Genomic DNA, 247,909 nt, shown 5'->3' with positions numbered 1-247,909 from the left:
TTCACCCACACGTTTGCCTTGTGTTCTAAGAATAGTTAAAGGTCTAAATCAGTGCAATAAAAATGTAAGTGTAAATTTAAGCGAGTCTGAGTTTTAAGTGTGAGTGAAGGCCACAGCCACGTTTGGACAATTAATCAGTTTTTTGGGTGGGTGGGTGGGTGGGTGTGGGGATTACAAGCCGTCCGGGTGTCAGTCGGACCTCAATCACTGTCCGACTGATCTCTGTCCGGAGTCAAACAACAGATGGACACGCGCGGGGTCAGCAGGGGATTATTTCCACGCTTTGTGTAACAAACAAAACGCTTAGAAGTGACAGAAAAAAAGAAAAAAATACAGACATGCTCATTAGTTTCAACAACTGAGTTGTGAATAACTTCTTTTTGCAATTTAATGTACTTGACTAATAACTAAATAAACATGAATAACATCATTGCTCCATTCGCCTTTCACTTTAATCTTCTGACTGTATTACATTGCATTATTTTCTAATACAAATTTTAAAACGATGTAATATGTATATAATCTTTTGAAATTACCAGACTATTATTGTTTTAAAGTGGATGAATGAATGACACTTTTTTCAATTTGAAAAGCAGTGATGAAACAATTAAAATTCATAAAAGACTGATAAAAAAAAAAAAGAAAAAAAGGTTGATTTTAATTGTATGTTTTAAAGAAGTTGTTGATCCTATATGCAGGTGTCACAGCAGCAGAAATATAAACAGGAATACAGAGCTAAGCTGCTAAGCCAGAATACCTGCTTCTTACCCATATAATAAATCATCTATTTATACTGTATATATTAAAGATGACACTTAGAAAATAAAAATAAAGGTAGTCTAATGAATAATGTATGGACTAGTGTGAGAAAAGAAATGGACTAAAGTTTGGATACAAACATCTTGCAGTAAATTCTGTAATTACACAGTTACTTGCTTGTGAATAGCTTGTGACAGCGGTGTTTTCTTACCCATCTCCTCAAATCTAACATCACATGGCAGTGCAGTTCTCACTCATGGAGCCCCACGCAGGAGTCAGCATGTTTTCAATCTATCTAAACACTACAGCGGCTGATTTTGGTGATTAGTTCCCCCTCTCTGGATGAATGGAACCCAATTAGCGAAATCAGCCTCTGTAGAGCCTGGATGGAAGGAAAGCACAAATGTTCAAATGATGTTGTAAAAACTGTTACACTGCCATGATTTTCATCATTAAAAATGTTTCATATTCTGCTGGGTTTACCCTACATGCCCTGCAAATGTGTGCTTTATGTTTCCTCCCTGCAAACAAACATTAGAGAGCTCAGAGAATAATTATGGCACATTCAGTATCCACATCATCCTTCTGCAGAGGTAACGTCTTGCTTTAATCTGTTGCTCGGGGTAAATATTGCTTTTTGATGAATGTCCTGTGAGGTGGCACAGCCGGTCAGGGACCTGTTGGTGAAGTCCCATGTCAGCAGGGGTCAGGGGTCACGATCTGGGCAGTCCCCCAGAGGACAATAAACAGGCCGGAGAGATGCTGAGGTCAAAAAAAGCTTTAGCCAGAACCAAAGGTCAAGGGCCGCTAATTAAGTGGCTATTTCCTGCTATTCCCAAGTGACCAGTGGAGTTGAGACAGAAAATGAAATGCATGAAGAAGTTAATAAATCATGTTAACACAAAAAAGGAATTTGAGCACTATATAATAAAAACAACAGCCTGTCCCCCTCATGTTAGAAGAGAAAATAAAATATAAAGATTAAAGATATAAATTCTATATTTTTTCAGCAGATTTCCATAAAAATAACAACATATTTAACCTTTATTTTATAGCAACATTCTCACATGCTGCTCCCTTAAGGGAGAGAAGCCGTGATGCAGGACCTCACTGCTCACGATGAGGAATCCAAACATTTTGGAGGGAAAGTTAGAGTTGGTTATGCCTTTCCAGCCTGTGAATGAGCCCTATGTGTATGATCCTTTAGCATAAGAAAGGAGATGGGGCCTGTGAACTTCTCTGACACTGACCTTTCTCCCAGGATGTGAATAGTATCACTCAAGGGGCTACCCGGCAGCCTTTCAGCCAGACCCGAGCCTCACCCTTGCCTAAACTTCTAATCAGGCTGATTTAATGTATCCTAAAAGTCTTTCCTCGCCACCCACCCCACCGCTGCTTCAGAGGAGTCACTGTGCAGCCATCTACTGCAAGCACACACAGCCCTGTCTCTGGGCCCCTACACTCTGGGAAGTTAAAGGAGCTGGTTTGAAACAACAGAGGGCCCTTTCTCCTTCCAAAGTGTCTGAGTCGCTTTGTAATCAATTGGTTCCTCCTCCAAGGAGCTGATGCTTCAACCAAACTGATTTGGATTTCTCAGATAGTCGAGAATATGGAGGTACTATTTTATTTAAGCAAAACACATGTTCTTCACACTTCAACAGTATACTTTATTTATTATAGTTTTTTCTACCACATATTTAGCTACAATAAACTTGTAAATAACATTGAAAAACATCGAAATATTACTCATTACAGTACATCCGTGTCATTATATACAGCATAACATGAGCAGAGCAATAACATGTGCGTGGCATCAGTGTCAAGTGGGCTGATTTATGCAGCACGTGATTTATACTTAACTACCAGTCGCCATAAATGTGCTTTTAGTCGTTAAGATCAACTTATTTAGCTCTTGGTTGGCAGCCCATCTGAAGCATTGTGTATTGTTTTGTATGAAATGCATGTGTCTAAATAATTTCTCACCAAAGTTAAGTGAGACTCTGAGGTTCAGTTAACACAATTAAAAATCTTTTTTAAATAAAATTTAAACGCAATGAAAAATAATCCTCTGAATCTGGATCATGCAGTAAGCCTGTGGGGCTGTATCAAATATCGACGCAATAAATGACGCTCAGCAGTGCAGAGGAGCGCACTGCGCCCTGACCAAGCGCACTGCTCCTGGAAGTAAAAATGTTTTCAAGCCATAATATCAAAATAAACATACATAATACATCGCTCATAAATCCTTATGTAAAAAACGAAGGCCTTCACTCAAATGGTCTGTGTTTGTTTGTATTTATTTATTTCCGTTAAACTTATTGTTACATTTATTGGGGGGTTTGCTGCATCAGACTGCTGCAGGAATCTCTCAACAGTCCTGCTATTATTATGGTAATAGTTTAAAAAAAAGTATTAGCTAATTATTAGCTGATTGTAATCTTTCATTTATAAACTGTAAACCTAAAAACCTAAAAACAAAAACAAAAAACGAAATCTTAGGTTTATTTCTTATTTTTTCTTTTTTAATGTGCTCATATTGTATTTGAGCACATTAAATTGTTGTTGTTAGTTAGTAACTGACGTCAGGTTCGACTTGGTATTAGTGTTTGCAGCTGCAGTACTGCTCTTGATTGGTGCGTAAGACCATCATGTCCCGCCTCCTGTTCCAGCTCATTCCTGTGCTGTAATACAGTTAATAGACGAACTGTGTAATGTAGTGTGGGTCCTCTGAGAGCCAGCCTCTACCTGCTCTGTAATCTATCAGTCTTCTGTTACACTCTGCGTGCTGCGTAAATGCTCGTCAGGTGGGAGTTGAAGTGGAAGGCAATAACATGAATTTAAAACAAAAGAGTTGGAGCTAAATGCAATATTATGATCATTATTATTATGTATTTTAAAGGCTTCTTGTGCTTAGATCGCTTGGATGGTTAATTGCTAAAACTCTAGTGCAAAAATAATTTCACCCCCACCCCCATTTTCACATTACAACAACACAATAACTCTCTTCTCATACAGGCCTCTGTGTATTTTCCACTACAAATAATCCACAATAAACAATTAAGCTTTTAAAATCTTTGGCAACATTTTTAAAAATAGAATTGATTTCAGAGTAACGAATATTTGGTTCTTTTATCGAAAATGAAATAAAACCAAAGCCTCGCAAGAATGCAAAGACGAACGTCCTTTGGATAATTATAAAACACGGTGACTGAATCAGAGGCAGCGGGGGCTCAAACTACAACTCAGCGATAGGGTAAAAAATAATAAAAATTCACAACAAAAATTAGTCTACATCACATTTGGAAATCAATTTGTTAAATAACTTTGCCTTAGTATTGATTTCTACTTCACAGTTGCATGATTTTAAACAGATTCAGGCAAAATCTATGTAGAAGCTTTGGTCTTAAAAACAGAAATAAAAGGAAGGGGCATCCGTTATTAAGATGGCTGCTATCTGCCCTCCCTGAGTGTATGACGAAGTTTTCTGTGTGTGTGTGGGTGAAAGAGAGATACATTCTTTATGTTCCTTTTGGCTTTTTGCTTATTTTGCATGTGTACATTTCACTGTCCATGTCTACTGTGTCCCTGCGACCAGTAATCAATGAGAGATAAACCTTCTGCTGCCACTGCTGGCTTTGTTCCCTCTTGTGGGGCTGATTAAGTGCTCTTAATCTTCAGCATGTCTGCTGAAGAAATCAGGTGATTTACACATTTAGGCTGCAGAGAGACAATGTAGATCAGAATATGTGTGTTGATTTATAACAGAAATTAATTCCAAAAGCTTCAAGAGTCTGAAGGAAGAAAAGAGTGGGTGGTGTGTGTGTGTGTGGGGGGGGGGGTGATGATGAACCCATATTGAGTCAGTGCGCATGCTCACAGTGAGGCGTGGAAAGGCTCATTAGAGGTGCACGCAGTGTGGGTTGGCATCTTTCAAAAAGCCACGTGAGGCTTCAGCCATTCCCCGCTCTTCGTGGCATGCTGGCAGCTTGGTTGTGATTGGCTGAGGACGGTGTGAGTCAGCAGTCGAAGGTGAAAGGTAAGCTGTACCACGGCTGCTTGCAAATGCTACTCACGGCAGGTGCGTCGATGTGGATTTTTGAATCAGTGTGTAAATGTTGACAAAAAATCTGTTTGAACTTCAAATTGATGCTTTAATTAAGTCCATTTTTTTCTGTGGGGCGCAAACAACGAAGCATTTTGTTTTTTACGGACTTCATATGTTGCCACAATAATTCTCCCTCATGTCTCAGGATCCATCTCTGAAGGAATTCAGGGCCACATTCCAACAGGCGGGGTTTAGGGTGATTTGCCATTCAGCATTTATGCACACACAGGGGACTCGAACCGTGTCTGATGTGTGGCTGCTGTGTTAGCCTTTGACCCCAGACTGTCTGGAGGGCCACAGTCACAGTGAGTCAAGGTCAAGGAGAAGAGGGGGGTGGGCGTGGACAGCATCTGATGGGTGGAAAGGGCCCCTGTCTGGGAGTGCAGGACCCAGACAGTCCCAGACGTCTATCTAAGCAGACTCAGTGTAGTGAGAGAACCCCTTTAGATCCCCACATCCATGCCCCGTTTGTTCCTACTCACCTCTGTGAGACCTCTGATGCCTAGACACCAGCAGGGTGATGTTTCACCCACTGGAGGAGTGTTTGGGAGAGACACAGATCTTTATATTGCTAATCCTTGAGATTCAGATAGACACACACTAACATCTTTAAGTCTCATTTTAATTTACAATTTGCTCATCTGTCTCTCTTTCATAAAAGCGCTAATCTGTACCTCAGACAGCAAATCCTTTTTTGCTTAAACTAGAAAAAGCCTGATGTGCAGTGTTTCTTGCATTACTCTTTTCTCTTTTCACTGTGTCATTCGAAAGTGTTTTTCTTCTGTTGCATTTTCGTAACATTGTACATTATACCAGTGTTTTTGGGTTTTTTTTTATCAATGCATCTATTTTTTGTAATTTTTTAATTTAAAAAGCCATGACTTAAAGTTTCTTACCAAGAAAGATCCACCAAATACATTTTTTTAATGTTAAAAGCACAAAAATGTAAAATTATGCCATTTCACAAAAGAGACAATGATACAAATTTGGGTAGCAGAAATTTGTTTCTAATAACATCTTGATCTGAGAACACATGGGTCCCTGTACTTAACCGTACTCAGCAGTAAAAAGCTCCTTATGCACACATTCATGCATATTATAAAATCTCAGATAATAGCAATCAATTTTTTTTTGCATCATTGCAATCAACATCTGTGTTTTTATGCAATGACACACTCCAGCCATATGTTCAATGATCGACCTAAAATTGCATCTATTCTTGATCCTTCCTTTAAAAAATTGGAAATTCTGTGAGCATGCAAATATTGATTTATTCACTGAGGTTTAACTACTAGGGACAAGCTACCTCACTGTGAAGAGTATGTGGAGCAGAAGAGGTTTCAGGTTTGCAACAGCTGTTTAACTGTACAGTGATCAGCTTTCACAGCTGTATTGTGAAGCTCTAAAACAGAGCATTTAATTACATTTAATTTTCTAAAAGAAAGTGTACTTGAAGTCAGAAACATCTATTAAGTAGGCAGATTTTGGACATGGGTTGGGGCTTCCAACAACACTTACAAAACTTTTTTTTATTTGTTGTACTTCTTTTACTTCACCAACATGTCACATGCATTTTACAGGCTTTATTGGATTATTATAGGGTGAATGAACATGCAGGCGCAGAAGCAGCTCCCTCTTCAGGTATGCAACGGTGACACTTTTATACCTTCTCATGTGTTCTCCCTGCCAGTGTAATCTGCCATAGACACACACTTCTGCAGACACACAACCATGCATTCACGGTCACAGCTATAAGGCCCCTTCCAGACCTCCCGGGTGATCTGCAGTGGAGCGTGTAGCCACCTGTCAATCACCAGATCTCAGCCGCTTTAAGAGAGACATTTCGTCTGGGACAACGGCAGCCTGTCCCTCCCCATACATTCAGCCTCCCCTGGCAACCCTCGCCGGATGACTGAGAGGCTTTGTCCCCTCACAACGGGAGTCCACCATTGAACCCAGGAGCCCATAGCAACCAGAATTAGAGGGTGCCAGAAAGAGGTCTTTGCTGTGAGACAGGGGTGAAAGCTCTGTTCTTGTCCCCACGTCTGGGATTCATATCACGGGCCTGAATGGTGTCCCCTCCTCCTTTTAAATGCTGGTGTAACGGAGCGTATGAAGGGGCTAGCGGTGAGCGGATAGGATCATGGTTAATCTGCTGTTCCTCTCCACTGTGGTCCGATAGGGACACTTAAGCAGCCTCTGTGGCGTGGGGAGGCCTGGAGAAACCTACAGTGGGCAAAACTGGGAGGTTCAAGAGCAGGCTGCAAACACTAATGGGCATAGTCCAAAGACAATTATTTAGCATAATTTAAATAAACAACATTATAAGAAAACTCAATAACAAGTACATTTAAAGTCCAGTGTTCTTGCCTGTGTAAAAAAAAAAAAAAAATTTTTAAAAAGTATTATCAGGAAAATGTTTCCTCCTCAAGGAGCTGGTGAAAAAGTAGGAACTGGTCATATTTCCAAAACAAGATACCCTGTAATACATACATTGTTATAAAACAACAATAGTTTGTTTGTACTGATACATTTGTATGTAACTAATATTTTGCTTGTGAAGTACTTTATATAGCCCTGCCAAATACAATTGTGGCCAAATCTGGCCAAAATCTGTTCTCATAAGGGCCACATTTACCCTTGAGTAAAGACGTGAACTTGATGAGAGCCTGGCAGCATCACTTCAGTCACAGGTCCACCTTACCTGGGCTTGCACAACATGTGCCACTAATATAACCAAGTGATAATTTCCAAAATCAGGAAGTGACTGAACTTTGTTTTTTGTTTTTTGTTTTGCAAGAAAAATTACAAACTCATTCTGGAACATGCCACTCTCTCTCAAATGTAATGGAATTAAAAAAAAAATAGCTGAAAATACCTCAAAGGAAAACATTGGACAAGAGTGATGGTGGGAAATATAGGACTCAATTAGTCCCAGGATTAGACATCACAAAGACAGTCCAGATCCTAATGGTCAGGAAAGTTTTGAAATGCCTGCTGTGAGATCACCTTTAGGGGACACTGAAACTGCAAACAGAATGTGAGCAGATTAGGCACAGAGAGAAAAGACTAAGGGCTTGAATAGTTTATGAACAGTTTTATGGACTCGTGGTTGCTTTCAAAAGGGCTTTTACAGCTCTCTCTATAAGAGAGTGAACATAGATTCCTGAATACTACTCTAACCACTGCAGGTGCTTGTAACTGTAAAGGGAATTCATTGAGGTTTTACTGCAGTGTGGATGGCGTGTACCTATATCTATAAAACAATCCCATGAACACACAGAAATAAAAAAAAAAATCACCATATTGTGCTGTTTAGTTTGAGGAGTGGCAAAAACAATTACTATCCCAATTTCAGAAAAGCCATTATGCTGTGTAAATAGTAAATGAAAACTAAATGCAATTATTTGCAAACCTCATATAACCATATTTTATTCACAAACAAATGTTTAAACTAAGCTATTTTACTTTTTAATTAAAAATATTGATGGCAGCAAAAGCTGGGGGCGACCGAAGGCTAGAAGGGAAGTCTTACTAAAAACAAACAGCTGGTGAAACATTTTGCAACTAATTAGGTTAACTGGCAATGAGTCAGTAATGTGACTGAGTATGAATAGAACATCTTAGAGAGGCAAGTAATATAGCCCGAGCTTCAGAAAAAAAAACCCTGTTTCCACAAATTGTAAAACAATTTCTGAATAATTTTCTTCAGCATAAAATTGTGGAGACTTTTAACATCTCATCATCTACAGTGCATAATATCAAAAGACTCAGAGAATCTAGGGAAATCTCTGTCCGCAAGGGGTCAAGGCCAAAAATCAGTATTAGATGCCTGTAAATTTCTGGCCCTCCGGCAGCATTGCATTAAAAACATACACGATTCTGTCATGGAAATCACTGTGTGGAGTCAGCAACACTTCCAGAAAGTTTTGTAAGTGAACACAGCTCATTGTGCCATCCACAGATGCAAGTTAAAGCCCCATCATGCAAAGAAGCCATACAGCATCTATTACAACAGCATAGCTTTGTAACAGAAGGTGCTGAACTAGCCTGCCTGCAGTTCAGACCTTTCACCAACTGAAAACATTTGGAATGTTTCATCAAGAAATGAAAAATACAACAAAAAGGGTTTAGGGTTGCAGAACTAAAAGCGAAATGTCCACAATCAGGTGCACCAACACGACCTCCCACGTTGTGTTTTAGCAACATAGTGTTCTGTACATTTTAGGAGATTACAAACTAATCTCAACCAACAAACAACATTGCTGGCATGCAGAGAAAACATGCTTTGCCTGGTATGTTCTTTATCATTAATGAGCATCTCCACGGCCCCCTATATGGGAGTACGTTTTGTGCAGCTCTCATTCTAAGCTCCTTCTGTTCCCACCCTCTCCTTCCCTCGACCTGTCAATCAGAGATCATGATTGAGCCTGGATGGCAGGCAGTGGGTCATCAGCAATGAAAGTGAGGCCTCATTCTCTGTCCATGCCTCCCTCTTTCATGCCCCCCAAAGGTTTCCCATATCTCACCTTCTCACTTTGCTCTCTGGAATGAACGTGTGGCCAGCGTCCATCCGAAGGACCTTCTTTAAATGCTGAATTTGGGAAGCCCCTAAGGTCCGGCTGCCTTAACCTCAGAGGGGACGGCGTGGCATCATTTAAAAGTAAGCCTGATTTAGTTTTAACAGGCCTCTGCATTTGCCCTTTAAGTGGCTGATGAATAAACATGAGGAGAGTTGGGGCGGGAACTGCATGGGGGTAGCATGAAAAGAGCTGAGGTTTGTGTGTGGGTGTGTGCACATATGTGCGTGTATGTATTCTAGGGGGGGTATCGGGGGCAATGGGGGAGCCTTTCTTCCCAGCAGGGCTGCATCTCGTTTAATTGGAGCACTTGTGGCACCATTACCTCCTTTACTCAAACACGTTACTGATGACAAAAGAAAACAGCGCTAAGCCTGCTTTTGTCAGCAAAGAGACTGGATGAGGAGATGGATTCCTTGCTGCTACTCATGTGTGGGAATCATCCACACTCCCGCCATGAGCTGGTGCTGCTGCTGCTGCTGCCGCTGCCGCCTTCAACCAGTGAAATGCCACAGACGTGTGGGCAGAAGACAGAGCATGTGTGAATCCAGCCTTCATCAGAAAATGAAGGATAGACGATGCACAAATCAATGCTATATTTAGCAATTGTAGACAGACTAGGCATCATCTAACATTTATTGCATGAACAACCCACACTTGTGCATTTTTTTACCCATCCATGTGGAAAAAATAATACCAATATGGAATATGTATGACTTCACAGAAATTCTCCTAATGAATTCAAAATAATTAACTCCAGCATGTGTGTTCAACCCTGTCAGGGATATTGCCCTTTTGTGACATGAGGTCAAGATCTTATGGCTGATCTCTAGTTTGTTTTGGTCACCAGAGTGTCCCGGGAGAGCAATAAGAGTGCGACCTTTACCCTGAGTTGCATCGCAACTTAAGAGGAGCCGTTGAAGGAGGTACAGTCCCTCTCACATTTAAATTTGTATTTCAGGTGCACCGCTTCAAACAAAAATTTACGTGAAAGTGGCTACATTTATTTAATTGCTAAATATATCCAAGCTTAATTATTCACATACAGACAAAGCAGGCATAGGACATTGTACACTTTCTTAATAACTTTTAATTTCCAAAATTACATTACGATCAATACAATCAGTGTAGAACGTTTAAGAATACAAATATCAACTTCTGACAAAACCAATTTTCAGATCAGTAATATCAATAAACATATCTGGTAACACATTCCTTCTATAGCCTATTTTACCATTAGCAAATTGTGACAAGCTGGAATCATCCAACAATCAAAAAGGTGTTGACTAATGTATTTGTTGCTAACTCTAAAAGTACTCATAAGAAGAGGCCGCTGCACGAAGGGAAAAAGAACAATATATTAACTTTATAAAATTCCTCATGTGTGCTTACATATTTACATTTCCATCATTCTTTGTAATGCTTGATGAGAGGGCGGTGATAACACGTTACCAAATGTATTCATTTATTTACTTTAATGTCACAGGATAACTTAGGTCTAAATCAATCAGTATCAAGATTAATACCCGTCTCATTGTAAAAATTCTCCATGAAGATACACACACCAAAAAAAAAAACCCTATTCAAATGCATCTAATGGAAATATCATTTTCAGATGTAACTAATGAGACAATGAAGGAAGCTGACAGAAAGGTTTGTCTAAAAGTTGTGTACTCTGAGATTTTACCTGCAGTTCATTACATCACACAGACCAAAATCATTTAGATTTGGATCAGGAGAAATGTTGAATAGGAGATTCTACAAATGCATCGCAACGTGGTTCAAAACATAAGACAAAACTTTTCTCTTGAGTAGTTTAGGTCAGCTTTAGAGGTATTATTGCAAGCGACACGAGAATTTACATAAGTCAGTTTACCGGTCTCTTTACTTTGAAATGAGGCAAATCAAGGTAATGCCCCCACTGAATGTTTGACCTACTGCCAGCTGATTTAAATGGAATAATATGTTCAGCTAGCAGAAGATACATTACTCCTCTAGTAGTTTTTAATTCAAACAAAAACCGAGATTTTGAAATACAATTCAGTCATAACATACTGACAAACATATCACTGTATGAAAAATAGCTGGTGCTGACAAGTGGTCATTAATTGCATGAAATGAACATTTTTGTCCAGTGGGAGAATGATAGAAAACAAGGCAGATGTCCATTAAGATCGAGCCCTGGACTCTGACTCCATGGTGAAATTTGACTCGGCGCTAGAAAACCAAATTTCACAAATTACAAGATCTGGCCTGAAGACATTCATGTGGTCATTACATATTAACTCTACTAAGCAGATTCCAAAAAATAATTACTAGTTGCATTTTTGTTTCTACTATAAACATGACTGTTGTTGCATAACTTCAAGGTCACATTGAAGAGTTAACCATGTGAAGCAGTTCTGTGGAAAACCCCGTATCAACAGAGAGCACAGGTTAACTTAGCAGCATAGAGCACAGCATCTGCGTTAGCATCTTATGATTAAACCCACACCTAGGGGTGGTAGGAGACGTCTATGTCTCTGAGGTGTCATGTCATCCGCCACCTCACCTCCTGATTACACTGTATTCAACACCCTGAAAATATATCCCTCACACAATGGCAGGAGTTACATCAAGATGTGTGAATAATCCCAAAACTGTGCTGTGCTGCCATCGAGAGGAGACTGAATGCAGTACAGTCTTGAACAACAAAGGGCAATGACTGCATCATTAGTTTGGTATGAAAACAGCACAAATCCTCGACAGATAAAAGAAGGAGACACTTACATATCTTTGTTTTGCACGTGGTTGTTGTACTGCAGGATTGTTGGGATGCTCTCCTCCTCCTCCTCTGGGACCTGTTGACAATTAGAAGGCAAACATTGTGATCTCAGGACGATAACAAGCATATGAACAACTATCGTCAGAATATCTGATTTCACGGTTTCTTATTAAATTTGGGGGAAGAGTAAATTGTGTTTTTGTACCAGAAGAAGAGTGAGTGACGGCAGACTATTTGCAAATGTTAACGCTGGGTTGGAGAAACAGCCTCAGAATGAGCAAAACACAACAACAAATGTTTCTACAAGTAGCATTAAACCAAGACTGTAATTTAAAATCTCTTTGTCAATTTATATACACATTGGATCAAACGTGTGCTTCAAAAATAGGTATGACCATTTAATAAAATTCATCAGGATTTGTTAAATATCTTAAAAATGCCACTCAGGGATATCAATAAAGCTTTTTTCTTTTTGTGCATCCTAAAACTTTCTGTGTGCTGAAATAGCGACTGAATTCTGATTTTACATTGCAAATCCTTACATCCTCATAAATGTAAGGATGTTAAGATTTATCTCTCACCTCCCAGTAGGTCTCATCATCAAAGCAGTTGTCATCTGCAGGATCTCCCCAGATAGGTAGCCTTAAGATAGCGCCTAATAGGAAGAGAAAAACTAAGTCATTATCATCACTGTCTGAAAAGCAGTTTTTAACATGTGTATATATTCTGTCAAACTGATTTCCTTACCAACAATGATGCCTCCACCTATACCGAAGCACAACGCCACACAGAGGCCCGCTGCCTGGTGACCGCCCTGCGTTGTGGGTACCATGTCTTTGAATTTACCCTCAAAGTCAAAGGTGTTAACCAGCCTTTTTTTTTTTAAAAAAAAAAGGGGGGGGGGGGAGCTCAATGAAAAGAATACAGGTATTGCAACTGTTTTTTCCTCTTTAAGCCATTTATTTGAAACGGGAAACACAGCCATAATGTCTAGATGAATGTTTCCTTTTTGTAGGCAAGGAAAACTCACCCCTCATGGCCATAAACTTCAATAGATGCAGATGCAGCTGTAATGGCTCCCACAATGCCACCTACAACTCCTGGCATAGCGTGGAGGTTGTGGATTCCACACGTGTCCTGGATCTTCAGGCGCTTTTCCATGAATGGCTGAAAGATTTGTGTGATTTTACTACACAAGCATAGTTATAGTAATATCACTTTCTCACTTTAGTAGAGTAAGAGCACTCCTGTCACCAGTTTGCATGCTTGTGGGATGTTATCACAGGGAGACACTAAACAGATCGTTTAGTTTATTTATTTATATAGCACTTTTAATTACAACAGTGGTGTTGACCAAAGTGCTGTACAAACATATAAATTACATAATAAAATAACACGCAATAACATAGCAACATCAATTAACATCAATGCCAAATAGCTAATAACAAATAAATAAGTAAATAACTCTCGCGCAGTATTAAAAGCAGGTAAGTAGAAATGTGTTTTAAGATAGGATTTAAAAAGATTGAGGGTAGGAGCCTGTCTAATGTGAAGAGGCAAATCATTCGACAATTTAGGCACCACGACTGCAAACGCACGATCACCTCTAAGAACCAGCCTTGACCTTGGTGTGGCCAAGAGCAAAAGATCACCCGATCTAAGAGCTCTAAGGGGCATATAAGGCTGCAGTAGGTCTGACAGATACCCTGGGGCCTGTCCATTCAGTGCTTTATAACCAATAAGATTTTATAATTGATTCTAAAACGTACAGGGAGCCAGTGAAGCGTGGTAAGCACAGGAGAGATATGTTCATTCCTCTTCGTCTGTGTCAAAAGACGAGCAGCGGCATTCTGGACCAGCTGGAGCCTCGCAAGACAGGCCGACTAATGCCTACATATAAAGAATTACAACAGTCCAGTTGGGATAGGATGAAAGCATGAATTGCCCGTTCTAGGTTTTTAAAAGACAAAAAAGATCTCACCTTGGATAAAAGCCTCAGTTTAAAGAAAGACCGCTGTACAACTAAACTAATCTGTTTCACAAAAGTGAACTTATTGTCAAATATAACCCCAAATTTTTAGCATGCAATTTGATAAAAAGTTCTAAACTGTGCAAATTAAAATGTGAGGTTCTAGAATTGCAACTTTGCAACCAAAAACGATCACGAGACACTGAAATAAAGGTTCTAGTGAAGCAGAACTGTTTCTCTTTAGCCGAAGATTGATCTGAGTGTCGTCAGCATATGAGTGAAAACTAATATTATAGTTCCTGAAAATAAGATCCCGAGGCAACATATATAGAGAGATATAGATACTGAGAGTCCTCCTGCTTCTAGAGGGATGTAAATGTTTAGGTAGGGGCCCTGTTGTAAAGTTGAAGACATTCAGATGTCCTGCTCTTAGGGAGGTGACGGCTAAGCAGAAAACAAGGTCATAATTCTCTCTGTGAGTGAGGAGATATAGCCCCCCCGTGAGATGGGCCAACATGTGAGAGTTGTGGATGTTCTTTGCTTGGGAAGGTATAAAAGAGTTCAGGGCGGTGTCCATCCTCAGAAAACTGTTTGGTGTTTGATCTGAATGTTTTCTCCACATTGCAATGTGTTAATTAAACCACTTCAAATCAAGCTCACTGGGTGTGTTGCAGGTTATTGGTAAAATTTCCATAACAGTAGTTATTATTATTTTTTTGATAGCTCGTTGTCTTCTGTATCTTGTGTCGAGTTTGACTTCCCCTGTCTTGCTTTGACTGTTTTCAGCTGTTTCTTTCTACCAAGGTATTTAAGCCCCCTGATTAACCTTTCACACGTGTGACACCCAAGCCCCCAAGTATTAAAATAGTTTTTACAGCTAGACATGTAAAGGCAGTGTTATTTATTTATTTATTTTTGTTTTTGTTTTTGTTTCTTTATTAGCAGAATGTTTGTGTTAAGCCATACACCAATAGCCAGTGCAAGAGAGTATGTTTTAGATATGCTGTCTGCAGGACTGATACCCCTGGCAGTCCACGAGTATACATTTGTCATCACTGACTTGTGGGACTTTGAGTGAGGCACAGACTTACTAGAGCAAAACTAAAAGCCTTAAAATGGAGATCCCGGTAAATTTCCTTACCTGGAAGGTCGAGCATGCATCATGACATAAAATGGAGATCAGTTCGGAGTGAGTTTGATATTGATGAAGTTCATTGTTGCTCTACCACTGATCTACACTGACTTACTCACTATTGTTCAGGTTAGCTGTCGAAAAATCTCACATAAAATGACTATTTGTCTGTAAAAAGATAAAAAGAACTTTTGAACTTTTAAAATCATATCAGTAATTTTAAAAGTTCAGAAGTTCTTTTTAAAATTACAGTTCAAAATACAGTAATGGAATGTGGAATCTCTTTTCTGTTATTTTTGTGCATTTAGCAAAAGCTACATTACTAAAGCACCACAACTTCCTTAGTTTTATTGCTCATATGTAGAATAATTTGCAAAACGTATCACTTCCTCAAATTCATGCTTTAAATACAAGGGGCATTGGGTGCTGTTTATTTATAGAAATACTGATGTCTCTGTACATTGGGGTACATCTGGGGTCACAAAGTGTCAGATCGTTGATAACTAATTAATTTTTGTTATAATTAATTGCAAACAACTATTTTGAGCCAGCATCCTAGGCTTTGCTTTAGTGATGAAAGGGTTGTTGAACAACATTATAATGATCAGAAATTCATGCAAGGGTCAAAAGTGTGAAATACAACCCCGGTCTACCCTCCTTATTTGTCGCACACATGGGAAATTTTGGGGTCATGGTAGAAAGTACAAGTTAAGAGCAAAACTTAAGAAAAACAAAATATAATAGGATAAGATAAAATAGAATAACATGCTATACAAAATAGAATAAAATGCTTTGTTATAGTAGGAATAAATGCACTTGTCAGGGATAAAGTTACAATTGTAATTGTGTGGTGTGTGTGTGTGTGTGTGTGTGTGTGTGTGTGTGTGTGTGTGTGTGTGTGTGTGTGTGTGTGTGTGTGTGTGTGTGTGTGAATGTCTGCACGTGTGTGGTCATCTTCAGAGACCATGGTGTAAAGTCTGACAGCAGTTGGAAGGAAAGCATTAAAAGAAAAGAAATATCATACCGTCAGAAAGATATATCCAAGTGTGGAAATGATGCCACAGCAGAAACCTACAATAAGACAGCCATAGGGCATCAGCATGAACTCAGCTGCTGTTCCAGCTGCAACGCCTCCAGCAAGTGTGGAGTTCTGGATGTGAACCTGAGAAACAGGTGCAGAAAAATGTGTATCCTGGGTAAATAATCATCTGAAGGGTGCACTTATTAAAAAATGTGTTCGCAGGATTGTTAAACTCTTTATAGATTTCTTGTTTTGGTTTGTATTCATCTCCTATTGTCATAATCATGTCCATGTGCATAATAGGTTATATCTAATAAGTGTTTGTAACTTGTTACCATGTCTAGTTTCCCATGCTTCTGGAAGAGGCTCGAGATGGCCACAGTGGTGAGGACAGTTGAGGCCAAACAAAGGTAAGTGTTGATGGCGGCTCTGTGCTGCCCATCCCCGTGATCACAGATAGCTGAGTTGAAGCTGGGCCAGAACATCCACAGGAACAGGGTGCCTGTGCCATAGTGATATAAGTCACGAGTAACAGGGAGTTTTGTGAGATTAAATAGATAAAAAAACTCTTATAAATCAAAAGCAATACTAAACATGACCATGTGCAGTTGTGGGTAGTAAACAAAGCTTACCAATCATTGCAAAGACATCTGAGTGGTAGACAGAGCCCTGCAGACGACTGCTCTGGTGCAAGTTAGGACGATAGAGCATCCATGACACGGAAAGACCATAATAGCCTCCAAATGTGTGAATTACCATGGAGCCTCCAGCATCTCTGGCCTTCAGGAATAAAAGAATAGCATTAGGCCAAAACTATATTTCCTACTCTGCAGTCTGCTATGAGAAGCAGATTCTGAGCAGGTGTGGTCGTGGACTTGAGATGCATGTGTGTGTGTGTGTGCGTGTTTTATTTCAATAAAATGACAGTGAAAAAGTCACCTAAACATCATGTCGGGGTCTGGATCGTTCACAGAAATGAACTAAATGAGCTCCTGTTTTTACAACTGGAAATTATATGTATTGTCTGATTAGACAGCATTTTTATTATATATTTTTGGTGAAGTATAATCTGATTGTTAAAACTTACATGTATAACACTTAGGATGATAAATTCCTCGACAGCAAACAGTGTAATCCCAAACAAAGTCAGAACCATTAGCTGGACTGGACTGACTTTTCCCAGCAATGCTCCATAGGCAATTAAGCAGCCGGCCACGCAGAAATCAGCATTGATCAGGCTGAAGAAGGCAATACGGTCAAAATGTAAAGGACAAGCAAAGAAATAAAAGAGCATTACTTCTCTGCACTGGCCTTGCGCAAGATCATCATATTTATTTGGCTAAGAGTGCACTTATTCCGAAATGAATGAACTAACAATGCTGCATTTTGTACACTTAACATAGATTCACATGGGTGGCAAATGAAAAGAAAACACATCTTAATGTGTTTCAGTAGAAACTATGCTGCCAGGACAGGGTCATGGTTTTGAATTACCCCCATGTGGATCACTTTCTCTATCTCTATTTTACACACAAACACAGCTATCATATCTTTGGCAGCACTTCAGAAGTAGCATAATTTCCCATTACCCCCAATTTCAGTCTAACTTCCAACCACAAACACAAACTCTTGGGTGGCTGAAAAACATCTTTGTGGCAATTTTTCAGACTGGTTTCTCCACCTACACTTTTTTCTTCTGGATACAGGTGGAAACATATTCCCATAGGAGAGACCGTATTTATCAGTATTTGAATCAAAGACAAGACCTCATAGCATGAATCACATTATTTCATAACATGACTTGTTATATAATATCTGTAAGTCATACATTTCAGATTTTTTGTGTGTGAAGTGATTCCTTTAAATCATGAGCAATAAAACTGAACTATTACTTTTCAACTCCAATTCTGATCTTCCCATCAGTGCCCAGCGAGTGGAACCAGCCCTGCATCAGCAGTGCCCACTGAAGACCAAAGGCAGCGATGAGGAAGTTGAAACCTACTCCTCCGAAGCTGTATCGCTTAAGAAACGTCATGAGGAAACCAAATCCAACAAATATCATCACATGGACATCTTGGAAACCTAACAGAAAAATATGATTAGAAGAGCAGTACAGAATAGAAGTAGAAAAAAGGAAAGGAATGGTAGTAGGGACAGCTTGGTGGCTTGGTGGTTATAACGTTTTTACTTTCAAACTCATGTTGTGGATAGTCACTTACAGTCTGCCAACACACAACTAGAGTAAACAAAGTAAGTGTCTGAAGGGTTGATGCAAAAATTGTGGAAAGAGCGGAAAATCTAAAAGAGGGCTCATGTAGACAAAACTAGAAAAAAAAAGAATAAAAAAGAAAACCTGGCTTTAAACAATTTAGGGATGATTTGCACAGCAAATTAGCGTTTTTAATATAAAAGTGAAATATATAAATCAAAGGTTTATTTATTAAAATAATTAATCGTTATGTAAAATGTGCTTGATATTTCTACGTGTCCCAATGCAGTAAATTTCATTTGACCAGATTCCATTAAATTTAACATTTACATTGTGCTTATGTAACAAAATTACATGGAAACTTTACATGTAATCCATTTACTTCAAGTCAGCCTTCCGTGCACCATGACTATATTTTATGTCTTAGTAAGCATGTGTTACGGATCTATTCATTTTCTTCGGCTCGTTCATTCAGTTGGGATAGAATGGTAAATGGACTGATTCTTATATAGCGCTTTTCTATTCTCCCGGAGTACTCAAAGCACTCTATACAACATGCCTCATTCACCCCCACTCATACAAGCACTTCTAAACTCAAGTGCAACTAATTCACACTCTGATGAATGCATCAGAGGGCAATTTGGGGTTAGTATTTTGCCCAAGGATATTTGTATGCTGAGGAACCTTCCGATCAGTAGCTGATCTGCTCTACAACCTGAGCCACCCCACTCCCTGTCACAGCTGTGACAGAGACACACACACTGTGAAACACAGGGAGACAGAAAACCATTCACATTCGCACATAAGGCTAATTTAGAATCACCGTTAAACTAACACGCATGTCTTTGAACTGTGGGAAGCCAAAATACCAAGAGGGAACGCATGCAGACACAGGAAGCATATGCAAACTGGGGGCATGCAGGCTGGTGGATTCAAACCCATAACCTTCTTGCAATGGGGTGATTCTGCCCCAAGTATGTACTATTTAAAGTACACATTCTCTCAGAATAACTGAGCTTTAAATGTGACTATATATCATATAAAATCATATGCAGAGATGTTTTTGATTTCAAAAATGCTAATCACACCCATCGTTGTCCTTTTTTCTTTCTTAATCTGATACTAATTAACCTGTGATCTTTTATAGGTTACATTGTGTACTCTTGAATTTAGAGGAAAAACTGTCTACCATGCAGTTTACTTTTACAATACGTCATCAGGAGTCATGAGGGCTTATTAAATAACAGGGGGTAAAACGTGAAGATGACTCGAGGACTCTGTGTGTATTTACTGTTGCAGATTAGATGATGACATGTTTTGATAATGCAGAGTTACATCTAGTTACTTATGCAAGTGCTAACCCTTAGGGTTTGCAGGAAATGTCTCTAAAAGTAACACGGGCAGACGAGGAAAACGATGACAGTGACGATTTGGCAGTTTTCATGAATCTGAAGGGTCTGTAGTGCAAGTATGAACAACACCTGCTCAAAATCATTGCAATTATTTAAAGTAGATCTAGCAACACATGTTTGTTTTTTTTAAATTAGGTTATTTATATATATATATATCTAACTAAAGTTAGTAATATATTGTCAGGAATTGCATAACTCCATTAAATTAAGCCAAAAAAATCTGTCAGGTCTTAGAAGTTCAGATCAATCAAGATTAAAAGTATAAAAATATAGAGATTATATTTACAGCTACACACTTGAAGAACTTTAGGTTCTTTAATCATGAGACAGGCAGTACCTGACATGACTAGCAAATAGGATACATAGATACCAGCATGCACAGCAGCATTATTTACAACATAACACTGCAACTGTCTGACACGTTGTGGGGCACAATAGGTGCCACTGCACTGTGAAACAATAAGCTGCAAATGTTTTAGCACAAGTTCTTTTTTTCTGTCTTCGAACTAACAAAGCCAGCAAAGCCTGGGATGTTCCAAACTGCCTGCAGTTAAACTGATCAATTTAAAACCGGGTATTTTCAGTCTCCAATTTTAACCTGTATCAGGAAAAGAACTTCTGACATCCAACACAACATCTCAGATGGCTTAGCCTTATCGACAGCCTGACATTGACACTGTGGGCTGTGTTGTAGAGTTTCCACAACCGTACATCCAATATATCCACCCATGTTACATGATCTTTAAAATCTCATAATCTAAACAAAATATATTATCAAAATTAGACACACTTTATTGCTTAGTATGGACATTCAGCTTCTTCTTTTTCTTTTTTTTTTTAACAGGACGAGGCCTTAGAGGAGTCAAATCCTTGGGGAAAATTCACCTAGGAGTCAGATCTTTGTCAGCAATGTGAAGGTAATTTGTAAGGTTAGCATAATATGAGGTCTGAAACTGGTAAGTCAACCAGAAGCTTATTACTGGACTGGAAAAAACTATTTGCTAGCAGAGATAAAATTATAGAACAAATATCTAATTGTACATAGAAATGGATACATTACAGAATTTACTGGTGAAGAAAGATAGAAATAAAGAAATTACTTACTTGGATATCTGAAGTAGAAGTCATTCTCAATGTCTGTTAAATTTAAATGTTTTCTGTGCTCTACCCAGTGTGCATCTGACTCGTGATCATAACGCATAAAAATCCCAAACAAGATGATCATGGCAGTCTGCCACACAATGCAAACGGCTGGAAGACTCAGATGAACATTGGTGTTCTTTTCACGATCACACATTTCCCTAAAGCTCTGACAAGCTCCCATTGCTTTTGATTACTTAAAATAGATTTTCTAAAAAATAAAAATAATAATAAAAAAAACAACATATATGTATATATGTTTTTTATTTTTATTTTTTTTATCTCAATGCCTTATTATCTGAATTCTGAATTATTCTGCTGAGCTGCTGTCTGCAAAAGTGACAGACGCTTTAAAGGTCTGAGCATTTTAGATTCAAGATGGGACTCTGAGGACACACCCACAGACTCTCCCTACAAATTGCAAGTCACATCCGACTCTTTTCAGTGATATCTAGATTTTGAATTTTGATTTTAGCATATTTTCAGTTTTTACTAAAATTTTGATCAAACCAAATCAAACTTTATTCACATCCTAAATAATCTGCAAAAACATTGTCCCTTAAATTTCGTTGGTTAGACTTTATGTTTGCTTAGCATGTAATATAACAGTGAGATTAACTTATTCCTTAGGACAAAAAGCCAATTTTTGAAAAACAAATGAAGCTTTTCAATAATAATAGAGGCTTGTACAGAACTTGCAGTTAATGTTTTCTTATTTCTAGATAGCTACAGGGGACATTCTTCTCTCCTTGCTCAGGGCTGTTTCGATGAACTGTAAATAATGTCTAAGATACATGACAGGTTTGATTGAAACAGCCATCATTGGGTTTAAGGTTGAAACAAGTGTCCAGTTTTTTTGCATTTTTCTGGTTCATACAAGCAAATTATAGAGAACAATTTCACTTTCACTTTCACATTAAAACATTTTATTGCACCTAGCGCTCAGAAACAATGAAAGCTGAGTAAAATAAAGAATCAGTAAACTGGAGCAAATAATTTGGATTAAATATCCAAAACTTCAGGTCTTTTCAAAATAAAATTAAAATGCCTTTATTTTTACAGCAAGGTTATGAGCACTATATCCTTTTTAGTTGTCTTCCACATATGGAATTCCTATAGTGTTGCTATAACCTAACAATAGCTTAATATTGGAATGCATGTTATTTAAAGCTTGTAGTTCTGTCTCTGATCGAGACCAAATCAAACAAATATCTTTAATTAATCCCCAGCAAATAATATGTGTGAAAAACATGTTTTCCTGATTAAACACGAAGTTCCCATTTATCCAGGTATAGACCAGCAAAAGAAAGACTATAGTAACTCCCCTTAATCTGTTTAAATACTTTGCCCTGTCTGCTAAATAAATATAATAAATATTAAAACTGTCAAACCATTTTGAACCATTATAGGAGAAAAAGTTGGCAGCCAAGCATACAGATTAATGTGCTACTGAGTGATCCCCAGTGAGGAGCCTCATTACAACAGGTGAGCAGATAGCTCCTCTCGCTACTGGTGCTACCTTGGTGATGTCGTTCTAGCAAATGATTTGCTCTTCAGAGATTATGGCTAGCATTGATGTTTATCTGAAAACCATTGTCAGGCTTTCTGAAGTGAGTTTTTGAAATTCATAATGCCCGATGTAGTGTTGTTATTTGACAATAGCTGTGAACTAACTTTGGGCTTGTGGTGCTGTTTTATTTATGGTGGAGCCAGGATAACTGTCAGGTGACAGTTATTTAGGTAATGTTACCAATAACATTACATAACATAGGAACGCGTTGGGTGACTGAAAGCGTAACATGCTGACGATTTGTCACATTGAGAATGTGTTGGGATAACAGCTGTGGAAAATACCCAGTATCCAAAACACAAGGACAAAATACATCCTTCAAGCTGCTGGCTTTTACATAAGGCACGGTCATCTTTTCACTACAAATAGACAAGAATATAGTATGTCAAGAATATTATGTCCAAATCTCAAAATGCCCCTATGCCTGATTTCCACAGAACTTACAGCCCTTAATTCTCAGTAATCTGCTCCTTTCTATTGAACCAATGCAAAACCTTTTGTACCCAATGACACTTATTGTTATTATATACTTTGCTTGGAAAAATGTATCCTACCACCATGCTCCTTTTACACCAAACATTAAATGCTCACATGTAACAATTAGCATTCACAATCGCTCTGTGCCACCACACCCGAGCTTCTCCTGACCCGATTAAACTTGGCTAAGAACAGCAATTCATTAAACAGACAGACACAAAACTCCATTCTTTAGTCACATTTTATTTGATATCAGTTTTGCTAAAACACATTCATTAACCAATTAAAGCACATTTTATCTTGTAAATATCATATAAATCTCAACATGTGTAATCTCTTTCATTGTACAGGGAAGATTCTGACACACATTCAGTACGGTATTGCAGTTTTTACAATTTAATTCAAAATCCAGAGGCCAGATTCATCCATTTATGCCATCAAAAGTCTAAGACCCTTCCAGCCCAGCTGGATGAAAATGACCGCACATTATGAACACAATAAATGTTCAGTAAGCTGCTGTTCCAGCTGGTGAAACTCATCTTCAGGCAAAAGATAGCTCTGGATTACATCAACGACATCTTTCTCTGTCATGCGCTCAAAGTCCTTTTTGCTCTTAAAGGGTAAATGTCCAGCCAGTTCACATAGAGCAACATTAAAGGCAGACTCCTCTTTGGCACCAAAGCAGGATATTCTGGGCCACACAGCAATGCGAACACCTTTTCTTGAACAGAAATCCTTTTCACCTTGCGTTTGAACACACGGCGGGCTTCCTCTAGTCAAAAAGAGGTTATGAGCAATATTATCATTCACAAGAAAATCTGTGACTTCACAGATAGTTTGGGCCACTTTCTCCACCTCCTCTGATTCTGCATAAAACAAAAAGCCTGCCGGGAAGTCCAAAATTCGATAAAATCCCTTTTCAGGACATAAAGGTTTAACTGGCTTAGACTCTATCTTGAGGGGATGGTCTAGGTAATATCCATGGAGGTGTAAATGATTGACAGATGCAAATGCTCCCAGACTGTTGAACCCCACACGGAAACCGGGATCAGAGCTCAGAAGCACAGCTTCAATGCCAACATGGATTGCAAACTTTGTCAGGATCTGTGGGCGACAGTGAGCAGGATCTGGGACAAAGAGACAATGTCCAAACTCTAGAGGGCTAACATTGACCAACACAACCATCTTCTGGGGTTGAGGACACTCTGCATTGCTAGTCAAAGGTGTACCTCCTTTTTTGTCCTTTATCATCTCAAATATGATTTCATCGTGTTTAATTTTGTTAAAGTTAAACTGCTTGGCACTGAATTCCTGCTTAATGCTCATGATCTCCTGTGGCTTTCTTCTCTCTATTCCTCGTTGGATATTCAGCTGAGCCACGTAGCCATGGGAACCCAGCAGGACCCGCGTTTTTAAATCCCCCAGATGGTAGCGAAATATGCCCCGTGCCATCCTGTCTGCCCAGCCGCCTTGGATGGCGGTGTCAAACTTTGTTGATGCAGAGTTTTTAGCGGAATTGTTTCCACTGATCCGATACACATCAGTGACGAAGTTCTGATGGCTATACACAAACTGGATGGACATGTTGGAATCTGTTGATGAGTGAAACAAGAGGAATTACATTTGATAACAGAGTCACTGAGGTCGGTCATTTAGGTCAGGCAGACACGTGTATACATGTTTAGTTTACGTCATATCAATAATTTGGCAAATAACGTTTGTTTCACCGGCAATGTCATCAAAAAACCTATAGAAATACCTATAGTTACACAAGAAAACTAGAAAAAACATTAACATCTGGACGCTGAAACAAGTGATTGTATAACTTTCAAAAAATTCAGTTCTCAGAGGCTTAATTAAGTAATTTTCATGCGGAAAGTTTGAACAAAGTTCCAGCTTTATTATCAGACAGTGCACTGGTATCAAACTAGTGTCTGAGGCAGTATAGCCTGCTATTCACCTCACAGAGCACTTTTACTTCATTCAATGGACGGCTTTTAATGATTCATGCATGATTGAATTGAATTTTACAGTGACCTTACCTCTTCACATTTGACACCGTGTCAAATCACAAACCGACAGCAGCTACAACGCCTGTTAACGACACGGTTAATTCTTTTCCCCATTCAATCGAAAGGTTTATATATGTTTACATCTTCAATCAGACGTCTACAACCGGTTAGCTTGGCAAGCTAGCTTCGTGCTCTTCTTCGCTGGTGTGTATTAGTGCATTTCCGGCTCCTTGTTTCAGAATAAAAGATTCTGTGAAGCTAATCATAGACCTAAAGCGCACATTTCAAATTAGTTTAGTTAGTTTAGTATATTAATATAGTATTAAAATAATAGTATTAACATTTGTATTTTTATGCTAGTACCACTGTAATGTATTTTTAGACTACTGACAAAGTGATTTTTGCATTACTGAAAAGAAATAGCAGTGGATTTTATGCCCAAATGGAAAACATACTAAAAAAATGCATGAAGTTTAACGTAAAACAAACCCTTTTCTCAAGATGTCTCTTGTTCATTTAAAGGAACAGTGAATATAGGCTATTCAATTTTTTGTTTTTATAAAGAACAACAAAAATAGATTTCTTCAGCTATCAACGGTGCATTTTTTTATATTCTCCATTCTCTGTTACCAATTGTATCCCAGCTACCATAGGGCGAGAGCCACGGTACTAACACATAGAGACAGACAACCATTCACACTCACATTCAGATCAGAGGGCAATCTAGAATTATCAACTAACCTTACCCCATTAACTGCATGTCTTTGGACTGGCAGATCACTGTGGAATGATCTGCCCTGAGTTTACAACTGTTCTTAAAACATATTTATTTGCTAAAGCCTTTGGCACTCCTTTAAGGGGTTGACTCAATTTGACTTTTTTTTAAAACACATTTGATGTTATTTTTTTGTTTATGCTATTTGTATATGGCTCGCCCTCTCGGTCAAGATGGACATCACAATTCTGCCTAATCAAATTTTATGTATGTGGTTAGAGACCAGCCACATATAAGGTTAACCCATTCATCTGCCTCCTCCTCCACCACTCCTATGCCTCCTTCCACATTTCCACCTCAACCAGTTCCTTCTCATCTCCAGCTTCATCTCCGAAACTGAAGTCATCCCTCTAATACATGAAAACATGCTTGTTTAGTCCTAATATTGTCTCAATTTCTTATTGTCACCAGATCATACACGACTGTCCCATCATACGACTGTCCCATCTCTGGACAGCTAACAACGAGCCAGCTAAACAACCAGCTGGTTATGATGACCCAACATTATGCCAGATAATTTTAGGCTCAGGTGTCCTAAAAATAACTCTTTCCCTCTATTAAACAGTTTGATTACATTTTCACATCATACTACAGTTTATTTGCTGTGTGTTTGAGTCCAACAATGTTAGATCCACTTAAAAGAAAGTTTCAATAACGCCAGTTGACAGCAGCTATCAACAGCAAAAAACTGCAGCACTTACCGACAGGAAGTTCAGGATATCCTAAGCAACTCACCTCAGCAATGCTGTCATCAGGCAGAAGTGAGCGTCACTGACTCATCAGCTCACATCAGCTTTCAGTTTTACAGCCTCCTCCAGAGTAAATAGATATGGACATGTATTTACAGCTAAGGTAAACAGTGGACTGACAGCCTACACTCACTATAGCAGCCACCATAGCTAGGATTATGCACTTAAATTGGGATGGTTAAGAAAACAGAACTCAGTTGAGTACAATCTGCAATCTATTGACATCTAGTGGTGATATTCTACACACTACACCTTTAATACAATGGATCTAAAACTTTTCCTGGCACACCCAAGTTTAAAGCTTCCTCTTCCTTTTTATACTTCTTTTTTGGCTGCTCCCTTTGTGGTCGGTATAGCAGATCACCTGCCTCCATCTCATTCTATCTCTAGAAACATCTTCTGTCATACCAGCCCTATGTCCGGTTTGACTACATATATGTACCTCCCCTCTGGTCTTTCTTTTCTCCTCCTGCCTGGAAGCTCCATATTCAATATCCTTTGTCCAGTACATCCACTATCCCTCCTCTACACATTTCCAAACTATGTCAGCCTTGCTTCTCTAAATTTGTCTCCAAACTGTTCAAACTGAACTGTACTCATTTCTAATCCAACAAAAATCTTAGCTGAAGCCAAAAAAAAGTGTCAAACACCCACAATATTTATCAGTCACGAACATTGAAAAGGTCAGTAAAATAAGATCATTAAGCTCTTCTTTGCCTGCCTGTAGGTATGTATTAATACCTAAATATGAAGTTACAGAGAAAACCCTCTTATAACAGGAATGGTACGTGGACAATATTTAAGTGATGAGACGTTTTCCATTTATCTCTAGCTGAGCCATGCAGGCTAAACTAATTTTGAAAGAATGAGCAGCTGGCCAATCCACCGCCATGCTTATTTTAGTCACTGAATGCTTTTGCAGATAAAGCAGGCAGTGATTGGCAGAGTTGTGTATCTGTGTCCTAAACGTTTGGGGCTCACAGCACTTTGGGCATCTTTACCAACAAACTGATTAACAAGGGATCTAAATTTCCAGTTTAACTAAGAGAAACGATGGAAGAAAACAAGAATGAGGTAAGAAAGTCATCTTAAAAGTCATTGTAATATAGTCCAGAAAGCATTTAGGGATCTTCAAGTGTCCTTTTAGTTGAGTTATTTTTTTCTGTGCATGTTGTTGTTTGCATGTTAAATGGGAGCCTTAAGACTTAAATAATAATACAGCTTTAATGTGTTCGTCAGAGCAGTTGGCAGTCTGGTTGGCCATGTCTGTAGTTATTTTTAACACCTTCAAGTGTTTCGGTTACACACATCTCACTCAGCAAGATAGCCTACTTTCTATTCTTGTTTAAAACTCACTCAGTGGGCTTTCTGTAACAAATTTAATACAGACTTTAAGCCACCAAATAACCAAATCAATATTATAATCTTGGAACAAGGTAAAATGTATTTTCCAATTTAAATGTATATATTTAATCTCATTTTCACTAACATTAAAAGTTACCCCTCTCTCTTGTAGATAGGAAAGAAAGCAGAAGATGAAGCTCACGTTCTAAATATAAACATGACACGGGATACTGAGGTTTCCCAGTCACCCTCCACTGTTATTGTTGAAGGTATGTTGCACATTAATCCTGTCTCTGCGGTGCATAGATTGCATGTATTCGTACTTTGTTTTAAAGTTAAGTTAGAAAATGTTCGACAAATTATTAATAATAAATTCCATTAACATGTCTTTGTATTGAAGTATATAAAAGAAGGATGCTTCTCCCAAGATCAGTTTGTTTCATATGTTGATTAAAATGCCTTAGATAAGCTTAAATAACTAGCACAGTGTTAGTTTTTAACAGTGTAAAAGCAGTAGATTAGTTTTAGAAAATCCTCAGACATATAATTTTGTGATTTCTTCAATGTAAAATACAAATTGTACATAAAAGCTGAGAAATATGATGCCTCTTGTACTTCGTCTTATTATCTTTTAGGAGATACCTATGTCATTTCCAGTCAAATATATATGTGTATATGTGTGTGTGTGTGTGTGTGTGTGTATATATATATATATATATATATATATATATATATATAAAAATTGTAATTATAGCTTGTTATTCTGCACTACAGGCCAGCCTTCTTCTGCTGCAGAAAATGGAGAAATCAGCCCAAATGTCCAACCCACCCCCATCACAGATAAGGAAAATGCTATTAAGCCAAAACTCCACATTACTTTTACAACGTTCACTGTCAAGAATGGTGAAGAGTTAAAAGTGGAGGTCCCAGTCTTTGGGAACCCAGCACCAAAAGTTGAATGGAAAAAAGATGGCCAGGGAGTAAAAGAAACATCAAGGCTAGAGATTTCAACCACACCATCATTAACAGTCCTTCATATCAGACATGCTATCAGGGAGCACTCTGGTCAGTACTCTGTCAATGCAGCCAACAGTGCTGGAAAATATACAGGGGAAATCACCGTGGTTGTTCTTGAAAAGCCAGACCCTCCCACGGGACCTGTCAGGATTGATGAAGTCAGTTCAGACTATGTTACCATCTCTTGGGAGCCACCTGAATACACAGGAGGCTGTCAACTAGACAACTATGTAGTGGAGAAACGGGAATCTACAAGTATGGAGTGGCAGACTGTTTCTGCAACTACAGTAAGAACCACAATCAAAGTTACCAAGTTGAAGACAGGAAGTGAATACCAATTCAGAGTGTTTGCAGAAAATAGATATGGAAAAAGTACTGCAATCACATCACCCATTGTAGTTGCGCAATATCCATTCAGTGTTCCTGCTGCCCCGGGCACCCCCTTTGTTTCCACTGTTACAAAGTACAGCATGGTGGTTGAATGGGAGCCTCCAGTCAGAGATGGAGGCAGTCCTGTCATTGGCTATCACCTTGAACGCAAAGAAAAGAACAGCATTTTATGGACCAAACTTAACAAATTTGTTATACCGGATGCTCGCTTCAAAACAAGTGGGCTTGAAGAAGGTATTGAGTATGAATTCAGAGTTTTTGCTGAAAATATTGCAGGGCTCAGCCCATCAAGCAGGATATCAGAATGCTATGTGGCAAGAGACCCCTGTGATCCACCTGGTAAACCTGAAGCCGTTGTCATTACGAGAGAGACCATTACACTCCAGTGGGCAAAGCCCAAGTATGATGGTGGAAGCAGTATTACAGGCTATGTTGTAGAAAAAAAGGAGCTCCCGGGTGGCAGGTGGATGAAGGCAAACTTTACGAATGTTATTGAGAATCAGTTCACAGTCACAGGTCTGACAGGAGGCCAAAGTTATGAATTTAGAGTAACTGCTAAGAATGGGGCTGGTGTTTGGAGTCCACCTTCAGAATGTGTAACCATCATTGCACAGGATGTTATTGAAGGACCCACAGCATCAGTTGATCCTAAGTTCAAGAGTACTACAGTTGTTCAGGCTGGAGAGACATTCGTCATTGAAGCTGATTACTTTGGAAAGCCTCTTCCAGCAGTAACATGGTTGAAAGAAGGAAGAGAAATCGACAAAGTCACACCAAGAATGGAGATCAAAACCACTCTCACACATACAACCCTGACTATCAGGGACTGTACACGAGCAGATGGGGGACACTTTCTCTTAAGCCTCACTAACATTGGTGGAACTACTTCTGTCCCAGTAAATTTGAAGGTCCTGGATAGACCTGGTCCTCCTGATGGACAACTGAAGGTAAAAGTTATCAGTGCAGAGAAATGCAGTCTTCACTGGAATCCCCCCTTAAATGATGGCGGTGCAACTGTTTCTCATTACATCATTGAAAAAAGGGAGACCAGTCGTGTTACATGGACAGGAGTTGAAGCTCATGTTGAAGCTCTCAGTTACAAAGTAACAAAACTGGTACCTGGCAAAGAATATGTATTCAGAATTGCTGCTGTGAACAAATATGGTGTTGGTGAATTTTTGGAATCAGACCCCTTAATTGCACAAAATCCTTTCACACCACCAAGTGCACCTTCTACACCTATAGCTACAGCTGTTACCGGTGACTCTGTAACATTAACATGGGAAAGGCCTGAGACTGATGGAGGTTCAGAGATTGATGGCTTCATTGTGGAGAAACTTGACAAAGAGGGTGTCAGGTGGACTAAATGCAACAAGAGAAGACTAAATGATTTGCGTTTCCGATGTACTGGGCTCACAGAGGGGCATTACTACCAGTTTAGAATACTTGCAGAAAACGCAGCTGGTGTGGGTGCTCCCAGTGATCCAAGTGAATATATAAAAGTATGTGAAGCTACTTACCCGCCTGGTCCACCAACCAACCCCAAAATGACAGACTATTCTAGCAGTACTGTGTCTCTGACTTGGTCAAAACCAATCTATGATGGAGGAGCCACCATCAGTGGATATGTAGTAGAGATGAAAGAAGCAACAGATGATGAGTGGATTACATGCACACCAAGCGCAGGTGTAGAGGACACAAATTACACTGTGAAAAGACTGAAAGAAAATGCAGAGTACAATTTTCGTATTCGCGCAATAAACGCTGCTGGAGTCGGAGACCATGTGGATCTACCTGGGTCTGTGGTTGCAGCCGAAAAAGTAGAGGCACCAGAGATTGAGCTGGACGCTGCCTTGAGGAAGATTGTCAGCATTCGAGTCTGTTCCACTTTACATCTCTTTGTTACCATCAGAGGAAGGCCAGAGCCTGAGGTTAAATGGTCAAAGGAAGGTGACACCCTCAGTGAGCGTGCTCAGATCGAGGTAACAAGCTCCTACACTGTGCTACTCATTGAAAATGTCAACAGAAATGATACTGGGAAGTATGTGTTGACGGCTTCGAACTGCTGTGGCTCCAAGTCAGCATTCATCAATGTGAAAGTTTTGGACTCTCCCAGCGCACCAACAAACTTGGAGGTAAAGGATGTAAAGAGGGATTCTGTGTCCATCTCCTGGGAGCCACCTTTGATTGATGGAGGAGCAAAGATTTCGCACTACGTTGTAGAGAAGCGAGAGGAGACTAGAAAAGCATTCACAAGCGTCTTTAGCGACTGCATGAGGAATTCATATAAGATCGACAATTTACAGGAAGGATGCTTCTATTATTTTCGTGTCCTGGCTGTGAATGAGTTTGGCACTGGGCTGCCAGCAGAAACCACGGAAGCTATTAAAGTCTCTGAGGTGCCCCTGCCTCCTGGCAAGATCACACTCAATGATGTCACATGCAGTAGTGCAAGACTCTCTTGGGAAAAGCCAGCCCATGATGGAGGAAGCAAAATCACATGTTATATTGTAGAAATGCAAGCTAAGGGAGATGACACATGGACAAAATGTTCAGAGAGTAAAGCGCTCGATGCAATTATTGATGGCCTGACAAAAGGAAAAGAGTACTTCTTTAGAGTGTGTGCAGTGAATGAGAAGGGAAAGAGTGAGCCAAAATGCCTGCTGGCACCTGTCATAGTAAAGGATACCAGTACTGAGCCTATGATCAGTCTGCTGTCCAACACATTCAGTGTGAAGGCAGGAAATGATTTAAAGATCGATGTTCCATTTAAAGGGGTACCACCACCAACAGCAGCCTGGAAAAAAGATGGCAATGCACTGAAAGAAACAAGCAGAGTAAATGTGAGCACATCTGACACGTCATCTCAGATCATTATCAAAGATGCAACCAGGATAGATGTTGGTGTTTATGAGGTGACCCTGAACAACTCCGTTGGAACCACCTCTGCTCAAATATTTGTTAATGTTTTTGAAAGGCCTGGTCCTCCAGCAGACCTCAGTGTTGATGATGTCAGTGCTGACTTTGTGTCTCTGTCATGGCAGCCTCCACATTACACTGGTGGATGTCAAATCACTAATTATGTTGTTGAGAAAAGAGATACAGGCAGTACATTATGGCAGAGTGTATCAGCTACAGTTGCAAGAACATCAATCAAAATTTCCCGTCTGACACAAGGCACTGAATACCAGTTTCGTGTTGCTACAGAGAATCGCTATGGAAAGAGCCAATTCACTGAGTCAGAGCCTGTTGTTGCTCAGTATCCCTTCAAGCCACCTGGCTCACCACCCAATCTTCATGTTGTGCAGGCCTCAAAGTCTGTTATGGTCATTGCTTGGAGCAAACCGGAGAGTGATGGCGGCAGCCCTATTATTGGGTACCATATTGAATGCAAAGATCAAAGCAGTATTCTGTGGAAAAAATTGAACAAAAGCCCAGTGACGGAAAACCAGTATAAGGTGACAAGTGTTGAGGAGGGTCTTATATATGAGTTCCGGGTGTGTGCAGAGAATATGGCAGGTGTTGGACCCTGTAGCAAGCCATCTGATCCTGTAGCAGCTAGAGACCAGTGTGACCCCCCAGGCAACCTCACTGTCACCAATATAACTAACACTTCAGTAACTCTCTCGTGGGACAAGCCAGAATATGATGGTGGAGCTAAAATAACTGGTTACATTGTTGAGCGCAAAGAACTGCCCGATAGTTGCTGGCTTAAGTGTAACTTCACAAACTTATTGGACACCTTCTTTGAAGTGACTGGCCTCACAGAGGGTGAACAGTACAACTTTCGTGTTATTGCAAAGAATGCAGCGGAGCTCTTCAGTCCACCCTCTGAAACAACCGGACCTGTCACAGCACAGCACAATGTAGAGCCACCCAAAATTATCTTGGAAGACAAATTTCGACAGGTGGTGGTTGTCAAAGCAGGAGACCTCCTAAGAATAGAAGGTGTCATCTCAGGCCGCCCCAACCCTACAGTGTTTTGGCTGAAGAATGGTAGAAATATTGGCACCACAGGACGAGTTGAAATAACCGCAACAAAAACGCATACCTCTCTGCTTATCAGAGAAAGTGTTAGGAAAGACTCTGGGCAGTATACTCTTACTCTCCAGAATACAGGGGGCACCACATCTAAGGCTATCACCTGCAAAGTACTAGACAGGCCTGGTCCACCTGCTGGACCCCTTGAAGTTTCTGGACTTTCAGCAGAAAAGTGCACCCTCTCATGGGGAACTCCTCATGAGACTGGTGGGGCGGAGATCATGTACTACATTGTTGAGAAATGTGAAACCAGCCGTGTTGCCTGGACCCTTGTGTATGGTGACATGATGTCAACTACTTGCAAGATAACCAAACTTCTCAAAGGAAACGAATACCTGTTTAGGGTGAGGGCAGTCAATAAATATGGTGAGGGTGAGACTTTGGAAAGTGACCCAGTCAAGGCCATGGATCCTTTTACCATCTCATCTGCTCCAACAGATGTTGAGGTCACAAGTGCAACCAATGAAGCGATGACTATTTGCTGGAAGACGCCCGCCTCTGATGGTGGCAGCCGCATCAGCGGTTACATTGTAGAGAAAAGGGAGAAGCAGGGCATCCGTTGGGTCCGGGTCAATAAGAAGCCAGTCTATGACCTACGAGTCAAAGCCTCTGGTCTGCATCCGGGATCTGAGTATGAATTCAGAGTCTTTGCTGAGAATGCTGCTGGGCTAAGTGAACCAAGTTTGCCATGCCCACTCACCTTGGCAGAGGATCCAAAGTTTCTTCCTTCCCCTCCAGTAAAGCCCACTGTAATTGATTCATCCAGATCTTCAATCACTCTGTCATGGAACAAACCGGTGTTTGACGGTGGAGCGGCAGTTACAGGGTACAAAGTTGAATTCAGAAAATCAACAGAAGAAGACTGGACTGTTGCTGTTCAGAACACAGATAGGACAGAGTTTACAGTAACTGGACTCACATCGGGGACAGCATATGTTTTTACTGTCAGATCCATAAATAAAGTTGGTATTAGTGAGCCTAGCCCAGAAACAGACCCTGAAGTAGCTACAGAGCGAGAGGAGAAGCCTGAGATTCACATTAACCCTGAGATGAGAAAGACTCTGCCTGTTAAATGTGGCAGCTCCTTCACATTGACGGTGCCTTTCACAGGCAAACCTGTTCCCAGTGTGTCATGGGAGAAAGCAGATGTTGATCTGCGCGTCAGAGGAATGATCAACACCACGAGCTCTGCCACCTCTATCACAGTGGAACGAGCAACACGTGATGACTCTGGCAAATATACAGTCAAACTGCAAAATGCTGCTGGATCTGCCTCTTTGACCCTAAATGTGAGGGTTTTAGATTCACCTGGTCCCCCGGCTCATATAATAGTTAAAGATGTGACTAAGAACTCTGCCACTGTTACCTGGGACATTCCTGAGAATGAGGGAGGGTCTCCCGTGAAGAACTACCTTGTAGACATACGAGACATCAGCAGAACAGGATGGATAAGACTTACTGACAAGTGTCGCCGATTGTCTTACAAGGTGTCTGACCTGGAGGAGGGAGGAATCTATTTCTTTAGAGTCACAGGAGAAAATGAGTACGGGATTGGGGTTCCAGCTGAGACCAGAGAGGGAACAAAAATGACAGGTAACACTTAAGATTAAACACACCATCAGCTACAAGAATTCTTTCGCAAAAATTCATGTTAAAACCTCACCTGCACACTTTTACATGCTGTTTTACCTCTGTTTTTGCTTTAGATACAACAGACTGGGAGACAAATCCAGGAGCCTAGCTTGCCCCATGTTAAGATAATCATCTCCTGAAATTTGGAGAAGATATTCATCTGGGGTTTTTTTGTTTTGGTTTTTATAAAAATAGAATACATTCAATTTTGTTTTAAGATGTTCTTTGTCGATTGAGTTAAAAAAAAAAGTATTTTGTAAAACTTTAAAAAAAAACGAAGGCAATAAAAAAAAGTTATTATTAATAGCTCGTGCTGGTGAACAACCATTCTGATGAATTATGATGTATCAGTTTCTAACTTTATGGTTCAAATGTCTTTATTTATGTAAAGGAAAACAGTTTCAGGCAGCACACAAAAATTCAGAGACTCTGGAATTCTGTATTGCTTAAAGTTATCCCTGCTGGGATAAAACACATGCAGATATGTTTTTGTCTTTTGCCTGACATGCGAGTCAGAGTACAACGAGTTGACAAGTTAGTCTCATGTCCCCATACTTTTCTGTCTTTTGTTTGGGGAAGTAACCTGATTAAACATGTACATCATATTTATGCCAAAGATTTCTTTTTTTTTTTCTTTCTGAACATGTTGGACAAACATATATGTATGCTTTGGGTTGACTTCATAAAACATTCTCTATGTTATTTATGCTGACAAAAGACAAGACAATATTACTTTATAGCAGGTAGGAAAACCAGCAAGAACACTTTTAATCTCAAAACCATAGTTTTACATCTATGTTTGCTTTTTATTTTACTATTTCTGGAGGAGTTTAGGAATGGTTAAATAAGAACTGACACATTAAAAAAAATTCCGTTCTGTATTAAAAATACAAAAAAAAACAAATTAAAAAAAACTTGAAAAAGTAGATTTGTCCAGGTCAGGTTATACACCAAAGATGGAGGAGAAGAAAACATGGAGGTAAATTCAGATTCAAGATATGAAGTATCTATGTTTTATCATCTGAGAAGGGGTCCCCTTCAACAAAGAAGCAAAAACACAAAGAAAAGAGACAACAGAATAAGCATCCTCAAGCCCCATCTTCTGAACTGAAAACACATGAAAACATGGATAAATGTGCTTATTTATTTCTGATATTGTCACAATTTCTTCTTGTCAGCAGATTTGACATGCAATCCTGTTGTGTCCAGACAGATGACAATAAGCCAGCTAAACAACAACAGTCGACTATAAGCTAATATTATGGTACAGTCTAAGTTTTAAGTTTCTGATCTCCATTGGTTGACAAAAACAAGTTTGTCATATTATAGCAGCCACCATAGTTACAATTATGCACTTGGATTGGGAGGGGTAAGAAAACAGAATTCATTTGACTGCAATCTACAGACATCTAGTGGTGAGATTTTACACACTATTACTTTAAAGATCACCAGTTAACCTAACCCCACTGATTGCTGCATGTCTTTGGACTGTGAGAAGATAGTAGTAGTCACCCTCATACTGAATACTCATTCAGTTTCATATAAGTCTCGGTTTATATTAATTTAAGCAACTTTCAAAATCTACTGAAAATAAATACTGATGTTTTTTGCAAATTAATCTTTTTGATATCTTTGCTTAAATACACTTTTAAAATAATAATTTAAACAACTACAAAGAGAATAAATTAAGCCTTTGTGAGCTAAGGAACAATTTATTATTATTATTTTTTAAATAATACAATAGGGTTGAATGGATTACTATTATTTTTAGATTATGACATAAATGTGTCCAGTAAATACTCAGGGCCATAGAAATGTTGTGCAATAATATTTTTTATGTTTTAACATATGTTTGTTTTGTATTTATGATTATGGGGTTGCAAGTATAATTAATTGGGTTGCAGATCAGTGATAGTATTAGAGGGTTTGTTGTTGTTTTTTGAGAAAAAGATGCTGTGTAATTTAATGGATTATGAAAGTCAAGAATAACCGTAGTTATACAAATAAAGAAAGGAAACATTATTTTGTCTTCTTTGGTAATATGTGGAACTGGGTTGGACTGGTTAGAGTGATATAATCTACTGTGATACTAGTGATTCTATCACTAGAGACCCCACAATAATAGGACTCGCAGGGCTTTATTTTTATGCTACGAAAATAAAAGCTACTCCTTGTACTTGAGTACATTTCACTGCTCACGTCTTACTTATAAATGTGTTTTTAGTATCCTTATTTCATCAACGACCTTTACCCACTTCCAGTCGGTCTCCTCTTTTATTTTGTTATCTCAACGAAAATCAAGTAATGATGACAAAATTGTGAACAGGAACCAAACTGAGTTTTTCCTTTTTTAAACTTTCCAAAGAAAAAAAAGGCCACTTTTTTTTAAGGTTTTGCATATACGTCACTATAGAAACCGCTACGTTAACCCGACAAGGGGAGGACGCTTCTAGTCAGAAACCGGAAGTAAGCGAAGCAGAAAACATTAGCCGTTCAGTAGTTTTGCGGGTTACTGTTAACTACGGCAAAGTACAATTTGGAGTTGAAAACTTCGACATGGGAACTACGGCGAGTCAACTTTCGAAAGAGTCGCTCTCAGAATATCAGGTAAGTCCCGAAAGCAAAGTCTCCACAGGCAAACTTTACCTATTTTCTTAATGGACGAGTGGAAGTGGTTTTTACGCCCTATAATAACGTTAAAGGAAGAGCGTAATAGCTATGTTAGCCTGACGTTTCAAAGGAGAAATAAAATGATAAGCGTCCTGGTGCTCAAATAACCAGTATTATTTACATTTGTAGTTGATGTAATTCGTATTGATTATATGTAACGTCTGCGGAAATACTATTAAAAACAAGTTACGGTCACTAGCCTAATAACAACCAATACTGTTGCTCAGACTCTTTAAAAACATCCGTTTGAGGGTAAAAGTTACAACAATCACTTATTAACATAAATTTGTAAGTTACAAATTTATGTTAATAAGTGATTGTTGTCTTTGCACTGATGCTTACATTTACTTTGCCTTTGTTTTGGAAGAAGAAAGAAGCGCTTATTGTTAAACTGAGGGTTACTAAACTCAGAGAAAATGTATTCATAAATATATGTGTCATCCTTTTATCTCCTGTTTGAACAACTTCACTAATTAAAATCAGGTACGCACTGAGTGGGTCCGGGCTGTCTTGTCTTTGTTTTGTTGTTCATTCAAAGCTCAGTTTGAAAACTGTTTATTATTGTTTAATGTATCACTTTTTATATGCTTTTATTTTTCTTGTTAATTTAAGAAGATGCCTGTTTATTTGAACAAGAAGCTCTTCAACTTCTTAAAGGACTAATCCTTACATATATTTTTAGGAGCTGACCTTCCTGACAAAACAAGAAATTCTTCTGTAAGTGACAAGCTGCAAGTCATCATACTAACAAAAACATTTTGTCTTCTGCTGGTTGTTGTAATGTGTGATATATTTTTCTCTTTTTTTGCAGTGCTCACAAGAGATTCACAGAACTGCTTGAGAAACATGAAAAAGAACAAATAGATGCCAGAGTACCAATAGGCAGGATTATTACTCTGCCTGAGCTCAAGGTCAAAAGATTTTAACAAAACATATGCATTACATTGTTTTTATGTTTTGTTTTTTGCGTTAATGCTTGATTTCTATGTTTATGGGATTATATTGTAATTCATGCTCTGAAGGAAGTGCTTCAGTGGCTGGTAATCTGTTCTGACCTTTGTACTCATTCCCGTTACAGTCCAACCCTTTCAAGGAAAGAATCTGCCAGGTGTTCTCAACCTCTGAACAAAAAGATGGAAGCCTCACTTTTGAGGACTTCCTGGATCTTCTGAGTGCCTTCAGCGACTCTGCTACTCTGGAAATCAAATCTCACTATGCATTCCGCATATTTGGTAAAAAAAAAAAAAAAAAAGTTGATAAAAAGTGATATAGTTATTTTTGCATGCAAATATGTCAGTCTACGTAATGCTAACCAGTCTGCTGCTTTCAGACTTTGATGATGATGGAACCCTTGACTGTGCTGATCTGGAGAAGCTGGTTAACTGCTTAACTGGTGAGACAAACGATGCAAAACTTTCCTCCACGGAAATGAAGCAGCTCATCAGCAACGTGAGATTACTGAGTTTGTCTTTATAGTTGTAAGGGGTGGTTATAAACTGCGGGGGGGGGGGGTATACTGATGTGTCAGTAAGCCTAACAATGTGTTTCTTTTCCGTGTCTGCGTGTTGTTTAGATTCTTGAAGAGTCAGACATCGACAAGGACGGAACTGTGAACCTCTCAGAGTTTCAGCACGTCATTTCAAGGTCACCAGATTTTGTCAGGTAACTAGAAATCCAGCTGCTCCAAACACCAATAATTATTTGCATTTATAAGTGTCCAATTGATTCTCATTTGATTTATCCACAGTTCCTTCAAGATTGTGCTCTGAATACTTCCAGTGGACCTTGGAGATGCATGCACCTTTTTAATTTTAGTGTATAATTTTAAATCAGAACAATTTTAATTACTTGCCTTAAATTATATTTACCTGTGGATTTTGCTGCCTTAACTGTTTTATGTCATTTGTCAAATATAAACCCTTTTTAAACATCTGTTTGAAGAAAAAATAAAAGTTTCACCAAAAAGTATTGAGTTGAGTTTTTATAGAGAAAAAAAAATGAACAAATAAATTTAGTTAATTCTTTGTGTTTGTAGGAGAAATTTACAACTGTCCAAAGTTCACTGTGCTTAACAAGTGCATTTTGTGCTAGTTTCAGCACAAGCTACTTCCTCCTTTACAGCAGCAGCAAATGTGTTCCATGTCCCGCACACCACATCAAGCACACGCATCTGCTCAGCCCTGAAAAACTCCACACGCTGCGGCTCATCCGAACTAGTTACTGTTTGGTGTCCAAGCTGGCCGTATTCCCCTGTAAAGGTAATAAAGGCAAAGATGCCAAAAATCTTGGCGTTCACTTTGATTTGAATGATACTGCTCTGAGTATTTCACTTAGATGTAACACATTTCTAAAACCAAAACTCACCCCATCCCCAAGTGTAGAGGTCACCAGTGGCTAAAAATAAGAAATTGTGACATGATGATTGCTAGAAAATGTGCATCCCGGTAAAACAACTATCAGAAGTGATTCCTTACTTGTTACTGCAGCTGTGTGGCGGGAACCACAGCTTACTGCTCGGATTTCACATGATGAAGAGACATCCAGCAGAGCGGGGAACGCCTGGATTGATATGAACACATCTTCATGCTCCTCTTCCTCCTTTAGCTTTTCATCTGGTGGTGTGCTGGTATCACAGCATAATTCTCCTGTTTGATAAGGTCAGTGGTTCAAAATGGATGTAAAAACTGCCTCTTCAATAGAACTCTTTAAAGCAGTGCACATTTCAGGACAGACCTGTTTGTTGACTAGTTTTCTGCTGAGATTTCCTCAGAACTCGAGAAGGAAGTCCAAGCTGGCCGCTCTCATTCCAGCCCCACACATAAAGGTCACCCCCATCTAAGAACAAAAAGATCCTCTTCAAATCCTTTTCAAACGGAGTGTAACTTGTCCAAATCTTTATTTGACATTTACCACTAATGCAAGCTGAGTGCCAGCCTCCTGTAGCCACATGGGTCATGGGCATCCCCCAGAGTGCCTCCACTGCTCTGGGCTCCTCCTCAGAGGTGAGCCCTCCATGCCCCAGCTGACCATGGCTGTTACATAAACACATGCAGGCATAGGAAGATTACTTATGCTTATTTGTTGTTTATGCATGAAACTGCTGCTTCTCACATGTTCAACAAAGACATATGTGTGAGTGGCTCCACCTGCCCAGTCCCCAGCTGTACACTGCTCCAGTGGCAGTAAGAAGAACGGCATGCTCTGCACCCAGTGCTAGGCTCCTGGCTTTCAGGTGTGCTGGTAAGGTGCAGTAGAAAGGAGGCTTTAAGGCAATGTAACCTCCAGGGACCAATGGCAAATTCACATCTATAAAAATAAATAAAAAGTAATATTGAGACTCTGTAATTTCATACATCATTATTAATGTCTGTCTAGCCAGATAAGATATTAGCATACACATTACCAGAGCCCTCTGCGTCGGTTTTTATATCCATGCTCCATGATGGACTCTTCTCCCTCTTCTGCAGATCCCAGGTCTCAATCCTGTCTGGGAAGGCCAGGGTCAAGTGCGATTCACTGATGAATACATCTTTACAACCATGGCTCTCTATTTTAGAAATACCACAGTCCTCGCTGGAGACCGATTCCCCAAAACCTGCCAAGCTCAGGCAGCTGTCTCCTGACACAAACAAAGAACAACAAAACAAGAGCTAAGCTAAAGCAATAGATGTATTAATCCTCAGGACTCAGGCGATGTCTTTGATACACTCACCCTCTAAATGTAAAGATGCTCTTCGACTCCAGCTCACTCTGATCTGACTTGTCTTCAAGCAGCATCTACTTCTATCCACGTGACTGCTGAGCTCTGCTGGGTGACTTATTTTGACTTGGTGGGGCGCGCTGCTACTTTCTCCTCTGCCTGACTTTTCCTGGACACATATCTGTCCAAAGGCGTTGAAACCGAAGCCAAACCAGCGCATCTGAACACCGAGCAGCTCAACAGAAGCTGTCCGCAAAACTAACCTACGGTTGCGCTTATTTTTTTTTAATACAGCAGGAGCACAAGCGGCGAGAGATGATGACGAGTGGCGAGGGAGGAGCATGTCATTTAAATCGTCTTTAAAGAGATATACACCAAGTTCATGTTTATTGACAGGATTTAAGGTTGCTCTGTTACTACACGTTACACCGAGATTATTGTGAACAAAAGCTGTGCATCAGGCATATACCTCGGGCTTTTCACAATGTCTTATAAATAGCTGCCTCATTAAGTGTGAAATGTGCGTGCGCATAAACAGTTGTACAATAAAAAGTTGTACAGACATGGAAGGGTTGGCTTTTTTGATGCAGATTGTTATGTGGCCTAAGTGGCCTGGCTCACTCACGTAGCAGATCAGCTGGACTGTACATGATCACTAAACTAAATTGAGTTTGAAACCCCTGCCATAAATTATAAAATGTGCACCACAAACTTTGATAGGACAACTTGTGTCACATTTCTTATGTATTTAGTTTGGAAAGTTGTAGAATGGCCATTTTAATAATATAAAAATTCTCAGAGCAGTCAGTGGCACCCCTCATCCTCCTAGCAGATGTACCTATGATGTCAATTTCAAAATCCTTTCTTCTCAGTTATTTCATTTATGATATTTAAAAAAAAAAAACACTGAGATTCAGACTCATCGGAGATTTTCAGTACATACATTTAAGGTATAAATTTGAAACTCCTACATTACTTCATTGTCAAGTGATCGCATTCAAAGAGTTAGGTATCTTATTGCCTGCCCAGCAGGGCGATGACAATACCCCACCAGCCTTTCATGGCTGAGGGATAAAAATAGTTGGGCATCCCAGCACTAAAGCACCATTATAAAGTACATCTAGCCAGGTGGGATATGGAATAAAGTAAACAGAGAAGTGAGGATTGGTCATTTTTATTAATTTTTTTCATGTGTTCAGTTAAAACATATTAAAACAACAAAGCACACTGGGAATGTGTTGGATTGTCAATAATAGTGATAACAAACATTTAAACAAAAAGTAAATTTTATAGTGTAAATGAAATGTTTCTATTTTTGCTGAATATAAAGTAAAATATTGAGAAAAGTAGTGTGCACAATAAAAATAAGAATGTATTTGTGGGACTAATAATGACACTCAAATGAAATATTTGCACATATATAGGAATGGTCATTTTTAGTGGAAATACATGGAGGAGAAATGTTGGTCTCTGGGTGGAATACGCACTTTTGCCAGACTTTAACAAGCGTACAATCAACGTTACACAGCAGTCAAAAATCATTTCTGTGCTGTTGGTTCTTCCATTTGATACCATTCTTCAATACATCCCTTATTGCTTTTAATCATTTTTTGTTAAGACATATGAGCCCATTTCCTGCAAAAATGAAATTACTTCACTGGTCCAATATAATGTTCAAAGAACTGAAACGCTGTCAGGTGGCACATCCACACACTGCCCTTTGTGTTCAGGGTTCAGTTCCTGAGCTCTTCTCCTTTTCTTCCCTGTTTCTGATGATGCCGTACTCCATTGCTTTATCCAGGCAGTTCTGAGCTATCTTCGAGACGGCATCTGGCATGCCCTCTCCTCCCTTTGCAAGGACGGAAAGAATCTCCAGAGCTTCGCTCTCTATGAGTTTCTCAGCCAGACTCTTCTCTGCCTGGATCATGTTCTGAACTATGACCACTCCACGATGACGTAGGTCAGGTATTTCACTGAGCAACAAAGCCTGCACAATTTCTAGCCAGTGGGTTGTCTGAGAAGATAACAGAAGTCATGTGAGCAAAAATAGAGTAAAAAAAAATAAAATAATGGTAGCGACACTACTGGAGTGCTTTTCTTACAGTTCCAGGAATGCGAGCGCAGAGTTCAGGATGTTCGGCTGTCAGCATGGCCAAGGTTCCTGCAGCAGCTTTCCGTAGCCTCCCGTCATCCTCTCCGCTGTAAAGCACGAGCAGCTTCAGGCGATCATTTCCTGTGGCCAGGTAGAGCTTCTGCACCTGAGGATGCCACACAGCACAGCCGCTACTGTCAGTTCAACCGGTATTCATGTATTCAAAGACTTGTTAATAAATTATCCCTTACCTCAGTATTTAAAACCAAGTTGCACATGCACTCTGTGGCAGAAGCTCGTACAAGGTCATGCTCCTCAAACATGTAACCTTCAATTTTAGGTACAGCTTTCTCCTTGATGATCTTTTGCCTGTGAAAGTGTATAGTTAATTCAGAAAACTGAAAAACACTTATGAAACTGCGCTGATCAGGATAAAAGATACTTTAAAAGACAGATATAATGTAAGTTTTGAAAAAAGTAAAAAATAAAACAGAACAAGGCATGCTTTGCATAACTGCACAACTTCAGTGTTAATTATCAGCTTCTACAGTGAAAACACCTTTGACAGGAAATTAGATTTCAGTGGTCAACAGAGACTCTAAATGTTTCAGTCTTTGGAAAGTTGCCATACAAGAAAATTACTGCATGTTAATCAAGTCTGTGATTTAGTCCATATTAAGTCTTAGTCACTTGTGGTCACCCTGGAAGAATTTAAAAACAGGTTTGATGGAAGGATTTCACACCATCTAAATACTTTATGCTAAGCAATAAAAATGACACATGTATTGATCTGCAAAAGTAGCTTTGCAAAATGCAGAAAATGTAAAATACAATAAATAAATAAATAAATAAATAAATGTATCCTAAATGTAATGTTCTGGAATGAAAATAGGCTGTTTTGTATGAATACTTTTAGTAGAGACTCCCCCCTAGTGGCGAACCTGAGTCTATCGTTGATGCCAGCCAGGTTTGTGAGAGCCATGAGTGCCTCAAAGTTCTGCAGCAGGGTGCACTCAAGCCTCAGAAGGCTGGCTAGTGGGCGTACCACCTCATAGATCTGACCCCAAAAAATACACAAACAAACAAAAGCAAGATAATGTTAAAGAGTTATTGTATTTTTTTAAGTTAACTTGTGTGTTACTGTTTGCATTTTACCCTTTCTCCTGGAAAGGCAATCTCCGGGTTAGACGTGATGGTTATTTTTGCCAGGGCTTGTGCAGCTTTGATTTTTCCTGCATCTGTGTTGTCGGATGCAAGTGGGATCAGAGCCTTTTGGAGGAGAGCAGCAGACATAAATCATTTAAGCCTTCTGAAGTGTGGTGCTTAGTTAAGAGTGTAGGCTAAACCGAGTGTATTTTAGAATAGAATAGAGAAAAATCCTTTAATTGTCCCACAAGGGGAAATTTGGGAAATTTTATCAGTACGCTCTACCTTTCCTCCACCCTGTGCCACCACTGTGCCTCTGTCTTCCTGTCGCTCCACTAGGGCCAAGAACACCCTGCCGTGAAAGATTATATTAACCAGAAAATCTACAGAAAAAACAGTGAAAGATAAAGACTTACTGCCATTTTCCTACCTGGCAATACATTCCCTACAAGCCTCAGTGAGTGCAGGACTCTCCTGTTTGACCATGCAAACCAATGCAGACACCACACCAGCCTCCAGCAGCTTCACCAACCTTTTCTCTACATAGGAAGGTGCATCCTAACATTAAAAAAAAAAGCAGGCAGAAATATAAATCATAACCAAAAATAATTGAAATGAAGCTGTATAAAATAAATATTGTGCTATGTTAGTTCTACTTGAAAAGAAAAGGTTAATTTTAGTACTACCTTGGGATGTTCCTCAGGTACATGCTGCTTTGCATACTTGGCCAGCTCCACCATTTGAGGGTCTGGTTTCTCCACATCATAACTGTTGGTGCAATTCACTAATGTAGAACCCACAGCAAAGAGCACAGTCTTATCCTCAGACTGCAAAAACACACAGAAAACACAAAAAGGACATCAGTGCATTTCAAGCATGGATGATAATCTGGTCCTGTGACATGAAATAGTTAGCAATAGTTACTTAGATTTAGAACAAATGAGTCCAATGAGAGACCGGAAAGGACTACTGATTAACTAGTCAGCGCTATAGACAGGACTAACACTGCCATCTAATGCACCGTGAAGGTGTGTGCCAAATATGCTGGCGTTTGGTTATGAAGAATCAGACCCTGTTAACTCCACAGAAGTCAGTCAGAGTGGAGAAAATATAAGACTTCAGTTTAAATTCTTTCAGCTATGAGGAAAATAATGATGAGTTATACCTTTGCAAGGTCAAACATGGCCAGCAGGGCATTCTTGTCTTCCACCAAGTCTTCCTTTACATCTGCATCAAAGGTGAGGTAGGCGAGACCTTCCACAGACCAGCGGCGGGAAGTTGGGGGGAGAGTCTCATTACACAGCCACCTTACAGAGAAAGAGATAAAGCTTGTCAGTTATTTGAAATCCAGTAATCCACTCAAAACCTGGTATTTAGATCAGGTTTTGCAGATGTACATCAAGCATGTTGCATCTCTTAATCTATACCTAGGCTTAAGATTCAATATAAGCCAACATACTTCCTGCACTGCTTGGCAAGCTTAAGTGTAGATCCCTCTGCAAACTGCTTCATGCTGAAATCTGTTCCTCCTGCTGATCCAAGCTTGCACAAACCCTGTGCAATAGCCCACATACACATAGCTGTTATTTTCATCTTTATTTAGAAGTGTTATTTTCTAAAACTATCTGTGGTACTTACCACTAGGGCTCTCACACGTATCCTGTCATTCTCGCTCTTCTTGTATAGGTCCTTTAGCAGGGACACTCCGTTGGCTGTGATAAATGAAGCTCTCTTGGCTTTGCCTGCAGCATGGATTAGAGCCTCAACCGCTACCTGCTGGTGAGTAACATCTTCGGAGGCACACAGCGATATCACGGCATCTATCATTCCTGACATTTCCAGAGTTCTGTTACCCACGTCACTCGGCCCTTGTAGAAGCACTGATACTGTCTGGATGGCTCGCAGCTTGCCGTCTAGGCCAGGCCGGCTGAAATGTTGCCTGCCCACAACAACATTATGTTAGAAGAATTAATCAGTTTTCATGCTCACAAAGGACTTGTGAGGCAGTTCTGGAAAAAAGATCCAAACGAACAAACAGTTTAAACAAGCTTCCTTGGTCAACTCACTGAACATATTCTTCACATAGTTTGTTGAAGTTCTCCCTCTCTTTGTCACTCTTTAGGTCATCATAGAGTTTGCTCAGCAAGACTGAACAGCTCATGTGACTGTTGTCTGTAAGAGGTGGCCCTTCTGAGATCTCTGGGACAGTCCCAGCCACTTCCAGGATCTTCTTCAGCCCTGTAGGAAAACAATGAGTCTCTAATTGATATGCAGTGATAACAGATAACATCAGTTATAAATTTTCTAAAATAGAAAAATGAACAAAATAAACATGCATCTTTGTGTCATGGTAATGCATGCCTTGGTATCCACCATGGTTTAATAAAATATTTGCCTACATGTAGGATGTGTTTCATACCCTGGTCTACCACCCATAACGTGAGGGAGTTATCTGGGTTTTTCAAGGATTTGCGGGGTACTTGTTTGACAAGGAGATTTATAGCGCTGTCTCTGCCCGGTCCTGACACATTTGATGCTGGCATCATTTCCAAAAGGTGTCGTAACATTGACCGCAGCTCCTTGGATGGTTCTGTGTTAAGATTCATATAGTGAGTAACAATTAAATGTAAAGAACACAGAGCCGACACACACAAAACAATCCCAATATAAGTGTCTAAACTCACCAGGAAGTATAGCTTCATCTTTTCCTCTGATCTCTCTTTTCATTCCTTCTGTCAGAGCTTCAAACATCACCTGTAGCAGATGGCAGGCAGCCAGAGACACACTTGAAGCTCCTGATCCCATTACCGCACACAGCTGCTCCATTCCCAACTCATTCACTATCGCCATAGTCTGGAAATTCAAAGAATGGACATCAGCAATAACGAATTGCAAAACAACTGAGTGACAAGCACATTGAACAGCCTGCTCTAGCTTCACATTAATGATGGATGGAAATCAGAATGCATATAAACCTTTTTTTTTATAATTCCAAACTACAAAAATACAAAAAGTGACTTTAAAGATGAAGCAAATAGTAATCTCAAAGGAACAGTCACACTTACTCTAGACTGATGTCCTGTGCACAAACCAACCAATGTCCTGAGAGCAGAAAGTACAACATCCTCCAGCTTTGACTGCAGAAGTTTCTGAATTAGCTTCACTCCATCATTACGGAAGATCTGTTCAGCTCCTGCTTCCTCTCGAGATAGCACCACTAGATTCTGAGCAGCCTGAAATTGATTGAAGGATTTGATTATTTTGGTGCCGTACAGTTTTACAGACGCATTAGCATTAATGAAGAAAAATCAGGCGCATCAAGAATGAATTAGAGGAATGTATTCATCTGCCTTTTGAGTTATTCTCACCTTCTGTCGATCGCACTCTTTAGTAGATGGATCTAAGAGGAGGGAGAACATCTGCTGCACACGAGCATCGGTGGAGTTTAGTTGCGCTGACTAAAGGGTTAAGAGAAATGATTTCGATTAGCAAGATACAATTTAGAAAATAAGTTTATCCACACCTTTATCCATATCACACCACCTTTTGCTGAATCTGTGCTCCCAGCTGTCTGAGCAGATCCTGGAAAGCTTTATTTTTGGGCTCCAGTTGGGCACATCTCTGAGCATCCAGAAAGGCCTGGTCAAACCGGCCAAGTTTCTGAAATGCCTGGGCCCTCCGAAATCTGGCTTTCACATCACCTTGGTCAGTATCGAGTGCTGGAAAGAGACAATAATAATATTCATCAAAGCTGCAAAAGCATCTGTGTAAAGACACATTTCATGCAACAATGTCCAGAATGCTGAAAATCACAAGTTGTGAATAATGTTATCCATTATAAAAAAAATATTTCTGCTGTAACTATTGCTCAATAAGAATGCTTTGGTCTATAATACCTACCTAATAACTAAAAGTTTGTTTTTGTTAAGACAACATAATGATACTGGTGACATATATACCATTATAATTATGTTGTCCATTGTTTGTTTAATTATTATATTGCAGGAAAAGATGCTTGTATGTAATCGGCGTCATCACACTGTTTGGCCAGCAGAGCGCATTCAAACTCCATTGTTTACAATACTCTCAGTTTGCATCACATGTGGCAGAGTATCAATCAAGTAGTGTCTTCACAGTAAGTAAGAAAAGTCAGTAAACACTTTCACTTTTTCAATATAACTTAAATATAATCTAGATATACCATAACATTAAAACCACTGGTTTAGGTGTCCCATTACTACCAAAACAGTTACTAGGTCATGGTCACAGGATGCCTGGTGAGGTTTTGCTGTCTGGTACTGGGATATTGGCAGCATAACCCTTTCTTGGTACTGTGGATTGCAGCGTGAGTGCCTTCATGTATTAGTGTTGTTCCACTCAATCATGTGATAGGTTTGGATGTGGGCAGTTTGAAAGCTGGACCAGTGCCTTTGGCTCTTTATCTATCTAGCAATTTAAATCTATATGTATAAAGAAAATATATACACAGTATGAGTCAGATGAGCTGATCTGTAGAAAATTGTCAGATTAGTAGCTCAGTTTAAAGTTGTCATGCTTCTTTTGTTTCTTTTCTATTTTTTAGCATCTGAATGAATGAAATATAAGGCCATCTGTGCGTTTATATGCTTGTGTGTTATGCGCATAGATTCATTTGTATGTATTTACAGAGGTATTGCAAATTACCTTATTGTTATCTACTCATATACACAAAGTACAGGTTGATAAGATATTTCCGCACCTTTTTTGTTTGCCTTGATATGAATGTGGAATTTATTATGATTTTACATATTCTAACCCATACATCGTAATATAAGTGCACTTTGCAACCTCTGTGCCTTTCTCTTGTCTTTTATAGATTACTCCTGTTTCTTATTTATTCCTGTTGTCTTACTATTTATATTTGTTTCCTGCATAGTTGGTGTGGAGCACCCACAATTTCATTGTACATGTACAATGACAATAAAGGGCTATTCAAAAGTGTACATGGCGAGGTTCCAGGAGGATCACTGTTATCATTATGGTCATTGTGCAAGTGTACCCTTTATAAGGTTGGACAGGATCCAAAAACCTCCCAGCAGGAAGTTACTTTTATCCATAATTGTTAATGTGACTGGCGAATATGGATAAAAAGAACACAAGCCAATATTCATATTGTGAAACTATTTGGATGATGAATGAACTTTAAACCGCGTAAAATGGGGCTAATTTGAGCACTAATACGGACTATTTTCTTTCATTTCAGCTAAGTTGTGGGCCGCGATGAAAGAGAAGTTATTCAGTGATGTTGAGAATAAACAAGAGAACATACCGACCTTTCGAGGCATCAGCCTCTGCCTTGCTGTACTCCTCCAGCTTAAGGTAGCACGCAGAGCGGTTACGGTACAGTACAGCTTTGTCTGCCTGGCTGTCAGTCAGCTTCAGTGCTTTCAGTGCTTCAGTGTAACAGCAAACAGCACCCTGCATGTCTCCTGCCTTGAAAAGAGTGTTTCCTTCCTCTTTCAGGGCGGCGGGGTCCTAAAGTAAAGACGGGGGGAAAGGTAGCAGCGGGATCACAGAGAAACTTCGATCAAATGTATTTGAGTGAAATTAGCTAAGCTAGGCAAAAGTAGCGAATTGTTTCTACATTACCTTTTCTTTATCAGTCTCACTCATCTTTAAGGTGTCGCACACAGTATAATGCAAATATGTAGATTTATTTTACTATACGTGGTCGCAAACACCGCTAATTCCAGCCAAACATGTTACATCTTTCTACACTTCCGGGTGTCGGAGCACGTTGATGACGTGCACCGCCCCTCTCGCCCACGCTGTATTACCATAAAAGGAAGAGAATAGCTACAACGTTTCTGCCTCCATCTCCACTTTATTTGGTTATATTTCCATTCCATGTGGCTTTCTTCAGTCCATGCAGACACAGAGAGTTATATCAGGCTACTTATGTCATAAAGAGGGGTTGTGAAAGCCAGCAGTTCATTTTTTTCATACATTCACCATATCTGTCTGAGAACTGTAATATAGCAATATAGAACTATTTTTTTAAAGGAATTACACATGATAAGAACATTTGGGTTGTTAGGTTGTGGGAAAATCACTCGTCTGACTGGGTTGTTCTCCACTCGCCACATTTTGTAAATGTAATCACAAATGCTCAAAGTTATTGAATCAATAGAGCAGCTTTAAATTGTATATTTTTAAGAATTCATTTATGTGAAGTTTTAACATAAATGTTATGATTTTTGTCATTATTGCCTAAAAAAAAAAAGAAACTAGTTATTTTTGATTAACTGTATAAGTGTATGCGTAAGTCTGATTAACTAAGTACCACTCAAAGATAAATTGATCTTTTACTGTAATTATTTCTAATTTTTTAGCACTGATAAATGTCAGTAACTTAGATAAGTATCCTATGTATGATGCAGGACAATGTTAAACATTTTTATGTGAACACTGTCCACTTGGGGAGGCTATTAAGCAATACAGTCTTTTATTATACTAAACTTGATCAAGACAGGAAGAAGGAACTAGTGTTTGTCTTCTACAGTTTGCATCTTGTTGTATTTATATGTTACGTGCTAGGGATTCCATTTGAAATGTTTGTGGATGTTAATTAAAATGTTTTGCATGTCAAACTCGGTTGTTCCACAGTGCCAGTTCAGCCAAAATATGTACTTCAGGTCATACATAGAAGAACAACAACTTAAATAATGTGTTACATTAAAATTTAAGCACCTCATAGTGAAGTGATTCATTTATTATGAACCAAGGAAAACGTTCTCTCACTTTTTGGAAACAAGAGTGCATTCTGAATTTTGGTGTAAAAAATTAAAAAAAATATATATATAATTGCAAATTAATATGTTAACCTAAGGTCAGCACTACTGCTTTGTCTCTTGCAGTGGAACTCCACAGTTAAAAACACTAAAGGACGTGTACTGCATTTCTTATACCAGTCCTATGGGAAATCTCCTTTTACCAATACTGTCTAGCACTATTGTTCGGTTTCCTCTGTCGCCTTGGAGACAAGTTTGTCACCTTTGGTCCTTGTGCTCAGGTACACCTGTTAAGGCTCTTATATTACCACAGCACCTTTGTTAATTTAGAAGAATATCCAGCATGGTAATTGGTATATATTTCCTATTGCCTGGATTTTTCTGTAAGGTCTCTTACATAATTTAGTTGCAGGAAATCTAAAACAGCACCAGGGTCCCAAAGAAAAAAAGGCCTGGCCTGAAATCAACAACAGCTGAATAAACATTTGCTCCTTCCTTTTATGGAAAATTATGCTGTCATTACTGGTGGACTTTCTGGAACCATAGTACGGAAATAACTTAGAAAGCTTAAACATAGCAAACCACTTTTAATATTTTTTGAGACCTTATAAAAAGTTATTGTGTGTTGCGGCTGGAGTAAAACACATTTCCTGTAATTTCCTGCGCATTCTGCTCATTAATAACTGAAGTGACAGCAGACCTTCTGTTTCAAAAAACAGACTTAGATAAGCCACCAAAAAACAACAGTGTAGCTCATCATCAATGCACCATTATGTTTTCCACACAGGGCTTTGCTGCTGTTGTTTACCTACACTGTGGTTCTCAGCAGCTGTCACTGTGGCCTAAGACTCTTTGTCTGTTGCCATAGGACTTTGGCAGGGGTTACAACAGTCCCACTGCAGTAGCTTTATAAAAATTTCATAGAGATAAAACTTTCCAGCTACCTCAGAAAGAACTCTCTATTGCATTTTTTTTATGCCTGTGTTTCTTATAACAAGCACGGCACTGGAAACAAAACAGGTGAATGCTGGTTATCTTTAATGCACTATCTATGTGGGTTGATTTGCTTTTAGTCAACCGTTAATTATTAGTGTCTGATTTCTATGCTTAAAAGGTTCTACTGCCATAGTCCACTGAGACATAGTAGATAAGAAATGGACAGCTACTTTCCTCCATTTTTCAGTCTCTCACATGCATAAGTAGAAAAGGTCTTTCAAAAGGTATTAATAATTTTCAGAATTGAATTTGTTTAGAGCAAAGACGAAACGCTTGTACATTCTTGCTTTTTATAGGAACAGTAAAAAAAATCATTGAATCTAGTTTGCTGTGATGTTTAAAATGTAATAACAAGCAAGAGTAATTAAAAAAAACTTCTGTATTATCATAACCAGTTTATTCCTGTGCCATTGGCGCAGCACATAACAGACTTATTAGCCCTTCTACTGTTCACATTCTGTGCCTTCAGTGTAGGTTCAGGTCAATTTTGAAATGGGCCATGGATTCCCTTATAACATATATCTTGTTTGTTTTAAGGCTTTATCTTTCATGGCACCCTATGTATAACCTCAGTTACTTATGTCCACCATATATGATCACTACTATACTGCTTTACTATAACACTGTTTGGAGATTCCCTCACGATTCTTCAAAAACCTGCAGGTGCCTGTCTGTGCAGGAAGCTATAGGCGAATGTGGTGGGGACACCGCTGTACATTTAAAATCCAGTTTCAGTATAGTTTCAGTTTCCCTAAAGTCGCAACTGTCTTTGATTTCGCCCCTGGATCTAACTTCAGTAGATACGGCTAAATAGATAACGGATCAAAGCCTACAAAAAATTGTACCTGTGCAACAGTATAAAATGTAAAAATATTTTAATTTATGTGGACAAGGATAAGCGGAAGAGTATGGATGGATGGATGGATTTTTTAAAATAGAAAAAGCTACTTTCTAAATGTTTATTTTACCCAAGATGCTGGTCAGTCAGCAGCACACACCCCCTTTCCTCCCATCAGCCTTTGCAGCAGCTGCTCAGCGGCGCTAGCTGCTAAGCTAGTTTAGGTAATCTGTCAGCCTGCAGCTAAATCCACGTACACTGCTGGGCTTTACACTCTTCCGGAATACTCTCCTTTCATGGGTAACGTCAGATTTTATCATTATGAGACAAGGTGCCAAGGTCGTACGCAAACGGTAGTCGAGGTTTCGGGCAAAAGTGAGCGGTTAGCAGGGAAATATCAGCCAGGTATTGTCTTAATGTTATCAGTCAATACTTGCTATCGCCCGTAATCACCGACATAAATGTTCAGCGGAACAAAACGACAGATGTAACAGCTGTTTATCCTAATTTATCAGTAGCTTCCTTTGCAGTCCTCATACTAACCCTTTTCCGACACTTGAATCGAGTTCACAGAGCTTCTAGTAGACGTAACCTGATGGTACATTTGACAGCTAGCGCTAGCTTTTTTTATTCGTAATTTTTAACGTTAGGCAGTAAGTATGATAATTAAAGTTTGACAGTCTCCGTTAATGTGGCTAAAATATTAATTATTTTTTGAATAATCTGCTGTCGTGTGTCTGAGCTTGTGGGAAATAATTTCCGTATACAAATATTTCACTGCGCTTAAGTTTAAAGCAACCAAGTGTCTTTTGGCTAGCTGCCCGGGGATAGCAAAAGTCTTTCAAGTTAAACCTTATCACACGCGTCAACCCTCGGTCAGTATAACGAAACGTGCAATTTAGGGAGGATTTGATTTTACATGTACATACACGCATTGACTGTGATGGCTTCTCTAGAAGCTAACTCTTTATATGTCGTCATGTGAACAGCCTTAGGATCAGCTCTGCATTTCCACGTTGTCACATGAATGAGGGACTGTGGTATGCTCCGTCGGGCATCCCAATAAATAAACCCTTTCATGTGGGATGTACTCTGGCCCAGGTAGTCTAAGGAAGAATCTTCTTTCTTGTTTTTCCAGTCAGTCTTAGCAAATAAAAGTGCCAGGTCATTATCCAAAGTCCTTGCGCTAATTCTAAAATGGTCCCAGCGTACAAAGGGACCGGATTATGATCGTGGATTTGCACAGAGGAAAGCAACACCCGTTACCGCTGTAAGGAAACCTGGGGCTTTCCATTTGGATGGATTTTCTCCCCCTTTGTCAGCTTTACTTGTCAGATCCAGAAAGAAATATCTTCTAACAGAGACCTCTTTACTAGTGCTTCTTTTGCTCAGTGACACACTGTCTCTTAAAAAGTTTGGCTAAATGTCTATTTTGCAAGTTTTATTAATCTAAAATTTCCCTAACAGCTGAAGAAGACCCTCTAATGTGATTTCAACTTGGCACTTGTGATCAAGGACAGACTCGCTGTCCATGCTGCCACAGTGGATATGCAGTGACTGCTGCTGAGAGAGGAATGACATTTGTCTCATTGTAATTCCTGGAGCTGCTTTGGGAACAGTTTGGGCTTGATTAAAAAAAGCAAACAAAAAACCTAGAAAAAAACAAAGTTGCTGCTCAGAGCCAAGTTGGTCTTTTTTTTCCACAGCCTGCTCTTTTACACTTTCACTGCCTAGTGCGCAAACTGTTACGGCCCTTGGGGCCAACTGAGAAAAAGGGGACTCTAGCTGTAGTGGATTAGACTCTGCCGTGGAAAAGGGACTGGACCAAGAGAGCAGGCCCACAGCAACACGCATCATGCTGTGGGTACACTAGGTTCCCTGTCTGAACCGCTTCTGTGTGGCACTTTTCTTTTTCTTTTCCTGCAATCTCATTGATTTGGATGGTTGAGCACAAGGGCCACTTTGAAGGAGACCACCGGTGGCTGTGGTTTGGCCAGAGCTGTCAGACTTCTTGCCAGCTATTACTGATTTAGTACCCTTGTCCACTGCTACTGCTGCTGTAACCTCTTCACTGTGGTCTCCAACATGGTGAGTGGAGGCTGGAAGCATCACAGGAGTGGAACTGAACCATTAATACTGGTCTAGTTGGTTATTTTCCAACCTTTTTTTTTTTCCTTCTTCTTTATCTTTTCTATTGTAAATGATTGCATTCCAATTTTCTGGACCTTTTCCTCTGTACTGAAAAAAAAAACCCTAAACTTCAGTCAAGGTCATTTTTTAAAAAAAATTGAAAGCCTGGAAAGAATATCGCTTCAGAGGAGGATGAAGCTGAGGAAACAGGTGACGGTGTGTGGAGGGGCCATATTCTGTGTGGCTGTGTTCTCACTTTATCTGATGTTGGATCGAGTCCAACATGACCCTGCACGGCGACAGAGCGGCGGGAACTTTCCACGGGTAAGAGTAATGACCCTTTCTGCAGCTTTTATTATAGCACATTTGTCCTGATTTTATTTTACTATTTTTCTCCAGTGATATACTACGAGCCTTAAGTCATGATAAGAAACATTCCTGCTTCTAAGGCCCGACTGCTAATTAGTCTAAATATGTTTCACCCTGTTTTTTTTTAAATTTACATATAAATGGACAGCTCCAATCATGCATTTGTTATAATATAGTTATTTACTGGTTGATATATTTTAAATGTCCTACACTCCTTTGTTGATGTTCCTAAATCATCTGCTTTTTACTCTTAAAGCTATAACTTGACTACACTAATAGAGCAGAAGAATGCTAGTTTGATCTCTTGTGTTAATCCATATTTTTGTGTCTGTTTTTAGAGCCAAATTTCAGTCCTGCAGAACAGGATTGAGCAGCTGGAGCAGCTCCTGGAGGAAAACCATCAAATCATCAGCCACATAAAGGATTCTGTGATGGAGCTCACAGACACAGGAGCTGTCTCTCCCAGTGGCCACCTGCCATTCAGAAGTGCCAACGGTTCCTGGGTCCTACCCTTCGATGGTCGTCCCACTTTCCTTGCTGTTAAGCCGCAGGATTGTCAGTTTGCTGTAGGCAACAGAGATCAACCAGACGTCCAGGTTGGCCAGGCCTTTTGTGTTGTTGTAGCTACTGTAAAAAAACAAAAAAAACTTTAAGAATATTTTCGGGGTCTTAGCAGTGAGCGATAATTGTTTTATTTTAGATGCTGGATGTGTACTCCCTCCTCAAATTTGACAACCCTGATGGTGGTGTATGGAAGCAGGGCTTTGACATCACTTATGAACCTAATGAGTGGGATAACGAACCACTGCAAGTATTTGTGGTCCCTCATTCGCACAATGATCCAGGTGAGTTACGTAAACTTTACTGAACATGACTGAGCGCTTCTTTAAAAGTTGGCTGCATCAGATTGTTTTTTGTGAGACAGTCTAAAACACGTCTGAGCAGTTTGTTTCAATAGTTTGGTACTTTAGGACTTAACTGAGTGGGAGGCTAGTTTGTAGGGATGCAAAATTCATTCAATATTGGATTCATTTGTTCTCATTATTATTAGCATAATGCTGACATGATTGACGGCTTAGCAACAAACAATGGAATTAGGAAGATATTGCCAATGGAAAACTGGAACAATTCATAGATGGGATTGGCTGAGATTATATTTTAGACTGACATTTCCATTAAGTTTGTTTACCCGCCTGTGCCACATGCTTGATAACTTGACAGTTATTGATATGTTGACAGGCCAGAAAGACCTGCAAATTTTGTCCATCAGCAGTGGGAATAGGTTTCATTCTGAATTGCATTATTTAAAACTTTGCTGAAAAGTTATAAACATGTGTTGTATGCAGCTAGACTGGTGATTTAGTTACAGAAATAATCTCAGCTCTTATTGAAGAGACATGAAAGCAGATCTTATCTGAATTCTCTTAAAGCAGAGAACTGATATTAAGAGTTTAAAATGGGGTTTGCGAAGGTTTGCTGACTGAATGCCAATTTAGAGAGTGAGTAAAAGGCACATATCAAACACTTGAAGCTGTTTAAGCTTCACAAATGAACTTTGAACAGTTTTGTAAGAGTCAGATTGGGATTTTTTTCTACAGTTATCCTTTTTCACATGGAACACACAGCAAGGAGTAGACTTCAAACACATTTGCACAACGGGGAATATTGTGTTTCACTTGGTGAGGGAGCTTCCTGTAGCGAGAATGCAGGAGGCAGCGCATGATTTTCTTGGAAGTTGTCATTTTATGCTAGGTTAAAGCTTTTTTAAAATTATTATGGAGGTGTTCTTTTTGAAACCAAGAATATATAAAAAGAAGGTTTAGTCTGCTGTGATGACTAGGACGGAAAAGTTGAGTTTGAAGGGAGTCACGGTATGAAATGAGCTGTGGCTCAATTAAATTAAAAGTAGTGGAGAAAGTAGGAAGGAAGGCAGTGCACTCTTTCGCTGCGCTCGAGGTGAACCAGCGGATAGGGTCCTGCACTTTGCAGAATCCAGAGTTTAAAGTAAGAATGTGAAAGAAAGGGTACAACAGTGTTCGTTTGCTTTCCACAACACTAAATGTGTTTATTTGTCAACACTTTGTCTATTGCTTATTTATGGAAATTAGTGTATACTGAATAGAATAGTACCTAATTTGCAAAATGACATTTCAGAAAAATTGTAATACAACAAAATAACTGCCCTAATGTCAGTAAATAAATGGAGAATTTTCATAGTGATATCTGCTATTTGAAATACTAGTTCCTAGTAAAAATGTATGAAATTTTACAATGCGTAGCTTTAAAGGTCATTGTTTTGGTCATACTCCACTCACACACTCCACATATGCCAGACTTTACAGTTTTATTCCTCTCCATATTTTAAAGGTTCACATGTCATCCAGGGTCTATGTTAGCGAGCATTTCCTCTCAAAAATGTTATGTTCGTGTCGAAAAGTGACAGTACTTTTTTCCAATACTTTCTGATTTATGAGCTTCATTTCAGATCACCTCTTTAAAAAGCCTTTTACATGTAAAAGGCTTTTAAATTGTAATATGTGATCAAAATTATTACACAGATGTGTATTGAATCAGTACTGAAGTATTGAAGCTGACTGTTCCCAATATTTACATTTCTCTTCTCTTCTGTATGCAAATTGGCACGTAGCTTGATAGGTAATGTCTCATTCGCATAGTTAGACATAGAAATTTCAGAAAACCTTTCATGCAAAAAAACGATTGTCTTAATGTAAGCAGTCAACTAGGGAAGTTTCTGTTCACCTCTAATGCATTTCTTCTGATTGTGCATATTTCCCACATGATGTGGAACTTTAGTCGCTATAAAATGTATTAGATTACAACATGCAAAATAGATATCCTAGAGGAGCTTTGTGGGCTGCAGTATACTATTGCACATTTAAAATGCAAAGAGAGTGCTTTTTAGTCACTTTTCTTAGAAACCACTTTACTAAAAAGGTTGTAGAGGGGAACAGCTCTAGTTGAATAAAACATAAGTTTTATTTTTGATCCGTGACAATCCAGCACCGAGTCTCTTTGCGTGCGCTTTCTTCACGGCTTTGTATCAGCTCTGTTTGGATAAGCGCGGGTAGGAGTGAATTATTTCACAGTGTAATTTGTATGAATGTTTGCCAGTGGCTGTGCAGATTGCTCAGATTTGTCCTCTTGTGTTGTTAGGTTGGGTCAAGACTTTTGACAAGTATTTCACAGACCAGACACAACATATTTTAAACAACATGGTGGTGAAGCTGGCTGAGGATCCTCGCAGGAAGTTCATCTGGTCTGAGATTTCATTCTTCTCCAAGTGGTGGGAGACTGCAGATGTACACAAACAGGAGGCAATGCGCAAGTTAGTCATAGCTTTGTGAAGCACACAGCTTTGCCTTTTATTTTTACTCAAAAACAGAGAATTCAATGAGATTTCTTTGATGTAGACTGGCCCTAAGTACAATATGTTAGACTGTGAAATCTTAAAAATAGCTCATTATCTCCTTAATGTGACTCTCCTTCTTTAGGGCTGGATTATCCTCACCTTGCTGTCTTAATCCTTTCTTTTTAACAGACTGATCCTCGGAGGACAGCTAGAGATTGTGACAGGAGGCTGGGTGATGACAGATGAAGCCAATGCCCATTACTTTGCCATGATAGACCAGCTCATTGAAGGGCATCAGTGGCTGGAGAGTAATCTAGGTAAACAATCCTTCAAGACATTTTATTATTATTCAGCGGATATCATTTATATTCAGAGTAATGTTGAGGTAAAGTTCAAAAAGTGTCATACTGTCTCTGAAATTTAAGGGCTTTTGCCTTCATTCTAGTAAAAATGTAAAATTCTATCACTCCTCACACTGCTTAGTATTGAAATCCTAGCTCATCATCCTACATGCAGCAGATGTAGCCTCTAACTCAGTGGGTGCTCAGATGCTTTGTGCTAGTTTCACTGCATCCCACTGAGAAGAGTGATTTCCTAAAAGATGTATTCCTCTTTTGTCCAAGCATAAACCTGAAATACTTTGCTTCCTGCTTGCTGTCATAGGTATAACTCCTCGCAGCGGGTGGGCTGTAGACCCGTTTGGTCACAGTGCTACTATGCCCTATCTACTGAAGAGGGCCAACCTGACCAGCATGCTCATCCAGAGGATCCACTACTCCATTAAAAAACATTTTGCCTCCACCCGAAATCTGGAGTTTATGTGGAGGCAGGCATGGGGTGAGTGGACCATAACAGCTGATGTCATCTGATTCATGTGCTTATCTTTGTTAAGCTCATTGCCGAATGAGTCATGGCACTCGCTATGGCATTTGAAAGAGGAATTTTTGGAAGGACAACCAGTGGAAAATGGCCTCAGAAGAGCTGCCGTCATTATTTTTTCCGATTAAACTGGATGTCTGCCAAAGATTTACTGTTCATTAGATTTTAATTTGAAAAATTAGATATGCAAGATAATATCAATATGTTACTGTCACTATTTAGGGAGATTTGCTCTGTAATTAAATACTGTCCAGTGTTTTAACCAGTGCAAGGTTTTGAAAATTAAACTGATAGCAGTTCTAGAAGCACTGATATGCGTGTGATCATCTTTGCTCAGAGCAAAATGTGCTCTTTCTGTCAGTGTTTCTCATGCTAGTGCTTTGTTGTCCTTACTTTGCCACCCTAACAGACATGGGGTCAAACACAGACATCTTTTGCCACATGATGCCCTTTTATAGCTATGATGTACCTCACACCTGTGGACCTGATCCAAAGATCTGCTGCCAGTTTGACTTCAAGAGGCTACCAGGCGGAAGGATAAATTGTCCCTGGAAAGTGCCACCAAAAACTATTGTGGAAGCCAACATAGCAGAGAGGTAAGTCTTCACTTTGTGGATGCTCACCGTGGAGCAAAAGATTTCATGCTTAATTTTTTTCTGGGTTAGATCTGTAGACCAGACAAGTGATGTATTAGCAGAATAATCAATAATGAACATGCTGTTATTTAATGGCTCAGTATACAAACGGACAGAGATTTGCAGAATATATGAGTGAGTCATGACCATATATGGGCTGTAACACGTTACTGTAATCTGGTTACTTTTTCAAGTAATGAGTAAAGGGATTACTGTTGCAAAAAAGTAATTGGATTACTTTTACTTTCCCATAAGCATGCTGCATTACTGCATTACTAAACTGTGATTTTTTTTTTTTTTTGTTTGTGAGAGTGTCTCACGACTATGACGTTCGAGCATGCAACGTCCGTGGCAGAAACAGTACTGACATTACTTTAAGTTTGATAAATGTTAAAACAAATTTCTTCAAGTCAAACACTGTTGCATATAATTTAAATTTTGCTTGATGCAATGTGCATGAAGTTAAAAGACTAAAACTGATAAAACAATTTTTGAAAAGAGACTTTTTGATTTGATTCAATTTTATATGATGGATTGTGTAGAAAAAATAGAACTGGGCTGAAAGGTCCATTGCTTTATTACATATTTAGGTTGTGTATCATGTTTTTAAAAAGTAGCTAAATAATAAGTAACTAATTAGAAGTCATCAGTAATTAGTAACTAACTATTACTTTCAAGTAACTTGACCAACGCTGGTCATGACAGCTGTAAATTACAGCTCTAACATACTCTGCTCAGTATATTGTTCTGACCTTTACATAAAAAAATTGGAGTAGACTAAAATGCTTGTTTTTTGCATAACATGCAAAAAACAAGCATTTTTGTTTAGAGTATAATATGTAACTTTTGACATTGTGCTGCTTTTCAGCCCAGCAACACACAGCCCAGGTTGTTTCGCTGTTGTTGCAACTCTATTTTCTTTAATGGTCCCTTTAAAAATAAACTCAGCTTGAAGTTGTGCCAGTAACAATAGTCAGAGAGGTTGGATGAACAGAGGGAACCAGACATGGGGCCAGATTTACTAAGCTGTACAAAAAGCGCAGAGTACAGTGAAAAGTTTTAAATAAACTTTAAAAACGAGTAATTTCAGTAATGAGCAAAACAGTCCATGTGATGCGGCACGGAACAACAAACAGGCCAAAGTCCAGTTTAAAAAATTTTTTTTAAAATTTAAAACCTGCAGATTAACATGTTAAAACAGATTTAATTCATTTTAGTTATTGTGGTTTAGTAAAGATAGAAATGGATAAATATTCATTTGTAGCACATTTGTAAACGATTGAAACTGGGTTTACAACTCATTCAATCACAATCCACACAGCATCATCACAACAGGTTAAAGATAGATATCCAATGGGGCAGATTTCACTGGCTGACTGGCCCTGGTCACAGCTGGGATCCTCAATCTGCGTCTTTTGCTGGCGTTTATCGTGCTGCGTCACATATGCTTCTCTCAGGGAACAGCTGGGCAGTTCAGACCAAGGAATGACAGTGGAATGAGAGTTCATATGTTATGACACATTAGAGCAAAATCTTAGGTCAGAAATTGGTTGGACCAGGTGTGGCCTTGGAAGTGCTGATAGCTGTTTGCTGGATAAATCCTGATAGGTTAGGGTTAATTTTTCAGCCTGACAGGAACAAAAAATCCATATGCAATAAGGCAAGGAGTAAAAATGATTGTCCATGCTGTGTCTGTTGCTCCTTTGGCTCTCAACCTTTAGCAAATCTGGGACATGGAGTACTGATGCTCTTGCAGTAACATTAAGCAGCCTTTCAAGGACCTAAAGATTTTTTTCAGAGAGGTGTTTCTGTGGAGAATACCTCCAGGGGTAATTTGATCATCGTTCCTCTTTCCAAGGTCATAGTGATTTCCTAGAAAAGTGTCTTATGCAAAGCATAGAAGCTTGGATGCCAAGAAATATGTCCTAAGTGTCCCCTCTGCCTTTTTTCTCAATCAGGGCACAGCTGCTCCTGGATCAGTACCGTAAAAAATCGAAACTCTACCGCAGTAAGGTGCTCCTTGTTCCTCTGGGGGATGACTTCCGCTACGATAAAGCCCTTGAGTGGGATCAGCAGTATATCAACTACCAGAAGCTGTTTGACTACATGAATTCTCACCCTGAGATGCATGTACAAGTGAGAAATTTATTTGTCAACTGTCACAAATCTTATAGCGAAATATTTTTTTCCTTCCCTCCTGTATTACATCTTCTTCTTCCATCTCAGTGTGTAGTGTACCAAGTAGTTCAGCATTCAACCTTTCTCATGGTAATGAATCATGCAGTGGTATTTTAACTCGCTGACAGAACAAAGAATCTGTCACGACTTGATGTCTGGTGCAGAAGATGTCATGTAAGATGAAAGGCACATGCCTAATGTTGAAAGGCTTTTTATTTCTTGTGTTCAGATGTGTTTGAAAGTGGCCATTTTTTTTAAAAAAGTACATGTCAATCGGCTCCTCAGGCACAATTTGGGACTCTCACAGACTACTTCAACGCCGTATACAAAACAAACGGTGTGGCCCAGGGATCCAGGCCGGCAGGCTACCCGGTGCTCAGTGGAGATTTCTTTGCCTACGCAGACCGTGAAGACCACTACTGGACTGGTTATTTTACCTCCCGACCCTTTTACAAGAGTATGGACCGCGTCATAGAGTCCCATCTCAGGTAAGGCAGATTTAATCACTATTATTGCTGACTTCAGATTTGGGGATGTGTTGGTTATCCTCTACTGGTTATTTGGACAAATTTTGGAAAGGACTATTTTGCACTGCAAAAAAATTAAGATGTGGACTCCAGTGTAAAGGGACCTACCTGTGTCTTTAACTTCTGCTATACAAATTAACATGCAGAACAAAATGCAGCATCAAATGTTTTTGGCCAAGTGACTGTGAGCAAGTTGACACTTGCTCACAGTCAAAAAAAAAGAAAAAATATTGGTCCTTTTGCTCTCTAACCAATCACTGTGCCTATTCACTAAACCAGCAAAAACTTAAAGTCCAACTGGAAATTTTTGTGATGAATCAGTAGAGATCTTATAGTTTGGCCACTGCTGTAGTCAAATAATGTGAACGCACCTTTAGCTGACTAAAGGTACTTTAAAGGTCTCCCTCGTGATAACTATATGTCACTGTCCTTCAGGGGGGCAGAGATCCTCTACAGCTTGGCGGTTGCAAATGCTAGGCATGCGGGCATGGAAGGGCGTTACCCGGTTTCAGATTATTCCCTACTAGTGGATGCCAGGCGCTCGGTCGGCCTCTTCCAGCATCACGACGCCATAACTGGCACAGCAAAAGAAAATGTTGTCATCGACTACGGCACCAAGTAAGAAACGAAGGGAGTTAGGACGATTACCATCTCGCTTTTAATCTCAAGTCTCTTGTGACTGGCCTGTTCGATACAAATGTGTTGCAAATAAGAAGGTGTCTCCTTGAAGTGCAGCACTTAGCCATTCATTCTTTCTCATCCTACCTAGATTACTGCGGTCACTTATTGGTCTGAAGAGAGTGATCATTAATGCTGCTCATTTCCTGGTGATGAAGAACAAAGAGTTTTATCGCTTTTACCAGACGGAGCCTTTTCTGGAGACGGTAACTGCAAACTTCACGTACAAAAAACAAACGGACCTGCATATTTGTGTGTTCTTGAATATTCACTGTGCTTTCTGTGTTATATTTTCCTTCTACAGGATGACAGGCGTGCTACTCAAGACTCAATGCCTCAGCGCACTTTAATCGAGCTGGACCCTGCAGGACCAAGGTATTATCTGCATCATCTTACATCTTTCATCCCCCCTGCACACCCTCCCGCCTTCTCTTTCACCTACTCCTACACCATCCTGTGCTCATAATTGCTTTTTCCTTTTTTTCCCTCCCCATCAGGTACCTGGTTATGTTCAACCCAGTTGAGCGAGAGAGGCTATGCGCGGTGACCGTATTGGTTAACACAGTCAGGGTTCGGGTGCTTACTGAGGATGGACAGACGCTTCCCGTACAGCTGAGTGCTCAGTGGAGCTCTGCGAGTCAGATGAGTGCAGAGGTGTTTGAGGTAAGGCACTGACTTCATTAGGATGCTGGTTTCTGCATAGCGATATTGGCATATCAGTAGCACAGTAGTACACAGAGACTCTCTAGAGCCACAGAACAGACTCACAACACAATACGAAGTCATTATGCTCAACTGAAAAGAGAATAACTATAAAGACATTGAAAAGCTGCCAAGTTAGATCAGATTACTATCTGATAACGTACAGGAGGTGGACATTTGTGCATTTAAAGTGGGAATATTTTGCTTTTATGTGAGTATAAGTCTTATACAATAGATTTTACAGTGTTAGACAAGTTTAATTCTCTGTGTGTGTTTACTGTAACTTGGCCAGCGGATGAAACTCCACGAGATAATAACTGCATACATGAGTAAAAACAAAAGGCAAATTTTAAATGCCACGTTTTTGCACATGCCGTCGTCTTTGTGACAAAATGCTGAGTCATAGAGTTGGGGCAGCTGTAGCTCATTTGGTAGACTCATGAGGTTGGTGGTTTGTGCAGCTTTGCTCACTGTGTTTGTGTTTTGAAGAAGAAATTAAGTTGCTTTAGAGAAAAGCCAAGAGGATGTACTGTATGTAAAGTATATGATGTGTGTTTTAAAAGCACTTAGTCTTCTAAATAAAAGTTTTACTTCTTTTTCTCTATTTACCTGCAAGTTGTTACTAGGACAGATGTTCTTTTTCAGCTATTGAAAATTACATAAAAAATAAACTGCCTCAATCTATTAAATCTTAAGGTAATTGAATTTTAATGCTTTCCACCAACAGAGGCTAATGAATTTTCATTTTAAGCGCTTTAGTCAACACAGTCTCTCATAAGATTTTAATTATAGCACTGTTGCTGATATGTAAATGCTTTTAAGTTTTAATGAATGCCTTGTGGTCAACGTTTGCATTCCTGTGTAACACGAAGAACGAAGCCAGCATTTTAAAACACAAGCTGTTTGTGTTTTATTTTTGTTCAGAATTAAAACTTTTCTCAATCCCTGATCCAGGCGACATTCATGGTTCGTCTCCCGCCTCTCGCTCTGGCTGTTTTCCATCTGTATGACTCTCCGGACTCACCCATGACACTACGTTCGGACACTCTACTCAGGCTATCTGGTCGGGGTGTTGCCGCCCGAGCTGTGGACCCGCTTCCTGTCCGCTCTCAGCAAGCCGACTCTCAGACCTTCTACATCAGCAGTCAGTCTCTAACGCTAGGCTTCTCTGGAACCACCGGCCTGCTGGAGGTTTGTATTTCCTCTCCTCTTACTTCTGTTTGACTTTGTATCTGTTAAAGTTTCACTGATCTGTTTCATCTTTGATCTGGTGGAGGAAAAGGCCGTGAGTTTGATTTGTAAACAAATCCTTCCCGTTTGATCAAAGTGAACATGCTATGTCTTGTTGTTGCAGAGAGAAGCTTTAATCTCTTCTCTAATTGTTTTTTCCCCTTCTGCTCACTCTCTGTTTTCATCTGCAGAGTATCAAACGCAAGGATGATCCTCAGGAAGTGAAGGTTCAGATGCAGTTCATGGTGTACGGCACTCGTCCTTCTAAAGACAAGAGTGGCGCTTACCTCTTTCTGCCAGATGGAAAAGCAAAGGTATTTACTTGACTCTGTCACATGTTTACTTGTCTCTCTAAAGCCTTTGATCGAGACTCCCCTGTGTATACTGTCACAGTGTCGTCCCAGGGAGCTCGGGGCAGGAATTCAGGCAGACTGGGTACTGCTTCATTTTAGCTTGATTTAAAGACAGTAAGAGCTTAGTTGCTGTACTGTATCTGCAACCCCAATTCCAAAACAGAATACAACGATTTGCAAATCTCATAAACCTATAATTTATTCACAATAGTACATAATATATATATATATTTTAGATGTTTAAAGTGAGACATTTTACTCTTTCGTAAGAGATATTGGCCTATTTTAAATTAAATAGGCCAACTACAGGATTCAAAACAGTTGGGCCATGTTTACTGTTGTGTAGCCTCCCCTGTATAAATGTCTGGGAACCAGAGGTGACCAGTTTCTGCACATTTGGGAGATAAATGTTGTCCCACTCTAGCTTCTCAACAGTCCTGGGTCTTCTTTATGTTATTTTTTTATTTCATGATGGACCAAAACTTTTCAGCTGGTGAAAGGCTTGGATTTTCAGGTGTGGAGATGTGGACATGGCTTTTATTTTCATTGCACAAAATGACCAGAGTGCAAACTGCCTCCAGGGCAAAAACAACTGCATAATTCTAACACGACTCCATGTCTTTGCAAGCATCTGCAGAGACAACATGCTAACACAAAGCTAGACAAGAGCACAGAGTGATGTTTAAGTTGAGTGAATGCTGACCCCAGCCCAGCCCAGCAGAGTGTTAGGGTTAGAGGTTAGGGCAGTCAGGTGGTTGCCTCCGTTCCTGTATGCTCATGTTTCTGCAGCACAAACACTGTGGCGATCACTTTGAAGCCTCTTTGTGCTGGTTTTTGACTTTGCTTTGTGTTGTCAGCTTTGTCTTCATATGTAAAAACTAAAAGAAAGATCTTAAGTGTGTCCTCATCAGGATTAGGGACTGGTGTGTGTGTGCGCGCAACTGTGGTCTGTAGATTTATACTGTTAACTGGCAACCGTGACAATGCATTCAAGGTAATTTTATGGAATAACAAGAAAGTAATTTAACAAGTAGTGTAACAAATACCTTCTCGGTCAAGGAATCAAGTAAAGAATGTGATACATTGTTTGAGCAACAACCCAACACTGTGCATGATAATTTGTGGCTGGCACAGTGTTCAGAGAGAGCGATTTCTTGAAGTGTTTCTGAGCTCATACTGAGTGACTGAATCATGCCTGTTTTTAATGCACTGCTGCCTGAGGGCCTGAAGATCACACAAATTCAGTATTGGTTGTTGGCTTTGTCGCTTGCGCACAGAGATTTCTCTATATTCTCTGAGTCTTTTGATGATATTATTTACTATAGATGAGGAAAAGTTCAAAATCTGCAATATTACATTGAGGAACATTTTGAAATCGCACTGTTTCACCTTCCTTTTACTCTTTCAGCCTTACCACCAGAAAGAGCCACCTGTGGTGCGAGTTGTTGAGGGGCCTCTTTTCTCTGAGGTGGTGGCACACTACCAGCACTTTCAACAAACCATCCGCATCTACAATGTGCCAGGTAGTAACTACTCAAAACTGCTTGGTGGATTGAGCTCAAATTGGCTTTGCCCAGGCTTTTTATGTTTAAAGACACCAGATGGTAGAATACAACAACAGCCAATATGTTTAACAAAATGACAATTTAGAATTTAATGAGATTTTTTTTTTTGGAGTCTGTTGACTTTGTTGTTTTTTAAGCGTGAGGAAGTCTTGTTTTTAGTGAACATTTCCATCTTCCTCTGACTTGTTTCGCATTTTCAGGGGTGGATGGTTTATCAATAGACATCACCACCATGGTGGACATTAGAGATCAGACCAATAAGGAGCTGGCCATGCGACTGGTCACTGACATCCAGAGTGGAGAGGTCTTCTACACAGACCTCAATGGCTTCCAGGTCAGTAGCATCATGAATAAAGGAGAAATAACAACTTGTATTCAGATTTATTTGAAATGTTGCGTCTGTTTTCTATTAGATGCAGCCTCGCCAACACTACCTGAAGCTGCCCTTGCAAGCCAACTTCTATCCCATGCCCAGCCAGGCGTACATCCAGGATGGCAACTACCGCCTCACGCTGCACACGGCTCAGGCTCTGGGTGTCAGCAGCCTGGAGAGCGGTTTGTATCCTGTTACATTTTATTCAATAATGTGCCATTTTTCTTCATTTAATCTTTTAATGGAAGTTATCTTTGAAACGTGTGGTATTTTTCTTTGTTTACTGTGCATTAGGACTCAAGCACTTAGCTCTCCCTCTTCTCCCTTAAGAGGTTCTCAGAGAGTGAAACCGTTTAAATCCGCACGTTTGTGCGCTGAGCTAATCCTTTTATCATCATTAGTAAAGTTTCTAAATGACAGATAGCTCAAAGTGTTTGCATCTATTGACTCAAGTCTGAAAGTTCAATACGTGAGCTCAAGCTGTTGTCTCTGGTCCGCTCTCCCTTCAGGCCAGCTCGAAGTGATTATGGACCGACGACTGATGCAGGATGATAATCGTGGGCTGGGTCAGGGCTTGAAAGACAACAAGAAGACGGCCAATCGTTTCCGGCTGCTGCTGGAGAGGAGATCAGCCAGTAACAAGGTCTGTAAGATGACAGCAGCGGTGGTCTTTCCAGCACACCATAGCTGGCTCAAGGAATTGAAAGACTGTGCAAGGTTGTCGGGTGCAGTGTGTGATTTGTTCTCTGTCTGTGCTATCTGTTAACACCTTTCCTCATATTGTTTTCCAGTACTCATTACCAGCCCATCTGTCTTTTTGGTATCCTCTCCACTCTCTAATTTTGTTTCCCTTCTCTTCTTCTTTCCCCCCCCCCTCACTCCATTACCTTCAGCACGATGGCTTCTTTGCCAAACTCTCGTCCTTGTTACGTTCTTTTCTCTCTCCATTACTGAGTGACCGAGTTCAAAAGGTAAAGCTGTATCTTTAGTTATGGCTCATAGCTCCAGTTTTTTCCCCTTCCTTCCACCTCACAGTTGTAGCCAAACCAGTTCATCTTTATGACAGCCCGACTGAAAGAAACAAATGATATCATTTATCAAGTAAATGAATGCACATTGGCAGAGAATGGAAGGCATCGGTTGCAGTTTTATCATCGGGCTCTCCATCTAACCTGTCGATCATACGGGGGCGAAGTGTTGCCAGAGACGATGCATGTGATTTAAATGTTCACATCATAAAGTTGTGATTAGCACCGTGTCTGTCTGGACTAGAATTAGAAATACGCCTCCTGCTCGGACAGAGTAATTAGAGCCCGTCCCTCATGTAGTGGCACTAGAGCATCTCTAGAGGTGACTCAAGATGCTGTAATAGTTCTGCAGTCGTTTATCACAACTGTTTTAAAATCTGACTTTTCCCTCCTGCAGATGACTGACAGTGCAACAACCAGCTTCCCATCTGTACTCAGTCACATGACCAATGCCATGCTGAACCATGAGGTGTTGGCCTTACCCATTCTGCCCAAAAGACGTGGCATCCCTCCTCTACAAACCTTTGCTCCGCTCAAGTCCATCCTCCCCTGCGACCTCCACCTGGTGAACCTCCGCAGCATCCAGAGCCAGGTATAAAGACACATTTAAAAAAACAACAACACGATTTTCACAAAGTGGAAACTTTATTTTAGACATTTCATACTTTGATTCGTTTTTCGTGTGTTTGCATATGAGCAGCAGGACCCCCTGTCTCCCTCTCCGTACACCGCTTTGATTCTTCACCGTCTCGCGCTGGACTGCAACTTCGAAGCTCAGAACCTCGGATTCAACTGCACCACCACTCAGGGACAGGTCAGGGTTGAAACTCACACGGAGGATAAAACTACTCTACATTTTTGCATGATAAGAGGTTTATTTTGTAGCATATTTAAGTTCAGCTGCATTGTTATTTCTGTCATATGTAACTTTTTTTTTATCCTGCCTAATGACATTTAAAAAGAAGTAATTTTGACTCGACTGCCAAAGCATCTGTTGATTAAAGTAGTCCTTGCGACAGAATCCACGCTGATTGTGAGTACACTGACAATGATCAAATAAATTTTTTTATTGGCAGCACTTTTTACTGCTGATAATTACGTAGTCAATTTTGTTGATGAGTCTCCTGTAGATGTGGATTTTTCAGTTCATCTTGTGCTGTGTTGCTTTTGCTTAAAAGAAGTCTCCTGTTGTCTGTATTTTTCTCTGAAGCTCTCCTCCTTCTTCTCCCTGTCCAGCTGAGCGTGTCGGCTCTGTTCAAAAACCTGGACCTACAGCTGCTTCAGCCCATGTCACTAACTCTGATGCACTCCGGCACGCCTCTGGCCAACAACACCACCATCACCCTCGATCCCATGGAGATCTCTGCCTTCAAGCTCAAGCTGCGATAAGAACGGTGCCGATCAAAAGAAACCCTCTAAGACTCCTCGGACCAACAACCACCTCCCACGCCGAGCATGGGCTGGCAACGGAGGGGTCTGGGACTCTGTTTTTTTATTTTTGTTTGTTTTAAAGTAGAACCACAAACGCTACAGGAGAGATAGGGTCCACTGTAACAGGACTGACTGCACAGCAGGGGGCAGGCGATAGCCGTTACTGCAGACGGCTCAAAGAGCAGCAGAACCCGGGTGAACTTTTAGCTGTTCCAAAATGACAAAGACGGCCAGAATCACTCATCAGATTCAGCCGGGTGTCTGTTCAGTGTCGGTGGTCGAAAAATTAAGGGTTCTCCTTTGCAAGGAGTTTCTTTTTCTATCTCTGCTTCATCCTGAACTGAACTACTGAATGTAAATATTCAAAATGACGACAAAAAAAAAGAGCCTGGGACGCGTGTCACATCAGAGTGCAATTTGCAAAGCTTTATTTAGAAAATGGGTTCTTAATTATTTTTTTTCCCACGTATGCAGTGAAGATGAAACAGATCAGTGTTTTGATTTTGAACCGTTATAAGGTTGACTGACATTTTTTTTCCCCCTCCTTTTTGACAGTCTCAGTTGCAGCAAAGAGAATGTGAGGTCTTTTTTTTTTCCTCTCATATCTCAACTCACCAGGAGACAGAAGCTGCGAATCCTTATGGTGCCCGATTCCCACTTTGGTCACTATGTGATAACCGTGCGATCATTAATCATACTGGGTGACTGTTTACCTGTCCACTGTTTCCCCTTGTAGATAGGAAACTTTCTTTTTCCTCTTCCTGAGCTTCCTCTTCGCAGATGAAAAATGTGTGGAAAGACTGTGAATTTCAAGCTCCCGTTGGTCGTTCCTGTGCTCGTACTTCACTGTTGAGAGTTTGGGCTGTACCATACTGTATGCAGTAGAAGATTAGACAAAGACTATACCTCATATATACCATGCAGCAGATATATTGGTACCTGTGTGTCTGTGGAGTATGTTTATGTGAATATATGAAGGTTTGTTTGTTTGTTTTTTTTAAATGGGAGCATTTTCGAGGTGTACACTTTCAGGGACCATCCATAATACTGTTGATTATCATTAGTTAATGTGGATGTCTGTCGAGCAGTGCCTCATTTCACTGAAGGAAAATAATTCACATTGACGGGAAATATCAGAAATGAAGTGGTCAGTTCATCCGAATTATAAAAGCAAATACTTTTACTTTTTTATACTTCTAGTGGTGTGGAAACTCTTGAAGGATGTTCTTTTGTTTTGCACCTTATATGAAGAAAAAAAAACACAACTCCAAACGATCAATCAACTGAGGCTTTGGAGGTATAATAATATGTGGCCATGCAGGTTGTTTTGAGAAATCTGTTCAGGGCTTCTATTACGTTACTTTCATTATGGCAAGGCTGTAAAACTATCATCACCATTTCCAGAGCCCAAGGTGACTCAGTTTTATTGCACTTTTTGTTTTGTGCATTGCTCTGTCCAGATTCCCAGAAATATTACATTCATTAAGACTTCGAACTGTAGCAGATAGTGCTTTAAAAAGCTAAGTAGAAAAGAATGTTTCTCAATTTTATTTTATTTTGTTTCATCTAATCATGGATGGCACAGTGACTATTACGCTCCAAAATGTCGCTCAGATTTCTGCCACACCACCCCATTACAGCTATTTTAATTTGATTTTTGATTTTTTTTTTTCCCCCCATTGACTGCTGCTTTAAAATTGCTGCTGCAATCTTGTCGCAGAAACAAAAGAGCACGGCTGATTTAGAGTGTGAATGTGAGACCTTCTCAGCTGCGAAATGCTAAAACTAAATTGTGGATCGAGGCTCGGGAACGCCCCCGAAAACAAAGGGGGGAAAACATTTACTTTGTTTTGTTATGATTGCTCGGTTTGGTTTCATTATTTCCTAAAAACTTGTTGTCAGTATACTGAGCAGAAAACAGGAAGCCATAAACATGTAGCATATGTTTTATTAAAATGGGTCTGGGAGCAGAATTTCATTGACATTTAAGAGAGATCTCCAAAGCTCGACTCTTAATACAAACACTGCCTGCATAGCCACGTACTACTGAAGTCCAGTTATGCCTTTGGTCTAATTTGGGTGAACTGATCCCCCTCCAATCCCCAAAACATCAAGTCTGTTTCTTCAGATGAGCTGCACTTCTTTGTATTTGATCTCCACAGTGTTTCTTACCCCAAGGCTGTCTCCAGCCTTTCCTACCCTTATTTGCGCTTTCACAGCATCCATAGATGATGTCATCAGTGTCCAAAGCTTAGGACAGACATCTCGTAGCCCCCCACCTGTGTCTTAGCCTCACCATGTCGCGTCGCTTTACCCCGTCTCTATATTCACTTTTCTTTCCTTTTTTTCCTCCACGGGAGGTCTGCTGCTTTTTGCTGCTCCCGCCACAATTCAATACTTTCTGCTCTGGCTCTCACGGTGAGCGCCGCAGAACCCTTCTCTCCCCTCCAGCTGTGGTTAACATTTCTGTCAGCAGATTTCACTTCATCTCGCATCGCACTTTCTCCCCGGTGTCTTATAACCTTGTCATAAACTTCTCCCCTGCTGTTTCGATGTGCGTCTGACTTTCTGTGTAAACGTCTTTTTCTTTTTTCTCTCCTCTCTTGTAGCACTGTTTTTGTTTGTTCAGAGGTAATATATGAAAGTCTCTACTTGCATTTGTTATTCACGGGGGATTAACGCTGCAGAAGAACAAAAAGAGATGGGACGCGAATAAAGATGAAAACACAAAGTTAGCCTTTTGTAAAGGCCTCTCTTTATCTTCAAATACTTCCACCCCCCCCTCCCCAACGTTTAATTCATTAATTAATATCTGGATAATTAACATGCTGTTCCTAAATAGATTAAGTGATGATCAGCAGGGGGCAACATTGAGTCGGTGTAAATGTCTGTGGATGCTGTCAGTCAGAGAAGTGCAGCGGCATATCAACCCTCTTAGACTGTCCAATGCTTCACTTGTCAGCAGTCGGTCTCCCGCTCGGCATATCTGTCAAGGCGAGCATTAAAGTTCACACTTCAACTCACATGTAGTTAAAAGCAGCAGGAAGTTTTCCCATGTTTACCACTTTGAGGTGAAGGTGTTGATGGTATGGTTGACAGCAGTGAGCAGGAGTCGAACATAAAATGCTTCTTTGCTGCTGTTACATAAAAATGGATCAGGGATCTGGAAAAATAGTGCCTCTCCTCGCATTTTGAAAGGGGGGGGGGGGATATGACGGGTGACTTTATGATGTTCAGCACCAGCACAGATAACATGACCTGCTGGAATAATGAGGCCCTGAGTCCAGAGCATTATATTGTGAAATCAACTAATGAGGAGCTGATTCGTGAGTCCCGTTTTAATTAAGGGAATGTGTACTGTTGCCAAGTCTAGTTAGTAGACAGCATTGTTGCAGTACATGGCAGCTAATTACTACAAGCTAAAGGGCAAGGTGTGGGGGAAAAAAAGGACAAACAAAATACCCACTCCTACACACGAGTAATGGCGGTGTGACTGATGGAGACAAAGGGCTTTCAAATTCATCCACTTTTTCCAAAAGGTAAAAAAAATCTACAAAACGATTTGCACACGCAATTGGTTTGGATTTAAAATGCAAAACGTGACATGCAGGGAGTGCTGAATTGTGCAGCGAGTTCTCCCGGCAGATCTAATTATGGGCCACAAAATGAATGTACCTTTACCCATGAACCCAGTTACCTGCATCTCTGTAGAGAGGGGGGGGCAGCTGCTAATGAACAAAGCTGCTGCCGCCGCCCGCCTGGTGTTTTCCCCCATGCATACAAACCTCCATTTATATTAATTTAAACTTTAAGGGGCCCGCTACGCTGAAGCTTGAGGGAACAGTTTCTTGAAGGCGTTCTTGGCAGCTTTGCTCACTGCTGCAACTGGATGGCAGGCAGGAAAAAAGAAGGCTGGCACTCTGTTAAAGCTCAATGCCAGGAGTGAAGGAAACGCAGCGGCAACACTGATATATGACCATGAAGAAGCGAGGAACCATCTGCTCTCTCTGGGATGTTTGTATGTCAGGGGCTGAATTTAAGATGCATTAAAAAAAACTATAAAAGGTTTCAACCCTGGCAGTAAAAAAACAGACCTGCTTTACAACAGCCAAACTCTTTTTTTTTTTTTTTTTTAATTAATCCAGCATGAAATTAATCTCAACACATAACATCCATCATCAGTTAAATAGTAAAAAAAAAAGGATTAAAAATAAAAACAAACATAGAAAATTGAATCATTATCTTCTGATTCTTTTAATCACTAGCCAATCTGGTCTTTTGGATCCAAAGGCTTTGATTTGGCCATGTAACTGCAAGTGTACGTCGTTATAGAGAGAATATAAAGCATGAATTTGTCCTTTTATGTTTGGTGTTCACAGCAGAAAGGGAGGAAGCTTCACTTTGATGAAGATGTTCTGAAAGAGAAGCCCCAAAATCAATATAAAGCACACTCTGGGGGGAAAATGAAGAGAGAATTATCTTGTTTCTCACCCGCAGTAACCAAGTGGCACAATGCTTCACCAGGTTAGCCAAGCAGCTTTTGGGCTGAGTGGTTAATGTCATTAAAAAACAGTGCTGCTCACTGTAATTCGGCACATTTCTGTGTGATTGATGTACCATCTCTGGTGTCTGCGCTGCAGTGGAAATTCCCACTGAGGCTTGATTGAAAACAGAGCATCCTCCACAGTTTCCTGCTTATCAAACAACCTGCGGGGATGTTTTATTATGCTGTCCCAGCGCGCTGCAGAAATCCTCAATTTAAAGTTTCCCTTAGCATTAATGAACAGCGAGTCAACTTTATAACCCCTGGCCTGCAATCTGTCAGGTCTCTGATGAAAGATAACAACAGCAATATATTAGAAGTCCACCTGAAGTAGAGACCAGATGTTTGTATTTGAGACAAATTAGATATGCCTTAGATAAAGTAATGGAGTAAAGGGCCAATCCACACATTTCTACACACTGCTTGGCACATGTGCTTCTCAGCCTCTGAATAAGGCATTTACTTCTGGAGGTGCTTTGCTAAGCCTGAATAAATTAATTACTGTGATTCCATCAAGATAACTCCGAGTTCTGATTAGTTTTTATGCTAGGGGGCGCTGTTTTTTTCTCCCCCTCAGGAACCATGCATTACCAAGTGCAGATATATAGTTTAAAATTTACAGATATTCAGTTCGACACTAGTATTCATCAATTTGGGGCCTTGACCTACAAATGCAATCCAAAGTTTGCAACTTTGTCTATAAAAAGCAAAAACCATACCCAACTTGAATTTGAGCTCCCCTTCAAGGTCAGCTTGACCTTCTCGAGAGCTTCCAGCACTCCCACTATTTTTTTTCTTAAGTCACTCCCTGGAGCTGCCCTTTTCATCACGTGTCTCGGCAGATTCATCGCGACCTCAAATGCCTCAAGTAAACAACTTGCCTCTCAAACTGACCAGGATGTCACATAAAAGATCATCCACAGTGATGAGAGCAAAGGGTTACAAACTACAACCCAAAACACCAGAATGCACTTTTCAGTGGAAGTGCCCGAAGGCGCTGCATCAAGCCGCGAACACAACCACGAGCACAGGAACACTTTCCTGGTGGTGTGGACTGTGATTTTATCACCCTTGTCTCTGTAATGCTATAATATCCTGAGGCATCAGAGAGAAAATATTCCAATAAAAGCCAAAATATTCTAATCTTCCTTGTTTACCTTTGCACGCCTGCAGCATATGGCCACAGGATCATTTTGAGTTTGCACTCTTCTGCAAAATTACAATTCTAATTAAAGCACCATTTTTAAAAATTTTTTTTAATAAGTGGAGGAGATACAGCAACCGTCACAGACGCACAGGCGGTCAGAAGGAGAATTCTAGTGGCTGATCAAAAATAGCAGTCGCGCTGAATGCACTGCATTGTTGCCAAATTTAAATAAGGTATGTTTATTTATTCTAGGTGGAGTTGCACAACGTCATGGTCATGCCTCTTCAAAACTCAGGATATCTTGGTCTCTGCTGCTTAATATTAGACCATTCTGTCTCTAACTCTCTCCTGTTAGGTATCCAAGCTTTAAGGGTGTGGCAGTACTCATTTTCTGGAAAGCACTCTGAAAAATATTTCCAAAGTAAATTAGTTGCATAACACATTTAAATGGTGACAAAGCTTATCAATACAACTGACATCAATCAAATAAAAGATAAAATACATGAAAATACACATGAAGCATGTAGCAAATAAATACAAGAAAAAAATGATTGGCTCTTTTGCGTTTGGATGGGGTGCTGATGGGACAGTAAGGCCTGCGCTTTGTGTTTTTCTGAACCTGTGCGATTCTGCTTCACGAATCAGCTCCGTGCAGTCAGACCTGTCGTCGTGTCAGACACCACAACAGCAGATGCAGCTTCAGCTAGATTGAGCTCTGCGTCTTAATAAAAGCTGTTCTCTCGCTGTGACCGTCCACTTCCTCGCTGTCTGATTCAGACTCGTAGGCAATCATGTCCTCATCTGCCCACACAGTGGGGATTCCCTTGTAGCATATCCTTGCCTTTCTCTCCCGTCCCTGCCGGAAGCCAAAACCAAAGCCCACCCGCACCCCGTTCGTCTCTGAAAATCCAGAGGGCAATTTGGTCCTCCAGGCAGAAGCGCCACCTGCGCGTAACTGCAGCAAGAAGAAGACCCCGACAAAGGCAGCCAGGATGAAGGCACAGCTGAGAAGGGCCACGACGGCGGGGAGTTGAGTGGACGGAGCTACAATGAGCCCTGGGGATTCCTCAGCAACTTTGCTGTCGTGGTCTGCTGCTGCTGGACTCGCATCTTCTGGCTGTGCTCCGTCACCCTGGAGTCCTCCAGTTAGAGGGGATTTTCGCTGGACTTGGTTCTGGTGCAAACAGGAGGTGAAGACCAGATGGCTGTGAGGAGGGCAGGACAGGCAATCTGCAGGCCCGGTGCCAGAGCAAGTGAGACAGGCAGGACTGCAGGGCAGGCAGGCCTGGACGGAGGACAAATCCACCCAGTTCTCCAGAGAGAGGTTGAGGAGCTGCTGCCCCGACGTGAAGCCTGGCGGACACAACTTCACACAACCCTGCAGGAAGAGGGAGAAGCCAGGGCTGCACTCTGGATGGAGAGGGGCAGATTAATTAGTCAAGAGGGCGTTTATGTCATAAACACAATGAAAATAAGACCTACAAATGATTTCTTAACTTTGAACCACATACCGTCAAACACTGTTTAAAAAATAGATATATATATTTGTGTATTATTATCACTCCCACTGCACTGTGTATTTTTACTGTATATAGTAACCATTTGTACACAGTATAGTATTTTTGGCATTTTTTGTACACCATTTTTCCTATTTTTATTTTTCTAATACATCTTTTTCACCCTGTCCCCTGCGCACAAGTGAATTTCACCAGTGTGGGATTAATTACAGTCCATATCTATGTCACTGCATGTAATTAATTGGAACTACATTTCTTACTTGTTAATGAGATAAAGAAGCTATAAAGCGTCTTCAGTCTATAAAAACCATAAATAAATATGAAATATATTCTACCCTAAGACAGCTAATTTACAAAAGAACACAAACAGGCAAAAAAACAAGTGTTAACAATTATTTCAGTATTTCCTCCTTTTGTCCTTTGTTGGTTTCTCCAGTCAGAACTTTAGACTTAATTTGAGGGAAATTAGCAGGCAACTGAGGAAATGAAATAAAAGCAGTAATAACTGTAATGTTGATTTTACTGAAGTTTTTGAAATGTCTAAAATGATTAAGAGGAAAGCGCCTGACTCGAAACATAAAATAATTTTTGACTTCGTCTGCTTTTCACTGAGGAAGTCATCCTTGCTGACAACATGCACCTGAGGCACTGGCGCAGTTTAAATCTCCCCTGCTGCTCGCAATACGTTCCACTCTTTGATATGACATATGGCAACGTGCGTATTCATTGTGCGCACATAAACAGATGCGCAAGAGGCTTGTAAATTGCCAATTTGTATTCACAACATTCACTTTTCACAAACTGAAATGCTCAACACAGTCTGACCCAAAGCCTGTTTGGTAACAACGACTGTATGCCGGCGCCAATACAAATGAATCTATTCAACCTAAGTCTCTCATGCGTGACAGCGAAAGGCCGATCGATCTCACCGATACAGATCTGCTGGGCATCGAATGTCTTGCAGCTGTTGTTGGACGGCCGAGGGAAGTCAGGGGACGAGGGGTTGACTATGCTGGGCCCAGTACCCCACAGGATGAGGGTGAATTGACTCAACACACCTGAGGAGAACAGAGGCAGAGAGAGTGGAGGTGTAAGTGGTGAAAGAGAATATCAATTTAGCACTTCTCAAAGAGGGAACAGAGTGAACTGGCTGAGAAGAGGATATGGGGGTGGAAAGACAGGAAACGAGTGATGTGAGTGGCCCAAACAACAGTGGAGGAGGATCAACAGCAGCAGAGAAAGAGAGGTGTTTCTCTCTCGTTTCCCTCTGCTGCTCAGAGAAAACAAATCTACTGGAAAACATGGCAACTCTTTCTGTCAGTGTGCTGCCATTTGCTTTTAGAGCTAAAGTGCAGCCCAGTTGTTGGAAAGAAAAACATTCTCAAGACACTGAAGTTTTGATAATCAAATAGTTGCCAAAGACTTTCTTGCAGAAGAATCGTTCTCTGCCCAGAGACTCTTAACTTCTAATCTGGAGCAGTTTCTAAGTGCCTCTCTGCTGGAACCAAAACTGTTATAGACCATTAGAAAAGGAGAAAAAAGGAAGAACTGCAGAGAGGCTACTAAGAGAAGCATGGAAATACATAAGATAATGCTGGAACGGAAGAAGGTTTGATGTGATGCGACCAGTCCGGGCAATTAATGAAGATGAGTTAGGTTACCATAGTCACGTCCATTAGGTGCTACATTTTCTATCTCCAGGGTCCACTCTCCTTGAGGGTCTTCGTCCCATGAGTGTGTGGTCATAAAGGCCCAATCATTGAAACCCTCTGAGGAGAAGTCATTGGGCCTGAATAAATAAAAAGAGAGGACATATTGGTGTTCTTTTCCCTGCATCTGAAAGCAGGCATACTCTGAGTATTTGTCTCAGAGAATACGCCTCTGGGAGCATGTGTGCCGAAGTAAAACCGAGGGACACGCACATTATTTGTCTGTGTGTGGCACAGAAAAAGAGAGATTTATATTAGGACCTGGCTGCTGTTGTCCTGTTTTTTTACTGTGTACCTGGGGAGCAGCAGGGTGGAGCGTGTGCCCAGCGGGCTGATGAGATGAATGGCCAATTTTCCTCTCTGGTTGTAGGAGAGAGTGAGGCGAGCCTGAACGTGTTCCAGGGAGCTGACATGCTCTGGTCGTCCCCAGCAGGCATCCACGCTCTTGCTGAACACCAGTTTGTTCCCGATGTCTCTGCAGGTTTGACAAGTGGCGGGCAGAGTGGTTAATGTTGTGTGGAGGCAGAAATGGACACCGAACAGCACTGTGCTTTAAACTTAAGCGACCTCCCCGGCTTGGAGGAGAATGCAGCGACATCCATCAGGGTCAGAGATATGATAGAACTGGAAGTCTTTGTAACAATGGTGAAACTCTTTTTACGGGCAAACCCACACACACATGCTCTAAGTCATCCTTCTAACCTTGGTTCTGAAAGCATCGTGTTAACACACTGGTGCTGCAGTCCCACTGATGTCCAATTCTGTGCCAACGCCACCAGAGCACCTGCATCCAGGAGCCCATAACCGTACGAATGACTCACTGTGGAGGAAACAAAATGGAGGGATAGGGAGCGGATGGCAGTTTTGTGGGTGGTGGTTATGAGATAGCAGTACAGAGTGACAGAAATGACAACCAAACAATCCTCTCTACAGCAATATTTCATCTGTGCCTGAGAACATAAACCAGTGTGTGAATGTGTGTGTGAATGGGTGGGTGACTGGATGTGTAAAGCGCTTTGGGGTCCTTAGGGACTAGTAAAGCGCTATACAAATACAGGCCATTTACCATTTACCATAAATGTGATTAAAAACAGCAAGGATTTAACAGTCCAACTGTCACCGACAGTCAGTAATAATATAAACAGGTTTATCCAGCCTATCATATTTTCTTTTTTTTTATCATTAAAAAGGAGGGAAAGGGTCTTTGAGGCAATGTCAGAAAAGTTTCTCTATGTCTCGATGGCTTTCTGTGGCTGAATGACAGCAGCTGGCAGACTGAACCTTGGCAGGGAATGGAAGACAAAGTTAGACTAATTCTTTAGCCTACAGGCTGCAGACAAACAGTGTGTAGCTGGGACCACACCATCATCTAAATGAAGATCTGTATGTATGTTTATCGGCTACAGTATCTACCCTGGAAACTAATGCCAACAGAAAACTTTCTGGGTAAATGTTTCACAGCTGTTTCAGCAAGATAAGCTGCAAAACACAGTATGTTCATGCGTGTCAGTTTGGTAGGAAGTACACTTTAGCAGAAAAGATAATGCAGGTTGTTCTTCAAAGTCTGTTTCTGGCTGTTGGTCAGTGTGACTGTTTCTAACAGAATGCCAACATTGCTGCTTTAATCGAATAGAAACAAGTTTTACTTTTTAAAAAGGACTAATTGAGCATCTATGAACTAGACGCTAAGTGCATGAAACCTAAAGACAAAAATTTATGTTTATTCTTAAAGCAGAACACAAGAAATGAACTAGAAATTCTGAATGTATTCATCTAAGTAAAGTAAAAGTAAGTAATATAAAATTTTATTTATATAGCATCTTTCAAGATAAAATCACAAAGTGCTTCACTGAAGCTAAAAACATAAAATCAAGTTTAAAAAGATGAGTTTTTAACTTCTTCTTTTTTTTTTTTTTAAAGAAACCACTCAGTCCACAGATCTCAAACTCAAAGGGAGATAGTTCCAGAGTCTGGGGGCCACAGCTACAAAAGCTCTGTCATCTTTAGTTATTTAGCCTCATGTGATGGACAACCAGCGAGCCCTGATCACATGACCTCAGGGACCTGTTGGGGATGTATGGATGTAAGAAATCTCTGATGTATGTTGGTGCTTGTCCATGCAAAGCCCTGAATGTCAAAATCATAATCTTAAAGTGAACTCTGACTTTAATGGGGAGCCAGTGCAGCTGGATCAGCAGGAGTGTAACATGAGAGTACTTGGAAGACTTGGTCTAGTCCAAACGAGATGAAACAAACGCATGTATGATCATTTCTAGTTCAATAGGACTCAGCATTGTTTCTTAAATGATAAAAACAGGAGCGAAGCAGAGATTTAACATGAGCGTCCAAAGTCAGAGCTGAGTGAAAAGTTACACCAAGATTCCTGATAGAAGATTTGGCAAATTTAGCAAGAGGACCTAGATTTTCCAAAACCATGGGCACAAATTTATCGGGAGCACAAACAAGGACTTTTTTTTCTCCTCATTAAGTTGAAGAAAATTATCAGCCATCCAACCTCTAATGGAGTATATGCAAAATCTGTAGCTTGGAAACATCTTGTGGCTTAAAGGAGATATATAACTGAATATCATCTGCATAGCAGTGATAAGAAATGTCCATAAAAGTGCTCAGAAGGTTTGCTGAAGAGGGAGTAAATACAACAAAAACAATAAAGGTCCTAAAACAGAACCTTGCGGCACACCATAGGTAAGAGAAATAGAAGAGGATCTGTACTTAGAGGTAGCTCCAGAGAAGGATCGTTCACACAAATAAGATTTGAACCACTCCAAAGCAGACCCTGATATACCCACCCAGTGTCTCAGCCTATCGGATTGGCCTGCCTTAAACTCACCACCAACTAGGCCACAAACCTTTGAGCCAGGTCGTGTTAAGTAATGGTTATAGCCGAACTGTAACAAGCAAGACAAAACCTTCTTTTGAGCAGAGAAGAGATTTCTATTTGTTCAAGTTCTTTGCATAACAAACTAAAATGTATGCATTACAAACAATTAGGGATATAATTTGTTTAAAAATATGTTAGTTCATGTTATCAGTTCTTGTCCACATGTACATGGTAGCTCACACTTCATCAGTATAACCTATGGTATTCAATGGCTCCATGAGGGCCACCATAGCCATTCACATCTTTGTTTTCTGCATTTTCTTTTCTTTAACCCAATAATTAATATTTTGCTTACAACATTATGCATGACAGGAAAAGTGTTAAAGAACTGCATTTTCATTTCAAATACAAAGTTTTTGTTAAATTCAGTGGTCTGCACTGCATAGGAATAGCAAACTGATCAAAAATATGATAATTTTAACACAATCTCACAGTTACTTGGTTACTTAACTTGAATCAGAAAAAATGCATGTTATTGGGAAACTGGGCATTAATCCACTCTGGCATGGAAATAGCACAGAAATAGCAAAGAAATACCAAGTGCTAAGAGTTGTAATAACCAGAATCTTAGGGTAGCTTTCTAAACAGAAATGAACATTTAAATTTACTCGAGAAAAATGTAAATAATTGTTAATAAATGCTCATCCCTTGGCTGGGCTATACTGCCATCTGGAGGGAAAGACACATATTATACTGATCAACCATCACAGCTTACTTGTTCAACAAAGTTGAACAACAGTGTAAGAGAAACTAATATTTCTGCTGCTCCAAGTATGCATGTGTGTAACAGACCTGTTTCCCTGGACTGCTGCGACATTACTATAAAAATAATTCTTGGAGGTACGTTTAGTTCACCAAGAGTTTACCAGTTAAGCAGCAGTCAGGTAGGTACTTGTAACACATCTGCACATATTCCGTATCATAGCAACCAAAGCCGTCCAAAGCGCTCTCAAGCAAGGCATTTTCAAAAGAGCGCTTTAGTGAACTTCCCATTTGTACTCAGGATTGAGGCATAGACATAACTCCACATGTTACCACCTGCTCTTGATTTGTCTAATAACTGTATTGAGTTTTTACCTCTGCGCCCCACTCCGTTGGTCTTCCAGTCACCGGCGCTGAGACGCCCGGGCTGGGATGTTCTCACCACCAGATGCTGCATATCCCTCCAGGTTAAGTTCATACTGCGCAGACAGGGAAGAAAGAAATATAATCACATTTACATTCTCTCATGTAATAGGTGAGGCTAATACCTTCCTATTATGCACATTATGAGAAATGTCAGGTTTTGATGACCTCAACTGTACAACAATACAGGCCGGGAAATGTGAGCAGCAATGGGACACGGAAAAGGTCAGAAGACTGTAAAAACACCTGAAATGTGATCCATCTGAGCATATACAGTGAGAACAACCGTACAGTGTTGAAATACTACACTGAGAGGTGGAGGGAACCCTGAGGGATGTGCCACTCAGCTAAAACAAAGCTATGGACTCACATAAAGGTTTTAACATGGGCGTAAAATACCAGCATTAAAGGTACATCATAACCTACTGTGTTGAAAGGTCAAGGAACACTGTAAAACAAAACCATTGCGGACAGTCAATGCCTATCTGTAATGATAGTTTCTAATAAGTTCTGTGAGTTGGGGACAGGGTCACCTCCAACATAGTTGAAGCTCAGTAATTTTTTTTTCTTCATATAGATTTATTAAGGGGTCTAGCTGTAAGTATCCAACAGAGAATCCTTTAAGTCACCACTAAGAAAAACTGCTCCGTGGGTTAAGACAATCACAGAGCTTTACCGAGAGCAACACCACAGTTGTCAGAAATAGAAACACGGAATTGCACTGTGGTGCATCACCTCCGCCAACCTCCACATCAGCATTCACATCTCACATCCTCTCATGTGTTATTAATGGACAAGATCCTCCGATCCACTCAATGTCACCTCAGCCAAGAGCGAAGGAGAAAATAATAAAATAATAAAACACCAGAAAGCCAAAACACTCTGCCTATTAAATGATTCCATCTCTGTGAATTCCAGTGCGGTCCCAGGCTGATAAACTAGCTACCCTGTTATTACTGCTGCCTGTCAGGAGGGGCTTCAGGAGGAGTGGGGGGGGGGGGCTATACACTGATAAATACTGACTCTTGTGCGGTGTTAAACCAGAGATGCTGAGCATACCAGAACTGAAACTTGGCTGTGTGGTACTACTGGATTGATTTGACAGCTGTCAGCAAATCACTAATGTGGAAAGGAGGAGAATTATGCACAGTAAAGCACTGCTTACTGATAAAACTGACTTAACACATGCAAGATATGACTCAAGATAATGGGGAACACATTAGAGCTGCTGACAGAAACTTGGATTCTGACACCTGAAGTCCCGAGTGAGCAATAATGAGAGACATTCACCAGTTTAAAATCTTCACCATGGGCCCTACAGGTATTCAGATGTCTGTGTGGGCTGCAGCTGCTGATTTGTCTCACTAATTAACCAATTATCAAAAGCTTAATCTGGAGTGGAAAGAATTTCTTGGCTGGGATTTAGGCCAACGCCGCCTTCCCAGAGACGTCTGCGCATTTACAGACGTGAGTCCACGCACATACTCCCACATGTAGCACGCAGTGGATCATAATAAACTAAGTTAACAGTAGCATAAAGTAAAAAAAAAGCTTTACATTTCTGATTCCCTAATGTAGAAACAGATGATACAGGGGCACTCACTTGGCCTCCAGAGCCAGAGCGATGATCCCAGCAGCGAGCGGTGCTGACGCGGACGTCCCCGTGTGAGAGTCTGTGCATTTTTGCCTCAGGTCGGTGGTCACCTTAGAGACAAGCGGATAGAGAGAAAGTGTAAATAAGTACAGGAGGACAGACATAGTTGATTTGACACATTGAGTTTCCCACTTCAACATGAGTGAAGCTCACAGGCAGAGAAACTAAGAGCTAGACAGATGAGGGCTGCGGACAATAGGAGCTCTCCCCACAGCTATGTGCGATGGAAAAGAGGAGAAGGAGAGAATTAGTAGGTGGTTCAGTCTCAGGTCTGTGGATCCCTGCCAAGGGGTCATGCCTGGGGTAATGAAGGTCAGCCAAATCAGCCCAGCCAGGTCAAGCTGTGGTGAGACAGAGTATGTTAGCACTCCACGTACATCTCTCCTCTTGGTCTCTGCAAGTGCCAGAAAGCTAATGAGGGCTGTCTGGGTCATGATGAGGACACGTCAGAAATGACAAAGAAGCCAAAGGCAAGGTGGTCTATGAAGGTTAGAGACAGATTCTTGGTTTGCAACTTTAGGCCTGACAGATTGTGGCGTTAATGACCATTATCTGTGGAAAGATGTGTCAGAGGGGTAAACAAAGAGAGGGCAGGTGTCTGCACAGGCCAGCTGTTAGATATAGGACCTGGACAGAATAACACTGAAACAATAATATTTAACAGATTAAATGCTGGAAGTTAACTGATTCATCTTAAAATATCTTTTTTTAAATATTGAGTGAAATCTTTTGTAAATAACAGCTCAGACTATCTGCAGCTTCTTTTTAGGCATTTTCTTGGTTTTATGACTCTGAAAACTCGACATTTTTAGATTTTTTTTTTTACTAACTAGACAAATTAAGTTTTTCATATAGCAGGTTAGAAGTAGAAAAAGGTCCCAGATCAGATTCAGTGATATTTATCTATCGAGACTATTCTGGTGTGAGTTGCTCAGTTTTAGAGATAACATCTATAGGGACGTCTGCCATCTCTTGAATATAATAGAACTAAATGGCAATCGGCTTATGGCCAAAAATACACCTGAAAAACTCAGTCTCCCCCCCCACGAAATATGATCCCGTTACAAAAGAAAAACCCACCAACCTTGTTGTGAGGTGATTCATTTAAGAGAAAACTGTGTCTGTGACAAGTGGCTCAGGCTCATGACAGGATGCCAATGCTGATGTTGCTGGCACTCTGCTAAGCTGTAACGCCAACCAAAAGCAGTTGTATACAGAAAAAAGAAAATTCTTTGTGAATCACACTGCCCACAATAGCTGGGTTATGGTTCTGCAATTCATTCATTCACAAATATGTGCCACAAGCCAAAATCCATTAAATTAAATTATATTCAAGCGTAGGCAGACACTGCTACGGCTAATGTCTCCCGAACTGGACAACTCCCACCAAAAGCACAAAGTATATGAAGGACTAATAGGGTTACTATATTTTGAGATTTCATTTTAGGAATATTAGGTGCTGCAAGCTGAGAGTACAACCAGAGAAACCTCATTATTCCAGAATATAAAACGCTTGCACACTTCAACACCTGCTTCTTATAAAATCAAATACAAATGGGAAAAAATCTGGATACTCTAAATCAAAATCTTCCACAAAATGTTGACTATTTTGAAAACGCAGCTGAACTGTGGGGCTCCATAAGCAGCATCACATATGATAGAACTGTCATAGTGTTTGGGAAAAGGAGGAGGAAGAATGCTCACTGCATAGATGCTGATGGCCAGAAATGAAGCCACTGATAAAAGCTATAAGGCCTGCCTCGTTCAAGCAGAAGCAAAGCCTAGAAGATCTGAGAGCTGGCAGACATACAGCACAACTAGATGCTATGCTAATAAATACCAGGTGCAGCTTTGCTATGAAATGCACACAAGGTACTGATACTGGAAACATCAGAGGTACGCTTGAAGGAATGAAGAAAGCAACGGGTCCAACAGCTCCTCAAGTCCAAAGCTGGTGAGTTTATCACTGGTGGAGATAAACAGATGGAGAGATTGGTGGAATGCTATGCTAAGCTGCCTTGCAAGTGGAAACGCTCCTGAAAGTATCTGAGCATTCGCGCTGTTTGGGATCTTCTTCTCGCTGCTACAAAATTCCTTCTGACACTCACAAGATGTTGTTTTCCTGCACACCAGATCTGATGGCAAACTGTTCAACTTGGCAATATTACCAGCCAAGACAAAAGTCAGAGCAAGTCAGAGCAGCAGATCTATAAGCTGATGTTTGCTCATGACTTTGGAATAGTTACTCATGCTGTCGGTTCTGAGGTTCTTAATAGGTTTTCACATGCCTGAAATGAATTTGGTCTTACTTTAAGCATCAAAAACACCACGGTCATGGGTCAGGATGTGGATAAAACTCAGTGTGGAAAAACAAGAAACTAATCCTAGCAACAAAAATCTCTGCCTACAGAGCACCTGTTGTACTGCCGTGACTACTTGGAGGACATAGTCCCATCACGAAGCAAGAGCAGCTTTCGTCTAAGTTGTCTAAGCCTTGGAATCACATAGAAGGACAAAATATCTCAAACTAGAGTCCCACAAAACTGAGACTTCCAGCATGCAAAAGCTGCTTATGCAATGCCACATGTGCCGGGTTGGCCATGTGAAACATAGATGATGGCAGAATCCCCATGGTGCCAGGCCCACGGGGCACCTGGACTCGAGGTTCAAGGACATATGAAAGTGTGACATGAAGGCACACCACATCAACACTGACAACTGTGAAGAAGCAGCTTCTGTTTGCACAATCTGGTGGAGTGTGACTAAAACTGGCACAAAAGTTGCCAAAGGGATCAGAACTAAAAGAACACAGCAAAAGAGGCAACAACAGAAGAAAGCAAACCAAATTAAACCACCATCTGAGTGGTCTGCCACAAGTACACGACAGATCGCCATTTCAGGTCTACCGTAGTTTTCGGGTCATAAGCCGCTACTTTTTTCCCCACACTGTGAACACTGCGGCTTATACTGACGGGCGGCTAATGCATATTTTTTTTCATGCGGCCAAAAACATTTTGCCTGGTAACAGTAGACCAATAAAATTGATAAGTAGTATATATACGGTATATATTTTTACCAGTTGTTAAGAGACGACGTAATGTTGTTTGTGCACTGTTCTGTAAAAAAACGTATACTTAAAGGTAGCCGTGTTACAGGCGCTGTTTGAGGAAAAAAAGCATTTGCAGTATGTATTTTTGTATGTTACCATAACGTTTAAGTTACCATGTTTATGTTACCTTACGGATTAAATTAAACGTTGAAAATCCTCACGTGTGATATTTCTGTGTAAATATCTCATATTACAAGTGAAACGCATACGGCTTAAAATCCGGTGCGGCCTGTACAAGTACAAAATTGATTTTCTTTCTAAAATTAGAGCATGCGGCTTTTAATCAGGTGCGCTCTGTAGTCCGGGAATTACGGTACTTAGTCATAGCAACCACTTCAGAATCCACCTGACATGACAGAGCATCATAACACAGGTAAGACAGACGACAACAAATATCAGGAATATATGAGGAAGAATATGCAACAATTCATTGAGTGAACTGAAAAAAAACCACCTACATTTACAATAAATACATACTAGTTGTAGCTCTGGCTACAGTTTAACCTGTGCACATATTATTCATAAAATTTCAAAATAAGAAAACATTATTAACCTTTAGTAAAATAACAATCAGTGCTTTAATTGTGCCATTTAATTATTTGAAAGCCTTATTTTTGTGAAAATATAGCGTATTTACTTTTTCTCTGTAGCAACAGCACACTGTGCCTTGAAGGCCAATTAGTGAACTTTGTGTTTTGTGCCACTCGGTGGTAATGTGTTTATTTTTGGCAAACAGCCACATTTTATTCCATCTAGGTGTGCACAACAGATGAAGTTAATTACAGCCGAGTGCCGTCGCTGCCATTTTAGTTAGAAAAACGGGAATTTATGTTTTGCTTTTCTCTCGCTCCAGTTAGGAAAAAAATGTGTAATTTCTGGAGATGGAGGTGACCAAATACGCTCACAAAATGAGCCACTTGGTAGTGCATGTTAGAAACAGAAATCTAACAGAGTGAAAATAAATACTAGTTTGGGACAAACGGAAATTGCATAAACTCACTGGGTACTGCACCAAACGGCAGCCTCTGAGTGCTAAAGCAACAATACAACGCAAGTGCTCATGTATATTTTAAAATGACTTCACTTCTACCCATTTCATTTGGAGTTGTATTTACTTGCCTGCAGCATGCCTCTGGTGTAATTTGGAGGGAATGGCAGATTTATGGTTGTTTTATGTTATTCTGCGTCCCTGAAGCAAGTCTTTCTTTGGGTGACAAGCAGCTTGAGGGAATCATGGCATCTCTCAGTGTTTGTCAGGTTTGCTCATTGTATGTTTCACATCACTCAGACTTTGACATTTTGAAGTCTTTTTTTTTTTCTATTTGAGAGACACAACATTAATGTGTATAAACACTCAAAACGGGTTCAATTTGGATGCGTCGGCATGAACTTTTGGTAAGCGGGACGTGTAGCTGTTCTTTCAAACTTGACATTTACAGGGTGCCAAAGATTCAAAGTATTAAAAACAATCCTACACAAAATCCGAGATCTTTAAAGTGCATGTGAGCGTGTGTGTTTGTACACCTACTATCTGCTTCTCCCCCGGGTTTCCAGAGCTGAAGGTGGTAGCGAGGGTGGAGGAGCAGGGCTCGCTGTACCACGGCACGTTGCCGGACTGCGTGGTGCTGCTGATGGACAGGGTGTAAATGCTGTTCGTGTAGCCGTCACAGTTGCAGCTGTCTTGCTCCCGGCCACCATTACCCGAAGCCCAGACGAAGATGGAGCCCAGTCCACTGCGTCCCTGTGGTGCAGAAACATACACCTTCATGTGGCTGGAGTCCAGGAACAGACAAGGTTAAGAGGGAGAAGCTATCAGGAGCTGGTTCAAGTATGAAAAATCGGCTTTGACAGAGACGTTTGTCTCCATACTTAAACGGCCTGTCGTTAACGTGCTTTCTTTTAGAAACACTGAGGCGCTGTAGGCACAACTCTTATTAATACATCATCATGTCAAACGACTTATTGCAGCAGAACATCAGATAACAAACAGAGGAAATGTAATTACCAAATTTATTCAAGCTGAATATAATTTCAGGGCTGATAAATGACAACATGATATCTGGCAGAGAGACTGTGCTCCTAAATTACACACACTATCTGAGACATACGTACATTCGGTCCAGCTGGGTCTGGAATGACAACAAGAGCCAAGAAATCCTTGGCTCAGATTAAAATTTCACCAACCCCTTTTAGCAAAGTAACAAAGGGTGTTCTTTGTCAGCTCAGGAATACAAGCGAAGATTTGATTGCTCCATTTGTGACCAGACACACAAACGCTACATTTGTCTCCAGCTGATTAGATCAGGGTAACTCTTTATTTGCTGGAAAGCCCCAGAAATCGATCGACCGCCTCTAGTCGGTATAAAATTGGAGCAGCTAAAGTGCATACAAATCGCAGAGAATTTGTGCACTTTTCAGAATTTTGGCATTGCTGCTCTGCTTACTATTGCATTTTAGAACAGATTTACTGCTGTTTCTTTTTTTATTCTTTTTTGTGTCTGCCCACTTCCTGCAAAGCTGACCTTCTTTCTCTCAATATGTTGGTGATATTTAGCCCGAGGCCCGCTGACCCATTCTTGATGACTGCCGCCTGAGGCCAAGCTGGATGCAGAGACAGAGACAGCGGGACTGTCAGGACCCCACAGCTCTGTAATAGGCTCTGGGTTGACAACAACACTCAGTGTCTTACAGACTTGTATTTTAATTGGGATTACCAACTCTTACCTACTGCTGTCATTGCTGATCTTATTTTTTAGGTTGTAAAAAGTACACTCGGAAAATATACGGTTTATACGGTGCTAAAACGTATTCTCTTTGTTTTTGATTGTAAATCTATTACACAGTTTTTAAAAGAAGAAAAAAATGCCAGTAATTTAAAAGGTTACTTTTCACTTGAATTTCCCCACAGCTCATATTTCCACTGAATATTTATTACATTCTGTCATTAGAAAATGAATCAGTTAGAAATGAGTTAGGTGAGAAAAAAAACAGATGTATGCCATTGCATACACACACACACACACACACACACGCACACACACACACACAGAAAATCTACCAGTTTTCAGTCAGATTTTTTTCTTTTACCAACTCCTCCTCTGTACCTTGCTAATGGACTTACTCTGGGCTCTTGTTATGTGCCATCATTTATTTTATTCACTTTTTCTTTTAAGAGCACCACGTGTTGTACTGCCTGTTCTGCTCCTCTGTTTTGTACCTCTTTCATCGTTAATCATACTGACTGAGCAGACCAGTGTGTATCATTGTTGTGTTTTTACATCAAGTATAAAACTAAATTAACTGATTTTCTTGGTATCTTGCTAGTAAAGATAAGATGCTGGAATATTTTATTCCTTATCACTGTTGTTGTAACTCTGCCCGTCTCCGGCATGGCTAATCACAGAAATGTTAAGCTCATAATCGTACAAAGGAAATTCAATTGGATGCGAATACAAATTTTAACTAAGCTTGTTCAGTACGTTTTTAAAATGATTATCCATTTAATTTTCTTAATGGATTCCCACATCCCCATCTCGCAAATGATCTCTCAAAGGAATCCAGGATAAGACTACATCTGCTGGGCGATGCAGTCCAAATCAAACTGTGTCCTAACAGTAGAGGCTAGAGAAGCTGTACATACTACTCTTAATTTATGGCCTGACGCTGTCCTGGTTGCAGGTTACAGAAGCTGGACGATAACAGTCCAGTGCCAAGGGTTATCTCGCTGCCAGGAGAGCACACACTGAACCAGTCAGCTCCTGCTTTGTTGCTGGGAGGCACTCTTTCCTCACTAACACACCATGATATCAGGAGCATTTTGCATTATGGGATTCTATAAATGAGTCATTCGGTTTCACTGAAAATTTTCATTAATTTATATGCCAATTAGAGCAGAGTTTTAATGTAACTGTTGTTCCGCATCAGTGACTGTTCCTCTCTTTCTGTTATCTCCCATCTCACATTTATCATTAGCCTATTCTCATAACGTCTTTTGATGCCACATACTGACACATGAAAAATGGCGGTATTAGACTTAGATAATAGTCCAAACTGTTTAATGTTTTATTCTATTCAAGCTTGAATGACTAAGCCGACGGCAATTTTGCAAACTAACCTTGAGTTTGTCCTTCTCCTCATTCTTGGGAAGCCATCATCAATTAAAAAGTAATATGCTCTGACTGTACAGGTGGAAAATTGTCCAGAACTTTTCTGACTTGTTCTATTAAAGTGTTCTTCCTGTAAAAGAGAGACTTTTTTCTCCCTACCATCACCAGCTGCTTGGGAATCATGAGGCTTCGCTTGATTACTTTTTGGTGATTTACGCCTGAAAGGACCACTGCTGTGAAAAAGTCTTTGTGCACTTCTTGATTTTTTAGTTTTTAAAAAATATTTTTCACAGTTGCATGTTTCACAGCACTGAATCAATTTTTTAAAAAAAATTGCAGTTTTTAAGTGATGATTTAATTTATTAAGGGAAAAAGGTAAAACCTACCTGGCATGAAGAGAAAAAGAAGAGAAGAGAAAAGAAGAGTCCTTTAACTTCTATAACTGCTATAAAATCAAAAATATATCGGATTGGATTGACTTACAACCCCCCCCCCCACACACACACGTTTTTGCTTCTTTGCAAAGTGAGCCAAGAGCTTAAACAAGCAGTCTAGTTTTATATAAAAACAACAAAATCCACCTACTGCTCCTCTGAAACTCACTGATTAACATTTTTGGGACCAGCTACAAGACAACTATCAGAGAATGCAGCTGGTCTTTGTGTTAAAGTGTGTGTCCCTGTTGTTTTGTGTTTCTGTTGGCCTAACATGAGCCCAAAACTATCTCCAACACTTTTGCATCTGGAGGTTTCTGCATTTCAGTAATTTATCACTGTGGAAAGCAAAGGCACACAGAACAAGCAGTGATGCAATAAAAACAGTTTCATGTAAAAATCAACCACTCTGAATGTTTACACTGAATCTTTTGAGCCAAACACATTCTCTCTTACTCATCGTATTTAAATTAAACCCATCTCTCACTTAAGATCGTCTTCTTGTGCACCTCTGGACTGCTTCGGACACAGCTGGCATTTTTAAATAACTCCTAGGAAGTCTTTTTCAGACCAATTTCACCTTGGATCTCAAACTTTGGCAAATAAAAAATACCACCTTCTGTGTCAATCTGATCCGGCTTTCATGTTGAGATTCATCATCAGCTGCGATGAGAGCTGAGTCTCCGGCTATTACCCACAGATCAAAAAGCTGGTTTTAGTGAAAGCGTCTGCTGTGTCCAAGCCTGAAGGCGGTGCATCAGGTAAGAAGCTCAACCAGGAGCGTGGTCATCGTTTTTCTGACATTCACAGGGTTATGCACCGTGAATGTGTCCCCCAGGGTCAGACTGTCAATGAAAGTTTCACTGTAACATCTGAGGTAGAACATTCTGCGGAAACAAACTGAAGTATACTGGGAGCCGTCACGCACTGACACAAAATGCATTGAAAGGGAGTTTTTTTTGGCGTCAGCAACAAAGTCTTTGCAGACCACCTACATTACTTTACTTTACTGGCTCCTTGTGACTTTGTCCTCATTCCCAAAATAAAAATCAAATTAAAGAGAGCCTCAGCAAACGCGGTAGAGGACATTCAGATGCACGGGTATAAGTGGTTAAAACTGCTTCTGCACAGGAAGCAATCTACAGCTAAATTTAAATGAACGATGATTTCTGTTTTTTTATTTTGTGTGTAATTGTGAAGCCTTTTGATCACAGCTTGTAAGCGTCTCATCATAAACCAAGTAAATATGAGTCTCCCAGAATGTTGATTTATTACACTAAAGAGGTGATGTGACTTTGATAGTGATACTACAAATAAGAAATGCAAGACATTAGTAAATTAAAAGACCATGTTTGTGCTCTGACTGACCTTGGTGATTCCCTGGAGGAAAGCCTCCTTAGCCAGTTTGGCAGGGCCATCCAGAGACTTGCCGTCATCTTCCGGGCCCCAGCTGGCACTGTAAATGTGGATGTGCTGAGGGTTCAGGCTAAGAGACTGAGCCTCCACTACATCTGTCACCTCCCCATCCAACATACGAACTCCTATTAAAACAAAAACACAATGGAGGGTTTAGCTAAGGTTACCGAAGAGAAAGTTATGAAGAAATAGTGACAGTGTGACAGATGGCAGAGGGAGTTGTGAGATACCTTAGAGACAAAACAGGCGTAAGTTGATAAAAAGAAAAAGAAGAAAAAAGTCAAGCGAATCAGTTAGAACGTAAACTTTCTTTCTTTTTTTTTCTCCAGCTGGAAAAAGAAAAACTCAACAAAACTGAAAACCGGAAAAACCAAGCTCTTCACATGAAAACCAAGACTTCACAGAGTCTCAGTTTTAATGAGTAAGCACACAAAGCTCACCCACAGATGCTGCTCTGGTGGATACTACACTATTTAAGCATCATGTAAACAAAATCCCAGGGGGTTATTAAACCAACCTTCCTGACCCCACTAAAACCTATAGAGAGGACAAGCAGAAGAATCCAAGAGTCTGCAGATGAGAGAAAGCCACACACGCACAGGTAAAAATGAGCTGAGAGTTTACAGAGCCTTCAGCAGTCTGCTGTGTCCACAGGGTAGCGCCGCATGTCACCTTTCATCATACCTGAACGCAAACCTGTCTGAGTCTTTGATGTGAGCAGCCTCAGATCATTCCTCTGAACATTAATAGCTGTAGAGAAGCGTGAAATAACCCACCCTCAAATAAGGTCCATTACTGTTAGAGGACCCCCGGACCTCAGAGGATACACTAAGACTGACAACGTCCCCGCATTAAGACTTCAATAATCCGTTCTAGCGAACCTGCCTAACCCTGTAGGAACAAACATACACCAGTGGGGATGTGACCAAGGCTGTAATTACAGAGTTGGCGCAGGCATTCAGTGCAACACGTCTTTGAATACTAAGCAGCCCGAAGCAAACGTAACTGCGCTAAACATGCAACATAAAGCACATTGTTTGCTCTGTGATCGTTACGCGAGGGCTGCACTGCAGCAGTAAAGGTAATTACTGTCGTAACAATTCTCATCAGCTTCCTGCGGCTTGATGATTCCTGAGTAAGACACTTGCGTGAATTCCCTGCAGCTTTATCAAGTCACAGGTAGCAGCTACCGGTGCAGCTATGAGTGTGTGTGCAGGCACAAGGAAACCAAGTACAGTAGATGGAGAGGAAACACAGAGTGAGCTAAGTAGGGTCAATTACAGGTTTTAAGTACTAATCGCTAATTATTACTCTGTAAGGACACACATATTTTAGCTTTAGCGCAAACACGACTGCTTCTGCTCACACACGCATACCCACCCACACAAAAAACACACACAACTTGAGTGCTTGGGAGCGAATCACAGCTGTTTATAAGCAATCCACTGATGCCGTGACGTGAACAGATTCACAGAGGAATAATTTATGAGAGCGGGGCCAATGTGCGGCTCTGTCGGGAGATGAATGGTAATGAAGACAAAGAAGGAGAGTTATGAGTAACATCTGTGAACAGGCTGCTCAGGGCTCCACCGGCTCCGCTGAGTCTTGTTGGCTGCCATCATGGCATTGACAGATTGTTTGATGACAAAAGTTACTAAAGGCCTTCTTGGAATAATTTATCAAACACAAAAATATTCAGGAGGAAAAATAATCCTTCCAGACTTGATTTGTTTTCGCAGATTTAATTTGAATGAACTGCTCTACATACAGCATCTTTCTGTATGTATATCTGCACAGGCAGACAGCTTAATTACTGATTGGAAAAGATTCTCCCCAAAGAGTCTAATTTTGACTAACTTTCATATAAACATATGAATATGTATCAATAGTTTAAACTAACTTTGGAAATCCAACTTGATTAAAATAAGCAAATTAATTTTAAAAAATATTAAGTTTTATGTGGAGAGCCAAATAAAGGTGGAGGGCAGCACAATGAAGGCATTGACACGAATTAAGAAAATCAGATTGAGCCTTTCATAAACATTGAACATGAACCTAACCGGTTTAAATGCAGGGATGAAATCGTTACAGTGACCATTTTATTTGTTTTACTGGAGCATAGGAGTTTTAATTAAGTCATGATCTACTTATTTCCAGGCAAGAAAAACTGCAGCAAATGATCAAAAGCAATTCATCTCACAGGCTTTGGATAAAGAACTATTCACTGCATAATACTGCCTATCTCTGCAGCACACTCTCACTTGTACATCTGAACAATACAGAGCCAGTCAGTCAGTAAATGAGAGTCAGTGGTCCAGAAAAAAACATTATGGATATTAGCTTTAAAATCTATCACTGGATCATTAATATAATGCGAAGCCTGAGCTGCTGCAAAATTGTCGTTCTGACACAAACCCCAAAGTCCCAGAGATCTTAAAAGAAAGACATTAACTTCCAAGTTATTAATGGTGAATGTGTATTTTGTTCTGTATCAGTTCTAAGTGAAATTATCATAAACTCATTTAAATGAGTATAATACTGATTAAACCTTCTGCCAAATTAAAAATATCAATCGTGTGCTTAACTCACCTCCAATTTTAGCATTATAGGCCACACCCACACCACATACACCATTGTTTGCTGCAGCTGCAACTTCTCCTGCACACCGTGTTCCATGCCTGGCAAGAGAAAAGGTGAAAGTGAATGAAAAGATGGGTCATAAGAAAAGAAAAGAACATTAAAACCCCCCCACAAAGGCTCTGAAGGCTAAATAAAATTAGCGAAAATGGCAGTTAATGTTCTTGAGCTGTGCTGGATGTTTAAATAACAGGGCAGCTAAAGTATTGCTAAAAATAAATATGCAATCAAAAGACAAACACAAGCCCACTGGCCCTCGTTAGAACTGCAGCACATGCATGTCTTACAGCTTTAACAATAGATGTCAAAAAGCCTGATATGCCTTCGACATTTAAGGGCTTCTCATTTAGACAGCTGTATAATTTAATACTTGTAACAACACAGAGAGCTGTAACCTCTGTGGTGAACCTGATGTGCAATTAGAACCATAAAGGACACATGAGATTTCTTTTCCACACAGCACAATAAGTATCAACAAGTGAAAAACTGTTGGGGTGCTTTATTAAAGAGGAGCTGCAAATATAGCATTAAAAAAAAGAAAAATTGTTCTGTGAAACAACTGAAATTGTGACTTAATAAAACCAACATGATGTTTGCGTGTTCTAATCGTACTTTTTGCACTTTCATTTTTAACGGTCTTAAACACACATTTTTCTCCCCCTCAAGTTTCAAACTCAAACGTTCGCAGTTGAGGTCTTCCTCCGACCTGACAGCTTGATATTCAGCATCCTTTTTCCAATTTCACTATCCCCCCCTCTGCACATGTCCAAACCATCAGCCTTGCTTCTCTAACTTTGTCTCCAAACTGCTCAACCTGAGCTGATACACTATTTCTAATCCTGTCCACCCTGGTCTGAAACTCTCTTCACCTCCACAAAACTATCCACACACTCTTCCTTCAAGATTACTCCTACTCCATTTCGCTTCCTCGCCACACCATGGTGGAACAGTCTGAATCCACCTCAAACGCTCCTGGCCTTGCTTCCCATCTACCTGGTCTCCTGAAAATGCATTACATTCATTTTCTTTCTCTAGATCATATCAGCCAGCCCTCGTCCTGTGCTACTGTCCTGACATTTAAAGTCCCTACTCTCACCTGCCTTTCCCATCTCCTCTTCCTTTGTCTTCAGCCAACAGCAGGACAATTTCCACCGGTACCCTGCTGGCCAACTGCACCGGAGGCGCTCGTTACTAACTAGTATGGAAATCTCATTCTTGATGATCCACATGTTTAATTTGGCAAAGATTTTATACCAGATGCAACTCTGACCATTCATTCTTGGGTTCAGCGTGAGTGCACTGGCTGGGCCTCAAACTGGTATCTTGAACATAACAATGAATTCACTGTACTCAAATGGACTCCACAGTTACCAGATCTCAGCCAACAGAGCACTTTTGGAATGCGATAGAATCAGAGAATATCATCATAGATGTATATCCGACTAATCTGCATCAACTGTATGATGCTCTCATGTCAACGTGGACAAAAATCTTTGAGGAATGTTTCCAAAACTTTTTTATGGTCAAACCCTGCATTAGCAAGATGTACCTAATACAGTGTATAGTGTATATAGTTGTATACTATACTATAAAAACATGTACAAGTAGTATTAAACTCATTATACATAATATTCAGACAGGACAACAGGCAGAAAAACCCTAACCTGGAATCACCAGTTTACCTAACATGCATAACTTTGGACCACGGAACGAAGCCAAAGTGCCCGGGGAGAACTCTGTGCAGGCACATGGAGAACACGCAAATTCTACATAGTGAGGCCTCAGCTGGCAAGCAGATTCAAACCTTGGGCCTTCTTGCTGTGAGGAAACAGTGCTGAGGTACTGCATCACTCAATTTTTTAAGAAAAAAAAGTATTAGAAATATTTTCTTTTGTGACACAGGCTATAGGGTCTTCCAGTCCGAAAAAAAGACTGAATAGAAACCTGAGGACAAGTACAAAAGCCTGTCAAAAACTAACTTTACCTTTGACAGTCACTGGCCACAGGCCATCCAAATGAAATACGAGACTTTATCAATGCCCATGAATTATTCATGAAGTCCATCAATAATTCCTTGAACCAGTCTTGAGTTTTAGAGAAGAGACAGGTTGCCTATAGAGCGTTGTCTACATGTCAAACAGACCAAAACTTCACAAATGGAAACTATTCCAACCCCCTACAAACACACTTTATCAAGATCTTTATTAGATCTTGTCCTATTATAAACAATGGAGAGTTTAATTGAAAAATGCAGAGCTTTGCATGATTCCAAGCAAAAAGGTAGTCATTACCGGAAAAGAATTGAATTTGTTTCATTGACTTTTGGGGAGAAGCAGTGTGATGAGATGGGAAACAGAAGTGAGCATTTGGCATTTAAGACAGGTCATTAAGATTGTCTCCTGATTACAGTGCAGGTATCTGATTAGGAAGTGCAGTGTTTCACACCTGTCGGGGGGGATGTGTTGAGTGTATGTTATCAGAACAAAGCTAATTACATCCACAGCATTGCCACACAGGAGCCAAAAATGACTTCCTTTTTGATCTCCTAACCTCGCTTATGATGAGCCAGAGGACAAAGTCGTTTCACAGGGCGGGAGTGTGGCTACACCTCCAGCTGAGATTCTGATTAGACTTTGTGTGGATCTGTGATACATTACCCACCCGCTAACTCGCAGTTTTGTTCACTCGGATATGTTTTAGCAGAGAATCACTGCTGTGTTATTACTTATTCCACCCATGTCGTTTTTGTGACAAAGTCACAATTTATAACAGAAAAAAGAATGATGTGGAAACCCAACCAAAAAAAACCCCCGAAGCTGAACTTTGTTACAAATCATTCATTTTATGACCTAAGCTGTCAACTACAAACCTTAATGTGATTTTTAAACAAGCAATCAATTTGCCTAACAGGGATTATTTTTCACAGGCTCTTACAGAAGCACCTTGGCACATATGGCAGGATATAAGGCAACACAAATGCATTTTACAAGTTGTCATTGCTAAATTGAACTACAATGTTTTGCTCTTAACTAGTTTCATATTACATAAATAGCAGCACTCAATTGGCACATTTCTCTAAAGAACCACACATGGTGGTTCAGCTATCTTAGTGATGGCTGAACGACATCTCTGACCCGAACCATCCATCCATCCATTTTTTTCCCGCTTATCCCGGGCTGGGTCGCGGGGGCAACAGCCTGAGCAGAGAAGCCCAGACCTACCTCTCCCCAGCCACCTCCTCTAGCACCTCAAATCAAATCAAATCAAATCACTTTTATTGTCACATCACATGTGCAGGTACACAGGTACAGTACATGCGAGTGAAATCCTTCTGAAAACCTCCAGGCCAGCCGAGAGATATAATCTCTCCAGCCTGTCCTGTGTCTGCCCCGGGGCCTCCTCCCGGTGGGACATACCTTGTCAGATGCCTGAACCACCTCAACTGGCTCCTTTCGATGTGGAGGAGCAGCGGCTCTACTCTGAGCCACTCCCAGATGGCCGAACTTCTCACCCTATCCCTATTTACCCTAATTGTAAACCTGACACTAAAAACACATTTTGAGCCTCAAGAAAGCCTTCAAACTCGTGAGGACCGGCGTGTGTGTCCTCACAAGTATAGTAGAATGCCAGTTTTGGTCCTCACAAAGATGTCTAAACAGGAACACACACACATGAGCTGAACTGCAACATGTTAGATGGGGAGGCCATATCAGCAAAACACTTTATAACTCTTTATAACTTAAGCTATAACTTGCAATACAGACACACAAATCAGTCATCTTATTGTATCAGAGCATTTGCTATAGTAAAAGCTTGCAGCATAGTCTATAGTCTCAGCTGATCAGAGTGTGGGCTGTTGTTTTCTGTACAACAGGACATCTCTGTCTGCATGTGAAGTGGGGAGCAGACCTTTTAGTGAGTACCCATTGTCTAATCAGAGCACTAAAGAGGCACAGACCTGCCCACTCATTACATTTTAGCTCACAATTGCGTGTCTGACAAACGTCTCACTGGCTGGCTTTACAAGCTCGTCCACACAAATCAGTGTGTTATTATGTGCTGCGAGCGCAGAGTGGGTGTTGAATGGTGGCCGTCAGTCATTTCAGATCATACAAAATGGAGCCATAAGACCACTAGTGTGACTGCGACAAAACCCTTTTCCACACAACAAAAGTATGAGTGAGAAGATTTTATGTTGATGGCAGATGCTAGGGTGTAGTTCTCTTTAATTACTGAGAAAGCTGGGCGATCAGTGCTAATCAGGCCCGACCTGGCACAAGTTAAATTACTACATTTTTATATATTAAGGAACCAATTTAACATAAAACAATCATAGAAGAGATCTATATTTGAAAACATAAAATTTAATGCAGCAGTGGGTCACTGCTACACACCAGTGTAGGCTTTAATGTGAAGGTATTCAATGCAGTTACTGATTTATGTTTTTGGAAATTAGACTTAAAAATTATAAATCCAACTCGCATTTGTTTGTTTTAACCTGACATTTTGCTACATATTAAAGCAATTTACAACTGTCCCTTTGCAGTGGTCATAATTTCCTTGGAGTGAGTAAAAACGAAGGGAGAACTAATTTTAAAAGAGATGTTTTGCTGTCCTTTATTACACAGGCCAGGGAGCGTGCCATTACCCGCAATGGCTAAGATCACACATCGTCAGCACTATGGACAGCCAGATGGCTTGGCCGAGAAAACGCCTTGTTACATGCAGACATTTGCAGTTTAACTTCACAAAAAAAAGCAGATTCATGTGCCAACTGTCACTGACGTTTGTTTAAAAAACAACAACAAAAAAACACCACAATCCTTACGGGTCTTACACCAAAAGTCTGAGTTTTCAGCTTCCTTTAATTACATCAGCACTGCTATGTTTTCATAAAACAATCATAGTATTGGATTTAAAAAGGTCCGGGATTCTGAAAAGGGAATTTTAATTAGCGCTTTATATTAATGTCTCCACTGCCTTTAGTGGTAAATATCTGCATGCACATGCCGTTGTTTGGTCCACAGCATCACAAAACAGCCTTTACGCTCCAGACAGCACATATCCTCAGACCATGAAGCCACAGATGTGATGCCAGGCAGGGGATTCAGCCAAGCGAGGCAGAGTGCACAGAGAGCCAGAGGCCTGAGAAGACTTTTATCGAGAGGCTGTGCACACCAAAATGTAAATGTTTCGAATACTGTCTGCATATTCACATGCACATAGAGCGGCTGATCTGGATCGAATTCAGCAAAAACAGCCAGACAGCTTAATATATCCAGGGAGACTCAGACGTGCCAGAGCACACAAAAGGGTTTATGATGAAGCCACAATTTTATCTTTCAAATGTCCATGAAATTAAATGATTTCTGAGACACTTTACTGAATGCCTCCATTCTATATCCATTTTAAATAGATTGGAAGAGTCGTCAGAGACGTGTCAAGTAGCGAGGGTAGGTGTAAGTGTAGTTTCAAAAGTAGGTAAAAGTTGACGTTTGCACAAAAGACGTGACGAGACAATGAAACACTTTCAAAATGGTTCATTCTGCAGAGAGACAATCACACTAAATAAATCACTGCTCTGTGAACTGGTGGATGTCAGAAGCTACATACATTGACTAAAATAAGCTTAGAATAAGAAAAGACCAAACAAAGCTTAGATAAAAGGCTGTTGAAGTAGAAATGCTCTGTTTACACAGCCAATGTGACCCCCCTTATCTTATCAGAAGAAGCAAAAGGGGCAGAGAGAGGTAATGCTTTTATCTGTCATCCTCAGGACAAGGAACCATTTTTGGGAAAGTCAATGCCCTGTCATTTGTTGGAGAATTTAGACATGTCATACAAGACAATCTCCACCTCGGACTTAGGAGTCAATAACATCATGAAATGTACTGTATATAAAGAATGCAACAATAGCAACTAACATAAAAGAATTCTGCAAAAGAAAACTCTTCTTAGATGTGACAAATACAGCGTAAGAATCTTAGCTTTGCCACCATCACAATTTTTAAAACTGTCTTTGCTTTGAAAAGCTAACTGCAGTCGTGAGTTCTCAGAATCGGCTCTCTGAGCAAAAGAATGACAACACCACGGAACGCAAGTTTGATACCATCATGAGTTGTTGCATAAGAAAAATTGCCATCATAATCCGGCTACCCCTTCGGCGCCAGCTGTGGGCTCAAGGCTGGAGCCGAACAAAAACTCCCTGATAACGACTGTGTTGAGTCTGTTCCTTCCCATTCCATGTAAGGCCACCTGGGTTGGCTGGAAGACTGTTTACTTAGCCTGGCAGGGCAAAGGACACTGTCTCAGCTGAACTATGGACACGCAAACACATACATATACTGATACTGATAAGCACTCACTGACGCATCACCCTCCCTACCCCGGATCCAACGCCACCTCCAACGCTTACCTCCCCTCTGATGTGGACATCGGGTCAGCTGGAGTCGCAGTCGAAGATTGCAGCGGTCCCAGATCAGATGTACACACTGGAACACTTTCCCATGTTGCTTGTCTGTGTTTATTGTGCTATGGTGTGTTGATATCTGTGCATTCCTGTATTATCCTTTTGTGTTACACATTTCGATGTTTTTTTTTTCCTCGCTACCTAGCCTGACCTGTCTCCCCAATGTGATGTTTGTGTATTGTATGTACGGTCGGCAAGGTCTGTCATCTCGGTTGTGGGCAAAAGACCTGCAACTGACAAATAAAGGCTATCTCATCTCATCATCTCATCTCAAAAAAGGTGATGGTTTAGTGAGCAGATGGAAGAGGTTACATTTTATGCCAATGCATTTTAATCTTTTTAATAACCCCCAAAGGAAATCCACTAATCACGGTGGTCAGCTGCACGCGCGCACGCACGCACGCACGCACACGCACACACACACTTTATTAGGTACATTTTTCTAGTACCAGGTTGCCTAGATGCAACGAGTTGCAGTGATACGATCGGCTGATTAGATATTTGTGACAACAAGCATCCAACAGGTATACTTCATAAAGTAACCAGAAAGTGTATATGTGTTTGTACTTAGTACAGCTTTGGTTTCAAAGGTGGGCATGCAGAATACTTTACAGACGGGGTTCTGGCGCTCACACAGCTCTGTGTTAGATTCCACCAGCTGATATGACCATGACCCTGACTAAAAGAATGTGACAACAAGAAGTTTATAAAAGGTTTATCTTAATAGAAAAAACATGTTTCTGCAGATTTCTCATTTTGCTTTTACCTTGAACGAAACCAAGGTGGTTACTTGGACACAAGGACCTCTTGGTGACCAACTTCAGTTCTTGCTGGGGGCTTGGAGGAGTGCTGTTACATTTTTTGGCCAATCAGGAATGGCAAAATATTATTACTGTATCTTTTCCCCCCTTCACATTAATACAAAACTAATAAACAATCTTAAAGGGGTGCTTCAATAATTTAGCAATATTCTTGCAAAAGTACTCTGGTAACCTTAGAACAACAAAAGACATTTTATTACTGAAACATAACCCTGCCAAATCACTCGACCCGATCTAGTCGTTTACCATTTTTAGAGTCGTCCAGGTAATACTGTGGCAATGAGCAAGAGAAAGACACTAATCCCTACAGCACCATAATAATCACATATTTCAAGACTTATCAAACCAAATATTTAAATGTGTTTAACGGTTTTCAGTTTTTGTTACTGCAGGTTCTAGTATTAATGTTTAAGACAGTTCTGATGTTGGCTTGTTGAAGTGAAGGTGTGACCTGGAAGTGTCTGCAGGGCAGCCATAGTAAGAGCTGGTGAAATTCTCTAAATACTAAAGGGAGGTCCTTCAGTTTTTCCTTCATTATCTCTCTGAACACTGACTAGAGCCTATACCATCCTTTAGAAGAAGGATGGTATAGGCTCTTACAAAATTAAGCAGCTTGAAGCCTATATAGACCTATAAAAAATTTAATTTTGGTGATAAATTTATATTTTCAACTGGGTTTTACATCTGTATCATGCAACAGATGCATATAGAAAACTATTGAGCCATCCAAAATAAATGCAGTTGGCTTCTCTGAGTACTACTGATGCCTCTTACAAAGTCCTAATGAATTATCCTCGCATCTTTCTCAGAAAAGAAAATGAACAGGCTGCTGGTCGGCTGCCTGGCTGGTATGGCTTTGCCTTTCAGTGCTGACATGAAATACTTTCTCGTAAACGCACTTTGAATCGAATCTGTTCCAACGCCGAGAATCTATGTTTACAAATGGTAGATGAATGTGACCACACATACACATTCAGTTTGTGTTTGTATTCTGTTACGCAGAGGATGTGTATCAGAATATGCATCATCAAGTGAGACTAATGTCTAACGAATGCTTGGCTAAACTGTAGGATCTGAGTCTTGGCATTGCTCAGTTGGTTTTAGAGGGACTGAATAGGGTCCGTTCATTGTAGCTGCCAAAAGGATTAGGCTATTTTTTGCTCTACTCAACTCAGTTCAGCTGTGGCCTTAGGCAGGTCTGTTCAAATGGTTACAGTGGAGTGAGAAGTAGAAATAGCTTCATTGTATGGATGAACACAGAGGTTCTTGAAGCTTTGTAGAGGAGATCAGATGAGCTTGTTTAATATTTCACGTTTTAAACCCTTGGCATTGAGTAAACATGCATTGAATCCTTTTCTTGTCTGCCTTCTTATAATGATGGCAGCCAATACAATGGACAGAAGACAGGGAAGTATGTTGGGGTAGTTGACTGTCCATCAGAAGAAAACATTAAATAGTCTGTAACTAGACTGATATTCATAGGCAACATATCTATAGGCAATTCACACTTTCTAATCCAACTCACTTGGATGTCTTTGTGTGGGAGGAAACTTATGTGGAGTTGGAAGGAAATACATCTTTTTTTAGGAAGAAGAAGAGGACAAGATATCAAAATGCCCATTTTGTTTGTACTATGACTGTTCAGTAGCATTGTAACAATTCAGAAACCCATCGTCTCCTCAGCTGACTCAGCCTTCTGGGGCAATAGCTAATTTCCCACTGTAACCTGGATATCTGGCTCAAGACAATGATTATTGTTTAAGATGCAGAGGAATTTCAAAAAGCTAACAAAAACCTAAATCGTTGTCAGACGGTAATTCATGGTTGCCAGATTGCATTTCAGCAAATGCAATCCCTCTGTTCTTCTCCACAAGGACTGCTTACCTGCATGTAACCAACTCCTCCTGAAATTTGTTTCCTAATAGTATTCTGATTACTTGAGGACTAAAGGTGGACAAAAAAAATCTACTCGTCTTTCCATACAGAGTCTGCATATGCATATATCTATTAATAGAGATTAGACAAGTGCTGCTTCCCCTGTCCTAAAAATCATCATTACTCTGCTTTACGAAGCAATGTGGTGGAAGAGGAAATGGGACTCTTAATGTTGCTATCGTAGCTTAAAACGAGCCTGTCCAAATGATGAAGTAACTGAAAAGACAATAAATGAAAATAGTGCAGTGTGTCTCTAAACAAATTACATAAAATCATCTGTGCAACAAAGCACATTTAAAGGATTTTAAATGCATTTATACTAATAAAAGTAACTTTGTATAAAAAGCAAAAAGCTTCACCCTAAATAGCATGTTAAACTGGACTTCCTCCACTTACTGCTAACACAACTGGTCCAAAATCAGTCTGTCACTGTATGTCTATTAAACAACACACCGAGAAAAAAAAAAAGTGATATTGATTGAGTCGAGGTGATCAGTAATGTCTCATAAATTATGAACCCGGCTCACCACCTCCATAAATTACCCATTTAAAATGTTTACAAAACAGCAGCTTCATACTGCAAGAAGCTTTTCTTTAGCAAAAGTAATATCTTCAAAACAGAAAGCCAGAGGATTCAGGTTTAAGAGTGGGTTCTCTGCCAACTTCACCTCTCGCAAGCCTGCCTGGCTGTCAGGAAAATAAACAGGCTTTCCCCAGCAGAATAAACAAGACAAGGGAAAGGAGAATTACAGTATTCAGGCTAGATAGAGGCTGGCAGCATTCTAAACAATAATTGATAAACTCGGTGTAAACAGAACACAGCATTTATCTTCAGCATGCAATGGGCCAGAGCAAATAGGAGAAAATAAGGTTTTGTGCACATGCCCCCTGCAGTTTTTAAAAATTATTTCTTTATTCATCCCACGATGTTTCAGGTAATGTCCAAGTCTGATAAAACTTTTGGTAAATTAGTAGCAAACTTTGGTTGTTTATTTACTCGGCACAGAGTATACTTGTAAACATGTACACTAATAGGGGAAGGAGAAAGAACACATGCACACTAATCAGACACATGCGGACTGCACTATTGTTTGACTTAAAATAACTTCTGATTCTTCAACCATTAAGCTCTTATGTGAAAAAACGCACTTGACATAGCAGCAGTTCAACCAATGCCAATTCCACAAAATGCTGTGCTCTAAAATGTCTCGTAAGCAAAGTCAACGCAGCCAGGTACGACCTGCTGTGTCAAACACTATAACAGAAGCATTAAAGCAGACAACACATCAGGAAGCTGTCAACTTTGATTTGTACCCTCCTTCAGCTTTGATTTTTCCTGCATCAGCCTCCAAAGACACAGATTTATTACCTCCATAAAGTCTTAGATATGCATTCAGCCTATGTACAGGAGGGATGTAGATTTCCAAATAACAGGACGGGCATTTTTATTTGCATTCGGGTACAAAAATAAGGTTCATTTCAGGCCTTAGCCACTTGTCTTGGCCAAGGACACAGTGCCTGCAGATGGTATTTAACTCTTTTCCTTCTTTCTGGTGTTGCAGTCCAAATTTAAATTGGATTGAGCTATGTTTTCAGCCGCTAAGTACATAATAAGACCCAAAGACATAAAAATGTTTTCAGTTGCATTGATAGTAAAACACAAACATTTTGCCTCCGCAGCGAGTGACCTTTCACCTTTCTTTCTCTCAGTATAATTAGGTGAAGTAAAGGTAACATCATGAATTAACTACCAACGCAACTTTCACATGATTAAAGAAAAAAAAACAAACAAACCTCAGTTTATTTTCTGTCTGATCATCAAAGAGCTTCAAAGAATTGCTCTTTTGCATACCTAGGGTGCAACAATTGGCTTTGAACTTGAGTTGCTGTTGTCTTATTAGCTTATCAGCTCGAAGCAGTCTGCCCATTCTACCATGAACTCTGGCATCAACAAGGCAGTTTTACCCAGAGAAATGCCGTTCACTGAATATTTCCTCTTTTACAGATCATTCTCTTTATACCTCAGTGTTTCTGAAATACTAGGACAAACACATCTGGCATGAACAACCATATCTTATTCTAAGTCACCCAAATCACCCCTATTCGCCACTCTGATGCTCCATTTGAACTTCAGCATGTTGTCTTGACCATATGTACCGGGTTGCTGACTAGATATTTGAGTAAATAGCTAAACAGGTATGCCTAATGAAGTGGCTGGTGAGTGCATGCATGATCAAAAAACCTTTAAAGAGAATATGTGTAAGAATATACACTCTCTTTAATGTGTTATCCGCAAGCAATCAAGTAGGAAACTGAAGGAGCAGGAAAAAAGAGCCCCAATAAAAGTTACATACTACTTTACCTCTTAAAAAATGTAACGCATCCCGCAGCCATCTGCCCAGCCCCCAGTAATGTCAGAACAAATTAATAATTTAATGAAATTAAAATTAAAATGCGAGGCTTGTGCAGAACGGGTACAATTACATTCCTCTAGTCTGTGTCTTTTTGCTGAAGAAGTGCTTTCATGATCAGAGAAACAAATAGTCACATTCCACCAAGGACAGAGCAATTTATTGGGGCAAGAGAAGCATGCAAACACTTTTCTTGGTCTTTCTCAATGCCATCATCCAGATTAGCCACTAAACCTTTAGCCTTGAGTTTAACCATTCAGTATTCAGAGGATGATGGGTTGATTTGTAATCAAGGACATGAGGCTGTTTAGCATGCCAGTCATTTTCTGATAAAGACTGTCACTACACACTCTCCCATGCAGGCATATGGATCTCAGTTAATGAAGCCCTGTGAAAAGTTCTCTATAGGAGATAACAGCTCTCCACGGGGAAGTTAGAGAAACAGAGTATATTGTATGTGGGTGGCTGAATACATTTGAAGAAGAGGGGGCAGTAACCAGGTGAGCTGAATTGCCTGGTTATGCATACTGTATGTGCCTTGGGAAACTCAAACCTTTCTCTTCATTTGTCTTTATTTGTTGGAAAAAAAATTAATATAAGCTGTTATAAACAAAACGAAAGAGAATAATGAATCACCACAAAATTAAAACGTTGAAAATCTGCACGGTAGTGTGTAGTTTCGACGTGTGAATAACAGAATGATATGAATGTGGCTGCATTTAGCGACAGCTTGCCAAGAGAGTTATCTACTGAATTATCCTTAATTTTTACCTTGTCAAGAATTTAGAGGTGGGGGAAAATACATAAAATCAGGCCAATCTGATTGCAATAAAGTTACTCACTCAAAATATGAATGTTTTTAAAACGCAAATATATCTCAATTCTGGCAAAAAACAAACAAACAATATTACAGCACAAAAAAAGAAGTGGCTTCATTTAACAAAAGAACCAAGGTAACACTAATTATAATGTTTGCAAAATAATTATTGCAAGTTTGAGTGACAACACCAGCAAGAGGCTGAAATGCTCATCTACAAAATATGAGTGCCAGTTATTTGATGTTTTAATAGTGCTACTGCTGCTGCTGTCCAATCAAGCAGCTCATCTGTAAATGACACTGAATATCCTGCAATATGATAACATTAGTGTTATACTTTGTGCATTTTTCTTTAGCAAAGAAAGCCTAAGAATATTCTCTGATTTTCTTCATTCAAGATGTTTACCGAGAGGCTGATGCTATAGCTAGCATTAGGTAGTGTTCTGTCTAGATAATAAAGCTAAAAACTTACGTAGCAGAGCTAAAAATCAATATCGAAAATCGATAAAGAACCAGATGGATCAGCAGAATCAATAGTGACACTGGTGTCAATAAAAGCGTAACAATCCCAAGTCCTAAAATGGAAATTGCTTAAAACGTTCTAGGTTGAGAAATACCTGAAGTTACAGTGTGTAAAATTTCACCACTAGATGTCAGTAGATTACAGACTGCAGTTAACTGAGCTCTTTTTTTTTCTTACATGAGTGCATAATTCTAGTTACAGCGGCTGCTGTAGGAGAAAAAGTAAATGTAGTCAGCCAGTCTCCTCTTTATCTCATCTGTCCATATGTGTCCACATCTGTTTACCCCGGAGGAAGCTGTAAAACTTTGTAAAAGGAGTCGTTAAGTCAGCGAAACTCACTTCCACCTGATGAGAACAATAGGTGAGTTGTTGGGGATATCCTGAACTTTTCTGTACCTAACCACTGCTGTTTTTGCCAATGTTAGCTGCTGTTAGTAAAGTGGATCTAACATTGGTTGACTTGGACACTTGGCAAATAAACTCTCATACGATGTGAAAATGTAATCAAACTGTTTATCAGAGAGAATGTGCGATTTTTAGGACACTTGAGCTCAACATTAGCTTGCATAATGCTGTTTAACTGGCTCAGTGTCAGCTGTCGGGGGACAGGAGGGGGTCACGTGTCTGATCTGCTGACAATAAGTAATTGTGACAATATTGGGAATAAATAAACATTTTTATGCACATTTTCGTGTGGTACAGTCCTGACTTTGGTTCAGGAGTCGAGGACTGAGGTGAAGAGGATTGGGATGATGTTTTCTATAGATGCTGGTCACGTTGTCTCTTTCCTTTGTGTTTTCACTTCTTTGGTGGAGGGGACCTCTGCGCAGATGATGAAACATAGGTATCACCTTGAATCTGAAGGTGCAGACATGAATTAAAATTTGCCTCCACAGTAGGCGAATGCCTACGAGTTCTCTTCTCCTCCACCTTTGACATATTATGTATGTGGCCGTTCTCTAGCCACATACATAAAACCCGATTAGGCTGAAGGATGATGTCCATGTAGGACATTGTTATCAAGTGGTCGAGATGGACTTCAATCATATTACGCATCATATTTGTGAAATGTTTCACAAAATGTTTTATGTTTTGCAGTGCATAACGTTTTCAGTAGTCGTCTCTTTTTTTAATGTCAGTCACATCAAATTTAAAAATGGCATATACATTAACCTTGCTCGGCCTTTACATAATTGATTTAAATTACATTTTCCAGACTGTCCTAACATTTGTGTAACCAGTGTTACCGTGTATCATTATGGGCCCAGCTGGAATTTCATTAGAATCTTTCACAAATACAAAATGTATTAAAACCGTGCTGTGATAAATTTTCATTAAAACTCTCCTTATTCACAGCTGGACTGATAAATATCCATGCCGTTATCAGAATTAATACCCCGATTCCAATAATGATGAACACAAATATTTTATTGATAAAGCACAAATGAATTACTGGCCTTCAACTAAACATGCACTCCCCTCCAAGAATAACTGCCAAGTCAAGACAGAGCATCTCAATAGAAAAACGGCTGAGATGAGAATTGAAAAATCAGCCTTGCGTGTCATCAGTACAAATGAACTGGCCTCCATGACTCTGGAAAAATGCCTTCCTCCGAGTCTCCTCTGCTTTTTGTTGTCCTATGAATATATTCATATAATCTCCTTGTGAGGGGGTTGTGAGCATTACTCACTGTCAGCCTGCATTGCTTTGTGGAGATTTGCATAACTCATTGGATATAATTTGTCCACAGGTCACTCCAAACACCAAAGCTCCACACTGTAGACACAAAGACACACCCTTGCTATTCATTTTATGCTCAGAAATTGATCCAATGTAAGATAATTACTCTAGCAGCTCTACCGACAGCAGCAGTAGAACATGTGTAAGTGCAAACCCATGAATTTCATGTTTTTATTATGTTTGGAAAGTATAAGCATGGTGCAGTTTGGGAGCTGTAGTAAACCAGAGTCAGAGAGCAATCCCCTCCAGTAGTGCTTTGTTCGATCAGCACGACAGAGTGGGATCTACGATACACTGACAGGAAAGGCTGGATTCGCTCTGCATGGCTGCTCAAGCTGTCGGCAAGGACAAGAAACAGGCGTCTGTGCAAAAATTGCAGATGCCAGCCTCTTTCAAGATGAATAAATATTGCAGATGAACAGATCATATTTTGGATGATAACAGAAAAAAAACAAGCAAAACTAGACGAACAACAGAAGCTGCTTAAAGAGACAAACGTCAAAGCACCAAAAAGCAACTGTAAAGAAGCAGATTTATTTTAACAGCTTTTAATAATTTCTTTTAAAAAACAACAACAACAACTAAAAAAACATTAAGCCCATTCGGCCTTTCATTCTGACCAACTGTAACTGGAAATACTATGCTTTGAAACAAAACTAACAAAGAAAAACAAACATACAACCACAAAAAGACTTAGTGGCACGAAAAGAGAGAGATTTGAGACAAATCCTGCTGTGCATTTCAGAGGCGGGATGCAGCTTCTCATCTGCTCCAGGGGGGATTGGACAAAAGCAGAGGACCATGGCGTTTTGAGAAATGGGGAGAGAGGAGGGGATGAGCGATAAGGATTCATTCTTGCCGACGCTTTAGTGTTCCATCAATAAATTGGGACAAACATGTTTTCATGTGATCACCAAAGACTGGAAGGGAAAAAATGGTGTGTATTTGTATTTGGGAAGAGCATGAGTCAATGGGGGGCAAGTAAACAAGAGCTGTATTGGCAACAAATAAGTGCTATTTTGGTGGTGGGGCATTATGGGCTGGATTGATGCTACAGCAACTTGAGTTGTGTGCTGAAGCAAGAAAAAAGGGGAACAATCTTTCAAGAGATTTCAGAATGACTGCACCCATACTTCCACACTTAAATAATTGGTTTCTAAATGCAAATGCCTGAGCCATAAGCACTGGACCCAAAGCGGAATCCACTTTCTTTCTCACCAGTCCCTGATAACTACAGCTTTCAGGGAGCAAAATATAACTAATAAAACAAGAGGTGGACAGTCTATTCCAAATTATTTAATCACTAAATAAAAATGTATATTCAAGTTTGCTAGCACATTACCTGTTCTCATTTCGTTGTGTATATCTTGGTTGAGGGTCAGTATCTCCATCATTTACGTCATAGCTGGCCTCAGGGTCCTAAAAGAGAAATAAGAAAAGGTTATGCCACCAATCAAGTGATTTTACATTTCTTTTAAAGAGCTGGCTTAATTGTTTTGTCCGTAGTTGTGTAGTATAATTTTTCCTCTGTGACTAAATGTTTAAAAAAAACCCTGAAAAGCTGTCGGTCGGACCTTTTGTGTGCACAAGGGTTTTGGATGATTTTGATACAGCTGATAAAACAAAGGAAGTACGAAATTTTAGTGGCTATAATTCTTACTGAATGGCATGAAAATTAAAATACATATCAAAAAGTTGCCCTTTTCTCATCACCAGTTAAAATAGACATTTTGTTAACTGGTTTCAAAATGCATCGTGTGTTGAGAAGTTTGGGACAAGAACATGTCCGGCTCCACCTCAGCTATTTGAAATTTATGACTTACGTAATTGCTTATGAGGTCGGGATGGTCCTTCTCAATTCCATCATCCAGGATAGTGACCACTACACCTCTTCCTGTGTAGCCCTGAACCCAGGCTGCTTTTGTATTCAGATCTTGATGTGTTGGGTTGGACTGGAAGAGACAAAGGCTTTTGTTCAGCTGTCAATCTGCCATGACTGACTTTTCCGAGACAATATGACAGAAAAGGTCTGTCAGTGAAAGAAGGTCCTACATCTTCTGCAAAGACCTTCTCTGCTGCATGTTATTAAAAACAGCATCGCTTGATACACCTGACACCAAGAAGATACGAGGGGAGATCAGAGGTGCTTCATGAACATTTTAAACTCCCATTTTAATGCATCACCCCGGTATGTCTGCCTCCTCAGTTGCCCATTGTGAACATCCTAGTGTTGTTTTGCTGTCAGCGAAAAAGAAAGACAACCTGTTGCAGGTCAGGCATCTTGGGGAGAGAGCATTTGCCTCTCGTACTGAAGAAATAACATTCGGCAGCAATCGAGAGGAGAGGGAGGGAGGCAGACAAAAGGCAGCGGTAAAGCGTGATTTGGAGGAATAAGTGAAAATCTGTACAGCTCGAAGAATAAGGAGAGGTGAGTGCGAGAGCTGACAGAGATGGTTACAAATAAACACAGATATATGGGAACAGAAAGACATTAAGATAATCTCCTCTGCCTCCTTTTCTTTTTCCAGTTTCCCTTTGACTTCACATTGAAGTGCACATAGCTTAAACTTATGAATACATTTAATACACATTATTAAATTCAGGCAGACACAACTCAATACATCACTTAAGTAAAAAAAAGTGTTTGCCCTAAAGTGACTGTGCTAAATAAACCTTTTATAAAAGAATTCTAAATCCCATAAATTTATTATGCAACCAAAACAGAACTCCAGCACTGGTGGTTTGTGCGTTCAGCTAAACCAGCTTTGTTTATTTGTTTGTTTAAGCCAGAGCTTTGCAATGTAGTTGAAATAGGAAAAAAAGGGTTTAAGGCCTGAGACGATTAGAAGTCTAATGCTGAATGGCAGAGGTAGTTCCACAACTTCTATTCACTGGTGATTTATGTCTGGGATAGTCAATGTTGTCATTAATCCGCTGAACTGACAGAGGTTTTATGTAGTTACAAAAAAAAAAAGGGGGGGGGATTAAGGTGAATTGAGGCATCTCTGAGAAAAACTGCGAATAATGAAACAGACATGGAGGCAACATTATATGCCATCGATGCTTCACAGGTGATCTATCCTGACATGTAATTGCACATTCAACTCAACATCGTGGAAGGCACTACATTATATATTTGACTGAGAAAAAAAGTTGCAGGAGGTTAAAATAGGACAGGTAAAGAATAGCCCATAACGGAGCAACACATCTTATGATTACCGGACCGGCTGTATTTAAATATAAATATTCCACAAGAATACAGCTTGAAAACAGGCATTCCTATAGGCTGCTACTGAAATGATTGAATACAGAGAGGGCTTGAAAATGTAAAGTGGGATTTCAAATGCATATGAGAAGCAGCCACTATATAGTCAGCTGACTGTACACCCACTTTATTTGTTGGTGAAGCCATAGAGATATCTCTTTTAGAAAACTAGAAACATGCTACTGAAAATCTCATTATGTATGGTATTTCATAAGCATTTTAATTATTCCATTTCCCAATTTTAACATTTTAGTAATAATGTCAAACTAATGAGATAGATGGTAGGAAGCTAAAGGAAGTCTACACACCAGGTACCACTGCTTAGGGAAATCAGGATCCGTTAGGTCTTCATACACATCCCTCTTCTTCCTCTTTTTCACCACTTGCTGCTCTGTCCACAGGACCTGGATTGTCAAGGCACACACACGCGTGCACACACACACACACACACAAACAGCATGCCCACACAAAGCAAACAAGCAAACCCACACGCAAAAAGAAAAAGCACAGTTTACTCAGGTATCCTCACGATATTGTGTCATTATTAATGTTCTAATTTGAGAAATTGTTGCTGTGTCCCACAGACTGGGGATGTAGAAAAACACGGTCCCAGCTGCGTTCAAAAAGTAATAACTAGAAAGAGAAGCAGAGATGTGAAGAAAATCTAATTTAGTTCATTGCTCAGATGCACAGGGAAGGTGGCTACTGTACAGTGTGCCTGAGCAGGGGCCTTTGAAGTTGGGAGGGCTGCTGGGAAATGCTCAGGCTCAGTAAGTAAGGGTAACAAGTCTTGCTAATATCACACATAGTAAATTTCATATAGTGGTTTTGCTTCAGAAGTTGCAAAAAACAATGCAACACACAATGTTAACAGGTCACACAGCAAATCAGTTAATGTCATTCAACATTTGGGTTTTCATGCTAACACCCATATATTCTGAACACTCTGAGTACATGAGACAGTAGTAAGTTTAAATAGACCCATTTAGGTCAGCAATTTATATTCAAGCCGTGACAAAAAATAATAAAAGGACAGCATTCATATGCTTAACAAGGAATGCCTTGTTGTAGGGGTGTGCAAATAATCACATTTTAACTTCTATTATGATTGACAAATATTAAAAACAACTATTAAAACAAGGTTAAATTGACTATTCAATTCATTCATTCAATTTCACTATCTGTTAAGCTTTAGAAGATATGTTTCTCATTTTTTATTATTTTATTATTTTTGAGTTTATCCATTTAATTAAAAACCCCAAAACAAAACCCAAACAGCCCACCCACCTCCAACAAACATAACCCAATAATTATAAGGGGTTTTGTTTATTTTTATTTTTATGCAGAGCAGCTTTACCTCATGGTCACCTGTCAACTTGTCATCTATACAGAAAACACAAATAATGGGGCACTGGGGAATTGCTTTTTGTTTTTTTGCTATACTTGTGTAACTACACAAAAGTTAACTTTCTTAAAATAAGGACAAAAATACTGAAAATACAATTCAAATACTGACTTGGGCTGAAATTATACTATAGCAGAGGGAATCTGCAGACAGTCGATTGAGCGAGCTTACAGCAGAGGTTTATTTTCTACAGCACTTAGAGCAAATGCTGTTCTGCATTATTATTATTGATAAATGCATCCTTTGCTGATTTTTTTGTTGAAGGTGAAAAAGCCCAAACTCGCTCTATTTGCATGGAGAACACTCAAGTGAAGCGTGACTAAACTTTTGAATTTCCTTTACAATGCAGACTGTCAAAGTACAACTTACTATTTAAGTAGTTTAGGTCTTTTCAGTAGATTTTTTTTAGCATTTTGCAATCGCTTTGCTGCTGTTAGTGTTGTTTCTAATGGTGAGGCTTCTCTACTTGCTCGACTTCATGATTATATGCTTCTGTAAAGCACGAGGTCTGAAAGAAAATGTGTTGAGTAGAGCTGCTGAGGGTGTAAGCTCCAAACCCAGCTGAAAACTTTGCCTTAGAAAATGCAGCCATTAACCTCATTGAAATGACCCTAGACTAATTAACATTTATCTCATTTCATTACATTTATAACTGCACATGTCTGACCTCACCGCACTGCTGCCCACTGCCCGCCACATTATTAACGGAGCAAAATTACCACCCATGATAATCTGCATACAGCCATCGACTACAGGATAAACAGCATTTCATTTATAGCTAAAGCTGACTTCAAACATAATTAATGCAATCTCTTTTGCAAATTGAGCAACATTTCAGCAAGACGACCTCCTCTTAATAACTACAAAAAAAAGGTGGAATCAGTTTATTTCTGGAGATTAAGTGATCTTTGGAAATTAAAAAATATACTTCAAGTGTTGGGCAAGGACAAAGACTAGACAAATACAACCACCTGCACAAAGAAATAATCAAGAAACAAGGAGGAGGTCTCCACAAGGGCTAGCACTGTAATCTGCTTGCGCAATAAACATTTGTTCCATCTCTCTCAGTGTGTCCTGAGGGTTTTCATGTCTGATGACTAAGAAGAAGTCATGCTGGAGTTGTTGGCAAAGCAGAAAGAGAGAGAGCAGTCAAAAGACACACTGTCCTTTGATCTATAGCTCTGTGGCTCACTTTAAAGAGAAAGAAGGAAAGAAAAAGATACGTTTAGGGACTTTTTCCATTGCTATTTGTATGAATAAATCTAATCAAATAACAATCACCAATAAATTGATGCCACACATATCAACGAGACAGTTAATAAGGAGGGTATTATTCTGTCTGCAGTATGCTTTGGAAAGTTTAGCAGTGAATGTAAACATTCCTAGTTTGTTTAGCAGGAAATCTCACAGGGGGCCTTTTAATTTGAAGCTAAATTGAAAATGTCATATTGAGCTCAGGACTGAAATAACTAAAGATTTGTTATTGTGGGAAACTATCGTGTCAATCAGACTGCAGGAGGGGTTGCTTGGAGACAGAGCATGCAAATAAAAAAAGAAAAAAGAAAAAAAACTAACAAATTTCGGGTATCTCATGCATCATTGAGATCCATATATTTCACAAACTATTTAGTCAATAGCCTTTGATGCTCCGTAATTGATTTTACAGACTAGCCATGCTGCACAAGCTCCAATATTATTTCTTGATATGGAATTATTTCACAATGAAAGGTGTCAAAAGCAACAAGAGAAAAACAGACAACACGTCTTTTAAAGAAAAATGTTATTGAAAGTACACTTGTTTACCTTAACTTTTCAATAAAGACAGATATTAAATATACATTTATCTATTTACAGCAGCACTTGTAAGCCTGCAAAGCTGATCTCAGGTTTGCACGCTGATGTGAGAGTCTGATTACCATGTAAAGGTAGTCTACAAGTATGAAGATCAGCACCTGCTGCTGGGAATTGGACTGTGATGATGGAATACAATGAACAAACCATCCAGAAGAAACGGCATATGTCACTGGAGCGGGAATGATACACCACTGGCCAATTTCTGAGTAGTAACGGTGGATAAGGCATCTGTTTTCCTTTATTCCTTAATGCACTATATTACACTGCATTACAGCTGCCCATTTTTACATTTCCTACATGCCTCTGGTAATGCAGCCTGCACACATGAAGGCAGCCTCTGATGCAGTTATCATAAATTACTACAACTAAGGCTACGTTCACACTGCAGGTCTTAATGCTCAATTCCGATTTTTTGATCAAATCCGATTTTTTTGTCTGCTTGTTCACACTACAAATAAAATGCGACAGCAAACGCGCACTAGTGTGAATGCTCAAAGCGGCCCACATGCGCAAAAGAAGACGTCACACACAACGCGCTCTGTTTAGACCCAGAGCAAACAATATTGTTTGACTGATGGCCCTTAATATAAAGACTTTGGACTTTACGTTTCCCAATTTTTGCTTTAAGTTATTTTGTTATTTACATAATAATGTAGATAACCTAATAATTATCCTTATTGCTGTTTTAGAGGAGCGGTGCTTCAAAGGATAGTTGCAGATTTCTGTCAGAATCTGCAGATTATACAGTACAAATAAAATGTTCACGTTTCTCCAACGTTGTCTTCCCAACAGTTTCACTGACATCTACATCGGATGGCCAGGAAGCGTTCACGATGTCTTCTCAGGCACTGATAATTGGCGTCTGTCTTGTGTCAGTGACGTAAAAGACGGATTTAATGCGACATGACCGTTCAAACAGCAGTCGCTTTCTAAAACATTGGATATGTATCGGATTCAGTACCACATACGAAAGTGACCCAGATCGGATTTGAAAATATCGGATTTGTGCCGTTCACACTGTCATACCATGATCGGACATGGGTCGCATAGGGTCAAAAAAATCGGATTTGATGCGCTTTCGCCTGCAGTGTGAACGTAGCCTAATACCTTTTCTCACGGGTAGAGTACTATAAGGTCTTGACCCTACAATGTAAAGTACACAGAGATGACTGTTGTGAATTGGCTCTATATAGATATATATGAATCAAATTTAAATTTATCATTGTCATTGGAGGATTTTGTTATAATTATTACAACATTTTCTCAACCAGCTCTTCTACAATTTCTGCTCTAAAGAGATTTTATCCAGATCCAAGAAGAAATTGAATTTTTTTATTTAAAGATTTAACTGAATTTCTTTCCTTTTTGAAAATGGGACTTTATTAATTTTTCTTTATTAAAAGGATCAGAAAATAAGAATCTGAAATAACATTCATAATAAGATAAGATGGCACATACGCACTGCCTTTATGGTCTATGCCCTGCATAAACCAATGTACTTATGTGAATAGTCAGCCCCGAAAGGCCACTCTGAGTCACGAAAAACCCTGCATTAACAAGCACTGTCTGTATATCCAAGGCTTCAGACACTGAAAGCATATTCCCTTTTGCAGCTTTAGTGTTGTCTCAACAATAAAAAGATCAGTGAGCCAGACATTACGACGAGCATGGTTTATTTTGAGGTGATTACACACATATTGCGCTGGTGCTGTAAATCAATGATGGCTTCTTCAAGGGTCTGGAAGATAATATCGAGGAATATTCACGACATGATGAACAGAAAACAGATATTCTTCATCTCGTTTGATTTTCTTCTTGTGAATTATTGGATCACTTTATTTTTTCAAGATTAAAATGAAACAATATAAGGAGGAGGAATCGCACTGTCTTGAAAATAATCAGTCATGGCCCCGACAAATGCATTTTTTTTTCCTCTTGTGACTCATACTTAAACATTTACGTCAGTAGCAACCAGTGGGCTTGGGGCTGAATGCCAAGCTTGGTAAGTCATGAGTTCAGTACTGAGAGGCAGACTAATGTATTATTGGTTTTGGTCTCCTAACGGGATTTGTTGACAATAATAAATGCAGAATTTTGTCAGCCTCATCCAATATGGCCTCATATAGCAACTAAAAATCCAGCATACGTTTACAGCCAGAGTGAAATTTTCTAGTAAAACTGTACGAGAGACAGATGTAGTTTAAATTCCAGCCAGGACACTGTGCACGCTGCCTTACACTACTGTTCATAAGAAACCCAACAGTAGCCACCCCAAACAAATCAATTCTTTCCCTCATAAAGATGATATGGGGTGTGGAGAGGAGATGACAAACAACTCTCGCAAGCATTATGGTGTAAGCTTATGCAGCTGCCAGTATCATCATGCCACTGCGTGATTATTCAAAAGGCATGGTGATAAGCACGTTAGCTCCACAGAGCTGAGGAAAAGAGACAATGGAGGTAATGTGAGTTACAGCTGCTGGATTACGGAGAGGAAACACTGTAACGAGCTCAAAGCTCAGCAATGACTAATCCAAATCCAACCATTGTCTTTTTATTTATTTATTTATTTATTTGAAAAACAGGTAAAGCAAAAACCTTTACTGTTCTTTATTTTTTCCAGAGATCAGATGGTCTTACAGAACCATATGATTACACAAATGCACTTAAATAAAAACACAAAAATAAACCCACTCACTTATGCTTCTGTGGCATGTTTTTGGCAGTGGTCATGCTTTGCCTGAGGTTTGCTCTGGTTGTGTGGGTGGTTGGGTAACCTAGGGACAAGTTGTTGTGCCTGAGCCAGAAACCTGCTGCCCTTAATAGCTGCAGGTTCAAGTGCTGCGTTAACTTGAACTACTGACCTTCCAACTAAGATGAACTCGAGATGGAATCTCCTTTGTCAAATATGTCTTTATAATAGGCAAGGCTGTAATTCTTAGGCTTTGACGTCAAGGCAGCAGTTTTAAAGTGCAGATTGGTTTTTCTCTCATTTGGTATCAGCAAAAAGCCCACAGAGCACATAATACACCTCAGTGTCCATCTCACTGTTTTATTTTAATACTTTCAAGCCACTTATTAGGAACATATCAACTTTCTATTCTCACTTGGGTTTTAATGTTGCTCGGTCCCTTCTGCACCCAAAATCCAATATTACACATCATTAAATCTTCCTCAGTAACAATAATAAAACCCTTGTTTCTGCCACTGCCTGTGCTAAATTTACTTAATTGTGTGTGGGGGGTTTTTTTAGATTTGAAAACTATGTTTTATGAATTTGAGAGCCACAGTACCGATATCTGCTCAGCAACCAGATTCCCTGGAACCCATATGCTCTCAGAGACTTGTTGTCATCCGCTTACCCCAAACTCCTGATACCACTGGCCTCAGTGCACGTCACCATATCCCACTAATGATGTCTTGGGGCCTCAGAGCTTGTCAGACCACATCAGTCCTTTCCTCGGCTGGAATGACTTGGACTCAGGAAAGCTACAGATTAGTCCTTGGGTTGCACTTGGCAAAACTACCTTGCTACAGATGTTCTCACTTGGTAACTGCCTACTTTTTAGCACCAGTCCGGCAGCTCTGAAGATGCTTTTAGAGCAGCAATTACCTCAGCTGCCTCCCTTGTTTCCAGTGTAAACACTGCAGCAACAAATGGCTAACTCTTTTAGCAGTAAGACTGAAAATAGGAGAACTGTAAAGCAGACATTTGCACAGATGCAGTACTTCTGTTGGTCCCTGAAATGTGAGGTACTTGATTTTTTAGAAGCTACTAAACATTCTGAGAAATATTTTTAATGTAGAGAAGTCAAATGACATTATGTATGGCAGATTTAGCCATAGTTTTACTATAAATTCCCATGTATACAGATGGGGTTTTATTCAAACAGGTTTTGCCACAGAATTCACACTACTATACTACAGACTTCACACCAGCTTACTGCAAGCCTTCATCCAGGGTTTATTTTAATATACAAAAGCTGAAAATGTTAATTTAAATAATTCCTATTTCACACATATAAAAATAGATTTAAAAGGAGATGTTTAATAAAAGAAGTGTTATGATCTAATATGGTTTCACCTCTTTAGGTGACAGTCATCTACTTATGTCCACTTGATAATGGTAACTGCACATTTCTCTTTTCTACATTTTTAGAATAAACTGTAGCATATCAGCACTTTAACACTCAGTTCTTTCCTCCACACAAACTAAAGAAGACTATATCTGCTGTGTTTGCTTAAAAATCTCCTGTAGGTTTGCGTTTCCCCTCTAAGTGCTGTTTGTTTTTTGTATGTGTTTTCTTACAGGTACATTACTTGGTGACCCAGTGTGTTTTTCTACTCATGCTCTGTTCCTTTATTTGTATTGTTTCTCCTATTTTCTCTCCTTTTTTCCTTTTCCTGCCAAGACAGGTTAAAAAAAAAATCTATTACTTAATAGTTTAACCCAAATCTGAATTTTCTTAAATGCTTGCAGCATTAGTAAATGTCTCTTTGCCTTCAGAAGGCAGTGCTGTAATGATCTCTAAATGTCATATCTAATTAGCATTTCATGCTTAAAGAAAAGCATTTCACATTTTTGCAAGTATTATTTTCTCTGTAACTGATGTGCTTTGATCTGTGGGCTGCAGATGCAAATTCTGCTATAATAAAGAGCGTGATATAAGGTTTATAATGTGAGTCAGTGTTTTCTAACATCAACCGACAACTTTGTTTCTAGCCAGAATATAAACATTATTATCAGGGAAAAAGCAAAAGCGCATTTGGTTTTTTTTTACTGGTTAGTAGATGCTGTTTTATTGTTCAGGAACAGTACAAATACATAGTGGCCTGTCTGGTGATATGATGCTACTTATTCCATAATCCGTGAAAAGGAGAAGAAAAAAATCTCCCAATTTTGGCACTTTTGTTTTTATATGTGGTACACAGAAAGTTTGATTTTGTGAACCAATTTTAAAATGGTGGTTGATATCGGGTAAATATCACATCTATATATGGTAAATGACTTTTATATAACGCTTTTGTGCTCGAGCACTCAAAGCACTTTAGAAAAAAGATGCCTCCTTCACTATTCACACCCATTCACATAAGCACCTTTTCTATGCTCAAGTGTTTTCCATCTAGCATTCAACTACATTCACACGCCAATGGATGCATCGGTTCAGGATCTTGCCCAAGAATACTTTGCCATGCAGACTGGAGCAGCCAGGGATCGACACACCAGCCTTCCGATTAGTAGATGCCCCACAAATGCGATTTTTAACTATATAAAAATGGCATTTACGTTTTAGAAAATGTAAATGAAAATATTTATTAGAAAAGAAAAAAAAACTACTGAAAATGCTCAGCTAATAACAGACTCTCCCAGCTGTTGTGCTGGGTGGTTTTGCATATTTACAGCTACTTTGGATTGGGTCAGGGGACAGATGGAAGGGACCGGTGCAAAGACTTTGACAAGCTGTCACTGATTCTGACATCCCTTTTCTCTCGTGATATACCCACTCTCTATGTGCAATCCAATCTGTCTTTTGGCCTTTTGTTGCCAACATGAAGTGCTACAATAAGATGCGCGAGTGCTGACAACAGTCTTACCTGTGGTTCTTTTTGCAGTCTGATGTGCATCCTCTTGTGGCCAGACAAAGCTCTCTTCTCCACGGCGTGATGCCTGAAGTGATAATAATCTCCAAAAACCTGCACCGACACATAGGGGAAGCGCAATCAGTTCACCTGCAGCAACAGGATGGCCAAATAACACTCTGTGCTCACCAAGGCATTCATGTGCACACGAGTAAATGTACAGGGTAGTGTTCAAATCAAAATCTGAGAACAGGCTCACTCTTTTCCATATTTAAGATTAAATAAACATTTGTTACTTCACTGAGTTGTAGAAATGTGAACATCTTTTGAAAGATTACACAAAACAAACAATATTTCATCAACAGTCATAATGCATGACATGAACTTTAGGCACAGAAGTCCTCTAAACACCACAAAAGAATTTTAGTCCAGTGCCCTAGAGATCTGTGTTTTATTTGTTACATAACTTACGTGTTACAATTTCTTTAGCCAGTATAGTTTTAGAGACCTGCCTAATCCTTTATTACATTGCAGCTTTTGAGAAAAAAATGATAAAAGATGATACATAGACAGACACACACACAATAAATCCAGAGCAACAGAGAACAGAGATTAATCGGGAAGTGAGGTGAAGAAACTTCAGCTCTATAGATGTCAGACACAAGTGTACCAGGAAAGCACCTGCCCTAAGACATCAATTACAGAACCACAGATGGACACTATCAAAAATGATTAGGCACATCCATTAGAGGTTGAGTCACTTCAGAGCTATTCTTAAGCATTCCTCCTACTGCTTTTATTGTCCCCCCACACGTCCTGCTCATAAAGAAGCTTTTAAGGACAAGTGATTGGGTGGCAGCAAACTGGCCTAAAACCTCGGGGGATGCGTGCTTTTCATCAGCCTCACTTTGAAGCAACACACAGAACAACCTCATCCTGTCCTTGTAATGACAAAAGCAGCTGACCAAAGACTGAGATAGAGACTAATTAACAAGGACGCCCAGAGATAAGTGTGCAGTAAAAGACAAAAATAAACAGCCCGGTCCCTCTTCACATGGGTTTTCACAAGAGAGCTACCTCCATTTGAAGAGGAAACATTGCAATCTGTACAGTAGTGCCACCGGGGACTGGCTCACCTTCACAAGCCCAGTGGAGCAGAGGAAGAGAGAGGGGAGAGAAGGGGAGTGTGTGTGTGTGTGTGTGGGGGGGGGATAACGGAGGGAGGCAAGGGGTGGGAGATGCAGGGTTTGACAGGTCGACCAGGCAGGATGGATGTTTATGAGGAGGGAGAAGAGCAGACGCAGCAGGATGGAAGGCTCTCCTGGGGCTGCAGGCTGATTCTGCAGGCAGGCTGTCTGCGGGCCGTCCAGACTGGAGGCTGGACTCTAAGCTCCAGAGCTTAGAGTCTGGCAGCAGTGAAATAAAGCTGCCAGCCTAGCTCCAGCCAATTTGACTTCGTCAAATATTTGTAATTAAGATTTTCTTTTATATCACTTGCTGTGATAAATTTCACATAAACTGAGTGACGCTCAGTCTTAAATTACTCAGTGTTATGCAAAATTGATCTTTTCTTTTGAGTTCACGCTGCATGCAATTATGTGTAGAAAAGATATAAGAAGCGTAAGGCTGATTTGTGAGGAGAAAGCTACTCAACAAGACATTCCCAAAAATACACAGTTAATGGAAAAATATAATTTCTTTTTTCCTGAAAGATTAATTAGAGTTTTCACAATTGAACTTGTATTCACAACATGAGGTTCAAAGATGTGCTGATGCAACTAGAAGAGGCCATCATTAGCCCGAAAAAAAAAGTGGGGGGAGAAAAAAAAATATAAATCACACTCCTCAACCTTCCTGGGAAAGTCAAGGCCCGGGTGCTGGAAAGCAGAGTCCGTCTGTTAGTCGAACCTCAGATACAGGAGGAACAATGCAGGTTTTTGTCCCAGTTGCGGACTCTTTACCCTCTTGACGATACTTGAGTGTGCATGGGAGTTTGCCCAAACAGTCTACATGTGTCTTGTGGACTTGAAGAAGGTAATCGATCATGTCCCTCCGAGTGTTCTCTCTGAGGTGCTTCAATAGTATGGGATTGTCTGGCCTGTTGCTACGAGCCATTCGATGTTTATACAACAACTGCAAGAACTTGGTCCGAATAGCCGGCAATAAGTCGGACTCGTTCCTGGTGGGAGATAGACTCAGGGTCTTAAGTTTTAATGCAATACTTCTGGGAGAATGAATTACAGATAAAAGTCTGCACTTCAAACTTGTCGTGATTGTTTGATTTAAAATCCACTGTGGTGGTGTACAGAGGCAAAGGCAATAATTAATATTTATTTAATATATATGTTTAAAAAAGTAAAAGTGTACAGAAAGATAAATTTATATTAATATATTAAAAAATCCTGTTGTTAACAACATAGTTGCAGAGGTCATGATGACTCTGATTTTATTATATTTTTATTACAGTCGAGGACTAACCTTACGATCGCCATGCCTCAAAAGCAACGGCAAAGCTAAAAATGGAAAAAAAGCCTCTGAATAATGCAAGATTGAGGTGTGATGAAAGATGTGCCCAAAGAAATTAATGAGACCCACTTTCACATTGATTGTGGCAGGGCAGAAAGCTAATCTGTGCTGCACTTGGATGGCTTTTCTGTGTACAAACCTATTTTCAAGAGTGCCGATGTCCTCATTTAGACCACGAGTCTTCGGTTCTTGGGAAATTGAGATGGAGACGGAAATGTTGGTGTAGCTGCCTGTGATTGCAACTGAGTCATACCTCTTCAAAGCATGCACTCGAGTAAATCACATGGGGTTTGTGTGTGTGTGTGTGGGTGTGTATATGTGTTAGCAATAATAATTGAGAGCACTGTAGGTCATTAGTCACCCTGACACTAAGCTCAGAGTCTGTATTAGAGGCACACTGCCCTTTACACTCCTCACTGGGCAGTGCAAGAAGTTCCTTTCTCATGCATTTCTTACTTTAGGTGTTTCACTCCTTTTTCCATGGTTTCTAAAACTTTGTGTAGCTTGAAGAAACTCTGTATCTGTACACTGCATATAACTAAAATGACTCAAAGAGCAACAAACAATTACATTTCTCTTATCAGTTACTCTACCCATTGGTTCATCAAGTAATTCTCTCAATTCCAAGATGAAGCAAGATAATATCTACGAATGCCATATTTTGTCTTATTGTAAATATTCATGCAAATGTATTATATTTGTTCATAAAAGAAAGTTCATAGCACATACTGTGCTAGCACATATGCAGTTTTTGGTCCACACAAAAGAATATTGTGAAACGATATGTGAGAGAACAGAGAGAAAACATTGCAAATTTATGACTTTAAGACATGCCCAAAGGGCTTTCTTTGCTTGAATCTTAATCTGCACATCAAACTGGAAAAAACATCGCCTACTTCAGAAATATTTTTCCCAGAGTCATGAACATAGAGAAACTACAGCAAGTATAAGGTATAAATGTAAGGCAGCTTAGTTGACGTCAGCAAAAACGTTGTACTCTAATAAATGTGATTAGTAGCACATTATACAAGAACCAAGGACAAACCAACAAAAGCCCCTAATAGATCTTAAAGGTCTTATAACGGAGCCTTGATGAATCTAAAAATGATGGTGAAGTTATACTGAAAAAATTTGACTTCAACACTGAATAGAGGCTTTTCTTATGAATGGGAAATCTATGTAGACAGATTTCAAAAGAAAATTATTTTTTCCAGTAAAAAACATTTTGAGAACAAATGGATACTGAAAATGGCTAATCACACAAAACCCTTGCAAAGTTCAATTTATTTATTTATTTACCTAAACAAAACCAATAGTGTTGGGGCTATAATGAATTGCAACGTCTTCAATCAGATCTAGCGACTGGGTGAGAGCCATAAATGTACAGAAAATCCATCCAATCGTCACTTAGATCTGTTGGGAACGCAAAGTTTAGAGTGGTGGTTCTGAAGCTGTGTGGCGGGCTCTCTGAAGGCCTGTAAAAACTCGTGCAATGTGCAACAGCATATTTTCCCTCCCCAGTCCACGTTAAAGTCCACTCTGTTGTATTAACATTCCAGTTTTGGGAACCTGAAACATCTAAAGTCTTCAAGTGTGTTCAATAAAGAATACAAAGGCAAAAAAACCCATACTGTGTCAGTAAATTTTAAATTACTTTATTTTAAAATAACTTAAAATTATTGACCACTAATGGAATTGCAGAGTGGATGCAGATATTATATCAGATATATATGTATGAAGGACAGATGATTGGACTAATTAATTCTTCAGGGATGTATTACACTCACTCACTCTACTGGATAAGCTTCATGATGAAATCAGCCTCTAAGAGTCTTTTTCTGCATTATGCAGTTTGATAAACAGCCTACAGGATATGCTGATACTGACATAACTGTTAATGTTTAATTTAAAAGCTTAAAGGTCTGGCTTATCTTAGTAAATCTTAGCAGATAGTAAGACCATTCATTTTGGATTAATTCACTTAGAAAATACCTCCTGAAATACAAACTTGTGATACGAACGAATTAAAAAGCACAGAGAGAGTGCAGAAAAGCTCAAGTGCAATGCAACTTTCACAATACGACCACTCTTTCATGTGGTGAGCTTTCATGTGAAGGACTGCATCTGTGAATCTGCGGGCACAGACGTCAACATGGATCCATCTTAGTTCTGTCAAGCTAAGGTAATTAAGTTTGAGCAGAGAAAAATATTAATCTGCGTGGACTCTGTGTTAGATTCTGTAACTGATTTTAAAAAGAAATTATTTAGGAACTGAGATTTGCCTAAATTGGGTTCATCTGATGTGAATGTCAAGTATTTCAAGCTTGTAATTTAACTTTGAACTTACAAGAGTGTGCGCTTGTGTGAGACAGACGGATGTGGGAGTTTACATGTTGGCAGAGTTTTGAGTGCAACTGACATTAAGATCACTTATCAAAGCTTTCTGTCAGTCTGGAAGATATGTGAAGCACCAAAGAGGCATCAACCGGCTTGTCATCATTTTTTTTCCCCAGCCCACTCACCACATCATCTTTTTTTACTTTAGATTTTGATTTCTCTAATAATCCTTTGCCTAAGATAGATTGTCTAACTACAACTCACCGTTAGGCAATAACAGTGAAAAAGCACTGTTTACCGCAGGATGTCATATAACAGAGGTTATACTTAAAGTACTTTTCTAAAACGCCAGGAAATTCAAGCAATTTACTCAGGTTATCATCCAAAGTGGTTGTTAAGACTTCAAGGTGACTGAAAGTAAGCTCATGGTATCTCTCCGGTCTCCCCTTTGCTGTGTCCTGTTGTGGTCCATGTTATAGTGGTTGCCTGGTTCTCGCCACCTCCAGCAGCAGTTGTTAGGTTGATACTGGCCAAAAAGGATTTGCATCGGATCAGTGGCGCTGAAAAAGAGAAATGCAGAAAGCTTCCACTGGACTGTAACCTAGCGTTATTTTACATTGCAGTGTATGTGCATACAAGTGCTTAGGCAACTTTCCAATGTTACAAAGCGATTTGAAACGAGGGAAGGTTTTATTTTATTCTCATCAAGCAAGTGAGGATAAAATTATGCATTGTACTTTTTCAGAAGTGTGTGTGAAATTTGTTTCGTGCCTGACACTGCCTGATTGTCCCAAGTGACAGACGATGGAAGAGAAACACAATAAAATCAAATTTTTCTTATCGCCAAGCTGTAATTCTGCAAGACAACTAAAAAGAATTCCAATTTTCTGAGAGGTGGCAGCGTAGAAAACAGTAGAGAATGAGACTATGTGTGTGGATTCCAGCCGACAATACAGTGTGTATGAATGTGTGTACGCCTGTGATTACATGCCTTCTCCATGGACAATGAATACAAATACCCACTATCTAGCCGAGGTAGAAGTGAGTCACATGCAAGTCAAACTAAAGTCCCTTTCCCCCCTGCAGGCAAGTTGCTACAGTCTGGCTCAGGTCAAGCAAGACACATGAGATTGTGATGATCTACCCCAGCTTTCACATTTTAGTTATTTAAAAGATTCAGGGCTTTAAAGTTTAATTCCACTGCTGGTAATGGAAATAGGTTTGCTATGCCACATCTTATAAATCTTACTGATCTTTGACATTTTGTTGCAATCAATAACAACGTTCCTACAAAACAAAAGAGTAGAGCAGGGCTCTGAATTTATAGATGTAAAGACGCTAAAGGGAAAGCAAACATACAACATTAAACAAAAGATATGATGGTCATTACCTAACATTTGGTTATCTACTAAACAGTTTTTTGTATTAAGTCAAAGCCAAATACACTGAATACATATCATAGTCATGTTTTACAGGGCTCACAGTAGAACCAGACCAATGTATTGGCTGATATTAGGCATTTGCCGATATGTTTGTATCTTTGTTTATAACTGCTGTTAAAGAACATTTTAGTAAAGTAAAGAAGATATGAGCAAGACACTCCTCAACCATGTATATGAAATACTGTGACCACATAATTTCCTCAGGGATTAATAAAGTATTCTGATCCTGATGGCTGTTAATATTACATATTTTTTCCACCAGGGGGCACTCTCCACCTTTCCTGTTGGTAACACCCTTTTGGAACGCAACAGGATTGGTTTGTCGTATTATGTTAGTAAGGACTCGGAAATAAAAGTAGACATTTGAAATGCTAGGGAAATCTGTTTATATTTCAGTTAACTGAAATAAAAAAGCTATTCAGAGCTATTCATTTAGAATGACTAGCACTGTTAGCAAAATCTGGAGCTAATCTATGCTAAACCTAAAAGCTATTTAAATAAAATGATCAGGAACAAAAAAAACAAAGAATTGACTACAAAACAACAAATGCGCATATTTCTTGGCGATTAGATAGTGCATCATAATTAGGAATAAGGTGATCTTCACGTTGTGTAGACATAGAGATATTCATGAAAATGTTTTTTTAAGTTTTTTTTCTTCTTTTATCTTGTCATTTCATTATATTTGCATGTTTGAAATAAAATTCTATCTACAATGTTAAAAAATTCTGATTGCTCAGAAGCGATTTAGGTTATTACCTGATGTGTACTAAACTTCTACTGCAAGACTTTTATTAAGCTTATTTACATAATGCAAAGATGCTCCATATGCAAATTTCGGATTAACTTGAACATAATTTATACGACACGATGCTTTTACACTTATAAAAACACTGACTTCAGAGTGACTGTAACAGCAATGAAACTGGTATTTCAATGGAAAACTGATGTCACAATCCTAACTGTTTCATTATTAACATCTCTGGTTGTGGTTAACACAGGAAACTATCGATTTAAAGCCAGCTCTAACAGAGCTTAGAAACAATTTTATAGCCATGTTTCACCAGTCAGCGAGTTCACATCCCATTATATGTGGAATATACCCATATACCAATATACCCATTGTGGAACTGAATGGGTTTGTCTGATTTTTGAGCTGCAGACTTTGCTCTATTGTTAGCACCTTAATTGATAATCCAATTCTTAAATCCAAATTCTCCAGTTTTTCTAAACCCTCTTTATGATATCTGCCTCTACCGACCTGCCACACTGAAGCAGACATCGTGTTTCAAAAATAGAATCTAACTTCTCAATATCTATAAATTTGCTAATAGTTATTATAAAGAGTCCTTGAGTAACTGGTCTAATAACAAGTCACATTTTATATTCACGAAAGCAAGTCGAAACTTTAATCGGATTTGGTCAAACAAGTCCCAACTCCTCAAATTAGCAACTTGAGTCTGCTGCCTCTGGTGTCTAGCATCAGAGCTTAAAAATCAACAAAGCTGAGACTGACTTTGACAGAGTTCCATATTAAGTGTATTCCCTTAAGCTTAGATAAAGTGCATAGAGGCAAATCAACCTTATTGGGATTGGCATCAATCAAACCCATCTTTCAAAGAAAAACACTGACATCAGTGGCTGTTAGTTAGAGACACAGCAGTAATAGTAGTAATTCACTCTAAACACTGCGTACCTTAAAGCTTGTGATACCATATATAACGCTACTAACCTTAATGAAAAATCCTTCAGTAGGCACAAAAATATGAGCAACACACAGTGCTCTATACTGTAGGAAGGCACTCACAGACGGCTTCTGTGGCGCATCTGAGACTAAAATGTCAGTGACACAGCAGAGCACATTGATTGCCACAGCCCTTTTTCCTTTGCTTCTTTTTTGGTTTATTTATTTTTATATATATGGTGCCTTTCCTTTCATTTATGTTGCTTATTCACTTAAAAAACACACAAAATCAAACCCATAGGTCTGGATTCAGGTTTGAATTTTTAATAGGTCTTTAGCTTCTTAGCTGCTTAGTTGTATAAACGCAGCAAATGTGTTGGTGTGGTGTGTTTGTTTGATATTTGCCCTTGGGCTATTAAAACAGTCATATTGTTGGCGTCCACTGAGCCACTGGGCTGGATATCTTTTGTACCAATTAGGCAGAAACTCTGGGGTTCCACTTAGTGGGAGTAACTCATTGTTTTACTTTAATAGAAGCTAATTGAGTGTTTTCAAACGAAGGGTAATTATTTGTTTGCATCTTTGCTCTAATTCTGCACATTGCTAGCTTCGATTCTATTCAAGAGCTCGGGAGATTTGTCGTCTTGGGAGAAGCTAAGCCACAAAAAAGAAAAAAAGCTAATTGTTTGGGTAAAAAGCAAACATTTAAATAAAATACCTACAAAGACCATCTCTCCAAAAGTATTGAAGTAATAAGACAGAGGCAGAATAAAAGCTGTGATACTGAAAATGGGTTTACATACATGTTTTTCAGCACAAATAAAGAAGAGTTATATATGAGCAGCTGCAGGAAAAGCAACAAGGCCTTGAAGACATGCTAAATCACAATGTGTCGAGATAGACTTATTCCTATTCTGGAAGAGTAAGGCACAGTGGAATATGTAATAAAAAGGAAAATGAAAGAGAGGCATGAGAAAGAAATGTATAAGAGGAGAACATAAAAGTCATGCATCACTAAGAGAGGAGAGAAATCCCTACTGATTCCTGACCTTTTGTCAATAGTACCATAAAGCTAAACTTATACAGTTGTGGTTCTGTAAATGACTATTTCCTTTTTTTTTTAAAAAAAGATGAAGATATATCTCCATACAGTATCTCTCATGTCTTGATGCAATGGATTCCAACTTAGATTAGACCAAAAAATTAAATAGCCTGGATTTTTATAATCTTCTGCATTTGCTGCAGACCTAAAATGTAGAGAAACTAGCATTCCTGATGTAGCTTATCTCTGTGGTAAGATTTTTTTTCCCTGAGAACAGATAAGCCTTCTGTCCCTGCACTGTCCCTTATCAAAACCACACACACACACACACACACACACACACACACACACGCACACACACACACACACACACACACACACACACACACACACACACACACACACACACACACGCAGCTAGATCATCACTCAGCCAGACCTTGCTAACAGAAGCTGGCATCTCAAACTCACAAACATGCTGGTGTTCAGAGTAACTCACATATGTACCCACAAGCGCGTGCACACACACAGGAAAAATTCCGGGCTATGACCTCAAGAATGGGAGATTGAAAAAGATAAAAAAGGACCTTGCATTTGAGGTAGTGAATCTCAGTGTGTGTTTGTGTGTATGTGAGAGAAACATTAATATTTCTGTTCATTCCTTGCCTTCTTTTTAAATGTGAGATTTAGCCCATTAAGCTCTTTTAAAATCGTAAACCCCTGTCTTGATTACAGAAACACAGCAACAGAATTCAGTATACGCTCAACTCTCCATGCTTTACTGGTGTCTAGAGTAAGCCAAATCTGTTTTGAAAATGGTTTCTCCCAACACTGGTAATATCAGTAATCTAATGTTAACTTCTCAGTATATTACAAAGCAACTGTCTGACAAGCCCAGGGGTGAAGAAAGCAAGACATCACTCCACAAAATCCTGCTGTTACCATTCAGTGAGCAAGAAATAAAGCCAGACAGTAAAAGACAGTGACAGAATGCAGGAAAAAAGATGAGGAGTGAAGGAATAACACACATTTAGATGCACTTGCAAACAATCTTTGCTAAAACTGGGGCCACAGGGAGTCTCTTCCTATTGCCATGGGCAAAAAGCAAGAGAAGATGTTATGATACATGAAAACAACTTCAGCGCAAAGCGAAAGGACTGAGATCAAACTGCGTTAATTTTCAAGCCTTCGGGAGAAAGGTAAAGTAAATAGACATTCTGAAGAGATGAACAGGATCAGTGCTCTGACTATGGAAAACCAATGTGCCACCGTGGTGAGTGCATCTGACAAAGAGCTGAGGCAATGAAGTATAGCATTATGCAAATGAAGAGAAAGACTAAAAATGCTGGAGCGAGTTAAAAATGAAAACACATCAATGCAACTGCAAACCGTCTGAAATACTGAGCATGTTACACTGTTTAATATTCAAGATGTTGGGCTGCACAAGTGGAACCTGTGTGCTTTGGCCTTTAGTTTATGCCTTAAGGCAGCATGTCACCATGATTGCCATGTCATTAAAAATTTAAAAGCAGTCCTGATCTGAGGTGAACAGCACACACAAAATGCACTTGACTCAGGTCAAGCAAGAAGCAATAGTTTGCTCTTCCACCTCTTGTTATTTATGTTAATATCGCCCTATGCTCCTCAGTGACTTTCTCTGCAATCTTTTTACTGCAGGGTCACGAAGGAGCACAATTTCCCAAAGAATGAAAACCCCACTTGTTAGCACAGAAGCTATAGCCCATGAAAAATCAATGTGACAAGCACTCAAAAGGTTGTCCTATTGATTTTTCATAGACTCAGATCAGTCAATCTATCAATGGATGCAAAAGGAGAGACAGAAGCATTGAGAGAGGGGCTGTGGGTGTACAGCAACAGTGATGGACTACTGAGAAGGAAATGTGCAAAATGTCCTTTGCCGAGTATGTGCCCTTCACATCAAGGACTCGGCTCAGAAAAATGGAAGCTGTCAGCACCTCCAGACATATAGCAAGAAGATGCAACCCTACTGCATAAAAAACAAAATACTAGAAAGGGAAAAGAAGAAAAAACTCCTTACACTCTCATTTGAACATCACAGAATGATGAAGAAACACTTGTGCACGCACACACAACACATACTGATACATTCACACCTCTGTATCTCTATCTTCCCACTCCCAGTGTGTGATAAGGTCAATAAAAAAAGACAACTCCAGCTGTCCCCTCCGGCTTGTTCCTCAGACAGTGGCCTGCTATGGGGTGCCACAATTCCGTGAGGCTCCTGGATTATTCATTTGCAGGGTGTAACTCAGCCCACTGCTCTTTCCTCAGCCTCTGTCAGGCTCCGTCACACTAGTTCTCAGGAACTGAAGTAAATAGGTTCCACTTCCATTTCCATTCAGCTCTCATCACTTTAATCCCTTTACTCTCTGTCTTTCACTCACCCCCCGGTGATTCTGCCTCTATTAATACTGACATGTTCAGTGCATACATTTCTTCCCTCTCCTTATGTTGAGACCCTTATTGAAATCACTGGCGTCTTCCTATTTGCACTTTACAAAAGTGACAGATTCAGATTGCACATATTACAAACGGTCACATTTTCCTACACTATTACAGGACATTGCGCATTTTTTATAATTATAGGATTTTCTCGAGGTGCAGTGTTGTTTCTCACCTTGGCTGCACCCCGTTTGGCATTTTGCAGCACACTGCAGTGGGTTGAAAAAGTGCAGCAGACTCAGTGTGTTGCCGGTAATCTAGCAGCACACTGCAATTTTGGTGTCAAGATTGTGCTTTGCCTTACCACTCAGGGTCAATAACACAACTTTTTTTGCCATTTAAAATACATGGAGCCACATAGCATAGCAGCATTTCTTAAAACACCAATCACCTTTTCATTTTTCCCTGCGTATTCACTTTCATTTATCATTCTTTAACCTGACACATCCAAGTGCAATGTAAAAAATAAAATTAGATTCTGATTCTTCAGACTTATTTAACAAGTACAGGTAATTTTAATAGTTGATACAGGCTTGTTTTGTTTAATGATCAATGATATCTCGAGTTGCTTAGAGGATTTTTTCACACAATAAATAGATGCACTGATCCAACTCTTTCCATTTCTGATTCGATATAGAGAACTTAGTTTGGGGGATCTGCTGATACCAAGAACCAATCCAACATAAGTGTGAAATTGATAAGCAATGTATCTTGATGCATGCTCAATTATTCATGTAAGAAAATCCCATGAAGTTGATTCTGTTCATCTCAATGTTGCTTTACGTAAGCAACGTCGAGATAAACAGAATCATCCTTCTGGATTAAGCTTTATGCCTCACAGTGAGGAAGAGACTGGGAATCATTCTTTTATGTGTGGACAACATCAGGCTCAACGTAAACATTACTTTACTAACTTTGTGAAATAAAATGTGACCAACACAAACACATTTAAAGAAATCCATTAGCATAAATTTACTAAATTCACACTCATTTGTAAAATAATAAGTAAAAACTGGTTTAAGACAGCCATTATTCATCCAATTTACTTGCATTAGCCTCATTTCAACTCAGTGTGAGAGTCATTAGGCTACTGCATACTGCTGACATTTACAATGGTGCTACTTTCTTTCCTGAATCTCCTCTCACACACACACGCACACACACACATCGCATGTGGTGCTGTTAAGAGACAGCTGAAGTGAAATAATATTTAATCAAGTTGAGGACAACACATTATGTTACTGTCAATGTAATAAAAGCTTCCAAAAATGTGCTACTCCAACCCACATGCTTCTAATTTCTATCTTATATTAAGTCCCTCTGCATACTCCAGCCAAGTCAACAGTGTTGCAGCCCACTTAAAAAACAGAAAATCCCATTAGGGGCCATCATGTCTTAAATCTTCACTCTAATCAAATCATAAAATAAAGTAAATATTTCCTTGAAAACTGTATTCAAAAAACATTATCTGCAAAGTGTTAAGGCCAATGTTTGGGCCACCTGCCAGTGGACCTCCTATTAACATGTTTAAGTAATTTTTATTTAAATAAATATATTTATACAAATACATATCTGTACATACTCTGTTATTACTGCGGCCCATTTTCAGTACCTTCACAACCCACCAGGGGGCATGGGGAATTACTGGCACACTCCAGGCTTGCTCTCCTGCTAGCTGCTGCTGACTTGATGCTAACAACATTAAAACCTGAATTGAATGGATCATCTTATACATCTGCAGGTTGTTCCCGATATCCAGTCCTGAATTTTTAAGTATATCTGATACCAAATTGTATATCTCTATTCATAATACATCAAATATTTTTAAACAGACAGTTTAGCTGGACACAGTCTTGTTAAAACAGACAAAATCCTTCATCAAAGAAATGTCATTCAAGCATATTTTGCTCTAAAGTCTGTGTATACCGTTCAACATTAATGGTGATATGCAGGTTACCCATCCCAAGTGCATATACTTAATATCATCATCGTGCATAACAGCTTTTGAATTGTGCTATAACAAGATTGATGGTCCGTAGCCTCTTTCAGTTTGATGAATTCTCCCTAGAACTTTAAATTTACTTTGTCAAAGAAGAAAGGTTTTTGCTTTTCCTCAATTTATTTTATATCACTTTTTGTTCCTATTGAAGTTAGTGGGGTCATCTGGGGGTCATATTTTTTTCTGTGTGTGGTAGATGGCATTTGTAGGTGCTGGGCTGAACAATCTTCATTACTGTGGTTTTTGGAGGTGTTAAAACAGCTCATGATTTGCACTACATAACCGTATCTGCTTTTTAATGCAGAGCTGCCAGAGGGCAACAAAGATCAGAGCCAGTCCATGTTGCTTTTTTTCCTTCGAAGCTTTATCCATTTCATACTAAATCATGTTTCTACCTGACAATTTTGCCCATATGTTGACTTCTTGGCAAATTTTAATTAAGCAAATATTAAAAAAAAAAAGAAAAGAAGATTTTCATATTCAAGTGAAACATTGTCTTTGTATTATCAAAATGACACAAAGGGCTTAAATGGAATAAATCATTGCTTTCCTTTATCATTTATACTTGGCAGTATTTCCAATTTGTGTCTTCATTTACTGAGGAAACCACTGGTATTCTAAGCAAACACTGCTTTACAAAGAAACTATGGTAACTGATTTTTCTAAATATTTCTAAAAATGTAATTCAACATAAAAAGCAACTACCTTCTCATTGCATCCAACTTTGCAGCTAAATTCATGAACTAACACGAGTTTCCCCCTCCGACGCAAAAAGATATTGCATATTTGCAGACAACGTTGGGAACATTCCTTTTATACTAATTATTTTCTCATAACTTTTACTAACCCCTGAAACATAGATGGACTATACATGATAATCTCACCCTAAAATCCATATGTGCCCCATGTTTAGCACACTTGCTGGACACCTTTATTTCATAAAATTAGCTGCTTTCCCAGTCTTCCTTAGGATTTGTGAACATTTTAATTGTGTGACAGTAACGCTACTGTAACAGTCCTAAGTAGAAACAAGTATTGTCATTTTGGTCCTCTTGCCAGTCACATTATCTTTAATGTTAAATACTGAAATAGTTTTTGTCAGTCTTTAATGCTGTGGATACTCACACGGTTGAGAACGTTGCCTAACTATAAATGCATATTATTACGCATATTACATTTTTTTGCCAAGTAAAGCAATGTTAGCGAAGACAGCCAAGTCATGTATGATATCTTTACTTCTAACACGTGTACAAGATTTGAGACTTTATCAAGAAAAATGTGAATGTAAGTAAAGCATTTCAAAGGCCTTTACTTACATTCAGTCTGAAATAGCTGTGAAGCAAAAAGCACAGAGGAGAATGAAAACCAGAAGTAATCAAAAAATAACAAATCTATCACCAAGGGTGTAACTGTTCTGAAACCGAGACCAAATCTGTGATGCAAATGTCTACGGTCTTGTGTCACAATCCTGTCGTCTCTTGCTGTGATCCATTGCCAACGCCGTACAGCTCTCATTATGTTAACAACAGAGGCATGGAGAAGATGTTTGGGAGAAAAACTGCTGTAAACTTCAAATGCAGAAAATACACTAAGCGTCTGTTTAAACATCTTTTGTTTTTTCTAAACCAACATCACATTTTGTGCTGCAGAGGCTTGTGTGTATATTTAGCTTGAGAAAGATTGGTTCGGAAATAGCTTTGGCATTGTGCATACGTAATATTCTAATTAGCTATGTGCTCGAGTTGGTTATGCTAATTAGCCACATAGAGGTAATTGGATGACTAAAGAAGAGTGGGATGAATTTTAACAACAATATAAAGAAGATGTAAGAACTGTGGCTTCAAAAATATCTATTGCAAAATTTGTTACATCCCTAATGATTACATATCAGCAAACACAGTAATGACACTAAAATCAATGCAAAAGATGTTTTAAGAGATGGAGGCAAAAAAATAACCCCAAAACAACCCACCTGTCCAGTGTCCTTCTAGACAAAGAACAAGATTTTCATGACTCAAGATGGCACCTCTGCTCCTTTCCAAAGCACAATGTGCAGTAGCCACTGAACTAGAACAGCAAGTTGAGTTTGAGACTGAAGGGTGCCTCGTTTAAATTCTTGAAACATTAGGCCTTTTCTTGAACCTCAAAAGTACAGCCAGTTGAGGACATCAAAACCTACTGAACTGAGGTCTCTCAGTACAGAGAATGGGAATTTGAGCTTTGCATATCTTTGTGACAACCCAAAATAACCTCTGTGAGGAGGCTAGCTTTGTCCAAGATCAAATGGGAAAGCTGAGAATTTCAAAACAGTGGTTTAGTAAGAGTCACAGCGCAAATACATCGAGAACAAAAGGAAGACATAAACAATAATCAGTGTGAAAAACAAACAAAACCCAACATACATATTTCATTAAGTCTGAATCTTAATTGGCAGTCACTTAACACCCACTGAGGGAAAGTGGTGCAAGCGATAACAATCACAAATGTATACAAATTGCAAGAAAGCAGGCAACAATGCAACACAACAAAATATAGCCAATTTTATGATTTGCACTGTCGTTCTTGTACGTTGTATTTGCTTTTATAGCTATGCTTATCCATGTGTGAAGCCCATGCCCTTCAACTTACACCCACACCAGAGCTGACAAAGTGGAAGACATTAGATCTTTATTCACTCCAGTGAATCATTTCTGTCTTTATTTATTTACTAGCAGCAAGGCATAAACAAGGGCAGTGACAGGAGCTGAAACAATGGTCAAATTGATGAAGCACAAGTTGTACTATTTAAAGACGGTTTCTTACATGGCTGTGAGTTAGAGCAAGAATCCTGTGCTATAGCGCTATCCAGGCTCTGCCTTGCTAAAGGGCATGACATTTACAAGCATTTCATTTCAGCAAAACGCTTCACGATGTGATCAGTAGAGGCAAGAATTTACAGACTAAGTACCTTTTATAACATATCACACTCTCACGAAACAGAGGAAATTTGTAAAATTGTGATAAGAGAAAACAGTTCACATTCACAGTTTAAAGCTACTGTGTCACAGCAGGGTATATAAATCTAATTCAGCAGAAGCTAAACGACTAAGGTTCCACTTATATTCACTATGTGGAATGTATGCATTTGTATGACAGCGCTGAAAACATGAGCGAACACAGCACTTGCAATAAAGGACTCTTGAGCAAAGTCCCATGATAACCTTCATAACAATGATAAATGGCTGAAGCGTCCTGCTAAGCTACATCATATGGCTTTCCATTACACTTAGAAATGGAGCATACGCAGAAGGATTTCTGCAAAACACAGCAGGGGGATTAACATCTGGAAACCATTGTATTTTTAACATCATTTTGTTTTCGATTTCAATCTATGCATCCATAACTGAGCCGCGGACATTTTCTGAGAGATGGATCGAGAGAGCCTGGTGTGCTGCGCTGTTTGTTCTCACACAATCCCCCCCAAACAACACAAAACAACAACAATACAGCTAGAGGCAGAGCGCCATTATCTTTAGAAGGAAAAACTGATGAAAGGAGTTTGAGTTTCAGTCATTCTTGGCAGTCTGCAATTTATCAGTAAATAGCTTTAAAAAAAAACAAACAAACAAAAAAAAAACACAACAACAAAAATGAACCCCACCCCCACAGTGCATTAGAGGAGTGGCCATATCACACTACACTTGCTATGACAAGTATCCATTTGCCTGATAAGTAAACCAAAGCTGCTCTTCCTCTGATAAACCAGCTCAAACGCTGATCATCACTACTCAAGTTAGCCAGGCAAAAAAAAAATAGTACAGCATGTACAACAGGCTGGCAGAGCGCTTCTTAAACTTTTCTGCCATGCCTCCTTCAGAAGCCAAAAACACCACCCCGCTCGAACTTCAGGCTGATTATTAATTAAAAAATAAAACAAAAACGCAATGAACCATGCTAACATTTATCAAAACTCTTGATTGCTTGTTTTCCCTATAGAAATAACATTGATTCAACTTATCCTGCGGTAGCTCTATGCAATAACACAGCACGTCTAGAAGGTGAAACTATCTTACATTTGTATTATAACACAACTGAAATCAAACAAGAGCACTGAGAGAGCGCAACTCCCCTCGAACAGCAAGGGCTAAAACTTTAATGCCTGCTTCAGCCTCCTTTTATAACAACAAGCTAATGTCTCTTACCTTTAATCTATGACTTTGAAGTATTACATACTAAAATTATGTATTTTATGATCTTTAACCATATGATTGGAGCAGAGTTGGTTCTCTCTATGCCTTTTCATATAATATATTATACCTGATATGGTTTCTTGGATTTTTCAAAGCCCAACTTTGACCTTGGGCACTACCAATGAAGGTCAAGGTCACTCATATCCCCCAAGGCCTAGTATATGGTTTTGAAGTTTGAGAATGACCTGAAAAATAATCATTAGTAATATAAAGTTTTTACGGATTTTCACATTTGCTGTGACCTTGACCTGATTTTCACCTCAATTAAATCAGCTTGAGCTGTTATCGGTATCTACAATCACACAAAACCTGAACATGATATCTGTAATGCTGTGGATGGTAGACTGCTAACAGACAGACAAATGGAGCGGTTTACATACTCCCTCCCTTTGGGGGGAAAATAAAGCATAAATGAATGTATTATCATGGGATTGGAGGTGGGGACTTAACAATGGCTAACACTATCCACAAAAAGGAGACATGAATAATGCAGTCACCTTTCCTGTTACAGTGTAATGCAGACTAGCAATTCATTCAATGCGCTGTTCTAACCCATCTCTTAATGAGGAGGCATTTAAGTAGTGAGTGTGTTATTCCTCAACTTAACCATTAGTTTCTATAAATATGCTTGTTTGTCTGGTCCTTGGGATAAAACCATAAATCAGATGAAAACGGTATGAAAATAGTTCTCTTTGAGTCAGATGTGAGGAACACACTCCGAAACAAAGGTACATTTAAGTTGGCACAGGCTTCGTGCACAGACGGGAAGAAGACAGGCAGGAGATTGTGCAGTGAAAGAAGAAGCCCCATAGAGGCCGTTTTCCACAGTCACAGTTTAAATCACTGAATGTCTGAGACAAACTCTTCATCAAGAGCTAAGAGCCTGAAGGTTGTAGTACCATCTGAATGAAACACCACTGATATGTTCTGGGTCAACTGCTCCATTCTTTAATGCCAGTTTTATTTTGGAGGATACAATTTGAAGAACCCCTGCAATGCTAAAAATTTTAGAGGGAACCACTCATGCAACACCACAGTCTGTCTTTGTTAAAGGGGAAAAAATGACTAAAGGAGAATGAATATAGGCTGAACACTGCAAGAATTTTACACTGATTCTCTGCTGTGAAGGGTATTCTTTCCACTAGGCAGACACTCTTTCTACATTATTCAGGCTGAGAATGATCTAGCTGTACTCTAATTGCTACATATCTTCCATCTCAGGGTGTGGAGCTGTATAAGACCACCCACGAACCCTTTAATGGCTCCACATGGCTCATTAGCCACTAATTACACAAATCCATACATTCATAGTCAAAAGTAACTTTACAATTAGTCTATAAGTGCTTTATATAATACTCTGTATATGTTAAATACAAAGCTTTGTTCATTGAACCAACCCTTGGTTTGCTTCACACACAGACAGTAAACAGCTAATGCCTTTAGCGTGTGTGTAAATAATGCATGATATCAAACAGTGTGTACTGGAAACAGCTATTGATCATAACCACCTACTTTCTGTAAGCGTTACTTGATCACTAACACTGAAGGAGACGGTTTTGTTCTGTCTCTGAATAACTTTATACTGGGACACACCTGGCGCGTTTTAAAACCAGAGCATTTGGTCTTTACGACATGTTTTATTTTGTAAACTAATCAGATGCTCGGTGCCATTCCGCTGTCTGACTTCGTGCCCAGCTCATCTGCTCTGTGCAGCTTCGCACTTCTGTCAAAACCAGGATATGGGCGCATATTTTTAGCAGTGTAGGGAGCCGCCTCTGGGATGCTTCTAAAACGCTCTCGGGCATTGTCAAGAAGGGCTGTGATCAGTTCCAGCGGTTGCAGCTGAGATGCAGCAGTCCCTTGTGTGTCTCAGCAGTCAGGGAGGCCCAGCTGCCTTGTTATTTCACCATCACTCTTAGTCTTGTCTCTGCTAAATCGCATCAGCCCCCAATTGACCAAGTGTCACGCTTCAGAGGGAAGCCCGATATCTCTAGCCTCGCAGACCTTTTACTTGTCCATTTCGCATTCCTCAAATGGACATACTTTTACTTTTTACCAGCTGCATAAAGTACAAGTTGGCCTGCACAATTTTTCTGCCATTATCAACTTGTCAATCTTTTCTGTAAGTGAAAGCGAAAAAGTCAGAAAAGAAGTTCACAGACATGCCATCTAGGATCTCGCTGTGTATGACGGTGAGCTGCTGCTTCACATGATTTGAGCCTTACTTATTAACAGAAAAATAATACTCCATTGTCTCCTCCTACATAAATACTGCAGAACACAGCAGTGAGGTCAGGGAACAACGATGGTTTGTGAGCTCCTATAGATAAAGCATGCTCCATCGCTGTCATTTTCACCTCTCTTTATGCAATAGTAAAAAGAAAAAAACAAAAAAACCCTCCATCCTCTTTTTTGTTTTTTATTTCTTAGCTGTTGATGAATCACTTGACACTTTGATGTATCAGAGTTGACCTGAAAACAACCAGAAAGCTTGATCTGAATGTGCAGAATTTGTACAAATTATTCACCTGCACAAAGAATTTCTCTCACTGGTTTTAATTTACAGCACATGCTCACAGTTTTGGAATCAGTGAGCTCAATATATTTATTTAACTACAATACATCGTTCCTCCTGGTAGCATTTCAATCAGTATGTCCTCATGCTTAGATTAAAATTAGACACATATTTCACTATCTTAACTGCACTACTGTATAATTCTGTATAAACAATCATTCTGTACAATACGATAATTATAATTCTACAACTGTTTATAACTTGCATATTTCTGCATAGTTTCATATTTATATCCTGTTCATAGCCTGTACATAGCTTGTATACCCACTACAGCCTGCACATACTTATAGTTATAGCATATTCATAACATACCTTCATACCGTGTACATTGTAACATACCTATAACAGACCCATTTCTGTAATATATCTATATACCTATATTATTGCTAATATATATTTTGTAATATATCTATATCATGGCTAAAGCACTTCTGGATGGATGCAAACTGCATTTCGTTGCCTTGTACTTGTGACATGTGCGATGACAATAAAATTGAATTCAATTCTATTCTAAAAGAAAACGAATTGTTATGCATGCATCATAGAGATTAAACTATAAATCGTTGGTTTAAAAAAATATACATAACTCTTTTTTTAAAAATCTAAATGATCTCTGTGTACTGTTTTCTATTTGATTTACATTTTATGGAGGCCTAAAATATTCATGCCAAATTGACTGGCTGTATTTTTCCTTATTTTCTTTAAGTTATGCATCATAGAAAGAATACGAGGTATTACACACTGGCATCCAAACAGAATAAAACATTTGAAAAATGAAAAATAAAAAAAGTAGACCACCAAATAAAGCATATTATTATGAGTCATTCAGAGATATGGATCATTTCATAAAAGATGTCAGAATCTGGGACTACAGCAGAATAAACTAATAATGTCTTAATAACTTGTCTTGTGTCCTCAGTCACAGTCAAATTATTTTTTGTATATTTTTAGCTCAGCCTTCACTGTTTGTGCTGTTTCATGTTTTACCTCACAAGGATTAAAATGAGGTGATTTGCACAGAAGATTGTAATACTGGCGGAGCCCTGATCAGATCTCTCACATGCATCCCTTGGTAACAAATCGCACCTCATCTCCAACTTTACCATTTCTATTCCTTTTTGTATTTATACCATCCTTGAAAACAATATTTCCATATTATATCTGCAGTGCTATTTTCTAAACACTACGGCTGTGAAAGGGGAAAGGAAGCCTAATCTGATTGTACTGTGTTAACTGTGGCAGCAAGACTTTTCAATGCGGAACAATGAAGGGATGGGTTTAATACGTTAAACTGGAAGCACCAGATAGCAAATGATAATGCTGAAATGAGTATCTTAAGCTCCTTATTTAGCTTTTTGTCATTGTTGTTAGGAATGCTTGGAGGTTATTTCCCAAAGAGGGAGCCGAAGGCTGTCTCAGCACCTGTGCACTCTAACCTCTGGGCAGGATAAGGGATGAGCTCCGAAGCTCCCAGTACAAACACAAAGAAAAGAGGAGCTTTTAGCACACCTTAAAAAGCTATTGCTGTGACCTAGATCAACTTTAAGAAACACACTTTCAATCAGTAAATGTAAACAGTTTCCTCCCTGCATTATGTTAGTAATAAAAAAAATAGCTACAAACAGTAAATATCTTAAGTTTAGCCATGTCATAAAGTCAAGCTCATCTGTAATCCTGGCAGATCAGCTGTTCTCAATGCCAGCTAAGAACATCTGTTGGTTCAGGTGATGCCCGTCTGTGCATCCAGGTGGCAAATCTTAAAGAGGGTGTACTTTTTAAGACAACTGCCTACGACTGCTCTGCATCTGCAAGCTACTTAGAAACCCAGCTCCACCTGGTCCTCATTTTCAATCTGTGTCTGTCCTAATCAGCATCATATTCATTTTCTTTGAAGCCTGCTCTATATGAGGATCTTGCTGTTCTCCCTGGAAGGGCGAGGAGGCATGCTCTCTCCATCTTCTGCTTTCTTTGCATGTGCATGGAAAGGGGTGGGGTGAGATCCCGGAACGCTAAAAACAAATTACTGCAGAAAGAAATAATCTTCCTTTGACTGCAGACTTCCTCACTGAAATGTGTCTTCGTCTTGTTGCCTAAAAAATTCAGCACAGTTGTTTTGTTTTTTTTTTACTTTAAGCAGCTATATTACTTTTAGTTATGTTTAGGGTCGTCAGTAAGTGTAGGAATGACATTAGCAGTAGTAGCCATAATATTTACTGACTGTGGCAGCAATAGCAGTTGCAGTAATGGCAATAACAATGACACTGCCAGCTTTGCTGTTCAGTCCTGGCAAATGGGTGAGCATTTTCATTTCAATCTGATTATTGCACTTTAGAATGTTTCATAGTTACTGTTGCTGAAACCAAAGGAATTTAGTTATTTCTTTTGGCTGGTCCATGTATTGATTTGGCATAATCTATAACTGATTCATTATTCCAACAAAAGAAATGTTACACTTTCTCAAAAGCGGTTCACTTGTAGCGCTTTTGTGTTCCACGTTATTATAAATGTCTGCAGACAGCTTGCCGTGAGCGAGTTCACAAGCCCGAGCCACTGCAGCAACACTAATCTGACTGCTTGTCATGCAGTCTTCCTCCAAACCGTTCGTGCTGTTCGCTGTTGTAGAAATTGTTCTGTTACATGCACCTGAAAATGCTGCATGAACGGGCAAACATCCTAAGTTATATTTTGTTCTGAGTAAAATGTGCACAAGTCAAGAATTTATGAATAATATCACAAACAAAAACCTGTCTCTTCACATATTGTTCCAGTCAAATGTCATTCAAGGGTTTTTACTATTATCTATACTGTGGAATACTAGACTGTGAAATAACCCATACAGAACTGAGTAGTAAACAAGGAAGTGTAAAATAAACCAAAAACACTATAGCTCCCTAAAGCTAGACATAGTTTTAAGACTTCTTTGCACAGCATTGGGAGTATCCTACTTCCATGAGGTCATCACCAGGAATGGCTTCCAGGCTTTGCAAAGGGATAATTATCTGAAAAGGAGAGTGATTGACTGTCAGGCTGCTTGGCCTCTGCATGCTTAGGGACAGTTTGGACCGCAGAAGGATGGAAAAGCAGCCAAAAGTACTCAGAATAAACAGGAATACTTTAAAGAGAGCTGGAAACACATTGCAGGTGGGACTTGAGGAGCTTGCTGAGAATAAGACCAGAATGTGCAAACCTGTTAAAGCAAAAGGCAGCTTCACTGTAGGAAAAAAAAAAGTAATATATATTCAGTTTTTTTGTTTACTTCATAATTCCATGCACTGAAGAAAATTGTAAATATTTAGCCAAGTCTTCATTGATTTTTGACTGGTACTATAGATTTATCTGTCTGCTACCTTCCAAAACAAAAGTCAAAGGTAAAATGCAGCCTTTCTAAAAACTGTATATAGTTTTTCCTTTCCACCCTTTTCTTTGTAGTTATTTGAATAATTAGGTTCCCTTCTTTTCACCTTTTCCTGTGATGCCTTTTCACAAATATTGTTAAAATACAGATAAACAGACTAGTGACAAAACTGTCTCTAAAATCAATGTCAGGAAATTGTTGATTTAATAATTTTGGGGAGCTATCTCTAACCTTTTTAACAAAAACCAGAGCCTTCAAAAAGAACACTCAGGTGATTCATTGCCATCATTATCAGAGTAGGCGTAGGAAACATAATAAATGCAATTTTTCATGTTACATGTTTATTTGTCACCTCCCTGGATCGAACAGCGGCACTTTCGTGTGGTAGGCAAATGTGTAAATAGCTACTAATGCCGCAATTACTTACATACACTAATTATAGTTGGTTAAAATCAATCAGCATTGTATGTAGACCTGAAAATGTTTCTTAATGCTGGAAGTGAGAAATAAACTCCCGGTGCACTCATTTTTACCTGTGCACTTTTTAAAAAATGAGTTTTGGGCACAGATTGAATGTTACAGAGAGTGGAAAGCACCACCACAATAACAGTTTCCTCTGCTGCCTGGCAGCAATGTTACTGGTCATCAGTGATGCCATAGGGGAGCAAAAGGATGATTGGACCATGAACGAACCTGCCCAAACCCCAGTGATTACAGACATTGAAAAAAAATAAATAAAAAATACAAGTGAGTGAATACATTTATAGAGTATACAAGCAAAATAACAACAACAGCAAAAAATCTTTAATAGACATCAAACATCAGCAAATAGGTTAATGCAGTCCAGAGTCAGCAGAAACACATTGTTTATACTGCAATAAGTTATAAATCTTAACATACTCAGTAAGTAACATCTGTGGGAGTGATTTTTTTCAGCTAAAGAGCAACACAAGGTAGGAAAAGTGGAGCCTATTGTGCCTCGAGTTAAATTAAGCTGAAGCTTCATTCTTCCTTGTGAACAAAAAGTCAAAGCACTGCAAAAGAAAAGTAGTCAATACTGGCCACATTATGAATGCAAACGTTCTTTCAAAAAGCTCTCCCTGAAGAAAGGAGACGTGAATGAAGGCTGAAGATCCACATGCATGGCTGGCTCCGTATCTCAAGAGGAACTCAGAGCAGTCTGATAGACTTAATCCTTTTCCATATACTGGATCTATACTGTCAAGTCCTTGAGGCGTCCGACCAGTACAACCAGCATTTCCACTAAAACACTCCTTCTGACCATCATTCTTAAGTAGTTTGGGTGCAAACATGTTACCACCTGCTGTTAATAACAGGAGTAATGAGAGCCTGAGTTTTATACTTTAAAGACTTTTTGAGATTTAAAACACCATTTTAAGAATCTTTTGAGTAACGATGTCCATGGATCTCTCTCTGGCAGAGCACCAACCCGCTTTTAGGAGACAATTTTGGAAACATCTAAAAGGACTACGGCTGCAGGCTACATATAATGAAGTAGTGCATTTAAATGAGAGACAGCTTGGGGACAAGGAAGAACGCTTTACTCAGATCAGTAAACACTGAAATAAAACAGAAGCTTGAGGATGAGGTTCACTAAAGGAGAGAGAGACAAAAAGAAGGAAGCAGGCCTGCAAACAACCTATTAATATTGGACATTTTAAGAGAGGAAGAGATTAAAGAGGACAGCGAGTGAAAAAGAAAAAGGATGAGAGAATGATGCAGGCATAAAATACCTCTGATATGTGTGGTTTTAGAGAAAAAGAAGAAAGCTGTGAAAGATTGTCTATAACGACTACTTCATATTCAAGAAAGACCAGTGAAAATAAACACAGTAAGAAAAACAGAACACAAAGTAAACGTCACTTTCATAGGAGCCTTACAAAACGTTTGAAAAGGACAGCTGTGGCCTAGATATAGGATAATGCATGACATAGTTTTATTAAAAAAAAAAAAAAAATGACTGCCCTCTTCCAGCACCAGAGTCAATCTGCTGGAAATAATATTCTGGCAATTTTCACCATGGCAACCTAATGCCAGTCCAGGCTGTGGAGTGTTGTTACAGATCAAAAGGGGTTTACGGTATAGCTGTGAGGCAGTGAGCAGGAGCAGAAAGTTGCATCAAACCCCAGGATAAGGGAGATAAATAATTACAAAAACAAATACACGCACATGCACACACACACACACACACACCACACTGATCTACATTTACAGAGCCTAATGCTACTAGAGACCGATACTTTCTTAAACCTCGCCTCAACAAAAAGCCCAGTTTTCACTCTAAATACAAACGATTTATTGCATGGAGAGTTGTGTTTTGTCCCAAAAGGAAAGCTGTGTCGCCACAACGTCCACAGAAAGGCTTTCTGTTAATAAAACAGTTTTTATTCCCACTCAGCTATTTCTTTGTTGACTTATCTTTATTGCTCAAGTCGTTTACATTTATTGTATTTATTTCACTTATTTCCCATATTATTCACACCTTTTGCTTTCTTCATATTTGATGGTCTTATTTAACCGTTTACTTTTCCTTTAGACTGCGATCTATTTTGTGCTGCTCTGTAAAACACTTCCTAAATATGATGGCATCAGACATGAATAGTAAACAGGAGTTGACAGGAAAGAGGGGCAAGAGCACAGGGGAAAGACGTGTACCTGGGCCACTGCATTTCAGCCATAAAGCACACGGTCACCTGCTCTAACATTAAGTTAAACTGGTGCCCACTAAATGCTACTTGTGAGTTTCATATTAGACTAACATTTTGATATATTATGTCCAGTTGAAAACAAACAAACAAACAAACAAACAAAAAAAGTGGGCTTTGCCCCCTCAATATGGACATTAAAAATGATTTTGACTCCACTTTTAGTATCTTGGTTACAGCACAAACTCATATAATGGTAATATGAACACTTAACTTTAAAGGCACTCTTGACAGACTGAGACTTCGTCCTTCAAATGTGTGCAAAACATGCAGTAGAAATAAATGTAAAACATCACCTTTTTTGAATGCACTAACTAGACATCTATTCAAAAACCTCTCCAAACATGTCAGGGTGACAAAAAACACGCAGTGAATCTTTAAATATAATAGAATAATACTTCCTTATCATCGAGTTAGAATCTGTATTGAGTATCCAAACCATTTGCCAACAGGTTGGCTACTAGTGAAAAGTGAATGATATAATTACAAACATTTCATTAAATGCAAGCTATGCTTTTAACTATGAACTTCTGTGTCATTTTATACACATTTCATTTCTTGTGGTTTAGAAAAAAAAGAAAACATGTTATTGACAACAAGTGGGGAAAATATGATGGTTACAGTGACAATCAGACACTGTCGGAATCATCTGTAGTGCATGACCTAAAAAGGCAAAAGAAAGGACAGAAGCAAAGGCAGAAATAACTCATTCTAGAAATGACTTCCGACTTAAGATACATAAAAAATGAAAGGAAAACCCCGAACCCCTGAGCCCAACAGTCCTGTGGGGCATCTTCCTGGCATGGTTCGATGCACTTGTCGACCTAATAGAGAAGAGTCGCTACAAATTAATATGAAGTTATTCTGGGTGATCACCTTAATCCTACAATAAATCCAGATGAAAGTGGTCGCTTGTATGACCAAAGATCCCCCATCCATATAGCAGAAAGGGTCGCTTGAATGCCTTGATAAGTATGAAAGTGATGTGAATAATATGTCACGATTTCAACCCAAGTAAAACCCCAGAGATTTAAGGCTGACTGTGTGGGGCAGCGCTCTCCATCATGAACTGACGTAAGATTTTTGCTGGAGAAAGGTGCTCCATCGTTTCAGTAAGCCCCAGAGACTTGGTAGAATCTATGTCAAGGTGTACTGAAGCTATAGTGGGAGAACAATGGCGGAGCACACCTTACAATGACACCTTATGTTGGTTTTTCTTTCAATTTATCACCAGTCTGGTAGAGCAAAAAAGGAAAGTTGACTCAATCTTACACTTTCTTGGAATAAATTCTTGCTAACATTATAATATATTAGTACCACTTCAGACTCCATCTCCTGAGGTTCATTAGTGCCAACGGCAAGACTTTGCAACTTTTATTCAGAGAAGCACTCGTCCCCATTTCTTTTTTCAAAGTCCTATGAGGAACCAAAATCAGCAAATACTGCAGGCGGGTGCACGTCTATATGCAGGAGAACAGTGAAATATAACTTTATGATTGAGCCTAAAGTGTTGAAGAAGTTTATGTGCAAGAAAGGGAAAGAAAGTAATCTTAACTGATTAGAGAAAAGAATTGATGTTGCTTTTTTGAAACTATTTACTTAAAATAACTGGGGGGGGTTTAAAGAGCCAAACCAATGACACATTCTCACACAAACACATCCTCCCCATTGCACTTAAGGCAAATGAATGCAAGATAAAACCAATAACACAGTCTAATATAAACAGCCTCTCTCTCTCAGAGCTCACTTTACAAATCACATTCAAATAGAAAATAATCAAACTCTTCTCGCTAGAAAAACAAACGGCCTTAAAAGCATTAGTGCCACATCTGCATGCACTCAGTGCTGGTGTGTTGTGACAATCTCCCACAGCCACTACATGATGACAGAAAGAAAGGGAGTGCGTGAGAGTGAGATGTATTTCATGAAATCATTTTGTTGCATTTCTTTTTTTTTTTGGCCAATCAAATAAGCTCACTGAATCAAATAAAGGAAGAGAGAGAATACGCCAGTTGGTTGACATGTCACATAGTTGGCAAGGTATCATGCAGAGACAACTGCAGATTGCAGAACCTTCCACCTAGCACAGAAAAGTTGAGTCTGAAAGAGTATTTTAGTACTATAACTTGAGACAAAATGATTGCAATCAAACATTCATTCATTGAATGGGAATGGTCTGTAAGCTGTGCAACACTGAAGCCAATGGAGTGGAGGGCTGTTCAATATAACGATATATATCGGATGACGATATAAAAACGTCTATCGTTTCATTTTACGCTATCGTTTGTTTCGTGGTGTCGCAAAATAAACTGTTTACGGCAATATTTTTTTCATCGTTTTGATGGTCACTGTAGTGGCTATATTAATTTATTAAAGTTCTCTCTTTCTCTTATATTCAATATAAACACACTATGGACGGACAAGCGCCTGTTTTTATGGGCTGTCGTTAGCAACAACGACGGTAAAACCATCGCATGAATTTTCAAAATAAATGGAATCACATGAAAAAGTATGCAGAGTATTGACGGATTAGAAGCAAAAAAGAGCCGCCAGGTGCTAAAAAATAAACCTTAGACTCAAACGTTAGAACAGGCTTTCCCCGCAGCACGCCGTGTAATAAATACTCACAAAGAAAACGGCGACCGTTACAACCTATGTCTAAAAATGTGTAGTTTCATGCATCGGTTAAAACACTCGACTCCAGGTACAAGACGCCCAGCTGGAAACACTTCACCTACCCGAGATTCACAGAATTTACAGAAAATATTACATTTTTTGTGATTTATATCGTTATCGGACGATAGATGTTTTATATCGGGATATGAGATTTTGGTCATATCGCACAGCCCTAATGGAGTGTTTTCCTGCAGTCTTAAAAGAAGGCCCCCCGCCAAGGGAAGCTGACTGTGTGAAGCTGAACAAAAAAGCCCTTATTTGAGATTACACTACAGCCACATGTTTACAGTGAGTTAGCTATAAATAGAAAGAAACTGGGAGAGCCAGATGGAGAGATGCAGAAAGAGAGAAGGACAAAGAAACAAAGAGAAAGGCTGTGGCGTTAGACGTCTAATCCAGGGTGATTCAGTCTGTCACCACCTACAGAGCCTGCCCATCCTCATAAAAACAATGATTCTGACTTGGCTCACCAAGAACGCAACATGACATTTAGCTCCTAACCCTACCATAGAACTCCCACACAAACACAAAGCATTACGAAGAAAGGAGGCCAAAATTTAACACAGATACAACAAACAGATACAACGATGCCGATAAACAAAGTCTTGATGACATTTACACTTAAATATCAGCATGAAGCATAATCAAACGCGCACATTATCCCTTATACACTCAAAGAAAATTAGGCCGAAACATAATAAGTGAATCTGCAAATACAAAAAGACGTGCAGAGACAATAAGGTGTTTCTAAGCACCACAGTGAACAAATAATCAGTTACGTGATGATCCTGTAATCACATTAGTGATAAAAATCCAATTAAGTCCTGATTATACATCAGCCTCTTTCCTCTCTACAAGAGCCCTATAGAACCACCACCAAGGATGATGGGAAAATGAATAAGTCATTCCCTCTCTAAGCTGCCAGCTCTACAAAGTCTTGCCTAACTCATACCCTCACATAACCCACACTACACTGTCAGAGAGCAGATACTGCACATAGCCCGTATATCATCATTCTGTCATAGCACCCACTCAGAAGAGACTAAAATAAAACTTATTTGGGTGCTTCTGTAAAACAATGACTGAAGATGTACTCCTACAAAATCTAATTCCAGACGGTGGATAATACTAAATTTCTTCCAGTCATCCAGCACTTTTCTGTCCATAACATCATGCTACACTAGCTTTACTCCTTTCTTTGTTAGCGTCTCCCACACACGCTCCTAGCTTTCACCGTGTTTAGGAAATTAGTATTTGTATCATTTATCCCTAAACTTGCAGCCAACTATAACCACCACCCTTGGAATATCTGCCTCCCACATCCACACTGCAGGGAAAAAAAAACAGAACCCTCCGCTTTTGGAGAAAAGTGCCACAGGCTTGGTTGGGGTGAGGTAAGTAGGTTTTTCTTAGAGCCCACTCTTCAAAATGAGTCTGCATGCAATTCTCTTTCATTTTCCAGGACCCTAGCTTAATTTCGTGTGCACTTAACTGACAATCTGCCATACGGGATCATAGATTTTGCAAACCCAGAGTCATCTTAGAGGATTCATTTCTCTGCCTTCTGCCAGCATCTCTTCATTTGACGCAATCAGTAATTAACAGAAAGTAGAAAACTAAACATCTATCCTTTAATTAAGTGGTATTATAGGCAGAGGCTCGAAATGTTTCTGTAGCTGGGTGAAATGAGGGCAACAGTGATAAACAGAAGGCAGGAACTGATTAAACTTTTTTTTCCTAGGGAAAGTGATCACATTAGAGGAATATGAGAGAAAGAAGAATTACCTCATTCTGAGAAGAGATACTGTTTTGGCTCTAGAGTATATATATCTGTATTTTGTGAGCAGTATATTGATGGGTTCATTTTACCCAATTCATTCTATCCAGAACTTACAGAATCATTTTACAGTATAAGTGTTAGGGGCCAATATACCGAAGCCTTCTTTTATCCAGCACTACAATAGTTTTATACTTTAAGCCTGAAGCTACTGCAGTATCTACATAAATACTAAAGAAACTGCACATTTAAAAATAATTTAAGTTCCTCAGAGAGGCTCAACGTTTGGTCACATGGATGTGATCTATTATAATGGACGTAAAGAGCATTTCCTATTGACACAAGTCTAATCTTGTCCAGATTGTCAAAAAACCCGAACTACAACTATTTGCTAGGATAAAAGACTAAAAACTTCTGGCTTTGCACTCCAGACAAAACCATCTTTGACAATAAAAAGGCAGGAGAGATAAGCCCGATTTAATTTCGCAAACCTCTCTTTCAGAGAATCCTCTTTAGTTGAGGTGGGTAGAGGTGGGATGGGAATATGCAGAACCTCCTACGCATAGTCGTAAGAAGTAATCCATAGGGCTGTTCACTGGCGTGTGCATGTGTGTGTGTGTGTGTGTGTAACACTCCAGCAGCTCCACACAGACACATGCAAATGAAGTAAAGTCTCAAGTGAAGCAACAAGGGAAAAGGGGACCAAATAGCGACTCGCTGTCAAGTGCTGAGCACAAATATGAAAAAGCTTAGCCTCTGAAGCATTTTGATATGTGAGGGACCTAATACGCTGAAAGAACAATAAGTCACTTCTCTGTCTCTCCTCCTCATTCTTCACCCTCTGACAGTTGTTTTTTTTCCCTCTCCCGTATCTCAAAACTGTGTGATACAACAGTTTAATTAAATAAAATGACTTGGCAAGACCACAAACAGCAACTGAAGTGCTAGCAATAAAATTAAACTAGCTACATCATAATTAAACAGAGCCACCGTCCTTCAGACCCTAAAATATCACCCTTATTATTGCCGTCTATTCCTACCACTGTTCTGCAAACACGAGTATGCGCCAGCATGGTAAGAAGTCATGCATGCCCCACTTAAGCTACAAGAAATGGGAAGAGGCCAGACTTTAACAATCCACTGAAAAAAAGAAAATATTGTCTAAGTGTCATGTCAGGCTCTCTGATGCACACTTGCTTTGTAAGCCTGAGACTTGCAAGACTTTGCTGTAACAAACCATGGCTGTGTATAGTAAAGTAAAATCTAGTAGGTAGGTGATATATAGGAGAGAAACGAATCCAAACAGACATATGCGGCATATATAGTATAACATTTTAGACACTGTAATAGAAGGAAGGAGTAAGAGACGTAGAACTTACATGGCCATGGTTGATGAAACCATGTTCCCTGGCGATGCGATCAGCTTCCCCAGGGCCCCCATTGATCTGGACAGCCCACGTATTGGTGTAGACCTTTGCAGCATCAATCCAATTCAGTTCAGCTGTCAGCAGGACAAAGACTGTCCACAAGAGAAGCAGGGCCACCCTGGCATCCATTAAAAGGAGAACTTCACAGCGCAGTTTATCTGTCCGTCTGTTGCTGTGTCCCAGGCAGAGTGGGGATGCTCCACCTTACAGCAGCAAAGTAGAACACTGGCCTGGAGATGAGAGGACAGAGCAAGCTATAAACACAAACATGGCCTTCTTAACTGGGTCACTCTTGGGTTTGAATTACCTACCGCAGACACCATTCACAAAAACAAACCCAGAACTGCATCAAAAATAGACACCACACCCACAGACCTTATCAAGCATGAAATTTACTCACAGTCTGCTGTCAGACTCTGAGAAGAAGACCACATCTTAATAAATGTGCAAAGCATAAATATTAGGTCAGAAACAGACAAGGGCTGTGCCAAAAACTGAATCATTTTCCAATTCTCTTTCATTTTTTTGAGACTTGAAATGGTAATGTATGATAATGATATACAGTAGGCATGTTGCTGCAATACAGGAAGAGCTCCTAGCAAACCAATATACAGCTACTGGCAAAAAGAGGGGAAACGTGTCTGAGGAAGAAAATATTTAAATTTTACTCATGCACTGCTCTTCATTATAAGGTATTCCATTTTTTTAAATAACAGACTGCTTATTAGGTACGAAAAGGTACTTTCAACACATTTAACAGAATAGTAAAATAAGCACGCTAAAAAGGACCATTATTTGAGCAGATGTTCAAATGAGCAAGATTTTCAACTGAGATCGTCTGCTGCTCTTTGCTTTGTAGCTCTTTGGATCATACAAAAGGAGCCTGTAAGTCAAACATGAAAAGGAAAGCTTTAAGGTAAGTTAACTGACTCAGAGTGTGAAGACAGATAAGGTGTGGTTATCTGCTAAGTATATCAGCTCATCCTAAGAGAACAGGAGATCGAGACCATACAGGCCTAAACGGCTCACTGGTAACGCTGCTGATCACACAAAAATTATATCAAATGTATCAATCCACACAACACACTTAACCGATGTGGAAAAAAAAATCTCAGATGTTGTAAATTTGCTGAATTTGCAGTGTAGGCCCCCCAATTTGGTACACTTCCATTTAGAATATTTATGTCAACATTTCTGGACATCAGGATTTTTAGATTTAAAGTATTAAACTGTTAAGTTAGCTGTTCATTGCCTTAGAAACCCTAAAAAGACAAAAAAGGGGAACACTTGATCATCACAGTATAATACAAAGTCACTAAACTAGTCATTACTTCAGTGTTATCCATCTGTCCAGTTAGAAGGCATACACACTAGGGCTGCCACGATTAGTCGACTAGTCACGATTACGTCGACTATAAAAATCGTCGACGACTAATTTAATAGTCGACGCCTCGTTTGAAGCTTTAAGATCCCAAAAGACGCAGGAATAAGTAGTAGGATTTAAGAGTGTAATAACGGACTGAAACAGAAGATGGCAGCACTGCATGTACAAGGATGCCAGCTGCCGTTAAACCCCGAAGAAGAAGAAACTGCTTTCCAACAATGGCGGCAGCTAGTTAGTTTTAATATTACTCTTATTATTCTTTCTGGTCACAAAATAAACGTTTAACATATTTTCAGGCGAGAATGTAGCTGTGTAAACCTCAAATATCTGCTCAGTTTATCAAGACACCACGTATTTTCAAAAGCACTCCGACGTTTTCGGAGACGTCTGTTACCCACTAGCTCGATAGCTAGCCGGGGGCAAGGCTCACTAGAGCCCGTGAGAACACCGGACTCCCGGCAAATCGTTTTCAAACCCACCGCTGTCTCTCGCTACTCAGCTTAAACATGATATATAAGTCACTTAGATAACTTAAAAATTTTATTGTTTGGCTTTTTTCAGTATTTTATTTGTTCCTGAGTAAATCGGTTTGGCTGAGATTAAAGTTATAGTTTTTACACAGCTGAATAAACATCAAGCAGACAGCTGATTATCAGAAGTGTGAGATGCTCGAGAATTTACTCCGGTGTCCTGTTATATTTTAGGTAGCAAGGAGCAGACGGCTGCGTTTATTAAACTTCACCGAAATAATCTGCAAATTTCATTTAAATTTAATAAACTATCATCTTGTCTTTATTTTTAGTTAGCACATACCTTAAACACTTAAAGCTGTAACCTAATGATAGTTATATAAGAGCAGATGCATGCTGGTGCAATAAGCTGTACGTTTTAAATTCAATGGATGCATTATCTGATTAGTCGACTAATCGCAAAAATAATTGGTGACTAGTCGACTATCAAAATAATCGTTTGTGGCAGCCCTAATACACACGTAACAGACCAAGGACTGGAGATGCCGTGGCATTTGTCACACGTGGTCAATGCAAAGTTTCTCTCATCTGTGAAGAGAACAGGGTGCCAATGATGGACCTGCCAGTTCTGGAGCTCTCAGGCGAATGCCAATTGAGCTGCACTGCGCGGTGCTGTCAGGAGCTCATGCCACCCTCATTGAGTCCAAGTCTTTGTTTGTTTCTGACAGTCTGGTCAGAAACATACACAAGTAGCCTGCTGGAGGTCATTTTGTAGGGCTCTGGTGCTGCTCCTGCTGTTTCTACAACCCTCTTCAGCTCGTCTTATGTAACGCCTTGTCTCCTTGTGTTTGTGGACAGACTTGTATCTCTGAGGTTTCACAGCCTTGCATTATACTGTGATGATCAAGTGCTTCCTTAATGTTTTTTTAGCAGCAGTCAAACTACAGTATACCTGGATACATAGTCAAACTCTCTCAGCTCTCCAATACTCGTTCAAGTTGGTCGTGATCTGCCTTTTAAAACCCCAGCATACTTTACCTAGTGCCACCAGGTGCCTTTGAATAAGATGGTGACAGTCCAGATCCTTCAATAGTGCACATTTTCCTAGGTATACTTTCTTGGTGCACAACTTTTTAAAACACCTGGCAGGTAGGATGTTCAAAGCTTTAAAGAACTTGCTGTGTCTCTTGATGTTATCCTAAGATCATAGGATGAGGAGGCTACACCACTGGTTGCAGGACGTCTTATTTTTGAGCCCGAGGATGTGGTGGATAGAAAGATGGCAGTGGCTAAGAGCATTTGTAAGATGCCTTATGGAAAGTAATACCTGATCATGTCAAAAAGGGCAGAAGGCAGCACAATTTCTTGAATCATACAATTTATCTTTCGAATTCAGCCTTTTAGATTTACAATGCAACTAAAAACTTTTTTACTACATCTGGGAAAGTTTCAGCCTCAAACCTTCAGTTTAGATTGAAAAAATAAATTCTATTTATTTCTCTGCTGGAAAAAAGTGGATTGCTCCCTACAGACAGGTTTGTTTTTTCCCGAAGCGAAGGTATCTTGGCATTCTTTCACAAGTAATGGGTAAAAGGAGCAGTCAATCTACATTCAGACACTCATTTATGGTCATGAGTTCTGGGTAGTGATAGAAAAAAAATGAGGCTGTGGATGCAACTGACTGAAAATATTTTCCTTTGCACAGGAGCTGGGCTCAGGCTTTCAGGTTACACTCATACCAAACTAACCGTACCACGCCAGGTCACGTTTAACCCCAAAAATTACAGTTTGTTTGACACGTGTGATTGCTCTGTGCTGTGCCCTGACCTGCTTGAAGAGGTGGGTCCAGGTGAGATTTAGTGGTCCTCACATAATAGGAGTACAAAATCTGCCCAAGAACAGTATGCCGTGTTTCATATAGCTACAGTGAAAAACGGTTTAGGTAATCAGCAAATGTTTGGTGCATTTGAAAAGACAGTGTGACACTACTTTCCCAATCAAGCCACAAAATCCTTGAAATCATGACCCTTTTTGTACTCTGCAAATGTGTTTTTCCAAGTATGATATTTAAGTTTGAGTGAGCATGAGAAAGGGGATTTGAGATGCTGAGATGAACTGATGTGTACTCCGGTCCCAATCGCTAATCTCAGTGTATGCGCAGGCCAGTGAGAGAGCGGGGACTGTCGTGCTAGTGCACGCTACATGGCAGCCGTACCGAATGGAAGCACGCCCTTGGAGACGGAGTGGGAAGCTCGTACATCTGAGGGAGCTTGGAGTAGATCCACTACTCCTTCATGTTATAAAGAGCCAGCTCAGGTGGCTCATGCATTTCACAGAGAAAGCTACCCTAAGGACTTTGGGTTAGATTGAAATTCCTCCAGATACATTTTATATGTTATCTGGGCTGCGATAAACTCGGGATCCCCCAGGAGGAGTCTGGAAATGTTGCTGGGTAAAAGGAAGTCTGGGATATTCTGCTTAATGTGCTTCTACAATGATCCGACATTGGACAAGAGGAAGAAAATAAAGGACGGGTTAGTCGTAAACACAATTTTTTTTATTTTGACCAAAATCCTTTCCTTGTGGTCTGATAAGAAAAACCTCCCAACTCCAAATGATATGCTTTTAGCAGTAGGAATTTGGAGGCAACTGCTGTTTTTGCCGTAAACTCCTCACTTCCCCGAAAATACCCTCAATCCCTCAATCTTCCAAACAATTATCCCATTTGCGCAGATTGCATAGATTCAAACTATTCAAAGAGTAGACGCTCGCTTCTGTGGCTTCACAAATGTGGTGTGGGTGTGATTTGAGCACAACAGAAGAAATGGTGGAAACATGACCACGGGCTGTCACTCTTCCTGTGGAGTATTTCTTCTGAGCTCATTAGACACTATGCTAGCACCACAAAAACAGGGGCAGGGGTCTGCTGTTACCGAGACGGCTGAGAGATGGAAGAATAGATGGAGAGCGAGAATAGGGGAAGAGAGAGAGGAGATAGAGGTGGTACTGGTGGGGTCCCTCCCCCTCATACAGCACTGCGGAAAACAACAAGCACATTATAATACAACTCCCAAAACACCTTCTTTCAAAATGCAGCCTGGAGAGGAATTAACAAGTGGCTGCTTACTCTTACAATATACATCAAAGGCCTAAAAGTAAGCCGTAGCTTCAACCTTCACACCAAAGGAGAACTAAGACTTCAGAATCTAAACTACAATGAAAATACAAAATGAGTTGCATAACCTCGATTGAGATTAGTACAACACTGAACCTTCAGTGGACGTGCAGGGGTGGATAAATGACCCGTGATTTGCTAAAATAACATGACAGATTTGAAATATTAACTGAACACTTTCTGTTTCAAGCTATTGTCAGGACTTCTAAAAGTCCTGATAAGGAGGACGAGAAATCTTTTATTTTTTTCCCCCAAAGTAATTTCTTACTGCTGAAACAGAGTAGGAGCAACAACTTCTGCCACGATGTTCTTTCTAGACGATTCAAAATCCTCTCTTATTCTTCAGCATCAGCAACTAAGTTGTCCTTCAAGAGGACGCATCACATCAGCTGATCCCTTGTTCTTGCTCAGTGGTCAGCAGAACTTTGCAGGCTCCGTTGAAGAAGCTTAGCACAGACTGACTCGTGTGCTTTGACTCACTCATTATTCAAGCTGTTTGAGATTAGAGGGAGATGAATCAGCAGTGCATCAGCAGTGTCCATTAATTAATGTTTTGATAACTTCCCCAGTCCATTAGACTGCAGCCCCTGTACCCTAAACACTTGCAGCAATAAACAGATTAAAACTGCTCAAAAATAGTCCACATTATTTTTTTATTATATAAACATGGTAGGGGATTTTTAATGCACTTTTTGAGTACACTGTTATTATTATCCTAATGCTGTATTTTATAGGTTGTATATAATTTAAAGGTTACAGTTACAGCCTAACACATTCACCAGCAGAAACTATATTATTGGCTTAACTGACTCATCAGTAAATGATATTAGTGGCTATTAGTGGCCTGCATTTTTATAGGTTGCAAACAGTAAAGCATTGATACATTGGACAAACGGTGCATCGGCTTACATCTGCGGTGTTGACTGATATCGGCCTATCGACAAGTCAGGTGACATTTACCTATGGCAGCGACATGTTTATCTGTTGTGTCACATCAATCAGTCGGGGTCGCAGGGGGAGGGGTGGTGGGTGGGGGGCTGGAGTCTATCCTAGCAGATGCTGGGCGACAGAGCTGACAGGCTGCTAGTCCATTGCGGGGTTAACACAGACAGACTGATAACCCTTCACACTCAGACCTACAGCCCATTTAGACTCACCAGTTAAGCCATTAAGCATGTTTCTAGGGAGCCTTGCAGGAGCCTTCTTGCTGTGTGGCGACATTGTGCCGCCTTCCAGTTATTTAAAGCAATTAAATAACAGGAGGCGCATTTGAAATATACTTTCCCGTTTGTTTAATTCCTAAATTTACTCTTACTGCCATCCCCCATAAAAAAGCTTTTTATCCAGCTATAACGACTTTACATATCTTTGTTATAGCTTTCTTGTAATCAGATTAGAGGTATCCTTGCCAAACATAAATTACATTAAAAAAATAACATCATCCAGTCATTATTTATTTTAAAATGTTCCGATTTCAAAATTGGTATTTGACATAAAACTCAGTAATTGCTGCTGAGTGCAAAGATAAATAAATAACAAGGGCACAACATTTAATAGTAACTCAAACACCATCAGTCAAATGAAGCAATATTGTCAGCAGCATGAACCTGAATCAAACTCAATTCTTAAGACAAGAAAATTCAAAATATTCTTTTCTTTTAGTTGGAAAAGACTTGATTTCCCAAAGCTCTGGAGCAGCTGTTTAGTCAACAGCACACTGCTATCACAAGTATTCCCAGTAGGTTAAATGTGATTTATCTGACAAGGAGTTTAATAGAATAGAATAACCCTTTATTGTTACTGTACATGTACAAAGAAATTATGGGTGCTCCACCCCAACTGTGCAGGAGTAAAAAAATAAATAAAAATTAAAGACATCAGGAATAAATAGCAAACAGAAGAAATATATACAGTCTGGAGGAATATGTACAAAACAACAGAAAGGCACACAATGTGCAATTGGTTCAGTCCGGAGCAACATGACAAACATAATGAGACAAAATAGCATCCACCCTTGCTGACAGATGAGAATAAAGAACAAGTTGCATCAAGAACCATTCCAAACTTTCCAATCCATCGGAATCGTGTGCTTCCAAGAATATCAGTTCTGGATTATTTTTATAACAGCTCCCGTGCTGCAAACCCATAACGTCAAACTCATGGCACTAGAGCTTCTGTACACCTGAGTCACAACAAAGTTTTTTTTCCTGCTGTTGCACTCTGTTCAGACTCAGAGATGAAAAAAAAAAAGTTCATTTAACCCATGAACACCTGGTTTGTCTTCCCTCCGCAAGAAAAAAAAAAAAAATCAAAAAAATTAATCATATGTGAATCGATAAAGAGTCTGCAAGCAGAATCAATAATGGAACTGGTATAGATAGATTTCTTTTTTTAATCAATATCCATTTCTTTACTTGATGGAGAGCAACTGCCAATTTCCATTAGCAATGACAAGAACACAAAGCTGTGACAGACCATATGCAGCACTCCAGCTCTATTTCAGGCTGCCCACCAGCCAAATCTACACCCACCATGTGCTCTGGGCTGGCCTCTCACAGAAAACCAAGGCACACAACCATGCTGCAGCATTTGTGAAGTACCACTGACAGCCAAGTATTCTTTCCTGAGAGGGAAAATTGCTCCAAGTTAGAGTGCGATTGGAAAGCCAGAGGCACTGCACAGGCATGTTGTGCTCTATCAGGACTGCACTACACGGCGGGATGTGAGCTGTGCAGTGATCATCTGAGACACGCCGTGTAGCGAGTGAGAACGCCATGACTGACTGCCACTAAAGCCTAATCCATCCTGGCTCCCACTGTCTATAAGTTACAGAGATGGAAAAGCCTGATAAAAATGTTGTCTGGGGCAGCAGCATCAATGTGTCCAGGAGGAAGAATCAATTCTGTAAGTAATGTCCCACAGAGACATCCAACCCCATTTTTAACAGCCATCTGAATCTTGGCATTTATCCCCGCGGTAAACTTCCCCCTCATCTAAGACAACCTCCTTCCTACTTTATAGATGAGTTATATTGTTGACAAGTTTGTCTCCCTACTTATTTCTCCTCCACTGCATTCCTGTTTTATATCTCTTATAAACCATGTGCTGCTAAGGGCTCACACCTTTAGGACCACTAGTACTGGATTTAGGAGTACAGGTGACAAACTGAGTGGAGATTGGAGGCTGGAGGTTGACGGCAAAGTCTTTCTCTATCTATATAAACTTAAGAAGGCACCTTTGCCTAGACCTAAAGGAAAAGCACAGAAGATCAGTCAGTCTTTGATGTGGTGATGTAGCGTAGTCGGAATAAGAAGGATGCCCTGAGCCATACTTTTTGCCTCAACAACTGGTGACCTTGACTTCCTTCTTTGGTTTACTTCTGGTGGGAACTGCACTAGAAGTACAAACAATATTACCCACGGGGTAGGGACAGCATGACTTGGATTACTTTAGGTTTAGTTTTGCAGCTTGTTTGCTCAAACTGAGCTGCTCTTCAAGCACGTATACAGTGTTTGACGGAGACTAACGCACTGCTTTGGTGTTTTTCCACCCCTGCCAGACAAACAGAACTGAGTGAAATTTACTACAGCTATCTTCACCACACATAGATAAATGCACTTGATTAGCTTTACTCCCTATTAAAGCATCAGGTTGAATAACTATGAGACCGCAAAAATAAAGAGTGTGCGCGCAAGACAGGCAGAGGACAGTGGAAACAGACTGTAAACTGAATCAGCCGAGCCAAATGTGACATCCTGCAGAAAACAGCACTGTAAATACAACAGTTAAGGACAATCGTGTTATCTTACCACCAATAAACTTCAGCAGAGGAGCGCGTCTGAGCAGAGCTGGCCAACTATGTCACTAAGCCATGTCTCTACCAATAAATAAATTTAAAAAAAAAAAGAAGAGTCCCCTGTACTGGTTTAAAAAAAATAAAATAAAAAATCTTGTTATCTAGACTGGAGAAGCATTCACCTGACTGGGAGGACTGGTGAGCGCTGTTGGCAGCGCTGGCAGAGACTGCTGAAACGCTTTCCGCTAATACTCCCATTGTTCCCACCCACTCTGGCACAGCTCCCCTCCCAGCTTTGAACGCATCAAAAACTCACGGATTAAAAAGAAGAAGAAGAAAAAAAAATAGCAAAACAGTAAAGCGGGTGTCAGCCGTAGGAGTTACCTTAGCAAGTCAAACACCAGTGAGGACCGAGACGGCATGCCTCCTCATCCTCCCTCCGTGCGGAGACTCCCATTCCTCCTTCTGCGGGTTTCACTTGCAACTTTACATCTAACCTGACACTGTGCGTCCTTTACTCGGTCCGGGAGATTATTTACAAGGCTACCCGCATGCACCCATCTTCACCGAAAAGTGCTCAGTTCAACTATCCCGTCTTGCTTGTCATCCTCCACCAACTTACAGCCACCATGGTTATATTTTGCCAGTTAACTTCCACCGTCGAGCCCAGTTATGTCTTCGGAGGCTTCTTCTAATAGGTTTAAGTCATTTCACGTGGTTTGTTTGCTGGCTGGAGTAGTGCTGTTTTTAATTTACACACGTACAAATTAAACAGCACGGACAGACAAAGGGGAAAATAAGCCGCTACGTGCCAATACAATAAAGCGGTTCAGGATTGGATGAAAATTACAACAACTTGCCACTAACCCTTTTCTCCAGGAAATACGTCACGTTTAGAGCGAGTGGCTTATAGTGTGCGCTTGATGTGTATCGTCGCAGTCTCCTATAGGGACGGGGCCAGCTGTTGTGTAGCTCGCCTAAAGTCACGCTAATCCCTTTTTTCATTTGACAATAGCAGGATAAATAATAATATTCGTATCATCGTATTATTTTTACTTTTATGATGAACTAGTTAAAAGTCTAAATAAATATAAGAATGGTTAAAGTAACAACTAAACAAATTGGATGACTGTGTCAAAATTATGCCTGTTTCAAGCTGCAACGCTGATTAGTTTATCCTCACAGGAGGAATTCCGGGACACGACTGTATACAAAACACGCATCCATGCTTTAAGGCTGGCTTGATTTGTACACCTGTGTGTGACTGCCATCTCCTGGATATGTACTGAACTTACAAAAAAACGAACAAAACAGCACTGGAACCAGTAGAGGGGGCTATAACACAAAGCTCCCCGTTTGAGTCTGACTCGCATGGTTGCGTCTACCCCGTTACAGCCTGGTATAAGTGAAAACCAGCCCGCTTTCAGCAGCTCCAGCGTTATAACACGGACCAAAGTTATCCCGGAATAAGGACAGCACGCATGTGCCGTCAACCCGGATGTAGATATCTTAGTGCGCGTCTATTCCCCGTTTCTCCAAGTTATTACAACATTTGCTGTGAGAAAGATTTACAGATCTTAACCCCAGCTGGACAAACCTTTGCCGCCCCAAACCTGTCCAAACCGGGTTAACCATCCGTGACATGTATCGGGCTACGTGGATGTCACATGAGAGTGACAGCTCCACAGTGGTCTCATTTCGGAGGGCTGCATTTTTGATTTAAGGTGAGAGAAACTACAGTGAGTTGGTATAACCTACACTTTTACTGCATGAGTAATGCATTTAAAATCCAGCGTGTGTCGGCGTGCCTGAAGTTGGCCTGACAGAGGCCGCCTGCTCGTTTTCGCTATCATCATCCCGTGTTGCAGAAATCCTCCTCTAACTTAGACGATGGACTTCCGCGGTAGGAGGCATGAGCGAGGCAGCAACTGGACTGACCCGGAGATTGTGGAGCTGCTCCAGCTGTGGTCCGACGAGTCGGTGCAGATTGAACTGGAGAGTTCACTGCGCAACCAGCGCGTGTTTGACCGTATCGCCCACATTTTGCGTGAAAAGGGCATCTACCGCACAGGAGACCAGTGCAGGGAGAAGATTAAAAAGATGAAGCTGGAGTACCGCCGCATCAAGGACAACCACAAAATGAGGTCTTGGAAGTTTTATGATGTGATGGACAGAGTGCTGGCGAATCGGCCGGCTATTACCTACTCCTCCCTAGGCGGAGCTGTCATAGCTCAACAGGTGTTCCATACCTCTGGGGCACCTGAGGCATACCTGCAAGGAGTGCCAGCGGGCTCTTTTGGTCCTGCTTCCTCCGGTGGGTTTCTCTTTGGCCAGCCTCCAAAAGCTGGAGATCCACTGGATATCAAATGTGAAGATGTGGAGGAGAGCATGCTGAACTCCGGAGAGGCACCGCCTGAGATGTACTATGGTTCTGGAGATGATCAGGAAACTGATGGGCAGTCTCTACTGGAGCCAGAAGACACCCTGAGCCGAGCCGAGAGCACACTTAATACAAGAATTTCACCTTCAGGTTGTTAGTCGATAACTATCATTATTATTATTATTATTATTATTAGTTAGAATCAGCATATGTTTATAAAATTGATAGCAGGCTAAAATCTTATTTCTCTTCTTTACATTCTCAGGTTTTAGTGACCTGAACATGACTGGCTCTGCTACAGCCACCACCTTGGCTGCTGGTGGTCCCGTGTCACACGACACATCCGACGAGCCCAGAAAGGAGGGTTCTCGTCAACAGACCTCAGTGAGACAGAGGAAGCGGCGCCGGGGTGGTAAAACATCATGGTGCCATGGGGGCGGTAGATGCGGTGGTCAGGAGAGACTGGATAAAGCCCTAGCCAGCTTCCTGAACTGGCAGCAGTCTGCAGAGGAACGTCTCCTCTCACTGGAGGAGGCGCGGCTGGAGAGAGAGCTACAGGCGGAGGAGCGCAGGGAGCAGCGGGAGGAGAGGAGGGCAGAACAAGAGCGTCAGCATGAGCTCCGCCTGTTCAGCATGCTCACGGGGGTGTTGCTCGCTGTCAGAGAGGGTACGCAAACCACAACACAAAGCGACCCCGCCACCTCACCCTTAGCTCGTTTTTCAGCTTCGCTGATGACAATGCCTGCCCCCTCTGCTCCTTCATCTTCATCCCAGCCACCTCCAGAGACTCCCACGACAGAGTCTGTTTTTAATCAGGAGACAAAAAAGTCACAGCTCAGATCTGTCAAGGCCTGCAAAATGTCTCAGAATGCTTTGGAAACACTGAGGGGTGAGGAAGGTCCCGGCAATAGCGTCTACCTGTCTGAGCGTGGTAATAGCATCCGACTCCATGAAGGTATCCTCCAGGAGGGCTACATCCAATATGGAATGGACCGGCACCATGATACAGACAATCCTGATGTAAGAGAGCACAATGTTTAAACACCAGTCACAGATACTTAAGCATTTATTAAAAGCTCCTTCTTTTTCCAGGGTATTATCAACATGGGGACCAGTGAGAACAAACTTTGTTATGATCTTCTTCATAAACGGGTAAGATAAATATTAGATTCAATGCAGTCTATAATGATATGTGTATAGCCATTTACTTGTTATTACTTATTATTATGAATTATTCTGCCTGCTCTTTGACAAAAAAATCCAATTTCCTTTTCTGCTACAGCTGACCAAGCCTGACATGCTGCACATCAGCCCATCCTTGTTGCAGTATTCAGACTGGAGGGGGCACGCTTTGTAAGACACTTAAATGCACATTTATTTTTAATCTTCCTTAATGAGGATCACATTTGTTATGTGACTCATGGTGAAGTTACATTTTTAACAACAACCTTTCAGTGTGCACATTAACCCCATGACCTTTCCGTCTCGCTCTTTCTCAGCCTCAGGGAGGCAGTTGCAAAATTCCTGACTCGCTACTGTTGTTCTCCAAACCCATTAAAAGCTGACAACGTGGGTATTGCTTTTATTATTGAAATAGTATGCACTGTAAGTAATATATGAAATGTGTTTAAGACAGCAGCCACAGGCAGTTGAATATGTAAAAACCTTAGTGCGTTAAGGGAATCATATTAATAACAAAGGTAAAACTGGAACAACTTTTTATTAATCACTCACCTTGCAGTAAGCACAATCCTGAGGACTTTATACTCTTTTGTGCACAATGCCACGGAGCTATATTGCACAACTCCTATATGATGACTCCATAAATGTTATTGACCCTTAAGATAATAATATTTGACACACAGTATACAGGACAAAGCGTAGAAGATGTAATAAATCCCCAGGTTGTGTAAATAAAGTCCTCATCTTGTGACTCATAGCGATGTCCAGCAAATCACATAATTACTGACAAATAAGCCTTTATTCCACTTTTATACTAGTGCTCGGGATTATAGCCTCTCATTTTTATCAAAAATGAAGGCAATTGAGCTGAATGCTTTATTTCACTAATGATCAAAAAATGTCAAATACTACAATTGAACTGACAGCAGTTCTGGGTTCACCAACTTAATTTGCACAGGAATGAATAGCAGTTTTAGTAGGTGGATTAATTTAAAGCACATTTATCAGGACTCGTGCCATAATTGGGTCTTTCATAACACAGTGGATGCCTGTGTTTGTCCAGGTTGTGGTGATGAATGGCTGTGGTTCCCTATTCTCATGTATTGCTGCAGTCATTTGTGATCCTAAAGGTAGGTTCAGATATGCTTTGACGTACAATTCATTTAATGCATCCATATCTGTACCGTATGAATAAAAATGAGTGCGCGGTAGAGAGGAAGTCGAGTCCGCATTCCTCTTTTGCTTGTTTAACAGATAATTGGAAGGATTACGCAGACTTATTTTAAAGAAAACACCCAGCCACATAAATTGCGCATTCTGTTTACCTCTGCTGGCGAAGCTTCATTTTAAAGAGTAAATTGGTTTTGCTCAGTCACAACGTTAAAAAAAACTCATGAGCCTCAGACTCAGCTGGTATTTACCTATTTACTGCCTACCTGAATCACTAAGGCAGAGTGAGTCAGTCATTAGTGGGATGTTTTTGAAATCAGCAGATGCTTTTCGTTGGTGATTTTGGTTCCATGTTAGCAAAGGCAATGACCAGTAACAACTCAAAATAGTACCAGATATGGCTCAGTTAGCATTTGCTGTGCAGTATATACACCCATGAAAATACAATATGATACAGATTATATGTGCACATTTAGTTATTTGTATACTAAAATGAAAAGTGAGATAATAAAAAAGTGCATATTTTAACCTGTTTTGTGTGTTTTGCATCCCGTAGATGCCATCCTTATTCCGACTCCTTTCTACGGCGTCATCACTGAAGATCTTCATCTGTATAGCGATGTAAAACTCTTCCACGTTCCCCTTGATTGTGAGGTAGGAAGGCACAACCCGAGTTACTTGCAGCATTTTGCATTTGAAATGGATGTTGTTGTGCACACTGGAATGTAATGGCCCCTATTCAGTTGGGCTGCTTTTTCTTTTGTTTTTAAAGGCTGATGGCAAAGATAACCGACCCTTCCGCCTCACTGTACGGAAACTAGAAGAAGGTCTGCAAAGAGCTAAGGAAGAGGTAACGTGTGAAGGCATGCTGGTTTGAAACAGTAACATTTAAATGTTAAAAGAAAGACAAAATTACTCGAGCAAAATTCTCAGCGTAGATAAACACCTTGGATGCTTTGTTCTTCTCAGAGACTTTTTTTTTCAGTTTATCTGTAAAGACTGTGAAGGTACAGTGTAGCAGTTCCTGTTTACTTCCAGTTGAACCTGCCATTTCTTTAAGGGGTTGACAATTCGCGGTGTTATCCTGATGAACCCCCACAACCCTCTGGCTGAAATCTACAGCCTGAAGGAAATGATTACCTTCCTGGAGTTTGCCAAAAGGTATGTTTGCCTCACTATTATCTCACACTGCGGCCTAACGCTGTAATCCTCTTGCTCTACATTCCTGTGGTTCCTTTAAGCGCTTTGCCAAGTCACTGCATATAGTTCCTACTGTGATCTGTTTTATTTTATGACGGAGAGCTCTGTCCCGTGTGTGGAATATCAAACGTTCTTGACGGAGTTTTACGACCTCTCTTAATCACCAGCATATTGTCAAGTGCAGCCATGTGCCAAAGAGACTCCTGCAACATCTATTGTTTTCTAAATGATCTTGCCAGAGTAATTCCCTGCACAGACCCTTCCAGGCACTGAGCTGTTGCAACCATAAACCACAGTGCTTTTACAGTGGCACTGGGCGTTGAAGGAACCGTTTTACATTGATGTTGCATTTTCCTTGTCTTAAATATCCATTAAGAATATAAAACCAGGCCTTATTACTGCTGCACTGAAAATATGTATATATTTATGTTATCTTCCTGTCTCCTTTCCTGCTTTAGAAATGCTCTCCATGCCATTGTAGATGAAGTGTACATGCTGACAGTGTTTGATGAATCTGTCACCTTTCAGAGTGTCCTCAGTGCAGACAGGTACTGCGTGAACCTAACCTCCGCATGATTAGTCTGTTAGACCTTGAATCATCATAACTGCTGCTGAAGACATCCACTTATCTCATAATGATGTGCCCTTATTTCAGTTTGCCCGACCCACAGAGGACGCATATAATGTGGGGAATGAGCAAGGTATGTGCTGTACAGAGGCCTGGAAGGGGAAAACTGAGACTTTCAATAACCGTATACACTGCTTTCACAGTTCATTATTTTTCATTGGCTTTGTCATGTCCTTTCTAGGACTTTGCAATGGCAGGAATCAGAATAGGCACTTTATATACTGAGAACAGAGACCTCGTGGAGGCTTTGGCCAAATTGGGCTCTTTTCATGGTGTCTCTGGGACTACCCAGCACCAGGTTGCACAACTGCTTCAGGACAAAGGTGAGATCTGAGCTTTTTGTGTTCTTTTGCAGTCACACTGCTGTTGTAACATCAGATTTATCAGAAAAACCACTTGGAAAGTAATCCTAACATGAGCACAATTTGGACAAAACAATCCAGCACTCTTTACACAAAACAAGCATTTTGTGTATAGCGGAATTTATATTCATAAATGCAAATTACTTTTGATGCAAGCATTTTAACAATTCCACTGTTCTTCCTTGTGCGTTCCATGCTTTCAAGAAACACGAGCCTCCCTTTTTTGCTTTCTCTGATATGACAAGCACAGCATGGGGCCTCTGCTGCAGAAAGACTTGTAACATTTAATTTACACTTGCCGACTGTCACTTGGCATTCTCGTGTTGTAGAGTGGATCAATGAGGAATTTTTGCCTGAGAACAGATGCAGGCTGAAAGCTGCGTGCAGCTACTTGACTGGAGAGCTGCTCAGTATGGGCATCCCGTTTCTAGACAGGCCTGCGACACTGTATGTCTGGGCTGACCTTAGAAAGGTAACAAGACCGAAGTCGAATTGAAATGGCTTGCATATGAACGCAACATTCTTCTCATTCTTTTGAGATATATATTCTTTAGGTTTGATTTGTCACTTCTGTTTTGGTAGTATCTCCAAGAGTCATCGTTTGAGGAGGAGCTGTCTCTGTGGAAATGTTTCCTCAGGCACAAGGTGCTGCTGAGTTGTGGCCAAGCGTTCTGCTGTTCAGTGCCCGGGTGGTTCCGCATCGTCTTTGCAGACCAACAGCACCACCTTCAGCTTGGTCAGTACCAACAACACTCGTAGTCTCTCTTGGCCAGGCTGTTTATGCCCTCTCAGCCGTTCACCTACTCTCTGTTTTAGTAAGAGCAGTGAGCCATTAACATTGGACCAGATTTGTTGGTCCAAAGAAGCAGTGAAAAACAAAACTATTGTACACCTATGTTGTTCACAGTGCAAATGGATAATGACACAAGAATACTACAAAAGCAACCAAGAGTCTTTCAAAGAAAAGAAGAAATGAGATTGAAAGAAATGGGATGTTCGTCAATGGCCAAGTCAGTGATCTAAAATCAACCCAACAGAGCAGCTTTTCAGTTCCTTAATATAAAACTGAAAGCAAAACAGCCGCAAACGAGCAGAACAGGCTGTCCCAGATTGCAAGCACTCCACCCAAGTATTAGAAACAATCTGCTTATTTTAAAATTTGTTTATTTTGTCCAATTACTTTTGAGCCTCTGAAAATTTGGGAAAACGTATACTATGTATTTCATAAAAAGCAATACTTTTGTTAAATGTGTTTATGTAAAGGTAAAGGTCTGCACTTCATTCACTTCTTGATTGTTTGGTTTAAAATCCACATGTCATGGTATACAGAAAAAAAGTGTCATTGTCCAAAAAACCTAACTGTACACACAGTATACTCTACAGGAAGGCTGAGTACAGTTAAATAAGGAGAACTAGGCACATAAAATGCCATCATTTAAAGCAGGGGTGGGGAACTCCAGGCCTCAAGGGCCGGTGTCCTGTAGGTTTTAGATATCACCCTGGGACTTCACACCTAAATCAAATGATTAGTTCATTATCAGACCTCTGGAGAACTTTGACACATTTAAATCAGCTGCAGTGGATCAAGGACACATCTAAAACTTGCAGGACACCGGCCCTTAAGGCCTGGAGTTCCCCCACCCCTGCTCTAAAGAATAGTATACATGAAGTTTCAAAATTATGCTACAAAATAAAAGTAAAAAAATGAAAATTTAAAATCAAACATCACAGTCACCAAATTCCATTAGAAAAATAATAACAAAATACAAACATACCCAAATCTTTAAAGCAGCTCTTTTCAGTGGACTCTGGTTCTAAGGTAAGATTAGCTGTTATTGCATTGAGGGAGGGAGAGTAAAGGTCATATCCTTTGCATTTTACCACAAATTCCCTGCCCAAGTCCTTTGCTTGTATATTAGTCCTTGGTCTATTATGAGAAACTGAGAAATTTGTCATTTTAAAGTCACCTTAAAATCCTTCCACACTTTAGAATAGTTAAACACATGAAAATTGCTCCTCATTCTTGCTCAACATTTATAAAAATTAGGATAAAAATCTTAATTCATTCATTTTCCTCATAGCTATTTTTGAGATAGTGTATGCAGAAAGTTCTTGTTAACCTCTCCGATTCCAAAAGAAGAAGACTGAGTAGTCTGTAATGACCTAATCAGTTGATTTAAAAAAAACCCCAAAACATCCTTTAGTTTAGCATTCTAGTACAGCGGTATCTTTCAAATTATAATAGTAAAGGCTTTAATTGTTAATATTTAATTGTTTCTGTAGTTTTTAAATCTACCATAGTTATACTTTGTTTATATGCTATTATTTTTAAAGTTTACAGCTTTCTGGATTAAATATGTAGAATGCTTTGTCACCCTGTGCTTATACTAGACAGTGATTAGCACATATCTGTGATATAATTTATTCATTTAAAGGTTTATGTTGTACTGACTTATTTTGTCACTTTGTTTTGTGGTTTTTCAGGCCTTAAGCGAATTAGAGAGGCTTTAAAAGAAACTGAAGCAAAAATGAGAGTCCCGGACATCAAACAAACCAGTGAGGGGAGCCAAAAGCCAGTAAAAAAGGACAATGCAGGTTCAGACAATGCTGCTACTGTCAATCCAAAAACCTTACCCGAGAACAATTCATCAGATCAGCTGAAGGAGAGGGATAGCCCTGTTCCTGACACAGGCTCGCTGGCCACTGAAGACTGCCAAGCCTCTAAGCCCACAGAGAGTCTTGACACGCTGATCGGTACTCTCAGGCATCAGATCCGTTCCTCTGATTGGCTGGAGAAAAGCACTCCAGAGCTGTCTGCTGGGGAGGACCCAGAAATTTTTGATGTGTTCAAGGTCCTGCTGCAAAGAGCCAGAAAGTAAGCTTAGGATTAAACAGGCACGAATGTAGCTGCCAAATTTCAAGAGGCAGTACTTAAGCATCCCTCTAGCTTCCTGTGTTTATGGTGAAAAGCTTGACACAAACACCTGACACAAGGTCAGCTCTGATGTCTGTTTTTGAGGAATGAAATAGCTGAGACCAGGTTAAAGAGAAGTAAAGAAAAAACCCGGCCTGGCATTAAGAACAGGACGGAGTACTTTTCTGTATGCGTCTTGAGGCCTTATTGTTAAGCTGAGAAGTGGATTTATTTGCTGATATTCTAAGTGGATGCCAAATAGAACAACCAAAAATCAGACGTGTCCTAACATCAAACACTACAAGTCTCTTTTCTTATGAATTGTAAATGTTTCTGATTTTCATCTTACGCAGTTTATTTTGTCAAAATGAATTGTACTTGCTGTAAAGTTAATAGTCCACAAATAAATACAGGACGTATTATTTATTTTCTTGACTGTTATTCATTTAGAGTAAATAGCCTTTAGCTGGAGATGTGTTATTTTGTGTGCTCTTTGTTTGTTTCAGTGTGACATTATCTTTTGTTCTTTGGCATGGGTGGGCTGTGGGCTCTGTTCCGCTGCTGCAAAGGAAAGTGAAGGTGGTGAGAGTAGAGTGATGAACAGGGGGAGATATCTGATGCTGAAGACGCTATTGGCTGACAACACTTTGTAGCCCACTGTCTGTGACAGAGAGTGGGATTTCCTTAACCGTTTCGTGATGCGTAATGACCCGACGACGCCCCCCACACACTTTCTACATGACAAGGGTCTGATTTGTTTATTGCAGTCGAACATGTTCAACTGTTAAGGGACTTTTAGATCGAGCTTTTTGAACCTATTCAACTCTGTTTGCTTTTAGACACATACACTTCTGCTTCCTCAATATTGAATGGCTGTTGCTGGAGCTTTCACTTTCTCTATAGAGCGATTCGGCAAGTCACAGTGGAGAATTCAAGGGGAAATTTCAGCCCTGATGGGTGGGAGTTTCCACTGCGACGGTGGAGTTACAGTGAGGGTTTGATCTGTTGTGGTTGTAAGCATATTATCTCATATGTCAAATGAGTGTTGGAAGTGTTTGTACAGTAGTTTTGGCACAGCACTACTTTTACACTTTCTTCTACTTTTCGGCAAACTCAAATCAGAGTTTAACCTCACGGCTTGGTTCCTGACAGCTTTTTTCCCTTCAACAACAACAACAAAGGTAAGCCAAGGCTTTTATATTTGTAAAGCTCATTTAAATAATCTAAATGCCAAGGTTACTTTTAAGACAGATTATCTCTCTGTCGCTGAACTAATTACACTCTTGTTTATCCTCGCCCCTGTCTCTTTTAGCGGTGTCAAAATGAAGTTTCTTGAACTGGATGACTCGATCGGTCGCTTCAGGTTTTCACAGTCCTGTTTGGGATTAGTGGGGTGCCTGTGTGTGTGCTATGCAGTCTGGACACCTTACTGGGTGAAGGACAGGGGACTGTGGACGGAGTGGAACGCCACTGAAAGCGACCAGACGAATCCTAAAGATGATATTGGCATCAACGGTGAGCCAAACGCTTCTCTGACACCACTCTGCAGTCAACAAATCTCGTATCTGTCTTAAGCTTTCACTCTGTGTTAGGTTAAAGGTTTGACTGACTAAAATGTGTTAGGAAAGGCAGCATATTTAATGAGACTTAAGCCCATCTTTGCTGTGCTGTTTTGATAAGACTGCTTCTGCTTGCTTCAGCCTTAGGAGAATTTATTTTTCTCAAGAGAGGATCAATATCAAAAGGGAGATTTGACAAAACGCTGAGTTACAGAAGAGATTCTCTGCAGCAGTAAACAAGTTTGAGCTTGCTTCTGTCCGGGTGAATTGCATTCTTTGTTAAGGCTCAGTTCTGTACTGAATGTGCTTGCGAAATCTTTAGTGAGCTAAAACCCGGTCTTTATCATTCAAATCTCATTTCGTGTCATAAACTGACATAAACTGAGTTTATGCTCTTAACAATTAATCTAATATTGTATAAGTCCTCTGCTCTCATACACAAAGAAGGAAAGCAAATGAGAAGGGACTCAAGATAGTTGTTGTCTTTTTGCTTGACAATATATAAAAAAATAACAGTAATAATGGTGATTAGAAATGATTAACGACACAACGAAAAAATATCAGTTATGACAACAACAAAAAGTCTTTTCCTCATGCTGAGAAGAAACTCTAATGAATGAGTGATCAATATTAAGATTATTAAGAAGTACCACAAAATTATTAATTTACTAAAAAGATAAAAATATAGTAAATAGCTGTTAACTGCAATAGTTCAAAGTTGACTTAAAGAGATATATTATGCTGTGTCTGTTCTAAAATTAAAAAGAACGATACTGAATATTGAGTTTCAGGTAAGGAGATAAACATATAAAGGTTATCCCTGAACACTTGGTTTCCTACAGTTTTCATCTCTGACATTAGCTAATGACATCATTTATACATCTGCTCCTGGCCGAAACCTTGTTTCTTCTCAGGAAATATTTGTACACGTTCTCGTCAAGCATCAAATCATCTGCCGGAGTAGCAGAATAATAGTCATTTGATGTACTTCATTTAAAAACCAACAGTGCTGGGAAATACAGTCATTTGGCAACAGCACAATATCATTTTTCTAGGTACTCTTTTAGCGCATCCCACATGTCTCCCCTGGGGGTATTTCTAGAAAAAAAAAGTATACAAGGCTTGTGACAAATTTGTGAAATTTGGCCAGACAGAAGAAAGTAGACATTTAAGAAACAGGATTTTTTTCTTAAAAACGCCCAGAGCTAATAGGTTATTACCTTTTTCCAGTGGACTCTTTAAGTGCTGCAAAACAGCTAGTATTAAATAAATGAGGACTTAATTGAATAGTGAAGTATGGACAGTCACTCTGGTGGAGTGCCAGAATAAAAGTGTAGAGGTGGAAAACAGCATAATATGTCTAAATTTAACATTAAAAACCCACATTTAATCCTAAGTGCACTCACAGATCAATCTCTAGCAAAGGCATTCGAGGATAAAATAAGGGATATATTGTGGGAAGTTTGACATTGTGTAGTGTTTATCATGCGTGTAGTGGAAATGAATGTGTAAAAATGAATATAAGTGTAGTTAACCATTCTAATTTTTGTCTGTTGTTTTGTGTCCTCCAGCTCTGGAAGCAGAGAGGGTCTTTGGAGTTCTCTCCTCCCTGATGGCCGTGAGCACGGCTGCTCTGTGTCTGGTGTTTGCCCTCTGCTGGACATCCCAGACGGTGCGCTCCTACTCAAACACTCGCGCTCTCCTCATTGTACAAAAGGCGCTCTACCCCACTACCCTGCTGCTGTTCACCATGGCCCCCACAGGTGTGTAACATATATTCATTTCCTATGACATCCACATATGTAAACACAGTGTTTCTTGGATTTCTGTTATTCTGTTTCTCCATTTCCAACTACCCTCCAAATGGCCTTTTGGTTTATGTCATTCATGTCAAGCTCTCACCTACAGAAGTTGTTTCATGTACTAGTCATTTATGTACCCCGCTGGGGAGCACACGGAGACTTTATTTTCTTTGGAATTGCAGTTCATTATCATGCAAAGTCTTTCCTAAAGCTCCAGGCATGTAATAATTGTGCTTAATACCTTTTTTCTTTTAGCGGTAATCATACTTGAGTTGACTCATTTTCGCCATCTGTCTACAGGTTTCTTCTTCCTCCTGAGCTGGTCTTTTTTCACATATCAGCACCGTGAAGAAATCCGTCAGGACTTCTCCAGTCTTGGCTCCTCCTATTGGCTGGGGGCTTTAGGTTGGACCCTGCTGTTCGTCGTGGAGCCGATCGTCTTTATCGTTGAACAGGCTGTCGTGCCAGACATCCTACCTGACTTGGAGAATGCTGTGGAGCCATGGCAGATTTCCTCTCCATCTGAGGCCGACGAACAATCTTTTAGTCAAAGTTCTCATCCTTTTAGCCCCAAAAGCAACAAGGGTGTGATGAAATATATGTCTGAATTTTGAATGGAGTTCAGAAACAAAAAGGACATGAATATGAATATGACGCTAAAGGAGTCAGTTTACACATTATTGCACACAAACTCAGCTAACTGTGCACTGAAAGAATCCTGAAGTCAGAAGAACTGAAGTTTCCTGCTGGGCTTACTGTGGAAATCATTTTCTGGTTTGTTGACTGGTTCACTGGTTTGTTGATTGAAATGAAATCACAACACACTAAGGACTAATAACATACCAACTAGTGAAATACACAACTAATGATAGGTTTGCGCCTCAGCCAGGATCAGGTCCAGGTATAAAGGGCTCTGAGTTCAATCTACGTAAACAAGACATTCAGTTAGTACATTTATCTAAATAGTGCTGCTGCGATATATCTTACCTGAAGTCATTGTTATGACCATGTGACACTTCAAATAGTAATTGTCATGTAAAAGATGATAGGTACTGATTAATGTTGACAGATTTACACATTACAAGCATTTTTGGTCTGTTACATATGTTTTTCTTTTTTGGGGGATTTAACTTGGGTTTATTTATAAACAGATGAAGTAGTTCTCAGATATATTCGTGAGCCCAGACTATAATTTCAACTACAGCATTGTTTTAATGCAAAGCTCCATGAGGGCCTGAAGATCATGGCCATTCAGTACTTGTTTTCAGCCATGTCCCTTATGCACATTTCTTTTAATAATAGATTGCACTGTAGTTAAGGAAATTCCCACTTGCAAATTCTTTGCAATTTTTACAGTAAGAAACATTGGTGTGCATCAACAGAATTACAACTATTGTCAGCTAGCTGTCATTTGGCAGGACGTGGGGTACATCTTTGAGTGGTTGCCAGTCCGTTGTAGGACTAACAAGAAACAATGTTCTTGAACCGTCTGCCTGCACTACCTTTCACACTGGTGGACTCTTCTCCTTTAGACTTTTGAAACACTCTCTTTTCTTTTCTTTTTTTATACCAAGTCTTTATTAATTGTGAATTTTGTTACTTTATTGTTTTTTGTTGTTGTTGCCCATTTTGTATATATTTTTTTAATGTTATCAAAAAACAATAAAACTTCTCGGTATAACACGTATCTTGTCTTTAAGTTATTTTCAGTAAATACAAGTTTTCATTTAGTTGTAAATGATTCGATTCTGTTTTATTTACACGTAGCAGCTTCCATGTTTTTTTTAAAGTTAAATAGCAGTTGTGTGTGTATACACTCCTGTGTATACCATAGAAAAGAGCAACAAAAGATCTAGGCACATATCCAAACTTTTTTTTGTACTGTAACTGTTCAACAAAACTTCGTCTGCCTGTGGTAGACTAAGCAACTGACTAAGCAACCCTCAGCAACTCACAGTTTAAAAAGCGTTGTTCCTTTTAGAAAAGTATCTGGATGTTTTTAAGGGAAGCAGAAGCTTGTGTGGTTGAGCGCTATGGTTCTTTGTTTGGACAGTTGCCCACCAGCCCGTGGGTCTTGAATGTGTAGCGAAGCAGAGTTCTTCCCTTGCAAGTCCTACATCTGCTTCCTTTTTTGAAAAACTCTTTCATTTCTTGCATGCAGCTGCTGGTTCTGCAGAACATTTGGGGCACCAGACAGCAAACTGCCTCCCAAGTCGTTATTTACTTTCTTTCACACCTTCCCAAGAGGAAAGGAAGCGCTCAGATGCTGGACTGCTCATGTTTATGTTCTCAACCTGCCAAAGTGGGTGAGAATTAAGTGGCTCTGGCTTTGTTAATTGGGCGTTAATCAGGTGTTGCTCTAATTAAAAGGCAGTTCCGCCCTGTTGGGCCCTGGTAATGAGTTTGTTATTAAATCCACAGAGGATTTTTGTCTCTTTTTCAATTTACCAACAGGGTAGTGGTTAATTGCTGTGTAAATGAGGGGAATGTCCTTGAAGGTCGCGTTGCATCAGCGTGTGATCCATGAACAGAATTGTTCCAAAGAGCTTCCTCATTCTATCTTCAAATTATTTAAATTCACTACAACCTCTTGTATCCAGCTGTGCCTCTCTTGATTCAGTTGCTATTTTTGAAAGAACATTTTTTTAAACATTATTTGTGAAAATGAGAGACTTAGTAACCCATTTTTCTTTGTAAATAAAAGCACTTCTAAAATTGATTTTCTTTTAATCTTAAGTTGCTTTTATTTCCCTTCAGTAGATACTGTCTGGGCACTTGAAAGAACACAGTCTTTTATGGCTGCCAGTGTCTCATAAACAAACCCTAGCCTTTTCACCTTCCACCACTACAAATGCTGCTCTTTTACCCTCCTGAAAGCATCGGACTAAAGGTTGAGAATGCCTTCAGAGAAAGGCAGGACAAATCAATATGGAGATAGAAAGAAAGAGATAGTGAGACAGTTAGGCACAAAGTAAGAAATGACAGATGAATGGCAGAAGATGTTACATACAGATAGACAGGTGGCCAGATAGTCACAGAAAGATTGCGGGTGTTGATTGTTGAAGGGCATCTGCTATAGAGACATCAATCAGAAGATGGCACCAAGATTGAGTGTTTCCTGCCTGTGGCTGGCAGCATGTGTACAACATAACCTGGGCTAAACCACTGCTCTTCATATCAATTAGAGTCCAATTATACAGCCATGTCCTACTAATTATGCTGCACCGCCACTATGCCAATCCTCAGCATAAAGTATGTGTTTCTCCATGCTGTGTGCCTGTGCTTGTGTTCATTGAGATAAATAAATAACATCACAGAGTGCCAAGGCGCGCATTCTTAATCTGATTTTCAGAGCTATAAGTTTGAATTTTGCAGAGGACGGAAAAAAACCCAAAAACCAAAACAAAAAAAGAGAGCAAGAATCACCAAAAACTGTTATTTTCTCTTGTACCTTTTGGTGGTGCTGGTGTAACACCTATCGTTTTGACTTTTGCAAAGAATTCTGGTGAAATGAGGGAGACACTGCTTTCATTTGATGAGTAATGTAATCACAAAAAGTCTGTGCATGTCTGCATGTGTGTGTGTGTGTGTGTGTGTGTGTGTTTGATTTTGATTTGCAAGGTATACAAAGTGTGATTAATATTCTCAAGCATATTTCGCAGGGTTTTGAGCCAGAATGTGCCGGACTACTTAATAAGTCAAGTTTTATTTGGCTCGATCTGGGAGTGTGATGAATTATGAAATAAAGCGAGGACTCCATGCTTTTTGCAGTTTTATTTCTCCGTGGTTTGCATAATTCAGTCAGAACATTTGTAACTTTCCTGACAGGTTAATGCTGTTGGGTTCAAAGTGAAGACACTGAGGAAATACACAGAAAGACAAGACAGCAGGGAGAAACAGACATAAAGATCAGAGGAGGCGAGAACAAAGGGGGAGAGAGGATTTGAGATGTCACAAAATAGTTTCACACTGTCCTTGTATTCTGTGCGTGTCGTGTAGTGTCAGATTTAATGAACTTTGCACCTTTCTCTCCATCCCTCACCACCGCGCTCTTGCTATAGCTCTAAATCTGAGTTTGACCACTGCAGTGCTGTGCCCTCTACTGCATTGTCATCAGTATAAGTGGACAGTCTTTGAAAATGGAAAAGTCAGGAAATTTGATGTCTGCAGTCCTACAATCTCATAGTAAAGCAGGGAGAGAGTGGGAGTGAGAAAGAGAGAGGGTGCATGAGAGTGCACCTTGTGTCTTTCAGTTATTTTTCTCACTGCCGCTCAGTACGTCTTGCCTGCAGAATCTGCAATGAGACATTGCTCTTTGTGACTGGACCAGACCACCTGGTTACAAGAAGACATACACAGTAGCAGAGCTTAGAAAAGGGAAAAAGGGAGTTTCTTGATCATTCTGTGATCACTGAATTTGAGTGCAAGATGTGTGTTTGGGGTTTTCTTTTTGTATTGTCAGACTTTTTCTGCTGTCTCTGCCACTAAGTTTGCTTTTGTGTCTTTGAGTTTGGACTTGTGAATGTCTGTGGGCTTACCCCTTTTGCCCAGCGGTACCCTTGTTCGTAAGTGGTGTCGCCTTGGACATTTCGGTCTAGACAATAAAGCTGTAGTCACATTCTCGTCACTCTAGTCATCCCTGGCCAGCTGTATCCTCTCTCTTCTCTTATCTCTATGTGACCAAGGAAATTAAATTACAAATATAATCACTTGGCTCCAGTTTCTTTAACAGTGTGTTTCTGCTTTGCATATAGAGTGAGCTTGCACACTCTATATGCTTGCGCACTCTATATTCTATCAGCCTCCAGGAGACGTTGTGTGAAGTTACTTACTGGCCTATTTACGATAATGGGCTCTGCTCTACTTGGGAGTCACACACCTTTTCACAATGACAATGAATGGCATGAGGTGGTAAAGGAGGTAGCGGAATGTAAGACATGGAAACCTTGTTGCTGTAATCTTTGCAAAAATTATTGTGCATAATTACAAGTCTAAAAGGCAGGCAGCGATGATAAAATAGACAAAAAAACTCACTATCTTGACACCTCATGGATTTTAATGCAGTATATGGAGCAATAACAAGAAAAAGCTGTCATGAACTTTACTTTTAACCTAGCAAATAATGTGCTATTAACCCATTTAATCCAGAATTTTTAAAATTTTTCAGTCACAGTTTTTTTTTATTAAATGGAAAAGCATTTAATAAAAAAAGCAGCGCGGTGGCATGGTGGTTAGCACTGTTGCCGAACAGCAAGAAGGTCCTGAGTTCAATTCCAACATCAGGCCGGGGTCTTTCTGTGTGGAGTTTGCATGTTCTCCCCGTGTCTGCGTGGGTTCCCTCCGGGTACTCCGGCTTCCTCCCACCGTCCAAAGACATGCAGCTTGTGGGGATAGGTTAATTGGATAATCCAAATTGCCACTAGGTGTGAATGTGCGAGTGAATGTGAGTGCGAATGGTTGTCTGTCCCTGTGTGTTGGCCCTGCGACAGACTGGCGACCTGTCCAGGGTGTACCCCGCCTCTTGCCCCATGACAGCTGGGATAGGCTCCAGCGCCCCCCGCGACCCTGAAAAGGATAAGCGGAAGTGGATGGATGGAAAAGAAAAAGTGTAAATAATGTTTCAGCAGTGAGACTCGAGTGTGGGACTTAATATATTTAAACTAGAACACTATGACAACCCCTCAAACTCAAAAATTAAAATTTATTTTTTAGTCCTGATATGAATACTGAGACAAAACAAGAACAAAACAAAAAAAGCATTATTACATTTTAGTACTGAACATAAATATTGGTGGTGGATGGAGGATGCTGGACGGGCTTGGCATGGTGAAACACACAGTAAGGGTCCACTGATAACATCTAGCAGATGCACAACTTTGAAACATTCCAAGGAATGCTGGGGACATTAATGGACCATGAGCCATACATCTACTGATGTACAAAGTTACAGTTGTAAAGTGGTTAATGGCAGTCATGGCAATAGCATGGCAACCGGATGCTGGACGCCAGAGATGAAGGGAGCTGTCAAGCTTGAGAAGGAGTCCTATCGAGACTGAATAGCTTGAGGGAATTGGGAAGTAGCTGACAAATACAGAATGCAAATCTGACAATAACTGAAGCAAAACTTGTGTGGGAAGAGTTTGGTGAGGCCATGGAGTGGCCCTTAGTTGGCTTTAAGGTGATTCTACCAAACCATATAGCAACACAGGAAGGCATGTCTTCCAATTTCAGGGACATCACACTCCTCAGCTTGTTCAATAAGGTCTACGCGAGTGTGCTGGAGAGGTTTGTTGGCACGTTGAACCTCCTGAGTTCGTGCTCTCGGCATTATCAAAAGAATCCCCTGTGTGTATTTTGCTGTGGAACTAACGTTGAATTCTGTGTGTAGATATCCCTCTTCTGGACCAAATCACGGGACCTGCCCGGGTGTGGCAGCGTGTGTGGAGTTTCGGAGCGAGTACGGCTGAAGAGGAGTGTGTGTGTGCGGAGGAGCTGTGGCGGTGACTGTGTGGAAGAGGAAGCGTGTGTGGATTCCCCCCCCCCCCTTCTCTCCCTGTACATATATATAGCACTGAGGTGATCCCTGTGTTAAATAAATAATCTCCTTTTGTTCTCAAAGAAAGAACTGTCTGCGCGTGAGTCTGTCCAGTAGCCATGACACTACCTGCAGCTTTTGTGGTTGGTCCCTATGGTAGATAGAGGCTTTTGGCACTGCATTACTTACAGTGGAGAGGGATGGGGGAGAAGGTGTGGGGAGGGGGACGTCAACGTCACTGATAATGTTGTTCCTGTCATGATCTTTTCACACGAATTCGGCATATGCATTCAACAGCCTGGTTGGCAAATAGCCTGTTTCCCCGTCATACTCCATATTTGACCCATCACTATCACAATCGCTGTCCTTGGTGATTGTGATAGTGAGAAAAAGAATGATCAGTCTGTTTAAGTGTGTGTAGGGTGTGCTACGTTATCCTGCCGGCCACTAATGTTTGCCAATAAGATATTTAGTCATTCTACGACCACACAGAACAAAGCCAAACATGATGTGCACAAAAACAAATGGTCCCGTCTTTATGTAACGTACTCTAATAAACTTTTGCTTTGGGGGCTTTGATGGAGACATCTTTTTCTCATCATTCAGATGGCGAACAAACAACTCTGGTCATGGGAGAATTTATGCTAAACATGTGACACTGCATATATTTCACAGAGACACTTTATTATTTCAATATTTGCTTAAAATGCATCAGTGCATAATTCAGAAACATCTTTACGACTTTTTAACTGCTTAAGTGTTTTTCTGGGTCACTATTGTTGATAACCTGTTTAGCCATTCTGTGACCACACTGAATGAAGATGAATCACTGCAAATATAGACATCAGTACTATGATGTGTACCAAAACAAATGGCCCTATCTTTATGTTAACATACTTTAATAAAGTTTTGTTTGGTGGCTTTGATGGAGACATTTTCCTTTCATGGCACTGTCAGGGAATAAACATTTATTATTTCAATATTTGCTTAAAAAGTGTTGATGCATAATTCAGAAACAATTTTTAAAACTTTCCAAGTGCTGAGGTTTTTTGGGGGTCACTATTGTGACCGATGGGATTAGTGTCTACTTGTCAGTTTTCTGCCCACCCAACATTTTTGCTAGGATAAAAATACCTGGTTTGCCATAAAAATTTTAGACAGTCAAAGCCCACAGATTCCTTACATTAGTGATGCCCTGTCTTGCTCTCTAGAGAGAGCATGTGGAAGTTTTCACACTTATAGATCTGAGTATCTCATCAGCTACACATTTTCCACAGACATGGATCATTTCTCTCCATATCTGCATACTGGAACTATTACACAGCATGGCTTCATAGTAGCAGAGTGTCCAGACTTTTCACCAGTTAAAAACATTTGGTGCATCATGACACACAAAACATGACAAAGATGACCCAGGACTGTTAAACAGCTAAAATCGTCAGACAACAATGTGACGATATTTCCTCTCCCAAACGCCCCACGAATGGTCTCCTCAGTTCCCAGGTGCTTGCACATAAAAGAAGATGAGAGAGTGGTAAACATAGCCCTGTCCCAGCTTTTCTGCGATGTGTTTCTGGCATCAAAATTATAATTATTTTTAAATAAAACGGTACATTTTCTCAATTTAACTGTTTCATATGAAATGTTTAATATAAGAAATATGAACATTATTGCATTCTATTGTTATTTACATTTTACACAGAGCCCCAGCGTTTTTCAAAATGGGGTTGTGTACAGTATGTTTCACCATAATAGATGTGCTATCATTACGAAACACTCCACCTATCAGTGATGAGGATTATTCATAAGCATCTAAACTGTCGGTTTTTAATCTGCGCAAGTTAAGCATGACGTTAATGTTGAAGCTATTTATGAATGAGGGAGTAACTTCTGAGACAGCATTGTTCATTAAATCATTCAGTCATCATCCTGCATTATTTCCTGGTGGCAGCTGCCACCGTGTAGATGGCCTCTTCTTCAGCTCAAATCTATTCTGCACACGTTAGATGATCTGACTAAATAAACAGTCACAATTGCTCTCTGTCCCTGCCTATCCTGCAGTCTTTCACAGAAAAGGGACAAAATGAAAATCTGTGTATATTACAATGATGTGCATCCCAGAGGAGTCAAAAGGGAACGCACGTTAAGGAAGAGTGAGGGGAAAATGAATAGAAGAATTGCATTTTTATCATCCTTATTATGAGGAGCCTTCCAGAGGTCTGCCTTGCTTCTTTCTGTTATTCCCTATTCACTTAGGAATTTATTTGCTTATGCAGAGATTGTTATACTTGCTTGTACCTGCCAGGCCAGCAAATGCAAAACTGTATCAATAACTTCTACAAGGTCCCAAAACAGTTGCTGAGCAGGTGGATGGTCTGTTTATTTGTGATCTTTATGTATTCAGTGCTAGTTACTCTCCCCTGCAACTACAGGGACCACATGTTTGTCAGTCCCTTCCTGAGGCATCTCTGTGTTCTGCTACAGTGAAATGCCATATGCCCCCAAGTTGGGCTTAACTGCTCATTTTCCCCCACTCAGTCTAGTCCAATCCACAGACTACATATGACTCTTTGAAAAGAGATAGGACTTTCCAAACTATTGTTCTCAAACAATTACTCTATATGTCTGTTCCTGTGCTTATAAAGCCCATAGCTGTCATCATCCTTGCCACTAGCAGGTTGCCTTGAGAGACTGGACTGGTGAAATAATGGCTCCCCACTGGATCATGTGAATCATTCTGATGACTGTTTGATAAATGTTCCACCACCCAGGCCCTGGCTCGAATAGTAATTTCTCTCTCCAAGTGGACTGGCTGCCAAATGACAACAGCCTCCATACACATGCCCCCACCTAACCACAGCATCTTTAACAGCCCCTCCCTTCAACTCCTATAATTACTGTACTCTATAAGTCAGGTTTAAGACCAGTCACTCTAAATCAGCCCTGAATCAGCGTGTGTTACTGTGTCCATTGTTCCCTTGTCTGAGCTCTGCCAGAGCTGGTGCAGAAAAGGGCATGGCTGTCCTGGCATTTTCTATAATGGACTTTTTAGTTAAAAGACAGGGAAATAATAAGCAGATCTACGTGTGGGAAAAGACCTCTTTGTGTTTGGTTGGAAGTTAAGACCAGGGACAGCTGGGGGTTAGAGTTGACAGACAACAGCGCTGCTCTTTTCACACAGCTTGACACATAATGGGACCAATTTTTCTCTCTACATCTCTCCCTAGTGGCCATGATTTGCTCATTACATTGATGTAGTGGGACTAAGGGAGGGAGGTAGTGAGGAAGAGAAACAGGGAGAATGACCAGGAAAGAGAGAAATGACGTGAAATTTAGAAGCGGAGAATTCACCACTACTCTCATTTCTTTTAAAAAGTGTCTGGATGTAACCCACTTATGAAGGTGTTTAACAATTTGCCAAGAAATCCTCCCTTTGAGGATGCAGAACGTTTGAAATCTTGAGGAGTTGTTTGCGAGATACTATCCTTCAGCTGACAGACCTTCTGTGTAAACCAGCACCAGACAGTTTGGGAAAAGAGAACTAATGCATGGTTAAACAAGACAAATTCAGTGAGTAGATATTTATCTGACTGGAGGTCCCCTGGCATCAGCAGCACTGCTCTTCAATCATGGAAATCTACATTTAATTAACAAAGAATTAAAGAGCATTGTTATTCTGATTAAAGGCACTGGTCTTGATTTTCCACTCTTCTCTACTCCTCCTGAATCTGGCTTAGGGTTTCTTTTGATTTTCTGCAAGTGGATCAACATCCATTTGGATTGTCTACTCAGGTCTCACTTTTCAGATTGCTATACTATATTCACACTGCAATCTCTGCATATTATTGACCCCTCTCTCTATCCAATATTGGGTTGGTAATAGGATTAGCTTTTTTTTCCCCCTTTGAAAAATGGTTCTTAAATGTGACTCTCAATTGTTTCAGCTTAAGTTCTTCTTCACATTGTTTTTACTTACCAGAACAAAAGAGACGAATGGAACTGGTCCAAAACCAAAATAACTGCAGTGCCTCAGGGTACTGCAAGACTTGGAATGAACTAATATGGTCCCAAGACTAGACTATCCAATAAAATGAATATTTGGAAAGCAGGACATGGAAGATATTGGGGTGTCAGGCTGTCAGCAGCTTGTGGGGGATGTTATTTGTAGAAGCTGTGATGTTGTTGTGTTTCTCTGCTCTCTGTTAAAGCTCCAGTAGTCAGGATGAGCCAACAACAAATGCAGGCGAGCAATATGAGGTCACATGAGGCCTTGAGGGAGATCATTCAGATGGCTGTCACTCTGTGATTGCAAGCACGTTAACCTGTGGAACAGAGGGAAGGGTGGGTGGTAATTAATCACCTCATTGGAATAATAACATATTTGATTATTAACAAAACCTGAAAAGAGAGGGCCAAGCAGAGGAAAACAAGACATTGAGTGGGAGAGACAGCGGAGATGAACGAGGGGGAATATGAGTAGTGGGGAAAAGGGTTTGTTCTGGCAGGTAGCTTTGACGAATAGCTCCGTACTGAAGTCTACCTTTTTGAGTATTAATCTACCCAATCATGTCTCCGGATGAGGAATGGAAAAAATGGACAGTAGGAGGTGACTTACTGAGAATCGGCTTGCAGAAGTTGTTGAACGTGCTTTGAAATTTCAGATAAGAATTTGCATACTAAACGCTTAATATTCCATAACACAGTGGGAATATGGGAGTGAAATGCCCCCTTTACCTCGATGCAATCACAAAGATGCACACATTCTTCATGACATTTTGAAATATCATGCAGTAATTTTGGTTTAGTCTATTCAAATGTGGACATTGCTGACATTTTATTCCCAGTGAGGAAAGTAGGCTACCAGTGCTTCTGCGGAATTCATCCATTGTCCATCTTTGCTATTGACACTTTTCTTTAAGCTGCTATGTGGCTTGGGCTGTCAGGGGATCTTTTTTGGACTTTTGGCTTACATAGTTCTCCTGGAAGGTTTGATCTCTTTCCCCCTTTCCTTGTCACAGCATGCAATCAGCCCTGAGCCCTTTTGTGTTCTCCATTCTGAGCTAAGCCTGTTATCCTGTGCAGCTCCTTTACACAAGATCACTACTATATCCCCTTTCTCTGTCTTTCACCCAGTACACGTTCCCTCTTGTTCTTTTGTCCGTCTAGTTTTCTGTGTGTTCTTGTGCTTTGTACACATAGATCTATAAGTAATGATTCTGATTCTGATAACTCTGAAGTTTCTCAGGATGGATTAGTAGGAAGTACTTTATATTTATTTGAACTGTTCTTCGGCATAATCCCCCAAACACCAGAGCAAACTCACAAACAGACGCTCAGCAGCCCCTCCCACCCATCTTCCCCCACCACCTCCCCTTCTCTCAAATATAGAGTATATAGTGGCCCAGCCATATTTCTGCTCACCCCTCCCTCAGCACACACCTGCTTTATGGTCATTCAACTGCACACACACACACACACACACACACACACACACACACACACACACACACACACACACACACGCACACACACGCACACACACGCACACACGCACACGCTGTTGTTTGCAGTTTGCATTCTGGAAAAAAAAAAACAAAACACCCCCACCAACTGCAAGGTGTCAGTTCAGTGGTGCATTGCAAACTCCTGCATGTCCTCCTAAACTGCAGCCTCTATGTCTCCCAGGGTTTGCTCCTCACATTCATAACACTCTGCTCCATGCCAGGTGGCTGTCTCCACAAGTCCTCTTTCCCATAAATCAGACTGTCTTTGAGTTGATCAATAACAAGTCAATTAGCAGGCGTAGAGAGATGAGGGTCTCAGGGGGTGACTGCTTGTTTGTCAGGCAGACATCTGCAGCTCTGTCCCTGTCTGCCACAGAGTTAGGTGTGGCGTTTACCTTGGAAACATGTGGCTACTTGGCTATCATAAATCTAAATATCAACTATAAATAGGTCTGGAACATCTTGCTACAATCCATCATTTGCTTGTTCTTGGATATATAATGAATCAAGCATTGTGCACCTCGGATCTCTCAGGTGTGTCTGATAGATATGAGTAGGCCTAGAAAACAGCACTTTTGTCGCCAGCTTCGGTCTGCGTAGTGGCTCTTCAGCATTTGCAGTAAGTAGGTGTACTCATCAAACAGAAAGAAAGAGACGGACGAACAAAAACTGCTACTGCTCTTTGAGGTCACACTTGGACATATGCGCCAAATATAAGCTGCAAAGCCTGCCAGTATTCATCCTGCTCCCCTGTTAAGCTGACAAGAGTGGGAGAGCCCCAACTGTTGTTTGGTGCCCACTGACTGTGTATCTAATGACTTGGCTGGCAAAGCCAATGCAACAGCAACAGGCTCCTGTGGTGAATACACCAGATTAATCCCCTGGATAATTACAAACAAGAATGATCTTGGGCAAATACTCCCCATACCTGCTGAGAAATTACATCAAATGATGCTGTCTAATTAAAACTCATTTTGAATGGTGACAGACACTGAATATTTGAAAAGATGAATAAAATGTGCTGCTTTGATGCTGACAAGTTATAGGTAAATGAGGTGCTGATCATAAGAATTTGTGGACAAAAACCATGAAGCACAATGCAGTTTAATGCACAAACAAACAAACAAACCGACAGACAGATCAACACTTGTTGGTTTGGGTGTGTGCAGTTTCTATAAGTCATCATTTGAAGCATTATTTTTAAAATAGTAACCACCACAGTGAGTGAGCACCCACACTCCAACATGACACACACACACGTTTGCGCACAAATTGATATTCAACCTAATATGACTCACTTGTGTCACTGGCTTTGTCATTTGGTTTGTCACAGCAGCCCCCATTTGGACTGCTGAGGCAGAAGTCACAAACACTTAGACATGCCAGGGGAAAAGAAAGATGATTAGAATGAAGATTACAACAACAAGTCTTTGTTATTGTTATAGTTCCTCGCGTTTTTTGATTATTCACATATTTATGCTGTTAAAATCCCCCACCATTATTCAGTTTTGTTTTTATCTTGACCACTTATCCTGTGATCTGCTACGTCTCTGCACTTTCAGCCTTTACAAAGGTTTAACAGTATTGCTCTTTCTGTCACAGTGAGGCCACCTGGATGAAGATAGCTAGACATGCAAGTGTGTCTAGCTGAGGATAAGTGTGGTGTGGTAAAAAGTTGTTTGTTTTGGGGGTATGCTGTTGGATTCTCAGCATGCACATGTTACAACTGTTCTTTGGGGTTGACCTTGTTTTTTTTTTTCTTTCCTCAGCTGCCTCGATCAGGTGGCAGTGGTTGACTGTTGGGATTCCACCAAAGGATGGGTATAAATATGAGGCCCAATGAGACAGTCAGGAGCATTCCCACTTTATGGAGCCACGACTCCTAGTAACAGAAGCTTCAAGCTGTGACTGGCTCAAACGTATACAGTATATGTAGGGTGTAAGGGCCTAGCTCCAGGGCTTCCCTTGTGCTCCCATGCAGAGAGGAGCCCCCAAGGGAGCTGACGCCAGCTGAGACTGAAAAACAAGGTAAGAGCCCAGCTGACACACATGCACACAGGCTCAGCTGTTTGTCTCAAAGGGGAGTTCAGCATGTGAAGTACACAGAGAGAGAGCTGAGAAAATAAGGAGACTGACAGATTTGAGCCTCCAAGGATGAAAATGTAGTGAGATCATTGAAAGATGGATAGGCAGAAGATTCAACTGTGTGAATGCTGTAGGTGTGAAATGGTAAGAGCAAAGATTGAACTATTAGTTTCTAAGATTGTTTGACTGCTTTATTGTCAGAACTGGTAATAGAACCTAGATAGTATGGGAGAAGATGAAATAGGGCCCATCAGTGTAGCACCGTCATTGATCTTACCTGTGCTGTATCATAAGAGCATTTGGCTGCTGAAATTGAACAATCTTGTGTTTGGAATAATTCTTTATGATGTTTATTCAATATGATGGTTTCTCATCTTCTTTTCCATCTGGTTTGGTCAATATCTATGTAATATGTAATAAGTTTGCTGTGTTTCCGATTTTTCCTTGCATTAAAAGTGCCAGTTGGAAGCTTTCAGGGCTCCAGCTCTCCTGCCAGCCAAGAAAACAACTAATATAAATGATTGACAACCTTGTTGGGATAAGGTTTCCCATTTAGCAAACTTGCTGTGTCAAAGAAAAAAAAAAGTCACAGTAGCTTACTGAGTGATGGGCTTGAAGATGAGTGAAATGAGGATTTTGGTGTTGTATCGATCCCCTAGTGCTTGTCTCATGCATTTTACACAAGATCTAAATGCCACTTATGGTATAATACAGCAGTCTAGGTCAAGGTTTGCTCTTCTCTATTCAGTGGGAATTTCAGGGTGTTATGAGCATAAATTCAGCAGGAATCAAGTAAAGCTTTTGGATTGTGTCATGGTCTCAATACTGAGGAGACACTATTGGCTCAACCATCCCCGTGAGGATTTTTAACCTTCAAACCTTTTCTCAATATCTATTATCTTATACTACAGATGGCTGAAATTGATTTTCATGCTTTTGCAGTATATCAAATGACCTCCTCATCTCTCCTCTCCTCTCCTTGCCTCTCCAGCGCCTAAGCTCTACATCTCATCATGGCAGCAGAAAGCCTGGAGACAGATGGTCCCAGATCATCCATGCCGCCAGAGCTCCACCATCCCCACTCTGAGTATTCTCAGTGGAAGTTCAAACTCTTCAGGGTGAAGTCCATGGAGAAAGCCCCTCTGCCCAGTGAAACACGGCCTGAGATTTCACCTACGGCAGCTCCAAATATAGAAATAGATCATGCTGCGGGTCCAGGGAGTGTTATGAAATTATGCCTAGGAGGGAAAAGCAAGGAAAATGTGGAGGGCCCTGGCAGGAGAGTAGATGTGAAGCTACAGGAGATGGAAACCCACATGGACCACCTCAGGTAATCAAATTGTTACATTTTGTGAATGATGCTATGTTATATTCATTTGTTTCTAAGGATCTGACACTATTTCCCTGGCTCTTTATAGGGGTTTGTGTCGTGTCTGTGGAATGGTTCTGAGGAAAGTCAAAGGACCAGTGCACGATGTTCATGGAGATCTGGATGAGGTGAGCAAGTGTGCCTTGCGTAAAATGGGCTGCAAGTTCCCAAGCTGGCCAGAAGTCATCCTTAAAGTCTTCAAAGTGGACGTGACAGAGGACACAGAATCTGTCCACCCCCTTTCCTTCTGCCACCGCTGCTGGATGGTTGCCATTCGAGGTGGGGGGGTCTGCAGCTTCACCAGAACAAGAGTGCCTGAGTGGAAACCTCACTCTTCCCTGTGCCACCTCTGCTACCCCAAAAAAACATCATTCCAGAGGACTGGAAGGAAGAGGAGGAAAGTCATTCCAAGAGCACAGAGCCTGGCAAAAAGGACCAGATGGGACTGCGACGCCATCGCTGTTGGTGAGAGGAGAGTTCTGAGACCATTTGGAGACCGTCATGGTCCTGCTCTCAGGGCCTGGAAGAAGTTCAGCATCCAGAGAGAGCAGTGGGTGAGGAACATTACACGCTGCCAGAAAGATCACCTGAGCACCAAGCTGCTCTCTGAGAAGCTCCCTGTGGACTTTGTTGCATCTTTCACCTGCCTAGTGTGTGACCACCTGCTCTCTGATCCAGTTCAGTCCACCTGTGGGCACCTCTTCTGCCGTAGCTGCATTGTAAAATTTACCCACGTTCTAGGACCTCACTGCCCTGCCTGCAACTCGCCCTGTACACCCGATAATCTCACCTCACCTGCCAAAGTCTTTTCATCTGCCCTCCATTCCCTACCTCTGCTCTGCCCCAGTGAGGGATGTCATGAGCAAGTGAGGCTGGACTCATTTAAGGCTCACTGTCTGAGCCACGAGCTGAAGGAAAATAAAAACCAGAGTCTGTCAGAACTTGATAACTTCCTACTAACCAATAAAGGGGGAAGACCTCGCCAGCACTTGCTTTCGCTAACCCGTCGTGCCCAGAAGCATCGACTGAGGGATCTGAAGAACCAGGTGAAGGTGTTTGCAGACAAAGAGGAAGGTGGTGATCTGAAGTCTGTGTGTTTGACGCTGTTTCTGCTTGCACTGAGATCTGGGAATGAACACCGTCAGGCAGATGAGCTAGAGGCCATGATGCAAGGTAAGAGGCTATTATAAGGGTTTATGTTCAATCAACACAGCCCTCCGTGGCAAAGAAAGGGGGATACAAACAAATGAAAATCATGATAGTGTTTGCTCATTAATATTTCCACCTACCCCCGAGGAATACAGTCATCTCATGAATAACAATGAAGAAAAGTCCAATATTCAGCAGACCTAAGAAAGCTTTCTGTGATTTTGATTGAAAAGCATTTAATTATTGTCCATTTCTGTCTATTGAACCACTGCTGCTGCACATTCAACCCCTCCCTGATTTTCTCCCACTTTCACTCATCTTGTCTGTCAGTCTCTCATTCTCACACTCCCTTTAATGCACAATAACAACTCTTGTGAAGGGGCTGTTAGAATCAAAACAACATCAGCAGCTCTTGTATCTGCAAATTACACAGACAGCACCATCCTCCTCTCTGGGGAATAGAAGGCAGCTGGTGTCTGTTTTCATCTACAGCCAATACATCACTATTGCCAGCTTCACTGATTCACCCTCTGTCCCCTTATAACATTTGAAATTTAGGAAATATTGGATTTTGTAATCAGCGGCTTGTGGGCTTTTGACAATGAGGCATTCACATTTGGGTGTGAAATTTACGCTTCTGTCTGTCTCATTGTAGAAATTACTCCAAATGTGGGATATCAAATGAGGAAATTTTAGATACTGCAGTATTTTCAAAGCACTAGAAATAGGCTTCTGTGGGTTGGTATTAAATAATTCTCTTCATGTGTCAATCCTTTCCTCTTGCTTTCTTTTTATGTTGAGACTGTGCCTCTTTCTGTCTCTCTCTGAAACTTTATCTCCTCTCATTTTCTCTCTCTGCAGGCAGAGGCTTTGGGTTGAGTCCTGCTGTGTGCTTGGCCATTCGGGTCAACACATTCCTGAGCTGCAGTCAATATCATAAGATGTATCGGACTGTCAAAGCCACAAGTGGCCGCCAGATCTTTCAGCCCTTGCACACTCTTCGAGCTGCAGAGAAGGAGCTTCTCCCTGGTTTTCACCAGTTTGAATGGCAGCCAGCTCTCAAAAACGTGTCCCCATCCTATAATGTTGGCATTATTAATGGGCTCTCTGGATGGTCTTCCTCAGTGGATGACATCCCAGCTGACACTATCACTCGGCGCTTTCGGTATGATGTGGCACTTGTGTCTGCCTTAAAGGATCTGGAGGAGGACATCATGGAGGGGCTGAGGGAGAGTGGGATGGAAGACAGTGCCTGCACATCAGGTTTTAGTGTCATGATCAAGGAATGTTGCGATGGCATGGGTGATGTCAGCGAGAAGCATGGCGGGGGACCAGTTGTTCCTGAGAAGGCTGTTCGTTTTTCTTTCACTGTTATGTCTGTCTCTGTCCTGGCAGACGATGAGGAGGAGGAGGTTACCATTTTTACCGAGCCAAAGCCAAATTCAGAACTGTCCTGTAAGCCTCTGTGCCTGATGTTTGTGGATGAGTCAGACCATGAGACACTCACAGCTGTCCTGGGGCCCATAGTTGCAGAACGTAATGCAATGAAAGAAAGCAGGCTTATCCTGTCCATGGGTGGTCTGCCTCGATCCTTTCGCTTCCACTTCAGGGGCACGGGATATGATGAGAAGATGGTGCGTGAGATGGAGGGGCTGGAGGCCTCTGGGTCCACGTACGTCTGCACTCTATGTGACTCCAGTCGTGCAGAGGCCTCTCAAAACATGGTGCTACACTCCGTCACCCGCAGTCACGAAGAGAACCTAGAACGCTATGAAATATGGAGAACCAACCCCTTTTCTGAGTCAGTAGATGAGCTGCGTGATAGAGTCAAAGGTGTGTCTGCAAAGCCCTTCATGGAGACGCAGCCAACGCTAGATGCATTGCACTGTGACATCGGCAATGCTACTGAATTCTACAAGATCTTCCAGGATGAGATCGGAGAGGTGTATAAAAAGGCCAACCCCAGCCGGGAGGAACGGCGCAGCTGGAGGGCGGCCTTAGATAAACAGCTGAGGAAGAAGATGAAGCTTAAACCAGTAATGAGGATGAATGGGAACTACGCCCGCAGACTAATGACCCAGGAGGCTGTGGACGTGGTGTGTGAGCTGGTGCCCTCAGAAGAGAGAAGAGAGGCCCTGAGGGAGCTTATCAAACTCTACCTCCAAATGAAACCTGTGTGGCGTGCCACCTGCCCAGCCAAGGAATGCCCTGACCAGCTATGCCGCTACAGTTTTAACTCTCAGCACTTTGCTGACCTCCTCTCCACTACCTTCAAATATAGGTACAATGGAAAGATAACAAATTATCTGCACAAGACCCTAGCCCACGTACCTGAAATTATAGAGAGAGACGGATCCATAGGAGCCTGGGCCAGTGAGGGGAACGAGTCAGCAAACAAGCTCTTCAGGCGTTTTCGCAAGATGAATGCACGCCAGTCTAAGACCTTTGAACTGGAGGACGTGCTGAAACACCACTGGCTGTACACGTCCAAGTACTTGCAGAAGTTTATGGAAGCTCACAAGGACTCTGCGAAGGCTCTACAGGCTACCATTGACCCAGTAGAGATCCAGGATGATGATGAAATGTCTTTGGAAATTCCTGATTTTTGAATTTTCCATAACTATTAACATTTGATTGATTTCTAGAGAATTGCACCATTGGTCAGTTATCTCTACATGGAAGTATTTTGACTTTCCAGAAAGTGAAGTCAGTCTCATTCTGCTTCGGGCAAGAGGCCAAACACATTTTATGTTGTTTTTAGTTTTTATATTTTGGAACTCAGATGCTTGTGTGTTGTTAGCTATTACAAACAGATCTTGCTTGAATAGCCAGTGTTTTGCACCTGAACCCATAAATGAAGATTATTTTATGGAAAACAATGCTATTTTACACTTTTGATGTTTGTTTTTCTTTCTTTAAACATTTATTTGACTTCGAATTGCTTTGTTAACTGTTAGTTACTACACCACAAAGATGTGACAGCAGAGGCAACACATTTTTTTTTCATACTCCTTTTCCTTTTTTTGGTTTATAAATCGACACCATCTGTGAAAAATGGTGCATTTTATTGTATTGCAAGGATATGACACATTTATGCATTTATATAGAGAGGATATTTATGGAAACAGATGAAAGCGCTGTAAGTCATAGAGAGAAATCGTGTTAAAAAGACCACATTTGTGGCCACTGTATTAATATATCATTTTAGCAGGAGCAAAATGCAATCACAGAGACCCAAATGTTCTTTGTTTCATGAGTGCCCTCTGAAAAAGATGACTTTAGTGCTTTATCGTGGGATCCCTGTGGGGCAGAATAGATGCCAGGTCACTTTGAACCAATTTTTATCTCGTTTACTTTTTGCACAGTGGAGGATAGATGATACTTATTTGAATTCTTCTCATAAAATAAAACATATACTGACCTTTTTGTTGATATCATAAAAATACAGTATGGTCCATTACGGTGCCTAATACCCCATGGACTCTCTAGCAGGCAGGGATTTTTCTTAAGTTCTGTATATAACCTGGCTCTTTTTCTCAGCTGATATATCTTCACAGCTTCAGTCGTCAGGGGAGAGCGATGGGTGAGAGCCAGAGAGACCTGATGTAAACTGAATTGTTGGCAACTTTATTTGTTTGATTGATTGATTATATTGTCTTTTTCTGCCCTCACCATTTTGAATTGTGACAGGCAATTTTGTTTTCTTACTTGATTGAATGTTTGATTTTATTTTACTGTCATAAATTTAACCATATGACAGCTATGAAATATCCACATTTCATTGGATACTTGTCACAGTGCTACCATAACGCCATGTTTTGGAGTGCATTATATAGCAACTTGTCTCATATTTGTTTTTGCCCTAATGAATTGCATTTCCAAAGTAATGGATGATGGATGATTCACAAAATTCTACTTCTGTCATGTTTCACAGTGTATCTCCTCATTTTGGGCTCACATGCATAGACTAAATGTACAGTTTACTGGGACCGCACAATACTTTCTCTGTTCATTCATTTTGCATACACTAAAGTTCCACTACCTACCACTACCTTCAAATTATGATATGCTGTATTTAGTTATTTCTTATGTATTGTCATTGAATCAGACAACTTACTTTTGATGAGTTACTTTTGTGAAGTTTGTACTTTTTGTCTCTGTTTTCATCAGATAATAAATAAAAACTGAAGAATTGTGATTCTTGTTTACTTAAATTATTATTATTTTTGTATTTAATTTACTTTTGTATTAGTAACACAGAATTCAGCTGTAAAGTGTTAATAAAAATAATTACAATAAAAAAAACAAAACAAAATAACAATGATCTTTTAGAAAACATTACAACAAACTAGATGCAGACCTGCATGCAGAGAATATGGAAGCACTTTAAAAACGAAAGAAATTCAGTTGATTCAATATATATATATAGCTTAGACCATTTAACTGTTCACAGTTCTGATTACGTATTGTATATCAATATCATATTTATGCTCATGTTTATATAACTCTGAAATCAATTTAGTATACTTACTTAATACCTACCTAATACTGAAAGCTGGAGTTAGTAGTCAGTATATTTCTCAAGAGAATGACAAATAACTGAAACTCACATATAACTGGATCATTTGATATAAAATGTACCAGGACAACAGTTCACATTTGATCCCTCAAAATTAGCTAGTATGCTTTGTACAGTAACTTTGTGTGTTTAATAAGATATTTAAAAATTTTACCTTCATACTATGAATATTTTCAGAGTTACAGGGCCTTAAAGTACCAAAAGGTGGGCTAAAATTTTGAGCTTTTTAATTCCCATTATGTTTTCTATAATTGATAAGACCTTGTAACCTGTCAAGTACAAGAGATCGCCATGAGAAACATTAAATTGGTACAATGGCTCAAATATGCTGGAGAATATAATGCAGTAATTCAAAAAATAATAAGTAAAATTTTAGACTCATACCTCTATAGTGTGACTACCTGTAACTGTGAAAATTTGCATGCCTTCATTAAAAATGCTAAATTTATTGTATAGAAAATTTAAAACAGGGTCATTAATAACAGCATCAGGTGGGAGGCACTGACTGTTTTAAACTGATAGGCTAATTAGAGTATGTCTTTTTAAGATAACAATACACCACTGTGAGGACACAAAATTACAGACTGAAAATCACAAATTTTATTAAGGATTTGTCAGTTTTATTGTACAAAACACTGCAAAAACAATTCAGCTCCATCGGCACTTTGAAGAAAGTGGATCTGTGGTACTTAAAACGTACGTATGAAAGAAAGAAACAAACAGAATGAACCTTTTCACAGCTGATAAAAACTAAAACTGCATTTTTGTTGCACAATGTGAAATCACAACAGAAACATTCAATAATAAAAGGAAATGTTGCAAATCTTCACAAACTGTAAACTGTTAATTTAACTCAAAAATAAATCAAGTAGGTGTGAGTGTTTGTCTGTTAGTTCAATAACTATAGTCATGTGATCTAACTTAAACTTGGCTTGTGACTTGATTATGTTCAGTGAGCACTTCAAGGTAGTTTGAGGGATTTTCTCGATTTCGTTTATTAGATTACTGTTAGGGTGGAAAAAACATCCTAAGCATACAAAGTTTTCTTAACAGGCACACATCATATGAAAATCTGAGTCAGTCAAACAGCCGTCTGAAAAAGCTTTTTTTGGCAGGGGACATCTTGATTGTCAGAGGTCTTTTTTTGTCTTTAGCTTTCATGGTGATGCGCTTCAGTGGTATGATGTGTCGAGGTGGGGTCATCTCCTGGTAGGGCAGGCCTCCGTGGTCCAAGCAGAAGTACTTCTTGCTGCCTTGAGAGAGTTTCAGCAGCAGGGTCTCAGACAGCTCCATGCACTGGGCATGCACCCAGTGGCCCCCTTCCCCTCTGGAGCAAAAGATCATGGCTGGTCGGTGGAGCTCTGTGGAGTAGTATGGCTCCCATGTGTTGGGATCCAACTGACAGCCAAGGCAGCATTTTATCCAGTAACCTGTTTGTGATTCATCCTCTTCATCCTCTTCATTGTAAGCGTCCCCTTCTCCATCGCTGCTGCCATCCAACTCATGTGGTTCACGGCCGAAGTAGAGCTCCTCAGAATCTTCAAGAGGAGTGGAGTCATCATAATCCGTTGACTCCTGGCTGCAGGCAAGGGTTCCATCTTCCTCTCTGGTCTCTCCCTCTGTCTGGAAGTTCACCTGGTAGAAGTAATGCATATCTTGTTGGGATGGCCTTCCCTCTGTGGGCACAGCTAGTAGGATGCTTCCCTCTCCAGAGCTGCCACCAAACCAAGTGCGACTATGGATGATATCTGGGGTCCACTTGGGTGTTTCTACGGGGTCAAAGTGGATTCCTTTCTCATCTAGAATCACAGTAGTGCACTCCATCCGCTTTTGTGAGTCTGACTGATATCCACCTAGGATGATGTATCTATGAGTGGGTCCCGTACGTGTAAAGATGGCACTAGAGATAGATAAACCATTGTCTAGGGTTTCACAGGAAAGCAACGGGCTGCCCTGCAAAAGCTCAACATGCAGGCGAAACAGACGAGGTGGACGTGAGTCTGAGGCTAGTGAGTGGCCTCCAATGAAGTAGACACAGTCTTCTCTAGTAAGGGCCAGATGGAAAGACTGTCCATCACTAAGCTCAGGTAAAGTGTGAGCAGAGCAGCAGCCAAACTCCAGGTCAAAGAGGAACACCTGAGGTGGACAGTCTACAACACTGTTCCAGCTCTCTGTGGTCCTTTCTCCTGAGGGCATGTAGGACCTACCCCCAAACAACACACAAGCTGTCTTCCCACGACTTTGGACCATGCTCATTGTGTGGCCATATCGAGGTCCTGGCACTTCTGCCACTAGCTCTTTCTCTTTGCAGCAGAGTGTTAATTTACGATTGCAGCCACGACTATCCATGGTCAACAGGTACAAGCTTGATGAGATCTCATTATTTGGGGTGCGACCACCGTGGATGAGGTAACTCTCTGGAAGTCCATCATAGGGGTCGAGGCGGCAAACAGCTGGGCAGCGTAATGGGGGCAGGTAGCATGAGTCATTAGAGAACGAGATGGCCCTCAGCTTCATCTCGCCATGTTTAAACCGTACACCAAATACTCCTGTTGGACACGAGCGCTTAGGCCAACCCTTCTGGCCAAACAGCAGAACTTCACCATCCAGCTGCAGCAGAGAGCAGCCGGGCTGCAGAAGGCCTGCACAGTTCACTGGAGTTAATGGCTGCAGGGTCATTTTCTGGCAGGTGTCTGTGTCAAAACAGCAATGAAACACACAAACACAATGTGTAAGTCAGCTGTTGTTTGTGTTCATTCAGATGGTTGTAATTGTTCTTCCTGTTTATGAAAGTAATGTGTAGACGAGCACAGCTTAGGTAATCATAATATGCACTACAGGCACTAAAATGTAGCATAGGGTCAATTGTTTAGCCTTTTTACAAAAATCATGGCATTTAATAGCTACCAACACTTAAATAGTGACCAGATACATAAAACAAAAGATATTATTGGAGTAATAATTATAAAAGATAAGTTGTAAGAGAACACTGAATATCAGTATTATACAGTTGCAGTGTAAATTATTACCATTAAAAGTGCTACTACATTTGATGTCTTCTAAGCCACTACCAATTTTAGCTTGCAAACTAAAGCAGCACTGCATTTTCTACAATCCTTTAACCATCCCCAAAAAATAGTAAAGAAAAAAAAATCCTCATGCATCAAGTTCACATTTAAACTCTGAAAAAGTGAGAAGGTGATTTACTGAGAATGTTTCTAAGAATCTTTTTAAAGTGTTGTCTGTAGTGTGAACATGATGAGCAAAGAGACCTTGAGCTTGGTATTGCAAGAGCACAGCTTTACTCAAAGAGAGAGAGAACTTGTTATTCTTCCATTAATGTAGAATGGATTTTAGTTTGCTTACCTTTGAGCCAGTGGCAGGATGCAGTGCTTGAATTTTCAGTGAATCTTATGATCACCAAGATGAAGTTAAAGTACTCTTTATGTAGCTGAACCTTGACAAAGGCAGACAGTGGTAGCGTTTGTGAAGCTTCGTTGACTCACAGACACTTCCAGATCTTGAGGTTAACAGTCTGTGACTGCTGCACACTGGCAGGTGCGATGCCTGAATGCTTTTAGTGAGACACTTCAGTGATATCAATGTAAAATCACCTTTGCAAAACCTTGGAAAATGCATAACTGTCTGCTGCTATATGCAATTTGTGTCACTTTCTTAATAAAATTTTCACGTTTTAGATCCAAAAGAATGGGGAACTCCTTCATTTGCTCTTTTTTCCACCATTTTCTTTAAGGAGATTTTTACACTAATTAAGAAGTTGTGTTGCAAACCTGGCTTTAATTAAGTGATAAAGACAAGATAAATATTTAAACCTAGAATGGGCAACCTGACCTATACTGAGGAAATAAATGAATAAATAAATAAATAGATAAATAAATAAATTAGATTTGCTTTCCACTAGCTGGAAAACAAGCAGCATTATATGTTTGAATTTTACTATCTTGACAAGACACGCCTCATTTTTTTTTCTTTTTTAATTTGGAGGATCGAAGTAGGCATTGCAAATATATGGAAAACCACTACATGTGTGCCATCTGTGGTGTAACATCTGTGAGACACCCATCTGAGAAGAGACTCCCTGAAGAAACACACTGACCGACATGTGAAATAAAAGTTTAAATAACACAGTTTGAAATAATAGAGCTTGCCACCATGTTATCTTAATTACTGTAATTACTGAAGCAGATGCAAGCATTCAGTTAATTGCATTTAGACAAATCAAAAGTTTATTAATATGCTTCCAAGATTAACTAGGAAATTAATCCAGGAAATTGCAGATTACTTAAAATTTTATGATTATTGAACTGTGCAGTCCTAAAATAACGTATTCCCAAGTAGCTGAAATAGTCAGATAGTTAACTTGACATACGTGACTGAAAATAGCAGTTTTCTCACTTGTTTGTTCTACCAAAGCTTGAAAAACAGAACACTGTTAAACCCTTTACTTATTTATTATTTCAACTACAGAGAAGGTTGCTTAAAAAATGTTGGTGGAAGATATGTGTGCTTTTGTTACACTGGTATAGCATTTACAGCTCGACAACCTACATAATTAAAGCTTGTACACTGTGTTTTTCTTACACTTGTTACACACCAAACCTCTTAATTTTGTTATGGCAAACCTTATTTACTACATAAAAAATGATAGAATCCTTCAAATATTAAGAGACTGCTGCAGGTTTGTTTACACACTCACCTTGCATATTTGAACATTTTGCTATACGTTTCTGTCTGCCTTGCACACGTGCCATATAAATCAAGAGCTTCACTGGACACATAACAAAATAACTCCTAAACCATGACCTTAAGAATCATTTCATGGCAAAGCTATTAATTTCACTGAACTTCTTGACATTTCCATTCACTGGTGAATGACATGCCAAGAATATGAGCCATTGTTTCACACAGTAGAATGAAGCTGATGCATTAGCCTGCTATGAGACTGCTTCATGAGTGGGAGGTTAAGGAAGAGAAACAAAACATTCATCCTTCAGCAATGTTGAAGCATCATAGCATCTGGTTCAGTATAAAATTCTTTGCACATGCCTCTGTTTTAAAAATTTGACCTACTGTAGGTAAAAGCAGATTCTTTATGTGAGTGACAAACACATGCCTAAACGCCTAGAGAAAAACCGAGCTGGAAGCAGATGTCTCCTCCTCTCATTAGCATAATGTTTTTGTGCACTGAGTGGCTGAGAGAAAACTTGAGGAGTGTGCAAAACAAAGGCAGAAACCACAAGTGCCTGGAAGACCGTTACAGCTTGAAAACACAAAACAGCAGAGCACCTGTGTGTCTAAACTGATGCTTACAGGGCTGAGTGGAAGAGAAAAGAATCTACTCCCATTACTAGAGACGATATAATACAATCAAATGTCAGTGGGATATGCAAATTGTTTTTTTCCCTCTTTTTTTTCAGAACTGTTCCATCTGTATGAATTCAGCCTTGGAAAAATAAACTTCTTTTTTTTGTTACCTGAAGGCATTCACACATACCAGTGTTGAAAAGCCTGCCTGCTATGTAACCACAGCTGGGATGGTGCAGAGAGTGTGTAGGAGGCACAGCAGTGTGTGGCAGACCCCAGGCCATGCAAGGATTTTGTGCATAATTGATAGAACAAAGTAATTAGAATCTATGCTAGCACCTGTTTTTGTCCCTTGTAATGTATCACTACCTGACTGTTGCTACCCTGAAGTGCGGTTTTGATGGATGGCGTGGTGACAGCTCTGATGTTCTGATGATCACTGTGCAGTGGTGTTTATCACTATTTAATGTTACAGTAATTGCTCCCCTTGTGGTGATTGGTGGGCTACTGAGTGCTGGCGGTACTTCCACCTGAGTCTGTGGTATGGTGGTTATCATCTTGCGTTAGGTAAAGCGTAAATATCACATATCAATCTTGAAATTTGAAACTTTTGTTTTCACACAGCCGGCTTCTGCTCAGTTTCAAGTGGCAGCCTCAGGGGCTGAAAAATAAAGCCTATATGCAAGTGCCAAAAGTGAGTCAGTCCGCACATACTGCCACATCAAAATGTCTAACTGTGCAGCTGAAATAAGCAGCTTTACAGGCTGGTACAGAAAAATACTACCTACTCCATAGGGGACATTTTCCCTTTCCATGGGGTGATTTTTTTTTTCAAAAATTCAAATGTTTTAAAGAGTATTAAAACTTCGTTGTGCAGCTGTGTGTGAAACCTGGGAGAAGGTTGTTTTGTTAAGTACTTTTTTATGAGAGTGCGCAGTTTCAGTTCAGTAAGTGCATTTTGTTTTGAGTCTCATTTTTTGCTCAAAATCAAAAGTTAGCATCCACTTTTGATATCACGGTGATGTGATTTTAGTGACAGTGAAAGACTTCCCAGGTGTAACCAGTGAAATATAATCATGTCAGACTTAAAAGATACTTACTGCAAAAATGCCATGGGGGATTCCATGATTTCTGGAAAAGAAAAAAAGAATGAAGGAAAGAAAACAAAAGAAAACTGAAAAAAACAAAAAAACAAAAACACAAGTCAGTACCATACTGGTCTGATATACCCTGAAGTCTGTAGTCCTGTCAGTTTAACATTTATGAACTATAACTAATCAAGTTCAGGACTTGAAATTATATGCAAATATATTCAAAAAATTCAATTAATGTGCACAGCATTCCAATTTTCACATTTTCCTCTTCAGACACTCACAACCAATTCAAAAAATTCAAATGGTTTAACATGCCAGAATTACATCCCCCTTCCACTCAGTGCCATTTGGCCGGCCATTTAACTTCAATATTTATACATTTTTAAAATGCTGTCAGTTTAAATAAAGAATTAATAAGAATTAAATCCACTACAATAGATTTCTAAGGAAACAGTCTGCTTTGACGGCAGAGTTTTTCTGGTTTATGCAGAGCATGATCTACAAGGTTTCACTGTCTTTTACCCACCTATGAATTTACTGAGATCAACAGTGTGAAAATCCTGACCTCTGTAATCTAGTTTATGGCATCATGGACTGTAAGTTTTTAGAATGGTGCATCATTCATCATTTAAGAATGATAGAGTGCAAAGTGGTCAGGTTAGGGCTGACTTTTTTACCTTATGTATGGTTTGTCCACTCTATCTGCCCATCACAACAGCTGCTCAATCACTTGCAAAGACAACAAACCATGCACGTAACATTTCTTCAGAGACTCTTTCATAGCAAACCTTTCTAAATGTAGAATGTGGGAGATAGAAGCCCTGGTCCTTACATGCAGTTCATCAAGTTGAAATAAGAAACTTCAGAACTCCTATTTGTAGGGCATTCTAATGTAGATGATCAGGTTTGTGTTTTACAATTTACTGTGAGTCATGGGAAGAGTCTGAATCAGAATCCTTTTCATTTCTCCTTTATTTAGATAGTGTTAGTTTTCACATGGAAACAACAGTGGTGTAATGGTGGATTAATTTAAAGTTGATTAACATTTAGCGGTATTAATTTACAACCTGCATTAGAAACGCTTGTGTTGTAGTATTAGGGTAAGTCCTGATTAAAAGGGCAAATCATAGTCTTTCCCTACCCTTAAAAACATATGATTGTGAAAGAGGTAAGTTGTGACAAGAGCACCGATTAGTATTTTCAGTCTCTTTCTTCTTACATATATGTTAACCATGTACATTGCTTTTGGTTATATTGTGTTTAAAGGTTGTTGCACTACTAACTCAAAAGATCAGTTGATGCAAATCTAAATGCTTACTTACTTACTGCATAAGGCTGATGTTGTTAGCCTAATGTGTGGGGCAAAGAACATAAGCCCTGCCTCTTGTCTGGGTATAGTGTACAAGGCACAGTACTTTGACAACAGAGGAGATAGAGCATTGCTTTTAGCGTCCTCATACTCTGCCTTTTGCACTGGAAGACCACAATCAATCCCAATCTTGCTATTTCTGGCTACACTTTTCTAATTCGAGGAATTAATGCAATCTCAGCTACATAGATTTTTCCAGAAAACATGTTTGATTAAGCAAATGATGACAATATGAGTTAATTTTGCAAGTGATAATGTGATAATGCGAGTCTCTTTCATGCTTAATGTTCCTTTCCTCCAAATCCCTCTTCTTTTGGAATCATGTTCTTGTTATTCTTGGTTCACCAAATGTGCTATTCTTCTGCTGTCCTCTTTCTAAGTGAATAGCATATTACTGCCTTGGTACACAGTAGAAGGCAAACTCAGGGTCTTTATGTAGCCCCTCTGAGCATTTTTAGGTTTGCTTCATTTAGTTGTTTATGGGATGTGACTGTTGAATATGCTGAACAGGCATCCTAAAGCCATGTTTTACATTGATAAGCTATCCTTATGCTGTTTCTCCCATCCCCCAGGAGGTAAGTGAGTAGACACAAAACTGTTGCCCTGCAACTTAACTTGTTCCCAGATGTGTAGGGATCAAATGACAAAGAAAGAATAGAGCGGTCAGAGCAGAGAAGGGGCTTGATGTGACAGCAGCCAGATAGTTCTGTGGCTGGAACTTGTTGGTGGATCAGGGGGAGGTCAATGGCTTGTTGATCCTATGCTGCACCCTCCAACTTGATGGATTGAAGCTTTGAGTAAGAAAACCTCCATAACAGTTTTCGATCACACCAAACCCCCTCATGGATTATCGCCTATTCTCATTCACCAGTCCCTATATCTTTGTCTGTCTCTTTTGGTTTATCTCCACATTCCTCGCAATTGCACTGAGTCTCGATTTTCTTTAAGCAAATGACCAGACTGTTTCAGCACAGGGGAGTTTACTTCAGATGTGTACACTGAAGCATGAACAGGACCTCAGGCAATGCCAGCTATTGATTTTGCCATGATTCTGATTAGAGGGCTCCCTGTTGCAATCAATACCATATATCAGTGGACTCCACAGTAAAACTGATGGCCTTAGATAGTATCCCATATTTGGTTTCCAATTAATTAGGCTGTTGATTATTTTTAGGATTAAAAGGCAGTTGAGTGAGCACAAGATCCCTTAGCATAAAAAACAGTTCGGCATGGGAGACTCTCGACTGCCCAAACAAATCAGACACTGGATGTAACGACTACAGTCAATAACACCACTTGATCATCAGGATTAAATTTTATGGGCTGCTAGACGCTGTACACTGGATGATATGAGTAGGGTGAAAAAGGCCTCTCTCATACAGCTTTCATTGAGTGTCTTATTATCTTATATTTTAATGAATAATGGTTCAGCAGGTGACATGTACCAGCTGCAGGAGTCAATGCTACAGAGCTCTCATGCTCTCAGTATATACATATATATGAAAATTGTGTTAAGGCTTTGTTGTTGCCATAGATTGGCCAGACAACTTCAAACTGATAGCAAGGCAACAGTAACTCAAATAACCACTCATTACAAGCAAAGGTGTGCAGAGGGGCACATCTTGGTTACCTCTGAATACACAACACATTGAACCTTAAAGCAGATGGGATACAGCAACATAAGAGCAACAAGTACCACTACTGTCAGCTACATTTCACACAGGTCACATAAAATTGAACAAAAGATGCACAAAAATGTTGGCTAGGTTTATGAGTCCCAGTTTCTTTTGCAACATTTTCAGGCTGTGGTCAGAATATAGCAACATGAGACAAAAAGCAACAACATGAGAGCATGGATCCATCCTGCCCTGTACCCATCAGTGGCGGTGTAATTATGTGGAGTATATTTTCTTGCCACACTTTGGGCCCCTTAGCTTCAATTGTGAATCATCTAAATGCCACAGCCTACCTGGGTATTATAGCTGACCATCTTCATCACTTTTAGCTCTCTTCACTTTTAATTCATGACAGAGGTGTCAAACATGAGGCCTGGGGGCCAGACTTGGCCCACAGGTCAGCTTTGGAAAATGTGAAGGAGAATGTAAATTTAGGCCTTTTTGAAATGTATTTTAATAACTTTCACAGATTTTCCAGCGTCACCGCTTCAATGGTCATTTATAACACACCAAAGTAATTAAGTAGCAGATAAACAATTAAATGACAGAACAAGTTCTTATTTTTTCCACTGTCTGTTGTAGAAATTTCTTTTGATTGACAGGATAGTCTGGACAATGACCATCATTTTAGAACTTCTTCTGTAATTGTAATCTGACTCATGATGTATGAGTTTGACATGCATGTTTTATGTACCTGCAAGCAGCCATCTTCCAAAAGTCTCTTCTAGCAGGATAATGTCACAAAGCTAAAAACATCTCATTGCAGAGTTCACTGCAAGTGTGTGATGTTAACATAATCTCAGAGGAATTTGTCCAGCACCTTGTTCAATCTATTCCATAAAGAATTAAGGCACCATAAGAAACGGCAAAGTAACTGTAAATTACCCTAAATTTAGTTGCAGATATTTTTCATCTTCAGAGAATAAACTGGAATAATTTGGATTTTGTCACATTTCATGTTTTACCCCAGCAATCTTTTAAAAACATGTTAGCATGCTGCTGCTGAACATCCTTTGTCTTGTGAAAGACTGGGACTATTAGTGTTTTTGTACAAGACTTCATTTAGAGAATTTAAAGAAGTTCTAGAGTTTGTCCTCTTTGTTATCACAATTCAAGAGGACCGCTGTAAACAGATTCTCTTTTTACACCAGTGTGTTTATTCAAGAACAGAAAGTATTTATGTCTAGACATTTAACACATATTTTTGAAAATGTTATTAAGCAAAGCATTTTATTTAAATAGCACCGTACCATTTTATGCATAATTGAACTAAAGATTGTGTCGATGTCCTGTTGTTAGTGTTAAAGGTACTGCACCACCTATTTTCCATTCTCTCTTCATGTTCTGTCAAAACCTGGCAAAAATCACTGCTTTGAAAGTACATTTTGCTCATACATATTCAGTATAATGAGCATATATGTGGTTTGATAGTCACGATTTGACACTGCAAATTGGCTGCCAAAGATTGATGAGAGGTGGGATTCGTCTTTCTGCCAAATGGTACAGATGTGATTTGGCTATTGACTCCATTGCCACTCAGAGATGCTGACATAATGAAATGGCTCACTGTGAACTCCCACCTTGATTAGAACGAGTAATTATGAATATGCTGCTGTAAGCGTAAAATTGGACTGAAAGGAGGCATTCTGGAAAGTGACTGTTCCTCTTTGACTCTGAGTGGCTTGTAATTGCCTCTACCACACGATCAATGACTCCTCAGAATTTTGCACTTGGATGGATCAGCTTGTCTGGATTATCTGTGGAGCTTTAAAGCCAACATTTCACAGAAATATTGAAAACATTTTGTTAGTTACTCATATTTTAGCAAGCTTTTTAGCTATGTCAGCACAGTAACAATATTAGGAAACATTGTCAGTTTGGAAATCAAAACTAGTCTCTGATAGTTAATTCAGCACGACCTTGGTTGATGAAAGCTACTAAGAGTTGAATTTGGATGCCCCATGATACTCTGTCATAGACTAGCATGCTACAGTTTGCCAAACATGGCACTTTTCCCTCCTCCTTGACACTTTGAATCCCTCCCAATTCCCCCTCTTGTCAAATTCCCTCCTCCCCATCTGTGTTTCTATCAAACATTTACTGTAACTGCCTGTAGACAAAAACATGTCAAGAGATTTTTGTCTGACTCAACAATCTCATATGATTAAACTTGCAATATTCTTTAGAGGGGCTTACACTGTGTAGTATTACCTGTACTGTTCAGGTCACAGTACATGGAGTATTTTACCAGGGGTGGGATGAGTACTTGGTTGCAATCCTTAGCTGAAAAATGCTATATAAACATCAGCTTCTTTCTGCCAGGCTACAACTTGGAAGCCATTTTTAAGTTACACAGTTAATCAAGAGGAAGGACACGACAGACTAGCTCTATTTTCCCTTCCTCAAGGTGAAATGGTACATATAGTCCGAGATTATCAAGACACATTTCACCCATGCATCCCCGCATCTGTCAGTCTAAGCCCAGGAGGCCAAATGCCCTTTTCTGCACACATTTAGTTCTTCCAGCAGGAATATGCAGTGCTGTGTTTCCTTGGTGTGATCCCACAAAGCACTTCTTCTATGTTTGCAGTCAGTATTTACTGAGTTACTAAATAAAACCTTATTTATTGTTTTTGTATTGCTTCTGAGTCTGAAAAAATGTATGTTCGTGTGTCTTGCCTACATCTATATGTACACATCTATTCTTTTTAAATTAGGAAAATATTAGGAAAATATCTCCATCCACATGGGAACTCAGAGCAACAGGTGATAACATAATCCTTACCATTACAGAAATTTGGTCAAGCAAAAGCTCACAACAACACAGCACACAGTCTGACATCAAAAAAGGAGATAATGGTGCACGCTTTTGATGCAGAGAGATAAAATCTCTGTTTTCTTCTTCCACCTGTCAACGCGGAACTGAGATTCTGAAAATATTCACCCTGGAAGGAGTTTTTCAAAAGCTCAGTTTTCAGTGATCTAAAGTGTAATTTATGTGTGGATGAAGGGTGCCCAAATTCTATAGAAAAAGCTAAGTCTACCAAAATACCTGTATACATGTGGACAAGGCCTTAGTGCTATTGCTTGGAAGTGTATTAGAAAATAGCTCATCTGCTGCCTTCAAGTGTGACACATGGTGGCCATGTTGATATTTATATACAGTTCATTTTGCTTGGCTAAAATAATCTCCACAAAATACTTCAACCTTAAGGCTCTGGTATGATATGGTAACAAGTTAAACTACTAAAGCTGAAATGGGTTGAGGACATGTTTTGACTGAACTTTCTCTCCCGCTGACATCGCAACATTGGCTTCATTTGTTACTAGACATAAACCTCTGGGGGTTAAAATGAAATGAATGCAAAAATATTAAAAGTGCAGTTCCTTTAGTGTCCACCTGAAGCTGGCTTTGAAAGTGAATCAATTCATGACGAACCCGTCCGACTTTAGAGCTACACTAAACATGTTTACCAGCTAATGCACGGTAACCTCATCCATCTACTGTCTGGAGAGACAGTTCTTAGCAGTTTAATTAATAGTACAAAGAGGAAAGGAGGGCTGGCTGTTTAATTATGACAAGCATCTTGCCTGTGATTGCTAAACCAGGGAGAGGGAAGGGTTAGCCTGAAAGTTGGAGGATAGTGTCAATATTTAATAGCACTGGCTCCTTAAAATTGATTGAAACTCCCTTTTATGAACACAGGGGGGTCCATAATTGTACACCCTCATCTGTCTTTGACACTTACCTTCTGTTCTCCTTTCAGTGTACTCTGGGCTTTTGCAAGAGCTATTATCAGGATTGCTCTTCTTCCCCCTGTTACACTGTTTTTCACCCCTCCTTTGCCTCTTGTGTCCGTTATCTGCTTTTCGATTCCATTAGCACAGTGACAGAGAGGTGATTACAGCCAGCCCATGTCTTTTAATACAGATTAGACGTCATCTGTGATGCCTTTCATATGCCTGCCGTCACGCCATCCCAAGTCATTGTCTGGGGCCCTTTGGCTTGAGCTGTTGATATGGCCTGCTGTGTGCTCCTGTAATGCTGTCTGTTTTCTCTGCCCTTTGCCATGGTGAATATCAGTATTTGACACAACTAATAAGGCCTTTCATTTTGATGGAATTCACTCTTGTGTTTTTTCTCACTGAGGCAGAGCTCTGTGCCTGGGCTGTGGGTGGAGCTGAGAGACAGATTGCGTCAAACAATAAAAGTTGTGTTTGGCAGGCCTGGCTAGCCCTCTCTGCCACCTTTCACTCCTAAAATATACTGCAAGCAATGTCCGCTGGTTTAGTCTATGAGAAGGCAGAATAATTACTTTGCAAAATTATCATTTCCATGCATGATTTCCTGGTGATACAATTCAATTACATTGACAAGAAACCCTTTCAGAAACAACTGGAGCTTGATTTTAATTGAACGGCGAGTCAGCTCTCATTTCCTCTAATTTGATTGTCACACTCCTGAATTGTGTTGGATGATCACACACAACAAAGGCGATGAGATAATCATTGCCAGTGTAATGCTGCTCTTATTTTAATTTTGAAGAATACAACAGATTTGCCATGCAGGTAAGAGAGGCTGTCATTTCAAATCAGGGCGAGCCACTGGAGCATCCAACATGAAGATGGGAAAAGCTGTAAAAGGACTTAATGGTTTTGTCTTTCCGCATCTCACCATGTGTCTGCTTGAATGCAATTAAATGTCCTCAGGTGGGAGTGTTCATGTGCCAGTGTACCTGGAGTGACTTCAAGTAAGAGCATTTACCTTTCTGTGTGCACATTAAGTATCAATAATGCTTTCGTGTGCCCTGTCAACTTGTCCTTTGTTTTTCACTTGATCATGTTCTAGTTTCTGGTTTCCTATCACGAAGCTGAAGACAATGACGCACCCAGTCACCTGCGTCTGCCACCTGACACTGCTGTAACCGACCCTCGCATCCAAAAGCATGGCAACAAGGACAAAATATCACTATCACAAAACTTGCCAAAGAAAAAGCTTTTTGATTAAATGCAGTTTTTTAATGACAAATTATCTGTGGGTTTACTTTAGACAATTTGATATATTAAAAAATCTGGCATAATTACATATGACACTGAAAAACAAAAACAAATGCACACTGATGACACTGCTGTAACCGACCCTCGCATCCAAAAGCATGGCAACAGGGACAAAATATCACCATCAAGAAATTTGGCAAAGTCTTTTAATGAAATGATGTGTGGGTTTACTTTAGACAGCTTTTTTATATATTAAAAAAACTGACATAATTACATATGACACTGAAAAAACAAAACAAATGCACACACAAACAACACAAAAAAGGGTGTTGACAAATATCATGTTGTTGCAGAAGCTAATTTTGACTATTTTTAGTTCCTGGTGAAAAGAAATGTCAACAATCTGACTCACATATAATCCTGCTTTTGATTGTGCTTACACACACCATCCGTCCATCAAACTCTGTCAAGAATTTTACTATTGAATAAATCAGTTGATTACAGATGAGTCAGTGATAGTTGAGGATTAAATGCATTTAAAGGTGGGGTACAATAGGCCTTTGAGAAGTTGTACACGAGCAAAAGAGAGAAAGAGCACCCTGTATGTGTGTGTGTGTGGTTCAAGGGAAAGTGTTTGCTGGGTACAATTGTCAGCTTTTCAGTGTTTGTAGCCCACTGGGTGAACATGCAGCACTGTAATTAATTTCATGTTGCTACAGTCAGTGTCTCAGTGCTTCTCTGTCAAAACAAATGGGTTACAAAGGATGGAAAGATGGGAGGTACTGGCAAATTTAAGTATAAGCTAATTTAATGTAGGTTACATACAGTGCCTCCCTACTTATGTGACTTTTTTGAATATTGTTATTATTAAGAGAACATGAGTTTAGTCCTCTTTGCTTGCTATTGTTCACCATGGCTCTGTCACTGAAGCTTTCCCTGGTTATGTTTTTGCCAGCACTGTAGTATATATACTACACTATATATAATGGGCAAAATAAATATAACTAGAAATTAAGTATGCACAACATATTTTGCAACAGTTCATACAGCAAAAAATTGAAACATGTTACCCAGCATGTATGTTGGTTTACTTTAAAATATTTGCCTTTCTTACACTGCAACACAAGCTCTCTTAAAGGTTATGTTAAACTTTCTAAGCAGCAGAAGCATTACACCAGGATCTACATTACACAATTATAAACCTGGATTACCTTTTGTTTTATTAATATTACACCATGAGTATTAGTGCTCTCTTGTTCTTTATGTATGGATAGAAAAAAGTGATTCTACAGGGATAAATAGGTACTGCAGGGGTCCTAGAGCACAGACTCATCCTCCCCCAGGTGGTGCCACAACCTGTGGTGGCACAGAGGCAGGGGCTGTGACCACAGCCTTTCAGTTGGTGCTACCCCAACAGGAGAGATGAGGATTGTGATAAAAGGGTACCCCCGAGGCCTAGCCTGCTTCTACTGTTGTTTGCAGGTGCACTGTTAGTGGGGCACCAACAGTAACACCCAGGTGATAAAGCTGGAAAAGAGCAAATCAACAGAAGAATGAAACAGAGCCTCCATCTGGCACAGCTGTTCATTGTAAAACACTCGCTGTTGCTTTACTATTAGGATTTACTGAGTTTTTAAAAAAAATACTATAATGGCCATTTATCCCTCAGGATGACTGTCAGATAAAATGCAAAGCAAGAAAACTAATAAATATGCAACAAACATGATATAATCAAAATTATAAATTATAACGTTTTGCAACTGTGCCGGGTAACAGAAAAACAGGTGTACTTGGTACATAAAACACATTTAGATGTTTTGAAGTCGTTAACTTTCTGGTAATATAGAAGGGTTTGGGGATACTTGGCATAATTTCCATAATGGGCCAAAACTGGAATGCTTTTTCTCCCCTCTTTCTAAAAAGCACAGCAGCTAAATTTCCTACCACTGGAAAACACTCCGTCTTGGCTTATCGCAATATGATATTTACCACCCAGATTCAACAAGCAACACAGCCATTTAGCCTGTTAAGCTCAATGTACTGCCAGGCAGACAGCAGCTGGAGTACACATAGATGAAATTGTACAGGCAACATTTGGCATTCATAGGACATTCCCAACAAAATAACTTTTTGCTTGGCCAGATGGGTAATTGATGAGAACCACGGCAATGGTTGAAAGCAATGCTTTTGATGCCATAGAGAATGTGTACACTGAGGACAGAAGAGGTGACTGCATGCTACCTGCCTGGTGTTATTTCAGGCCTGGATGGAAGGCAGAGTAATTTGTTCTTTTCATGGACAGATGGAAAGCAGAGTGACAGATGATTCACTTTACTTCATCTTCTCTTCGCTGTTATGTGTCTAATCCTACTGCTGCTCCCTTGTTAATGTCTATAGTGACACAAACAAACAAGTACAAATTCTGTCCCCTGCTGTAGTACTCTTGTGGTGATGAGTATTCAGCTCATTTAAGCAAAAAAACTGCGAGAGAATGAGAGAAAATCAAGTCTCAATTTTGCACCTAGAGGCAAAATTGAAAATACTGCTATTTTCTGTCAAGCATATGAAACAAGAAGCAGTGTTGTATTTAAGATTGTGTATTGTAATGTATTATGATATTAGGGTAGTGATACTGATATGTTAATTTGCAAGAGGCGGTTAAACATTGTGGTTGTTTGCAATGTAGCCATTTTGCCAATATGCTGTAGGGTAGTTTGTTTGTGTAATATCTTAATATCTTAACATGTTATCCAGTGAATATACTGAAATAGAAATACTTCATAGTCCACTGTGATGTACAAAAAGGGGGGATAAATCACCTAGGAAAAAGAAATATTTAAAAAGTAATTATGTTATAACCTATGCTCCCTGGCTTATCAGCTTCTTTTGTTGCAAAATAGAACAAAAAGTAACATGAATGCATAAACAAAACACAAAAAAGGAAAAAAAAGAAAATCATCAGTGCATCTAAACCACAACAAACCCCAACAAAAAGACTGGCACAACATAATGATGATGGTAATCTGTGTGCTCTGATTGAAGAAAGATGATGTCTTAGTTAACTGGGTTTGATGTGCACACTAAAACAGGTCAAAAGATGAATCTGTACTGAGCATATGGTGTAGCGAAATCACATTTTTAGAGGAACACGTTTTTTTTTAAACTTCTTTGGGCCAATCACAGAGACTCTTGCGTTTGAGGATCAGGTTTGTTTACATCCTTGAGCTCCTGCTTACATTAGCAAACACAGTTCTCATACACTACAGTCCCACTTGCTCGCCCATGATTCAAGTATTTTATAGCTGATGATCATTTTAATAGTTCCCAAGATAATGTGTCTGATACATGATGATAACATCTCAAGGGATCACAAGAATAATCCTCTGGGAATTTTCCCCTCAACAGTTATCCTGCCAAATGAGAGAAAGCACAGATTTGCTTTGTGCAGAGAGAGAGAGAGGGAGACAGACTACTGTGAAGCACGAAGCCACCAGTCAAAGCATATCATGTCACTTGCAATATTCTTGCTGAGAAAGTTTCCTCCTGGCCTATTTAAGATAGGGATAAAAAATTGGTGCCATTATTATTTTATTATTTTGCCCTTGCCCACTATGTCTCCACGAACTGCTTGCACCAGGGTATAATCAGTGAAGGTAGTGGGGATTAGTCCCTCTTTGCCACGAAGGTCGGTATATTTCTTCTCCTGTGGGGGTCACTGTTACCACATCTGAGGCAATGAGCCTCATCCGATGTTTCCACTGCACTAATGAGTTATGGTGGCGACTGCACACAGACCACCAAATTTCTGCAACGCTGAACACACGCTCACATCCAGATGCATGGACTGGACACAGATAGATGCTCCCTGTACATGAGTGAGCATACATACTCCCAACAGTGAGGACTGAGAGGAAAAGCAAGGGGCTCTGCACTCAGACAATAGTTTGATAAGGGACAACGTCAGCTTTGCTTTCACCTGCTAGTCAAACAGGGAGGGAAAGAGTTGGTCTAAAATAGCTGCAATACTAAGTACATTTCAAAGCTCTGAGGATATAAAGAAACCCTGCTGGTAATTGAGCGTTGTATTATGGACATAATGGACCTTTCTGACCTGTCATGTCACTTAGAGATCTAGACAAATGGATTGTGTTGGCTGTGATTCATGGATATAGAATTTTTGTTCTTGTACGTATGTATGCAAACAGTTGCTGCTCTTATTCATTTTGTAGTAAAATTAAGCAGTGATAGTGATGCATCAGGTCGGAGAATATTCAAAGAAATGTAGACAGAGAAACAGGGTCCAGTATGCATATCTATTTTTCAACATTTGTCAAGTTACTCCCACTGTTCCTTTGTGGCAGACATTCACCTTGCCAGTACTCAGGATGGCACCACCTGTCAAGGCTTGCCTTGGGCCTCAGACAGAGCCCTCTGTGGTGGAGACTGGATTTTGCGGCGGATCAGTGGGATTTATGTGGACAAACAGACTGCCACTGTATACTTCCACGTATGCTGCCTAAAACTCAATTTGGTTGTACTGCGACTCATCTCTACCTGCTTGAATCCTGATGAGGACAGGGACAGTGGGGGGATGAAAGGAAAGCAACGGGGAGAGGGTATTTCAAGTTCAAGTCTGCAGTGATTTTATTCAGCTCTTTCTAGGTACTTTAAAAGGACTGTTTCTACTTGAGGGTTTTACTGATACATGAACTTTCTTTTTTAAATTATTACTGCAGCTCAAATTATTAGCTTGACCTTTACATAAGAACATGAGGTTTGGTCATTAATGTGGACCAGTATGCATTAGCTGACAGTCGTTGGAATGGCAGATGACATAACCTTGTTTTGACCTTGCGCAGCCATGCGTGACTGCATCTTTCAGAGTAAGTACACTTGATGTCAGGGGTATGAAGCAGAGCCACAATCAGCATCTGCATCTGCTATATCTGAACAAAAAAATGAATACTGAGGCGGTGTAAGTGGGTGACTTTTTTGTCCCCTTTGTCCATTAGATCCGTGCAATATTTGTTGAGATATTTCTGTGTGTATTAAAGTGGTCGATAGAGCCACACTGCTAACATTGCATCAGAAATGTACAAATAATCATATAAAACCGTGTGGAACTATTTTAGCCATATAAAATGCAGTTCACAGTTGGATTAAAAAGTCAGTGAATGGAATATAAATGCAACTGATGACTCATGGGAAAGCAGAACTGCAGAACAAGATTCAGTGAAGTCCTGAGATCAAATTCAACTTGTAAAAAAATAGACTTTAGCTACATGACATGTAACGGCAGATTCGTAATCATGACTTTTTTTTAAACCAACAATGCTGATTAAGCAATGTCTTAGTTGTAGTTGACAGTGATTTATTAAACTGCTTCTGTGTTAAGGGGGATAGTGATGGACAGTGACAGGGCTATGGGTGAGTGTGTGTATGTGAATGGGTGTGTGCTCGAGCAAAGCCCGCATAATGCCTGACCAAAGGCTCTGACACACACATCCACACACAACCTCTTCCTCAAGATAACAGAAACACTTTAAGTTGGTTATGGAATAGAGAAAGCTCTACTGGAACTTAAATTCAAAAGTTTCTGCTTGAAGTCGAGTTGAAATTGTGCGGCAGATCCACATAGAAACCAAAGAAACAACAACAACAACAAAAGAATATTGCTGCTATAATTCGGATGCAATTCGCATCATTTTGAAGAACATAATATGTTTGTATTGTTACATCCCCGCAGTATCCAGTAACTATCCCCTGTGCTATTGTGCCACTGTGAGATAACACCTATATATATACCTAGATTGAATGTTAGAGGAAAAGGGTGAAAGGAGGTAATTCACTGAGGTAATAAAGTAGACAGATCCCATCACAGAATTGAATTAGGCTCACAACAAAACTTCCAGCTTGCTGTTACTACCTGCCTCACATCTACTTTAAACTGTAAACAGTTTCATGTGTTCTGTACAAAGACAGACTTAGTTCATTCCCAGTGGTAGTGGTAGTGCAAACCTGTTCTATCAGCTATGTGTTAACATCGAGATGCTTTTTTACCTTCTAAAGGTTTGTAACCATGTCTGAAACTCCATTGACGTTATCTAGTCAGGATTTTAGCTGATCGCCTTGTGCTATCAACTGCTGGAGCTGGAGAAAAAGTGCTCAGTTCCAAGGCGAAGCTGGTGTAGAGAGAACTGGAGAGAACTGGAGAGACTTTATCAAGGAAAGCACAGCGGACAGGATAGGATAAACCCAGCTATGTTCAGCACTCCATCGCCTTTTCAACATTAGTATTTACCTTCAGAGAGTTCCCATCCTGTGTAAAAGCCTGGTGCCAGTACCGATGTATGGATGACCCAAGGGCGATGATCTTTTGCATTATGAAGATCACATAAAGACTCGTCTTAGCAAACGTTCTTCTTTTCATCCTTCCTTCTTTGCTGTTGATCACAGGAAAGAAGGAATTAAAATATAGCTTGGTGCACTCTTATATGAAAATATGAAAATGTTGTAAGAGACAAGATGTCTGTGAAGGTTCTCAGTCATCTATAATCCAGTTTTGAGATCCCTTCCCAGACGCCTTAACGCCCACTCACACCCTGGGACATCTGACCTCAGGAAATCACATGATAGGGTGGGGCTAGGTTTCACAATGAGCTCACCCGAAACCCTGACTGATTGTGACCCACACCCATTTTCACACCTTGGCTCATGTGATTAGGTAGAGGATCATCAGGGGTTCCTTTTGTCCCTCTTTGGGGGGATACTCCCACGGGGTTTAAATCTGGGACTCTCCACCATTTGACCCTAGAACTGAAGAAGCTTCTCGGATGAGAGGTGGAACATCTTCAAGAAGTCCAGACGCTTTTCTTTCCAAGCTCCTTAGACTAAGAGCAAAGATCTGTGTGTCATTTTGTCTTTGTTGTCTTTGTTTAGTCTGCTTGTAGTTCTGATTCTTTTGACCAATATGTTTGGGGATGCAGGTGAACATCCATCCATCCATTGTCTTCTCTTTATCCAATTCAGGGTCGTGGAGGGGCTGGATCCTATCCCAGGGAGGCAGGGTACACCATGGACATGTCGCCAGTCTATCACAGGGCTAACACAAAGCGACAAATAGTCATACTCACAATTTAGAATCATCAATTAACATAACCCCATTAACTTCAAATCTCTGGACTGTGGTAGGAAGCTGAAAGAACCCACGCGAACACGGGGAGAATATGCAAACTCTACACAGAAAGGCCACAGTCAAATGGTGAAGTTGAATTTAGGACCTTCTTGCTGTGAAGCAACAGTGCTAACCACAACGGCACCGTGTTGCCCTGCAGGTAAACAGTCCGTGTTTAGTGGAAAAGAATGCATTTACTGAAATGCACTGCAATAACTAAATAAATATCATCTTACAATGAGTAGATTTTTATTATGATTTTAAAAGTTATCTACATTGGTAGTGTTCACCCTTGTTATATTAAAAAGCCTTAAATTTTGGACCTATCATCATACGACCTTAATGAAAAAAATCCAATTATTACATCTTGGTGAACAAAACCCAATTCAGGTTAATGTCCTGTATTCCACATTTTGCCCATTGAATTTCATTTTTTGTATGACTCTATTTCATTTACACTGCCATTCACTGGCAATGAAATAACAAGACTCTCCTCACCCAACACAATAGTCCTCATTGGTTAATATTAAGACCTATAATACGTTTGAAATTAAGTGACCCCTAGTGGCCATTTAATTAAGTGCTTGTGAAATGTTTTGTTAAAATACTTGGATGAAACTCAGCACATGGGGGACCTAAAATGTGTGTAGTGTTAATCTAGATACTTCTCCTAAACAAGCAGTTTGAAACCTTGGCTTTTGAGTGTAAAACCAGTCAAAAGGCAGGGATGTGTTTGTGCAACCACTATCCAAATAACCCTCTACTGCACACTTTTTGTCCCCTTTAGAGCAGAAGGAATCCTTTATGTTATTTAAAATACACTTACATGTGTTTCAAATTGAAAAAAAGTAATATGATTGCTTAGTTGCTGGAAAAAACTGGCTGTGTACAAGCGTGACACTGCTGTGTTTCAAACAAAAACAGAGACACCCAGTAAGCTGCTGCAATACAAAAGAGCAGCAACATTAAAATTCAGCAATTCAGCCGTTGTCTTTTTACACGCTGGGGAGTTGGTCTAATGTGACACTGCTGTATGTGTGTAACATGTTTCCTCTCACAAGTGGAGGCTAACTTGTCAGCCCTAATCTCTGGGCTTTCTCCCCAGTGGCTCTCTGCAGGCTCAGGACAATCAACACTTGTTTCTGTCGGAGCAAAATAAGTAGTGGGGAATCTCTGACATGATGCTGAGGCACCTCTAGGTTCAGTCATCCGTCTCTTCCCTAGGATACCCCATGCAGGCACAGTGTAAGGAACAATTGGAATACATGGTATGTTTGGTGGCCAACTATTCCTTTAATTTTTAGTAACTGTCTTTCGTCTGGGTAGCTTCTTGCAATATTTATGAAGCCAGCGTTTGCTGCAAACAAGATATATATCCTCTAGACTAATTGGGCTTTAATGACAGTCAAGGATGACCCAGGTAACTGACAGTTCTAGGCTTTGCCGATGTACTGTTAGATGAACTGCTGCAAGTTTTGAGCCTGTACAAAAGTCAGCACAAGTTTCAGTTTCAGCAAACTGACACAGATAATCCAAATGTTTTAAATTAAACCAAATGCACGAGTAAAGGAAAGGTCACAATTACATGATACATAGAGTTATTTAGTAAAACAAAAGGTAGTGTTATTTGAAGATTATATCCTGGTATATCTTGAGGACACAACAAGCCAACACTTCAAAGTCAAATGTGGCAGTATTGATACAGATAATCTAAGAAGTCAGAGCTTCGATAGTTATGGCCCATTGCTTTCCAGTTTTGGAAAAGTAAGACGTATGCTGTATTTCTTGGTACATATTTTCATAGAACATGTCAGATTAAAAAAAAAAAAGAAGAAGAAGCAGAAGAGAACAGTTTGATTTTTAAAGTCTTTCCTGTGTCCTGTTTATTGCATCACAGATTAGATTCTTGGGAACTATATGCAACCTTGATTATGTGTAGGTCAACTGAATGCGTGAGTATAACTTATTCAGGGTGATTACTGTGGAAAACAAAACAAAAGCCTTACAGCATGTTTTTTGGGACCAAGGAGATCTACTCAGTGATGTACTGGTGACTTATGATCCAAATTGTACTCTTAAAGTGATTGATGCAAATTAGAAGAAAAAGGAGAGAAGGGGAGGCTGAATATCTATCTGAAAAAAATACTCAGTATAATACTTTCAAGAGTTGAGGAAACAATATGGCTCTCCAGCCCAGATTTTTCCTCTTCAGATTGGAACAGCTGAAGCATGACATTGATAAAACATTTAATAATACAGTGAAGAAGTAAAGGAGACTTTGTAATGTCAGTGGAAGAGCGGGGAAACTTGAATGATATTCACTGTCATTGAACATATAAACTATAGTCTCTTGGAGGGAGAATAGACTTTATAACAAGGAGGGAAAGATAGAGTGCTGGAGAAGTTGTGGGGCTGAAACCACAAATCTTTTGCACATATTGTGGAAATGCTATTGCATTTTTAACTATGCTGGATGACAACCAGACACAGCATGGTCCACGTTTTGGAAATTTAAAATGATTTTTTGTTTTCAAGTCTTCTTGTCTGTTAAGTTTAGAACAACACTGGCCACAAGAAAAAAGAAATGAAAAAACAAAACAAAAGCCAAGTTTGCTCATGATGTGATGCATTTTGAAAATGGAACAAATTTCATGTGAAAGAGTACTAGTTGTAAAGTAACCCCCTGGATCCTTGCAACACAGGAAATAATGTTTTTTTCGTTGTTTTGTTCCTCTGCGTTCCACATTTGTTTTTGCGTGATATGTTTTGACTTGCATGATCTGAAACTGTGGAATAAAATATGCTTTATGCCAGCTGGCTTTCCTTTTTAATTCAAAAAAGTGCCCCCCAATGGAAAAGAAATGCTTGAATCCTTGCATAATGGGCCCCCTCACAAGGTCTTCTCAGCAATGGCCTTCAGGGTGGCTGGCCTACAGAAAAAAAGGGGGGAAAAAAGCAATTTTGTGTTTGGTTTAGTGTTGGAGTCCAGGGGCTGAGCGATATCTATCACCAGAAGAACATTTTGTGCTTTGAAACCTCATAGTGGCTGTAGCCGACAGGAAATGAGACAGGGTTTTTCATTTCCCTGTTGCTATCTCCACTCACAAACTAAATAAGGACCCCTTTGCCACGGGACCCTGATTACATCTACCTACTATTCGCATTGCAAAAGGAAGACGGCAGTTCTGTAATCATGAATGTAATCTACATCATGAATTTCATATTCATGGTAGATGCTAAAATACAACAGGGTCAAGAGCTCGAGAGAAGAAAAAAAGAGGCCTGGTAAGATAATTGATTTCACTTTGGGGACATTCTTGGTTCTGGTGGGATGTGAAAAGGATGGAGTGATTGACACATTGGTAAGCTGCGAAGATGTATGCTGAATGATGGATAGATGTCATCACTAAAGTAACAAGCAAGCTGTCTGATTTTTATCACCTTATTATGTTGTCATGGCTGGTGGAAGCACAAATTGCACATCTCTTGCCCTCATGTAATTTCCTGTTTCTCTCCTTGTACCTTCTCTGTTTTCTGTTTCATTTTCTTAATCAATACATGCGTGTGCCTCTTTTTTCACAATTGTCTCCGACTATTATTATTAGATACTTTTAGTATGCAAGCAGCAGAAGGAGGTGTTTTTAGGTGTGGGGGGGGGGGGTATACCTTCTCTGCAGTTATTTAATATTTACTCCTACTCTTTGTTCCTTATTTTTTGGCCTGCTTTTCTATCCACTTGCTGTTTATTACTGCAGGATTTCTCTCCCAAGACACCTCCCACATGCCCTGTCCCATTTGTCTCTCTGATTAATATAAAATCTTCTCCCACTAGGCTCCCTATTCCAGTGAAAAACCAAAACAATTGGTGGCTATTTGATTGGCCTTGGCCTTCATGGGTGCAGAGGGATTTAAGGAGAAAAAGCAAAAGCACTTGATCTATTCATCCATCCGCATGGAAATCAATGCGCTCTGTCTTTCAGACACACCCCCACTGCATGCTCACTTTTTTTTTTTACCACAGGATTCCTGCCTATTGTCTGAGTCAGCTGCGCAAGTTTAAAGTGGAGACCTGCGGGGACCTAGAGTCCCACAGATCCACTGAACACTGTCATCTGCGTAAATCCAAATGATATGATAACACATTTGAAGATAAAAGACTATTATTCCTGAGAAAATTCCTAGTCTCAGAACTATTGCTGTGTAACGAGATTAGAGTGATTTGCTTATTCAGAAGTGGGAGGGGGGGGGGGGGGGGGGGGGGGGGGGGGCTGATTGACATCCGTGAAGTTGGTGGCTGATAAAGAACATTTTGGCTGGAGTGGCCAGCATGGAGCAGTGGTGTCATGAAGCTGTGACATAGCAAACCAGATAAACAAGCAACAACTCAACCAATACACAGATCAATCACAACTGAATTTTAAAGCTCATAATAGCTTTGATTGTAATCTTAATATTCAAGGCCATGTTGCATTTAAATGCTATTAAACAGCATCAAAGTAAGTGTGCAGCAGCATTTATTCTCTCTCTTTATTTTGTTTAAATCACAGTGTCACGGAAGCTGGTGTTATTTTAAAGTGTTTTTAATGATGTTAAGGACGGGCTGCACATTTTGTAAAAGCCTATCTGTGTCGTAGAATAAAGCTCTTTTCAAGTTAGATGAGTGCAGCAAAATGTAACAGGTGTATACACTGTATAATCACTAGTGTTGGGTGAAAACTAATCACATTACACTCATCTGTAATTCAGTAACATAGCACATTACTGTTCCCTAATTTGGAAATCAGATTTCAGTTGCTAATAAAGCAATCATGTTATTACATGTTAGGTTTGTAGCTTGAACCTATTCGCTGGAACGTTGAAGACAATATAATTACACAGCAAGCAAGACACGAAGTAGGCAAAGTTCTTCATGTTTCTCGTGCACGGGAGAGAACCGGACAAACGCCGTTCCTTCGCTTGACCCCAGTTGCTCTCGTCCGCTCCCCCGTAACACTGCTCTTTTATTGAGGTTACATGAATATGCATAGCTTCATTAACATATGACGTCTACATACAAACAAAGAGTACCTTGCCTGTGGGTTGTGTAAGTATGTGTGTGTGTGTGTGTGTGTGTGTGTGTGTGTGTGTGTGTGTGTGTGTGTGTGGGGTTAGAGTGTGACCCCATAAATGACTTCCCTAAACCTGCTGGTCTGGAAGTCCAGCAGTTCATCTAAACAAAAGGCACTTAGACTAAAACAGATATAGATACGTTTATCCTACCATAAAACAATGAGACAAGGTACGACCTCTCCCATGCTGCCAGAGTGCTCTCTAATGCACACAAAGTTTGCAGACTATTAAGGATCAAACCTCTACCAATCTAAAACTAATTATAAAACTCTAAGCATATATAAGTAGATATTTCTAAGCATAAATGACAATCAACAATACAAAACCTAACATTACCTTAATGGGTGAATAGAGAGGTTGAAATGATCACTGCTAGCTATTTATTTAAACGGGCAATAGTATGATGTAAAATGAAAACTGTCAAATCATCCACTGGTGTGAGTAATCAAGCCTCTCCAAACTCCTGAAAAGGTTACATGCAAAAAGAAAACTTTAAGAGACCCCTATGTATCTTTATTAAAAAATAAAAAACAAAAAACAGGAATGTAATGTATTACTTGTTTACTTTTCTTAAAAGTAATGCAGTATGTTACTTAATTACTCGCTAGAAAAAGAAATTTGTTACAGTACTCGTTACATTACTCATGCATTGTCACATAATTACCAATTAAGCAGATACCTTCCAAACAACAACACAAATGCTAATACTAAAGGGGATTCACTTAGAATTCTTCTTTCAGTTTTTATGTATGAACACAAAGCGAAGTTGAAAACCAGCCCAAAGAGACTGTGAACCTGTTTACCTGTTTAAGTTCAGGGTCTGGCTGCTGGGTTGGGGTTGGCATCCGCTCAGCTTTGTCGTCAATAGCAAAAGTCCACCCTGCAGGCACTTTTTCATTCGTGACTTGGTTACTCCAACAAATGTTAGTTTCCTTACATATGGATGATGCACACTGAATGCGATACGTGAAACAAAGGCAAATGGAGAATGTAATTGGATTCGCAGGAGGATAACGAATATGAAAATCAAAAGAATTAAGATTTATAATAAATATTTTTTAAACATATAAATGCTAACAGTCTCTGCATGTGTGATGTTTGTGATATTTGTGATATTTGTTAAAAGTTGGTAGAATTTATTTATAGATTCTTGGCCTCTTGGCTAGCTTTGTGTTAGATTCTTGCAAATAGCAGATGTTGGGTAAGCATCATGATGCAGCTGTTGCTGTCCTGAACACAATCTGGCATTTCACCATCAGCTCTTGTCCTGTTTGTGCATTAAAAGTAAAACTAATGCCCATGTTTCCACTTCTCAAACAACCGCTCCACCAATTTCCTTCTCCCAACATACAAAGTAAAATTAGCTCAAAACGGATGCTGATGCCAGCTAAACAGCCAAAGCAAAACTTTCCACAAGTAACGAAAGTAGGCTTGTTTTAGACGAAATGCCGTCTTTTTCAGCAGAACTGCTGTCACCGCAATCACTGTTAAGTAAAGTGCTCTTTGGGCTTTTAGTTTTCACCAACTGGTGTGAGTTTGGGGTAATATTACTAAATGCTACAAAACTATATGTATTATTGTAGGGTCTATCTTATCATATAAATGCCTTGAGGCGATTGTTGTTGTGATTTGGCGCTGTATAAATAAAATTGAAAAATTGAATTGAATTAAGACAATGATTTTGTTTATGCTCTCCTAATAAGTCTAGAAACTGACAAGGGATTATGAAGATTTAATGTTTATTTTTAACTGTAATGTAATAATTTAAAACAAGGAGGAAGGTAGCGCGCAGGCTCGGCTGTTTCATTAACTTTTGTTGACAACCTTGAACAGAAGGGTAGTTCTGATTCAGTTTTTCCCTGAAGTTGTAAAACTTCAATCCTGCTTTGATTGAGGGGATGGCTGGGCCCAACATAATTTGTTGATGTACTTGACCAACTCACTATCAATGTGGGGTGACCAGAGTGGTGTCCACTGAGACTTGAATTGCAGCCATGGCCAACCACTAAAACTGTAGCAGGGTGAAGTTTATTTACGTGTAAATGTACAACACAGTTCTTCCTTTTGTTCCTTTCAAAATGAGACTAGTGGCTTTGGCCCAAGCTTTATTGGCTGCTTGTTAACCTTTTAGATGGCAATGAAAAGGTTCCTCTGCTCATTGTTTTTCCCTTCTCTGATTTATAAGTGTACCCACCTTCGTGTTTATTTGAGAAGACAAAGCCGGTGTGTTCACTGTACATAAAATCTTTTTATGCTATAAGCTATCAAACAGAGGTGAATTATTTATCTTGTCAAAGCAGAACTTAATGTAACACTGCTCCAAAGTGTTATGTGATACTATGTGATACAAATGTAGCTTGCAAAACTCTAAAAATGTTCTGTATGAATTATTGCTTAATAAGTTCATTATATTTCCTTACATAAGTTGCCACCTAGAATAATCATATCATTAAAAAATCCAATAATGTAATAATAACATGCTGCATGATGGTGACAGGAAAAAATACACTGTCTGTGGGCATATTATTGAAATATTTCTAATAATCACACATATATAAAGAACGTTTCCTTACTGTGTAAGGAGAACATTTAACCCAGTTAAAAATCATGTTTCACTTACATATATATGTGTGTTGTACCTTTGAAAGAGAAGGTTGCACAAAGGTACTTTGGTTCTTGAATCTATTATAGTTGCGCTTCTCTGAGGGGATTGTGCTTTTAATATCCCATTACAGTATTTCTAACACATCCTACGTAAAAATAGTAGCTTTCATTTCCACCGGGCATTTGTAAAGTGGTGACATAAGCATATTTTTAATTCCTCGTCTAATATGTTGATTGCTTGCTGTTTTAGGACAGTCAATGTGACAGTGACTGTTTGGTCCTGACGTGCAGCATAAAGAATGTATAAAGGGGAAAAAAACCCACTGGAAGTTGGCATCAGGGCACATTCTGAAGGGAGAGAGGGACGCGTAGCGAAATGCTGATTGAAAAGAGGAGAAAATCAATCAAGCAAGCCTGTCTGATTGACAGCTTGCCAAGGTGTTTTCTGTGGAGGTGTCAAGAACAGCACAATTGCTCTCCCTCGTCCTCCCTCTCTTTCAGTTCTCCCCCCACCCCACCTCTGTCTCATCCATCACTTGCCTCCTCACCCATCATCACACTGTCGTCTTCTCCTAAACGTCTCACCAAGCTCCGCCAGTATCTCTGACTTTTCAGGCCATTGTTCCTTCTCTTCCACTACCTCTCGCGCAACCTCCCATTTTCTCTCCTAGTTGTTCCCTCATTTTCTGATGGTGGGCAGAGATGCATCCATCGGCAGCCATTTAAGGCTGCAGACTGACACTCCTTTAATCTTGTCGTTCTGTAACCTTCAGAGGGAAAGACAGAGCTGCTCCACTTGCGTTACCTTTAAACTTCTACACCAATCCATCGGTTATTTTCACGCATTCTCATTTCTCATCTCCAGTGAAGGGAAGTTGCTTTGTGTTATTTGTTTTCATTATGCTCTCAGATATATTACATTGGCAAGATGGACAAAACAGAGTAGCGGGAGAAGGTAATGGACCAACACTGTAGCTATACGCCGAGTCCCATCAAAGCACCTAGAGGGCGCGGAGTGTAGGCAGGATGGCTAAAATGTGCAGGGTGTGGCCACTAATGGAAATATTTCTACAAATAATTCTGTCACTAGTAGTGGCACTGAGGCAAGTGTGAGAGGCGTTTGGCTCATTCATCTCTTAAAGGGCAAAGTGTTCAGTTTCAATCAATTCTAACATTTCACTTCTAACTTTCTGAGTGATTCTCTAAACTCTTCATCTTTGTAAAGGTAGTGAGGAAACAGGGTTTAGATTTTTCTATCAGTTTTGCAGAGCGTAATTTGTTCTTTGGTAATAGGTTACATTGTGACTTGGCTACTTGTGCTGCATAGACAATGTATGCAAAATAAGAGAGGATGAAGTTTTGCACTGCCATAAAGTAATTTCTGTTTTTGACTGTTTAAAATGTACTGCAGCCAGGGTGACCTTTTTTTAAACATAAGGAAAAGAAGAAAGACGTTTCTCCAAATTAAACACAGAAAGGCAGGAGATTGATTAGAGACAGAAGTACTTGAAACAAAATTGCAACCTTAGGATTTTAACATATTTGCCATGATAATGTTTAGCTGTCACAACAATGCTTTTCATTGTACTCACACCTACATGCTATTGTGACTTAACGAACACTAAGTCAGGGGATCATTCTCCAGCTTCACAATGTTCTCCTTTGTATACAATAACAAGCTAGATTTTTACAGGGACTAGATTATTTTCTTTAGCTAATCCCACTGGCTATAAAAACACATGGATGCTCCAGGTTTCAGATTTAACTTGAATATCTTCTGTTTAATAGAACCATCTGAGTAATTTAGCCCCAAAGATTAAAACGTTCTTGAACACATATTGTAGAATGGAGAGCTGCTATTTAGCTCCATGTAGATTTATCTGTCAGTGAGAGGCATATGCTCCAATATGGTTCTGCGGCGGTCCTACGCACACCCTATGGACATTTGTCAGGTATTTACAGTCTCCAGGCCATTGTCACCAACAACCAGTCTGTGGGCTACTTTCGCCTTGAGGCGACTTTTGTTGTGATTTGGCGCTATATAAATAAAATTGAATTGAATTGAATTGAATTGAATTGAATTGAATTGAATTGAATTGAATTGCTTGTGGTCCTTGCAGTCATGGAGAAGAGTAAAGCTGTAACATGCAAAGAGCTGAAGTGACACTGGATATTAAAAACAATGTCCCACTGGACTATTTCTGCTTCTCATGCTATTGTGTTTGTGTTTCTTGCATACCTTCTTACAGTAGGTAGGCTCTGCATAGGCAAATGGACATAAACCATACCATAAAACAACCATCGTGAGGTGTGTAAGTGAATAAGATAATGCCAGGTTTTAAGTAGCATCGTGTTATTAAGCTTTTTCATTTTTGTCCAAATATTACATATTAACTCACTGTCAGCATGTTAGATGTCTGCTATTTTTCTGCTCTTTCCATTCTAACTGAAGTCACTGAAACTGAAGCGATCTGATTCTTTTTTCTATCCACCCATCATGCAGTTAATTAAAGACCTTGTGTGGCACAAGTAATGACACAATTAGCATTAGCATGGCTTTAGTATGGTTAAATCATTACATTATTGCATTACAGAAAAATATAATGCAATTACAGTAATGCTGTTTATCATGCTGCTCTTGTAATGAAAGTTGCATTTTGACAGTGGCTGGAAGCTGGAGTACTGAAAGAGAACCAATACAGATAAAGGGAAGACATGTAGACTTCCTGCAAAAGCCCACAGTCGAACAGTCAGGGGTGTGTCCCGGGGCATATCCAAAATATGATTAAATTCATTAACACCTTCAATATTAGAGGTATACACATCAATTAATCAGTAATTATGATCTGTTAATATCATGTATATGATTGTGAAAATTTTCATTACCTATAATGCGTACATTTACTTTGGGGACCTTAAATATATTTGGATTATATAACCTGTCCACTATTAAGCTACTTCAACAAGATTATAACTTTATAACTTTAAAAAGCCTACACAGGAAAATGGAGAGAGTAATTTTTCCAGAGTTAACATCATTTTCATCTAAAAGAGTCATTATTGCACGTTTTGGAACCTAATTACTTCAATTGGCCGCTAGAGTTGGAGCCAAAAAACAGAGGAAATTCTATTGGAGTAATATAGAAAGACCACGCCCATTTTCGTTTCTGCCGCCATTTTCTTATCCCGCAGTGGAACGGAGGCGACTGTCAGCACAAGCCAGGTAAATAAGCAAAGTGCTAAATAATGATTTAATATAGAATAAAATGTGGAGTTTTTGTTTATGTGAAGGGTAATGCATGTATTATATTACAGCTTCTGAGTTTGTGGGTCTTACATGCTACATAATTGCCAAGGTTGATGCTAATGTTAGCTTCCAACAAAATTAATGTTGTTCGACCACTCACAGACAGCTATATTTCAATAAACTTAATTTAGCATTGCTGAATAGCTGTTTTTAGTTAGTATAATTGACCAGGGAAGTGTGTTTTTAACAAATCCTGTGCACCAATGTTTTATCCAAAATGGTAGGTGAGCACATGTTTTTTACTCAGAATTGAATTGTATGCATGGTTGCAGTCTGTAGCCCCTAGCATATTAGATTAGTATTATACAAACTTCCTATTGCTGCAATGTAGAGTTTTCTGTTACTTATGGGTTTTTTTTACATGCTTTGTCATCAGAACAGAGCATCGTGAGATTGTAAGACACACAAGGAATTTATGTGTGTGTTTTGTTCAATTTTGTAAGTATTTGTAATAAATCTGATTATTTAACAATATCCTTGTCATATCATGAAGGATGCAAGCTGTGCGTGTAAAGTATAGAGAACAACAAAAGTACATCTGTTTTGAGGGCCAACTGACCTACACATCGTTTTTGGAATGTGGTGAGTTAAAAAATCAAAGTTTCCAGTGTGTTTCATAGATTGTGTGAATCAGTCAAGCTTTGGGGATGGTGCTATAATAGCTGCTATATCAAATGTTTTTTCTGGTTCAGTTTATTTAATTTCACTTTTTTTTGCCTTGTTCTGGTATTAATTTCAAATAATCCTATATTTTGGTGGGTACTACAATGTTTGTGATTGTGTAAATAACACTAACCATCATACAAACTTAAACAAGAAGGCAAGAAGACATGAAACACTAAACATATAAAGGCTAATTTACATCATGGAGCCCTGCTCTCAAAAACTGACATGGATTTAACTATTTCTGAAGCTGGATTTAAGAAATAACTGCTAAACATTTAAAAAGATTTTCTGTTTGTTATGGAATGTGATGTCATGTGGTTGGTTGTGACTAATAAACTTAAATTAGTTTATGTTATCGATTCTGTCACTCATTGGCTAAAACACAGGAAAATCAAGGCACTACAACTAAAAATCTTCAACACTGCTCATTCATAAAGTGCTTTACAAACCCGGCTACGAGGTGGATTTTCCCGTTTGAGTGCAGCTAGCCAAAAAACATAGTCAATTACTGCTAAAGAAACACACACTCAAAGTGGACAGTACATCCTTAGTCTCCTTACATGAAACTCATTGTTGCAACCAGGGGCAGCACAAAAGTGACCTCTATAATTTTTATGATTTGATAGATTCTTCTGCAAGCACCTCCTTTACCAGTTCCAGTGGAGAAATTGAAGTGGACTCTGATGACACCATATTATTGGAACACAGTCCTACAACAAGACGGAGAGCTGACGACACTTCTCTTGCCTGGGTAAGCTATGTAGTTTGCTGTATACCCTTTCAGAAAGTTGACACAAATTTGAATATATTATATGTATTATTATCACTGTCATAAAAGCACAAGATTCTGCTGTCTTTCCTTCAGCACAGCTCTGCATATTGTAGCCCGGATCGGCAACATAAAAAGTTAGTGTGCTTGACAGACAGACAAGTTTAAGGGTAATTATTTGTGCTTTTTAACAGAACTTTAGGTGGCTTTGAAGCACAGTGATCATGAATATCTAATGAACCTCAATTCTATACTAAAAAATACTTTAAAAAAAATAACATGTATTCGTGACTATAGACCTTTGATTTGATCTAGAACAAACCTGAAAGCTTTTTTAGTATTACAAGAAAAATATTTATGGTATATTGATTATATATTATTATATTGCTCTATTTTACTGTTACTTAGATGGTTGAAGATGTTCTAAAGAACAAACCAGGAGGAGAGAGGATCATCAATGAGTATGCCCGGACAAAAAGCCTAACGGATAGCAGACGGCGTGACATGGTCAAGATATTAGTTGCACATATGACAAGTGAACATGGGTATGCTGACATAGTTATTTCATAAGTATATATATGATAAATTCTTTTATCATTTATTCATTCATTTATTTTCTTAGAGGTGGTATTTAGACTTTCAACAGTGATTGTACTTTGTGTTTGTCTGTGTAGGACAAGTCCTTCAAGACGTGTCAAAGAGAACTATGCAAAGGGTATCATCACGTTGTTCCCATACCTGGCTGATCCTAGGAGCAGGTTGGGCTATGTAAGTACAAAAAAGAATAAGTTCAAACAATTTACTCTTCACTCGTGAATGTAAGACATTTTTCAGGCATGAAATATATGTAGAATTTTCTTAAAAGTTTGGCTCTGGATTGAGTAATGCTGAAGATGTTTTTCTTTTCGCAGGACTTTCATCTGTGCTGCCTTTTCTTAACTCTCATTATTTAAATCCCTTTAGAGTTCAGCACTCCAGTCCCGAGCAAGGGAGCTCAATTGCTGCAATTTTCAGATTGAAAGTGTAAATATATTTTAACATGTTAATTCAAATATTTAATTTAATTTTAGGAGCATTTTTACAATGCAGAAGATGGGAGTGGGTATCTGGCTTGGAGATTGAAGTTTATCCAAAAGGAAGCTTCTAATGGACAAAACAAGACTCCCAGAATGTCAAAAACGCAAATGGGTATGTGATATTGTTAGTAGTTATAATTCAAGTCTCACTCATCTGGAGACTAAACTGCATGCATGAAAATTCTAGCTGAGTTCTCAAGCCTTGTAGGACACGGTGTCACATTTTTGTCATATTCATATTCACTGTTAGGGGGCCCAACATCTGATAGAGACTGTTTCAGAGAAGACAACTGCCTAATGACAGACAGCTTGTGTTCTGAGGCTATTGCGTTGATGAAACATACAGCTGATGAAGGAATTGTTATGATGAAGATGAAGCAGACCTTCAACTATCGCCAAAAGATGATTCATGATCCAGTGAAGTCATCTGATATCTTTTTGGACTTCCCAAGATTCCTGGATATAGGAGGATTAGTATGTTTATCTTACCTTCAACTTCCCTCACTGTTACATTTATAAGTTGAGGTGCATGTGAGGAAAAAAGTGAGCATAACGTTGTTTGATGTAAGGAGTTTCAAAAACTTAATTTCATCTCTTCTGCAGATTGAGCAAGATTTTACTTTGATGTTCGATGAAGCCACCTCTGCGAAGTTCCTGGAGAAGTGGCCCACTATCTACAAGCAGAAAGTCCTCGAACAAAGCTGTGGTCTCACGCAATCAGATGACCTTCAGTACCATGTGCAAAATGCTGAATGCACAATAGAAGTGGAAAATGGTGAGATAAAATAGATAGATTATATTGTTATGTTTTAATTGGAGCATTTGAAAGTGCAACAGTGTTTTGGCAGCTAATTTTTGTTTTCAATTTACTTATGTTTCCAGGATGGGACAGTGATATGTCATCCATTTTGATCCTTGTACACCTGTTACCACCATCACCTCATGGCCGCAAGAGACCAGGAAAGCTCTCAGCCAGACAAGCCTGTGAGCATCTTGTCAAGTTTGTCAAGGTAAATTTACAGTAAAGGAAACATAACTAGTTATATTTACATTGATAACAATATTTCTGACGAACTAAAAGGTGTATGTTTAAATACAACTATGAATTTAGTCATTACCAAGAGATGTATACAGCTCAGTCAAGCAGCCTTTATGTCTTGCACAACCATATGTAGACTGTATTTGCAACATCACACATTTCTTTTATCACTTGAGTAAAGTACACAAACAACAAGTCATTCCAAACTTTAAGTTCATTGTAAATAGAAATGCTACAATTTCAGCAAATTAACTGTCATGGTAATTAACATATTTATATAGATTATATCTGTATATATACTCATATAGATATACAGATTATACTCTTGACAAGCTAGCAGTTAAAATTGAACTAGTTTTGTCTGTTTTGTATCTGTCCTTAATTCTGTCAGCCCCTTGTTTTTTAACCAAAGTCTTATCATGTTGGAACGTTTATCTGTCTTTGTGTCACAGACGGGAACTAGCATCCAGGGGCATCTCGATGGCATCACGGAGAGCCTTCAACCATACCTCCTTGCAGTGGGCACTCAGAGGAGTGTGATTCACAAGTACTTCATTGTGATAGACAAACATGCAGTACCTTGTAAGTCACCAGGCTCTCTTGCTTGTTTCGATGAGCTTTTCAAAGCTCACTTTGTCTTTGGTACGTCATATGACCACAATCTGGTCAATATGTACAACTTCCTGCAGACCACCATTTATGAGATAGATGTTGATACAACCAAAGTGAATCCTCGGGTTGCAGAGTTGAGGGCTCGGATGCTGCGTTGAATATATATTTTTTCTACTAAGGGTGTTGAGCTGGAATGTTATGTTTCATTTGCAAGAGGTCCCAGACAAATGCTAATTCCTTGATAAAGCATTTCAAAGTGATCTAACCACAACTTCTTTAAGAAACAATTGAAAAGTTTCAAAAATGTAACTAAAACATTGGCAATAAAACATCAAAGTCATATTGCTTTCATTTGGCAGGCGTTTGACCCTAGGAGTCTGACCACTGGACCAGGTAAAATGCTTTCTTTAAATGCATTGGACTGGGGATGTAAGATAGCAGAGACTCTTCAGCTACCAATCAACACCAAGATGTTAAATGTTAGATGGGCAAAACACCATGGAAAAATTTACCGTTCTGATTTAGCTGTTTGTTTAAAACTCCATTGTGAAATGCCAGTTTTTCTCAAGATCTGCCATGTTGTTGTGAAGAGGTTATTGTTGATTACCTTTGCACTGCAAACAGTGTGTCTGAATGAGCATTTTAATGCTTTTCAAGTTTTGTGTATAAGAGACGGACCTCATGTAATTTGTGTTGAAGAGCTTTTCTGTTGTAAAGCATTTGATTTACAGGTGTCATACAGTGATAGTGATTCCAGTTTTTATATTGTACCATACTGTTTCCTGTGAACAATAAAGGTGGCAGTTAAAATAAAAATTATTTCTGATTTATTTATTGTACCTTGCAGTGAATGATAATACCTAGAGGGTGAAATAAAGTCACATATTTTTCTTCTTTTAATTCTATTTAGAGTAAAATTTAGTTGTATGTAAAATTTAAATTCTATTTGGAGTGAAAATGTTATTCTATTTAAAATAAATTTAAATTCAATTCTGAATAAAATTCTGCTCTATTTAGAATAAAATACTATGTAGAGTAAAATTCTGTTCTATTCAGAGTAAAATTAGGGTGGAGTTGTTTTTATTTTATACTGAGTAAATTATCATCATGTGTATTAAAATATTTGCACTGAATAGAGTAGATTTAACTCTGAAAGTTGAACTCTACCGTAAGAGTAAACTTTACTCCATTTAGACTGGGACCAAATACTGTCTTTTTTAGAGTAAAATTTTTTTCAATTTGAGTAAAATTTACTCAGCGAATTTTACTGTGTAAACACTCTTTTTCATGTTGCACACCAATGCAAAACACATATAAAACATTTATTTAAAGTGGTATTACTTAAAAATTTGCTTAAATTTGTTTTCCAGTGCAGCTTCACTTTTCATATAATAAATCTGCGACTGGACACAGGGTTGCACGAGCCTGAAAATTGTGTTTTCCATGGCAGTTTGCTATACTAAACCTATTTCCATTTAAACACTCTGATTTCCTGTGGGCCCCTCAGTTGTGTTTTTGCGCTCCTTTGTGCCACTCATTTTTTTTTTTTTTTTTAAATCATGAAAACAACCATGATGTTGGTGAATTAAAATCCAGAACCTTCTTGCAACATTGCTAATGAATGGCACCGCCATGCTGCTGATTGTTTACATCAAGCAGTTTATAACCATGAAACACCGAACAAGCAATTTTCATTTTGTTGTTTGTTAACAATGTTTTTTACTATATTAAAATTAACTATTAACTATCAATATACTATTGGTTAATGATGGTTATTTTGTATAAACTGTTACAGCACATTTTTCTAAGAGAAATGGCTGGAAGTTTTCCCCGTCAGTTTTCTAAGTTTTTCTCTCAGTCCTTGAAAATGTGTTGAGGTAGGTTGAATGAGTCACTTACCTCCATAAGAGACTGCACTGTAAGAAGAGATGGGGATCTGGGAATCACACCCTGTTGAGATGGCTTGTCAGTCAGTCTGCTCCTCCACATTAAAAGTGTAAAGACATACTGACTCAACCATCCCTGAGTGCCCTGGCTGGCTGGCTTTTAGACAGAGAGAGCCTTGATGCTAATTATAATGGGAAGACAAAGTCTCCCCAGTGGGCAAGCAAAGAGAAATATGGTAGGATCACTAAAATGATGAATCGTGACTTTTACTTCTGCACCTATATTTCAGTTCATTATTTTATTACTCACTGAGCTCTCTCCGTATTTAGTCATTTGCAAGTAAAATGAAAAATAGTGTTTGTTTAACAATACCAACTCAAAGTTTTTTTGCAGGGTGGAGGTTTAAACCACAATCATGACACATAGGTCCATTTCAAGAAACCTTTTTTTTTATTTATGCAGAAGATTGACCCCCCATCATCAGAGTCTTATATGTAACACTAATCTTAATATCTCTTGTTTGAACAGACCAGAAGTTGGATTTAGATGTGCTGGGTAGCTTTTTCTTTGATCTTCCCATCTCACTTACTGTAAGAAAGCAGATAAGCAAGTTGTACGTTTATGAAATTAGATTAAAAAACAAAAAGAACAAACAACAGCTCAGCTCTCAATTTTGACGAGTTTTCACAAAAACAATTCCTTGCTGACCTCTGAGACTTTCAGCACAAGTTTTTCAAATTAAATGAACCAAACAATGTTTTTTCATTTAATCATACAAAAGTGTTTCAGATGCAAAATAATAATGCAAAACAATGATCCATTCATTATAGAAATTCCATCCTGCATCACAACTCAATTACCTCTTAATGACAATTGTACCTGGGTGATTTTTTAAAATTTTGTTTTTTATAACTCACTGTCAACAACTGCTTCATGGCATGTGACACAGGAGATTTGCTTAAATGAAAGGTAATGCATTTCATATATACTTAACAAACACAAACACCATTCCAAGTGAAATGGAAGATAGAATTCTGAAAAAAATCATCTTGGCCAGCTTTTACCATCCGAAAGGCCCACATTAACTGCATCAACTGACCACCCCTCCTTGTTATCCAGGAGAAATAGTTCAGTGATGCTTAAAGTAGGAAAAACTTCAATTTCATGATTTAAACTAGTGCTGTACTCATGTGCCAATAAGGTGATTAAGTCTAATCTTCCCTAATTCTGGCCATGGTATGAAAATTAACATTGGATGAATGCTGTGTGGTTAATATGCTAGAAGTCCGTGCTCTTGTTATGAGTGCAATTCTTGTATTTTATTTGTTTGTTATTATGTTATTAGCAGCTATTTGTTTTAGCTGTACCAATGTACCAATACAGTCTATGGATGTGTCTTACTAACCATGTTTGCTAGCATTACCTGATAACTCTACCCTGTCTAAATATGGACACAGCCCAGGAGGAGATTGTATGTTTAGGCATTAATAACTCCTGGGTCAGATTTATCAGAAGATCGTGGTTTGGGTTAAAATACGAAAGTTGCCCCGTCTTTGACAGTTACCAATAGCACATGCTACGATAATGTTTGCTCTGTTCATGCTGTTGATAAGCTAATATACTTAATCATACTGAGAAAAGTAAAAAGTAGAGATGGTAGATGTTGTTTATATGATAACTGAGCATTATTCAGAGTGAAAAGGATGACTCAGGTTTATGCTCATGTTATGCTTTTATTTCCCACTTCCGGTTTATGCGTCATAATCCTAAGTGCTTTTCCACAGCTTTTCCAACACCCTTGCACCCACTGTTTAACAGTCTGCTGACATTCCTGCCCCGTCACCAACATGAAAACCAATATGTTGCTACTAAAATACTAAATAATGCTGATGTTTCAAAACAGGGCTTCAAAGGTAAATTGGTGATATGAACAATTTCATCATTTTTAATTTCACTTTCCCACAGTTTTTATCTCCCTTCTTTGTTTGCTCCTCCTTTCTGATTATGGAACATAGTGAGGTCTTTTATTGTCACTCACAAAAGAAGAAGATGAAGGAGAAGAAGAAGAAGAAGAAGAAGAAGAAGAAGAAAAAAAGAGGCCTAGCTCTAATCTAGGCCTGGAAGAAAGACAAAAAGATACCAGACCACAGCTCCTGCTTCAGAAAGAAAGGGGGTGGGGGGATGTGAAAAAATAGGGTGAGACCAGTTCTGAAAATAAATTCATAAATAAAAAACAAAACAAAACCCAAACATCCCATTTACTATTAAATGTGCAATATTAGTAGGAATGATCTGTTTTAATGACATCATTACAACATCATGCTGCAAAATGAAACTAAAAAAAAGAAGAACAGTAAGAAATAGGGTAAAGCTGAAGTTGGATGCCTGCTAGAAAATAAGTACAATGAAAGAATAAAGGAATAATCAATGAAAAGATGGGAATAGAAGACTTGACAAGAGATATGTGAGATAAAAGTAGGAAAAGAAAATCAATAAAACTCTTCTGATTACGGACTCCCATCTTAAACGTGATAGTATAGTTCTCCTGTGGATTGTAGTATTTTAGTGATTGCCTGTGCCTATGACAGATGAGTTGAATTGTTTGATTCTTGCAGGTTCGATCACTGTCAGACTCTAAAAGGCTTTCATTTAGAAAGATTTTTCCTGGCCAAATCCTGGCTGGATCCAAGTAAAGTAAGTAATTATTTGGTGAGAGTCATTCAGTGCAGCTTAACACAGTGGTGAAAAATGGTTTAAAAAGATATGATTGTTGAAACAGAAGATTAGAAGAAAAATGTTTAGTGTGAATGAAACGAGCGCAAAGATGAGAGCACAGGTAAGGCAGAAGAAGGGTTGCAGTAAGAAGAAAGGAAGAAAGCTGTAATAGAAATGAAAGGGCACTCCTGCTGTTGATAATTGGAGCAGTGATGTGCCAACACCATCTGAGAGGTTTTCCACCTGAGGGTACTCTACCACAGGGGCTCAGACAGTGAAACCACATTACAGCTCTTCTGTGTGCACCAGACAGTCTCCTCCAATAGCTGGAGCTCAAAAAGGTGGAGACTTTTTCTGCTCTTTTCTGTCCATTTTCTGCAAAACACATTTATCTGTAGTCCAGTGGAGAGATTTTTTGACCAATGTTGAGCCTGAGATGTCATCAATGTTACCAAAATAACTTTTTTACTGCAGATATCTACTGTAAGTTGTCATATAGCCAGAGAAGCACAGGTATTGCTGATAACATTCAAATGACTAAATTCCATTTAAGAATGCCAAATAACATTTGACAACCCATATTCTTCAGTTTCCATTTGTGTTTTATTTGTTCAATTATTAGTTTTTTATCTCTCTTCTGCAGCGTACCATCTTTTACTTTGAAAATGGCTCTCCCAGCTCTAAATTAGTTGAATTTGGGATTTAGCATTAAAGCCGAAGTGTGGGATTTTTACAAATAAACAAAAGTCTTTTACACTCAAGCCTCATATTGATTAAGCCAATCGGTGACAGCTAAATCTCTCTGTACTTTGTATTATAGTGTTGTTTTAATCTGGTGTTTGCATATGAGCACACTAGAGTAACAAGGAGCAAGCATCCGAGAAAAAGTTCTGATCCTTCAGTAAAAAAGAAACGGAATAAGGGGATTATAGCCTAAAGAAGACAGCAATCGATAATGAGAACAACTGTGTCAAATAAGTCACAAGCATGCACTCACAGTGCTTTTCCAAGTGTCATAAGGGGGAGATGAAATGTGTTTTTAATTGAATGTATTGTCAAAGTTAGGTCATGACATATTGTGTGATTGACCGTTTAAAAAAAGGGTCAACCACACAATATGAGATGTGCAAATTTAAAGGCTTTAAAATGTGAGAAAGTTGTTCATTGACTGATTTGTTGTGTGTCACCCTCGGCAGGTTGTGTGTTACTGAGTTTTCTTATCACCATAATGACTCACTGTCAATTCTGGTGAATAATTTTCCGAAGTCACTGTCAGCAATTATGTTATGTGTGATGACAGAAAATGTTCAGAACATAGCACACAAGTGGGTAAGAAATGACATCTGTATAATTAACTTATTGTTGTTCATTTGTGGGAGGCACAAATGGTGACATCATTATGTAACTGCACAGTGTTCCATAGGAGTCACAAAATAATTGATAGCATGTACTATTCAGGGACATTTTGACAGCTTTATTTACAGATTTTTTTTAATGTTGCAAAATCTAACATAATGTTATCTAATTATCTGGCTTGAACGCTGCTAATTAAAAATTTAAAGTCTACTATTTTAGATGTTTGAGACTGAACCAGAGGCAAGAATAAAGACTGATTTGTGCTCTCCACCCCTTTTAAATGCGAATAGTGTAAATATACATATTCAGGCATCCAGTAATTGCGTAAAAATATTACCACAGGCAACAATGTTGCCATGATGGTAAGTAAAATATTGCTGTAAAGTAAAATAATGTCTTCATAACTTGAATAACTGTTACTCTTTCTAGAAATACTAACTTTAGTTTATAAACCACTGGTTTCCTTTAATAACAACATCATAATAACTTCTGTTTCATGGTTCCCTTTGTTGTCTTAAGATAATAAAGACAAAATGTGACAGGAAGTTATCAGTTTTAAAAATCAAACCAGTGTGCAGTGTGTGAAATTTGTGTTTGTTTGTTTTTTTACCTTTGTGTTTTCACACTTCAGAGCTTGCAAATATGTAATTTGATTGCTATGTGTTGTTTTTTACGATAGTGTATATTCAGAGAAATGGGTTACAAAAAAATCAACAATAGGACAAAGGATCTATGTTTATACACCTGATATGAATCTATGAAAAACACGAGATGCTAGTTTTTCACACCGACTTGCATCTCCCTTTGAATTTCACTTACTGAGGTAAACAAGAAGAAAACAAAACTAAAATAAATAAATGAATACATAAATGAACAATACACATTCGTGACTAAAAAAGAAAGGAGATGTATTTTCCAGTATGAGAGTATTTTACCCTCAGTATATGAAACCCAAAAGGTTGTATCAATATTGGTATAATTTCTCCTCTTTCAAACCATCTGTCCTCTCTGTCCAAAATGTGAACATTGGCATCCTCGAAAGAGTGTCCTTTATCCTTAAGATGCAGATGGACTGCTGAGTCTTGTCCTGTGGAGGTGGCTCTTCTGTGTTGTGCCATGCGCTTGTGAAGTGGCTGTTTGAAAGAGGAGTGAAAGAAGCCATCTATGTCCACTGTGAGCGACCATCTTTGAACAGAGGCGGGGGTTTACGACACCAACTCTCTGCCATCTATAATCCAGTTTTGAGATCCCTTCCCAGACGCCTTAACGCCCACTCACATCCTGGGCCATCTGACCTCAGGAATTCGCATGATAAGGTGGGGCCAGGTTTCACAATGAACACACCCGAAACTCTGGCTGATTGGGACCCACACCCAGTTTCACACCTTGGCTCAGGCGATTAGAGGATCATCAGGGGGTCCTTTTGTCCCTCTGTGGGGGGATACTCCCACTAGGTTTATATCTGGGACTCTCCACCATTTGACCTTAGAACTGAAGAAGCTTCTCGGATGAGAGGTGAAACGTCTTCAAGTAACTTAAAGAAGTCCAGACGCTTTTCTTTGCAAGCTCCTTTGACTACGATGACCTGGATGACTGAGAACCTTCACAGACTTGTTGTAATTTGTTCTTATATTTCGGCATTCATGTGTGTGAAACATGCACCACCATCTAAATGTTCTTGCACATCAAGCACAACTGCAGCATCCTACCTCAGCAGGACAATGCATCCTGTCACACTGCAAATATTTTTTTTTCAATAGGAAGGCTTGAGGAACACATCAGAGAGTTCCAGGCATCAAACTCCAGAGATCCTGATCTAGTTTAGCATCTGCAATGCAACTGGAGAACTTTGATCCACAAGAGGACTCAAAGTTACTACAAACTTAAATTCACATGTGAGGTAAATGGTATGTAAAATCAGCATTAGGCATTAGGTATCAGTATTAGGTATACTTATGGTATATAGTAGAGCATTTCTACACCTTGTTGCACATTGTTATATTTGCTATGCACCATTTAATAATGGTAATGTAGCATTGTAGCACTGCATGTTGCAAAACACAGATGTTAGAGATTACATCTGTTTTGGTGCTTTTGTTGGCTGCATGCATACTAATCAAATTATATGTACAACAATTTTAGTTTCAGTAAAACAAAAGGCACAAACACACTTGGTGTGTTGTGTTATATCCACACTCTGGAATAATTTAAAATGTGTGCATAAACAATCAACCCCAAATTACCCCTAACACCCTGCTCTGACAGATGGGGTAGTGATCAGTGTCTTAATAAATGTCAGGCTAAACACTAAAGGCCATTAGCAGCTGCTATTAGGTCTGCTTGCTAAAAATTAGAATATATTTTTCCCACCAACGACTTCAAGACAGCACATTATGGCTGCATGGTTATATATGAGTCTTTTGGTGTATCATTTTGCTGTCAGGAGACCTCTACACAGTCCTCACAGAAACAGTCGAAAAAACCAAGCAAAATGATAGAATACCCAGAGATGAACAAATCTCAATCCATTTTCACTGAAAGGTAGCGAGACGACAAGGTTTCAACAGACTGGTGAAATTGCTCATGATTTAATCTTTTTCATTCTATTTCAAGAAGACACTACACTCACTCCTTTCCTTGTGCCACTCATTCAACCTCATGCTTTGCTGAGCAATTCTCTGACCCTTATTTTTGTGTCCCTGTAATACCTCATTAATAGCCCTTTTAGTAGCAAATTAAGTCAGAATTGAAAAAATAGACTCTTTTAGGGTTTCTCAAAGGGGATTTTGAGGATAAGCAGCCTACCATTGTCACTTTACTTCATGTCTCTGGCAAAAAAGAAACAGAGTGGCGAAATTGTGCACACTAATAAGTTTGAAACTGTCTAAAGGGCTGATCCATCCAAGAATCACTGACATTAAGATCACATTGGGGGATATAATGTAATTTACCTGCCTCATCAGCTAATGCAGCACAAATCCATTTTTGCTCAAACAGGAAAGGCCACATACATTACCTTGATGACTATGCAGAGTCAAGAGGGGAAAACTAATGAGACTAAATGTAATTACTGTCCACCTCTGATTTGAAAACAAAATAAACTCTCCTGCTCTCCCATTCGAGAATAAACCTTCTTTACTTTAGCACTCACCACTACAATTGGCTTTCTTGTCATTATTTAGACAGGTGTTCACTCTCTTCATTAGGATTCCCATTAGCTGATGGCTAAGCCACCGTACTTTTCCTGACATCCATGAACTGATTAAGCAGAGAATTACAGGAGGTGTCGAGCTATTGCGATTCTAACAATATCTCACAGAAACATTCCACCCGGTTTGCTGAAGTGCTGCGTCAGAGGATATCTAAACCAATAACATAAATGTCTCCCCCCCTTCAAACCTCCTTCAAACCCCGTCAATCCAATTCCCTGAAAAAAAAGTATAATACTTCTTAGGTCCATTGAAAACAGAAAACACCAATGTTGTCTCAATCTCTTTTCTCCCACACTCTCTCAGCCTTCGTGTCTTTTCTATTTGCCTCATACAAGGTGACTTCCACACTTATCTGGGAATATAATTGTTAGGTTGAAATTGTTAAATGTTGCCACTGAGTTACTTAAATTAAGTCTTGGTTCAAACTGTATGATCAAAGACATTCCTGTTTCTGACTCCCTCCCCAGCCTGTTGAATGGTGGGGGAGGCTGTAGTGTTTTATTATAGGCACATCTTATGTGAGGGTTCAGTTTTGTTGTTTAGTAAACTTCCTGCCTTCATGAACCTTTTGTGAGCAGGAGGTTCCTCAAACGCACCCCCCCCCCCCCCCCCCCCACACACACACACACACACACACACATATTCTCGCACATGCATACACACACATACAGTGCCTGACACCATAGGGGGGTTTTACAATGGGTGTTTGTGTAAACTGTGTCACAGAATAAAAGGCTGCAGGGGAAGCTCTTTCTTCGAAGTGGTCTGAGACCGAGGGCAGAAGGGCTGCTCTGAGATCCTTCCTGTGCTAGCACGTGAAAAACCGGTTGAGCTGTTCGTCTTGCTTCGCTGACAGGAATAAGTTTCTAAACCAGCGGGGCCTGTGGAAGCTCAGACCCAACAATAATGTGCCATGGAGGTTAAAGTGTAACATGAGTGAGCCCTGATTTTTTTCGCTGCGTCTTCCTGCCGCTGCCTTTTTCTTTCGATCTAAACCCTTGGTAAAATTAGGCCTCGGATATAGGTGAGTACCTTCAAGTTGCCTCATGCAATGTGCACAAAGTGAGATGAAAAATTTAAAAACATTAAAGTTGTTAAGTAAGGCGATTAAGATCCTGAAGGAACTAACATGTAAAACCTTTTTTCAGTCTCAGACAAACCAGACAACAGTCTAATTTCCAGGGAGATGAGTTTAGCCTCTAGCTTTTCACTGAGAATGTTGATACCAAATATATTTTATTTATTATCATTTTGATTTATTTATGTTATACCCCATTTAATGTATTGAGGAGGAGAAAGTGGAGTCGTTGATCGCGTGGGGGTATGAATAATTAACAGGAAATAAACAAATAAAAGAACAAATATGGTAAATAATCTTATCGTATCCAACAGCTGCGTCGATACCCCGACACCCCCACACCCTTGCCTGGTAAAGAAAAACCCCTGTCCATGCAGTTAAGCTGCTTATAAATATTTGTAATTAAAATCGGAGAGGGAAAGCAGGGAGAGTGGCATCTTTATCACTGGAGACACTGCTGCTGCAGGTGTCTTTGATGCCCAGAAAGGCGTTTTGATCTGACAGTGCAGGAGCGCAGAGACTCCAATCGGCTTGTCCCACTCAGCAGCTCCCTCCCTTCTCTTACCTCACCACCCCACCCCCTACACTCTCACATGTTCAAGAGTTCATTACGCATTTGTTTTGCATTTTCATCTATTTCTACCACAACTTTGAAATCTCCTCAGCCCAAGCCTTTAAATTATTCATCAACACTATTTTAGGGATGGACAAAACTTTGGGATCCTGCAGAGATGTGCAAAATACTGTGTCCGGGTTTATGTAATCGCACTCATCATTAAATATAAGACATCTTGAATTTTATATTTGCACTTGTAGATATTATGATAACAATTGATACATGTATTTACAAACTGACAGACTTGTTACCACTTTGGTTCTATGGAGTTTTTTGGCCTTTATAAGCCCATTGTTTTGTTTTCCCTCTTTTGTTTCAGAATTTTTTAGACACAGCTGACAGCTGTTTGCAGTGAAAAAGTTCTAAAAACCTTCAGCACGATACCTGTCTAGCATCAAATTATTGACAGACAGAAATCACTCCCAGCTGGTGAACATATTGGAGTGTTGAGCTGCTGAAGAGCCTGAGATCTCCCTAAGGGGTTTGTGGAAAGTGAAGATGAAGTATGACTCCAAATGAATGCTACTTTTTGATAACTTCCAACAACTTTATAATGTTATAATAATAATGTTATATATAGTCCTCTTTCCACAGGTCCAAACTTGTCAAGTAAAGTTAAGAAATGATTGCTGCCTAAGCCTAAATGAGCTATGAAAAGAAAATATTCTGTGCCTATACTAGTAACTTTCTGTCAGGACAAGCACGGCAGCTGTGACGTCTAAAATTCCCCAACTAAAATATGCCAAAATAAAAACTTCCTCTATTCTATAATCTTAAACTATGCTCTGTCCTTAAGCTTCTCTCCTGTTTGCATTCATCCTTTAAAT

General features: G+C 39.7%; 13 protein-coding genes across 21 annotated transcripts; 7 read left to right on the top strand and 6 right to left on the bottom strand.

The window, feature by feature from the left end:
- Positions 1-10,511: 10,511 nt before the first annotated feature.
- Positions 10,512-23,258, bottom strand: rhcgb (Rh family, C glycoprotein b). The gene is made up of 11 exons (XM_084933029.1): positions 21,056-23,258; positions 18,223-18,412; positions 17,418-17,568; positions 16,963-17,110; positions 16,666-16,832; positions 16,334-16,471; positions 13,239-13,375; positions 12,956-13,080; positions 12,790-12,863; positions 12,214-12,284; positions 10,512-11,661 (listed from the first exon to the last, which is right to left on the bottom strand). The coding sequence occupies exons 1-11, from the start codon at positions 21,273-21,275 to the stop codon at positions 11,613-11,615; spliced, it is 1,470 nt and encodes a 489-aa protein (XP_084789155.1). The 5' UTR covers positions 21,276-23,258; the 3' UTR covers positions 10,512-11,612.
- Positions 23,259-23,363: 105 nt separating this feature from the next.
- On the bottom strand, positions 23,364-33,891 carry gdpgp1 (GDP-D-glucose phosphorylase 1). Of its 3 annotated transcripts, none has more exons than XM_084933033.1 (2): positions 33,802-33,891; positions 23,364-24,730 (listed from the first exon to the last, which is right to left on the bottom strand). In XM_084933033.1, the coding sequence occupies exon 2, from the start codon at positions 24,720-24,722 to the stop codon at positions 23,625-23,627; it is 1,098 nt and encodes a 365-aa protein (XP_084789159.1). In that variant the 5' UTR covers positions 24,723-24,730; positions 33,802-33,891; the 3' UTR covers positions 23,364-23,624. The 3 variants fall into 3 exon arrangements, with proteins under 3 accessions (XP_084789159.1, XP_084789160.1, XP_084789158.1); XM_084933034.1 differs by lacking the exon at positions 33,802-33,891 and adding an exon at positions 26,661-27,587; XM_084933032.1 differs by lacking the exon at positions 33,802-33,891 and adding an exon at positions 25,181-26,654.
- LOC146382407 (titin-like) lies at positions 27,643-35,286 on the top strand. The gene is made up of 4 exons (XM_084933027.1): positions 27,643-27,748; positions 28,191-28,287; positions 28,793-35,059; positions 35,173-35,286. The coding sequence occupies exons 1-4, from the start codon at positions 27,728-27,730 to the stop codon at positions 35,205-35,207; spliced, it is 6,420 nt and encodes a 2,139-aa protein (XP_084789153.1). The 5' UTR covers positions 27,643-27,727; the 3' UTR covers positions 35,208-35,286.
- Positions 35,287-36,828: 1,542 nt separating this feature from the next.
- Positions 36,829-39,731, top strand: cib1 (calcium and integrin binding 1 (calmyrin)). The gene is made up of 7 exons (XM_084933035.1): positions 36,829-37,705; positions 38,451-38,485; positions 38,580-38,679; positions 38,847-39,000; positions 39,099-39,217; positions 39,342-39,430; positions 39,516-39,731. Exons 1-7 carry the CDS (start codon positions 37,655-37,657, stop codon positions 39,535-39,537), a joined length of 570 nt encoding a protein of 189 aa, XP_084789161.1. The 5' UTR covers positions 36,829-37,654; the 3' UTR covers positions 39,538-39,731.
- On the bottom strand, positions 39,513-41,793 carry rccd1 (RCC1 domain containing 1). 2 transcript variants are annotated; one of them, XM_084933030.1, is made up of 8 exons: positions 41,481-41,793; positions 41,172-41,387; positions 40,915-41,074; positions 40,679-40,800; positions 40,502-40,603; positions 40,243-40,413; positions 40,133-40,162; positions 39,513-40,018 (listed from the first exon to the last, which is right to left on the bottom strand). In XM_084933030.1, exons 1-8 carry the CDS (start codon positions 41,686-41,688, stop codon positions 39,837-39,839), a joined length of 1,191 nt encoding a protein of 396 aa, XP_084789156.1. In that variant the 5' UTR covers positions 41,689-41,793; the 3' UTR covers positions 39,513-39,836. The 2 variants fall into 2 exon arrangements, with proteins under 2 accessions (XP_084789156.1, XP_084789157.1); XM_084933031.1 differs by lacking the exon at positions 40,133-40,162.
- Positions 41,794-42,626: 833 nt separating this feature from the next.
- On the bottom strand, positions 42,627-50,476 carry unc45a (unc-45 myosin chaperone A). 2 transcript variants are annotated; one of them, XM_084933025.1, is made up of 19 exons: positions 50,335-50,476; positions 50,019-50,220; positions 48,250-48,425; positions 48,075-48,164; positions 47,772-47,939; positions 47,391-47,559; positions 47,126-47,296; positions 46,773-46,944; positions 46,345-46,645; positions 46,166-46,260; positions 45,872-46,013; positions 45,393-45,533; positions 45,137-45,264; positions 44,992-45,058; positions 44,716-44,829; positions 44,502-44,617; positions 43,812-43,929; positions 43,571-43,726; positions 42,627-43,482 (listed from the first exon to the last, which is right to left on the bottom strand). In XM_084933025.1, the coding sequence occupies exons 1-19, from the start codon at positions 50,356-50,358 to the stop codon at positions 43,195-43,197; spliced, it is 2,838 nt and encodes a 945-aa protein (XP_084789151.1). In that variant the 5' UTR covers positions 50,359-50,476; the 3' UTR covers positions 42,627-43,194. The 2 variants fall into 2 exon arrangements, with proteins under 2 accessions (XP_084789151.1, XP_084789152.1); XM_084933026.1 differs by lacking the exon at positions 50,335-50,476 and having other exon boundaries at positions 50,015-50,148.
- Positions 50,477-53,468: 2,992 nt separating this feature from the next.
- On the top strand, positions 53,469-73,493 carry man2a2 (mannosidase, alpha, class 2A, member 2). 3 transcript variants are annotated; one of them, XM_084933016.1, is made up of 23 exons: positions 53,469-53,610; positions 54,778-55,764; positions 56,148-56,405; positions 56,510-56,654; positions 58,984-59,155; positions 59,369-59,496; positions 59,843-60,016; positions 60,468-60,654; positions 62,652-62,829; positions 63,157-63,359; positions 63,834-64,016; positions 64,168-64,282; positions 64,381-64,451; positions 64,574-64,739; positions 65,733-65,969; positions 66,200-66,322; positions 67,770-67,884; positions 68,127-68,260; positions 68,340-68,481; positions 68,809-68,942; positions 69,725-69,919; positions 70,028-70,141; positions 70,564-73,493. In XM_084933016.1, exons 2-23 carry the CDS (start codon positions 55,633-55,635, stop codon positions 70,714-70,716), a joined length of 3,459 nt encoding a protein of 1,152 aa, XP_084789142.1. In that variant the 5' UTR covers positions 53,469-53,610; positions 54,778-55,632; the 3' UTR covers positions 70,717-73,493. The 3 variants fall into 3 exon arrangements, with proteins under 3 accessions (XP_084789142.1, XP_084789143.1, XP_084789144.1); XM_084933018.1 differs by adding an exon at positions 69,193-69,270 and having other exon boundaries at positions 53,505-55,764; XM_084933017.1 differs by having other exon boundaries at positions 53,469-55,764.
- On the bottom strand, positions 72,402-165,897 carry furinb (furin (paired basic amino acid cleaving enzyme) b). Of its 2 annotated transcripts, none has more exons than XM_084933021.1 (16): positions 165,367-165,897; positions 156,110-156,387; positions 123,894-123,992; positions 115,348-115,443; positions 113,598-113,726; positions 113,117-113,193; positions 97,010-97,098; positions 94,373-94,545; positions 89,993-90,205; positions 85,305-85,405; positions 83,654-83,757; positions 80,377-80,494; positions 79,970-80,149; positions 79,627-79,754; positions 78,895-79,023; positions 72,402-77,858 (listed from the first exon to the last, which is right to left on the bottom strand). In XM_084933021.1, exons 2-16 carry the CDS (start codon positions 156,284-156,286, stop codon positions 77,152-77,154), a joined length of 2,520 nt encoding a protein of 839 aa, XP_084789147.1. In that variant the 5' UTR covers positions 156,287-156,387; positions 165,367-165,897; the 3' UTR covers positions 72,402-77,151. The 2 variants fall into 2 exon arrangements, with proteins under 2 accessions (XP_084789147.1, XP_084789148.1); XM_084933022.1 differs by lacking the exon at positions 165,367-165,897 and adding an exon at positions 164,996-165,290.
- Positions 165,898-166,086: 189 nt separating this feature from the next.
- accs (1-aminocyclopropane-1-carboxylate synthase homolog (Arabidopsis)(non-functional)) lies at positions 166,087-175,244 on the top strand. Its single transcript, XM_084933020.1, has 15 exons — positions 166,087-167,512; positions 167,628-168,382; positions 168,455-168,514; positions 168,645-168,715; positions 168,862-168,931; positions 169,608-169,674; positions 170,271-170,368; positions 170,487-170,564; positions 170,775-170,875; positions 171,373-171,462; positions 171,570-171,615; positions 171,724-171,865; positions 172,234-172,376; positions 172,487-172,640; positions 174,389-175,244. Exons 1-15 carry the CDS (start codon positions 166,873-166,875, stop codon positions 174,781-174,783), a joined length of 2,910 nt encoding a protein of 969 aa, XP_084789146.1. The 5' UTR covers positions 166,087-166,872; the 3' UTR covers positions 174,784-175,244.
- A 104-nt stretch (positions 175,245-175,348) lies between these two features.
- Positions 175,349-179,874, top strand: LOC146382400 (uncharacterized). Of its 2 annotated transcripts, XM_084933024.1 has the most exons (4): positions 175,349-175,999; positions 176,131-176,333; positions 177,949-178,140; positions 178,480-179,874. In XM_084933024.1, exons 2-4 carry the CDS (start codon positions 176,141-176,143, stop codon positions 178,791-178,793), a joined length of 699 nt encoding a protein of 232 aa, XP_084789150.1. In that variant the 5' UTR covers positions 175,349-175,999; positions 176,131-176,140; the 3' UTR covers positions 178,794-179,874. The 2 variants fall into 2 exon arrangements, with proteins under 2 accessions (XP_084789150.1, XP_084789149.1); XM_084933023.1 differs by having other exon boundaries at positions 175,349-176,333.
- Positions 179,875-193,303: 13,429 nt separating this feature from the next.
- Positions 193,304-198,887, top strand: rag1 (recombination activating 1). Its single transcript, XM_084933015.1, has 3 exons — positions 193,304-193,633; positions 193,722-194,845; positions 195,683-198,887. The coding sequence occupies exons 1-3, from the start codon at positions 193,317-193,319 to the stop codon at positions 197,428-197,430; spliced, it is 3,189 nt and encodes a 1,062-aa protein (XP_084789141.1). The 5' UTR covers positions 193,304-193,316; the 3' UTR covers positions 197,431-198,887.
- Positions 198,888-200,477: 1,590 nt separating this feature from the next.
- On the bottom strand, positions 200,478-202,079 carry rag2 (recombination activating gene 2). Its single transcript, XM_084932503.1, has one exon. The coding sequence runs from the start codon at positions 202,077-202,079 to the stop codon at positions 200,478-200,480; it is 1,602 nt and encodes a 533-aa protein (XP_084788629.1).
- A 29,866-nt stretch (positions 202,080-231,945) lies between these two features.
- On the top strand, positions 231,946-237,014 carry LOC146382397 (uncharacterized). The gene is made up of 10 exons (XM_084932502.1): positions 231,946-231,972; positions 232,550-232,638; positions 233,349-233,473; positions 233,900-234,036; positions 234,166-234,259; positions 234,562-234,679; positions 234,818-235,041; positions 235,171-235,342; positions 235,450-235,577; positions 236,059-237,014. The coding sequence occupies exons 2-10, from the start codon at positions 232,551-232,553 to the stop codon at positions 236,374-236,376; spliced, it is 1,404 nt and encodes a 467-aa protein (XP_084788628.1). The 5' UTR covers positions 231,946-231,972; position 232,550; the 3' UTR covers positions 236,377-237,014.
- The last annotated feature ends 10,895 nt before the right edge of the window (positions 237,015-247,909 follow it).

Source organism: Perissodus microlepis, chromosome 7 (genome assembly GCF_051167445.1).
Source record: "Perissodus microlepis isolate ML-2025 ecotype Zambia chromosome 7, ASM5116744v1, whole genome shotgun sequence".
In the NCBI taxonomy this organism is placed as follows: Eukaryota; Metazoa; Chordata; class Actinopteri; order Cichliformes; family Cichlidae; genus Perissodus; species Perissodus microlepis.
This window is presented reverse-complemented; position numbering and strand designations above follow the sequence as displayed.

Coding starts and splice junctions, on each gene's coding strand:
- rhcgb (XM_084933029.1), bottom strand. CDS start 21,275: ATGGGAGCTTGTCAGAGCTTTAGGGAAATGTGTGATCGTGAAAAGAAC. Junction 13,376..16,333: donor TTGGATATATCTTTCTGACG/GTATGATATTTC, acceptor CAAATCTTTCAG/CCATTCATGGAAAAGCGCCT. Junction 12,285..12,789: donor ATGATGAGACCTACTGGGAG/GTGAGAGATAAA, acceptor AATTGTCAACAG/GTCCCAGAGGAGGAGGAGGA.
- gdpgp1 (XM_084933033.1), bottom strand. CDS start 24,722: ATGTCCATCCAGTTTGTGTATAGCCATCAGAACTTCGTCACTGATGTG.
- LOC146382407 (XM_084933027.1), top strand. CDS start 27,728: ATGGAAGAAAACAAGAATGAG. Junction 27,749..28,190: donor TGGAAGAAAACAAGAATGAG/GTAAGAAAGTCA, acceptor TCTCTCTTGTAG/ATAGGAAAGAAAGCAGAAGA. Junction 28,288..28,792: donor CTCCACTGTTATTGTTGAAG/GTATGTTGCACA, acceptor TCTGCACTACAG/GCCAGCCTTCTTCTGCTGCA.
- cib1 (XM_084933035.1), top strand. CDS start 37,655: ATGGGAACTACGGCGAGTCAACTTTCGAAAGAGTCGCTCTCAGAATAT. Junction 37,706..38,450: donor AGTCGCTCTCAGAATATCAG/GTAAGTCCCGAA, acceptor ATATATTTTTAG/GAGCTGACCTTCCTGACAAA. Junction 39,218..39,341: donor TGAAGCAGCTCATCAGCAAC/GTGAGATTACTG, acceptor CGTGTTGTTTAG/ATTCTTGAAGAGTCAGACAT.
- rccd1 (XM_084933030.1), bottom strand. CDS start 41,688: ATGCGCTGGTTTGGCTTCGGTTTCAACGCCTTTGGACAGATATGTGTC. Junction 41,388..41,480: donor AGCATCTTTACATTTAGAGG/GTGAGTGTATCA, acceptor TGTTTGTGTCAG/GAGACAGCTGCCTGAGCTTG. Junction 40,019..40,132: donor CCTCTACACTTGGGGATGGG/GTGAGTTTTGGT, acceptor TTACCTTTACAG/GGGAATACGGCCAGCTTGGA.
- unc45a (XM_084933025.1), bottom strand. CDS start 50,358: ATGAGTGAGACTGATAAAGAAAAG. Junction 50,221..50,334: donor GTGAGACTGATAAAGAAAAG/GTAATGTAGAAA, acceptor TCTTTACTTTAG/GACCCCGCCGCCCTGAAAGA. Junction 44,618..44,715: donor TTGCCTTTCCAGGAGAAAGG/GTAAAATGCAAA, acceptor TTTTGGGGTCAG/ATCTATGAGGTGGTACGCCC.
- man2a2 (XM_084933018.1), top strand. CDS start 55,633: ATGAAGCTGAGGAAACAGGTGACGGTGTGTGGAGGGGCCATATTCTGT. Junction 64,740..65,732: donor TGAGTGCAGAGGTGTTTGAG/GTAAGGCACTGA, acceptor TCCCTGATCCAG/GCGACATTCATGGTTCGTCT. Junction 68,261..68,339: donor CAGACCTCAATGGCTTCCAG/GTCAGTAGCATC, acceptor GTTTTCTATTAG/ATGCAGCCTCGCCAACACTA.
- furinb (XM_084933021.1), bottom strand. CDS start 156,286: ATGGATGCCAGGGTGGCCCTGCTTCTCTTGTGGACAGTCTTTGTCCTG. Junction 85,406..89,992: donor ACCCGGGGGAGAAGCAGATA/GTAGGTGTACAA, acceptor CTTGTCTCTAAG/GTGACCACCGACCTGAGGCA. Junction 79,024..79,626: donor ACCTAATGGACGTGACTATG/GTAACCTAACTC, acceptor TGTTCTCCTCAG/GTGTGTTGAGTCAATTCACC.
- accs (XM_084933020.1), top strand. CDS start 166,873: ATGGACTTCCGCGGTAGGAGGCATGAGCGAGGCAGCAACTGGACTGAC. Junction 167,513..167,627: donor TACAAGAATTTCACCTTCAG/GTTGTTAGTCGA, acceptor TTACATTCTCAG/GTTTTAGTGACCTGAACATG. Junction 168,716..168,861: donor GACTGGAGGGGGCACGCTTT/GTAAGACACTTA, acceptor GCTCTTTCTCAG/CCTCAGGGAGGCAGTTGCAA.
- LOC146382400 (XM_084933023.1), top strand. CDS start 175,850: ATGTCAAATGAGTGTTGGAAGTGTTTGTACAGTAGTTTTGGCACAGCA. Junction 176,334..177,948: donor AGATGATATTGGCATCAACG/GTGAGCCAAACG, acceptor TGTGTCCTCCAG/CTCTGGAAGCAGAGAGGGTC. Junction 178,141..178,479: donor GTTCACCATGGCCCCCACAG/GTGTGTAACATA, acceptor ATCTGTCTACAG/GTTTCTTCTTCCTCCTGAGC.
- rag1 (XM_084933015.1), top strand. CDS start 193,317: ATGGCAGCAGAAAGCCTGGAGACAGATGGTCCCAGATCATCCATGCCG. Junction 193,634..193,721: donor ACCCACATGGACCACCTCAG/GTAATCAAATTG, acceptor GGCTCTTTATAG/GGGTTTGTGTCGTGTCTGTG. Junction 194,846..195,682: donor GCTAGAGGCCATGATGCAAG/GTAAGAGGCTAT, acceptor CTCTCTCTGCAG/GCAGAGGCTTTGGGTTGAGT.
- rag2 (XM_084932503.1), bottom strand. CDS start 202,079: ATGACCCTGCAGCCATTAACTCCAGTGAACTGTGCAGGCCTTCTGCAG.
- LOC146382397 (XM_084932502.1), top strand. CDS start 232,551: ATGCAAGCTGTGCGTGTAAAGTATAGAGAACAACAAAAGTACATCTGT. Junction 232,639..233,348: donor CACATCGTTTTTGGAATGTG/GTGAGTTAAAAA, acceptor ATGATTTGATAG/ATTCTTCTGCAAGCACCTCC. Junction 234,037..234,165: donor CATATGACAAGTGAACATGG/GTATGCTGACAT, acceptor TTGTCTGTGTAG/GACAAGTCCTTCAAGACGTG.